Source organism: Athalia rosae, chromosome 2 (assembly GCF_917208135.1).
Source record: "Athalia rosae chromosome 2, iyAthRosa1.1, whole genome shotgun sequence".
Taxonomy (NCBI): Eukaryota; Metazoa; Arthropoda; class Insecta; order Hymenoptera; family Athaliidae; genus Athalia; species Athalia rosae.
The window spans coordinates 24,058,978-24,331,744 of record NC_064027.1 but is presented as its reverse complement, the minus strand read 5'-3'; the positions used below and the strand labels follow the sequence as shown (position 1 = coordinate 24,331,744).

General features: G+C 40.2%; 11 protein-coding genes and 2 long non-coding RNA genes across 32 annotated transcripts; 5 read left to right on the top strand and 8 right to left on the bottom strand.

Moving 5' to 3' along the window:
* Positions 1–13,999: 13,999 nt before the first annotated feature.
* On the top strand, positions 14,000–15,802 carry LOC105689143 (vacuolar protein sorting-associated protein VTA1 homolog). Its single transcript, XM_012405954.3, has 3 exons — positions 14,000–14,211; positions 14,276–14,965; positions 15,409–15,802. The coding sequence occupies exons 1-3, from the start codon at positions 14,103–14,105 to the stop codon at positions 15,558–15,560; spliced, it is 951 nt and encodes a 316-aa protein (XP_012261377.2). The 5' UTR covers positions 14,000–14,102; the 3' UTR covers positions 15,561–15,802.
* Positions 15,803–15,869: 67 nt separating this feature from the next.
* Positions 15,870–19,314, bottom strand: LOC105689144 (novel acetylcholine receptor chaperone). The gene is made up of 4 exons (XM_012405955.4): positions 18,937–19,314; positions 18,176–18,314; positions 17,723–17,829; positions 15,870–17,656 (listed from the first exon to the last, which is right to left on the bottom strand). The coding sequence occupies exons 1-4, from the start codon at positions 19,045–19,047 to the stop codon at positions 17,543–17,545; spliced, it is 471 nt and encodes a 156-aa protein (XP_012261378.1). The 5' UTR covers positions 19,048–19,314; the 3' UTR covers positions 15,870–17,542.
* Positions 19,315–19,488: 174 nt separating this feature from the next.
* LOC105689153 lies at positions 19,489–24,100 on the bottom strand. The gene is made up of 3 exons (XM_012405970.3): positions 23,203–24,100; positions 22,914–23,104; positions 19,489–22,808 (listed from the first exon to the last, which is right to left on the bottom strand). Exons 1-3 carry the CDS (start codon positions 23,260–23,262, stop codon positions 20,066–20,068), a joined length of 2,994 nt encoding a protein of 997 aa, XP_012261393.2. The 5' UTR covers positions 23,263–24,100; the 3' UTR covers positions 19,489–20,065.
* A 139-nt stretch (positions 24,101–24,239) lies between these two features.
* LOC105689112 (afadin) lies at positions 24,240–97,486 on the top strand. 12 transcript variants are annotated; one of them, XR_007276901.1, is made up of 25 exons: positions 39,604–39,788; positions 54,414–54,525; positions 55,270–55,462; positions 56,697–56,978; positions 57,541–57,824; positions 58,390–58,489; positions 83,469–83,860; positions 84,255–84,373; positions 84,970–85,215; positions 85,610–85,889; positions 85,976–86,632; positions 86,709–86,957; positions 87,041–87,187; positions 87,373–87,438; positions 87,530–87,603; positions 87,738–87,856; positions 88,218–91,175; positions 92,069–92,167; positions 92,302–92,440; positions 92,659–92,889; positions 93,163–94,994; positions 95,072–95,331; positions 95,474–95,486; positions 95,917–96,026; positions 96,119–96,149. XR_007276901.1 is itself a non-coding variant. In XM_012405888.3 (24 exons), the coding sequence occupies exons 2-24, from the start codon at positions 54,415–54,417 to the stop codon at positions 96,339–96,341; spliced, it is 9,171 nt and encodes a 3,056-aa protein (XP_012261311.2). In that variant the 5' UTR covers positions 24,240–24,509; position 54,414; the 3' UTR covers positions 96,342–97,486. The 12 variants fall into 12 exon arrangements, 11 of the variants coding, with proteins under 11 accessions (XP_012261311.2, XP_048505846.1, XP_048505848.1 ...); XM_012405888.3 differs by lacking the exons at positions 39,604–39,788; positions 95,474–95,486 and adding an exon at positions 24,240–24,509 and having other exon boundaries at positions 96,119–97,486; XM_048649889.1 differs by lacking the exon at positions 95,474–95,486 and having other exon boundaries at positions 96,119–97,486.
* A 2,375-nt stretch (positions 97,487–99,861) lies between these two features.
* Positions 99,862–130,815, top strand: LOC105689110 (glutamate synthase [NADH]). 6 transcript variants are annotated; one of them, XM_012405884.3, is made up of 30 exons: positions 99,862–100,061; positions 114,143–114,271; positions 117,536–117,666; positions 117,747–117,873; positions 117,951–118,076; positions 118,161–118,304; positions 118,398–118,486; positions 118,575–118,779; positions 118,881–119,041; positions 119,791–119,896; positions 121,073–121,195; positions 121,640–121,642; positions 122,455–122,675; positions 122,754–122,853; positions 122,936–123,270; positions 123,348–123,588; positions 123,701–123,838; positions 123,952–124,421; positions 124,503–124,668; positions 124,752–124,952; positions 125,024–126,198; positions 126,286–126,445; positions 126,550–126,713; positions 127,725–127,990; positions 128,075–128,472; positions 128,572–128,817; positions 128,911–129,078; positions 129,167–129,280; positions 129,362–129,518; positions 129,606–130,815. In XM_012405884.3, the coding sequence occupies exons 2-30, from the start codon at positions 114,152–114,154 to the stop codon at positions 129,740–129,742; spliced, it is 6,192 nt and encodes a 2,063-aa protein (XP_012261307.1). In that variant the 5' UTR covers positions 99,862–100,061; positions 114,143–114,151; the 3' UTR covers positions 129,743–130,815. The 6 variants fall into 6 exon arrangements, with proteins under 6 accessions (XP_012261307.1, XP_048505853.1, XP_012261308.1 ...); XM_048649896.1 differs by lacking the exon at positions 99,862–100,061 and adding an exon at positions 100,276–100,414; XM_012405883.4 differs by lacking the exon at positions 99,862–100,061 and adding an exon at positions 110,254–110,807.
* Positions 106,751–110,254, bottom strand: LOC125499875. Its single transcript, XR_007276902.1, has 3 exons — positions 109,009–110,254; positions 107,136–107,227; positions 106,751–107,041 (listed from the first exon to the last, which is right to left on the bottom strand). It is a non-coding gene; the product is annotated as an uncharacterized LOC125499875 (long non-coding RNA).
* Positions 114,924–117,507, bottom strand: LOC125499874. 2 transcript variants are annotated; one of them, XM_048649901.1, is made up of 6 exons: positions 117,225–117,507; positions 116,714–117,138; positions 116,446–116,608; positions 116,292–116,373; positions 115,974–116,174; positions 114,924–115,900 (listed from the first exon to the last, which is right to left on the bottom strand). In XM_048649901.1, exons 3-6 carry the CDS (start codon positions 116,550–116,552, stop codon positions 115,358–115,360), a joined length of 933 nt encoding a protein of 310 aa, XP_048505858.1. In that variant the 5' UTR covers positions 116,553–116,608; positions 116,714–117,138; positions 117,225–117,507; the 3' UTR covers positions 114,924–115,357. The 2 variants fall into 2 exon arrangements, with proteins under 2 accessions (XP_048505858.1, XP_048505857.1); XM_048649900.1 differs by having other exon boundaries at positions 116,446–117,138.
* Positions 130,816–131,124: 309 nt separating the features above from the next.
* On the bottom strand, positions 131,125–134,126 carry LOC105689111 (protein odr-4 homolog). The gene is made up of 8 exons (XM_012405886.4): positions 133,935–134,126; positions 133,132–133,314; positions 132,843–133,045; positions 132,589–132,760; positions 132,333–132,518; positions 132,022–132,232; positions 131,755–131,937; positions 131,125–131,683 (listed from the first exon to the last, which is right to left on the bottom strand). Exons 1-8 carry the CDS (start codon positions 134,028–134,030, stop codon positions 131,529–131,531), a joined length of 1,389 nt encoding a protein of 462 aa, XP_012261309.2. The 5' UTR covers positions 134,031–134,126; the 3' UTR covers positions 131,125–131,528.
* Positions 134,127–140,094: 5,968 nt separating this feature from the next.
* LOC105689129 (calcium uniporter protein, mitochondrial) lies at positions 140,095–178,864 on the bottom strand. Of its 2 annotated transcripts, XM_012405936.3 has the most exons (8): positions 178,610–178,864; positions 164,861–165,017; positions 152,647–152,709; positions 143,459–143,629; positions 143,246–143,364; positions 143,009–143,155; positions 142,691–142,894; positions 140,095–142,596 (listed from the first exon to the last, which is right to left on the bottom strand). In XM_012405936.3, the coding sequence occupies exons 1-8, from the start codon at positions 178,712–178,714 to the stop codon at positions 142,252–142,254; spliced, it is 1,311 nt and encodes a 436-aa protein (XP_012261359.2). In that variant the 5' UTR covers positions 178,715–178,864; the 3' UTR covers positions 140,095–142,251. The 2 variants fall into 2 exon arrangements, with proteins under 2 accessions (XP_012261359.2, XP_012261360.2); XM_012405937.3 differs by lacking the exon at positions 152,647–152,709.
* On the top strand, positions 145,867–162,435 carry LOC110117177. 2 transcript variants are annotated; one of them, XM_020854091.2, is made up of 4 exons: positions 145,867–145,990; positions 158,498–158,746; positions 158,989–159,295; positions 159,406–162,435. In XM_020854091.2, the coding sequence occupies exons 1-4, from the start codon at positions 145,893–145,895 to the stop codon at positions 162,184–162,186; spliced, it is 3,435 nt and encodes a 1,144-aa protein (XP_020709750.2). In that variant the 5' UTR covers positions 145,867–145,892; the 3' UTR covers positions 162,187–162,435. The 2 variants fall into 2 exon arrangements, with proteins under 2 accessions (XP_020709750.2, XP_048505856.1); XM_048649899.1 differs by lacking the exon at positions 145,867–145,990 and adding an exon at positions 148,592–148,641.
* Positions 155,488–157,035, bottom strand: LOC125499876. Its single transcript, XR_007276903.1, has 2 exons — positions 156,019–157,035; positions 155,488–155,828 (listed from the first exon to the last, which is right to left on the bottom strand). It is a non-coding gene; the product is annotated as an uncharacterized LOC125499876 (long non-coding RNA).
* Positions 178,865–179,030: 166 nt separating the features above from the next.
* Positions 179,031–181,925, top strand: LOC105689048 (putative ammonium transporter 1). Its single transcript, XM_012405803.2, has one exon. It carries the CDS (start codon positions 179,533–179,535, stop codon positions 181,552–181,554), a length of 2,022 nt encoding a protein of 673 aa, XP_012261226.2. The 5' UTR covers positions 179,031–179,532; the 3' UTR covers positions 181,555–181,925.
* A 1,907-nt stretch (positions 181,926–183,832) lies between these two features.
* LOC105689127 (bifunctional heparan sulfate N-deacetylase/N-sulfotransferase) lies at positions 183,833–235,636 on the bottom strand. Its single transcript, XM_012405935.3, has 13 exons — positions 234,875–235,636; positions 220,577–223,107; positions 204,360–204,557; positions 192,093–192,345; positions 190,825–191,016; positions 189,147–189,490; positions 187,909–188,197; positions 186,496–186,624; positions 185,734–185,916; positions 185,154–185,374; positions 184,768–185,046; positions 184,369–184,666; positions 183,833–184,242 (listed from the first exon to the last, which is right to left on the bottom strand). Exons 2-13 carry the CDS (start codon positions 220,741–220,743, stop codon positions 184,132–184,134), a joined length of 2,664 nt encoding a protein of 887 aa, XP_012261358.2. The 5' UTR covers positions 220,744–223,107; positions 234,875–235,636; the 3' UTR covers positions 183,833–184,131.
* Between the last annotated feature and the right edge of the window lie 37,131 nt (positions 235,637–272,767).

Below are 272,767 nucleotides of genomic sequence, written 5' to 3'. Positions count from 1 at the left end.
TTGGAGATTGAGAAAATTTCCGGCTTTCGCTGATCGTGTACGATGAATACACGGCGTTACACCACGTCCAGGTATTATATTACAAGCGCGCGGTTCTCTTCATCTCCGCAAAAATTGACAGCCGTATTCGAGCGAAAAATTTTCGCGATTCAACAAACCATAAGACTCCGGGACTGGGGGAGATAAAACTCAGGAAGATCGTATCCGAGTCCGACTGCACCGGCTTCCGGCCGCTTTCTCGCGAATTCATTCATTTCGGCGCGTTCATTTCAATCGGGATCGGGTGAAATCTCGAATTAGCTCGATATTAAGTTTCTATCGGATGAAGAAAAATAGAGCGAAAAAATGGATGGCAGGAAAGGGAAGAAAGATTATAATAAATGTCTCTTACGGTGGAACTGATCATTTTATTGCGTCACAATTTAATCCCGACCGAAGTACAGGTCTGGAGAACCGTAGAGCTTGGAGAGCTACGCGCGTAGAAAACAATATGTGCGCTCCGAGCCTTTCTTAGAAACTAGAAGGCCTAGATATAGTAATTTTAAAGCCCATTGGTATTTTATAATTATAATTAATGGGTAATTATCCTTATCCCAAGCCCTGATCTATGATATATCTATCGGTGGATTGCAATTATTTTGTTGCGACTAACGTTTAACCTGACCGCAGGTCTCCGGACTGCCGCACACTGCACACCGCGCACTGCACACGGCAGCTATTTATTTGTAATTTCTATATGGTTTTCTCCACCGGTGAACCACACCAGCGTTCCTCGCCGTCGCTGAAAGATAGATCGATCGTCAATCCGAACAACAATTCCCGACGCCCTTTCTATTATTATTATTATATATATCGTTCCGCGATTCAACAATACCACGGTACAACAACGGACACAGGTATCGGGATAGAGCAGGTCTCCGTGCGATTCCGATCTTTTTTCTTCATTCTATTCCATTATTTTATTTATTTTGCTCTTTCGGTTTTTTTTTTTTTTTTTCTCTTTTCCATCCTCCCACTCCACGATCATCTAACGGTACGGAACAATTTTACCTTCCCTCAGGGCTTGACCCCTTTGAACGGTATAATCAAACAATCAATCAATCATCACGCCTCGACGTTACGCCCTTTGACCCTTGGATCTTATCTGCACAGAGCTGAGATGCGATACCGAGCTACCAAATTGACGGGGGCGGGAGGCGGAAGGGGACGCCACGTCCGCGATAAACGTTTCGCCACGGATGCAATGGTATGACATAATTTCCCCAACTTAGGTATATAGGTATATCCGTTGAATCCAAATTGATTTGGGCGAATGAATATTTTCGGTAGAATTGTCGTAATTCGATGGGATTACGTAATTGTTATGTAACTCGAAATCTTCAATTTCATTCAATTTTTCGATATCGTATAGCGGATGATGATAGCTTATAGACACACGATTCTAATCAGATAAATGCAAGGTATATACAGGATCACTTGCGGTGTGCAACACCGGGACGATCATCCGCAACTAACGACAGCTGTTCGCATGCCTCTAATCGGTTATGAACAGAAGCTATTTTACCTTCTATACTAGGATAATCACATACCTCCATGTTACCTATTGCCAGTCTGCCTTGCGCTACAGCGCTGCGAAATTCTTTAGAAATCAGGGAATGACGGGGTAGCTGTTGTATGATCGATCAAGGTATACACGTACGTTGAGGAAGTAAATAAAAAAAAATGGGAAAATAGAATACGAGACAAGCAACGAAAAAGAGAAAAAATAAGCGGTACAGAATTAAAAAGCAAAGAAGAAAATAATAATAATGATAACGACGATAATAATAACGAAGAGGGGGAGAGAAAACAAAAAAACAAAAAAAAAAAACGGAAGGAAAATTAGTGCTGCAAAAGGGAAAACGGTAACGCGCGCGTACCGAACCAATACCCAGTCACTTGAAAATTAGATCGGTCAGTTCTGAATTGCATCGACTGCAGGGCTACCATTAGAACGGTTATGATTGCTCCCGATGGGGGCCCTCATAGATATGTGGCAAGAGCTAACATATAGAATTATACAGAGGTGAACAGGATTTATCTTCGATTATATCTCGGAATGTCGGTGTAACGTTGCATCGCCGAAAGTATATAACTTGTAATGTGATTTGGTTTTTTTTCTTTTTCTTTCAACGGGATAAATGACTCCGATGACTAGGTTTTCCTCGCTGCACCTATATATCGTCGAAACAATGTAGAAAGTATCTGCGAAAATATAGATTTTTCAAATTTTCCATAATCGGTATACGAGGAGGTGGTTTCGGCGCGATATGTTGTAGACGGAGGAAGTTGGAACAGCCCTTTGAGGGGTCCTCGCCTCGTCGTTGTGTGTTGTAATTGGTTTTAACGTGTATATATACCTCGATGAAACTCTTCGACGAGATACAACCCTGGCCACTATGACAGCTGCGACACGCTGATGGATTGATGGCACGATTATGGCTTCCATTGAACTGCCAGTTATCCGGTTACGAGCTTCTAAAGAGCAAAGATCAAAGCGAATGATTTATCCCTGCATCCGTAATACTCTTTCGACATAACTATATCTGTGCCGTACATGTGGACACGGATACACGCCAATACGAGTCACGAACATACGTGAAACTCTGAATATAAAGCTTTTATAATACCGCGGCTCCTGGTTTTGTTCCGGACTCCAGAAGGACGAAATGATTGAGACGTATAAAATGAACGTATGTACAATGTATGTACGTACATGCATTCGTTATTTACGTACATTCATTATATATGTATATACGCTTACACGTTGTAGACACGTACGTGATTCGTGTCATTCTAATTTTGCAATCAGTTTTTACCCACGTGCGACATTGAAGTTGGAATACCGCTGTACTAATTAGCGCGATTCAAAAGGATCTATTTTATACTTCACGAGGCATTAATCAGCGCCGATTGAGACACTTACAGTCCCGACAAATGTTCGATCCGCTAACACTACGAATTCCCGTCGATGTCCAAAACGTTATATTCGTCCCGGTATCGAATCATTACCACCCTGTGCACGCGCCATTTTGAACTACCTTCCGCTCTTCGACAACCCCCGACTACAATGGGTTCTACTCAGGATTTTCCAATGGCGGTTTTCGTCGCTCACCCTGACCCTTGATGATAACCTATTACCGCGTGGGGGATTTTGTTTTTCATCGGCACGCACTTTGGTCCCACCCAACATCCGGTATATCGGGGGATTTGTACGGGGGTTCGAAATTACCCCCAGGGGTTCGGAGCGGCGCGTACCCTCCCATTGGACATCGTGACTCGGGGGTTATTTCAGTTCGGGCATTATGCTGTCCTGATACACTTGGCAAAGTTTATTTTGTCTGACTTGACAGATTCTAGAAACGATTTTTTCATCGTTTGTACGCCGGGTGATACGTACGTACGTATCACCCATAGAATCTTCGGATGAGTTACGCCACGTTGGTCATCCGAAGTAATCGCCGGGTCATCGAGTACCTCAAGTTTCTTATGCTAGCCTAATACGGTACATGGTGTTTCTTTTGTTCGCGATTTCCAAGAGGATCAATGACCCCGTTTTTTCATTCCTTTTATTTTTGACGTTTGGTATGTGTACGCATGTGTCGCGTAACTCGCAAGCTCCGAATCCCCGTGTAACCCGCGACACCGTGATGCTGCCCTAGTACAGTTTATAGAGTTTCTATTGTTCTTCCTGACAACTTGATTAGTGACTGACTGATGCCATGTACTTTAAACCTCCTCTCCTCGTTCGTCTCTATACAACCTGTTGAGTTACCCCGACGGTTCATTGTCATTCGATCATGTCCCCCTGATCTCTATTATCGGACTTCGGCTATTCACTTCCTAATCTCCTGAATAAAAGTTTTCACATCCTTTCGATGAAGCCAATTTCACGAATTAGTCGCGATTGAGCGAGTACAAAAGAGAAACGACACGTGACGTAAAAGGGCGTCAGGATTACGAAGCAGGTAACCGTATTCTCACGAAATCGAGTTCTCCTTCTACTTCGTACCCACGTACCTCCGAGTTCCATTGAAATTGTAAGATAGTTAAATATATACGGATGTGCCCAGAAGTAGTAAAAAGCACGACGACTCACTAGGGCACCATGAGGGAGTGTGTAGTTGCGTTTGGGATGTCGTAAGAGATGATAAAAAAAAAACAAAGAAAAAAAAACCGTTTCACACCGCACGCTTCGTGGCTGTGTGTAATTTAAAGTTTTGACATCTGCTCGAGGGGATGAAGTCCTGCTACGTTTACGATCTTCGTGACGCTGTCGCGTGGGCGTTTACCGTTTTTCTTCATTTTATTTAACAACGAGATGCATAACAAACGGTATTTCGTCCATCGTTTATGTAGCCCACTAGAATTTCCTTCAACATACGCCTACCGGCGGCTATATTCTCCTGGTAGACACCCGATGCGTTCTGCACCACCTGATTTATAGCCCCAGGGCAGACGCCGAGAAGTATCATCACACTCCGTTAAAACTCCCACCTCGTTTGACACTTCGAACGTACGCGTTAAACGTCAATAAAATTAATTTTATACGAGACATTAGAAAATTGACCGAGCGTTAATTTCCCTACCTCTACACGACGTTTGGCTTGAGCCTTGATATGTTTTTTTCTTTCTTTTTTTTTTTCTTTGTACTCGTTAAAAAAAATATGAACTCATCTTCCTAATTAGTTGCACGCTTGGAAAAAAAACCATATATGAATAGAGAAGCCTTTCGGCGATGATAAAATCAGCTTGTATACTTCCGCGATTAGATCATGTAAAGGCAATTCAATTTTGACAGATTTATTATAATTGTAGAGATAAGGCGTTCGCAAGTGGGCGGCCCTAATGGAGGAGTTTGATTTTATGAAAAAAACCTCAAATTTAATTCGACTCGCTGTGAATTTTTTTTTCCCCAACCCCACGAAATCGCGGGACCTCGATTCTCGAGTTTAATCGACAAAATATTTGCGACGGTGGATTACCCGTGCCTGTAAACGATTCGTGAAAATGATTGATTGATTTTTTTTCACCTCAGACTATTAATTAATAACGGTACTGCCTGCAGAACATCGAACATCCGAAGCTTCAAAATATGTACAAGATAAAAAAACGTCAGACTGGTGAGAGTCTACAGCTACTATAGCCTAAAGCTATATAGTAGCGAATTAATATATTTGACATTAAAAAAATAAATGATTCACGATAATTTTTTCGGTTTCATATGTATTTTAGTGGATATGATATCATCCTGTACGTAGTGACCTGCTCATGACCACTTTTTTGACCTTTACGTCACTATAATAAGTAAGGTATAATTTACATACGTGGCTCCTATACACTAGTTTGTCTAGAGATATTTTCTCCGATGATAGACGATCGTTTTATCTATTTTAGAAGACCACGAGAAGCAATTGATAAAAATAAAAAATTTAACTTAAATTATACCTGCAAATTTATCTAGGTGCAGATTAAGTCCCCGAGGTAATGGTAAATGACGTCCTCTCGAATCGTTGTATAGCGTCAAATGAAGTTCTTTGATGATTAAATTTTCACCAGAGAGTTTAACGTACGATTTTTATGGTGAAAACCGCCCGTACCATTTGGCCACCGAGAGACCAACTCGATTCTCATATTGTCCTAGTAGATTTATGCGCTTACAACAGCTTCGGCCATCTCGGAATTTTACGACCATTCGTATAAGCACAGTACGAACATAAAGCTCGTACGATAAAAAATAATAAAAAATAAAAAATATCCTCATCCGTCTCCATATTTATTCTCAGCGTGTACGGGCTGCGATGCACTTTACGAGCAAACACAGAGCGAGGGTACATAAAAATATGAACAACGCGGAGTACACGAGGAGCGAAGAATTTTCTGCAAAAAAAAAAAATAAATAAATTGATAAAAAAAAATAAAAGCAAAAATAACAAATAAATAAATAACTGAACAAATGACGTAATAATACCACCGAAACTCGGTCAAGCAATTAATCGACTGCGGTTAATTACACGCGATGTATAATAAGCTGCGCAAGTTGAAATATGTAGCTTGTACTTGGCTGCTTTTTGGCTTCAGGTTGCAGGACATGAGGGAAAAATAAATACCGTCCAGCCGAAGTCCGGCGTTGTACTTGGCTTCGTCGTTCCGCTCGTCGTTCACGTGCCATTTCAGATTTCACTTCCACTCGGAGCAGCAACAGCGACAGCAGGGAGCACGTAACGTAATATTTATCTGTCTGGACTTGACTCGGAGACTCTTGATTCTTCGTTGCCGCAAAAAGAGGTCTGTAAAATGCGAGCGAATACGAGTATTTAAACTTATGACGAGACTCGAACTACCGCGAAACCCAACTCACTCGTAGGAGGGAGTCGATCCGGTGAAAATTTTCCGACGAATTACGCCACCGTCGGTATTTCTCTCGAGGTCACACCCGAGTTGAGCGCTAAGAATTGATTTCACCCTCTCGGACGGAACGAAGATTTACGTATTTCCTGTAACGATGTAATCTCCGGATCTCCCACCGTCTACGGGGTATGCGTGCGAGGTATTAAAATTGAAAAGCGATCTCAGCTTCACTTCTCGGTCTTCGGAGTGCGGCGCGGTGAGAAATCATCGAGCACAGAACGCATTTGTTTTACGAGATTCGTACCGCGCGAAGATCAATGCTAACGATCTCATACAACCGATGGATCTCTGAACAGGATCATGAGTAGCGAAGTACGCGGAACAAGGCTGACGCGTCGATCTCCGGTTGTGTACGACCTTTTTGTTCTATGTTCGAAAAACATACATGCATAATGATTTATAGTGACACTGCAGAAATCAGTTAAAAGTAAAAGTTGAAGAGAATCGAGGGCGCCCGATGTGGTCTCCATTTAGATAAAAAGTGCATTAACTAGAAGTCGGGATATACTTATCCCGTATATATATACTATTTCGCCGTTGTATGTGAACTTTTGAGAAGAGAAAAATGACAGAGAAAAAAAAAAATTGAAAAAATTAAGAAAAAAAAAACGAGACACACGTACGTACGCGAATGTGTGTGAGAAGAAAAAAAAAAAATCGAAAAATCGACCTGCATTAGCGGGTCCCCCTGATATAATCTTTAGCTCTCTGTGATTTATTGAACGGCAAACATTAACCGGACAGTTTTGGCCGGTTGCGAAAATACGTCAACCTCGCATATAATGGGCCTTATCTTACCGCACTAAAGTAGTATTATTATACCTACTCCGAATTGACACGGGATATTGGATTTAAAAATATCGCGCTATTATTTATTGGCGATCCTGTACGATGTTAAATTGCCGGAATAATTATATTCCCCGCAGTAACCCTATATAAAAGCCGGACTTTGATTAGCCATGGGGATTCCGTGTTTCTTTTCATCTATTTTCTCTTCGTTTCTTCCTCATCTTTATTTTACGTAAAACCGCATAAACCTATATATACGCGCGGCACATTCGCATAGTACTAAATTTATACATTCGACGTCCAGCTGCACTTGTGGTATACACGCATACGTACAGGTATGTACGCAAATTATGACGATTCTGTGTACGGACGTGGGTATAATAACCCAAACCTTCTAGAGTTGGTGCACATGTACGCGCGGAGAGACGCGTATGTAAGAGAAAAATAAAAGGGAAAGAGTTAAAACTAGTTGTCTTATGGCGGTGCACGAAGCTATATTTCTTAAGTGCAGGCTTATACGCGCCATTGCGAACTAACCTCAGTGGCCTCGGTATATACACCCCGCTTTTTTTTCTCTTTTCTTTTTTTCTTTAATTACAAGAAGTAGCTGCCTGCCATCTTTGAACTGGATGATGCCTATCGCTGTCTATGCGGAGGCTTCCGATGGGTATCGCGAGAATATAAACTATTAGGGTACCAATAAAACCCAGTGAAATTAACTTAACTATATGTATGTATACGTACGGTGCACATACTTGTATATATATTATTAAATCCATGCGCCGCTCTTCACGCTGCATCAAATTAACCATTAATATTTTTATCATCGTACACAATATTATATTTACCGAGGATTCGCCTATCCTAATTATCTACTACCAATTGCGTGTTATTATCGCAATCCTATTTACGCGTGATATTCATGCGTGCGAGTACACGTTTATATATACGATATTATAACAGATGAGAAGGATGATCGATTCAAAAATTTACGCTCAAGTTGATACCGAAATTAACTCGTCGAACATTCACAAACTCCCGTGCGACGTGTAGTATACGTACAGTGGGCAGAACCTATAGATAAACGAAAATTATACCGTAAAACAAATAATGCAACAGGATGTTTGAAATGTTGAGAGTGGAATTACACGACACACTTGACTTTGCGTGGTTAAAAGAAGCATTGCAACATCTCGTGAATTTATTTGACCCATTCTCATACTGGATTACGAATTTGATTTTTTATTTATTCAATTCTAAGAGAAAGGATGAAAAATAAATTAATGAATAAATGAAGAAATCAATGATCTGCACATGCGAGCGAGAAATTCATCGAGGCACATAACATACCCTTGGAAATCATATTTTACCTACCACGTACTTTATCCATTTCTATAATTTTTTTTTTTATCATTTTTTAATTCTCGCGTGCGTGGCACGTGCTGCGATATCTCGTAGCATTTATCTCTTACGCGCTTTTACACTCATCGCATCATAGGACGTGTCGGATTTCATGGCATATATGATGAGATTATTTTATCTGAAGCGTTATGAATAAAAAAAAAAAAAAAAAAATTTGTATCGTCATATTGCGTCAGTTTAATAACGCTCGACCTTTCACATACGACTGTTTTCTTCTTAAAAACTATGTAAAATCGAAAATCTTCAATTTTTCATTCCAACACTCTCAGTTCCTTTACCAAAAAGAATTCGATCAAACGAGAGACTTTTTTCTTTTGATTTTTTTGTCGCACTGAAATTTCTTCTACACGAATCCGAAGCTCATAGAAATGAATCTCATTAGCATACGATGACCGAGAGCACTTAGGCCCCAGTTTGTGGCAACTTCAACTTTTCAAGTCGATCAATTTAGGTGAGCCATACCTCGTAGACCATGACCCGGAGTTTATAGATAACGTTCCAGTCGTATCTATACCCCAAAATGTCATTCTAGTAACTAACCAAATTATTATCAAACTAGTTTATTTTGCTCATTTTCTTTTTTAACGTTCCCACGTGTCTCGTGCTAAAGGCATTCTGCCCTGAAGCAATGAATTTTATTTTCTATATCATTTTCAAATTTTGTTCTAATGAGCTCATGTTTTGATAGCGTGTTACAACGGTTCTCTAGGAGTAACGCCCTTTTTTTTTCTCTAAGGCGCAAAGTTCTAGGCATACGCGATGATCAGGATTATTAGGAGCGCAAACGGGCATACCATGTACAAGCTAAGACGATAATTAAGCGAAATCAACACACCGCTATAACAGATGGATATCAAGTAACCAAAAACAATCTTGTATTTGGAATAATTAAATCATTAGCATACAGGTCTCGCTAATAATTACCATTCCTGTACTTATCACGATCATTTCTCCTTTACAACGGAACTCGTATAGTACGTTCAGTCGACTGCAGTAATGAATACAAATTGTAAAAAGAAAGCAAGGTTATTTTATAGCCGCAATTAACGGGCTTGTTTTCGCGTAATTAAGCTTTTTCTGTTAATTCGCGAAACTGGACAAACAAAGTTTGGATAAATTTTTTTTGGGGGTAGAAAGAATCGCATTCTAAGTATACGGAAAATCCTAGATATCAAATTGTATCGATGCACCTATCCGATTTTGTTGGATGAAGAACTAATTGGGTTGGTTGATTAATTAATTGTAGCCTGATTGATATTACGAAACAGGTGAAGTTAGCGTGAGGCGTTGCACGCGGATAATGATTTAACACTACCCGATGCAGAAACCAGTTTAAATGCTACAGTACATACGCTTCACGTCTATACGTATATGCATATATACACGCATACTCATTTTTAGTGTAATAAATATACATAATAATCCTCGTGTACGTACATATCTGTGTCTACTTATCGATTGGACCGCCTTCGTATGTACAGATCGCTTAGTAATTTCTGAGTTCGATAATGTGACACTCGTCAAATTGTGACAGTCGGTTTTCGCGTAACACCTTCAACTTGCAATAACCGCCTTATGTTTAAATATACACGTATATTCATATCGGTATTCTATACTATATTTAACTTGTCAATATTATATTGACGAATAGAAGAGAGAGAAGGTCACTTTTTTAACCTTGTGAAAAAAGTCTGCGATGATCGGAGAAAAAAAAACAACTTTTTTCGTATATCTTCCTTCTCTTTTCGTTCACACAGATTTAAATATGTCCAGGATCCAGAAGCCGATGAGAACGATGGTCATGATGATTATAAGATTCTTTGAATTTTTTTCGGTATCCGCAGGTGGAGGTGGACGGATCGTCGGCTACCGTACCATTGGAGATTATCCTTCTCCTCCTCCCGCGAGAACGGATTACACCATGCCGTTGTGTTCCATTGAATCAAATTATGATATGGATCAACAATTTTTCTGAATATTCGACTTTTTTTTTTCGACATCTCTTCGAAGAAAAAAAAACCCCCGAAGTTTTACCCATTGCATAAATATTGCTGCGTTGAATTCCACGTTGGAATATAAAATTGTAAGTATCCAGATTTTTAACACAAATGAATACACGTTCGCACCAAACACTTATCGGCATGATAACGCTGGCTATTCTCTTCTACGTACATACGTTGTAGATTATTGCTATTTAGATAATCGATTCTATCCCTGCCTATATGCGTTATTCGGATAATTATCTTTGGGAAATTTTTGAGATAAAAGTTATCAACCGATAACTCGTATGAGTATTGAAAAGAAAGTTGCAATTTTACTTTTTATCAAAACCCCGAACCCACGTTACACATTCGCTTTCTCGGTCTGCAGTCAGTTTTAGGCGTGTCCTGTGGGCGTTCAAAAGGAGGACTATAAAGGGAACAGGGAACCACGATGGATTAGGAAGCTCCATGTTTCATACCCCGTCCTACTAATTTTACGGTTCCTGTGCAGGGGTCCGATGTACGTACCCGTACATCAGGAGCCCCACAAATCGAGCAGCGTGTACGACTCGTTTCAATCAACCCCATAAAACTGGCAGACAATGGTAACCCCATAAAATGAATGTATAGGGTAGTGTAGCCCGGACGCATTTTTCAACGTATTTCATTACGCCGGGTTAGGTATACGGATATAATTATTTTCGGGCATCAGATCCTTATAATTCATCGCCATGTACCGAAAAACGTCCACAGAGATTCAAACGAGTGTTTGAGGAAAAATACAAAATTCGACTGCGTCTGCGTCGCTCTTGAAACCTGCATTTACGGATCTTAGTCGCAAATCAATCTCGATGCCATAAAAGTTCACGTACATACTATAGTATTCTTCAGATCGCCGACTATTTAAACGCTATCACGTATAAGCTTATTAGACGAAGCATTTGTCAGCGTGTACCTCGCGCATGGAGTTGGTATTCCTTGCATACCTGATGCAGCCGAGAGCGGCAGCAGTACGAGTAGCAAAAGTATCGGTACGGATTGAGCTGCCACATGAGGACGGTAAAACCATATGGTCGCATTTCCGTACCCAGCTGATTTCTACAAGGCAATTCTGCTAATTGAATAGTTTCCATTTCAGGTAGCTGTTGCTGCTACTGTTGCTAGTGTCGAAGTATCCAGACAGTCGGTACGGAAAAAGTCACTCATTATTTATCAACGTCGCGACGCAAGTCGTTGCAATTTGCGCGCTTTTCATAAGCTTATATAGCGTTCACGATGCAGGGAAATATAAAACTACGGTCATTAGACTGCTCATCTATGTATTTATTACAAAAAATTTTACGGATATTTTAGACCTTTAACAACTATAAGCGTTACATTCCGGTTACTACCTATCCGAGCTGTATCGTATAGAATTAATTAAAATCATTTTGCAGTATAACAGGTTACTGTATTTATGATCATACAAAGCAGCAAAATCATCGTATTTGGATTAATTAAATCATTAACGAACAGGTCTCTATAATAATTACCTTACCGGTACTTTTTGCGCGTTTCTCTTATATCTGAAACGTTATATACCATGTACGTTTGTCGATATACCAATCAAGAGGAAAAAGTTACATTCCCATCGACCACTCTGGGTCACTATTTGTTCGTTTCTGTATATCGCATATCGCGCGAAAAAAATTATCCCCTCAAGTTGAGAGAGATATGGTTGTATGTATATATCCATAAATAGAATTTTACGATTATAAATGTTATATACACAGAATATACGTACGGAATAGCTTACACTTGTAACAGGATATGACACAAAACCCAAGATTCTTGTAGTTAGCCTTTAAATCCAATCTTCGATTCATTTGTTAACGACGTGCACTGAAAGGCGGAGATTTCGTTTATTGATGCAATTATCGATGTTGTTGAAAACAGCGTTACAACCGCAGTCTGACATTAACTCCGATGACCACAATCCACAGTAAAATCATCAAACCGATTATACACTTTATTATGGTCTTTCTCCTCTGGAAATTTTCAGGTCTTAAGGGTAGTGGACTTCTGCCGATCGATCCCGGAGGTGCTCCATGGGGTGGAAGTATCAAACCACTGTGACCTATGGTGTGTTGTTTCCGGATTATTAACACATCATAACAATAGATCCCCAAAACCTTGAAATTCGCACAAGGTTCATCATAAAATATGTTCGAATCAAACTTGTAACTCACTTGTGCTGTTGCCCATCGTATGAAGTCCAATTCAGTAAGATAATCGGAATGAATCTGACATATACAATGGCGATATCGGGGGATATAACGTTCTACATCCCCTCCAATACAAGCCACAATCTCGCTACTTTGCTATAATCTATCATTTTGTACCTACGTATACACGGGCGCCATTTTTCCAGTTTTCATCTTGAAATTGCTACAACAGTCATGTACGGTTTCAGCAACAGTATTAATGCAAGTGTAAATGACATATTTTCTTTCTTGTAAATTCTTTTGTGGACTATTAAACGGTACATCTTTAACCCGTAGGATGCTACCTGTATCTTCTCCCTGGCGATAGGCTATATGACAATTTATTCAGCTTGCCCTGCGGGTGTACATAAGAAGGATCATAAAAGGAGTAGGAAACCAGGATGGTATGGTATTACTCGGGGTTACCCCATGCCGAGGTTTATGGTTTGAGGGTTTGAGGTGGAACCCTACAAAGCTTGAATTGTAGGGCCGTCAATCAACCCCATAAACCTGACAATGAAAACACCATAAAACGAATAGGGAAGTATAGGAGCTTGGATCTAGAGTTCGTAGATGGAAGAAAGTGGCTACTTGATGTGTCACAATGCATTACAGCTCTTTGTGATTAAGCGTATAATGACATCGAGATATCTGACCGAAAGAGCAAGTTTTATCAGAAGTTTTATCTGAAAATAAGTTGTTTTAGATAATGCGAATGCGGTGATTCAGAATAACCGACATATCGGTAATATCACATCTTAAGTGCGTCAGAGTTGAAATTAACAGAATCTTAAGTGATCGCTTTACTATATTCATATTAATTAATTCAGCGGCTTCAATTTCTGTTAGGATATGATTGGGTACTGTCTTTTTTAATTGGACTTATCCCCACCGGTAACAGCGAAAGTTCAACTGTTGAAATCTCATCGGTAATCCAATAGAAGGAAAGGACTGAACCTTGTGTAGATAAATGAACATTGTTGTTCAACACTATGAAATAGCAATACCATCAGATGGTCATCGTTAGAGTTTCTGATTTTTGGTCTTTCCGCAGACTTTCCACTGAATTTGGGAGAGGCAGATTCTTCAATGAATTTAAACTCTTAAACTTGCAGCATTCTATGGATTTTGGATGACATCAGAGGCGCAGCCCGCAGTGCGACGTTTATGTCAAAACCTCAGATAAACGTTTATTAATTCTTTGAATACTACAAAAATGGCAGCCTTAAACCTGCCGGATTGTCCGGCGCCTTTAAAAAGCATTCAACATTTTTTAAAAGCTGCTGTAGAACATGAGCAACGTGATCCCGTTGTCAGCTATTGGTGTGAGTACAACTAGAATACCATTAAATGATTAATTAGAATTACCATGTCATTTGATGATTCCAGGTCGCCTTCACGCCTTACAAACGGGCTTAAAGTTATCCACTAAAACTTCGGAAGAGACAGGATTTCTATTGAAGCTCATGGACTGGCTCGAAGTTACAAAGAAAGCACAGCATGATAATGAGGCGATAACAAATGAAGTGGCAGCTCAAGCTCACCTAGAAAATTATGCCCTAAAATTGTTCATGTACGCCGATCACAATGACAGAGCTTCTAATTTTGGAAAAAACATAATCAAAGCATTTTATACCGCTGGAGTAATTTATGATGTGTTGTCAACGTTTGGTGAGCTCAGTGAAGAAGCAGCTCAGAATAGAAAGTATGCTAAGTGGAAGGCTGCCTACATACATAATTGTTTGAAGAATGGTGAGACTCCAATTCCTGGTCCAATGAAAGGTGAAGGAGATGAGGATGAGGACATTAACAACGATGCTGATGCTGCATCTGGTTCACAGCCAACGCCTCCACCTGGAGCAGATGCTTTTGGTTTTCCTTCGGTTCCTACAAATTCCGCGACAAATTTCCCTACACCACCTGATAATCAAAATCCTGGTAATTTACCATATCCGAATTTGCCCAGCTTTAATAACACCCCGGCTAATCCAGCTCCTGACAAACCCATGCTCATTCCAAGTACAGTGCTACCTAGTCAACCTTCAGCTGCAGACTATAACACTACGCCTGTTTCAGAGGGTAAGAGCAATTTGTCATTACTTCTCTATGAAAGTATATCCAATAGACTTGGTCAAAAGAATCGACTACTCTATCTGAATATTAATATTCGAGGTCTATTGCAATTTTTGATTTTTTCTTACTAACCGGGTTTTCGACTCGTATCTTCCAAACCATTGCGGCAAGCGAAATTAACTTAAGGACCTTTTTTGTAGAACATTCAATTTCCTACAAAAAAGATCCTTGAGTGAATTTCGCTTACCGCGATGGTTCGGAAGATACGAGTCAAAAACCTGCTGCGATGATAGACCTCCTAATGCTGGTATTAAGAGCTCAAATTTTCCGAATAATTTTTCTTTGTCATGCCAAATAATACTTTCAAAGTACCGTTGAAAAGAAAAAATAGTCGATATTTTTAGCTCAATCTTATATCCATGACCACATATTTTCAACGATTAATGTAGGTGGAGTTGCTTTGGATATTGAGCAGATGAATAAAGCACAAAAATATGTTAAGTGGGCTGGAAGTGCTCTAAATTATGATGATGTGTCGACTGCAGTTATGAATCTACAAAAGGCTTTGCACCTTTTAACGACTGGTCAAGATCCTGCCTAATCAACAAACGACTCATACGCTGGTTGTATACTAGTAATTTACAGTCACAGTAATGCCTATGCTGAAGTCTCAAGCTTAATATTTGAGCTTTTAATTATTACGATTTAATATAACATCTAACAGATGATTATAATGATGTTTAAAGCGCTAATATCTCTGTAAATAATAACGTGTTTTCGTAAAATATCTGCTTAAGTTTCATATAAATAACTGTAAATGTTAATAAAATACATCTTACTCGACTAGCATACTTAAAATTGATTCCTTGGTTTCGTATGTTTGGAATGAACGTGAGACTTCAAAGGTAGGTTTTTCTTAATTTCACAGCACTTTATATTTAAAGGATATTATTCGACATCAAATGAGACATATGTGTACTTTTTACATTTTTTCGTGTTTATATATAAATGTATTATAATATAACGTGTGATTTCTCATTAATTTTATGTAGCTTAATTGTTGATATACTTATTTTGGACTACAGTCGTGTTATGGTGGGTAACTCAGAGGCATATGTGTATCACATTGGACTTCGTATGTATAAGTTTTATACTACAATAGCGTATGACATTAAAACCTGAACCGAAACAGTAGATCACCAGAGCTACAGAATATTATTTTTAAGTCAAACGGAATGAGCTTCGTTTTAATTTTCCTAACTTGAAATCATGTAAACTCTGATTACGCTGATTTGAATGCTACACACGAATCAAATATAAGAGTTTACTAATTTAGTGATTATTTATAAAGGCATTTTAGCATTTCGTAGTAGTTTTAACTACGATCACGAAACATTAGGTCGTTTGATTTTTCATCCTTCGTCAATTAAATTAATATTCCGCCGGTTACATTCTAGATTCCTGTGTGGTTATTTTTCCAATGTATTTACACGTAATTATATGCGTTATCATTAGCTAAATCACGTCTAAATCGAGAAATTAACATTCCTATCAAGTTGTGAGAACTTACTTTTCGTATGCGTATATTCAGTTCCGTTTTTTTCCACCTTGAATATACGTACGTTTTCATACACAACGCAATTATAATAACGAGAGATCCAATCGTAAAGATGCAATTGTGCATTTGTTTTTTATCAAATTTCAATATATGATATTATTCACTACAAGTATTCGTATTATTATGATATTCAGGAGAACACTTTTATTTATTATTATTATTATTTCTTATCTCAACGGCAGTTAGTACTTTGCATTCGATTGATTGCACCAATACTTTCGCTAATTAAACTCGGTGGGTTAGAATTTTGAATTGTCACAACTTAAAAAAACATTGCACGTTGAAGTAGCTATACACGTACAATCATTCAAAAATTATTTTAATATAATTCGATAAACGAACGTCTTTTGCGGCTTGCACATTAATGTAAGTGGCATGTCTATGCGAATAATGGATTAAATTAATTCGAATCGGCATCGTTAATTGTAACGACTGTTCTTGTTCAATATCGACGTAAGCGAATAACTGTGACCAGTAAAAATAAACAAAACCAATGACCATGAGTTCATTAAATCGCGTTTAAAGATGCTACAACGTACGTTTTTACAACATTAAAATTTGTTGCAGCGCGAATTGAAAGCGTTAAAAATGAGAAATGATATTCGATTAGCAAAAGTCTGTAAAATAGATGATCATGAGTGTAATCTGATGACGAGTTGTTGTTCTGTTTTTTACATATATTTAGAATAAATGATGACGTGTATTTTAATTCCTTTGTACATACTTTATAAGTAATGAAATATGTGTGGTATATATGGATGTTTTCTAAATTAAAAAAATCCAAAATTTGTGATGAATTTCTTTATATCGACTAGAGAAGAACATATCTCCTATCAAAGGAATAAGATTATCGGATGGCTGATGGCGTGTTAACAGCTGCTGTAAGTTGCAGTGTTTAATATTCGAGCTACTGATTGTGATGGGGTACGGAAAAATTTGTGCGTATATTTTTCGCGATTTATATTTCAGTCTTGCTTTTTAGATTTGTCGTCAATACCATTTGCGGTAACCGGCTGTCCGTCTAGGCGTCTCAATTGCCAGTCGATGACCAGGCGACCGGTGAGCATGAAGAAAAAAACCTGAAAATCAATTTTTTTTTTCGGTGCCAGCGTGTTGCGAGGTTTATTATAAGCATAGTTACTCACCAATGCTGGTGCAATTCTTTCGAATTTATCGTTGACCATGTAATGCGAATAAACTGCCATTAACATGAGCAGTAACAAGACAAGATTCGAGGCGTTTTTCACTTTATCTGTAGACGAAAAAAATGGTCGTAAATTTAAAAAGAGCATTTTAGTTTCACCGCTCCTTAATTCGGGTATAAAAAAGTCGGTTAACCGTAACGTGTATTGTATAACAGTTTAGAGAAAATGAAAACGCTTAGCTCGTAAAAACCAACCGTCGGTTATAAACAAATACCGCGTCATTTTCATGTTCCGATATACTAAATTATATACTAACTCCGGAGTCTGCACAATTGCGTATTTGTGTTACTTTTGAAGATAGTTTGTAAGAATATATAGGCTTTTTTATTCGTTTATCCTGTGTAGATATCGAATTACTAGCGTATAAATCTTGTATATGTGGATAACACTTACGACTGGGAATTAATGCCATAGCTAAGCCGCACGCGATTTCTAGGGAACCAACTACCCTTCGGTACCATTTGCTCGGTACTTTGAAGTCCAGAGTACCCGATAAGGGAAAAACCTTGGCATACTTGACGTACTCCTTTCTCTGAAATTTGAGAAGCAAAAGAAAAGAAGTGAAGAAAAAGCCAATTTGTTAATCGCTAGATTATATAGGTATGCAAACAAAATTGGCCATTTTCCAACTGGACTGGTCAGCTGTTGTAAAATCGACTGTGGCAATGAGACACCGAAATAGATACGAGCCTCGGCTAAGGCACGGGAGAATCACATCAAGTTTATTTGATATAGAGTTTGAATGATTCATAAATCTCGATTACAATTTCTCAACACGATGAATAACTCTTTTAGGTCGTAGGGTACAATGCCGACGAAGAATTTTCATGGGGTGGTTTTGGCAGATGAGAAAACAATCAATGATAAGAATTTAGAAAATATATTCCTACAGCCTTTTAGGATCGATTAGGCAAAATTTTCATGGGGGTGAATCACAGCGACAACGTTTTACAGATTTATTTCGTCCAGGCTTTTCCCGCGCCAAAAATGCATCCCACGCGGCTTTGATGTAACAGAGATACTCTGCATCCAGGAGTTTAAATGCGCGAAAAAAGGATTTTCCTAGACTGACATGTTGAATATTATATAACTTGAACCGTAATTCGATTTTGGGTATAGATACAGGTGGGGTGATGCTCAAAAATATTACTTACCAGGTCTTTGTGAAGATCTTTGCTTATGTGTGACGTTAGTTTCATCGTTCCAACGAATACAAAAAATATTCCCAAGAGCACGGATAAGGATTTGAGCACTATCGAACCCATTTTCCTTTGATAATGCTAAAATTTTTGTATTATTTTCTGTCTTTTATTATTATTCTTTTTTTTTTTTAGTAATACAATATTGGATAAAATGATTTTATCTTTGTAGACGAGCACAAGGCACTAGTTTATTTTTTACTAAGATCTTTCGTTGACGGTAAAAACTACTAAATTTATTTATGATATATTTATAAGGGCATTTTTGAATAAAAGTATTTGGTCGAAATTATTTAGGAGCTTGGACTATTGATAACCGTCCATGTTTCGTTGGCGACGGCGCACATCGCGAAAACGTCGACGTTTCGTGACGTCGAACGTCGCCCTATCCCATGACCACCGACGCTTTCGGATGCGGGTACGCCGTCGCGGTGCAAACTTTGATTTTAAAAAATCATTAGCACCGTGCGTGCGCTTTCCAGGACCGGGTCAATTCAAAAGAAGATGTTATTTTGATCGACGATTTATGTTTATTTGAAGAGAGTAACAAATCAGAACCGTTGAATAAAACAATAAATCTTTTTCTTAAAAATTAAATAACAATCAGTCTGTACATCTAAGGTACTGCATCTTAAAAAAAAATATTTACATATATAAATTTATGTCACAAGAACATTCATTAGTTCGTACATAAATAATGTAACTCTATACAAGAGCGGTGCAACGAATAACTTTTCATCATCGGCAAGCAAAAAAATGATCAATTACAATTTTGAAACGGATTATAATTTGATCATGTCAATTTTAATCGTACGAAAAGTAAAGCAACTAAATATGACTCGGTACATCGGTAATAACTCGCTACAAGAGCTGAACAATGCGATTTCAGAATAAAGAAGCAGTAACATCATTCGAAATATTTATACGCGAAAGTAATTGTTCATAAAACAAAACTATTAATCAACAAAAAAATGAACTGGATCAACTTTCGAGTTTTACGTTTCTTCCTGGTACCGATTTTTTTATTCAGTGCTTACATTTTGGTAGTCTTCGATTTTCACAATTATCAATTGGATCGTCAATGTTATCCATCGCAATTATTTGGAGATGGGTTCTTATTAGCTACAATATTCACTGGGAAATCAACCACCGAATCGGTAGATGAATTTGGGCTGATAGCAACGCTTGATGCAGACGTACTGTCCTCTAAAAGTACCGGTTTTCTCCGTCTACCAGAGACGATCACCTTTTGTTGATCTTTTTTTACTTTACCACTAGGCCCCTCAACTTTTTTTGAACCATCTTTACCTTGAACTTCAGTTTCGGCATCATCGAGGCATTTTATAGTGGGTTTAGCAGAGACAGACGATGCAATTCTAGTACATTGTTCAGAATTTGCATCGGACAACACTATTTCTTTTCCGAATTTGGAGTAAGTTGATTTGAACGATTTGATTCCAGGTCCCTTAATTTTACCTTTTGCCGTTTTTATGGGGGTAACTTTTGCGTCAACAGGTTCTGGCTTTTTACTCGAATCCACAGTAGATGAAATTTTAGAATCGTCTTTTGAGTTTTCAGGTGCAGGTTTATCGAAAGCGACGATGTTTTCAAGTTCGCCATTTTTAGCTATCTGTGTTTCCTGAAATTTCAATCTAGTCTTTCTATTCTCTTCGAAATTTTTCACCGGGCTATCGATTGCAATCAGACACCAATCATTATCTGTACGATTTGCCTTTTCATTCTGATTCATGTTACTGATATTATCGTCATTTTTTTCGTAAGGTATTATCGGAGAATCGTCTTTGGAGGAACCTTGCAAAACGGTATTATTCGTGATCTGCATTTTTTTATTGCAATCTTTTGTAGCTGACGATACAGTTTCAGATTGTTTCATATCCATGGAGTTATTGCGAGATATTTCATCGTCCGGTTGATCTTTTTTTCGACTTTGTGAAGAATTTTCATTCCCTTTTTGCGTAAAATTCGCGATAAATTCTGCTATATTTTCAATTCTTTCTTCTTTCGAGATATTCAAAGCCTCACTTGGGCCAGCTGGTCGGTTTGATTCGGGAATCGTCAACACTGTTTCACCGGAAACTACGGGTTGTTCGTAAATTTGATTGTTTCCGATTTCTCTTAACGGATGTGAACACTTTTCCTGCGGTATCATTTGCTTTGGATCAGATAAATGAAGCTTGCTGACTCTCGGTAACATTTCTTTACTATCATTTGCAATACTGTTTATACTTTTAACAGGACTAGATGTAACGCTATCTACGATCTCGCCGTCCTCCAGAGATACCAAACTCTTTGTTTCCGGGACATTTGACGACTCCGCGATGTCCTCGGGAGGTAAAATTTCTTCGCCCCCGATATTTTTTATCGCCCGTACAACAGGTTGTGAAGTCTGAGCTGCAGAAGGAACGCGGGTTTCGTCATGATCTGGTCTTCGGTTCCGCTCTCTAGAATGCTTTTTTTCTCGCGACTTTGATTTTCTGGACGACTTTTCATCTTTAGAGGACGCGCGGGTTATCTTTTCTTCGCTATTTCTTTTATTATTGTCCGGTGTCTTAGATCTCGCGTTGTGGTGGGTTCTGTCATTAATTTTTTTGTGCGCATTTAGGTTTTTACTCTTTTCTACTCGATCGCTGTGCTCAATTTTTTCCTTCAATTCATGAATTTCTTGACTAAATTCACTCAGATTATCACCGTCTTTATTTTTTTGATCTTTTCGTCTATCGAATCTGTCCCTGCTTGTTTTTCTATAACTATTGTCGTTACGTCTATCTCGATTTTTACTTTTGTAAAATTTTTCGGGCGTTCTACTGCGCGATCTGTTATAGCGTTTATTTTTTTCATTACGAATATTGTGCTCCGTGCTTCTAGATCTACTCCGTGTATTATTGAATTTTTTACCGTTCGCCCGCGCATCCTCCCCCTTATCAGAAAAAGCTCTTTTTTCATGCTTGACCGAATTGTTTTCATCGAGATCTGGATCAATTCCTTCCGCGAGTAGTAATAAACGTAACGCAACTCTGTTATGTCCGTCTTCATGTTCATTTTCAACTGTTGTGGTAGCGCTTCCTCCTTTACTTTTAGTATTATCCGCAACAAATTCATTAATGTGTCGATCCCTGGATTTATTTCTGTTTCCTTTTCTAGAGCTAGAACGATCACTTCTATCTACATGAGAAATTCTATCGCGATGCCTGCTTTCACGGTCATTCGTCTTAAATCTTTTGTAATTTTTCGTATCCGAGTTGTCTACCAAGGGTCTCTTTCTGTCACGACGATCATCAACAGTTGAAGTTTTCCACCTAGTATGACTATTGATTTCCTGAGAATGTGAACTATGCTCCGAATCAAGGCTCGAATCCTTGTGCTTTGTCCTAGTTACATTGCTTCCCTTGTTATCTAACCTGGGACTATGAGGCTGGCTCGAGTCTTTTGAAGAAACTTCAACATTCTCGTCAACCAGTCTTGATACACTAGGTTCAATATTCTGCTTCCGAAGATCCTGTTCTCCAATATCCTTGGATCGTAAACTTTGCATCTTCTCTGCTTCCTGTTCTTTGAGAATCCTCTTGTGCAATCGCTGACCAAACACTGTGCTTGCAAGAGCATTAATTTGCTGCGATTTGTTGGTAGTATCATCGTCGTCATCATCAGATACAGGAGGATCACATACAAACTCAGTTAAATCCGGCACTTTAGGTATTTGAACACTATTGTCTTTACTTTTAAAAATTTCTTCTCTCTTCTTTCTTGGAGGACTACGATGTGCGGGTCGATTGTTACTTCCTCTTCGGAATCGTATGTCTTCTAATCTGTAAAGGATAATGCACATCGTTATTTCACAGTGCTTAATAATTACAATTACAGACAGTGGGAAAAGATTGTACGAAACATACGAAAAGGCAGTTTCAACCTACTCTTTTCTAAGATCAGCAATCATTCTATCCTTTCTGGCTATTTCTGCTTTAGCTGTTTGCAGTAAAGAAGAGAGGTTAACTTCCAAATTATGATTTGTCTTCTTTACAGCTTCGAGGCTCTGTGTCAGATCATCAACTTTCTTTTCCAGTTCCACACAATTCTCCGAAAGTATCTTATTTTTTTCCGCATGCTAAAACAACCGTAGTAAATATTACATTAAAATAAGTAAGTTCAGGATACTTGACATAACCTTCAACGAAAGTAACAATCATAAAGAATATTTTTTACATTTTCATTGTCTTCGTTGAAACTGGGTAAATCAGCGTAAATGTCAATCTCTTCGTCCATTTCGAACTAAATATTTCAGTTTGTTGCACAATATTATAAATAACTGAACATAGTTGGATGCTATCGCGTTAATGCATGCGCCAAATGTCAAATGAATAGAAGCAGAGCCCACTGGGTACTTTTGAATTGGCGGTAAGGCGAGGTCGTGTATCCCTATGCTCTTTGTTCGTAACTATGGAATGCAAACACAGAGACCGGAAATATACATAAATGAATATACATATTCGAACTGCTTCTACAATTTTTAGGCTTTATCGATAATTACAAAAATATTCCTGATTCATTTGAGCTGCAACATGTGCGATATTCTTAGGTGGATCGCGCGAGCGACTGCAATATAGATAGTACAGATTTGAATTAAGCGAATTAATCGAGATCGCTAGCATTTTCAGTTAATTTAGTTTATAGAAATTGAAATTTGTTTCCAAAATTTACTTTCAAAGTTTTGATAAACGTATAATCTAACAAAATCGAGAATTCATAATTCATATTTATCGAAAAACAAGTGAAAACCATCGAGCGTCGCCGCGTCGCTGGAACTAAATCCCAATCTATATTCCCACATTTCTGATTCGATTTTCAGTCTGGGATCAGATTTAATACATACTAAGTAATGATATATGAAATTATTAATACTTTAATCGAGTTTATAGCTAAAATTCAGCAATTTTGGAGTCCCACAGGCTCCAGAATTTCCTTTCGAAGATGTCGGCGTCCGTGAGTCCAGTTCATTCGGTGTCGCTGTGAAGAACGTCATGACTGCAGTTAACAGGTATGCTAATAATATCTATTAATACCTGGAAACTCGTAGTAACTACGCAATATGATGTGGAATATGATTTTCCTCTGATTATTCAAAGGTTGTAGCATTGAAAAGTTTTGATAGCAACGTGTAATGGGCGAGTAGTGCGTCTGCGCAGAAAGCCGGTGGTTGTCGGAGTCGAGGGCCTCAAGCATTTCAGACTTTAGTAGCGACGCGCACCTTGAATGCGTGGTTCTTGTACCGAGTTTTGAGTTTGTAAAAACGCCGTAATAACGATATATATAATTATTTATCAAAAGTTTAAAGTGTATATCAGTGTATTTAATGTGGTGCCAACAGATATGTGTACTACCTACTAAACTGGAATAAAAAGTGTAGTTAAAAGGGATCGGATAGTTTGCATCGTGCTGGAGAATCGCAACAACTATGAGGCACTGATATTCAAGGAGAAACTCTCGGAGCTGCCTGTTACCTGAAAAACGAGGTACCTGTACTGCTAGCATATAGTCGAACCTGTTGATGTTTTCCCTCTTACCTGAACTCCTCTTCTCGGTATAAAACTTTTCGTTCGTACGTACGTTTCTCAACATAAATATACCTAACGCGTTTTATTGGCTGAGTGGTTGAATATTACTAGACTTTTCAGAGGTATCTATAATTATTTCAACATCTGCATACCTGCTACGTGCATTATAATGATTATTATGAACACGTATCGAAGGTGATTTCAACCGCATGCGGATTGAAAACGCACGTCGAATGAACGAGACTTATGGGTGACTCACAACTCAGTTATTTCATATAATAGTTATACACGCTTATAATATGTCACAAATTCATACAATTCCCAACTTTTCACCTGTCCGTTCGTACCCGAATTGTAAATAATGTAAAAACACTTTTAATTATAACGAATCAATTAGGGAATATATAAACTTTTGAGACGATGGAGAATCAGCTAATTGTAAGCCAATTTCGCACAGCTCAAACGGTTCTCAGCCGATTTTTATTTCAATAAAAATCGGTCAAGAAGAGCCAGCTGTTCATTTTGTAAAATTATTATTGTTTCATGTGGCTTTTGCATAAATCACTTGCTGGTGCTGACGCTGCGGTGTTTATAAACTTCTTCGTGAGGCAATATATCTTGTTAGAAAAGTCCAATATCGTATATCGCATATAGTATATCGGCTCATAGAAAAAGTGCGCTTGCTTTTGATTTTTCTTTCAAATATTCTATCTATGAATAAATAGTATTCCTTATAGTCCTGGACATGCTGCAGCATTCTTAAAATTCTACTGGCCTATATCGTCAATCGTATATATGCGAGTATCTTTATAAAGAAGTTGCGCCAACTAAAAATGCTCTTACCCATGCATTCCACCATTTTTTTATTACCCACGCGGAAACTCATAGCTTATGACTCCAAAAAAATTCAAAATACGTAAAAAGAATTTGCGTTTCTACCGGCAATTTTTTAAATTCACAATTATTACTTTCACAGCACTCTTTTCGAGCAAAAGAAAATTTTATATTGCCTAACGACCGAGATGGTAAATGTCACTCATTAACAACGTGGGTAATTTTTTTATCTCACCTTGCAGCAAACGATGAGATTGCATCGTTAAGGGTTTTTGAGATTCTTTTTTCTCCTCTCTCTCTCTTCTAAAACGTTCTATACCCTCTTAAGAACGATTGCATACTCGAGGGTTTTCAGGTGCCATTTATTTTTATATCCCTCATACAGACAATGATTATACCGCCATGATATGGTTACATTCCAGCGTTGTATTTTTTTTGTTCTCGTCACCGCGTGTTTGATGGGAAATGATTGATAAAATAATTAACGGGTCAATTATTCTCCGGCATTCACGCGTGTATGAAATAATTACCGCACAGAAAATCGTACTAATTTCTTTACACTCTAGAAGTAACGTGAATAATGGATATAAACGTAGAAAAGTAATTATCATGATCCCATTATTAGTCCTACCTAAAATAAGTATATTTCAAGTAGTTTGATGTATAGTCAATGATCTCGTTGAAACCGAAATTATTTCGCAGGATTGTATCGTTGAACCCGGATTCTTTCCCTTTTACTTCAACGTTTTTTTTTTTTTCTTTTTTCTTTTTTACTCTAATTTTTCTTCTGCGATATTTTATTCTATTTTTAGCGTTTATTTTGCATGACTTTCGGAAATACCATATGCACACGCGATGTTTCCCCTAAAAGTTTCAGAAGTTTTAAGCAGCTGCACGATTTTCCACACGAATCAATACCTAATCGATCGAAGTAGTTCGAGTAGCTGTATACGTCTACCAAAGACCCGAACTGTTTTTTGCTTCATTTTTTTTTTTTTTTCGATCTCACTTTTCTCATTCCACGACTGAATAGAAAATCATCTTTAACAATTAAAAGTGATTGTCGAACTTTCAATGTCGGTCGAACCTTTTCTTTTTTTTGTTTTTTTTTTTCTGATCCTCTGCAATTTCTGTGGGAATTTTCGATACAAGGAAAATGAAAAATCTATATACTAAACCCTAACTTGTACCGCAGATATTGCTTTTCAACATGCTTCAGTTATATTAGTATAACGTTCGTTACCGATTATTCTACTCTTCTTTTTTGTTCTTCTTCTTTCTATGCACGTATATATAGGAAATTGGACCTAATGAGGCAAGATAACGATGCTCAGTCGTATTTGCCCTGCAATTTTTTCTTTTTTTTCTTTCTACGACGAACGCAAAGCAGTACCGTATATCAGTCCAGAGACTAAGGATTTACTTTTCGTCGTACGGTTGTAACGTCAATCTCCGCCGCAGCCACGATATAATACAGTATGGGGTACTCGAGTGAGAATAATAAAAAGAAAACTATGCGATGGAATATAATATTCGTATATCTTCGTTTGCGCATTAAATATATACACGAGAAGATAAAGACACCTTGGTGTTAAACAAATAGTAAACGTGGCGGACCGCCCACAGCTGATAACAAAAGCAACCGCGTTCGTTGAACACACTTGAACGCGAACGTTGTAACTGAAACTTTTGTTGATCATCGAATCTCGACTATAGGATATCCATCGGTCGCCGAAGGAGAGATGGAGAGGGTGCGCGCGGATAACGCGCGTCTCTTGTTAATCCCATTGATTAATTTTTTTACTTGTTATTTCAGTCGTTCGTTTTATTTCTCGCTCTTCATTTGCGACGAAGTATGAGTATACATGCGTATAAAGTGGAGCTCGTGTAACGTGAGAATGTTATCCGTTACGCGTATCTTACTTTTATAAATAATCAATCGTCGAGCGATAAAAACCCTCCGGGATTGATAACGATATATTACTACTTGCGAAATTGCGCCAACAATCGAAATCCCTTTGTATCATCCGTATGCGCGGTATGGGAGCTGGGGTTCCGCGTACACGTGATATAATTCAGCGTGTGGTGTGTACCCCTTCCATTTTCAAGTGTTTGGCGGGTACACCTGTAATTTGAGATAAACCGTATTTTTATCGCAACGGCAAACAGAGAGTGAACTCAACGCCGATCGGTGGGGGGCGGCCTGTTAGCTCAAACTGATAAAATATCACACGGTTTCTACGCGACGATCGTATGAGTTTTACGAGAACACCGACTGCAGGAGCACGTCGCGTTGCGCACGGGGATCTCCGAGACTCTTGGTGTCAAGTCGGACCTTGGTATTCGGGTTGTCGCCGGATGCCAAGGGCATTAGTATTCCCCGAGGCTACCTTACAACTTCTCTCCTCCGCGTATACCTAGCTAAGAGAGGCGTGCGGCACGCTCGCTGCCGGGCTCCATGCACCACGCGTTCGCGTTCGCGTTCTTCTCGTTCGCGTTCTTTTAGTTCGTTGGCTACCATAATGCTGCTGCTCCACGTCGTCTTACTATACGGTATACAATTTTACCTTGCCTTACCTTGCCGCTTACTATACTTACGATTTGACCAAACCTTACTTACCTCCGGATTGAGCGAGATGAGGACAGAGAGGGAGAAAGAGAGAGGAGGAGGCTGCGGAGAACGTCACGATGGGGTTCTTTCCTCCGTTCCTTCACCGCTCTCCTCTTCATTCCGCTCGAAGCGTAAAGCCGGTGATCGTCACTCTCGGTATGGGTATATAAATATATACACAACACATCGTACCGTACCGCGTATACGCTGTACGCGTTATATGTATGTACGTATGTTATGTGTACTTATGGCGCGTACATGAACGAAGTTTCGTGTACATGAAGAAGCGCACGAGCATCTCTATGCCTGCCTCAACATCAACTCGTTTTTGTACGGCTCGTATGTAGCGCGGTAACAGCGCAGCCCACGAATGAATATGTGCAGGACGCGACCACGCGACGAACATGAGGAGACACTGAGGACACACAGTCCATTCGACTTAGGTTCCCCAATCTTGTATACCGTATACTATATCATAGCTCGGCCTCTTATAATACTGCAAAAGCCTTTGTGCGAACGATTCCGTTACGCCTTGGGCTCCTCACCACAATTTTAATTTTTTTTTTTTTTTTTTTTTTCTTTTTTCCCTACCCTCTTTTTTTCGCCTCTTCTCATGGTCAGATTTTGTCCCGGTAGCGCGCGGTAGGTACGGTAGGTACGGTAGTAGTCAACCTTCCCTTACCTCACCCTACTGTTCATCCCTTCATCATTTTTTGACAGTCCCGCACACGCCGCCCTTCCAAACGCGGGGTTCACGGATACAGTTTCTTTTTTTTTTTTTTTTTTTTTTTTTGTCATTCATTTCTTGAGGTTATCGAAGGTTGGGTGTTACAGGAATTCTATACGAATGGATCGGAATCTCTAAATTAGGTAGGTATCTCCACTGCGAATTATCGCATAATTTTTACTTCAGTCGAAGCGTACGATGGATATGAGACCTGCTACCTCTGCATACGTGCGAGACCTCCGTTACTTTCCTTTCTCTTCTCTTTTATCTTCATCATCCTTTCCTTTCCCTTTCAATTTTCGTACGTCGCTACCGACGGAAACTGCAGACTTACCCTTGACCGATTGTAGAATGGATCAAAGGACAGCGCCGTTTCTCGATCGAAAGGGATGATTTGGGTTTGGGTAAGAAAAACTCACGATTCAATCTCCAGTTTGAAATATACCGACACTTTCAACTGTACGTATAGTCATGTAAATCGGATGTTATGACCATTGCCACATTCCGATACTAAATGACTCCGCTAATTATTTTCAAGCATCAGAGAAGAGAGACGGAGAAACGTGGAGAGAGGAAGCGAAAAAAAAAAAAAAAAAAAGTATAATAACTCCGCGCTATAAATTGCGCAAGGATAATAACGATGACGTGGTAGACCGTGCAGTATAGGCTGCAAAAACGGATGTCGTAATAATTTTTTGACCCGTAGTGTCCATCTGACGATGTGCTGCTCCACTACTAATGATATATGCCATGGATTTATAACATAATCGGTGAGTTAGTTTTGTGGATAAGATGTTACAGCGTAATTATACCCCTTGGCAAAACAATTCTCATGATTTAGAATGGTTATAGAGTTACTTCTGGGTATGATACTATATTGACATATACGTGATAAAGCGACATCCAACTGTGTAAATAACGAATTGCAATTTAACCTGGCGATGATACGATTTTCAGGTATCAGATCAATTCTCAGAAAGCAACGTCATGTGTAGCTCGTGTTCTGCAGAAAATCCTGGTGGAAAATCGTTGACATCCTATCGCGGTGTAATATTTTGAAATGCGTCGATCCTCGTTTCCTCAGAAGTTGGTTTTTCGAAAATATGAATTTCTCAGATTTTGTCTGGCATTTTTGAATTTTTTATACGAAAAAGGAATGATTAGCTCTCGTAGTAATTGACTGCACACGTCCTTGGGATACCGATGGTACAAGCTTTTTTTTTTTTTTTCATTTCTCTAGCCCCCTGCGAGGCGCTGTCTCGTTAAAATATCATTCGCACCCCAATATGTCGTATGCCTGGTACCGAAACGACGCCACTAACATTTTTTGACAAACCTGCGTGGCAGGTTACGACTTCATGGGTAACAAACGCATGTATGATGGTCGGTCGGACTAAGTACCAGGCATAGAGCTGTTGAAATCATATACACGTATACCTATATACGCACTTATACGCACGCCGAACATATGCGCCTACCCCTTTCACGCCGTGGCGATGAAATTTGCTCTGGGCTATACCCCGAACAGTTCAAACTACTACTCACCAGGCCCATTTCTGAGTGCTAAGAATTTCATTAGGGGCAACACCGCGTGGTACGGTTTGCTTATTTCATTCGCACCCATACGCGACGCATGGCGTTTGCCTTTTATTGATTTGTATATATTTACTTAAACTATACTTTGACCAAGGGTAGATCTTATGGGAACACGAGCAGCGATCTTTTCTTTTCTTTCTTTTTTCAAAAATCTTTTTTAACTGTTTTTTTTTTTTTTTTTTTCAATGCAAGTACACTTTAGTCAGTCAGTCACTCACCGGTCTCACTACCCCCCTGACTGACTGACTGTCATTTTTCTAAATCTGGTTTTTCGCCCGTCCCCATCATCATCTCGTGTTGACAGAAACTCACGTCTCACTGGTTACAAATGACGTTACGGCCAGTTAGACGAATTGTACCAGGAGGACTGAATTAATCGTCAAAGAGTTTATTTCCCGCTGAGATTTGGTTCATTGAATTTTTTTAACGAGTATAATATAGGTACGTAATATCAAACAGTTACTTGTACGGCTTACTCGCTAATTAGCAATTAATTTGTTTTTTTTTTTGTTTTCCAAGTGATCGTGTAACTTTCCTTTTTTTTTTCTCCCGTTTCACGAATTAATATATCTGTGAACTTCGCGAACTCGCGTATCCGTAGATACGTATTACGTAGATGCAAGGTACATTTGCATATAGGTATTTATCGGCTCCTCTGTATCGAAGTATTTATTTCACCGGTTTTCTAAAAGGGTTTTTCATAGACGATGGGTTGGCATAAAGAGGGTGAAACACTTGTCTTGTAAACGGTCTGAAGAATAAAGAGCGTTCTGAAGTGCTCTCTAGCTTGCAGATCAGCGCAGCGGCTACAACTTGAGTTTTTATATACCCCGGTAACTTCGAATTGCTCCGCAGGTTTTTGAACCTAAGAGCGACATATATATGTACGTGATTTTATATTCGTTTAAACCCGACTACTTCTCATCTCCCCATTTTTTTCTATAGCTTACTACACAGGTACGCGTATCTCTACGCTAAAAAAAAAAAAAAACCATGGCGGCGGATCTGACCTGTATTTTTCATCAACTGCACTCGGCTATAAACAGATTATACGTGCGCATTATATTTTTTACACACGTTATACGGGAAATGGTTTTTCTCCCCCTCATCTTGGTAATTTATGAATTTAGCGAGGAATAACGCGCAACCATAGATATATTGGCGCAACGAAAGATATTCCGATCTAGTTCTTCCGCGTCCGCCATGATCTAAATGCTGCATTTTCAACCCTCTTAGTTCTGAAGGTTTCGAGAAAAAATTGCGATGAAATAAAAGGTGAATTTATGTAAAACGTATAATTCATATATATCTACGCGTACACGATATCTACCGGAGAACGAACGTTTCGCGCTTTTGTATCCCCAGTGTGTAATTTGGCGACGCTCGTTTTTGCTCGCGACCGAAGTAACTGATATTTTTTTCTACACATCTATATATGCGTGGCTACATAAGTACAGTACAGTGTACAGTATCGTCCATGGCTATGGGTAGCATTTGAGAACGCATCAGTGTAAGTTTTAGCCGTTATCCGCGCGTTGAACCAACGAGATAACGTTTCGCAAGCATTTTGTCGAGCATTTTGTTCAACTGCCGCGGAGATTCGCATTGACGCGAACGCCGTATTAATAATTCGTCCAGCCTGCAAAGTCAATCGCTTTTTTTCTTTCCATTGGATTCGGGAGTCGCACTCGCCTACCCCCGGTGGTTATCAATGAGATTATCGCGAATCAGGACGTGAGAAATTTCGTCGAGCGAATTATCAAAGTTTTATTTGTATTTGCATTCGTCGTTGCAACGAACTTTGTCGCCGGACGGTCACGGTATGTACGGTAGATACTAACGTAGGTACACATATACTTGAAACTTAATTTCGGTCAATCGCCACATCGCGCAACGACGCGGTTTCGCGTTCTGCACGTATACATATATATATCTGTACGAATACATACCACCTACACATGTAACCTAATTTAATTTTCCTCTGTGTACTCACCGAAAGCCTGCGGAATAAATTAGGGAAATTGCGTAGGAGTTTGCGGAGGAAATCTAGATATTAAAATGCTAAAAGGCAATTTTTCTCATATTTTTTTTTTTTCTCTTTTGTAGTCGTGTATAACATTATATACTGACGAGGTAAACGGCCGTTCTTGATATCTTTTTGATCCACGTACAGCATTTCACTTCCTTTTCCAGGTTACTGGACGTATATGGGGCATTCCACGTTACACGGGCCACTTTTTTCCAAATATTTTTTCAACTTGATGAAATTTTTTCGACGTGTCCGCTATTTGAAATATTTCTGCCCCGATAGACACGGAAAAAAAAACTGCTAAAATTACCTATCCGATGGGAATTTTTTCTGTACTTTTGACATTCTTGTGTGATCGAGTTATCGCCAATTTTTCACTTCTCGGAGCAGAAAAATTGAGATATCTCGTCGAGAAAAATTCGTGGCTCAATTTACTCAACGGATTCGCGTTCCCGAGGTCAGTTTACGTTATAAAAGCGTCGTACGATCGATTTTTAAGAACACTTTTTTTTCGATTCAGTGGTTAAGAGTCAAGATTTTTTTCTCTTATTGATCATTGATCGACTTATTGCCATTTTATCGCTCTGAAATCTGTAGAATCAAGTATATCTCGATATGGGACTTACTATTTCCAACTCCATTCAATCGATGAATTCGTGTTCCTTGAGCAAAAATACGTAGAAAAAACGTGCTGCAATTAATTTCGCTACGACATGTAGTCCGAGCGTGGTTTCTGAGACGCCTCAAGACGTTGAAAAAATTTCTTGAAAATTAAGAAAATACTTTGGAAAAAGTAACCCATTTGACGCGGCATGCCCCATATAATATACAGGGTAGATCACTCCAAGTATCGAGAATGGGCGGGACTTAATAGGCACGAGGCCCCGCCCCAATAGCCGATGAACAACCACTTCCCTGTACCAAAAAATTGTATTTTATATATTTGCAAGAATTTCGTGCAGCCAAATTCTTCGAGTTTTCAATTGGCTGAATTGTCGAGGCCTCGTGCCTATTGAGTCCCTCCTTTTTTCGACACTTGAAGCGACCCACTCCGTACATGTATGCATAAATATCTACATGGAGTACCCCTACCTCGACTATTATGTTCATATAAGTATAGCTACCATGGATATAAACTACGGTCACAAATAGGCGTGCATAACTGGATTTAGAATTAGCCGTGTGTAATAAAAGACTAGCGTATACCCATAGAATGCGTATATACCTACGGTGAAGATATGTGTTCGTAAGTATTAATAAGAATTAAAATCACAATGGCCAAAAATGGCATTCACCGCATGTACCATATAATATAAGAAAGTTTTTTTTTTTTTTTCTCTTTATTTGATTCTTTTTTTAAGTTTTTTTTTTTTTTTATTTTTTGGTTCGTGAAACCGTTTCTTGTTTGCCAGCTGAGAGCGAGATGTTTGCCAGAAATAAAAGAATTTTTACCCGAACAGGAATCACATAATGGCTCTAGCTGTCAACAGTTGACAATCGAGCCTTGAGAGAGAATTTTTTTTTTTTATTTTCAAATTGAAGAAAGAAAAATGAAAAAAGAAATGAGTGAACGTTTTTACTTTATATACGTATATTTTCACGTGTTAGGTACAATATTTTTTAGTGATACTCACCCCCTCGTTGCAAGGTATAGTTGTGAGTAAGACTTTACGTCAATCGGGGGTCAGAACCCTCGAAGAAAGAGAGGATGTGAAATATGGTGGTATAAAAGAAAAGAGAAGTGAAAAAAAAAAAATACTCGGTAGTTTTAAGCGACGTATTTTTGTTTGACCTTTAACGCAAACCAGACCGCACTGCGAACTGCATCTTTTTATACACACATAATAAAGAGTTCTCTCTCCGCAGCGTACCGCACTTGAAAAACCCACATGGCTCGCAATAATGAAACCGTTTAATTTTCTTCGCTTGTACGTTTGTTCTCCACGTTTTTCGCAGTGATACACGACTGCGAAGTCCTAGTCTGTTGCTTTTCACGCGCGAACGGGTTCGGGTTTCTACATATCATTTTGGGGAAAATCTATCGACGGATTCGGACACCGCGCGCCACTCTTTCACTCCAAGCTACAACAATCGCTGGTATACCTATATCCGGATGGCGCAATGATTTTTCTATGAACTTCCTAGGCGTCTTCTATCCCCATTGTCCTAGTCGAGTATATAACGTGGCTTTGAGGCTGATTGTCGGTCTAAGGGGGGTACATACATTGAATAATGTAAGGCCTATTCCCTCGCTCACCGTAGGTACGAAAAGCCTGAAAATACCCCAGCGCGGAAACCACGTTGACACTTTCGTCCACCCTTTGCGTTTTGCACGTACACCGGTAGCGTTTACGTGTGCGTCGTCTACTCACGGGGTATGTAGGTTACACGTTGCACAACTACATTATATGTATACAGGAGTATACATTTTTCCCGAACATATTACGGAGACTCCTCCACTGTAATCTCACTTTTTATTTTCTCTTGTTCCCTTAGTTCGTTAATTTTACTTCGTTTAAATTATTTTTCATACTTTATATTTCTACTCTTTCTCACCCGCGCATACCGCGAACTTTTATTCGTCTCTTTTACTCTCTGCACTTCTGTGTAATTGTGGGTTTGCACCCTTGCAGCGCGTGCTCGTTCTCTTCGGCATCGTCGTAGTCGTCGTCGTCGTCGTCGTCGTTCCCTCAGAATTTTGCCTTCCGCGTTACCTCACGTCTTTTCGTCTCCTCTACGGTATACGTACGTTCATATACACGTATATTTCGGTAAACTGACACCCCGTCGTTTCGTTGCCGCTGCTGCTGTTGCAGACCCTGAAGGCACATGTGCTGCAAAAAAAAAAAAAAAATCGAAAATTTTTTCAGACACTTTCTAAATGTCTTAAAACCGGAAGACGTGTTAAACGCTCGGACTCCTTGTCTGCCCGTACACCGTGTCGATATAAAAGGCTTCTTCTTTATTGGAACAATGAGGCGAAGAAAAAAATGATCAATTTTTTTCTCACCCGCAGTTTGCGTAACGTGCAACGTTACGGTGATCACCAGGTGATTTTTGTCAATGGCGGATGAAGGAGAGGGAAATAAAGTAATAATAATAATAATAATAAATGGTCAATTAGAAATTTTCAAAGAGAGGATTTCGTCCGCATGCCAATCTGTTTTCCTTACAAAGCGCCATTGATGTTTCAGTAGTCTTCAAAAATGCATCGCTGCACTGTGAACATTTGAAACGTATTGCCTTTTCTCTGTATACCGAATACTCGCCTTATTGTCAGCGCGACTAGTTAAAATATTTTAATGGCGCGTCCCAAGCGGAGTCTTACCTCGAAGTCGGGTCTTTATTTGCGCCAAAAAAAAAAAGGAAGAAAGAAAGACAGAAAAAAAAGAAAGTATGTACGAGGGAAAGAGAAAAAGATCTTTTTTTCATACCGCGTATTATTCTACATGCATTGCACGATGGGACGACGACAAGGGTCAGGGAACTGGGCCGTGTCTAAGCGAACCCGAATATATAGGAAGTACTATTTTACCTACACGTATGCATAGGTATACAGGCATACATCCAACGTACACGTTCTTTTGCCATGGTAGAATCCCAACTTAGCTGATCTCTGCAGAATTTCTATATAGATGTACGTAGATTCGAATCTCGCTGATGTGTAACCTTTCCATGATTCAATATAGCGTCATATAATAACCCACGAAATTTGATTTCCAAGTCGAAATTTCATCCCCCTCAATATGTTTATGTAAGTTAAATGTCTCTCGGAAATAATTGAAAATAACAAATTATTATCTCGTCGGGCGGTGAGAATTCCTAATATTTTCTATCTCGAATTTTTTTTTTTCATCGTCTAACCCATATACCGAGCTTTGTAAGAAGAGATCAGTTACGTACATTATCTTTTGTGTTTTCCCGGTACGTCTTTAGCCTCTCTATTGTCTTTTGTTATTAGCGACAAACAAAGAGATGATCAGTTTACGGAGCTATCGAAGTAAGGGGGGCGTTGCACACGAAAACACACTCTGTGTACCAACCACTACGATAACCGCGAAGAACGTTCTTCGTACACACCTATATATATGCATGAATGTACTTCGCTGTTCCTTAGGGAAGAGGGTTAACCTCGTCGGGGAACAATAGGTAATTCTATAGGAAGCTTTTCACCGCCCACTTATGTACTCGAAAACGAACCACGACCCCGCTTCGCACGATTACACCAGACACATCGTGAAAAATTAAGAACACCGAAATTACGCGCGAAATGCGAAAGTGAAGGAAAAAATAAAATTCCGCGTCTCTTTCGTGGAATTTTTCGTAACAATTGCGGTGGGATGGAAGTGCATTTGGAACAAAAAAATATGAATACTCAAAAATCACTCGATTTTGGCTGCAGTGTACGTCGGTGCGTGTATGCGTACGAAATTATCGATCGGAGCCGATGAAACGTTGTCTGTTTTTTTTTTTTTAAGAACGTATACGCCATACGTATTTGCATATATCTGTGTATTATTGAAGACTGCTGCGCGGTCAATTGGTGTTAAACCGTTGAGGTCAATCGGGTTATACTTTATAATGAAATACGGGGTAGCAATGACCCACGAATCATATATGACACTATAACTGCGCGGTTTACTGGTAGCACCAGCGGCAGCAGAAGCTCCTCTTTTGTCCTCGCCATATGGCGAGGTATATACGGTGATCGTAAATTAAGAACGGAAAAAGAAAAAAAAAATGTTAAAATTGAAAAAAAAAAATGATGAAAATTGAAGGTAAAAAATAACGTCGTCGCCGAAATGTATATAACAACATACGTGTACCGCTGAACGAAGAAAAAAGTATAAAAAGACCACGAAGAGGTGGTCGATTTGCGAATGTCGCGGGGATTGAGTTTCAAACTTAATTGATTTGACTTCGGTGTTTCTTTTTTTTTTTGGTTTGTTTGTTCGTTTTTTGGCACGGTTAAATTATCCCGACGTTCTATGCCATTCCATTTCACGCGATAACGGTTTCATTATATGTATAACTCGATTTTGAACAATAATTGGAACAATTTTCTATCTCTGTCTATAATGTTGATTATAGAAACCCGATAATCTGAAATCGAATTATATAATCAAACTGTAATTAGTTACTCTAACTTTTATCGATCGCGCATGTACAATTAGATCCCCCTTGTTCTCTCATTTTAAAAAAATTCTAATTTCAGACTCATTGGAATTTTTCAAACTCCAACTATAATATGGAGAATTCATAACCAGAAGGGCGTGCAATCCGTGCTTTTTCTCTAAACGCATCCCAAGAAATTGAATAAAATTTTTTTCACTCGTTTGGGCTTTTCATTTCGTTCATTTATTTCGGTATCCTCAGTTTCTTGCGCGGAGGAGGATCACGCTCTACTGGTTCTTAACTCTCGAGGTATTATCATTAGCAGCAAATCATCGCGCTGGGGGTGGGTCACGCCCCTTCCGCCCCCGAAATTTTTCAAATTCTTTTTACCGACGCGCTCTACTTTGTCGCGACATGTTGTAATAACACATTTATACAAGTGCATATCGTAAGCAGGAAATGTCTCGTTAGAAATAATAAACAACCATTTAACACCGCGGAGACACAAGGTTGGCTATTAACATGGCGCGTTGTAACAATTATATCATTAATATAGAGAATGTTACATAAAATTTTCATATCAGATCTCCGGTATTCCGAGACTGATAACATGGATGGTTCGATTGAAATTTCACTTTATGAAAAATTCTCCTCCGTAATGATATTTTTTCGGAATTTTATTTCCCCTTCTTCTTTTTCATTTAATTCGACCATTTAACATTCCGTATACATATGTATATATTGTTTTCACTCAATGAACGTTGAAAATGAATTGCCGGAAGCTTTTATAATAATCCAGGCTAAAAATAGATCTTCTCCCTCTTTTGAACTTCTCTCTCTATATATATATATATATCTCTCTCTCCTTTTCTCTTTACTTTATGCCTACGGTGAATGCATATATCGAACAATAATAACAATTATTCATCATTGGCATTCCGATTATGAAACGCCCCTTTCCGCGCCCCCTTCCGCGCCTATTTCGGCATCGAATTCTACCGTGCGTCGCAGAGGACTGGATTTTAATAAAATAATTTCACTTTCATTTAGTTACAATTCTTCCGAAATCAAATTGCACGGGTATTTATACATGGTATACGTTTGTACGTGCCGTCCTTATACTCGATGAAATTTTTTTTATCCGTCACGTAGCCGGTAAGCACGCACGCGGTACGGCCTACCACGACCATAATATCGAGCATTAGGGGGATTCTTTTGTAACAATAAACGACTCGGCTAAATCCCCAAAAATCCTAGTAAAATAGGGTGACTTAATTCAGTACAAAATCCATTGTCACGATTATTATGTCGTGTGCACTGCACGATGCTGCACGGAGAATAAAAATGAAAAGCCCAGGACCATCGATCTTGTCAATCAGTTTGCAATAATCCCTGTGTGCAAACTGGGCAAAGAAAGTTTTCACTTCTTTTTTTTTAATAGGTTTTCGAATACACTATAATACTACATGCGTACTATGGCGTGCGTATGTGAACTTTTTGGAAGTTTGAAAATAATTTTCTGATCGCGAGAAAGTTTTATCAATAGGGGTGAGAAGTGGGGAAAAAGTTGGAGGGGCGTTACGCTATATTGGGCGTTGATCGTGAGTATTTTTACATGAAAATATATATATATATATATATATATATATATGTAAATGTAAATTATCGACGTAGTACATGGACAAAGAATAATACGTGTAAAGTTCGTCCGTGTGTAAATTAGTGTACGTATATATCCCCAGGGTATACTACGAGTAGAAGGGAAGCCACAGTGACCTAGCGTTGCATTTATACGATTTCTCGTGACCTCCGGTATTTATTTTATTTTATTTTATCTTTTTTATCTTCCTTCTGTTTTTTTTCTTTCTCTCTCTCTTTGTTTTTTTTTTTTTTTTTTTTTCTCCTCTATGGACTTCATAATATTTCGCATGCTTCCGCGTCGTCGTCGTGAGCACGTCTTTTTCTTGTTACTCTTAACTGCGTCTGCTCTTCCGCGGGTGGCTAACCTCCCACGTACACGGCGTTGAGTTTTCTCCGGTCTCTGGTGTGCGTGCAGTTGATACGTCGAATGTATTTTTATATTTTTAACGCGAATAACAATCGATAATATCGTTTAATCATGCATCGGAACGCCTCCGTTGCCGTTCGCAGTGGTATGCATTCGAACGAATTCAATGAAAACAGAGGAATTCACGATGGGACGATATCGCCGACTTACTACAACAACTATTACCATCATTACAATCGATTCTTCGATAAACTTTATCTCTGCACGCTGAGAACTGGAGAGTCCACGACGTTTGGTGTAAGATTTCAATGGATACGGTGAGCAAAATCGATACGAAATTATCGCAAGTATTTTAATCCCAAGTACGTACCCACTACAAGTTTCACTACCTGCGTGTATCGCCGCTTCGGGCCAATCTAAAACTTTTGATACAACGGGGTAATTAATCGCGACGCGAATATCTTCTTTTTTTTTTTTTGTCCCCGCACCGATCGCGGAATCTGAAAAAACATGCGTCTATGTCAATGCGATAGCCGGATCACTTGTATATATACATCATGCATGTAACTGCGATTTGATAACGCGCGATGGAAAGCAAAAAAAAAAAGAAGTTTTTCAAAACGACGAACCTAAAGAATTATTACACCGTTGGACGTGGAACCAGAAACTCGGACGATTCGAGTCCGGCTTTCGGTGTACAAAAATTCTCGAGCCTTGCAGCGCCTTAATTAAAGCCGAGCTTTATTTTTACCGATGTTGTTTATGCGCGAAGAACTTCCAGGTAGATTTAATTAAATGGATGTTACAATGACGTTGCGGCGTTACGGTATGTGTGCAGGGTTTATTCTCGCGCCGTTAAATTCATCCTTCATAAACGATAATATTCACCGTTTTCTCCGGTGCATGCGGGATACCTACGTAAATTTTTTTGCACATTCTGCGAGTGAAAAGATTCCAGAGCGTCGCTGCATGTGTACGTAATTTATTTCATTAAATATACGAACACATGTGTATAGGTATTCCCTTGTACATGGGACGGTGATTTGCGGCTCAATTTACCATTCAAAACGGTGCACATCGCACGGTCTATCTGGGTTAAGTTCTTGTAACGGGGGTAACTCGCTAATTTACCAATTCTACAAACGAAGTGGTTAATTTGCATTCCCATAATTTCCCGACAGTTCGGTCACAGTGTACGTACGTAAGTACCTACCGGAATTATGTGTAATATAGGTACATACGTATACGCGTTCGCTAGATCATAGCCGTAGTGCCTCGCATTAAACTCCGGGATGACGACGATGACGATCGTCGTGTAAAGTGTATTTTATTGTAACAAAAAAAAAAAAAGAGAGACGGGGAAAAAAGTTTAACCTACGGAGTATCTATCTGTGTCACTCACTGTAATATCTATCTACTCTCATGGTATAAGTCATCTGACTCATTGCGGCGATGGTGGTATAGGTATATGTACATACGTTTGTAACATACCGAGCGAATAACTCGATTATCCCACGTTTATTCGTCCGAAATGAATCGCACCTTTTTCTTGAATTTTTTTCCTTTTCAATTCTCCCGTCAATTTCAAAGTGATCGTACCCAATTACGGGAGTCAATTGAGAACGATCAATCTAATGAAATTCGTCCTACACTTGTTTTTTCGGGTTTTCAATTTCATTTTCATGTTATTCTCTCTTTGTGAATTATTTCCTACATCCTCCGTCTCTTAAATTGCCAATTTATTTAGACTTGGTTCGATAATTTCGACGATTCGGTTTCACACGTCACGATTCCAGTATCGTTCGATTGTTCTCCGCGTTCGGTTGTTCCTCGCGGAATTTTTGCTCGTCGCGTCTCGTCGCTCGGGAAAAATGGACGAAAAATTGACGCTGTTCAAAGAATTGAGATTGAGGTTGTCGAGGTAATTTTCACAATCTTTGCCATTCGAATAGATCAGGGATAGCGAGTTATGTACGGCTCGTTATTAATCTATGTCATTTGTTACAGCCTGAACCGTTAAATTATTCTCGCTATGCTTAAATGAAGTCGATGCAGTAGCTCGACAGTCACGATGAGTTATCGCGATTATTATACTCCTCATATCATTCCTACGACCACCGTAACCATGGGAATCGTAAAGCTCGTAGTGTTCACGAATTAGACAGTTAATTCTATAATAGCGCGAATGGATTACATGGGAACCCGTTTATATAGGTGTGAGATAAAAATTATTTTCACGTGACGTATACCGAGAGCTGGCTAATTTTTTTTTTCTCTATTTTGTTAATTTTACTTTTTTGTTTTTTTTATTTCTCTCCAACACAGACATTTTTATAAATCAATATGAAGTTATTTACTGAAGTTAATTTGAATTTTGTGAGAACAATATGGAGCTATACATGTATACACTGGAATTTCCAATAATCTTCAATTATCCTAAATCACGGAGGGTCGGTCGGCGCGAAACCTGCACTGCGTATCGGTTAAATTTGTGTAAAACGTATACCTATAGATAATAAATGGCAGGGTGGAAAGAGAACGATCGAGGGATTTCGGCCCGTGACGTACGTACCTACTACGAGAAGAAAACGTCCGCCCGATGTATATGTATACCTATTTTAATTGGGCGTTTTTTGATCGTTAATATCTTCAATATGACGCGCGTCGATTCATTGGAGGAGGACTCGACATTATTAATATTCGGGCTCTTTCATTCCAAAACAGGCTTAATAAATCGCAACGATTTTCATCCAGTATCAAAATTGGAGGAAAACTCGTATCGCGCAATTCCAGTCATCGAACAATACCGATAACCATACGTGCGTACAGCCGGGCGGTTGGTTCGTCGGTGCAAGGGTGAAATTTGGCGGGGTAATTTGAAAGTTGCGGGTAGTTTGGGGGTTTAGACCGTGTGCGCTGTGTAAACTCGTTCAAAGACCTCGTTGGCTTCTGATCCTTTGAGACCTTCGTCTCTCCATCCGGTGTGTGTAGCGTTGGCGAAGTTGTTATATCCACAAGGTAGGTACCGTAATACGTATAAATACTTGCATACGTGACCTCCGACTTTGACTCGAATTCGCCTCGTCGGATACATTCGAACCTGCGTCAAAGATTCGACTCGTGTGCACCAAGAAGCGAATCGCCGGATCCGCGCACACGGGATGCGAGGAACTCGGTTTGACTCGGTTAATAGGACTTACAGCTTCATCCCCGCTGTCTACACTCTGCCACCGCTCCACTTCCGGTTCTCCGACGTCTCTCTGTGTACCGAGAGGTGATACGAATCTGGAATAATTTAGCTCATGGAAACCAACCCCCCCTCCCACTATATATTTAATCCCCGACACCAGGTACATGTGCACGGTGATATTCATCCGAAACTCCGAACGTATACGTTCGTGGAGATCGTGACTCTTAATTTATATTATATAATATACTTGGTACGCGCGTCGTCGCATCGGATCCGAAAAGCTCTTACATATTATTCTTATCGGAAGTTCGCCGCCGTACGCGCACATACGGGGCAATTCGAGATAAGCCCGAGATACAATATTTCGGAGGAATGTGTTTCTTGGCCGGCTGTCGAGTCTAACGTTGGATCAATTTTTCTTCTTTCTCATTATCTACCGCCGTATTTCCTGTCGCATAATCCACGGTTGCCCCCTCGACGGCCGTGTGTGAAAAACAAAAACAAAGTTGAGGAAAATCGATCGTTGATGGTCAGCGATGGAATTTCAACAACGTCAGCCTCGCAACGTTATTCCCTTCGTTTTATTTTATTATCATTATATTTTCACCTACCCAATTATATCCGTTAATAGCCGTTTTGTGTATAATAAAAGCAAAGTACTGACCTCCCGTTATTACAAAACGACAGGGAGCAAGTTGGTGGCTAACTGTTACCTACCGTCCGCATGTTGTTGGTTATATTCTCTGTAGTTATGCAGCATCTGCGGTTCGCTTGTGGTATAACGTACCCCTTTCTTCGGACCGGAAATGCATTATTTATGATAATATGACACTCATTGTTAACTCGTATACGGTGCCCTGTTAGGTATACAATTTATTTTCTCTTATTTTCGATACACTTTTACGTTTTGTAAAAGTTCGCAATTCCAAACCTGCGTATGGTAGAACGCGTGATGCGTACATTCGTACTTCTCGAACGAGCGTATATATATAATACAGAATTGAGATACCTAATTCGATTATCGTCGTCTATAAGATTCCGTTTCTACTTCTGCAGGTAACCCGGTATTATATCACAATGACAAAAGAAGCGAAGCTATAGGGGCGGAGGTGCGTACGGTACACAACGTAATTTGCGAAGTTGAAAAATTGTAGCTTGTGAGATCGTAACGTTTCTTCTCCGAATCGTGGCAGATTTCCTTATTTCTGTTCGTTCCTCATAATACCAAGTTCTGTAACGTGTACAACTGCGACGGTAAATCGATCCCTACGTACAACCGATACAATCGAACAATAGGGGTGAACTACATTTCCATTATACTCAACCGAGCGAAAATGGATGAGAGTTTTATTAAAATACATCTTCGTGTACAAATATTGATACGTGATTGACGTGCGAACCGAATTCCGCTTCGAATTTTCTTAAACGTATCGATTTCCCATGGAAGTATGTATATGTATACTATATTCGTTATTCCGTTTAGTCGCGTAACCCATAGATTTTCATTGCTCCGGTTACGGAAAAATGATTGATTGATCGATGACCGGCCGGCGGTATTCATAACCAATAGCAACTGCAGCTGGTACGTCGGTTTATATGTACGTATTATATATATATATGTTCGCTATATAGTTATTTTTTCAACGATGCGTGAAAAATGACCGATCAATAGACTGTCGTCAGACGCATCTATATAATATATATAACACGGGGTGAACAATCGAATGGTTTTAACGTGTGTAGGGGTCGCCGTGATACCCACGCCGACCAGTACCGTATTCCCAACTATATAGGCGAACCAAGGGTAGAAGTGGGAACGGTGATTTCGAGACTGGTACCACCGTTCCCTGCGAACGCAATATTCTTTTATTATCGTCCTATACGAATCCATCACGTTTCGGGTGACCGTCAAAATTCAAAATTAATACCCCGAACGCACTTTATATACACACACATAGGTATACCCATCTCTTTTCATTTCTGTTCCGGCAAGTTTATCAAATATTATTTACTCATCGTATAGTTTTATGTTATACACAGTTGTATACGTATGTGAGTATCGTGCATACGTATGTGTCCTTATATTGCACCGTTTAACGATGAAACTTAAAACTTTTCGAGCATTCCTGCGAAGAGCAGCGAATATATGAGGAAAGTTTTTAAAAGGGGTAGACGTTGCATATCTATACCTATACGAAACGAGTAGTTATACGTCGTATTCGCCTCGATATACCCCCTGTAAAGTCCTCCCCGCATCAGATATTATTAATACTCGCGTTAAAGGCAAGAGCAGCGTAATCTAGAGATCGTCTGGCAGGTATTCGGAGGTTTTTCAGGTGCACTGATATCGTTATTACTTATCACGTTTTTTTTTTCTTTCATTCCACCCTTCGCTTTGCCTCTTTATTTTCAACTTTCGTCGCTCGATGGTCTTTTACTTCCTCATGTGCGCGTCTATAAGGTTCCCTACTGCGGGGTCGTCGCTTCCGATTCTAATCTTCGCCATGTGAACAGTAGGGGGAAAAAAAAAAGAAAGAGAGAGAGAAAAAAAAATGAATGGAAAAAAAGGGAAGGGATTACGGAAGGGTTCCTGCACCATATATACCAGCTGTTGTTGTTAGTCGGCCTATTCCGACACACCGGAGAATCGGTTGAAATCGCGGATTTACACCTTGTATACTACAACATATTTCGGACAACTATTTCCATCGAGGATCGCGTTTAAGCGCGATGGTTTGAAGGAAGGTTGGTCCGTGTAGGGATATGTTCCTGATTTGCAATCCCTCTTATATTCTCCCCTTCCCGCAATCGCTTCGGGGCATCCTTCGGGTGAGGAAAAAAAAAAAAAAAAATCAGTCGCACACACCTGCTGTGTGTAGACGATTTTACGAAAATTCGGTAGAATAAAATTGATTTCGTCATTCGGAAAACCGATCTATTCCTGTATAATAATGTGGTAGAAAACACGTGAGTTACATGTACAGCACTATATGACCAATTATAAAGTGAAGTGGTGTGCTCTTTAAATACCACGCTCATTTACCGTAGTCGGTACTTCAATTATAATCTACAAATACACACGTGTGTATTATTCTTATAATTCCTTGGACTTTGGTCCGATTCGAACGCGGTCACTATATACGATGTGACGAATTCGTTCGTAATATTTTTCGGCAGTTGTTCATTGATTCTACGTTCACGTTTCGTATCGATTTTTGAGACACGTGCACGTGTCGAGGTGTACGTGTATATAATATACATTCAAGTTTGATATGAAAAAAAAAGAAATAAAAAAATCAACGGTAACCTGCCACGAAAACGCCTCCCGTATACGAAAAGTCGTATTCTTGGTAGCCTCGGTATATTACAGTGCAGGAACAGGTTTCCTCGGATTTCGAAAGTCATTGACATTTTTACGCTCGCCCGAGTAAAACTTGAACGTAACTGTCAAAATTTTTTACGTATTCTTGGCATTGAAAATCTAGAAGAATACACGAAAAAGAAAAATTTTGAAGGGTGATTTATCACACGCTCGAAAAAAATGTGAAGCAAAATAAAGACAGTTTGAAATAATGAAGAAGCAATGCAAAAAAAGGGCCAGGGAAAGAATGAGGTAAAAAAAAAAAAAAATTTCGTACCACCGATCCAGCTGTGATTTTAGGCCTGCATAACTTCTCGCGGGCATTACACTATTACCGCTCGATCCTACCAAGTTCAAGTTTAAGTTCAAAGTTCGTGCTGTGAAATAATTCTTTCGACACATAATATATAGGTATATCTGTGTAACGTACTTATACGCGCGCTTCTATACTGCAACGTCGGAACTCATAGTGTAGAGGTGTTACATAAGCGACTCATATATTTAAATTTGAAGGCTTTGTCATATACCTTAAATACTCCATTTAATGTTATAACAATAATGATAACAATAATCATAACAATAATAATAATAATAATAATGACGATAACTGCATGCGTGCCGCACAGGGCTCTTATACGACCCCTTGACTCATATGCATAAGTGTGTGAGTTATGTGTGTACGCAGATATCAATTACAAAGGGGTCCCAAGTTGGACGAGGGCCTATTTTGCATGGTAACTACGAGTAATGGCCCGGCTTTTCAAATTGTTTACCCGTTCCCTACGATGGGGGGAGGGGGGGGGGAGGGGGGCCTGATTTTTCGTGCCTCCTGTTTTCCCATTTTCATATATTACCTGCGAGACAAACCTATAATATATACGCCCCGCGTCGGGAGCCATACCCCCTTTCGTTTGAATGTGATTTTTTTTTTGGGCCGTCCACCTGTTTTTTTTTTTTCTATCGCTTCAAACTTTATTCTTTCATTAATACCGTAAGAGAGGGACTCCTGTACCGTGACTTCGCAAATGGGCGCGTCCCACGTACAAATCAACCCTTAACCCTAATATACAGTTGTCATCTGGAATGTCAAGAGGATTCCATTGTATTCCCGCAGGTCCTGCCAATAGTCAAGTCTAGAAACTGAGGGTAGAAAAAAAAAAAAAAAATTATGCGACGTAGAACGAGCACCGAAGAATATGTAGTTATACGAGAGTATATATATATATTTTGTGTTTTTTTTCTAGTTTTTTTTTTTTTTTTTTTTTTGTGACAAAACCACGCTAAAGTAAAAAAGCCTGCATTCGTAATTCCCATGCAGCAAAGCGTAGCGTCAAACGCACCTGGTCTCGGTTTTGGGCCCCTGGCTTCGAGGCGGTAGGGCCGAATATCAGGCCTCGACGTCGTCGCCCGTAGGATGCTATAGCGGCACATACTCAGGGATGTAAGTTTTGGGTTCGGATTCTACGAAAATTTCAATCGTTCTCATCCTCTCAGAGAATCGAGATGAGATATTCGTTCGCTCCCGTTTCGGGTGAACGGAATTCGAAATTTTAAGGGTGGGAAAAGCTCGAGGAAAAATGAAAAATCCATCAGAACACCGAGGGTGGCGCTCGATCGGATCGCCACGGCACTGCCGATTCCGTGTATACTTCGGTACGGGGGGAACGCATACCGTAGTAGATGCTGATTGTGAGTGTAGAAATTCCATCGTGTCAGTACCCCGTGAGTAAAGCATAGCCATCGGGGCCCAGAGGCATCGAAAATGGGAGACGCAGCGAACGGCGCGTCTAACTGACAGTAACCATAGACGCCCCCACTCTCGAAACTCCGTCGGGCCCCTCTTCTCGTTCGGTTGCTGCTGGATCTACTGGCCTTTCGGGGCCCACTATGTAAAAAACCAGCCGGCTCCAAACCGTAACCAACGCGTCAGTTGCGTTCAGACCCCCGTTACGCGCACGGGGCATTTTGAAATTATTATTTTTTTTTTTCTTCTCTTCTCTCCTCTCGTTTTCAAGTCTCTCCAGAAAATTCACCCCTCATCTGGTTCCGGTTTTCCGAATACCGCGAACACGGAATTTCGTGCGTTAGGGAGTGATTTTTTTATTTTTTTTTCGTTCTTCTTTTCGTTTGTGCAATGAAAGCGAAAAATGCATAGGTGCATCAGTGATCGTTGGGTGAACGTTGAATGGTGCACTGAAAGAGTTTAATTCTGGAATTTTTGAACAGGTGTTTCACCGTGCGAAGAGTTTGTGGATACGTGTATTTCTGGTGAATCGGTGCTCCTCTCGTTAGTTGGAAGTGAAGTTCGTTTGTCACACCCGGTAAAATGACCGTCCCCGAAGAGTGAGTACGATATTCAAATTGTCACAATTGAAATTACGCGAAATGTTAGAGCGACAGCGATCTTCGTTACGCGATGTTGTTTCGAATGAAAAATTTTTCCGCTCTTCGATGTCGATGATATTTCTTCATTTCGTACCGACGATGGAATCTCCGGCCTCTCTCTCTCGTGGTACTCCGAGGATTCGAAGTGGTAGCGTAGCGCATAGCGAGCAGCAGCTGAGTCGTGTGGTGTAGAATCAGCTTTTTAACGTCCTCTTCGTCTCTCTCTCTTATTCGAGGTGTGTCAGTCGCATTTCAAGGCGTCAGGCACCTGAGGTTAAGTCTCGGCATCCGGTGGCCCCGATATAACCGAGAAAGAAATGTTTGCGACCGGTAACTCGGGCAGGATACCTGGTTCAACGGTGCTAAACGATTTCCTGGAAATCGCCAAACGCTCGCCATAAAGGTAACCGCCAGGAGAAAGAACAAAAGGGCAAAAAGGATTGCCGCTTATTTTGCGTCGAACGACGCCCACGAGTTTGCATAAAAATATGAAAACCCCCGTACGGGAGGGTTTCCTCGAGGAACGTGGAAAAATCCAGGAAAATCCCGATACGTCCCTCCCGTAGCCGGCGGGTTGAAATTTATAAAATCTCTCCCGCGGCCAACTTTTACATGCCTTTGAATTATTCGCCCCCACATTTTGACCACCCCCGCCAGCGGTGGTTGTCTGAGACTTCCCTTTTCCCTCGTACTGCAGCTGGGGTGTACGAACAATACACGCGAAACGAGAGCCGCACGCAAAGTGGGCGAGGGTGTGTCGAGGAAGAGGCGAGACAACGGCCCCGCATTTTTCTTTCATTTTGCTCCTTCTTTTTTTTTTTTCTTACTTCGTTAAATGAAAAACTTCGAAAAAAAAAAAAAGAAAAAAAAGAAAGGAGAGCGCGTGGATAAAAGAGACCCGGTGATCGTCGTGCCACACGGGTACGTAGAGCACGCATGCGGACGATATCGGTCGTGGTACGTGTGTGGATGAAATAAAATAACTAAGACGATGACCATAAGCGTCGTTCGTACGCTGCATTTCGTCACGGACGTGTGTAACAAACTCGGCGAGTTGACCCCTCTTACGATGTGTCACGGTGAAACGCATCTTCCACGCCGAAGCGGCCGATCTCGCTGCAGCAGCCTTCCTGGTCCCCCGTAACGTCCTCTCTTTTTTTTTTTTTAGTTTGATTTTTTTTTCTCGATTTTTCTCCTCTTCCACTCCAGCTAACTGATGGACCGAGACAAACTCACGAATTGCCGCTTGATTCCCATATAGTCTTTAAACTGAATGGGTGCGTCGAGCGATCCTGAACGAACTCTACATAATAACTGTGAGTACAATATTCAACGCAGGAAGAATTAACGACAACCTCGTGCTCTGACCAACTAATGGTCACGATGATGCATTTGCAGTCAATGAATGACACACGTCCGATGGGCTCCGTCTTTCGAATCGACCGCAAAGTGGTGATTCAGAACTATTACGCACACTCCCCGTTCCACGGTTCACGACCATTGGAATACAGAAACCGCGAGCTCCGCAGAATTCGTTACGGATTCGCAGCATCCGTTTTTACCTGGAAATCGCGAATCTCGATTCGCGGGGATATCCCCCCTTCAAGTACAATTACCTCGACGAACGGCATGCACGGGCGCAAGTAAAACTGGGCTGAACATCGTCTTCCGATGGAACACTTTCCTTGATGAAAAATTTCGCTAATTATATGCGCGAAAAATTGTTCGAGAAATATTCGAGCCGATGATGCGGATTCCTGGGATGATAAACGAACGTTTAAGAGCGTAAAAGTGACTTCTTTGATGAATTTCTAGCGAGTTAAATGCAACCGCGATGAGGTGGTCCGCTTCGCGAGTAAGCAACGTTGTACGAATCGTTGTTTTTTCGTTTTTTCTTTCTTTCTTGTTTGTTTGCGGGCGAACGAGATGAAGAAGCATAATGAACGGGTTTTTGTCTTCGCGTTATATTTTGCGGGTCGAGCTGCCCACGCGGCTGAGTGATGATGAATCCGGTCGGCGTCAGTAGCCGGCGCTACTGCTTCAGAGGGGCAACATCTACGCTTTCGAGACAGTTATATTTCTATATACTGAGAATAATTATACGACGGACTTACATTATATACAATACGTACACCGGGTATATACTTATATCCAGGGTATATAACGTAACTACGAGTTGTCGCACAGACAGCCAACCGTGCAAACAGAAAGACAATGGGGAGGGCCACGCTCTATTTCGTCTGCGATGTAACTGGTCTGGTTCTTAATACGATGTCGCGGTAAATGGAGAACGGGGAAAAATTTAACGAAATAACCCGTTCGAAGCTGCGAACGTCTCTTCTGTCCGACCGTCAGCCGCGAAAAAGGAAAGAGAAAAAGAACGTCTCGGAATATCGGGACGTTCTTCTCTTATAAAAGATATTTTCGTCTCGTACATGCGCTGAGAATACCGCAGCCGAGGGTGGAGTTTTCTGATTTCGAGATGATTCCGTACCAAAAAAAGGTTGTAGTTTCGCGCTTTCGTTTCTTATTTTATTTTATTTTATTTTTTTCTCTTACGCTCGCTTTTTGCCCGGTGTTCCATTCGTGGATTTCCCAAACCCGAAAAGTCCATCAGGGCAAGTGTCTTGCGAGGCGTCGCGACGAGCTCTGTTCTTTCTCTCCGTCTACGTTCCCGGAAGGACTCTGAAAACATAGATTTTCCAATCCACTGAACCCCCGCTGGTATATGGCCGACCTGACAGAATTTTTTCTTATTCCCTATCCTCCCCCCTGAACCCCGCTTCATTTCTTCAAATCCCTATTTTTCTTTTGTATAAAAATTTAAATGAGATGAATTAGAAAAAAAAAGCAAACGAACATTTCATTGACACGTCGGAAGTCCTCATTACCCATTGAAACTAGAAAAACTCCCACGAACCACTTTTCAACGCGCATTCGTAATATACAAATGTATGGTCTACGTCGGACAGTCCCGACGGTGGAAACGAGTCGGGGTTGTACGCGAGGGGTGATGATTTTTCGAAATGAATTCCTCGGTGTCATCAACTTACGATGAAAGGAGAGAAAGAAAAAAAAATAAAAAGGTGGAAAAATCAGGAACTGGAGCATCACGATTCTACACGCGTATACCTTGTACTTGCGTATACAGGACAGTTATAATACGAGGTGCTGCTCAGTGCGTTTCATTTTTCGTTCAACTCACAACTCGAGACTTTAGAAAGCTGTGAGTAGGTTAATAAGGGGCTTTGCTATGAACGCGTTGCAAATCCTCTGTGTTACGAGAGGTGTACGGATACGGTAGGAGCATGGGATGTGTCCGTTGCAGCGTCTGAATTTCACTAGCAAACTAATTTCACTCCAACAAGAGCGAGGTGTGGATTTCCGGAGATGATATAAAAATTCTGTCTAAAATTTCAACTCTCAAGATCCGCTCCGGATAAATTATATCCCGCGTATCGTATCCTTACTCCGCTTACAATCGATATCCGATACACGCCAACTTTGGTTCTCATCGTTTCTGATTCCGAGTACATCCGACTGCTTCGAAAGTAGAAGAAGAAGAAGAAAAAGAAAAAGGAGAAAAAGAATAACGAAAATAACTAATCCAGGGTTTAACGGGGGGGGGGGGGCCTTCGCACCCCTTCTACTATTCGGCACCTCATAAAATTCACTCCTCTTGATCCCTCGAGGAGGAGGAGGAGGAGGATACACTGGACTGAAACGTGACAGTTAGCGTATAAACACCAGGCGCTTATAGTTTGGAGTGAAGAAAAAATTGCTTTCCCGGGAACCGCGAAGGTTGCGACAAACTGGCTCGTCGGAGCCACCACTCATCGTCTAGGCATCCTCGCAGGCTTGGCTGCATCGGAGTACGGGAACCCCTCTGTAAAAAGGGGGGGGAACCGGGACGCGGACTTTTCTCATACCGACGCGATACGCTCGGGGTCAAAGTTATGCAAGGAATGCATTGTAGATACGCCATGAGAAGGGAAGAACCCTCGTACACACGAACGATATCGAATTACATTTGTTTGGTTAAATTATTTGACGGTCTGTAGCGACGTTTTGAGAATTTTTTTGTCGCTGTAGCGTAAATTTTTACAGAAATTTTCTTCTCATTTCCTCAGTTCACTCACCACGTATACGGCGACTACGTCGGCTGGGGTTAGTTTCATTCTAAATTCACTTTATTTCCACTATCTGTACAATACAACGTATAGTATACCGGAGCTACCTTACGTATCGGGTCACGCAAAGTGTTACCTACTTCTACAAGAAATTGGATTAACTTAATAGAATTCCTTTCCCCGGTTCGGAACGTCGCTGCCACGCTCCTTTCTTCCATCTACTAATACGAAGTGGGTAGATAAAAGTAAAAAAAAAGTAAAAAAAAAAGTAAGAAAAAAAAAAAACCAAAAAGAAATGGGTACTCCGGTCGAGTAATAAAGAAAAAACTTCGTTGGCTCCTCTCCGTCGTCTGCGACTTCGAGTCGGTTCTAAACATGTGACGAATCGAGTATAGGTATTACACGTTGCCCGAGGCAAATATCTGTTGGAAGGAAAACTTTCGTACGGCTCGAGGTATTGTCACCGGTACAACACTTCGTAGTGAAGACGTGCGGCTCTATCCTGCTACGATACGTCCGCGTGTGCAGTAGAACGAGGAAACGCAAGTTACGTGTTACAATGGTGTTCTTATGGAAGATTGCGCGAGAACTATCCCATGGTACCTCAAGTCACCTTGTAATCACGCACAAAGTTCTGGGAACGAGACGAAGAACTTCGGTTACCTGCACACCGGTACAGCCTTGCAAGGTTGAATTCATCACCGTTTCAACGAATGTATCGAGAGTGGAAAAATATGTGAAGAGAAAAAAAAAAGGAGAATCGAAATACCAAAGTTCGTCCACTGGTTGTGCGCGGTGACAAAACGAAGCGATGCCCCACGTCGCATATCTATACCTACATGTTTGATAGCGTAATGTTGTACGGATATAAATAATTGGTTGATTAAAATTCCCTCGGTGCATCGGTTGTACAGCGTGTAAAGAGCCGTTGTTGTACCGACAGGATACAACGAACATTCCATTTTTCTATGTGACTTTTATACGCACACCGCGGCGACGGTTGTTCGTCGTGTCCGTTGCACACGCGTCGGTTCGTTCTTCATATTTCAATATATACCGGGTGTGTCCCTAAGCATTGTGTGCTAATGCCGTCTTCCGTGGCGCGCAAAGGAATGCCGGGTAGTGGAGTGCCCTTTTGGTACGCACGTACCACAGCAGTTGTGTAGTACAATATCCGATTATCGTTCTTTTACAACGACCCACTGACTCCAACGATAAACATTTGCGTCCTCAATTTCTGCCCAGGGAGGAACAATAGGCCCGGAGAAGAATGAGAGCGCAAATAGAGCGAAAGTATGATTTTCCTTGAGGACGTTATGGGCCCGGCAAACGTGGAAATTCTTTTGTTTGATTCAGTGTCCCGTACAACCGAACCCTCTCCACGTCACGTGTACGACGAACGAGACATTGGAGTGGAACGCGATGAAAATTTGGCTCAGGTTTAATTTGTTTCAAGAATTAGGACGGTCAAGATCTTATCTTGACCGTAAAAATGCCCGAGAGTACCGTACTTTGGGTACATCAACCAACAAGTGGGGTCGAGGACGTGGGCAAGTTTAGGTATGCAGATTGCTTAGAGTGCCACAATTTTTCTTTTTTTCTTTTTTTTTTTTGTTGTTTTCGTGCTCTTTCGGTTGACTTGGAAAATTATTTTTGTTTATCGCGTGCGATATCCTTTCCGAGGGATTCTTTCGAACCAGAAACGTGCGGGCCGCGTTAATCCTCGTACAAACTTTGAAAGTTATACCAAAGTCTTTGAAAAGTTCCAGTGATAATCCTGAGGTATCCTGAGATATAGACGTTACTTTCCTTTAATTGCGGCAAAGATTTTTTGTTTTCATTCCTAACACGTTTTTCTTGATTTCGTTTGTTTCAGAATGGCAGCGGAGGCGGCAAACAAGAAAGTAGAAAGAGAAACCCTCCGCGGGGTGATCCAACAATGGAACGCCAATCGACTGGACTTGTTCGAATTGTCCGAACCAAACGAGGTAACGAATTTACTTCCAATTTCTGATATTTTTTTCTTCTTCGTCTCCCTCGTTTTTCATCCGTCCGACGGTCAAGTGCGGCTCGATTTTGTACACCCCCCTAACGCCGACGTAGACCTCACTTCGGGAGGAATACAAGCAAAACTGTATTCGGGAGAAGGAATGAATGCAAAAAGGAGGGGCTACTTCGCCTACACCAGCGAGAAACTGTTCCCCGGAGACTCGTGGCAAACGATTCCCCCAGAATTGATGGGATTCGGACTATCGTAGAATTTGTTGCTTCTGCGTAACGTAAGCGCGGACATTTTCCGAACGTTAACTTTAGTTTTAACGACGGTACAAGATCTGATACCGGTCGGTATAAATTTTCATTTTACCGTGGAGGAGGGATGAAAAACTTGGGGTGACGGAATAAATCAGTCGGATCCGTGAATAGGTTGTTCGAAATACTTGAAATCGTTTCGCAATTCCTTATTAGTTAAAACCTCCTTTTACACGGGGCATTGTTTTACTCGGCCATTGCCATTATTCTCCGATAAACGATCTACGGCTGATTCGGGGTGAGTAATCGCGAAAATAAAAGTAACGCATAAAATGAACAGTTTTAGTACCGAAGGCGAGAGTTATTCATTGCGATCTCCGTATTCTTTGCAATCCGGATCGTTACCCGTAGCTCCGCTGTAACAACGCGGTAGCTGTGTAGAGGTCAGTCGCTTGTGTTTACGTTGTTCCGTTCTTCCGTAGGACCTGGAGTTTCACGGTGTTATGCGATTCTACTTTCAAGACAGCGGGCAAAAAGTGGCGACAAAATGCATAAGGGTCGCTTCCGATGCCACGAGCCAAGCCGTCATCGAAACTCTCATTGAAAAGTTTCGACCCGATATGCGAATGCTGTCCGTACCCGAGTACGCCCTATACGAGATCCACGAGAATGGAGGTACGTAACGAAATTTTGATCTAATAATTATGCGCGAAACCGCAGGGTAAAGATTGCATTTCAACTGGTCGTTTTATCACCGTTCGCTCTTTTTATTTCTCATGTATAGGATATCTGTACCGCACTCATTTCCGCGTTCGCTATGTAGAGTAAGCACGTGTGTGATGAAAGAGCGAAGATAACCGGAGGAAACCGGGGTTACAGAAAAATTTCTGGGCCGGGTGTCCGCAAAAAAAAAAACGTACTAATTTGCTAACTTCCGTTTACTGATTTACACAATTTTGTGACTTGCGAACAATTCCACAAACTTATCACACATCCTGTCGCTAATGAAATGGTTCTTATCCGATTTTTTTTTTTTTTTCTTTGTCACCACACCGTACAATTTTTCGACCCCTCCGGAGTGAGCCGCAGATTCGAAATTCGAGATATACGAAAATTGGTATATGTTTTCTTCGAAAATGTTTCTACGGCGATTCGGTGATGCCGGACTTGACGAACTCGTAAAATTGTTTAAAATCGTGACCGAACAGTGATTAAAATTAATTTTGCGTACAGCGTTACGGTCCTTGGAATTACGCTTATGCGCCGTCTGCAAACTACTAACGGTCGAAACCTGTGGATTTGAATAATACGTTTGAATGAACGTAAACATTGAGATTTACTACTTTCATTTCGCAATCGGAACGCACGTACGTATTACACACGCGTTACCAGTTTCGTGCGGTTTGAAACCTTACAGAATAACCGGTATGTTAATAACAATTCTTAATTTGAATGTTTCTCGTCTCGTTTCGTTATCGACGAAACGAAAATTTTCTAAATTACATATCTCAACACCGATATCGATGGTACAGATTACCACGTGAATAATAAACAAACCGCGAGAATTAATAAGCTCACGGCAAAACGGTGATGTAAATTTTATCAGTAGTTAAAAATACATCAACATCAAAACCGAGTAACGAGCATCGGCGGCTATAAATGAACGTAGTATAACGTGGATCACGTCGTAGTATCTGGTACCGTAATTTTATTTCGTGCTCGTCCGGACGTGACGTGGTTACGGAGACCGCACCCAGATTTTTTGAATGCGGTAAACAATGACATTGGAGTCGACGTTTGTGTTGTAGTCCCAAATTTTCACGACGTTCCTCAGAATACCGTCGCGACGTCTGGCGATCTTCGATTCTTTCTTAAATTTACGAATTTTTTCTTTTTTCTCTCTTTACAGAGGAGCGAAAACTTGGACTCGAGGAAAAACCGTTACTCGTTCAATTGAATTGGCATATCGACGATCGCGAGGGTCGATTTTTACTCAGGAGGATCGACGACAAGACCAACGCCCAGGGTGTTGGATTCTCCGAGGTTACGAGCTTCCGCCGGAAACTCAGCAGAAGGGAGAAAAAGCAAATGAAGAAACAGGAAAAACTCAGCCGACTCAAAAGCGCGGGAGAACAAGACGAGAGCATTATAGCTGTGGACCAAAATGGTGTAGCTGAAAAATTGTACACCGGTGAGCGATGGTTTTTGCCTAAGATTCTTTATTCTTTTCTTTTCTCTGTTTATTTCTCGTTTCGCCCTCTTTTTCGCTCAAATCTTAGATGCGAATTAATTTGACACTCGGTCAGCGTACGAAACGTAGAATCGATTAGCCGTTCACGTTGCCTAGGAGCTTGCAACGGCCAACTTTAAACTCATTTCGATCGATATTTGGTAGCAAAACGTGCTCTGGAATGAGATATACAAAGTCGCGAATGTATGCGAACCGTGGAGGCATCGAGCGTAATTATTATCAGAGGAAATTATGCAACTCTGAAATCATTCGCTATAACATGCATAATTAGATATTACCATAATATATCTATGATATTACCTAGTTAGAAAGCGGCAAGTTCGTAGAACTCGCTCGATCGTAAACTGAAACGGTAATCGATTTTCCCAGTATATACGTACACATAAGACCGTAGATATCGAGCTTTTTCTTCGTAGGAAGAACGGTTCAGAACAGTACTCCAGTTTCATCGGTTAATTAACGATCGCTTCGTAATTAATAATGTACAATAATTTTTTTCCAGAACTTCCGGAAACAAGTTTCACCAGAAGTATATCGAACCCCGAAGCGGTGATGCGACGAAGACGTCAGCAAATATTGGAAAGAAAATTGCAACAATTTCGGAGCAAAGATGGGGGCCCGGATACAGGGGGTACTTTGAAAATCTACGGCGAAGCACTCTGCAAAGACGTTCCCTACAAAACTCTCCTTCTGAGCGTCAGAGATTCCGCTGCTCACGTCGTCAGGGAAATGTTAGCCAAATATGGACTAGATCGTGTGGACCCTCAGCAGTACTGTTTAGTGCAGGTGAGACGCGATCGAAATTATCTTTTTCGCCCTCTTCGAAATCAAATCCTTCTTCGAGGATCGCTGGATCCTTCGTAGTCATCCCGGTTGTTGTTTTGTCGGGAATTTTCGTCGTGCAGGTTTCTGCATTCGATGTTGGTAACGTAGTCCTCTACCGATATGTGTACGAAGGACGCTAAAGCGGATTTCTTCTATCTCGTTCGAAGTTTAAAGGTCTTATCCTTCGGGCAATTTTATCGACGCTCTTTCGCGCTTTACCGAGCTCGATACTTTTATTGATTTATAGTTCGGTATAATAATCATTTTGTGGATTAATGCCGGTGAAAATTATTGGTTTTTGCTTTTATCCTTTTTGTATATAATAGTAATACTCCATCAGAGATTGTTTCATTATTGAGTTATTACACCGTCTGCGTTGAACGAGAACGGAAAGGATTATTAATATTTTCATAATGAATCAACTCGATCCGCATCACAGGGCCAAGGACAAATATTGTTGCGTATTCTAGTGAAATTGTTTTGTCGATAATAATTTAAATTGCTAATTGTTTCAACCGGGTTTCAGGTGAACGGAGAAAATACGAACACAAATCCTAATCAGGAGTACATTCTGGACGAGGATGAATGTCCGTTGGCAATTCTGATGAACCATCCTTCGACTAGGGGTGAGTTTTTTTTTTTTTTTTTTGTCTCTCTTCTCAGCCGTTAAAAGACATACAACGAAAATGAAAATTGCGTTTGACTTTTCAAATTAGAGTAGACAAATTTGATCTACAATATTTATCAAATTTATCCAGGATATAGTAAACGCCTCGTTAAAAATTTTAACTTAATTTTAATCCACGGTGGGCTATATGGTACATCAGGAGAAAGAGTTGACTTCTTTTTAAAAAGGTTTTAGTTTACATTATGTATAACGAAACTGGGGCGAATCGTGGCAAGTTGCCATGCACAAAGTGAATTAAAAAAAGAAAGAAAGAAAGAAAGAAAAAAAAAAACAACTTATCAAATAATCTCGGCAAAGCCGATGATCCTGGAAATGAACTTTTCACCGTGAGACGTTGCTAGGAAAAATCTGAGAGTTGCACGGAGTGTATATAACTATTTACACGTATAATAAAGCAAAACTATACACATAGAACGCTTTAGAACCCAACGTCGTTTCTTGGCGCGTCCGAGACCTTGACGTAAAGTGGTTTGCCATCCACAGAGTAGCTCTTATCGAGTTTCCTCTCGCGTGGTAATGAGATTTATCCATCTATTTCCCGTACTAACCTCCGTATAGACCCGACGGTCGTTGGAAGTCGGGTTGTCCGAAGAGCGACCACGTTTACGTCTCTAAGTTTATACGCCTACGCCTCGATGACGCGATGGGATGAAATCTTAGATTTTCGAAAGCCGGACCCGCATATCTAGCTCTGAGATCCCAAAGGTTTAAGAGGGTCTTTGGGGTTCAGGGATTACTGACAAGTTACGAGTTCTATTTCTGCAAATCCAGATCGATCCTCTATACCCCCGCGAAATAAAACAGAAAAATAAATAAACGGAGATGAAATCAAAATTATATCATTCGACTTTTCGAACTTCGTTAAACGTACGCAAAGTGTTCGGAAAATTAGACCCTTGCGATTCTTTTCGGAAAATTCATCCGAAGCTTTACACACCCGCGCATAGGAGTGCGGCTGAAGAAACTTGGAAAAGTAGGGCAATCGCATGCATTTCATGCACGTGGTGCGGTGCTATGACATGCTGAAGTTTGAAGCCGCGTTTGCACTATGAACTACGTTAACTTTGTTTGGTTAAAAGGACGGCGAAAAATTTTCAATTTTCTTATATTTATGCAAGCTGCGCCCCCTCGTCAATCGAGTTTCGCTAAAATTTTTCTGCCGAGAGTTCGCTGGTCGTTCGTTCGCTCTTTTAATAATATATTACGCATATAATAACATTCGTTGTAAAAAGAGTGCCGTACGGTTGGTTTTGTACAGAGAGTTTGATAATGGCGTCGCGTAAACGTACGGATAGCCGTGTTCCGAGTGAAATGCAAATTCTAGGGACCTTTGGAATAAAATTTAAATGAGAAAATTTAAATTTTATTAACGGAATCGCCCTGTTTCGCGGTATTCGCGCCCGTTCGTATTCGTAGCTTATACACAACCCCGTCCATCCCTCAGCGGTACGCGGAGTGTCCTTTATCCGAGATATTTCTCGCCCGTCTCGCATCAATTATAAAAAAAGCGAATTCTTCGCAACGGCAACTACGGAAATAAAATTAACTAACGAGCGAATAATCAAAACAACATTTTTCACGTACCAGGTCCGCATCGAATAAACCGATGTTGCGCAACGTCCGATGAAAAGGTCAAAGGTTAAAAGACGTGAGCCTCTATACCGCGCCAAAAGAATTTTCAGATTCTCACCGGGGTTTTGGAATCTTTCCTTCATCGCGACTTTTCATATTCGCATAAAATGTGTTACATGACTCGAGGGTTTCGCGAGGGTGGAAAATCTCGTTTTTCTTTCAAACGGTAAACATCTCATCTCAGTTGTTGCCCGCGGTGCCGAAACAGTTGTCCGAAAAGAAGTACGGGTAGAAAATCTTTCGACACCTTCAAGTTTTCCTCATTTATTTTACAACCGCGCGATTCTTCGAGATCCCGTACAGAAAAGACATTTTGTGCGCATCGAAGAATTTCTCTCGCCACGACTCGAACGATTCTCTCCGGTCAGATGATACCAACGGATCCGTCAGTTATGTCACCTTATTTGCATAGCGGAGCACACCCTGTATACCTCGCTCTATGTGCTTTAATGTAGTGGGTGACCTATGTAACCAAATAATGCTTTGTGACGTAACTCATCGTAACTGTTTACGTAATCTGAACCGCATTGATTTGTATAAAATTGCAGGCCAACAATCGTCACGCACGCTTGTATATGTGTACAATATACGGACAATTTCCGTTTATGATAATTAGCATCGCGTAGAATACATTATAATCTTACAATTAGTTGTATACGTTACGTCGTTAAAATTAAGCTGCAGATCGAGTGACACGCTCCCGCAGATTATTTTATAATAATTAACACGTTCGATTTCGAACCTCGGGCTTAGAGTCACGTGTTTTTGCCTGTACTTGTACCGCGGTACGTGGACTTAATCCAATCCCTACCCCGGTACACGCATACCGTCCCAGATGTCGAACGGGTTGTAATTCGATTTACTATACGTATAGGATGTTGAACCTGATGTGGTTTTTTTATTTTCGTTTTTTTTTTCAACTTCTTTCTTCCACAGGTACGTTAAAACGCAATCTCTGCACTTGACAATTAATACCGAATGTGAATAAAACTTCATTAATATAACGAGAGCGGAATTTCTAGTTTAATCAACCTACCATATCCAATATGATGCAGGCGGTATTTATTGAAACGCGCATCTCCCCGCGAGCGGGCTAATTAAACAGATAAGCTCGAAAGATGAAAGGCACTTGAGTGCGCGGTCTTGTCGTGTCGAGATATTCCCGACGATGGATATATGCAGTAATGTATCATATTCCAAATAAACTTTTTCCAGATTCATTGAGCGATCAAGGGGAGCAAAAGGAGAAAGTTTCATACAAAAGAAGAGCAAACAACATTAAGTTGCGTTACGATGGAACATCGTCGGGGTGTCAGGATAGAGAACTTTTCGCCAGGTTTTTTTTCTCCTATTCCATTTCATTTTACTTTTCCCCTACCTCCCAGAATAAACCGCCCCCCCTGACCTTTTATTTGCCCGCCAAATTGGCTACATTTTTCTCTTACCTTTTAGGGATCACGGTAGGAACTCTGAAAGGCGAACAGGATGTATAGTAAGCCCGGGATAATCCGACTCCGATGAATGAATACGTATACAAAAAATAAATGCTTCTTGTAGAGGTACTCGCGTATCGCAGGTATAATGGATAATCGAATAAGTACGCTGTTCCGAGTCGACGGGAGTCCTTGGTCGCATGTTGATTTCAATTTTTCAAATCTTTTCAAAGGCCAGGCTTCTTCCTTCTGCAGACGAGCCCATCGCGGGATCGTAATTACCGTCGCATATAACTACATCCGGTATCCGGCCGTGCAGAGTTTGCAATAAAGATAACGGAAGTAACGCTTGGCAAAAGCAGACTTTCAAACGCCCCGTGTCCCCCCCTCCCTTCTCCTTTCATTCGGAAATTCACCTACCAAAATAAACCACGCCATAGAATCTTTTGGCTACACTTTCTTACCCGACGATACATGTTAAAATTTATCGATCCAAAAAACATCGATGGCCGCGAATAATCATTGATAATTCAATTCTTCACTTGGATGATATTAATCGTTGAGATCCTGTCGGGATGAATCTAACATTCCTGAAATTTGTGAAAAAAAAAAGGAAACGAAAAAATACACCCCGGCCATCTTGAACTCCTTGAGAGTCGAATTCTCACGGAATTTCTCGTGAGTCCTTCAACAGCGCCGGATGAATTTAGTTGGAAGTGAGAATTTATTTTGAAAAAATTCAACGACGCGGTTAGACCCTTCCAAGGTTCGAAGTTCCAACGTATATATATATTTGATCGGAAGTTACTTTATATCCATTCGTGTAATCGTTGCAACGTGCAGTTTATACGCGCGGGTGTATTAGCTGTTATATTATTTTCTACGAAGAGCGCGCGTTGCGGGTTGACGTTATTTTTAATTTTCTTAGTTTTATTGCCACATTACGACGTTGCATAGATAGTTCACCGGTGCAGCTCGCACCATCTGCAGCATTGGGGAACGTACAGCCTTCCAAACCACGTAGGATACAGCCAGTTTGTTATGATGTACGGCATAAATTGTTTTGACTTGCTCCGTTCCAGAGTTAACGCTACCAGTGAGCTAGAAACTTCAATCTAATCTGGTCTTGGCTCAGACGCTAACCAGAAACAGTTTGGATAACTGTGTTCCCCATGCCTCTGTACAGCGAGGCTTTTCCAAGGATCCAAATAAAAAAAAAAAAAAAAACCATATCTAGCTTGGCCGTGGATAAAAATGAGAGGAAAAAATGTCAGCCCTTTGTACGATTCACCTGCGTGCACGGTTGGAACAATTTTTGCTCCATAAAATCGAATAAATGCAGGGACGACGTTTTACCGAGCGTCCATTAATCAACGGTAGTCGCGGAAAATCGTAACTGATTTCAATTAAAACCACGGTCTCATCCCCGTTTCGAAAGACTGTGTAAATGTCTGGAATCTGGATTACGTCGGATGAAACACGTACCAATACACGGGGCGGAGAATCGGTGGAAAAAAAACGTGTCGCTCCGCAGTGTCGGGTGGTATTCAGATTACCAAAGCTGGACGTACCGTGCTGGAAAAATTGATGCTTCAGAATTTGTTTTTTTTCTCGTTTTTTCTCCAATCTTCCTTTTTCCACGCTCAGGGTGATGTTTTATTAATAACCATTAAGGCTTCACCCTTACAGCGAATATTCGCGTCGGTAGACACCCTTAATACGGTAGATTTTTTCACGTTGAAAAGCAAAAAAGGAAGTGTTTACGATGACTTTCCCTTGAAGTTTCAATCCCGACTTTTCAAGGGTGTGCGAGGACACCGCCGTTCCCCACGCTCGGTAGTCGCTGTATTACCCCACGGTACCCGAAGACTTCGCTAAAATAATAATATCCTTTTTGAAAAGGAGAACCGAGAACCCAGGGTGGGGGGAGTGCTTGTCATTCACTGTTCTCTGAATAGCCGGAGGATGATATGGCCACGTTTACCTTCGCCACGGAAAATACCCGTTGAATAATTAAAACCCCTAGGTTCCCGACGGATCGTAGACTGCGGAAACTAGTCGTAGCTCTGAATTTTCCCAGTCTCCATTTTTGATTATAATCAAACCGGAAAATTAGTCATTCCGATACTGATTGCCACCCCGATCGCGCGCGAGCTAGACGAAACCCTCGGAAAATTACGAAAAACCCATCGAACGCGATAATGACAATGAAAATATAATTCGTACACGACGAAGCGGCAGGCGGTGTATAACCGTCCATCGAATTATCGTCGGTACACTGTACGATGAAATCTCTCCCTGCGTTGATAACTTTCACGCTTCCCATATATAATATTACGCGGGATCACGGAATTTAATAACCCATAAAATACCCACACGGATATTGATATACGGACTATACACACCCTTTTCTTTTCCTTTTTTTTTTTTTTCTTTTCTTTTTTATCTTCTTTTCACCCCCGTTTACATGTACGTAGCCCAGGAATTTATATCGTGTAAATGTATCCATATAAACCGTACAGAGTTTATGTATATGCACACACGTGTGTATGTATATATATATATATATATATATATATATATATATACGTGCACGCGTCTTTTAACCACGCATCGGAAATCAATACGAATTGTTACCCTTTTATTTTTTCGACAGTTCGATTCAGGAAAAAATTACTCGACAGCCGAACGTAGTCGCCTGCGCTGTACTACGGAGTAAAGTTTATTTCGAGCAATAAAAATTCTAATGGATTGTAAAATAGATTTCATACAGCCCGGATCAATTTATTGTCAATTACTTAGTCCTAACTGTCCCAATCACATACAGTGGCGGGGTACACGATAAGGTGTGTGAGCCTTGGTACCTTTTTTTTTTTTTTCTAATTATCTCGTTATCCGCATCCAAACTTTATTTGATTAGGAAGTGATCGGAGAATGTCGGATACGGGGCGTGGATGCGTCATCTATGTTACAGTTCGCACAAGGGGGGTTCGAGTCCTCGTGCATTTAGCACCAAAATTTTCGAACCGCATTAGTTTCTATTACCCCGGACACGGCATTCCTTCTCGAAATTAATGGGCTCCGCGTTACTCCTTTTTCTCTTTTCGAAATCCTTTTCGATTCTTATTCTATTTTTTCTCTCTTGATAAAGTGCACATCCGTGTATAGCGACGTCTGACTCCTTCCGTTTATTTCAACTCGTCGCTTCGCTACCAAAACCCAAATTGACAAGCCGTTTCAACTGTCTACTTTTTATCTTCTTCTTCTTCTTTTTTTTTTTTTCCAGCCGATTGCCAACCTTACTTTACGGCATCTGAACTAGATTGGTGATGACAATATAAGAACGTGTCTTTACGTAAATCCGTTTTCCGCTCGAGAGATTGGTGGGATGAAAACAGGATGATGCGATTCCTTCTTTTCTCATTCGATCTTTTTGCTTTTTCTCTCTTGTTTTTTTTATTTTTTTTTTCGCCCTCTTATTCAATTTTTTTTTCTCTCTCTTCTCGAAAAACCTCGTATTCCGGAGCATGACAAATATTGGAGATACCCCGACGTTCTGCATAATTCAGATGCTTCGGCTCCTCGTGCAGGAGGTGGGAGTTGCTTGTGGAAGCGGACGCGATTCGATAAATTTTCTCGCAACGCTCTCGAGGCGCCCTATAAAATTGAACAACTATTTACCTCCGAGATATGGCTCGAATTTGTCTTTCCTTAACCTGCGAAGACCCTCCCTCGGCAAAGCTCAATTATCTCCTAAACTACATAAAATATTGCTTTTAGTTTGATACGGCTACGTACGTACGTACCTATACCATAATACTCGTGCAACGAATCGCGACCCGCCTCGTGAGATAATAACAATGTTAATAATAATAATTGTGATAATGACGATGAAAAGGAGAAAAAGTAATTTTCCCAACGCGTTATTGCGTTCGTTATTTTTGTTTTCATTTCTGTTAATGCGCAGGATACTTCAGACCGTGGTACAACCCCTTTTTGCTCGCCTACGAAATTCCTTCTGGAGAAAGAGGAAAAGAAAAGAGGGAAGAAAAAATAAACTGGCATGATAAATTCCGGGACTTTTTTCTTTTCTGCTTTTATTCGTTAGCCGAATCTTTTGCCGTTTCTTCGTACATCGGTGGATAGGTGGTATCGTATGTATGTATGTATCTACGGGTGGGTAATAATAAGAAAATAAGTTAACGTCGTACTTTGAAAAAGGGGGTAAAAGTGCGACGTTAAAATTCTCGGCGCATGAAATGTCGTTGGTAAGCAAATGGGCTCTTCACTTGACGTCATGTGAAAAACATATAGTATTATACGTAGCGCTGTGTCGTGAGCATATATTTTCAAAGTTTCCACACTCTCGCGGAGTGATAGGACATTATTTAGATTAGTAAGCCGTATAACCTCCCATGGATACGGTACCTCTTGGGGTGTTTTTTCGTTTATACCGGGCAATGGGGTGTGGGATCATCCCCTGGAGTGAAACTCGTAAAACATGCGTCCATGTACTTCGCTAGGAGATATTGTGCGAGAGGCTTGTAAAACGGATTTCCCTTATCGCTTTTCTATCTTTGTTTTCTTACAGGAAAACGAAAGAGCTCGCTAAATCAGAACACGCGGAAGCGTAATGTCTTGAATGTAATGTCATTGTTTTTATATTGTGTGATGCATAATGCGGAAACTGTAAAGTGCATTTCCGCTGTGAAAACTATTTCACCCTAGCTGGATATAAGTTTTATTCGTTTCGAGAATGTGCTTGTGAGGCGCGTAAACGTTTCTCGGCGAATCGGAAATCGAATCGTACGTAGTAGGTGTGTACGTAGGAAATTGGAGGGTTTATTTTCACCTTTTTAGTTTTTCCTCCTCCTTTTTCCTTTCTGCTTTTTTCGATTCGCTCGATTTCTTTCTGGCGTGATACGACGTTCTCAAAGGGGTTGTTTCTCGGGACGTTCGAAAAAGGAATTGAAGACACGTATAGGTATACATATAACTTTTGTGTATGTACACGTACTAACCATACAACGATATGCTTGAAAGTAAATAAAATAGTGTAACTCAAGCCGATCAATTGCTCCATTTTTTCTTTATACAACTTTTTCAATTCTTTTTCGTTCCTAATGAAGCTGGATTTTCTATCGTTACCGATGGAGAATAAAACAGAAATAGCATTAAAAAAAAAATGAAATAAAGGAAATTGAGGAATTTATTCATATGAGTATGACAACGAGATTGTTAGGAAGTGATTTTTTTAATACTTGAACCGCATCAATTTGAAAATACAGGACAATGTACCTGCCTCTCCGCAGATAATATTTATAAACCGGAGATAAGGTTGATCCTTAACCTTTTGCCACGATATCGTCTCTGTAGAGTTTCGTTATTACACCTTGTATGAAAGTGTATTATAGGTATGCCAACGTTTCATATCCTTTTGGACATGTGAGAATTTAGATGCGTATCATATATTCTTTTACTCTTCGCTTATACTCTGAGCGTCTCTTGAAAGTGGTCGCGATCCACGCATGCGTCAAAATATTCGGCTCTATTCGGTTTCCGAGCGAATCCGAGCCTTGTCATTGGTGAAGCCAGCGGAGCCACTGGCGTAGGCGTAAATATCGCCTGTAAGGGCTGATTTACTGCCGAATGCGCTGCTGAATTCGCCACCAAATCAGTACTCATAGCCGAGAACTCACAACAATACGCCTACGCCAATGGCTACGCTGACCTTACCAATGACAATGCTCGGATTCGCTGGGAAACCGAATGAATTCGAATATTTTTACGCATGCGTGGATCGCGACCACTTTCAAGATATGCCCACGGTATAGCGTAAAGTTGTGTGCGCGCCCATATGTACGTACATAGGTAGGTATGTGCGTGAATAACGTTGTGTAGAAATCGCAGGATAGAAGGAAATGGAGGTGAATGCGTCGGCGGAGAAAAGACGAAGAAGGGGGAAAGGGAGTGGGGAAGAGGGGGTTGGGTTGGACCCCCGCGACGCGGTTCAGTCGTCTCTTGGACGCGGGGTTGCGTGGGTGGTTTCTCGCGTATCTTACGCGCGACGGATACCGCGGATGCGTAGCTTTCCATCCGTGAGAATTTCACACGGATCGCGGTGTACATGAAAATTCGGAGCAGCGATTGATCGATTCCAATGATCGAAAAATTGATAGAAAAATTAAGTAAAAAACAAATAAGATAAAATGCTCGACGCGTTCGAATCACTCCTTCCTTCGTTCCTTCTTTTCCAGTTTGTCTCCCTCCTCCAGACCAAACTCCCGCGGGCTTTAAAAGGTGAACTTGATTAATGCAACGATTGATCCCGCAACTTTAATGCGGGCGGATAAATCATCGCGTATATATGTATACATCTGTCTATCTACACATGCTTACGTATGCGAAATAAACGCGCGGTTTTACGGATGAAAAATGTAAAAATTTTGGTGTAACGTCATTTTCACGGTAAATATATCAGATAAAGGGGTGAATATTTTCACTGACGTTGGTGCGGCTATTGTCTACCCTCGCGTATGTGCGTATTAGAACGCACATTAGTGCGGGCCGTGCAGGATATAAAATTTTAATTTATTTCCTTAATGACATAGTCATAAAAAATATATATATATAGATGTTACGATGCCTAATCTACCAGATCCGAGCTTTCAACCGCTAATACGTTATAATTGTATATTTTTCATGACGAAACTGCAGTGAGAAACGCGAAGTTAATACCGCATATCACGTGTAACAAAATTATCGTCTCATCTACGGAAAAAAATATTCATAAAATGTACCGACGATCGTTGATAACATCTGTGCATTAAATTAGTGTTGGTTCCAATTAGAGAAAAAAAAAATTTTCCTTTCGAGTTGTAGAATTCTTTTGACTAGAAGATATCAGTCATGACGAAGAAAAACATCCCTTCATCGATGATGTTCAATGAATTTACAAAATAAGAATGTAATCTTATTTTATCGAATGAAAAAAAAAAAAATAAAATTCTAATTAGCTCATCATCTAATTAATCGATAATTTGTAGTAGTAACCTGTGGAATCAAAAAATGTAAAATACACAACATACATTTAAACGTATTTTTTATTTTATATTTCCTACGGAATAAATGTATAAATATATAGGAGACACGCAAATTGACCAGAATCGTACGTTATCACAATTTAAGTAGTATTTTACGGATCGTTTGTATATGCATATTACACGCTTGTATTAAACGATCACGATTATCGCGTGACAAACACGGTTGATACTAAAAAATTATTGGCGTGTAACTTATCTATGTGGTGCGTGGTAACGACTACGAAGTTAACCCCGAGACTGCAGTACCTGCACTACCTAATAGAGATGTAAAAATTAATTCATACCGTGTCCACGTACACGACGAGAAATGCGCGTTCAACCTAATTTGATGAATCATTGCGATTGCCGATCTCGTTTCAAAACCCCTTGGATAATCAACTTTTACAATAATATCGTCATCGACCTACGCTGAACAAAGGTCAAACCTTTATTAATCAACGACAAATGACGTTAACGGTGACCCGTCAAAATCACCTGTCCTGCACCATCTCCCTTCCAAATTCTATCGTTACGTCGTATCGTATTATTATGTAATAAAATAACGTAACGAACTACGACATACGTACATGTACACGTAGATATATTCCTGATGAATTTTTTCGGAAACTAATGGACCAAATCCTAGTTCACTGCAGATTCTGCAACGAAAATAATTATAACCGCTTCGACTGTCCATATCATTTATATTATACATTGAATCTATCTCGACCAATAATAAAATTAGAAAAGACAAAAAAAAAGAAAAGAACCAAATATTAAACTGCATAATATAACATCGCAGTTTTCGTATAACGCTTTAAACATTAGTAAATCGACCATTTTAAAATTATACATATGATATATTTGTAAAAAAAAAAAAATTAAATTAAATCAAATTAATGTAAATAATATCCTAAAAAAAATTAAACAAATCTCGACCAAACTATATAAAAATCGAAGGGACCACAAAGAAGAAGAGAAAACTCGTCAAAGACTGATTTCATCGACATCACAATGATGGATTGGGGAATCAGGAGTAAGAATCCTTTGCCTAATTTTTATAAATTAAATAATCCGTGTTCATTTTTACTTGTACACACGATCAATCAATTTATAACGAGGGACGTCGTGTATTCGGCTGATATCATTTGTTTAATCAAAAATGACGGACGAATTGCATGACACACCTAGGTAACCGAGGGATAAGATTCGCGTCATTAGTAAAAACTATATAGGTACGTTTCCTATGTGGTAACGCTATATAGGGTGTAAAAGGAAATGTAGCCATGGAATAAATTATGCTTACTATAAATATATGCAACTATGCACGTACGAAACAATGCCTCCTATTTATATATATTATTTACTTATGTATACGAAGGCGTTGTTAACTTCCTCTGTGATGTAAAGTTGGCTATTACATACGGTATAACAGTTGCGTAATAGATAACTGCAGCGTATATATATACAGGAAAAACTATAACTTGTCCGTGAAAGAAAAGTAAAAGAAAATGGAAAGGAAAGGAAATTTTTCAAACTTTACACACAGGGGTGGATACATACCCGCCACGTACGTAACGGCAAAAAAAGAGTAGAACTACTACTGTATTTCGGCATTTCACTTTCACGGCCGAGTTTATTTACTTGTGCAGACGAGTTAACCATGTCCGCCTACGTAGGTTCGGAGCGACGGTTTGATCAATACCCGAACAAATTGTTCCAGACATTCAGACGCAGGTAGACAAGCAGACGGGATAACGTGGCAAAAATTTCAGATCTCCGTTAAACCGTGAGTGTATAGTTTTACCCGTGGGAGAAAACCTCCTCGCAACATGGCGCACACCCTTAGGAAACAAGAATATCATCCGCACGTGCGGAGTGTCGAATTGGAAATTGTCATTTTTGCTACCTCGTATTATAACAAAGTCGGTATTTTTCTAGCCGTTCCATAGCCGTAGGCTGGACAGCTGGCTTCTTATTATTTTTATTTCTCCGTTTCGTTTTGCTTTCTTTCCTCTAGAAACGACAATTAGCGACGCCACTCGAAATCTCGAGGGAAGATTTCGCGGGCAAATGTACCTTGCATTATTACGATAAGATGCAAATTTGCGGACGACCTACTTGCGGGTCAGACCCTCGAGAGGGGGTTGGAAGATCCCGGTGGGGATTTTAGCTAACTATATATGCGCCCTACGTACGTACGTACGTAGGTACGTATATAACCATGCGCCCATGTCCATCGTGACTATATCGCCGGTTTACGTAGGCTCTGCAGATATCGAATCTCAGGGTCTGTTGTACGGGTAACAAAAAGACCAGGAGGGTGCAACTTTGCGACAAAGTTTGCATACAGCGAGTGTACGTACGTACGTACGTACGTATACATTGCCTGCGTCTCTACCCTCCCCTCTGCCTACATGTATATGTATCCAGTGGCGAACGATCGACTCCGCATGCGACGTCCTAAATTCTAAAAATAACGAACTTATTGCACACCATGTATTATAACCAGGGCACATACACCGGAGCTGGACAGTAGACGCAAAATGCACCGCTGTAAGTAGTGCATCGTTGAAATGAAACCGGAACCAGAACTGCGCGCAAGATAAGGTAGATGGAATACAATAGGATGTGAACCATGGTTCTTCGACAAGATAATCTGTTTTACCATGAGAAAAAAAGATGAATTGATCGATCGTTAAATTAGAGATCGTTGATCTCTTTGTTCGTATTTCTTTTGCTCCTTCGATCCCGAAGACCGATGACGTGGAGGCGTAACGATACGATAACGGTAAATCTCGAAAAAATGTCAAGTTTCGTCGTACTTGTTACTTTTGTCCTTGATCATTTTTACGCAATGGACGCGCACCGCTTGGTCTGCAGCTATCTACCCTATGTGGCTTATACGTGGCATTTTACGCGGTGAAATGGATGTGTATATTTAATACGGCGTCAAAAGAGATATACGTAGAGGTATATATTGTGGTCGTCGTAGCTCGGCATTAAGATATCGATTTCGTACGAATCTAGCACGTACCTACAGGTACAATAACACGCCAATCGTCACGTATAAACTGCCCTTGCAACACATACGGTAGTGACCTAACTGACCTCAATATGCAGAGTAATCACGACGACCCAGCTGTTATGTGTTTTGTATAATGATATATTGCATTCGTTAAATATGCAGTGCTCAGGGGCTTTGATCGTTCGCTTTGATCTTGCGATCTGCGATAGTCGATTGTTCGGGAGGTGTTTCCTCGACTCAGGGATAACGCGTTGCGTGCGGTTGACTTTGCTTCACTTTTATTGTCGCAGTACGCACTCGAAAAATTCTCGGGAGATTCGAAGATTCGAGGACGGAATTCGATTTTGGATGAAAAATTTGAACTCTTGGCGCGTTTATTCGCGTAGGGTTCCGGGAATGAGATTGCGAAGTTTTGTCGAATCGACGTTTTATACACGATTACTCCGTTCGTACGGAGAGCAAAGAGTAAAAAAATTCAAAAGTAATGAAAAGTTAATTGGATTTGTACCTTCCGTATAAAGAACTTGATGAAAACTTGTCCGAACTTAATTTAACTTCACCAAAGAAATCGGTTAATGGAATCTTAGATTTTACTTATACTTATACCCATATTCTAGTTATATCTATTGTACAAACTTTATTTTATCTGACCATCAAAATTTTATCAAATAAAATCAAACCCGCGACTTTTTTTTTTTTTTTTTTGGATGAAAAGTTTGTTCTCCTCATACTATATTCACGTGTAAAGGGAGAATACGTGAAAACTGGCCACTCCGTACGCCCGACTAGCGTCAACTCTGCGCACGGTGTGGTCACTTTCAACATATTATCCCAGTATCGTACGTTGCAAATCTATGTATGGATATTTTTTCGCACATCGTATATCTGCAAAATATGTACCGAATGAAACACGCCGAGTCACAATCTGCGACGTTTCAGTTCGAGACGGTTTTATCGACTCAACTTGTTGATTTCGTCTCTTTTTCCATCATCCTCTCTTCCTTTATTACTATTTTTTTGTCCTTTTCACCCTCGTTTTCTTACATTTTTTTTTTTTTTTTTCTTTATTCTATACGTAGTTGAATAGTAATAAAATACAGTGAGGTAAACCCCGCGCTTCGCCGATTTCCTATGCACTAGAGTGAAATATATTGAAAAAGCTCTCTATATAATACCTGCTACTCTATGCATCGTACAAATTCCCATTGACGGTATACCATAATGAAAGGGCGTTAAGCTCCATTGTTATCAGCGCACAAACGTACAATTCACGCCATAAATCGATCTCTCGATGTCTGAGGTCTTCGCGACTCGGAGATGTAAAATTTTAAAAATCGGATCGTTTGCTGGTACGTCGTATAAGAAATACGTACAAAATTCAGTAATAATCTATTTGAAAAAAGTGATTGAATTTCGAATTTTTTACCCAAAAATTATCAATTTGTCGAAAGTTTCGATCCCAACGTGAGTGCTCTTGACAAAAAAGATGCACGGAAAAATATATCCAGAGACTCTGATTTTCTCATAAATTGTCGAGCCGGACCAATTAACTGAAGATGAAATCGAGTTGAAAAAAAAAAAAAATGAAAAATAAACGAAGAAAAATCGGAAATTCAATTCAGAATATGATCAGATTTTTTTCTTTTATTTTTCATTTTTTTTTTTTTCCAAATAACCCGTCCGATTTTACCTTTAGGATAACGGATCTCGTATACGGCTACGCCGCGTCACATCCGCATGTCCTGGTTCAAATGACAAAGTTCTTCTGATACGAGTCATCCGCTTATGCGGAACGTATATTTTTTCAACTATAGATACACTAGATTGTTACGAATATCGTACACGTACACATCCATGTAGATATGATTGGAAAAGTTCAAAAGATACGTCAGGCGCATGAAAATTGCTTGTCAAACATTGCGTAGTGAAATTAATTACACTTCAGAAGATCTTTGGTGTACGTAAATACCTATCCATACATAGGTGCTGTGATACAGGCATGAAATGTCGGATGATTTACTTCTTACGCCGTAATATCTAGCTTCGCAATGTCCGCTGCAGTAGCTTCAGCGACCGGGAAATCGGTATATAAATCACGCAAAAAAAAAAAAAAAAAAAAAAATCGTTATCATGTTCATAGTTGTATATTTCTTAAATGCGGACAGCTGCGGTATGCATATGTTCGGTGTAAAAACGTTACTTCTTTTTTTGAACTCGCTAATGCTTTTTTTCATTGAATTTGCAGAATAAGGCCGAAGTATGAATTTGCGCAACATTTCGTGGGGGTTCGTTTTCTTTTTCCTGAAATTAATTTTTCATCGAGATCGGCTGAGATTAGAATATGTATAACGTTTCTCACTTTATGAAGAACGTAACAGTTCCGCGGTTTCTGGCGCTATAAAGTATGCACCATTGTCTGAATTACCAAACGGATACGACTATTTAATTATGCAACCAGACCCTTTTACGAAAATTATCGAAACGTCAAGCTTGCCTACACGTATATGTCTCTAGGTGAAATTCGGGAATCTGCGAAATGTACATTTTGAATTTTAATACAAAATCGTGCGCGGCGTATCGTGCGATCGCTACCGCTACGACCGTCAGATATACGTTTGTATAATACGATAATCGTAATACTTTAACTGTCAATTTTCCACGACACCGCGGTGACTGCCCCGCGTCATTTTGACTTTTCAATCCAAATTTCATCAGATAAGAGCGTGGGTGTGTCGCGTACACGGATGAAATTTGTATGAGATTTACGCCTCAGAGAATATGTAGACCACCCCTGTATCGTAATCGAAAATCCTAGCTGTCTGACGATCTATAGAAACAAATCGACGGAGTTTTCAATCACATGTATCGATCATAACCGGCGTCGCGTTGTAAGTACGTCGTAATATTTTACGGTATCATATCTGTCTGTACGTTCATTATATCGCGAACGGTATATGTATATGCGTGTATAGCCATTCGAAACCTTGTATGAGGCACGATGAACGAACTTTTAATGGGCTATCTAATTTAACAAATGCATTGTCGCATTTCTGCAGCATATCCGAAGTGTCCTGCGGTACAACTGGGGTATATGTATATATGCGTATAACCGGTCGTTATCATCGATTATAATAGCCGCTACCTCCGTATCACGCCAACCCTTATACCCAGGCCAACAAACGCATTCGACATTTTCGCCGCTAAATAGCTACGCTATATCGTCGTAAACAGTGAAATAGTTTTCCCCGCAACAATTCGATAGACCGGGAATCACCGTCGCCAATTAACAGCGATCGTACACCCGGTCGAACGCGATCGAGTCGATCGATCGCTACGAAATCGCGATAAAAATCGGTACAAAACCACGGAGCAACTACCTCTGTAGATACGCGAATGCACATACGCGTAAGCTCAATTTACCACCTTACCAACAGAAGGAACAATGCCTGATCGACGCGCGTGCGCGGTTAAGCTTCACATGTGCCGTACACCTTACAGGGGTGGTTTCTACATGTTTTATCCAAGAACGTAGCCACGGTGGCTACAGTCGCAGTGGCGCGCGGCCCTCAAACGCTTATAATGTGTACCTGCGTTTTGTATTAACATGTGACAAGCTTAGTAATAATTTCGCAATAAATTAATCAACCCCTCGAAATAATTGTTTTATGTCATCCACAGTTTTTCGAGTGAACTTTTCGAAGAATCCCGCAAATATTTTCAATTATAAACAAAAACTTAGGCGCGTGAGCGATATTCGATAAAGAAAAATATGAGTACAAAGCAGGAGTCGATATCGTTGGGATGTATGCATGCCGAAGTGAGAGCTTTTTTACCCCCTTCTGATTTAACAAACTATGAGTGGCACTCGATCAAGTGATGAATGAGTCGCTCATAATGGGCGTACTGTGCGAATCTTTATTTGCTTTTATCCTAACGTGATTTCGGATCGCAATCGGTTGAACTTTCAAACATTACTCATTTCGCGTGTTTGTAATTGAAATGTGATTTATTAATATTAAATTATTTCGCGTGATGTTTTTTTTTTCTTAATGTATTGACGTAATCATCGCTCATATCTGTCAGCAGTGACTAATTATTAGTTATACATATATATACATTATAGGCATGGCTAAACGTGTACGCGTGTACATCGTTGAATTAATTTCACACTTTCACAATCAACGAAGCGTATTCGTAGCTATACTAGATCTAATTCGTATAATCTAATACGGTGATAAATATTTATACGGTATAAATTAATAATAATTAAATTCGAGTATAAAATGATCGGTCTGTGGTCCTTTAAACCTCGAAGAAATGGTAAAGTGGAAATTATGCTCGGTAAGTTTGTGTGAACATAAACCCTGCCTACCTACCTATATATATTCGAATTCAATTATATTGGATATATCTACCATCTAGTCTGTCGGTTGAAATTTTATCTGCCCCGCGACATAAATGAAATGAGAAAATCTTCAGCTGTCCGTCAATTTCCCCGATCTCATTTCACACCGCCACTTCACCTTTTGTTTAATGACAAAACGGACAATCGCTCCCTGCAAAGTTTATAGCCCATACTGCGTTTATAGGGATGAAGAAATTGATGATTTTTTATTCGATCGCCACCGAATTATCGGTCGATGAATATCGTTAAATTGTTGCGAACATTATGCATATTGTATTGCACAGTCTGTCCGGTATCGTCCAACTTGCAGTCTTGATAAGTAGCGTTGTTGTAATTTTGAAAGAAGTAAAGAGGGTTCCTAGAACAATAGACTCTTTGAGGGACTCCGAGCTTTGTTACAAGTCAGAATTACGAACCTATTCCGCCTCGTACAATACACCCCTAGATTAATTATACTCACGGTACAGCCTGTGTAATGCACAAGTTTTTCTTTTTTTTTCTTTTCCCTGTTTCTTTTTTTTTTTTTCCAATTATTTTTCGTCGTTCGCTAAAGCTTCTAATTTTTAGACATTGAACAATGAGGTGGCGAGTCTTAAGAATTTATTGGATTGTTAAATGAGAACCTAATTACCGCTCCTCTAGAGAATCCAACCATCCTTCGTATTCTTAACGAGGATTTCATTATACGCAAAATATAACAAGCTCGACGGCTCACATTTTCAATGATAAACACGTCGTTCGTATCTTCAGGTACCATTTAACGCGTATTATATTTAATAAATTCATTTTTTTTTTGTCCAACTCGCGCTCTTTTTGTAACCGAGATTCCACGCCGCACCTAGGCTCGATCTTTGAACTGATTACAACGATTTTTTGACTCACGTTACACATATAGTTTATTTCATTAACGTGAAATTAGAGCGCAACGTTCTTGTACACGAAATTAGGCGCCCGCACCGCCTGCAGCAGGAGTCTTCGGGGGCCATTTTAGTGGATCGAGCACGCGTGTGGGATAATTGTTAACAATTGGAGCCTCGAATTAGTCTAATTTTCATTCCTCTTCCTCTTTTTTTCACCTACTCCATGGGTTCGAAATTCGAACTTATATACATACCTGCTATACGTATACCACATGGATAAAGGCAACGTTTGTACGCCAAGAAATCCGGCAACATTGCATTCCGGTATGTGCACGTGTGTATATAGCTATATGTATGTACATCCCAGCACTAATCTTGCTCCTCTCATAATCTCCCGGCTCACGAAAGTAACTTATACTCGAATATATTTTCCTTCACTTCATAGGGAAATCAGAATCGTTTTTGATCGAGCTTAAAAATAACAGGGGTGGAGATTTATGTCTGGAACATAACTATTCCATCTGCACGCCATTTTTAAATATTAACAGAAAATATCTTTGAAATTCAAAAAGATCCGCATGATATCTGCTTTGAAGAATATACGAAGCACTGTAAAAGTACATGATGCATGAATCGTGAAAATGTGTATAAATTAAGCCGACTTGTTGAGGCGAGATATAGGTGATGTACCATATCGTTATATTTTAAGTAAACCGTTTGTAACATAAAACTTATATGTATATATGGGAGTGTAAGCGAGTATCGCGAGTCGAATTCTTATTAGCTATTCAAGATGAATCGTTGGTAGCCCCACGCGTGTTATACAGTTTGACCGATATTTGTGAAAAGTTTTTCTCCAAGTTATACTCCTACACATTCGTTCCGCACGTACTTTGAATAAATTTTTCTTTTCCTTTCCTTTTCTTTCTTAATTTTTCACATTTTCACCTACTATATTCGTAGGGCATGAAACGTGAATTTTCTGCACTGCAGTATTGTGATAATTCAAGTCGCGAACTATGCAATTCCCGATACTCTATAGAGCTATTGGAACTATATGAGATGAAGTTTATATTGCACAGTGAGTAGAAGGAGCTTGAAAAAGAATAATCGTGAGCAAAAGATACCACGCTGTGTTATACATATATATATATAGTATATTGTGTATCGTCCCTTCTTGCAATTCTGCAGTACCGTCAAAGTCTTCCTTTACGTACTATATACCTTACACACAAAGTGCAATGACTTCAAAGGCGCTGACCTCCTGAAGGACGGGTCTCGCAAGTTAAAGGGAATTGTATTGTATAGGTATAAACGCTCCTCTAACCGAACAGCTCTATATAGCTACTATTATATACGTACTCCATCGCCATCGTTTCTTTATTCAATTTTATTTTAATTGCCTACGATTAAGTAATTGCATTTTAGATACAATTGACTTACTACCGCCAGAGCAGCGGCTAAGCTCTTCTGGTTTACTGCCTGTGTGACAATGAAATCGAAGAAACATAAGTCATCCTTTTTTGAAAGAAGTAATACGACGCTCATTTAATTTTAAACTATATAGAACACGAAGATCATTCTCCGGCGACTAGATGCTGTTTCGAAAATCTAGGACAAGATTTGATACGGTATGTACACCTCGATTGAAATTGAACCCGGGAATTGCTTACCAAATTACGGACTTACGATCCCGCAAATCTCATACGACGAACGCAATCACAAATCTGATTCAATATGAATTATTCGATACTATTAAGAGTCGGTATAATGGAATATGTGATGGATATAAAATAAATAATCAAAAAAAAAGAGAGGATAAAAAAAAAAACGACCGACGCACCACGGTGTCCGGTGATATTGGATTCGTTAAATGTCAATGAAACCGCAAAAAAAAAACTAGAGCACCCGTGTATTGTTCCAATATCTAGTGGCGCCTCAATACACGTTTGAAAGTTTTATGATTTTCTTGTTAATTAATTGGCATTTCTAATTACGTGATGCATTTAAGTTTGCGCATTAAGGATGAAACATATAAAACCACGTGGGTATGTATGCGCAAAAGACAGTAAAGCACGTATTGGAAATTTCATTATTCCTATGTACTATTTTTTTTTTTTCTATAAGAAAAAGAAATGAAAAAATTCCAAGCAAAAACTGTTCAAAGGTCACGCTGCAAGGCTCTGCAATTACAGCGGCGTACAAAGCACTGATTAAATTTGCATTTTATTTCGGGCTTGTACATTTGCAAATTTTTTCTCTAGTTTGTGTGAACCTGATACAAGGGTAGGTGAGCGTGTTCGTATCTCACGATAATTGGAATTTTTATTCATCTAAATTTTTGAACCCAAGTAGAGAAAAAATGAAAAACAAACGCCACATATTAATCACGGTACCAAATTAAAAAATTTCCCGGCAATAAGCAGGCATCGAATATCGCTCGTATCCTTGTACTGCGTATTCGGATAATTCAGAAATCACTATATTCTTATTCATAAAAACTGTGTAATTTCAAGATGGCGTGACTTCTGACGGTATTGTTGTTCATAATCCCATGAAATTCTACACAATGCATCTCGATCCTCTCCCCATTATAACATGTCTTCTAGGCATAATAATATCAATTGTATTATTATGCAACAATAACGTGATGTACGTGGATACGTGTGTCTAGAAAAAAAATTAAAATGCATAGCGAGAAAACGATAATCTTGTATAATAGATTTTTGAGGTCTTCAGTTCCGTCCAGTCAAATCCCAAACTGCGAGCCTTTCGTATTTTTTCACAGCAACTCATCGAACATTTTGGCGGGATTTAACTAGATTCGCATACCTATATGGTATCCGGCTACAACGACGCATCAATCGAATTACATGTAATGTACAAACGCTGTAAAATAGTGTAGCAGCAGCTATCCAATGAAATAACAACGTCATAGTACGCCAAAATTTCTCACAGGTATAATTCGCTGCCGTGAACTCCACCTACTAACGTTAGTAGTTAGTTGCGGTTCACTGATCAAAGGGTGTCCGACACAAAAGGTCGAACCGACACGGCCGCGTTGAGGGTCATCGTCAATCGCTGGTAAATTTTCAATCATGCGCCGAATAGTTTGTGCAAAATCAAAGCTGATAAGAAAAAAAAAAAAAAATCACAGATTGCGGCGACGATCGAGACTGAATTATTCAATCTCTAGCCGAAAATTGAACACCACCCCCCGCCATCGACCTTTCTGGTTTTCAATCTACGTCCGTGTTTGTTTTCGTTTCTATCGCATGTATGTATAGCTCACTGGAAACGAAAACGTACGTAGTACGTACGATACGTAATTGCATGCGACTTTAACTCTTGGCATTTTTCAATTCTATTTATTTTCACGTTATACGTACAGAAATGTTCATGCATATCATGACCTTATTTGCTACAGAACCGGTAAACTCCCTGCGGGTTGCAAACGATTTGTTCTTGCACGGGGTATAACTGATCGTGGTATACACATGTGAAACTCAAATTAAACTATATCAAAGTATATAAATAGATGCATAGGTACGTATGCACATGAATATGTTTGCCGCGAGACTGTTGATTAGCTTCCACGTGCATGCCGTGTCGGTTTTTTTTTCTTTTTTTTTATGCATATTATATTATTAGTCGTATGTGCGGCAACTATTTTCAAAGCGATGATGTTGCAGCTGAGGGTAACCTAGTTTTCATAAATTTCATTCCACTTTTCCAGCTCTGGTTCGATTGTTCGCAAGATTAATGATCGTTATCCTTTACACTACACTTCATTATCGCACCACGCGCGATTTGCGGTTTGTTATAAAAATGAAATTCAAAAAAAAAAAAAAAAAAAAAATAATGGAAGAAAGACAGTGAAAAAAGAATGAAAATTTGCACGCTATAATTTTCGATCACGAAATGTTTTCGAACATGTGTCACATGACTCTCCGATCGACCAAGTTTTTATATATTTTTACACGAGCCAATCAGATGGGCATCTTCATTTTTTCTTTCAATAACTTCACCCTTGGCTAATGATCGCAGCGTTCTTTTATGTGCTTACGTATACGTATAGGTATAAAAAGAGATGATTATAATCGGCGTCGCGACGCCCAGTTCCGTTTTGACACGCTGCTAACGAACATAAATTGCGTTCCCGATTATCAACGATTCGTTACAACTCTACACGTTGTAGAAAAAAAAATATATATATATACGAAAGTATATCTAATTCTCTGTTGATTCACTGGGATGAAAGAATTGAAATAAAAAAAAATAAATAAATAAAATAAATGAAATTCTTCGCCTCCTTCCTATTATTTCATAAATGAAATCTCATCTGGCGTGGGCATTAGTAATATCAAACGAGCTTGTACTGCGACTGATATTTTACTAGTACCGCACACGTATAGAAAGTTAACATGATCAGTTTCTTCCACACACACACACATGACTCGCGTATAGCACGACTCTATACACGTACCCGTGTACATGTGCATGCTTGTAAACAGAAATCTCTCCTTGCTCTTCCCATGACTTTATTTTTAGTCTTCAAGTCCGCCGGTCGTCGTCTTGACTTGTCTTCTTTCGTTAGTGTTCAGTATGTACAGTTTTAAGCTGCCGTGCGGTATTCCACATTTTATATCACACTTATACAAAAATCCATTTTCTGTAGGAAAACTGAAAAGATACTTTCAGACGCTGAAGAATCTAACGAACTCTTCAAGTAACCCTGGATATATTCGCATCGAGTGAAAAGTTCAAGCTCCCATTAACATTAGTTATATACATTCGATATAAATATTTGTATAAATCATCTATGAAATGGGCTGGAAGCCGAAGCTCACTTGTTGCGGTACGGTGTTATCTGTTATCTATATCGATATAAGCATCGAAATTCCGAAAAATTTTCTTTCGTTTTTGGCCATAAAATGCAGTGGATGAACGTCGATGAAACGAATCGTGAAAAGAAGAAACTTCATGTAATAAAATACCTCGTATCGTATGAGAGTCACGATTCTGTACGGGTGGAGTAAAAAGATGCCATAGAAATTTTCCTAATTCCCGGAAGAAGATGATAAATAAATTCATAAAGTAATCCAAACCGTTCCTGCTTACTTTTACACTCCGATAAATTTATACAGTTCAATTCTCGGATGTGTCATTACAGCGAGGAGGAAAGGACACGTGATCGATGTCTTTAATCTGTTTATAAGAGCGTATCACTTGTTCTTTTTCTTCGGGATAACTTCTTCTTGTTTTTTTATTCATTTCTTATTATTTTTTCCTTTCTTTCATTTCTTCAGTATCCCGTCGGATGGATTAATGCCCTCCCTTTCTTTATTATATTTGTTCAACCATCGGAAAATTGTTGTAAGTGATAGCCGTACACTTCGATAGTTTATTCCTAATTTATACACACGTGTATATATACGTATATATGTATACATTGGTACGTATTAACGACTCTGTAGGTGGTAATCACCGATACTTTTTTTTTTTTTTTTGCCTAAATGATTGAGCGGTACTTGCAGTAGGCGATTCAATTTTCCTTTTTCCTTTTTTCTTTTCGTTTGTTTTCTCCATTCTTTCTCTTTATCCCAATAAGAGGTCTCGTTCAACCAGTACGAGTGTATACCAGGTGTACATTCGTACCTTACAGCTAACGTGCGTATATCCGTATGAAAAATCGAATCGACCAGTCCAGGACTTTACCTAGACAGGAGTTTATCGTACGCTTGAAAATACATCGCGTTCGTTAACGACACGGCACACGAAAGGCTCGTACTTTTCTACCCCGAATCAGATTATCTGATCTTTTTTGCTAAGCATGAACTTCAGCTCTGCACCGTTTTTCGTTTTTTTCCTCCTGATTCTTTTACTTATTTGTGCCCGAATTAATCGTTTTGAATATACGATATGATTGCGGTGACTCTTTCGTTGATTCCTCTACTGCGTTATTAGTTTCCTGTTAGTCCCGTCGTCTTTGACTTATAGACCGGAAAGAGTATAATAATGTATAAGCTTTGGATGTACAAAAGACTCGATAAAATGTGAAAAGAAATCGTTGGTACGGTTGCCCGGCTGTGACTACTTTATAAAATTACTATATATATATATATATAATGCTTCATACATATAAAGCAGCTACTAGTTACATCGTACAAGAAAATATATGGTATATCTATCCGTCTTTTATAGTACTTGTAGTATGTACAACTCCTTACCGTCACGGTCTGACGCAGGGGCGGCTCGGTTGTCCCCGCGTCATTCATTCGCCCGTTGATTTGCAGACTGAAACGGTGCCTCGGAACAAAAGGTACATTATACCTATATCGGAAGAACGGACCGTGGAAACGTTTTGGAATTGAATATCTTTTCAAGGGAAATGCATCTAAGATAGAGAGATGCGAAAGAATATTAAAAAAGTGTATAGATATTTTATCAAAACAAAAACTGTCTTTCTGATTTCAGGATCAATTATGTTCCACGTTAGACGTAGGCCGGCCGATTACGTTCCCAGAAAACGCAAGAAGAAACCAGCGGGTAAATGGAGCGATCTGGACCACCGATACGAAGACGAACGTTTGCCGTTCCTTTTGGAATTGAATCCGGATGGAACGGAAATATCGAGTGGAGGTGGTGTGCGCCATCGTCTTCAGCCGAATGTAACGGAAGTCGGTTCGGAAAGACCAGTCGGACCTCAGGCTGTTCAAGCACAGACCTTGACCCTTGCTGGACCGACTGTGATGCCGAGGCATTGCGTTATCGCATTCACGGAAAACATTGTCACGCTCACACCGTGCTCGAGGGACGCCCACACCTACGTCAATAACCAGAGGATATATCAAACCACCATACTACAGGTGATGATCGTTTAATTAAATTTACTTATTCTCTAATTCAGTTGGTAGAAAATTATGGGTGTAAGCTAATTTTTGGTGATGTATATATGTAACATAGGCAGTGTCGTGTATATTGCACTTGGAAAATTATGAAGCTGAACTAATTTCACTTGAAACAAAGACAATAGCTCGTTAAAGCAAAAAACAGTTGCTCGGGGCGCGCTTGACGGGGTTATGCAGATGAATATTTAGTCGGAGGACCTGTACCGGTGTACTTAAATTCCGTCTATTCTAGTTTACCCGCTTCACCTCGAGAGCACGGTGTAGTTGGTTCTCTAATTACGTGGTTAACGGCTCCGATTATTGATTTCATTGTTACTGGAATACGTTGGTTATTATTTATCGTCTTTTATAGAACGGGGCGATAATCAAATTCGGTAGAATGCACACCTTCAGGTTTATTGATCCTGTACCAGAAGATCGGATACGGCAAAGACACGACTCCAACAGACAACTGGATTACTCGTACGACAGGTAAGCCCTTTTTCTCCGGTTTTAAACTTCTCCTGTTAGATTCGTCAGGCATTTAGGATTCTCTTCTTTATTTCACGTACCGCATATCATAGATAAATGTTGTATCGAATGCTGTGACTGATCGTTGCTTTTTAAATTATTTTTGTACAACTTTTTCGCAAATAATGGGCTTTCGAAAAATGTTTCACATGGTCGCATCGTATGTAAGACGACAGTGTATAATACGGAATCGTCAGGTGGTCGATATTCACGACGAATGTCCTGCAGGTGCGGACTGCAGGTTGTTAGGAAACTATATAATGCCAGGTGGGCCCGAGACATAGTAGCGCGGAACGAGGGTGCGGGTTTTCCCACGATTAGGGCAGTCGTTTCGGGGATTGAAGATCGAACGTTCCTTCGAACGCGCAGTTTGTTGATTTTGTTTTTCCAGAGCCCAAGTTGAATCGCGGAATATTTTTATTCGCCGTTTAGCTTCTATAAAATTATAATTTTCGCTCGACGTTTGTATCATCGTTTTACGGTTACTTTTATTATCATTATTTTATTTGCTTGTGTCCCTGTGCACGTTGCTCTGCATCCCCCATCTACGTGTATAGACGTTCGCCCGACACGACCAGTCAAGAGGTGAATTCCGAAAAATACAGATCGGGGTCAGGAACCCCGAATGGCGGTGGTGGGGGTGGGTCTAATCCACCCAGTCCCACAAAATCCGCAGCTGCAACCCCGAGAAGTCCCACGCAAAATGCACACACTCCAGAAGCCACGCACAATTATGAAACCACCTTTGATCTTGACGGTAATGTCGAGACAGCAAGCTTAACTAGCAGTCGAGATGGAAACAGGTATTGTTACATACATATATTCGACCTTTTACCCCCCATTCAAGATTGCTTTTAATATTTCATTAGTGTGGAGTTATTGTTCGTCGGTATTTGTTTATTCATACATAATTGTTGCACTGGCTATGATTGCAGACATTTAATGGTAATTGCTAACTTTCACGTAAAATTTTACACCCGGGCATAATTGCCGATGTTGTAAATTTAATTGAATGCTCAACGTATGGATCATGTCCTGGTAATATCTATAACCTGCACGAGTATTATTAATCTCATTATCAGCGACAGAATTTTTTTGAGTCCGTGGTTGGATGTCGCGATGGAGTTCCTTAATATCGTCGATTACAGTATCGTAATCATTCGAATACCGAGTGAATTTACGAATCGATATTTTCAGACTATCTCAATACGATAGACAACCGAGGGGTACAGATCCGATTTTACCAGCGGTATTGGAATTCCTCGAGGAAACTGAAGAAGCATTTCTTCACGCGGTTATTACCGATGTAGAGCCATCAGCTCCACAATTCAAATTAGCTCCGACTTACACTTTGTACCTAGCTGCCAGATATCGGGCTAGCACTCACTATAGACCGGAATTACAACCCACCGAAAGAGCTCATAGATTAACAGTCATGCTGGCTAACGTGGCCACCATGATTCAACGTGTCATACAGGTACAAAAAGAGACGAAAAAAAATACTGCTTCTTAACGAAACAGCAGTTAAAGGACAGTATTTCTCAATGGCAAATCAAATTTCAGGAACGATATATGGACGCTTCGTCTCTAGCCCTGTGGCTTGCGAATGGTTCAGAACTTCTGCATATGCTTAAAAGTGATAGACACGTCGGAGCGTTTTCTACAAGAGCTCAAGATATATTAGCGGATGCGGTCCACACGGCTTTCGCATCGCTCGTTCAATGCGTATCGTTAGAACTTGCACCAGCCATGTCACAGTTCATGGCTGATGCCGATGAACCAGCCAAGGAAGCCGGTGTTCTCCAAATATTTTCTAACACAATGGCACTGTTGAGACGCTGTAGGGTAAACGCAGCTCTGACGATTCAATTGTTCAGTCATTTATTCCACGCTATAAATGCGACGGCCTTCAACGCACTTGTTTCAAATGGAAATCTCTGCGTTCGATGGTTTGGACGTAGATTAAAAGCGAGATTGAATGCGTTGGAGACTTGGGCTGAGAGACAAGGATTGGATTTGGCTAGCCAATGTCATTTGGCTACGATAATGCAGGCGACGCATCTCTTACAAGCACCAAAATACAATGCGGATGATTTGGCTATTTTGAGTTCAACGTGCTTCAAACTCAATTCGCTGCAAGTCAGAGCTCTGTTACAAAAATATCAATCCGCGGCCGATGAGCCGAGACTTCCGGCTGAATTGATCGAAAATGTTGTTCGGGTGAGTCTGGTTCGTAGTTTTTCGGAATTTTCGGCGCATTTCTCATCATATTTACAACGATACATTTGGTAACCAGGTGGCGGAAAGCGTCGCCGACGAACTCGCGCGTGCTGACGGTCGGGAGATCCGACTTGAAGAAGAATCTACGTTAGCTCTGGCTCTGTTACTTCCAGAAGACGGATACAGTTGCGAAGTAATCAGAGGCGTGCCTCCGGGCTTAGCAGAATTTTTAGCACCGCTACAAAGAGATGGTTTGTGCAGAATGGCGCCACAACCCACCAGTAGCGGATATTGGACGATTTATATGATCGACCACCACAATAATGTGAGGAACTATTCAGCTTCAACTGGATATCTCTGTGCATTCATTTTTTGTTCGATTATTTGCATTTTCATTTTTATTTCCAGCCTCGTAGCCCGAGCGCTATGAGCAACAGATCCGGTGGTTACTCGGGACATCCTGGGCAAACTTCCAGTCAGAGTCAACCTGAGATTCAAGTAATAAAATTACACAAATCCACAAACGGTATGGGGCTCAGCATAGTTGCCGCTAAGGTACGTGCGATAATCATTAGCAGCTACTAAATTTATCAAAATCGCTAGCCCGTGTAGAGACCATCTGTTACAACGGACAGGATGTGTTCAACTACACGTTTCCTTGAAAACAATTTTCCATTCGAATGGTGGTGCAGTGACTTATTTCGGATCGTTAACTGTATTGTTCATACAAATTTTTTCAGGGATCTGGCCAGGATAGATTAGGTATTTACATCAAGAGCGTTGTAGCGGGTGGAGCTGCTGATGCCGTAAGTATACACATCTTTTTCTGTTTTATTTGAATTCTCATTTCATCGTTTCAAAGATCTGAAGCATAGATTCTTCGAATCGTGTTTGCAGGATGGAAGATTAACTGCGGGAGATCAACTACTGAAAGTAGATGGACAGAGCCTGGTTGGCATCACGCAAGAGAAGTAAGTTCCCGTTTTATTCGCAATGTAATCTATTGTTTCCTTTGTTATTATTAATTCTTTTTGACGTAAATTGTGAAGAATAATGCCGATTGGCTTAACATCAATGTCTAAATTAAGTTCGATATTGTCTACAGAGCGGCTGAATACCTCGTTCGCACGGGGCCGATTGTAACTCTGGAGGTGGCTAAGCAGGGTGCAATTTATCATGGGTTGGCAACTTTGCTATCACAGCAATCTCCTGTCACGACCAGAGGTGAATATTGATGAAAATTTATCTCTGATAAAATTTTGACTATGAAAATTTAATTTTACGGTGAAAGATTTTGTTTTATATTAAATATGTCGTAAAATAAGAGGAAACCGTCCCTGACAATCTGCTTGGGTGCTTGCCTCATAAAACTTGCTAACGCCTGAAGATCATTCATTAATCATAGTTATTTAAGAAATATTCTAACAACTTCTCGTTGTTTTCTCGTCTTTGATATCTGATATCCCAATGTTCATCCCAAAGATATAGTCTTAGCATACGACTTCTAATCTGTTTTTTTTCTGCGCACATCTGATACTGTAAATTTTGGCTTGACTAACGCTTGACTAACGATTTTTCCAAGCAGCACATAAGGCCAGACCAAAATCGGAACATTTAGAGCCCCCAAGACTACCAGACAAGGCTCCCCAACCCTCTACGTCACACTCGATGGGCAATCTTTTATCGGTACCAAAGCAATCGGCTTACCAAGAACGCTTGGTAGATTGGGAAATGGACTATATTCAACCAGGTGCGACCGTAAATCAAAACCATGTTGCTAGAATGCAGTATTTCGATCGATTCCAATATCCTAATCAATGTTCGCAATCGCAAAATGTAGGGCTCCAAAATGTAGGTTTCTCGTCGCAACATAATTATTGTTTAGTGCCGCAAAGCAGGACATTGTTACGTCAGAACGTGAATCAATCCAATTTAGGAATGTGCCCGATCGACGAAGAGTACAATCAATGTTGGGGCAATAAGAGACAAATTCCGAAAATTCAAGAACCGAATCAAATGTTCCTTACTATTCCGAGCCATATGGAAAGGTATCCCGCATATCCTATAAGAAATAAAGTCCAACCACAAAATCCTGTTATTCCTCAATATGGTTACTACAATAATGACAAGACTGAATTAATATTTCCTACCCAAAATCAATCCGAGGATAGTGTCTGTTCGGCAGATGTCGAAAAAACGTGTCCTAAACATGATAAAATCAAACAAAGAACCATTTTCCTAGATAGCGAGCCTTCGATTCCTTACATCGACCAATCTGACGAAGGCTTAGAATTGTCAGGTCAGTCACAAGAAAGCATATTTTCTGAAAATCAATTAGACGATATTATTAGTGATTATAATCGCCATCATACTTCGTGCGAATTGACCACTCGTCGCAACGTAGACGTCAATTTATCAGATGATCGGTGTAAACCAAAGACTTGTCCCAAGTCACTTTCACACATCGATAATTGCCCTCTCAAGACGAATCAAAAATTAGGCGATAAGCAATCGACGAAATCCATCGAAACGATAGACCAAGTTCACTTCGACTCTGAAGAGAAACAACATTCGCTCTCTGAGAATATTGATTCGTCAGCGGACCAATGCATTTCTTGTGACAAGTTACGCGCAACAAAACGATCGACTTCAATACCGAAAATCGATGCCGAAATAATCACAGCTCCGGTTGAAATTAAGCACGTTCCCACCGCCGAAGACAGTAAAATCGAAATTCAAAATGTCAACCCGAACGAGCTGAACAATAGTAGCTCGGGTTCGGAAACAACGGAGACCGGTGAAAGCATTGAGACGAAGGAAGAAACTGTGATTTCCACACCAAAAATGCACACCATAATGCCGGAACTCAATTTGGATCTGAGCGGACTCAACAGTGACGTTTCCAGCGAAGATTCTAATACAAGTAAGTGCTGGAAATCTCCCGAAGAAGTGCGATTGGGCTGCGGACGAGTGGCAGCGCTGGCTAAGCATTTCTCTAAGCTCGGTGACGCTGGTATAATTAAATTCAAATCGAAGCAATTGATTAGCTCAAGGCAATTCGCATCCGAGCCTGATATCGCCTCACCAAGAAGTCCGGAAATAACAGTGAGAAGAAATTCCAACTTCAAACAATTTAAATCCGAAGCAGACTTGCTTCTGCAAGACAAATTTCTCGGGACTAAGCGCGAGAAAGAATGGAGCATGATTTTACTTGATATTCAAGGAACGGATGATCTGGATGATAACCCCGAGAAGATCGATGAAAAAATGATTGTCGAGTCGAACGTGAAGACCGGTGATTTGATTGCAGAGGAAGACTCACCGGGTGAATTGAAAAAAAGTGATTCGAAATTGTCACTCGCTGAGCAACAAGAGATCATTGAACAGCTCAAGGAGTTTTCGAACTTGGACAATACCGATGCTCCGTTGTTCATACCGGAATCCATAAAAGTACATAAAATAGAAATCGAACTCGAGTATAAAAATAACGGTGATTCTGAAAAAAGTACAATCACCGAATCAAATACCGGCAGCACTTATAACAGCAACGAAAATGTCATAAATTGTCCCAATTTTCGAATGATCAGTTCATCGCAGACGCATTATTCGGGGAAACATACGATTCCCGCGGTTCTAAGCAGACTGAACATTTCTCCAGGATTAGAATTGTCGAAAAAAATGAACAAACTTGATAAATACTGGTCTTTGAAAGACCTCGTGTCCCCATCAAATTTGGAACCACACTCAACGGAGTGCATGAGTAGCTCTCCGAAATATTTCATATTCCCAAGCTGTTCGAGAGTCGTATCAGCCCCGGAAATATTCAATGAGAATCTGACGTTTTTTCGCGTCCAGCCATCGTTGTCCAAGTCCGAAAGTGAAATAATTACAAACGAAAGCAGTTTGTCCGTCAGTGACGAAAATTTGCGCTCCAAACAATCCACTAATTTGAGAAGCCACTCTCGTAAAGCCAAGAGTTTGGATGACATATTCGAACGAAACGTAAATAATGCAAATTTGAAAAGTGAAGGAAAATCTGAACCCTACATGCACACTTACGGATCTTGCGAACGACCAACGAAATTTCCCGAATCATTTATTCGGATGAGGAAGAAATCAAAAAGCTACGACGAAATATCTGTGCACTCGGATACTTCGACTGCGTCTGGATCGTCTTTGAAAAAGCAATCGGCAATTTCTAAAAGCTGCGGGAATATTTCGGGTGGCATTTCCATTCGAGAGATAAAAGATGAAGACCATCAACAAAATTTTCACAGGTCATCCCGAACATCAAAAACTACAAGGGAATTAAATTTGAAAACGACGCAATCAAGAAGCTGCGACGTTCCGCTTTCGACAGCTTCTAACGCAGTAATAAGTCACAATTGCACCAAATTACATAAGCCGATTAGAAAAAGAATAATTGTTCGGAAAAAATGCAAAAGCGATTTGGATATTTCGGAACAGAAACCGACACCTAGATTTGTAAGAGGGGATTGGATATTTCGAGAATTTCCACCGCTGGAAAGCGATTTGGAAACGCGTAAGCCGGCAGATGATATTGTAGATGTGTTTTAAAGATCACTATACGCCTGGTTCAGTTCAAGATTTCATTTTTCAATAATTTATCATACTCATCCAATATTTAATTATCTCACGAATGCGAGAATATTTTACCTCGTACATATCTTGATTATTTAAATACATATCAATTATTTTGAGCATCGCACTGCATTGCAGATTTTTATTATTCAACGCAATGAAACACTTATCACACTCACATTATCAAATTCCCGTGAGATGATTGAAAATACAGAATCTCTCAATATTTTAGAAGGGTTTGATATGGAGATAATTTAAGGATCACCTGAATCAGTAGCGTGTTCAATTTTCCTTCAATTTTTGTTCAAGTATCATTCAACATTCCGCGCAAACGAAACAGCCTGCTCTACTGTAAATTCAACAAATAATCGGTTAAAAGGGGCTCGGGGGTATGGGGAATATACTTAAGATTGCTCGCGCATTTGTCATCGGCATTTCGTGCTGTTAATCAGACCTGCGCTCATCTCCTCTCATTTGTGAAGTTTTAAATGACTCGTCCTGTGGAATAAGTTATTTCGACATCCCACCTTTGCCTCGATTCCTTTTAGGTTTTTCATATATTATAGCTCATAGAATACTAACGATAAGCAAATCAAATTCATCTGCAATTCTTACATCGGCCTTTGGTTATTCATATGTGTATCAATATCACTTACATACATTTCTATGGCTTATTCAAATGGTGGTTTGACCATTTATTTATTAGAATTTGTTGATTGCATATCATATAATAGCTGAATGGAGCATGGAAGCACGTACTGTCTAGTATTATGCAGCTTTAAGCACATTAGAGCATTAACCAATTGCATTTTTGTGCATCTTGTGCTATCGCAGGGCCCCGTCGCATGAGCGAACGTGATCTACCATCACGACTTGGACATGACGCGACCCCCCAACAAATTCATAGCAGCAAGTCTGTCCCAGCCCTGCATAGTAAGTAAATTATTCATGTCCTGTTCCATCTAGTCACATTTGAAAAAGGAAAATCGAAAGATGGGTCTTCAAATCGATTCCGTGATTACCACCATTACGACATTCTTAAATTTGAATATCTCCAATTTTCTCAGATGTAGGAACAGAGGGAAAACAGCAACATGAAGTTTTTAACCCAGGATATAGTCGGGCGTCTTCTAGCAATAGTGTGACACCCCCAGTTCAGCCACCACCGATGCCAGCAATGAACGGAGCGACTACTCTACGTTCTCGGTAAGTATATAAATAATTCTGTCAAACGATGAGAAGATGAAAAACTGTCAATCGTACTTGAAAAAAAATTGAATCCAATACGAATATCAGAATTTATTATGCGGATTGAAAACTGGCTAACTAATTTAATCAACTTTCCGGCATTAATATATTTTCAGTATACTTCTTTTTTTATCTTTGAATATCAAATATAATAGGGAATTTACACCTACTTACAGATCGAGTCATAGCTTACATGACCCAATGCGTGCAGGGACGTTGCCACCTACAGGTTTAGTCAGCCGGCAACAATCATCTCCTAATCTGAATCCGAGTCAAGCACATAATATTACTCAAAATATACCGCAAACTAATGAAGCAGAAAGATTTTATCAAAATTTGAGTGTATACAGAAATCAAGATCCTGGAATGAAACAACAACCTAGTTCACCACAACCATTGGACGATCGGTCAGTCTGCCACATCAAACAGTATCATCATCAGTAGCCATTCTTGAAAAAATTCCAAATTTCATCACCATAGTCGAACTTGTTTTGTTCATTTTATCCAGAAATCATACCTCATACATACGCTCGAACTGCATTAGTAGCAGATTTTTCAAGTATATGTAACTGTATTCTAATTGGTGAAATTTTTTTTCGTATAATTGTGACATCATTGACATAGGTACATCATCTACAATTAGGTCAATATACTGATCATACCGAAACGATAATTTTCAGAAGTCCGTTGCATACGCAAAAAAGTTTAAGGGGTTCCCAAAATTCTCTGAACCGGCCTACGACCGATCAGATTCAGGGTAGGGATCGTCCGATATCAGCGTATATTCCGCAAGGTCAACAACAAAATTATCCTGGCAATCAACTGCAGCAACAAGGGGGACCTCCTCCCAGATCTCAATCTTCGCGGGATATAATTCGACAGGAAGCTAAGCTGCAGGAAATGCAGGAAGAAGTCAGAAGACGTGAACTACGTGGTGCCGGACCGATACCCACTCAGTACCGTCAAAATGCCTATAACGTACGACCATTGACCGCAGCTCAAGCAGCCAACTCTACAAGACCGTCAAGACCGATTGGGTCTACTCCTAATTTGGGCCCTACTTCTCCAACATACAACACTCGACAGAGTGGGCAGAATTTCAGCTATCCAGACGGGCAATACGGACAGTATGGACAATTCAATAAGCAGCAACAACCACCTTATGCAGGGCAATATTCTACAGCCCCGAAAGCAAAGAATGATGCGATTCGTGGAAGTAATGGGATAGTGTTGGATCCCAGACAGTTCGTGCCTCAAGATCAGAATCGTCAAGTTCTCGACCCTAATAGACAATTTGTGGAACAGAATCGACAGTTTCCAAGTTCTCAAAACAGTCCGCAGTATTCCAATGGATCCTCCGACCCGAGAAACGGCCAATATTCCAGTGAACAAGTTACCAATAGGATACAAAATGGAGATGGAAGCATTCAAGGGAACGTTGACAACCTTTCGTCAAGACCCCATTTACCGGAAGATACCTACAGAGAAAGTCCTCCACCGCCACCACCGAACACTTCGACACATCCTTTGTACAGTAAACAGCCTGATTCTAGGTACGCCGCGAGTATGGGTGAACCCCCAAGAGGTAGTTATTATCCTGCAACCGGACCAACACAACAACCTAGACAATATCAGTACAGTGCAACAAATCCTTGGCAACGTGAAGAAAGAGAGAAAGAACAAGCGAGGAGAAGAGAAGCAGCGAGACAGTGGCGAGATCATCAAATCGCCGAACTGAGTGCATTGCCGAACAGAACACCACAGCAGGAGGAACAATTGAGAGCCTTACAGTTGGAAAGAGATTTTCAGAGGAGGGCCGAGGAAGCTGCGAACCAACAGGATGACGACGAGGAGAGTAACGATCTTGAACAAGAGAGCGCTCAACGTGTCCAGGGACTTCTTCGAATGGCCGCCGCTCAAGATAGATCCAATCAAGCTAATCAGCAGTCCAATTTATCGAGGGCTAATCCGAACAATCAATCGATACGGGGAACCCTGTCGCCTCAGCCAGTCAGTAGTCAATTGCAATCTACTAATATCCCTACCCACACGGCTACCAGCCAACAGGGACCACCTGGTAGCGGAAACACATATCCTGGACAGAACGAAGGATCTACAGCACATTCACAGCAAAACCAAAGTCAGCACAGTCCGATGAGCCAAGGACCAATTCTACCGACGTACGGGTCGACGATAGGACAACTGGGTGGTGGTCAAAAATCGGGAAGAATAAGTCCTACTCAGTCTACCGAAGAGCGGGACAGGCAACGTCGAATAGATGAAATAAAAAGGAAACAAGCGGAGTTTGATGAAAATCACAGAAAGAGAGAGGAGGATATTCGGCAACAACAACAACAAATGCATCAGCAGATGCAATTGCAGCATCAACTTTATCAACAACAACAACAACAGCAACAACAACACCAATCCAATCTCAGAAGCCAACATCAATTACATCCTGGCATGTTGAGATTGGATAATTTGGTCATCAACGGACCCAGTTCTCCACCATGTAAGTGACGACAGTAAATGAGGAAAATTGAGTTCAAGTCATTGTGATGACTTTCATTTTGATTCTCTTCATTTTAGCGTCACAAAATGGCGGCAACGATGCACCTCCACCACCTGAGCGTGGTTCTAGTTACGCCGTGATGTCTCAGCAAAGCGCATTGAGATCAAATACTTCGACAACGTCTAGCGTCGCCGTGAGCAATGCACATCAAACAACCGCAGTGAAAAGAGTTTCTTTCCATGATCCAAATGCCAATACAGAGCTTACGCCCAGAATCACCAACACTACGACGACCTCGTCATCCCTCACCATGAACACCATTAGGGAGGATCCTAATGTGAGTATTGCACAAATTCTTGTGTTTCTTGTACATCATCGAGAATTGAAGCACTACAGTTTAATCGGTCGATTTCAGTAAAGGTCGTTATCTTTGAAATTAAAATATTGAATATTTTGTCAAAATGCACACCTGTTGGCAGATATCCGAATAAGGTATACAGTATAAATATCAAAATTGCAACGTTGTACTGTACAAATTTAATGATCATATACATAAGCCATCGCATGAACGCTGTGTATCATCGTGAATTCTTGTCATACTCATCAGCTCAATCATCTCACCTCACTAAAGGATCAAATGATTCAAAACGATCAGACGATCCATTGCGACACAGGATTAATTTCCTTCATCGTCAAAAATCATACTATATATGCGATGTACGTAGTGATTAATATTTATCATTTGCAGTTTCACGGCCATCAAAATGTTGCATATAATATATCTAAGAATCGTTCTGTAGCATATTTCTTTTCAAATTTGTATATACATATATGTAAATCAGTCACTCTGTATTAGATGTTCATCGGTTGATTTTCAAATGATGAACAATCTCATTAGACGGATATAACGTTTCCTCCACAGAACTTCATAAATGATGCAGAGAATATGTTAGCGTCTCCGAAAACCCCGGAAGGACCTGGCACATTCCCTGGGGCAACTCCTGGAGTTATTGGAGCTCAGGAGGTTTATAAGTAAGTCGAAATTAATTTGACCATTCAGTATGTGTTTCGATGAACAATCGAAATTAGTAGGTATACCAACTAATTTGCGATTCTTCAATCAGGGATCCAAGACAAAGACGCTTAGCGGAGAAACAGAAACAACAACAAAACTCTCAACTAGGTGCTGTACCGGAAAAGTTGAGTTTCAAAGAAAAAATGAAAATGTTCGCAATGGAGACGGGTGAGGATGGAACACCGAGAGATAAAGTAAAAATTTCAAGAGCGCAACGAGAAATAGATAACATTGGAAATGCTCTGAGTCCTGTTAATAACAATAGAAGTTAGATGGATGAAAAGAAAGAATATTTAACTTTGTTTATTAATGTTTGGACGCAACTCAAAATGGATAAAAGAACTGTATTACTCAGGAGCTCTGAAGAGAAACTATACATATATGTACGTGAAAAACGATACGTTAACACATATGTATGAAAAAAGTATTACAGGTTATCGTTGATTGCTTGATAACACTAAAAACCACATTAACTTTAATCCACCTAATTCCTATAACTAGATCAATCACTTGTACAACATACTAAAGATATTCTGGTTTTTCGAAAATATATTGAAGTTGTTTTATTGCGTTACTTACGAGCCTGCGTCGATCAAGTTCTTCTCAACGTGCGGTTCTAGTATTCAGACTCGGACGTCATAACCAATGACGTTATAAAGAACACTAGAGCGGAAGTTTGTGTATAAAATGAGAACTCGATGGAAATGGACTGTTGGTATACTGATTTTTTCTTTCAATTCTTCAATCTCCTTATAGTGTCCAGAAGCAGTATTGACGAGTTTGAATAATCCATACACAACGAGATTAAAATTTAACTTTTAGCTTGTATGATGGAAGCTGCAGATGGTTCGCCGATAGTCTCTGCAACTTGATCATGATATAATAATAACAATTATGTACAGGACAAAACTGAAGGTAGCTTTTGTTGTTGTTGATGTTTATGTTTATTAAAGAATATAAATATTTTTACTTTAGAGAATAAAATATTCGTAACGTAGCAGCTTCAAAGCTGTCGTATAATAAATTACACCTATCGGCGTGTAGAGATTTCGTAGTTATGTTGGTTGAGATTATGCCGTGAATAAACGACGGAGATTGCTGTTTGTATGATATATTTCGGACGTGTTTAGTTTTTCATTTTTGTTTTTTACTTTAACTACGTATAGAAAGAAACGAAATTATAATTTTATTTTGATACGATAAATTGAGAATATAGTATAGGGTATTACAGTATTATAATAATGTAAGCAGGAACACCAATATACTTTTGGAAAAATAAGCACACACTATACAAAACCAGAAAAGAAGAAACATTTTTTGAAATGTATCGTGCAAACCAACATGATGGAACAATAATCAAATTATTTAAGATACAAATATACATGTAGTGATAATAAAGAACAAAAAAAAAAAAAAATGTCAACCCTGAACCCACTAATTTACATTATCATGAAGTACACAAGTTATATAAATATTGTAAAACTTTTGTAGGTGAAGACAAAATTTGAGGTTCTTTAAGGGATCAGGATAAGGTACGTGCTTATCAAAAGTACCTTGCCGGACGTAAGAACAAAGTATAGCAATATTAGTATTTAAATATCAGAGATAATTAACAATAATCATTATCGCAATACGTGTGTAACATTCGACTTAAGAAAAAAAAAAAAAAAAACCTTATGCCACTATCAAAAATAGTGGAAGTAATATTCTCCTTTTGCGATGTTAATTAACGTGTATTACACGTACATTCCTTGTAAAAGAACAAAAGAGTAGCAAAAAAAAAAGATATTCCATAAAATAAGTCTCCGCGGACAATCTATGGAGTTATTTTACCGAAACTTTTCTTTTAACATTCTCGTTCAACAAGCAAACCATTTTTGTTAATGAACTTACGAACATTACATTACTTCAAGCATTGCTTTCTTGTAAATGTAAGGATTAAACTATTGTATGATATGTTGATATAATACCATTTATTTTTATTCTTATTTTATTCTGATTTTACATCTTTTTTTTTTCGATTCAAATCGTTCGCAAGTCTAACATGATGTACCGTATACCTTACAATTCAATACTTATGTATGATTTTACAAATAGTTAGAATATTATGTAGTTATTATACTATACAGTCTAAAGTATTTATTATGTGATATACGATAGCTCTTTTTCTTTCAATATATATAAAAAAGAAAATCGGGAAAAACGAAATGATCAAATAATTAACTACATCATACTTCCGAGTCGCGATATTAATTTTCAAGTTATTCAAGTCCGCGATCTGGATTAGAATTATGATATCGGTATAAAGAGAGCAGTATTTCAGGCCTATATCAATAAAACAGTATAATGGTCTTATAAAAATTATAACTAACAACAAAAAGTAGGCATTCGCAAATCAGTGTAGGTGCATTTCTCTTCATTGTTAGCGGCACGAATCCATTAGAATTCTATTATTAATAATATTATTATTTTATTTATTATTCTTACTGTTCTTCTTCTCTCTCCTCCTTCTTGGTTGATTACATATCGAATAGTGATATACAGAGCAGCTTTGTTATTAAATGTTTTAAGACGACGAAATCCAGACTGCATCTTTGTTAGCAGAAGTAATGCAGACTGAGTTACGTGTTTGCCGTAGGCCTTAAATTAGATATTAACTTAGAACGCCATATGGTAGTCAAAAAGTATTTCCTTTCGCATTACGATAGAAATCTATTCCCTGATTATTATATGAATGGATATAATATCTACCAATATATATTATGAAAAAGAAATCTCTGTAAAAGGAAGAAGAAAAGGGAAGATTAAAAAAAAAAAATTTCAATATTGTCCATTTAATTATGTATTATTAGAGAGATGCAAAATTTCTAAACAATATTACGCTATATTATTAAAAAATACGATAAATAAAATTTAGTCGTGGTCAATAAACGTATATATAAGATACAAGAATTATATTGAATTTGAAAAGAAAGGGATAAGAAAATTAAGAAAAACAGTTAACAAGTTTCCATTGTTGTGTATAGCATGCATATCTCATTATATTTTGTAACACTGTTTCAATTATTCTAATTATTATATTCGAGTTGATTCGTTTTTGTAATTCTAAACAACTCTATACGATTATAATTATATTATATACGGATTATAATTGTATTATATTTTAATCTAGAATTATTATTCTACTTTTAGAAATCACACTATATTTTTTAATTATTGTATTATGTCATTATATATAATATTAACGAGATATGATATTGAAAAGAAATAAATATCACGTATATTAATTATACAACGCGTATGTATGAATAATCTACCAAACGCGTATACATATATTTATGTATATGCGCCTAATTAAAGCAATGCGAATCAAGTAAATGGAATGGTTTCAGAAATAGAGTAATGGATTATGAGATAAAGGTTCAATTCTTCCAGCCAAACATGAATTTCGATAAATATAATCGTTGGTGTATAAATATAACTGCATTTTGATAGGGTAAGAAAGACGCGGCCATATATCTGGTTTGTTAAATTGTATAAGGGTTCTTTGGGGTCGAGTAGCTTAGCTTTTTTTAGCGGAAAAAATTTTTTGGATTCGGTTATTTAGAATTTCCCTAATTCTTCGCGAATCCGGAAGATAAATGTAATTTAAAAACGAATCAATATAAGTAGTGACGTCTCTGCGTTGGACAGGCGCACCGTCTCGCCGGCCATTATGGTACGCTGCGGCGTCGCGACGCTATTTTAGCTTAGGCGCCGCCAGTGCGTCTTCAGTGACGGGTGAGTGAACAACGTTCAATTGTTTTAATTCGGAGACTCCAAAAATTAAAAAATCTATCAATATTAGTGGATTAATCAATTTGTTAAATATCAGATATTAATCAAGTGGATGTAGTGAGAGTTATCTATTAGTGAAAATTTCGTTATTAGAATCGTGGTACATTTATTCAATTAACTATTAATCACATATACGAGCTGACATTTTATTTCTGGTAGGTATATACATTATATCGAGTATTTTTGATTTTCAAATCGTTCGAAAATTATCAATTCATAATATAACAACAATTTATTGAAAAAATCAATAAAATTAATAAATCACCAGTGTCAATTAAATCATTCATGCCTCTATAAATATAGCACACATTTTGCGCATTGTCTAAGATTCCAGAAATAGAGCTCGTATTGCGAACAAAAAAAAAAAAAGAAAAATTTATTTTGTGCCACAGTCGTTAAAACAGTTTATTCGTCAAATTTAATTAAAACTATATAATTAATAATCATAAAGTGATTCAATACTCCAACACCGGCTGCGAAAACTGAACTTTGAGAACTTAAGGAAAAGGTATATATTTCAAATTTTTTTTGCCACTTATCAATAGAAATTATTTTCCGTTTTTTCTGCGTTCGTTTTTGCTTCGCCACTCTCGTTATTCATACATGTACATACGTCTTATAGATCGATATTCCCACACGTATGTATAGTTACTCCGTCTCGCAATTGATTGCTATATCTATATTTCTGTGCGCATACAACCCAACGATTCCAGCATATAGCACATATACTTAAATTTCCGGCTCACGAAATTCCCAAGCCACAGTTCCTCTTTTCACAGGCGCTCCCGAATACGAAATAAGAGGTAGGTCGTGGTCGAGGCAGGAAGTAGGAATCTGCAATACCCGAATGAAAAGTTCCTCCGATAATCCGGATGAAATTATTGTTACCTCGGCGAAAAAAATTATCGCATTATAATCCCTCGACTCTTTATTACCTATCTCCCATATGCTTCCATTAACGGATTACACATAGGTAAACGTACATTATTATGTCTAGTCGTCGGATACGTATTTTTTTTTCCCTCCGCGATTTTATAATCGCGAATCGCCGGTTCGGTCGTGTCATTCACCTTCATCGGTCGTGGGTTGCAGCGTCTATCGGCGAAAGGATATGTGCTAAACTAATGACGTGAAATAACGATGAAATATTTCGCACCGTAGGCGCCAATAGATCGTCTCGATATTAGCATAAGTCGAAAGAATTCCGCGACTCGCGAGTTCAGCGTTGGTAAAAAAAAAAAAAAAAAAAAAACTTTTTTTTTTACTACTGTGTTTTGTATTATCTAGTAGGTACAATCGTAGATCGTGTAACTCAACTATGTGTATCTGATGCAGGGCGTTCAGCTAAACGTATATTGCACAAATTTGTGTAACTTTGCTCCAGCTATTTTATAATTATCATCTACGCTATGATTTGGTTTGAAAATCATACGCAGATCAATTATCAGAATACACAGTTATCGTAATCCTTATAATTCTCAAACATGTTGTTTTTCCGTCGCGACGTCAATCGAAAGACGCTGCGGGGGTCGGTATTTAAAAAAAAAAGAGGAGAAGAAATATTAAACAAATAATAAAAAAATAACAAACAATTAGCCGCGCATCGTATATCACAACGTATAATAAGTACATCGTGATGTATGTACATACGACGGAATAATCTTATTGCCGTATGTACGTAAACTCTGACGTTCTCTAATGAGAACTACATTACAGATAAATGATTGTGACTCAACCCCCCAGCGGCTAATCCGTTTGATTTTTATTCCGCAACTTTTCACTTTAAAATAATCTCCGATAGGACTTCGCGTTATACATTTGCGACCGTCTTTTTCGCACGTGCATATAGGATCGTCGTACTTCAATCACCTTCTCACTTTACCCGCGCTAATCTACGTAAGTTGAAAAATACAATTTTCGCTTTTCTCCGGATATATGCTAGCGCGAAGTTGTCGTCCAACGCACAGCACGGGCACAGTTATATTACGAATGCTGTTGCAGCAGCTGCAGCTGCCAGCGTGGTAATATTATTTTTCAACGCGGTACGTAAGTTGAGGTGCATCGCATGCAACCTCGCAAGTTTTGCTTCACGAATTCCAAACATATATGTATAGATTATAAGTTCAAACTAAAAATGGTCCCGGCTGATAATTCATGATTGTGATTTCCTTCGTGCCTGAATAACGTAAGAAAGATTATTTAATTTTTTCTCTCGTCGGTATTTATAAGAATAGGTGTCTCGGATTTGAACCGATCGAGTATAGTTTGACCGCAGTGCAGACGTTCGCGTGCGCGCGCGATTGAAATATAAAATTATTGGACAAACCCTTGGGGGATAAAGAAACCCGTTGGTTCAAGGCCAAAGTGAGCACGTGGATCGTTTAAGAGCGAGAGGATCAAGAATCCTTGCTAAAAATACACCGCGCATATATTATACCTATACATTCGAGTGCGTGGTACGTTGTATAAGTTCGCTATATAACTTTTATGTATCACGTTACACTTGCTGTATATTGTATATGCAGGTACATATTACGTGGTTATGCATGGAATATATAACGATTATTATTTCTGTGTAGATGGGTATGCAGTATATAATTTATTGTTTGTTATAACTGTAAATTGAAGCTATAAATATCCATCGGGACGTTGTAAAAGCGCTGCTCATGGGTTCGTCGCGGACAAGAGTCAAGTTTTTTTCTCGACTTCGCGATCGCCGGTCTTTTTTCGTAAATCGGTCGTATTATATATTCGACGATAATGCCATCGGGGATGTTTGATGCGCGACCAAAACTTCCTATCGTTAAAATCAATACCCTTTGACGTCCGCGCTTCATCTTGGCAACGGAGCCATATTGCAAAATTAGCCGCGCATATATGGTACACGTGGCATGTAACGGGCGTGAAACTATAATGTGTGGTCATTGATTGTGTGCGACAGCCAAAAAACAAATTTTAGAGAGGCGATATTTTACTTTACCTCGAAAATAATAACGTACCATGACCAAGGCGAGGATAATGCTCATTAATTTCAGTCATTTGTAAAAGATTAATCATAAGTGAGTTAATTTATCGGATCTCATAAACGCATATTCTCACCTGTGTAAAGTTTATCAAGTAAAATTGTCGCTAATGAGGTTACATATCGTATATTACATATTTACATGTTTCATTGCAGTTTGAAATTTATTTTTTCGTTCATATATTCATATATATGGTATTATGGAATCGAGTGCAGGTGACTGCTGAATAAGCATTAATTTTTCGAGATGTGAAAAAATGTAAGAAAAATATAGATCCGATAAATTATATCGCGTATGGATTATGTGTATACATATCGTGATACAGGTATCAATTTTCCCCTTGAATTATTATTTTTTTTTTCTATCTTTTAAATTAAACTCAACCCCCTACGAAGTTACGCTACTGACATGAGCTACATCCGCACGCGGTGCAGCGATACACGTACCAACACGGACAAAATCTTTTTTTACATACTTATATACCATATTATACATCCGTCCCGACTATGATAACTACATTTACTACAGTTATATATCTTTATACATACGAGCAAAATATGTTCTCTTTTTTCCTCGCGTATATATGCATACGTCCAACCGTATATCTATACATGTGTGTAGATATTTCTCTGATTAATGTAAGATATCGATTTAACTCTCGGACTTGGCGATTTTTCGTAAAATATTGAGAAACAATTTTTTCGAAATTTAAAATCTTACACATATTATGCATACAGTGCAGCGGTGCACGAGATAATATATTACACGTGCAGATCAGGGGCATGTATATACGAGATATGTATATCTGTAAAGTAAATAAAAATTATTCAATGCGTATGTGCAGAGAAGCGCTAAATATTCTATACATTGAGCGTAGTATATGGTCGCGATAATCACGTGGTGGTCACGTGCGTAAGTACATAAGTATATATGTATACATGGGCCACGATACATGGTGTGAGTCTATATACATGCACGTATATAACGGGTGTATAAAACGAGAGGAGAGATATATGCGAGGAAGGAGGTATTTGTACATCAATAAAAAGGAATTTCGAAAGAAGGTATAAGATTCGCATGTAAAAGACGTGTGTGTTTAATACAGATCTTTTTACACGTGAAAATTAAACTGACAAATAGGTATACTATCGGTATCTAAAAGATTGTGTAACCTACATATGTAAACGAAACGTACATCGCGTCATAACGCGCTGCAGTGACTCAATATTCGGTCTTAATTGATCCGCGTGGTATTCGTATTAGAATATAGTGTAACTTGATTAAGGTGAAGATACCTATATTCACACAAAGCGTCGCGTCGCCTTGTGCGACGTATGCAAGTATATGCGTTATACACACTTGTACATATCTATACATCTCAACACAATACCGAGCTGTACGCAGTGTAGAAATTTTTATCTCATTGTCAATCACTAGTCGATCAATGGACGGTCTCGCGTATAGAGATCTGGTGCAAGTCTCTTGCTATATAAATAAACGTTCAGACGCGACGCATATGCCTAATATACCATTATATAGAGCACTGATTATTCAACTGCAGAGGGGTCGCATTAATTTATGTATTTCGTTGTTGTTTTTTTTTTTTAAATCTCATCTCCGACTATAATCACGAATATCTCTACCAATTGTGTAAACTGTACGATCCTGGTTTGTGATTTCTATCGCCCGTAGTATCGGGAAACTATACATGAGCTGTGCAATTATTTATCGGATAAAAAGAGAATGAATAAATGAAGGAATTCTTACGCGGAGTCGATGCACACAAATGTACTTCCACTCGTTAGAACAGACGTACATTCCGCACACATGTAGATTGCGGAGGAAGTATGATGAACTATATATACATATATATATACACATGTGATACCAAGTTACTAACCTGGGAAAGGGACAGGGGGATGAGAAGGGGGACATTAATCTGCAAGCTCAGGAATTTACATTAGGATCTTATCGCTCATGTGTGCCATTATATATTACGCGCGCCTGTACAATAATTATGACCGACTGCTGCTGCAACTGCATTCGTAATTCCATCTACATATATATTTTATAACGTACACACGTATACCTATGGTATAAATTTATCAAGTGAGATTTCATCCGTGACAGTATACAACGAAAATAGGAATCGTGTCGCTCGTCATATCGTTTAGGTTTCAATCTCCGTCATGTACGTGTGCGACTCGATTATATTATTTTTTTAACATTTTTTTTCTAAGTACACGCGCAACCTGACATTAGGTGTGCAATGTTCTTATAAATATAAACCGTTCGCGAGGTTCGTTACCATTTGATTAAAAAAAATCGATAGCATCGAAGAATATCATGCATATACCGGTATCGTATAGAGGCCCGTTCATTACACCCTAATTTGAAGCCATACTGCAGATACTCGAAATTCGGCGACCACATTTTGCGACTTCTTCCACGCCTATCACCTATTAAAGCTGAAAGGAATCTTGAAAAAACAAAAAAACCTGCAAAAGCAGAGAGAAATTCAACCCATAAAGAAAAAAAAATGTTGCGCCTGCGGCGATCGAATTGATATATGGAGCTTGAAAAAATATTTATTCCGCACCTCGCGTAACGCGTGTCCCAGCGTTTACATCGCAGTATGTCTGGTTGTCTGCCATCGAGCGTCACATCGGTAAGTCCGTGAATGAACATGGCGCTACGGGGAAGGTGGCGCCTGACGGCAGCCTGCCAGACACACTGCGGTCTGAACGCTGATTGTGAGACACACGGTACATAAATGATAAGATGAGATGCGGATGTACTATGTAAAAATACGTACGACATACGTACGTATGTCGGTACATTGAAGAAAATCTACACATTATAGAATAAAGCTTAAGATTATGTGCGCAGATAAGTGGGAAAAGCTTATATGCGTACTGCCACGAGCCAAACGCATGATATTATAGTAATACCGCATATGTACGGATTCGAGTACGATATACAAAAGTAGGGGAAGTGGTTAGTGAGGGGAGTGAAAAATTAATTACATAAGCTGCACTTAAATGCTATTAAAAGTGATTGATAAGACCGATTACCTCTGTGCATCATAGCTGCGGATGCGGCAACGCGTCGCGATTGCAATTAAGCCGCTGATGGTGTAGTGTGAAGACCGTTGCCAAATTATAAACGATATTTATAGTTTTCTGAAATAAATCACGAGCTGCGACTTACGCGGATCGCTTATACCTGTAGATTTATACACGTTTGCATTGCTTTGTACAATAAATTATAATCACAAGTGCAAGAGCGTTGGTAAAACACGAACATTCTAAAATTAAGCTTCCTGGTTTATTATTAAATTTTATTATCTATACTAAGTACACATCATTTCATCATTATCAAAAATAAGAAATACGCAGACAGAGTGAAAAAAAAAGAAACAAAAAGAGAAGCGATCGCGTCGTCCGCGATATACGTCGGTATATATGTATGCAACCAGCTGATCAATGGACTCACGGTTCTCATTAAAGATCACTGTTATATTTCATTATCTTCTCGCTCTCATATATTTGAACAATATTTATTACACTACTCGTACGTACTACTTCGAACTGGCTCGATCGAAAAATGCGTCGCTTCTGTGGTTATCATTAGGGGTCAAAAATTCCACGATACAATTAGACAAATTGAACATATTTAATTACACTGCGTATACGCAATATAATGTACAAATGTACCGAGTACAATGATAAATTGATATCGCTCGTGTAATTCTATGACTGCACCACGCGACGTACGAACAATAATTTCACTTTTCTCATTTCTTCTTTTATTTTTTGTCCTCTGCTCGATCGTCTGTAAATAATTGCGATCATATACGCAATTGTTCGTGTAATACAGACCGCATACGAGGTTACGATCAGACGAATAGTGACAATTAATTTATCGTGACTGAGCATAATTGGCTTACTGTAATATCGATAGTATGATAATTTGGTACACGATATTCTGTTCGGGAATTGCTGCAGTTTCGTGCACGCTTGAATTATTTTCCACGTATAATATCGTATGGATTTATAGCATAAGAACGTTGCCAGGTGGTACGACCTTCGGCCATTAATTTGCTCCAATTTCTGCAAAAAGGTATCATTTCTGTCGTATTGTAATTGATTAATTTTTAATACAATAAAATAAAATCCGCAACTAATTACAATGCCATTTGCATACACGGGTAACTGTGCATTCACTGTCAAGTATTATGTAATTCACTTGCATTTCGTGTGAATAGTTGTGATTTGAAATACTGCGCAGACTGCACTCTGTAGAAAAGATTTGATTATTATTAAAATTGTTATTGGTTTTGTTGTGCGATTTTTATCATTGTTGATACTATTATAATTACACAGCAGATCGAATGAATTACTGAAAGCTTGATACTGCGCTTCAAATGTGCCTATATATTCTATTACTGTATATCTGTACATACGTAAATGTATAGCGTGGTCCACAAATTTCTCTGGTTATACTACATACTCATTCATTGTCATCACACATATATATGTATATATGTATACATAATAAAAAAATGATAATTATAATCAGCCTATGGTCTTATGTATGGAAACATTTTGGATTTTAACATCACGCGTTGAACACGGGGTGCGATCATGCTGCAGATATAGTACATATGCGTACACATGTATAATGAAGTCATTTATACTATCCCATGCAATAAAAATCCTAATCGGTTTAATATTTATCCGTATCGGATTATTATATTACACACTACGATTATAGTATGTGCGTGTATATATATATATACCAATATATTATCAGATATATTCGTATAAAACTACGGCGAACGGTCATTCCGAATTTCTGGTCATTCATTTTTATAAATTTCTCTACCGATTTAGATAATTTTTTTTCATCGCATATATTATACCCACATGTTTATAAATGAATGATAATGTATTTTTAACTCTGACCCTCTTCCTGGGGAGTACCGGACTCTTTACAAATTTATTAACGAAACAAAAAAAACAAAAAAAAAAAAAAACCAACCAAAAATAAAATTAGGTAATTATTTATATGATGGTATTTTTTTTTTTTTCGAAGACGCGCGCGCGTGTTCGATAATGAAGACGACGACGAAGACGATGATGATAATAATAATAATAACGAATCCGAAGAGACGCGAATAATTTTCATTCTGTCACTGATGATCGATAGTGGGCGGATGTTTTTTGCGTTGAGAAATGATATTATATACGTGTATTATATTTAGCTCTTTCTCTCTCTGTTTCTATTTCGCTTCGCGAAGTTATAAGACGAGAACGACGTAGGTACGGTACACGTTATGCGTTATGCTCATAATACCAGACATAGAATATTACGTTTCGAAGCAGCGATCATGAACGAGAAACGCGTTGAGCTTCGCTATGCCAAAATGCATTTACCAGAATAGAATTAGACGATTCTTGTCACGTGGTATACACATACATATATGACGCGGAGGGCTCGTCTTAAAATACAATCTCTCTAGACCGTCTAGAAAAAATGGCGTTTCTTTTACCCTGTACAAGCTTTGTAGATAATTCCAGCAGAACTGACTATACTCTGGCCCAAAGCCAGACATCATCTCGCGGTACATAGTTTATACTGACGAACAGATTTTTCTTCGCTCTTCTTTTTTTCCTACACGCGTCTCTTCTATTTTCTAACTATTTTCTTCTCTTTATATTTTTCTTTCCCCGTTTTTTTTTTTTTTTTATACCCACTGAGCCCCACTGACGCAATTATTGTTACATCGGATAAAAATGTATTTTGAGCTGGTTTTTGAAAAAACAAAATCAGTCGAAAAAATTTCGGAGACCGTTCTAAAATTGTGTCATTCGTATATCTCGATACACCGCATTTGCACCGAGTCGTTATAAGAATGACCTACACCCAATTATCGATTCTATGAATATTTATCTCATATACAACGGCCTCCGGGTACACGTAAGCCCGACTTTTGAGCACTTGTGAAAAAATAAGCGAACGTCGTGTCCGCCGTGGAACATTTATCTTTCCGAGAAGAGAGGAAATTGGTTCTCACATTATAATACACCCTGTAGTTGGCCGGCTCTGCGGCTCGAGCGACCCTTCGGTCGGTCCGGGATCGCATCTGTTCCGTACGTGAGACGGATTACCTTTTTCTCTTCGCTTTTCTTTCTTTTTTCTTGCCTCTTTCATTCTTCCCCTTAGAAAAATCCATAGACGGCCTAGCTGCCGTGCATAGCTGTATGTACGTACGCGAGCACGTATACCTGTGTATAGGTGCATGTTCCGCCCCGCACCACCCCCGCATAGTTTCCCCGCATCTATTTTACTATGCTGCACCGCCGTCGGCTATTATAACCGGAGAAGTAGCGTTGCCCACCTCGACAGCCAGACCGAGTTATCGATCCGTCGATGCAGTCGTCTTATGCAAGGCGATTTATACGTTGGTATGTATACCAACGTATATATCGAGTGACATATACGCATATGGACTGAAAACACACTTATGCCGCTGCGCAGCTAATATAGATATAGTAACAGCGTACAATACATGGGGAAATTTATTCCTCGTATATCCGACGATACGATTTAACTCTGGATTAAAAATTTGCGATGCATTTTTCTCAATTTTTTTATCGACCTGTTTCAATTCTCGATAACACAAGGGTCGAAAAACCCTTTCGCTGCACCGTATCGTACATTTGACTTCACGGTATTTTAGGTCGTGAAATTATTGCACTGGAATATACGCACACATGATATGTAATAACATTACATAAAGTGCGCCCGACAGAAATTGTTGAGTTGCGCAATAGCATGAGATACATGCGCCATGTACATACGTACGTAGGTATACATACATGGGTGTACGAACGTACGTGTCGTCTGGTACCCACGGTACGAATGTGTGCGAAAGGTATTATATGCGCAACGTATACGTCTACAGGGTTATATACCCTCGTATATATATATCTATAGTAAAAATATATGAGATATGCACCTTATACTCCGTATAGGTAACCCTTAGGGAGCAGCAGTGCGACGACTGCACGTTATACGTGGCTATTACGTGGTACCTGTGTTCAGTTCCAATTCGATTTAATTTAAATTAATTTTTTGAAGAATTTTTTTCACATTTTTTCTTCCCTCACTCGTTTCTTTCTTCCTCCTCCTCCTCCACTCCGATTCTCGTCGGCCGACCACTGCTCCGAAATGTTCTCGAGGAGATACCCGAGACGGCTTTATTCTGCTCCGAAACGTCGGTGCGTCAGTGTGAGATCGCGCTACCACCGATTACATACACATCCTGTATTGTAATAATAAATTTTTTTTTCAAAATATTCTAGTTGTCCGATATCGATTTTACGTAAAACTATCTTTATCATTAAATTTGTGATAATTAGTTGAACTTTCTTATCGTCTAATCTGATAATACATGGTAAAAAGTTTTGTGGACCGATACATACTTTGCATTACTTCGTCTTTCGTTTTTCATTTTTTGTTTTCTCCATATCTGCGTCTATTTTTTCCATTCTCTATTATCGATAATATTCAGTGTTTGGAATTGATCCGAAACGCATGTGCAGTTCAGCCGTTATCTCATCAGGAATTCGCCGATAATCGTTATATTGCACTCTAAAATATAGTATTACACATACCATTCGTAGTACGGTTCTTCGAAACGAAAAAATATTTGAAAAAAAAAATTGAAAGAAACCCGAATTTTCGTTGGTGCCGGAGATCGAACTGTAGTATATTGGTATAGTGCGAAAAATTATAATAACTGTGAATTTTAATCGTTGATTCGTGGTTCACAATTTCGTATAATCGTTCGTCGAGCTCAATTTTGACAAGGTAATGTAATTGTTTGAATAAATTTTTTATACACTTTTTAGATGTTTTTTTTCAATTCCAATTTCGTGTACTATGGAATTCATGTAAAGTCAGTGTTGATATGAAATTTATAATTAGCTGAAATTAATTGGAAATGAAAAAATATATCAATGAAAGATACGTGTAACGATTTGCCATACCCACCAAAGTTCGATGTATCCGTTGTGATAACATTTAACCATATTTTTAGACAACTTATATAAATATATTGTACAATGCAAACAATTCGATGAAGTTTAAACATTTTACGCACGTCTTTCGGTCTATAATTCGCTCTAGGATGTACGTCATTAGATGTAACTAGAACGGATTATTTTCGCTTCTTATAGACGAGCTATGGTATACATTACACGCGTATAATACAAATATAATTTGGAGATTCTTGAATTCCGGATACAAAGGCGAATCTCTTTCTTTTCCCTCAGTTTACATAACAATACTTCTATAGCGAAAGCCATTTTTTCTTTTGCCAAGCCTCACGTTTTTCCTTCGTGCAAAATTTTTCGAAATATACGTCACTTGTAATTACTTTTTTTGATATATCGAACAAACTGCGTTATCCTGCCCCGAGTTACTTACAGGGCCTTAAGAATGAAAGACCGGTTATCATTACCGTAATACATTTGCGACACTTCGGTATTTCAAACGTCATACTTACCTGTCGTGAAATTTAATGATCTTGACGAATAGATCGTGAAATTCGTATACCTAACACATGCAAATACATGTACGCGTACGGATATGTAGCATATAATTTGTCAAGAATTAGTTTACGTACGAGTAATCGTCGTTACCGTATTACCAACCTTGTTGTGCAGGGTAAATGAACGTAAATTATTCATAATGACAAATAAATTAATAAAGAAAATCCAAATTCATTTTCTATATCTGGATGTAGGTAAGCGGAATAATAACTCGCTAGAAAAACTTGATTTACATATATTTATATTTACGTAATCATGAACGATGATAATGACTAGAGAAGTACATAATGTAGCGGAACATATATCCGAACTTATCCGGATATGGTTTGTCTTCCTTTTTTTTTCTGAATTTTTTTCATCGCCGTATATGTTGTGTAGGTCATGCACCGACTATATGCGTGACATATATGCACGTACGACGTACGCACGTATATCTAATATTTACTCAAGATTGCGGTAATCAATGAATAGAATGAAAAAATACAGTCCCGATTTCATGACTATCTGTATCAGGTACATCAAGTATTAACTATAATGTATTGAAAACTGATAGAGTTCCGTCGTGGTAATTTTTATCGGGATCGTTTTCTCGAAACTATCAAAGGGATGATCCCAACGAAAATCCTTTTCGTCCGGCCGATAAGGAAACACAGGCAATAATACTTCCGGTGGTAAAATAGAACTCTGTCAGCATCCTCTGATTTCATTTAAGTGACGTCTGCGATTCGTTTTTTTTTTGTTTGCGTTGTTTTTCAATCAGATTCGTTTTTCCTACAAATGGTAAATTGCTGAGATTCTGGTTGGAGTCTGTGCTTATACCTATTGCCTATGTAACACAAGCCTTCCCAGTAAGATCAATAATACCATAGATATATTGAACTAACATTTATCCTGCTGGTATATAAATATGTGGAAATTCATGAATATTTCTTTTTCCTCTTCTTTCGTTTTTCTTTTTCATTTCGCGATACTTGAATTGCACCGTGCTTTATGGATTGTGGAAAAAATAATTCATTTTACGTGTACATACGTCAAAGAAAAAACTGTACCATTATATAGGAGAGGGAAACGAAATTCAGCGCGTATTCGAGTTTAATGGTTTTCTCATTCGAAGCAGAAACAAATATAACATGTATAAACGATTTTACTGTAACGTAGGTACAACTCTGTCAACCAATTATATATTCATCCGAGGATTTGAATCGGATCATTTTTATTGTTGGACACTTGATTTGAAATTTTGGTTTTCTCTTCTTTTTTTTTCTTAATTCTTATTTATGCGTGCAGCGTATACGATGACGTAATATATTTCATAGATAATTATTGAAGGGTTTCAAAATACGACTGACATCCGATATAGGATCTATAATATAAAAGTTGAAAACAATTTGTAAGCCGATACAAAAAAAAAAAATGAATTGTATACCGGATAACCCAAGCTAACGACTGGTTTCTGCGTAGTTAATATTCCGGTTGATATTATCTTGTTATTGTTTCGCGGATATCACGATATTTTCCTATAACACATATACACCACGATATGCAGGGATTATATTCAGAAATCAATAAGCATATAAGTTGCAACACGATTTATATACCAGCTATTATACGACGCTGACGAACTACACGGTGCACAGGCGCCGCGTTATGCAACCAAATAGCTGATTTTTTTTTTCTTCAAGTTTTCGATTCTTTTTTTTTGATTTTTTTTTTTTTTCATTACCAGCTCTTGTACACTTATAGGGTGTTACATTTACCGTTCATATTCTGATGGTATACCTGTATGTTTACATACCACTTATATACACAGGTATATACCTATATGTACTTACCTTGGATTTAACGTACCTCGTTTCTGCAATTATGTAACTCTGTAACAATTATTTGGAGGTAATAATTCTAATTATCTATATAGGTAATAATTACTACAACAAAAGTTGTAATTTGAAGTTCGAGACACTATTCTGTCTCGTCTCGGTTTTTCTTTTTTAGCTTAAATTGTGGCACGTGCAGTGCTTGAAATTCCTGCACGCTCCGAAATCCGCAAATAGGTATATAACGTATAATAATACAACTCGCGGTGCCGGCGCAAAACATGCATCTTTTGCGCCGGCACCGCGAGTTGTATTATACATACGCTTATATCATATGCACGGCATGGCTATGAACATTAGGTATACTATACTTGCTTCGTGATACATAACTACACAATACGACTATAGGTATTTGAGTATAGGTACCCATTGAATACGTGAGGACGTCGTAACGGTGTTATCTGATTGACGACTTTTTCACCTATATGCATTAATGCATAAATATATTTTTGAAGTGAACTATACCTATTATATGTAATTACCTTTCCCAAAATTATTATTTCGTGTAATATCGGAAAGTGACGACGTATTTTTTTATTATGAATTTTATTATGTTTATCTGAACGGAAATATCTTTATATAGTTAATTAATTATACCTATTACTAATTTTGGTATAATTGATTAACGATTGATCGGCCAAATTGCAAAGTCGATGGTTGAATGAATCGATTTGAATACTTGATCGTCTGCAACGTTATTTGTTACGTTTATTTTTAGATTACGAATATGAGCTCTGGTGACCCGTGGTCTCTTCCGGTCAAGCAGGGCCTTTACGACCCAACTTTAGAAAAAGATGCTTGTGGTGTTGGATTTATAGTTGCCATCGATGGAAAACGATCGCACAAGGTAATTGTACTTGATACTTGATAATATTTTTATTACCCCAATTTCTTCTTCGTATACCTATAGTGTGTATTAAGTTCAGCGATTTTTGATAAGAGAGCTGATCGATTAGCGTCGAACACGTGCTTACCTCCTGGTAAAACTAATAAATCTATCAATTATTCCACACCTAATGCGACTTACTTCGTTTGAGCCCTCGGTATATGAAATGACGTATGTACGTACGTAGGTATTTGTGTATGTAAATCACGACGCGAATATCAGTAATTGATTGATTTTACGGGAGATAAAATATACTTTAGTAGTTCATATCTTACTGGTATTTAGACGATAGGAATATCTTACTGATTATCTGGCCTACGGAATTCGATATACGCGCGATTATACATATGCTATACATCATAACACACTTTCATCGCCATCTCTATCATTAATACATACAGGCAAAATTATTTCCGTCACCTCACATATTGACTCGACTATAATATAAATCTTATAACTGTATTATGTCAATTATATGACGATGATTATACATATACGGTATATGTATATAGAAATCTCGAAAAACCTCGACCTCTTTTTCATTTTATTACAGCAAATTTCTGATCATTAATTGAATTTACTGATTTTTTTTTTTTTTCAATTTTACTTATTTTGATATTTCAACTATGGGCATACGTTTTATCTTGAAACTTGTCATTGGAAACTTGCTGCGGCTCATTTTGCAGTCGCACTTGTGGTCTTTCGTGCGCCTTTTTTCCTTTTTTTCTGTCGTTCGTAATTTTTATTTCCTTTTTTTCCCTTAACTGTACCTAATACCACACAATGCGGTCGGTTGTTTTGATATTTCACACGTTATACATGGGTGGAGTTTCGAAATGTAAGATAAAATCACAAACGATTTACAAGGTCATCGAATATAACGTATTCAGATTCACCCGAATTTTCTAGATTTTACTCAACTATATAATTCATTCTTCATAAGAAGTCATTCTTATTTTCATAATTTTCTTTTATTCAGCTTATGTACCACAATATTTTTCTCCACTTTTTTTTCCTCGATATTATATATATAATTTTTCTATTTTTTCAATACAAACTGCATTCCGTTTGTGCTCCGAACGTGTGCTGCGATGTATGGCTGATGTGTAGCATAGTTTCGCCAAATTTTTCACCAGCGGAAATATTCGCATCATTTTTAGCGGGATGAATAGATTTTATTTCGAGATTGAATACGTACTTGTGATGTAGTGAAGTTTTCGAATTATTCGCAGGGGATTCTCTTGTAGCTGCGGCAGCGGATTCTCTTATCGATTTTAATTGATGAAGTTTTGATTTTAAGGATAAATTAGAATCGTTGGTGTTTGAAATAATTGACAAATTTTCCGCCAAAGATGGGTGATTCGAATTGATTTCTCGGGTTAAGAATTCTAATCCTTTTCGCCAGGAATTCATCTCCTCAAATCCACCTCTCAAACGAATAGGACCGCGAGATCTCTCGCAGATGAGATTTACCATCACTGTTAACGACTCTACGTTTTCGTCGTACGAATCGTTAAAATTTTTAGAATTGTTTCTTCTGTAGGATCTTTGGTAACCGTCTTCCTTGTTATCCGTGGTTATAACCTCCTCCTGGAATTGTTTGATAATTTTTTTTTCAGGTTTTTTTTCAGGTTTTTTTTTTTTTTTATCAGTATAAACTTACGCTATCTTCCTCTTCTGATTCGGAACAATTTTCCGGTTCGTTGCGAAATGAATTTACGAAATTCGACCATCGGGCGTGTTTTCGTATGTATCGGAGTACTTGCAATAGTTCCTTCTGCGTTATCGGACCCCCTAGAGGTTCGCTTATTTTTGGCGGTATCTCGGACTGACCTTTTATCACGTAACGACCGGATAAATTAACCTTGTAACAAAATAGCTCGTTACTAACTTACATTCGACGGAAGTGATTAAAAAATATTCTATATTTTCGCGGTTGCATCGTGAACGAAATACATGTGAATTTTGAAAATAGGCATACCAATGGCCCATCGTGAGTAGCGACCAGATTGTAGGAAGAACTCAAATATGAATCGAGTAGATCGACGATGCACGCACCGTACCTGCATATTTGAAACACAACGAATTTGAATTAATGTAAATGTTTCAAGGAATTGTTATTCTCTATTTCATACCAAGAACACTGTTCTTCGTAACCGATTCGATATTTTTCAAACCAATCCAGGTACTGATCGATCAACAGTACTAGTCTGGAAAGTTTTTTATTTTCATCTTGTTGCATTCCCGCGGTTGACTGATTATTATCTTGCAGTTCGTCGAACAGGTCTAATATTTCTCCTGTATGTATGTACATATCGAAAAATGTACGGAATTTAGTTTCAATTAATTCAATTCTGTGATAACGACGCTATCTACATTCATAGTAATTTTTTAGTCATATACCGGGCGAAAAACATCCCTTGCCATTCGTTACGTAGTTACGACATAATGCCAGTAAGATCGCGTGCTCACTGCCCAGTAGCTTCAAAAACCGACCACGAAATATCGCGTCACCTGATTTGCAACTTAAGGAAACGAGAGTTTATCGGACCAGCTGTTTCGTTCTTTATCAAAAAATTCAATCACTCGCCATACCTTGCATTATACTTTCAGTGATTCTACCTTGGATTAGTTTTCTTAACTATAATCTCTCTGCACGATAAATATAATAAGGTTGTCAAGCGTATATCTTTGGATAAAATACCTTCGATTTTCAGTTTTGATTAGAATCAAATATTCAGTGTATTTGGTTATCAGTCTGGGTCCCATTTCCAAAAATGCCGAATTCAAACGACTTACCGCTGCGTGATGTAGATTTATCGAAACACCTGTAACAAAGTAAAATAAAATAAAACCCATAGTTCTCGGCATGTGTAAATTATGTACACCTAGGCGACAATATATTCAATTTTACCACGGAGCTTGGATATTTCGGCATAGCTCAAGTAGCCCAGTATTTTGCCTATCAATTTCGGGCTCAAATTCTCGAAACTCGGCATTCCGAGTAATCATTAAAATATTCAGATTTCGACGTCGCTATGAAAAATATACAAGTCACGTAAATTCATTATTTTCAAAGTAATCCGCTGCAGCTGCCACAGCGAGACTTTCACAATTTCAGCGAAGTGACAGGTCCTTAAACGTTCGTCGTATGTTCATGAAGATAACATACATAATAATAATCATTTAAAAACCGCCTGCTCAGTTCCTTTTTCACATTCTCAGATCGTTCGAGATGCCGAAAAACTGTCCGCGCGTATGAACCACAGGGGTGCATGCGCTTGTGATAACGACAGTGGTGATGGTGCCGGTGTACTGTGCGCTATTCCGCACAATTATTATGCTACTGAACTCCGGTAAGAGAGCACTAGAAAGTCAAGTACGGAAATCACCGTAAAGTTCACCAACGAATGATACGTTCTTTCTTCTATCACAGTGAGCAGCAGGGTATCGAGCTACCCGAATTCGGGCATTATGCCACCGGAATTTTCTTCCTGGATAAAGCAACCCACCAACAAACGGAAGCTGCTTTCACCAAGTTGGCTGAAGAATGCAACTTGCGGGTAATTGAAAACTCAGTGAAATTTTTGAACAACTCATTTTCGAGCTGACAATTTTCTCACGCAACTTTTATCTATAGATTATCAGTTGGCGCGACGTTCCCACGGACAGTGGAACGATTGGTCAGGTAGCTCGCAAAAGTGAGCCTTACATCCGCCAAGTTTTTGTCACCGGAGATCAGGAGACTGAGGAATTAAACCGCCAGGTAAATAATAAGCACAAATATGCTTTCTTGCTTTGCTCGGTGTTCGAATGTGCGTGAATAAAAAATCACGTTATTCTTGTGCAGATCTTCGTACTGCGTAAGCGAGCTTCACACACCATACCGCAGCCGGGAGTGCGATTTTACATCTGCTCACTGTCCCTGAAAACTGTCGTTTACAAGGGACAGTTTACGGCTGATCAACTATGGAAGTATTTCACAGATTTGTCGGTGAGTGGTAACATTTTATTCATACCGTACGTATGCGACGACGACGCGTTCTTTTTCCTCATTGATTTCTAATCGGTGTGTTGAAATTTCCAGTCCCCAAACTTTGAAACATATCTAACTTTGGTACACACACGTTTTTCCACCAATACATTCCCCAGCTGGGAACGTGCTCATCCGTTGCGGTAAGATTGAATTTTTGTCGTTTGCAAAATAAACCTGAAACATCATAATGCTTACGCTACGTTTTTTGTTCCATTATTCAATTTGCAGTCTGCTCGCTCATAACGGTGAGATAAACACCCTGCGTGGCAACGTGAATCTCATGAAAGCTCGAGAAGGTGTCATGAGCAGTTCGATCTATGGTGACAAGTTGAAACAATTGTATCCGGTCGTTGAGCCAAATCTATCTGATTCCGGAGCTGCCGATTGCGTTCTTGAATTTTTGGTCATGGCTGGACAACGTACACTACCCGAGGTTCGTTTTAATTTTGCACATCTCATTATCGTATTCGATTTCATTGATTTTTTGACAGCGCGATTCCTCTACTGATAAATATCCATCTTTTTATGACACAGGCTGTGATGACGATGGTACCGGAAGCTTGGCAGAACGACTTGACAATGGCTACGGAAAAAAGAGATTACTATCATTGGGCAGCATGTGCTATGGAACCGTGGGACGGACCTGCGTTGCTCACGTTCACCGACGGACGTTACGTCGGTGCTATTTTGGACAGGTACAAGACATTTCATTTTATAAAACTATAACAGTTAGGTATCATTTTAATATACATTTCATATTTAAACAATACTAATTATATACGCAAAAAAAAATTGTGCTGATAGAATATTTCGTTGTTGATTTTTTATTTTTACTACGATAATATAGTATACGTAATAATGGCTTTATATTATATTTTCACTAGAGGCACATTATTTGTGTGTATCATCCATATACATATATATATACAAGTCGTAAAAATCTTGTGGGCACTTTCGATATTGCAAAAAGATACAAAATTTTTTTCAAATTGGATTAGATTTGTGTCGAGGGATGAGAAGTGTGAAAATATATTTTTCAAGGAGATTCGTCGATCGCTGATAATTATTGGCGGAACAGGATTTTCGACTTGTACGTAAAATAAGAACATGATTGTTATAATATCGATATATTATATAGAGAAGTGATGGAAATAATTATGATTAAAAATCGACGAGTTCCATGTATAACGTGAAATTGGATGGGTTGGCAATTTTTTTTTCAAGTATTAAATTATCGCGTACGATCTTGATGATTAATAATTCCATCACCGTCTTTATAAATAATAGGAAATTTAACAAGGTAACGAATATACGAACAGAAGTAGGTATAAGAGAATGCCGCGGCTGGAAAAGCAATCGAACGAACAACAACAATTATTCAGCTGAATAATAAATGAATGCAAAGATGGTAATACAGAAGAATTTTTGAATTTTTGTTTGGCAGAAACGGCCTGCGCCCGTCGCGCTTCTACGTCACTAAGGATAACATGATGGTGATGGCGTCCGAGGTGGGCGTCTATGACACTCCGCCCAGCAATGTTGTCCTCAAGGTAAACCCATGGCGATTACGCAACCGCGAAAGGACCTAATCATGCTGGGAATTATCAGAAGTTCGCTTCCTCGTGGAAGCGTATATTAATTAACTGTATTGAAACAGTTCTTCGATCGCCTGTATGGATCTCTAAATTTCTTCGATATACAGAGAATTTCAGCTTTAGGGTATATTTCTTTGGAGATGCCATCGCGGATAAGGGTCACTCAGCCTCCAAATATGGGGGGCGGGCGGACTGGGGCAGAACATTTCGGAGTCGGGCCTGTTGTAACTTAATCGTTACAGAGATGATCCATCTGATTCAACATATCTATTTATTTTCTCCATCTGACTAGTTTGTTTTTAATACCTTGATTTTTATATTAATTGGTTTTTGAATCGTTTGTGGGGTGATCACCTTATATCTCATTCGACGAAATGTGAGGGGGAAAAAGAAAATTTATTATACGTAACTTCATGTAACGGATATAAAATCATGGCACTATAATTTTTCGTAAATACCACAAATAGGTGATCACCCTAGATAATAATCCATGATAATACTCACACATAATTTTTGTATACAGCTCCCTATATATTAGTAAAAATTTTCTACTTTTGCACAGCATCGTTTACGTGCTGGTGATCTGTCCTTGTTCTATTTTGAAACAGTATTCAAATTTATCTTTCTGTCCAGCATAATATTTATAATAATTTGATGTTATTACTCTGGAACTGAAATGAGTTTCGATCAAGTACAAGCGATAAATCTAACCATTATGTAATATTACAGGACCGCGGCGACATGCGAGGCAAAGATCAGTTAGATTTATTGTTGGTGTACTGAAAAGTAAATTGACTTTTTTCTATTTTTGTTAAGAAAGATAAATTTCGATGGACAGGGATACGATCGATTTGCATTATTAATTATACAGAATTATATCATTGTCTAATCCACATTATATATTTTTGCACTATTGTACTCTAGAAAATTCGTACAATAGTGTACATCATGATTGTATTTTGATTTATTTCTATTCATATCACAAAACAACATGTAATATTCACCTGCATATTATAGGGACTGGGTTTGTATAAAGCTGTAGGACCGTCATCCAGTGCTGTTTACAATAAATGTTGTTCAAACTCGAGGCGCTTTTCAATGGAACTGATTTTGTTTCTGTTTCATTTTCAGAGCCGTTTGAAGCCCGGTAGAATGTTGCTGGTTGACACAGAAGAAAAGCAGATTATCCAAGATGTCGATCTCAAGATTCAAATTGCACGTAGCAGGCCTCACTCTACTTGGCTGAAAGAACAGGTGATATATTACACAACACTTTTATAAATAAAAAAAAAAAAAAAAAAAAATAGGGCAATTGTTTGTTGTACTGCAGGATAATTCGTGAGGAGGAAGGTACATACGTGTTTCAGTGTCTAAATTCATTTTTAAAAGTGTATGTACAGATAGTAACGTTTTTTTTTTTTTATGTTGAATGAAAGTTGCGTCGAAGTGCATTTTATTGTTAGATACTAAATCAACTGTCACTAGATTATTGATAGAATTTTCTTAATCGTGTTTTGAAGTGCTGTATGTACATTTCATATGTTCATTCGCAACATTACATGTATCATATACGACATACCGGAAGCGCATATAAATTTATAATCGATACACACGATACAACATTTGAACGTTATTGTTAATGCGACATTTTTTTTTCAATTATATCTTCTATGCTGGCGACATTGGTGTTACGTGCAGAGGGTGAGTCGTAAATGTGAACTATTAAAGGTTTTCTATTTTGAGTTTCCTGGTATCTTTGTGGTGGTATTTACTTGAATTATCATAGATATTTTGGCAATATTAGGTATTTGAACAATTATACTCACGTTACAACTTATTCTACTCTAGGCTGTACCTCTTCTTTTTCTTTTTGTTAGATTTCTTCTTACATTTCTCATCAAAGATTATTTTTACTTCGGCTTGCATTTCGTTATTTTTATGCCTCGTAGGTACGATTATAACTATTTTTTTTTCGTGGTTTGGTCTGGTGTTTTTATTCAACTAATGAACTTTGCAAATTACATTACGTTACGTATACGCTTTGATATCGAAATTTCGCAAATTTTCGACCGCACACATCATTCTGCTCATCATCCATATTATATTCATCTATCATCATGTTCTTACTTCTGTATATGTTTGTCAATTGTGCGTGTGTGTGTGTGTGTGTGTGTGTTGTGATAGGTGTAAAATTAAAATAATACCTAGATTCACCACAGTAGAATAGTCTAACAAGAGTGTGTGTCATGTGTTTTAATTTTTCGTTGTGAATACTTCATTATTGATTTAATCCTTTGTAGGCTGAGTGATTGATCATTAAGCTTCTTGAACCTGACCCTATCTCTCCTAGGTACCTTGAACATTAATTGTCGTTTGGAAATAACAAATGGAATCAAGTCATCAATTTTTATTATTAAGAAACCCCCTGTTGAACTAATAATTTGTTAAACTTTCGTTTCGAAGAATATTTAACATCTTAAACAAGATTATTAAAATTTCTATTCTACACTCAGATATCTATGGATCAGTTGCGAGAGGCTCATGTAGCAGTACATGGTTCAAATGGCATAACGGATAACGGAGGTGTAGAGTTGACAAAGTTAAACGGTACTAACGATAAAATTGATGGTGTTTCTGCTGTAAATCGCGTCTGGGGTGGAGACAAACGTCTTTCCTTGTACGGATATACAATTGAGACTATCAACATGTTGATCCTGCCCATGATCCAAACAAAGTAATTACCATAACATTGCGGTATACGATACAATTCTTCATTCTACAAATTTTGCAATGGAATCATATGTAATTCCAGAAAAGAAGCACTGGGTTCGATGGGTAATGATGCCCCGTTGGCATGTCTCTCAGAATTTCAACCTCTGATCTATGAGTATTTCAAGCAACTGTTTGCGCAAGTAAGTTCCAGACATGACAATCGCGTGACATTCAAACGATTCATTGTTTCCAAGCACAATCAGCAATCACGTATTTTGTTAGGTGACAAATCCTCCGATCGATCCGTTCAGAGAGAAGATAGTAATGTCTCTGATGTGCCCAATTGGTCCAGTGAGCAATGTCCTGGAACCAAACGAACTGCAAGTTCATCGTCTCTTCCTTTCTCAGCCCATTTTGTCATTGAAAGATCTCGAAGTGATTAAACACACCAATTATCGTGGGTGGAGGACCAAGGTGATCGATATCACGTACCCCGCCGAAGACGGACCACCAGGTCTCATGAAAACTCTTGACAGAGTGTGCAACGAAGCTAACGAAGCCGCTCGTGAAGGCTATCAACTTTTAGTTTTGTCCGATCGTAGAGCTGGCCCAGAAAGGTATTTGAATATCCTTCCGTGATATCGTTTGTCAAACTTCAATTAGAAACCGTAATTTTCATTCTTTGCCATGGCAGAGTTCCGGTAAGCACATTACTTGCCCAAGGAGCTGTACATCATTTTCTCATTGAAGAACGACAAAGAATGCGCGTCGGTTTGATATTGGAAACTGCCGAAGCTCGAGAGGTTCACCATATGTGTGTATTGCTTGGCTATGGAGCTGATGCCATTTGCCCTTATCTTGTATTCGAAATGGCCAGAAGCCTTCGGGCTGATGGTGTTCTCGAGGAATCCTTTACCGATGATGTCATGTATCAGGTGAGCTATAATCACCTTCTACTGTCGAAGACGCGGTTCGGAGTCAAAACTATTTTCTAGAATAAACTATGATGGTTTTCTTGTGACTCATATATGGGGTTTGATTATGTAGAACTACTGCGAAGCTATGGAACGTGGTGTTGCCAAGGTAATGGCTAAAATGGGAATATCAACTCTCCAGTCTTACAAAGGCGCCCAAATCTTCGAGGCCGTTGGTCTAGCCGACGATGTTGTTGATAAATGCTTCAAGGTATGCGAAAAAAAAAAAACTTCAACACAATATCCAATCAGGCGGATTCTGAAGAGGTTGATATTTGAAAACCATTTCAATTTTTGGATGTTAATGTAATCAAAATTCCATAGGGCACGCAATCGCGCATAGGCGGTGTGACGTTTGACATAATAGCCAAAGAGGCATTTGAAAGGCATCAAATGACTTACATGGAAAAAGCAGTAGACATGATGGTTCTGAGAAATCCTGGAATTTATCATTGGCGAGCGGGTGGAGAGAAACACATCAACGATCCCAACAGTATTGCTAATCTGCAGGAAGCAGTTGAATCCAAGAGTAACAACGCGTACGAAAATTACCGAAAATCGACAATGGAGGCAGTCAGAGCATGCACGTTGCGTGGTCAATTGGATTTGAAACCTATCGATAAACCAATACCGATCGATGAAATTGAACCCGCTGCAGAAATCGTGAAAAGATTTGTCACAGGTGCCATGAGCTTCGGAAGTATTTCACTAGAAGCTCATACCACTCTTGCTATTGCCATGAACAGAATTGGCGGAAAATCCAACACAGGAGAAGGTGGAGAAAACGCAGACAGGTGAATTTCAATCAGATAATCAGATTCATAATTTTACACAAACATTTGTGCTTTCAACATCGATTTTCTAAACGTTCTCAGGTATTTGGGTCAGGATCCACAATTCAGCAAACGCTCTGCAATCAAACAAGTAGCCAGCGGTAGATTCGGCGTAACTTCTAGCTACTTGGCGAACGCCGATGATCTGCAAATAAAAATGGCCCAAGGAGCCAAACCTGGCGAAGGTGGTGAACTGCCCGGATACAAAGTAAGTTGAATTCGATCATTTCACTGAATTCGATGACCGTTTCAGAACTATCGTATTCACGGTTGATATAAACATTACACCAGGTTACGGCAGACATTGCTGCTACTCGTCATTCAGTCCCTGGAGTTGGTCTGATATCACCACCTCCCCACCACGATATCTATTCGATCGAAGATCTGGCGGAATTGATTTACGACTTGAAATGCGCGAATCCAGAAGCTCGAATTTCCGTAAAGCTTGTTTCTGAAGTTGGAGTCGGGGTCGTCGCGTCTGGTGTTGCTAAAGTATGCTTTGTTTCATAGACCATTTTTCAAACTACTCTCTGGTTATCAACTGACTAATGATTCATCCACAGGGCAAAGCAGAGCACATTGTGATATCTGGCCACGATGGTGGTACTGGTGCCAGTAGCTGGACTGGAATAAAGGCTGCGGGTCTTCCATGGGAATTAGGTGTGGCCGAAACCCATCAAGTCTTGACATTGAATAACCTTCGTTCGAGAGTCGTCGTTCAAGCGGATGGTCAATTGCGTACTGGATTCGATGTTGTTGTTGCCGCGCTCTTGGGTGCCGATGAATTTGGCTTCAGTACGGCCCCTTTGATTGCTATGGGATGTACTATGATGCGAAAATGCCACTTGAATACATGTCCTGTGGGAATCGCCACTCAGGATCCTGTACTGCGTAAGAAATTTGCTGGAAAACCAGAGCACGTTGTCAATTTCTTATTTATGCTAGCGGAAGAGGTACGCACGCACATGGCTAGCCTTGGTATCCGCAAATTCCAAGACCTGGTTGGTCGCACCGATTTCTTGAGAATCGCTGGTAGTAACCACGAAAAAGCAAAAACTTTAAATTTTGCAAATATTTTACGTAGTGCGTTAGAACTGCGTCCAGGAATTAATATCAGAGGCGGCTCAGTCAAGCAGGATTTCCAGCTCGAAAACAGACTGGACAACAAACTTATTGAAGAAGCTACCCCTATCTTGCAAGGTCTGAAGAAGAGCGTAAACATTGAGATGGCCATTAATAACGAATGCAGAGCTTTTGCTTCTACCCTCAGCTATTACATTTCCAAGAAATTTGGAGAAGAAGGGCTTCCCGAACACAGTATCAATATTAATATGACAGGCTCCGCGGGTCAGAGTTTCTGTGCTTTCATGACAAAAGGTGTTCATGTCACATTGGAAGGGGATGCCAACGACTATGTAGGAAAGGGTCTTTGCGGTGGGGAAATAGTCATCTACCCCCCCAAAGATTCCGACTTCAACTCCGAAGCAAATGTTATTGTGGGCAACGTGTGCCTCTACGGTGCTACTTCTGGGCGTGCATATTTCCGGGGTATTGCTGCGGAAAGATTCAGCGTACGTAACAGTGGAGCTATCGTAGTTGTTGAAGGTGTCGGTGACCATGGATGTGAATACATGACTGGAGGATGTGCGGTTATCTTGGGACTTACCGGAAGGAACTTCGCCGCTGGAATGTCTGGTGGAATCGCTTATGTTCTCGATGTCGACGGGTCCTTCAAGAGGTGAGTCAGTTTCGCCTAGTTAGCGGATATTTGGATCATACAGAAATATTTTGTATGTAAGGAGTCATGCGTCGATATATTTTATAGCAAATGTAATCCTGAAATGGTCGAGCTGCTGCCGCTGAATCAGCAGGATGACATTGCCTATGTGAAAGAACTTTTGGAAGAATTTGTCGAGAAAACTGGCTCTTTGATTGCTCAAGATTTACTGAAAGTATGGCCTGAACCTACTACCAGATTTGTAAAGGTCAGTTGATAATCTTTAATTGGCATCACGGAAGCTTTAATCGTTGATTGCAAACTTATTTTTCCGGGTACATTAAATATTAATTCCCATTATTTGGTCTTCAGGTATTCCCGTACGAGTATCAAAGAGCTCTGAAGCAATTGGCTGAGAAAAAAGAATCGCAGCTGATTTTGAATGGTAATAATAAATCTTCTGAGCCTAGTGTTCAGGATATTGAGGACGCAATTGCTGACGGGGACATGGAAAAACGCAAATTAGACAAAATCCGGTAATTAACTACTTTGATACTTTATTTGCCTTGGTTTGATACAAGCAGTCATAAACAGCAGATGAATTGGGTTAGAAGATCGATAGTTTACACCAATCGAATACAAGTTTGTGTTGAATGCCACTAAATCACAATTTTCTCCACAACACTGGTTTTTAATCGGTCATTCTGCAGCAAAACACATGCACCTGCGCTCAGATTCATGAAAATAGAGGTTAAGCGGTTTGACGAACGCCTGCGTAACGTGTAAACTTATTCTATTCGCGAATAGTTGAGCCAATCAACTTCCTTTGGAGTCCTTGAAGTATGTGGTGGACTTGATCTTCTCCTCATTTGACGAATCTCGAAGCCACATGATCAGCCAAACGCGTCTCTGATACGTGAACTTATTCTATTCGCGAATAGTTGAGCCAATCAACTTCCTTCAGAGTCCTTGAAGCATGTGGTGGACTTGGTCTTCTTATTTGACGAATCTCGAAGCCACGTGATCAGCCAAACGCGTCTCTCTGATACGTGAACTTATTCTATTCGCGAATAGTTGAGCCAATCAACTTCCTTCGGAGTCCTTGAAGCATGTGATGGACTTGGTGTCTTTATTTGACGAATCTCGAAGCCACGTGATCGACCGAACGCGTCTCTGATACGTGAACTTATTCTATTCGCGAATAGTCGACCAATCAACTTCCTTCGGAATCCTTGAAGCATCTGATGGACTTGGTGTCCTTCTTATTTGACGAATCTCGAAGTCACGTGATTGGCCAATCGCGTATATAATACGAGAATCCATACTATTCGTGAATTGCGTAGCCAATCAACCTTCAAAATCCTTTACATGACCAGAGTTGAGGGCGGTAATCATTATCCGGTCTGATTGTGAAGACCGAGCTCAAACAAGCCGTCTTATGTGGGGTTTCAGATAGGTCTCCATCCCATTTCATGTATTCTTCACGTCGTGTACCTACCGTATCGCAAGATCATTTAACTTTCACTAATTTCCGACCGTTATTGCAGAGGATTTGTAAAGTACGGTCGTGAAACTAAAAACTATCGCCCAGCTGCCAAAAGATTAGAGGACTGGGACGAGATATACAACTTCCAGGGAGTCAGAAAGGGACTGAGGGTTCAAGCTGCAAGATGCATGGAATGTGGGGTTCCATTCTGTCAAAGTAGTCACGGGTGCCCATTGGGAAATATTATTCCTAAATGGAACGACCTCGTATTTCATTCCAACTGGAAGGAGGCTTTGAACCAGCTCTTACAGACTAACAATTTCCCTGGTAAGTTTCTTCTTTTTTTTTTGTCACGAGCGGGGACACTCAGCGAAGTTATGCGACAATCTGATGGGTTATTCGTCTCTTTAGAATTCACCGGAAGGGTATGTCCAGCGCCGTGTGAAGGTGCTTGCGTTTTGGGTATCTCAGAACCGGCGGTGACGATAAAAAATATCGAGTGTGCTATCATAGATCATGCCTTTGAGCAAGGTTGGATTACTGCGCAACCACCAAATACAAGAACAGGGCGAAAAGTAGCTATTGTCGGTTCTGGTCCTTCTGGACTTGCGGCAGCACACCAGCTCAACAAAGCCGGACATTTAGTCACCGTATATGAAAGAAACGATCGTGTCGGAGGTCTTTTACAGTACGGAATTCCCACCATGAAATTGTCCAAGCAAGTCGTTCAGAGGCGAATTTCGCTACTAGCGGCCGAGGGAATTACTTTCAAGACTGGTGTGAATGTGGGAAAAGATATTTCTGCCAAGGTATTTCATTTTCATTTGTTGTGCGAGTGTATACAGCATAAACCTCGGCATTTGGTGGTCTACAATATTTCTTTTATTTTTCTAATCTGCGATAAATAGGAATTAAGAGAACAGTATGACGCACTTCTCTTGTGCACTGGAGCCACATGGCCACGAGATCTGCCGATTCCCGGACGTCAGTTTGAAGGAATACACTTCGCTATGAGCTTTTTGGAGAACTGGCAGAAGAAACAAATGGGTAATACTGCACCTCCGCAGATGAAACTTATCGCCAAGGACAAGGACGTGATCATCATCGGTGGCGGAGACACGGGTTGCGACTGTATCGCTACATCTCTGCGACAGGTAAATGAGAAAATTGTCATCCATTCTATCCAGTAATTTCCAGCTGACTGCAGTCGATTGTAAATTCACAAAACTCTGTCATCGCGTTTATAGGGCGCTAAATCCATCACGACATTTGAAATTCTACCTGAACCTCCGGTAAAAAGAGGGAAGGATAATCCCTGGCCACAATATCCAAGAGTATTCAAGGTCGACTACGGTCACGAAGAAGTTGCCCTGAAGTTTGGACGGGACCCACGTCAGTTCAGTACATTGAGCAAGGTAAGTCCGATTTATTTTTGCAATTATTTTTGTGTAGGATATTGTTTGGAAGAGGAGTCTGAATTCAATATCTGCTCTTCATTTTCAGGAATTCTTGGGTGATGACAAAGGCAATGTTAGTGGAATTAAAACCGTTACAGTTGAATGGACTAAGGACGAAGCAGGCAGATGGAAAATGGACGAAGTGCCGAATTCCGAAAAGGTCAGAAACCGTCGTAATTTCCAAACTACAAATCGTACCCACTCATATTTCATTTTACTTAACAATAACTTCGTTTCGCAGATTTATAAATGTGATCTGGTATTACTTGCGATGGGATTCTTGGGACCTGAGAAATACGTCGCCACTGAATTAGAAGCAAAACTTGACGGGCGTGGAAACTACGAAACTCCGGGTGGTAAATTCTCGACCAGTCTTCCTGGAGTGTTTGCAGCGGGAGGTTCGTTTTCTTTTGCAGATAAAACATAACTCTATCACGAAATAAATTCTGGTTTGTTTAATTTTGCTATATGTATTTTGATTTCAGATTGTCGGAGAGGTCAGTCTCTCGTTGTTTGGGCAATAGCTGAAGGAAGGCAAGCGGCAAGGGAAGTTGATCTGGCTTTGATGGGGTGTACGACTCTCCCGAGTCCCGGTGGTGTGATCACGGGAGTTTTGCCCTAAATGTAACGGTCCTTATTTCCTGTGAGATCTATGCTGCGAGCAGAGATGTTGATGTTTTACGAGACACACCTTGTCCGATGCTGCGGTTGACTTCTTAGAATTCATGATATTCGTGGCATCAACAGCTTGGGAGGTATGTCCTCGATAGCAGACTGATTTATGATTCCTTGATTTCGAGAAACAAAAACAAAGAAAACAAAACCAATAACGCGAAAACTTGTTTAAAGCTCCTTAAAATCGCAGTAGTGAAATCAACCAGATGTCTTCACTGTCAACGTGTATATATATAGGAGATATTGAGTTGTTGTATCGTCTTACTTGCCACATTGCGAAATGGTGTAAATGTACATTTTGTTCTAAACATTGGATATCAAATGCGAACGCGTGTGGTGACATTATTTTCATTTTGATTATTATTTCTCCTTTTTTTTTTCAATGAAGAGAGAAGTGCTACGGAATTTTGATGGCATAACTCGTATAAGTTATAGGAAAAAAATGAATAAACGAATAAATAATGCAGCACGCACTTACTGTGGGAGACAAATATTACAGCTATTAAGACAAATGAAAGGAGACGCGTATTACAGCACGGCAAGGATAAATCGATTGTTCGGCGTGCCATGGAGAAATCTTACGAATGATTATAACAAAAATTTAAAAAACAAAATATCTATACGTAGAATCATTATACATAAATTATGAATACAAAAATATTATGCAAATCAATGCTACGTCTTGCATTCCCGTGATTGGAAGGGCCGAAAACTATTGAGATCGATTAGCTGTTAGTCAAGTTTTCGGGATCGATAATTCAAATGATCTGGACTACGCTCTAGAATGTATAGGTTGTATTCTATAAATTAATCACATCTGTGATTGGTCTACTGTTTTTTTTCCTCTGTTTTGTTCCGAGTATTTTCGTTTTGTAATTTTCCTAGCTCATGTGGAATATCAATATATATATAGGTTTCAACTACTAGATCGTGTGATCGATTTACAGTATAAGTAATTTATTTATAAAATAGTATGAAATGTATGTAAAAATATTCATTAAAACATTATTATGATTCTTAGTAATGATTATTATGATTATCATAATTATTATTATTGTTCCATGATTAAAAACTTATCACTTCAAATAATATGATGCAATGAAATTCTCATGTATCACTGTAAATTATAGTGCATACGTATCTTACATTATACTAACGAGACAATAAAAATATACTGAATGTTACAATACAATATTCATTCCTGGATGATATCCTATTGAATTGAAGATTTTTACACACCTCGATCGGTTGATCAAGGTATAATAACGAATTGACGTTCAAATCATTTTTCGCGGGATGATGATAAAAAATAGGAAATAACCACACATATTGCGCACTGAAAGATTTTATTTAAATATTCGTTCAATATATATTCGCGCAATTGTAGTGTCGACATTATAAAAATATTTGTTAAATACGATGTACATACGATATACACTTTAGGAAAACAAATTCATTCAATTTCCCGTTACAAACCATTATACATTTTCTATTAGCTGTCACTAAGTATTTCAACATTAGGCTATTAGCGATTACCAGTATGGTATATTTTATTGTACGGTATTTCGTTTTCCATTCCCTATATATTCAACACGGAATCAGTTTTCGTAATTCTATAAATGAAGAAAAAAATCAACAGTTTCAATTTTTTTTTGTCTTTGCAATCGTATGAGTACGAAGAAAATGATTTTTTTTTTCCTAATTTCTCCCCATAATTAAAAAAAAATAGAAACTTAGTACAGTTGCGCAACGATAGCGGCTATAAGGACAAAAATGGCAATACTTAAACCCGCCATATACACAACAAACTGTTGATCTTGCGATGGGTCTTCACTATTATCTACCACAGCCGTATCTACAGTATTTTGAAGATAGAATTCTGAAGGATCTGTAAATATTTTTTAGTTCAAAATATCATAAGGTTTTTTAATCGAATGATTTAGATTAACTGACTCATACCTGCTTGAAGTTCAAGTTCTTTCTGAACACTACTCTCTTGCATTTCCAAATCCAAGAGTTCCTGCAAAGAAACTAAAGCTTCTTGAGGTCCTTCTCCGGGGAATAAATAGTCTGATAATGTTACCCTACTTTGCGGTAGGGCGACTAGAACTCTTCTCGGGGGTTCGTGCAGCGTAACATTTTCTAAAATTCAAAGATCGCCGTTATCGATTAATTTCTAATCGAAAGTCATAATTCGGAAAAGGAATTTCATAGATCTCGTATGACCTTCGGGAGAACCGTTTTCTTCTTCGATTAAACTGTCCCAATGCATTTCTAAACGACTCGCGAGTGACCTCATGACATCTTGTTTCACCGCAACGGTGGCTTCTTGGATCGTTGCTTTTTGGTGAACGAATGTTCTGCTAACAACTTGTCCAACGAGTCGCATTGTCGCACTGCAAGATGTTATCAGAATATCCGACGTAGGATTTTTTGGCTAGAATTTTTTGGAGAGAATAAGATCTACCACGGAATATAACAAATTTTCCCTGTAGTTCACAGTCAATGTGATAGTCATAAAAATGAAATCGACTTACGCAGGGAATGTACATGCTAACTTGGATCGTTTTATCCGCATTTCCCGCATCATCTTTATTTTTTATTTCTTTCCTATCTTTTTTCTTTTTTCCAACTACTTCAACTGCATCGTCTGGAGATCTTGGTTCACCTTCGATTATTACTAAAGCTGAATCTACAGTTTCTGATATACGTGCGAGAATTCCCTGCGTATCATAAAATAAGAATGAAATTCAGGACACTAAATTTATCGATGTTTTCCGGTGATCAAATTACTTGTAACTGTTTTTTCAATGTGGTTGAAATATCGTCAGCTGGAATTGGAAACAAACGATCAAAATCCACGCGTGCTTCGAGTTGATGCCATTTCGTAGCTTTCGCTTGAAACTTCCATTCTGCCGGTTTCAATATTCCACCAAGATTCGCATCCAGAGATTTACAAGTAATCCTACGCAATGGATTACGTTTGGAAAACAGAAATAATTATCACGTAATTGAAGAGAGTTTTTTTTTTCGGACGGTTTACTTACTTTTCCGTTAGACTATTGAAGTGAAGTATGAGATTTTCTTGGTCGGTATTTCCGTAAAGAAATTTGTTCAATGCTAAGTGCTTATAAATTGCAACTATTACCGATCGCAATCTGATGATGGAATTGCTATCACTTAAAATATCATCAGGACCAACAACGAATATTCCTAACACCCACATACCACCTGGTAACATTCTAGTCACCTGCAATAAGATTTAGTAATCTGTGTGGGAATTTGAAACCCTTCGTGCTACGTCTGTTCTAATCATCTCAGTATTTGATTATTTACATGTTTCGCATGATCAGCGACCCAAGTTTCTGGTATATCATTGATCGATTTAATATATTTCGCTTCAGTTTCCTTTTGCGCGTTACTTGTTGAACTTATCATGGATTCTTCGATCACATCTTTAGTCGCTGGGGGTGGCGTTCTCGCTAAATGTACAACAAAGTCTTTTTGTGCCGCCGTGCTCTAGAAACATGGAATAGGAGATACTGTAAGATATAACAGTTATTATTTATCATTGTAAGAAATTCGAAGGTAACTAAACGTTAGAGGAGAGGAATTTTGAAATAAGGTTGTGACTGCATCTTCGGAAAATGAATTCTTTTAATATTTAGTATGACTGTTACATGGACGATGATTTTCCAAATCATATTGGTACAGTGGAATGTGATGTTTGTAGGAAAATAAATTGTTTAATCTAGTATAGGTATGTGGTATCAAGTTAAAATGGAGTAAGAGCGATTCGGTCTGACGTAGCAGCATAGTCATTGGATCATATGATTGGTGCGCTAACGGAAGTTCACTCATTTGTTGAGTTCGCCGAATGCGGCCATTGAAATTTCACTGAGCTTTGACGTCCAGCATAACCTCGCAAAGAGTAAAGCCAGTCATTCAAAATAGCATATTGATTCGAACGCATTAAATACTTGAACCGCAACGAGGCAAATTGAAAACGAGGAAATGTCTAGAATTATATTTTCTACTCGGTCGAAACGCGACATATGGTAGATACTGTAAATTCGCCGTTACTCGATTGAAACAAGGACGACAGAAAATAATTTTGATCATAATTAAAAATATCGAACCTGCCCCAGAATTAATCCTATCGTGTATCCATCTGTTCTCTTTAGGGACTTTAAATACGTCAGGACACTGTCTTCGGCGTACACTGTCCGTCCCATACTTGAGGATTTTTAATACGTACGGTTTCAACTGTTAAATGGTTTTTACTCGGAATCCACAAGTTGATTCATAAACGGTATCTACCTTACGAACCGAGGAATCTTCCGTTTCGAACTAGTGCTACAGCTACCGCCACTGTCGCTTATGCGCGTCTCTTGAATTCCGTGAATGAAATTGGTATCACTTCATTGTAAAACGTGTTTGGTAGAATACTGGTGAATACAAAGTATTATACTTATTCACCAATAAGAGCAAATAATTGTATAACGGTAGCTCAATTCAGCGAAGAATTTGGATTACGGAGGCAAAAATACTAGCCAATCACCAGTCACTCGAACGATTTCAAAAACGAGATTTTTGGGACGTAAAAATCACAAAAATTTAAGGACCTCTGGTTCTCCGTACACGTAATAAAAATTGTTCATCTATCGGCTCTGGCAATCGTAGATAAGGTTCGATATTTTGGTCAATCACAAATTGGGTGAATGAAACGTAACAGAACAATCCCGCAAAAGCACCTCGGGTGCAAAAATCTTCGCAAAGTACATTAATTAATCTGAATCAATCATTATTAAAAAGTCGTCTCTAAAAAATAGTCTCTCGTGCAACTTTTAAATCAATGAATATGAAAACTGTAAGGATATGGAAAAGAATGTATTATTAAAATTTGAAAACAAAATTGGAGGAAAGACCCTGAAAGACATCAAAGGCCTTGCTGATCATTGGAACGATGTTCTAGATTTTCGGGGTATGGAAAATGTACTCAGTACTTTTGTTTCCAAAATTGAACAAGTTATCGCCAATTGATCGATCCAAAAAGTGGAAAATCAAGGATATCTCGATGGGATTCATCGCTAGCTTGATTTGGTCGATGTCTTCATGTTTATTACACCTTCCAACGTATAGTCTTTGGTGTTTTCACATCCCGGAATCTAGGAAAATCGTCTAGATTATCAGCAAAGACTATAGTCTCCGGTGTTTTTCTCCCGGAAAAATGTGCATAGACTACAATCTTTGGCATTTTCCCACTCTGAAATCTCGAAGAATCGGTCGAAAAGTAGTCAATCTGCAAGTCTTTCATATCGGTTTTATACGAATTTTGCATCGAACAACCCACCTCTGGCGTTATCTTGGAAGAATAAAAAACAAGCTCACACCCCTGTTTGATTTTTTATGAAAGAAATTTACGGGAATTTTTTCCACGGAATATGGAGGAAATTGTCAAAGAGCGAAAAATTTGTGCCAAGACCATGGAAAACCGTGAATTTTGTTGACAAATAATGAAATGAAGCTAAATCCATCCGAGTTGGTTGCAAATGTCATTTGCCAAAGTGCAATTCGGTATTCGGTCACCGTAGCGCCACGTACGTAGATCCTTCTTATTCGGAGCAACGTCAGTACGGCCGCGGCAGCCGAGGCGACAACCTCGTCCGGAGCGACATCGGTGGCACCGCGTACGACATCCTTGTCGAAGAGAAATGAGAAGCTGGAAAGGACACAGGCAGAGAGAGAGAGATACATTGGGGTAAGGATTGGAACGCAAATACTGCGACGCCGTAGTTCTCTGTTTTGTTGAAGTCTCTCGTGTCTGTTGAGACTATTTTAGTGATCAAATAATTCATTATTGATATTAGTAATTTGAACTATCAAATAATTCCTCAGAATCTCGATTGCATTAATTCATTTATTCATTCATTCAGTTGTTCATCTATTTATTTGAGTTGATTGACTCATTAATTTAGGCATGATTACTATAAAATTACATGTGAAGCCATCGTCGCGTCTATGATTGCAGACTGTTCTAGTAATCATAGAATCAATTATTCTCATTGGTATTTCAAACTTTTTGATAATTCGTCAATATCTCAATTGCATTCATTCATCAATTCATTTATTTATTCATCCATTCAGTCATTTATCTATTTATTCAAGTTGATTGAATCGTTGATTTATGCATGATTTCTATAGAATTACATGTCAATCCATTGACGCGACTATGATTGCAGACTGTTCTAGAAATCAAGGAATCAATTATTCCTAGTGATTATTGGAACATTTTGATGATTCATCAGTATCTTGATTGCATTTATTCATTCATTCATTCATTCATCAATTCATTCATTTATTCATTCGGTTATTCATCTTTCTATTCATTCAGTGAATCATTGATTTATGCATGATTTCTATAGAATCACATGTCAATCCATTGACGCGACTATGATTGCAGACTGGTCTAGAAATCAAGGAATCAATTATTACTAGTGATACTTGGAACATGTTGATGATTCATTAGTATCTTGATTGCATTTATTCATTTATTCATTCATTCATTCATTCATTCATTCATCAATTCATTCATTCATTCGGTTATTCATCTTTCTATTCATTCAGTGAATCATTGATTTATGCATGATTTCTATAGAATCACATGTCAATCCATTGACGCGACTATGATTGCAGACTGTTCTAGAAATCAAGGAATCAATTATTACTAGTGATTATTGGAACATTTTGATGATTCATTAGGATCTCGATTGCATTTATTCATTCATTTATTCTTTCATTCATTTATTCATCAATTCATCTCTTCATTCATTCATGCACTCCCATGATATAATTAATCAGACACGTTAATTGGGTAGGACAATAATATATTATCATGTATAACTTGGTACAAATTAATAAAATTCGAACGTCTTATATTTATATACTGACGATGAGTCATAAACTAAGTCATACATTAAATCACATGTTAGGTCATGGAGTAAGTCATGTATTGCGTTAACCGATTATTTATTTGTTATTTGTGTTACAGGTCGCAGTTCCTTCAACGTTGTAGCCCGGACTCCCCCTGTTCATCGGGGGAAGTCCACTTACTGTCCCCTGGGACAGCGCGGCCTCCCACCGCCCCCGGGGTCCCAGGGGACCCAGTCCCCGAGGACATGTCTTCGGGGATGCGATATCCCCGCTGGAGGGGATGCCATATCCCGAGGGACATGTCCTCGGGAACTGGTCTTCGGGGAAGTGGTTCCCTCAGGGACACGTCCCCGGAGATGCGGTATCCCCGCTGGAGGGGATGCTGTGTCTTTGGGGGCGTGGCCTTGGGGGAATACACTTCCTCGAAAATCCCGGGAAAAGGAGGTCCCAAGCGGTCACTCGTTTTCTTGATTTCTCTAGAGAAACGAAAAACAAAGTGTCCGCTTGGGACCTCCTTTTCCCGGGATTTTCGAGGAAGTGTATTCCCCCAAGGCCACGCCCCCAAAGACACAGCATCCCCTCCAGCGGGGATACCGCATCTCCGGGGACGTGTCCCTGGGGGAACCACTTCCCCGAAGACCAGTTCCCGAGGACATGTCCCTCGGGATATGGCATCCCCTCCAGCGGGGATACCGCATCACCGAAGACATGTCCTCGGGGACTGGGTCCCCTGGGACCCCGGGGGCGGTGGGAGGCCGCGCTGTCCCAGGGGACAGTAAGTGGACTCCCCCCGATGAACAGGGGGAGTCCGGGTTACAACTGTGGTGGCAGCATTCCCGAGAACCTGAAACATACAGAAAACTGATACATAATGGGATACTTATATAAGAATATATCATCACAAATATTATATTCTAAGTTGATTGATTAATTATATGTAACAATATAATATATGTCAATATATTGCTGCTCATGTATTGTTTTAATATATTGCATTGAATATATTTTGATAATATATTTTTATAATCACCTGTAAACGTATTGTGCGATGCCATGCAACCGCTGTCCTTCGTGGTTGGGAGTTGAATAAGTAATGCAATGAACCAGGCACCGTGATGACGATTTGCGAGCCTGGAAAAAATGTCATTTGAAAAATGAAGTAAAATTGTAAGCCGGGACCTAAAATATCGAACTTGATTTGTTCAGAATATAACAGCGGAGATTATTTCTAAACCTGCGGTGAATTCACGAATTCTACAGACGGACAATGTATTGCGTTTGAACACGGGTACCACTATCCCGCGGTTAAAAATGATCTTTCCCTCCAAAAGAAAGGTAAGCCAATGGCCAGAGGTTATCCTTCAAATCTGATACCAACGAATTGATCAATAGTTTAGAATACTATCGATAATGATTATTTTTTAAACATTAAAACAATCTGCAATCATGAACGCGGCAATGGCTTGAAATGTGATTTTACAGAAATCATGCATAAATTAATGATTCAATCAACTTAAATGAAAAGATGAATGACTGAATAATTGAATGAGTGAATGAATGAATGAGTGAATGAATGAATGAATGAATAAATGCAGTTGAGATACTAATAAATTATTGAAAAGTTTCAAATACCAATGAGTATAATTGATTCTTTGATTACTAGAACAGTCTGCAATCATAGACGCGACGATGGCTCATGCATACATCAATGATTCAATCAATTCGAATAAATAGATAAATGACTGAATGTAAAAAAGAATGGATGAATAAATGAATAAATGAATAAATGTATGAATAAATGAATGAATAAATGCAATCAAGATACTAATGAATCATCAAAATGTTCCAATAATCACTAGTAATAATTGATTCCTTGATTTCTAGAACAGTCTGCAATCATAGTCGCGTCAATGGATTGACATGTGATTCTATAGAAATCATGCATAAATCAATGATTCACTGAATGAATAGAAAGATGAATAACCGAATGAATGAATGAATTGATGAATGAATGAATGAATGAATAAATGCAATCAAGATACTGATGAATCATCAAAATGTTCCAATAATCACTAGGAATAATTGATTCCTTGATTTCTAGAACAGTCTGCAATCATAGTCGCGTCAATGGATTGACATGTAATTCTATAGAAATCATGCATAAATCAACGATTCAATCAACTTGAATAAATAGATAAATGACTGAATGGATGAATAAATAAATGAATTGATGAATGAATGCAATTGAGATATTGACGAATTATCAAAAAGTTTGAAATACCAATGAGAATAATTGATTCTATGATTACTAGAACAGTCTGCAATCATAGACGCGACGATGGCTTCACATGTAATTTTATAGTAATCATGCCTAAATTAATGAGTCAATCAACTCAAATAAATAGATGAACAACTGAATGAATGAATAAATGAATTAATGCAATCGAGATTCTGAGGAATTATTTGATAGTTCAAATTACTAATATCAATAATGAATTATTTGATCACTAAAATAGTCTCAACAGACACGAGAGACTTCAACAAAACAGAGAACTACGGCGTCGCAGTATTTGCGTTCCAATCCTTACCCCAATGTATCTCTCTCTCTCTGCCTGTGTCCTTTCCAGCTTCTCATTTCTCTTCGACAAGGATGTCGTACGCGGTGCCACCGATGTCGCTCCGGACGAGGTTGTCGCCTCGGCTGCCGCGGCCGTACTGACGTTGCTCCGAATAAGAAGGATCTACGTACGTGGCGCTACGGTGACCGAATACCGAATTGCACGTTCGCGATTAACGGCTTCGAGATTATTTGGATGGATTCCACTTCATCAAAATACTTTTCACTTGACCGAGTCTTTTGATCGAGCTCTTATGCGTGAAGTAGGGATACAACAACGAATATATTTTTTTTCAATAAAACCGCTCTCGATCAGCAATCAAAACTGCCGTATCATTTTCTAGAATCTGTTCTTGAGATCAAAATGCATACGGTATATCGCAATCCGAAGATTCAACATCTCCTCAAAAATCTTACACCACCACTTATAATTGAATAAATATTCTTATATTTCCAGAAGTATTATGCAGATATATACAGAGGTTTCAGGTCATTTTTGTTTTTCATTAATTGGCACGATCAGAAAGAAGAAGCTCTTGTTCTCATACTCTGGATGAGGAATCATGCAATCGGATTCTCATCTCAAAAAGTTTTACGTATATCATATAAGACAATTCGAAAAGTTTAGTGTGTTCAAGAGATGGAGACTTAATTATAATATACCAATTTGATTTCTGCGCGTTCGTGCCGAAAAATAAAAGCCAAAAATTGACAATTATAATTCGTATCATGTTCCATTAGATAGTATCGTACTTTTTCATATGCTAAAAAGCATCAAGCAGCGTATGAAGATGGGTACACGCAAATTTTTAAGTTATCCAATAAGAAAAATTTTTGAAAGTTTCACGGGTATATATATACAATTTTTCAAACAATATGAGATTTTCGTTAATTTTTTCCATATAATATATAATGATTATCGTAATTAATAAACTCATTTTCGTACATCATTCGATAGGCATTTTTTAATTGTTAGTAAGCTCAAGATGAAAAGCGCAAGCAATTTTGCTAGATATTATATAATCATATGTACAAAATATCATAGGAATAAATATATATATTTTTATAATTTGTTTCAATATGATTGTATTTTTTGTTTTATTCTTCTTTATTTCGGGAAGATTTGGTGAGAGACAATATTTGTATAAGTATAGTAATACGTATTATTAGATATATTCATATTTCCAAGTAGGAAGCTAATCTGGTTTTTCGTCAAGAAATAATTCCTCTCTTCACTTCAGGTTGTAACGTTTAAGAAAATCAACGATAAATTGCGGTATTCATCATCCAAAAGTGATCGTGAATTGAAATTGGCACTAGAATTACTTTACTATACATGAAATAAATACGTCATCAGTTGAGCCTGTAATGTGATACAATTCAAACGAAGCACGAATTCCTAGGGCGTTGGCATTTAAGTTCTATCAAAAGTCGTCTATTTATTATCATCAGATACATATTTTTTTCATAGCTATAGTGAGGTGATAATAGAATTTCACTACGTTTCTTTTTATTATCATCGATTGATTTACCAGAAAAGATTATTTACTCGTGCTGTGCTTTTCTATAATATTTTCATCGAATTCGTGATGTATATGATATTCAAATGTAGATAGTTGTATGGCAAAATGTATTAACAATTGTGCAGGAGTAGTAAAGATATACAGGTGCACGCGCGAATTGAAGTACAGTGTGGACGGATTTAAAATATAATCCACTTTTCAAGCGAAATTTTTTTTTAGAAAACTACTTTCAATGTTTAGAGCCCTTAATGGTAGTTATATCTAGGTACATGTTTTTTTTTTTTTTTTTTTTTTCTTCAGTACAGAACAATGAAAATTTTCTAATATATGTCTTATAGTAATAAATATTTATGCCACAAGTGAATTTTTTTTTTCTAATATTATTTTTTATATAATAATCGTAGGTACAAGAATTGTTGCATTTTTATTTTTGTTTTAATAAATTCTATAGAGTCCCGGAATAACGAGAAGTCACGTAAAATTACGATCGACATGAGTCATGAGAGGATCAAATTGAATGAAAATACATATGATTTGGACATTTATATGAATCTATGTTGCTGCGACATTAAAATAAGTTGTCTGCAAAGGAAGAAATATTTTTATTCTTCAAAACGATCAAATCCATCGCGTGATTAATACGATTAGTGAAAATAAACTAGATATGAGACTCGATGCGTTAGTTTATTAGGAAAATTATTATTATTTATTTTTGAAGTTGGTAAAAAAGAATCACACTGATCGAACAATTTAATGGTCACGTTATCATACCCATAAGTTAATAGTTCGTTACTTAAACACGTTATTCAACTTCAATATTATAATAACTACGATAATATTCTGCAGGTGTGCGTTTTACACAGTTGAGCGTTCACATACACTAATATTATAGTTTGTGTTCATTCGTAAATTAATTATATTTATTTAAAATATGGTAAAAGGCTTTTCCTGGAAAAATTCATTAGTTCAGATTTTGCAAGGTTTGGATTTTCTACTTTCAACAAGTTTTATCAATTTTTTTTTCTGTTTTCTTTATGTAATTTACATTCATAATAATAATCGAGACATTTCGCGTACTACATGTAATAGCTTCAATCATTCATCGGTAAAGCTATCTCAATTTGTCACGTATGTATATATACTTTTTTTACTGACTCAATTCATATTTTACCTATTACAAGAAATTCTATATAATTTATAATAATTCGTTTACCTATTCTTTAGTCCGTAAGATAATTCCAATGCTGGAACGATTTATTTCAAAACTAAAATGAAAATCAGTTCCCAAGAAATAAATTAATCATTCAATTACGTGTATAGTTGCGTACCCCTGACGGTATCGCATTGAGAAATCATGAAAATTCTAAGAACGAGGGTGAAAACTTATCTCGTAGTTTTGGCGTTCGGTTCGCGTTCCATTTTGTAATTTTTTTCTTTAGACGCTTCGTGTGAATTTTTTTTCACCGTTTCTCGTTCGGGACTAGGACTAGGAGAACTACTCGGCGATCTGGAACTGCTGCTGGAGTACTTTTCTCTCTCTTCGCGTTTCAGATCAACAAATGTCTTTCGAACCTTTAGAGGATCTCGCAAACGGTGCAATTTCGTTTCAAGTTCACTCGACTGTTCCTTCAATAGGTTGTATTGGGCTAAATCCAAGCCAAGTTTACGTGCCTTTTTGTGCAATATCAACAGGTGTTGACGATCACGTACGTCAGGTAAAAGGTACTCCTGTAAAGAGGTCGTCATAATCAGTATATATCTAATCCAAACGGTTCGAGTATATAATTATTCAATTATTTCATTATCATTATATTCCGCTAACCTGTTTAGTAAGTACATAGTAAGCGTAGCAAGCCATCGCAGTTCCGTAAGTAACGAAATATGTAACAGGTTCCATAATATCCCAGGAATATTCCCACCACGTTAACCTTGCTAGGATTCCAAACTGAACTGACATTAAACCCAGACCAGCCCAAGTAAGGATGTTTGTGCGTCTGGACGCTGTGGCTTCCAACTCCATACGTTTCTAACAGCATAGGGAGAAGAAAAATAAATAACTCATCGGTATTCAGTTTTAAAAGATTTTCAAAAGAATTAACTATGAACTATGTACGATGTATGCTTCGTTACAAAGACTGACCTCCTCAAGGGGTTGCAGTTGCATCTTGAGGTCTTCGAGTTGCGTAAGAATTTGTTTTTCTTGTTGAAGATGATGTTCGTCAACATGTAGGGCTTCGTAAAGTTGCCCCACCAAGAGCCTAACGTCTGACAATTGCTGTACTTCTTCCTGCACCGAAACGGAAGAAGGAAAACAAAAATTCAGTCTTAAATTATGGTTCAAGTAACGATCCACAGCGATTATCGTTGATAAACTTACCCTAGTTATCCTTTCGTGTACCGGAGCTGTTATCGTGTAAATATTATCGTTCACGATCAGTTTGAAATCCTCTTCCATTAATGATTCTATCGAACTACCCGAAGCTATTCTAATTCCATCTGAAACACGAATTAAAAAAGAACAAGAATAAAATTTTTCTTAGTTCGAAGCAGCCATGCACGTCCTATTATCCTTCGAATTCATGTTCGTTACCTATAGTGGTAATCGACGCTCTATCGATGCCTTTATCCTCCTGTTTCAGCATCTCCAAAAAATCACCCACCGTGTGACTTACAGGTTTCAGGGTGAACATGCATTTCTCACGTCTCGAAGGTAGAGGAACTGTGACTCGAGGTAATCCTCTGTGATAAATGACTGAAACATCTGCGAAAAAAAAAGTGAAGATGTAACATACGTAGCGCATACGGTGCTGTGTCGAAGACGAAAGGAATCCAATCGATAACACAATTAAAATGATAAAATTAGAAACACCGTGTGAATTACGCAGCTGACTTCAACATCGCACGGTATAATAAAATGATTTATAACACCTGATGTATTTGCCAAGCACGCGTATGGATGAAATAGTATACAGGCAATGCCTATTGTGTAGACACAGGTGGGTATATTAATACCACATAAATTTATATATCCAATTCTTTCTTTTTTGTCTCAAAGACAAGCGGTTGTTGGCGTGATAAATTTATAATTGGCTCGTAGGATAACCTGGTTTGCCGCAGTAGTTAGGTACGAAGGAAGGTATTAGAGTGTGGAGAAGGCTCGGTGATCACCTGGCGAAGAGGCATGCAGAGTTATTCGATAGACTGGCTCTGGCTATAAGAATCGCGAGTTAAGCAGGACGGAACCAAACGCGAACTACTGCAGCAATTAAATGTCTAGCCTGATCCCGCACCCACTCCCTATCGTTTATCGACATTTTCATTTCAATTTTTCATCCAATTATTATCGTTAATACACCGTTAATGGGGTTTTTTTTTTTTTTTTTTTTTTTTTTTCACCCATAGCCCTGCGAAACTAAAATTTAATCAATTATTAGGCAACGATAACTGATCATAATCAATTAACTTTGTGCTCGGGTCGTAAATCATAGTAGAAAAAAAGGCTTCTACGTTACGAGGGAGAGGTGATGGCTGTGTAGCACTTTCCCGGATGTATCGAAACTTTTTCACAATCGTTTCCTCGTAATGTTGCAAATCGGGGAGCTAATAGGAGAGAAAAAAGTAATAGAAAAAAATAACACCAAGAAAGGAGGGAGGAGAACCAGGCGTTATATTCCGATTGCAACTATATCTACATTGAATTGATTTGTTCGTCAGTTTATAACCGCCGCATAATGAAACACCTAGATCCGACAATTAGCGGTGCTATTGTACGCTGCACACGTATGTATATTCTTGTAGGTTACAATATGTGAGTTGAAAAAAGTACGTGGAAGTGGCAAAAGACTTCTCGAGCGGAAACTCAGAGGAGCTTTCGGATGCCAGTCTACCACAAGATTTGCTCAAATAATAAACCTGCACTAGTTGTAGAAAACTTTGAAGCTAGCGGCAGCGGTCTGCAGGGCTCTCATGCCTCGAATGATTATCGCTAGACAAAATTGCAGTGAAGTTTACTATCAATACACATATTCTTTTTGTTCTAAATTACAAGTGCAATAATAGTGAAAAATGGAGTATCATTAATCGATTAAGGTATTTTATAATAAGACCATAAAAGATTCAGAATATAAAAATACGTCTTTTTGATCTTGTTCGTTTTTTTTTTTTTTTTTTGTTCTGATTGGATCGTTCGAATTCCCGTAGTAGATTCGATCCAAAGCCCATCATCATCCCTTACGTTGCATCGACCTCCGGGTGCCGTGACGCATGATTTATCAAAATTAATTACGATCTACCGTCGGTGCCGCCGGAATTGGACACCACGATGCGGTGTAGTAATCGTATTATGTGCCGGAAATCCACCCCGAATTATCCCAGAAGGGTTCGCGTCGGGGTTACACACACGTCAGAGTCGTTAACCCTTTACTATTTGCCAAGTACAGGATTCTTTTTGTTTGAATTCATTTATTGGGTCAAAGCCAGAAGCCGACCCTTTCTGGAAAAAGTTAGCAAAAGAACGAATCGTAAGCTAGCACGAATGTGTGACACGTTACACGTTCCGTTTCCCTCTTATCCTTAAATCTTTCAACCTCGTCTACGGGTGAGGCGAGGGTCTTCCGGACATCTATCGGCGAGAAAACCAACTCGAACAGAGCACCGAGAAATCAATCGAGCGCGTAAGATTTTGAAAGAAAAAAAAGTTGAAAAATAATAATTCAATCGATTAACTGAAAGGATGCGTACATTCTTGTCGGAGAAAATTGCGGTATACGTAGATACGTACGAATAGCGTGTACGTTGCGTTATGATGTACTCGGGAAAGCAGAATATAAGCTCATAAATATTAACGTTGTTATAAATTAAATAGCCAACTTGTGTACAGCTAGGTGTTTAAAGAATGTAATATACATTCAGGTGAAACTTTGCGATAGAAAGAATTGAACAATTTTGTAGATTCAATAACGCTATACTACTTATAGACTTCGAAATTTTTTGTTACAGTACAATATTAACGCCACTTGTTTAATATGGGAGGCGTACAAAGCGGACCTCACAGTTTGGGGGACGTTCACCTCGGCCGAGATGCGTTGTGGGTGCAGGAGAGACTCCGTCACAAAAATTCTCGGTGAGTGAAGAAAAGGAAGAAAATATATGAATATATGTATTCACGTTACGATTTAACACGTCCGTAACGATTATCGAACAACGAGAAAACACAGTAGGAAGTTGAAATTAATCGAAGAGGCAAGAAGAGAGAATAACACGGTGTTAACATTTTTGAATCGCAGCATCTCAAACGACCTACTTATGCGATAATCGTAAATTGTTAATTGCTAAATTGCTGTAACGGAGATTCAAGTGTTTATTAGCAGTCATGGTCTAGTTGCATTAGTTGATTTAACCCGCGTATATACGCTTGAATTTCATGTATGCAATTCATACACCTATATACCTTTGATATAATTCATGACAGCGAAATCCTTAACTCACGGGTATTTGGAGAGCGATAACTTATTGATTAGTTGAAAATCAAAGAGCTGCGGCTTAGGTTACGTCGAATACATTATAGGTACTTGAACTATTTCCATGCACCTCTGCGATACGTATACATATATATATATTTCAATCTACACTACTTATACAGGTCTATTCTTCGGTATCGATGGGTTTATTCAGATTCCTATATAAATTTTTTATAGAAACATCAACACTAGTTAAAATTTTCTGCCATATCCAAAATATGTATATCATTGATTTTTTTCTTTTATTTATTATCAATCGAATCAAATTATTTCTCGAATCACTTTGAATCGGATAGCAAAAGTTTCTAGAAAAAACTTTCCTGACCCACCACCTAATGGGACGAAGAGAGTTTCGTCTAACCATACACAGAGACTGTCGTAATTATGGTATAAATAATGTTCACCTGCTGAATCCACATGTAGTACACTGCAGCCATAGAGCAGCAGCTGCATGTTTTATTTGTATTACAATTAATTTTTAGGCCGTTTCTTTTATAATACGACAAGATTAATATATCATATCTGGCGCAACAATTATTTACGGCATTGTACGGTTCGTTTAAAGTACAAAAAAAAAAAAAATGTCTACCGTCTTTTCGTTTGGTTAATTTGGTTGACCTAATTAATTTGACGAATAGACCATCTGAGAAAGTGACTGATTGTGAAATGAATTTTTCAACCAAACTATAGGTATTACCGTCGCGTAACATTTATCTGTTCAATTCACCGTATGAATAATCATAGATTTGCGGGATGGACATAGTAGGTACTATATACATAAAAGGGATGAATATATTCATGCAGTATAACAGGCAAACTATTACTGTACCGAATGAGAGTTGGGAATATAATAATGGTGGACTAAATCGTGACTACACCCAGATTAATTTACCTTCAGGATCCAAGCAGGATTCGATGTACATGCAGGACAGCTTATAGCAGTAACTGGGCGGAGAAACAAGGACTTTATATAGCTGCATAATTCGTGAATAATAGACGTATGTATTGCATCTATATACACCCACATTGTCGTTGGTTTTCAATATTAACGCTAACGTTTTGGCGAACGTGTTCCGTGAATAGCTGCAGGTGACACACATAATAATAATAATAATAACCATGCGATTTGTACATCGCGTATGTACGCTATACGTAGAGATAGAGAGCTTAAACTGTGCGAATAGATGGGATGAATAAATTAGATAGTCTATCATCGATTGGCGAAGCATATATAACCGATTATAAAATCCATTACTTCCATTATTATATCATACATAATATACGTACTACGTTATAAAATAATTAGCTTTATATAATCATATTTCGTTGTTACATAGGTATAACTACGTAAAATGAGTTGAATATGTTTACAGCTACGATGTAGTAGGTAGTTGGTAAAAGTTGACGTGGTCATAGGACAGGTTTACATGTGAATACATATATGTATATATATATGTATATAATATGAATAAAAAGTTGTGGTAGGGGTTGTCAGGGTACCGGAACGCCGGATATCCGCTTCAGAGGAAATAACATTCTACACAACGAATTTACGGCGTGATATCGCTGTACTACATGAACACCGTGGTACATGCATGTACTTTTTACCCACGAATACAACCAGTAGTATGGTATGTGCATAAACGCCCGGTACTTTGCGTACGAGTTAAATATATATATACAGGGTGAGTAATTCGAAACTCCGAGAGCGGGAGGAGCCCGACTCTGCTTTTATTTTGCAATTTGGACACGCCGCACATTAGAAACATGAGAAAAGTCGACTCAAAACTAAAGAATGCTCGAAGAATGAACGAGTCGAGTCGATGTCGAGCGCATTACTCGCCGAATCAAGCTTCTCCCAATCTCGGAGTTGGGAGCGACTCACCCTGTAGTTTTGTGTGTATAGATATAATTCACGTTGACGAGATTTTGTACCAGTTCATAGGTATGGGCAATTGTGTTCGCGTTTTCACGCACAAAGAACAGAGAGACACAAAGCCTGGAGAGGGCGAGAAAAAAGTGAAAGAACAAAAAAGTAAAAAAAAAAGAAAGAGACAAAAAGAGATGGATATATGAAGAGGGAGGAGTGTATCGGTTGTACCACATGAGGACAGCAGAGATTCCGGTATGGAACGATGCGGTTCCGCAGTCAATGGTGAAATTTGGCCGGGAGATGTGTCGCGATGTTTTCAATAAAGATCGTCTATTGCCAAGTGACAATGGAATTCGCCGACGCCTCCGACGCAAGCGAAAGGTTACAACTCCTACATCGATTATCTCTTACAAATTTTTCGCCTCCGTTTCATTTATATCGTAGCGTTTTTATCGCGGTACGTCTAGTGTGGTTTGATATGGAGATGATATACGCGTGCGTACGTGTATCGGAATCAATTTCACCGCTTTTCTTTTATGCCCATAATTAGCCAGTCTATATAATACAAGGTGAATTTACATATATGTACCTGGTGGATACACGTAGCTCCTTGTAATTAAAGAAACGGATACATCCACATGATGTAGGTATGTACTGTACGTACGTACGTAGCTAGATGAGACGCTCGAAGCGCGGCGCGTCTCGGTAATTAACGTTTCCTTGCGAAGTCACTCGAATCCAGTCAAACGATGTATAATTGTGCATGATTCGCTAACAAGATCGCCATTTATACCAGCTTACAATTTTAGCCGTCTTTCAATTAGCTCGCACGATATAATAAGAGTCATCGGATTTTATATTATCGTTGAAATACGAGTATATGTACATGGAATCTATAAGAACATCAAATTCAACACAATTTCATTATTTTCCGTATACACAACAGATTGTTCAAAAACAAATATTATACACGTGGGAAAATTAGTTTATATTTGTTCTATACCGAGGCCACTGCAGGTTATATTCGCGAACAATATAGTCGCTGATGATGCATATTGACGTTGCACGAATATGAATCTACGGTAAATACAGGCATGCGATTTTATCAGTTTTAACCAATGCCAGACAGGTCGGTAAATTGATCGTTATTTACTGCACCATCGTATAGAATTCACCGATCAAAAATGAAATACACGGGAATCTACCCTATCCGGATTGTCTACCTGGATGTACACGTCGATTGATGGATTTGGCTGCAGCGGCGAAGAACAATATGCTCATAATCGTGCAAAAAGGAACGCGTTGCTGCAATCATCGCTGATTCATCTCGTCGCGTACGATACAGTGAAACGAAAATCACCCTGAATCTCCCATACAATCATCGATATTCCATCAATCGATCGATTGAATTTACATCAAATCAACGGCAACGATCACAATTTTGATTTATATTCAAATTAAAAACGAATGAATTTTTTAAATCATCAAGTTCGCTAAAATCTAATACACGGAAGATTAAACCATTTGCAGCCTAATGGGTCGTGCGATGTAATTTCTCTAGGGTAAATCGGCTTCGGACTCTCTGGAGCCCTCCGTATAACTTGGCCATCTCTACGCTTGATCAATTTTCACGAAAAACATGATTCCGATGTAGAAAAAGTAGATAATAATACATATTTTATTAATTATACATAATACCGCGACCTTGTACTTCACGTACCTCAAAGATCCAGATGCGATTTTTGTTTGCTAAAACGTATAAAGTAATAGGCGCGTGTATAATGAGACGAAAAATATATACCTGTCCAGGTCGGACTGCTCCAGACGACGTATAACGATCATCGCGGGTTGTGTAACTTCCTACAATATTTCACGGTCACAAATAAAAATCTTATGCGCGAGTGGGAGTTGTTCGTATTCTATTATTTTTTTTTTTCGTTTTTTTTTTTCTCTCTCCTACATTACATCGAATCGGGAGCTGAACTCGTTATATTTTGTTTAATTCCTTCATATTCATGAATTTTAACGACTCATGAATAATAATTGCATTTTCGTACGTTTGATCCAATGAAAATTTAGCATAATTACCTTAGCTATGTACACGCCGTTTCCTGACGTAAGAATACATAGGATGTATAACGCAAACGCTCAGATCAATAGAGAAACAAAATACGTACATACGTAACGCGCGCTCTTATACCTATGTGCATAATTTTCACTTGATATTTCATTTCGAGAATGCGAGCTGCAAGTTAGCTAATTAAATGTGCAGCTCTCAACGTCATCGCGCAGTTGAACAACGGGCGACGTACGTTCAGGAGTTTCGTCGAAAGCGAGCAAACTGAAAATTCAGACTCCGTAAGTTTCGCTCGGCTAGCAACAATATCCGTATAATTTTCTAAATTGTCGAGTTAATTGAATCTTTGTCATCTCTTTTCAATTGAATTATCAATAAGGTAGGAAAAGTTGTTCATACAGCCCGCGTAACGATATAATTCCAGTACCATAGAATCGACATCATATCTCGTTCGCAATTTATAATAGTCGAGTGATTTTCGTACGGATGTTGTTCTCTCAATCTCAAATACATTAGAGTCTGACGTATGTATAAAAGCGTAGAAATGTAAATGGGAGTGATGTATATAATACCTGCAGTTATATATGTATATTAACAAGAGTAGGTATATCGACGAAGATGTTGTTGTTCAATTACTGGCCTCTCCAATTGAGTTACGTAAAATTTGTCTTACTATTTCACACATGCACGAGAACAGTTCGCCCGTACGTCACTGCAGTTTCCCATCTGCGCCGAGGTTTCGTGGCATGCAATTGAAAAAAAAAAAAAAGGGCAAATCGGGTGTTAATAATATTTCTCGTGACCGGTCAATAATTAGCTACAAGTGATGTACAAGTGTGCAGGTGCATGTATAAGTAGCGGAGAGAAAAAAAGAGAAAAAATAGAAAAGGAGAAGGAAAAAAACGGAGATTCCAATGGCTCTGTATTTTACGGTACTTAATTCTCGGTGAAAATTATGAAGCTCTGTATAATAAACGCCTTCAGCAGAACGTCGGCGTCGCGTCGCGCAGATTAGACATGTGATTCGCGATTTCTCTTTAACACGTGTAAATTAGACGTCGACAACGATGATGTCAATGAGAGGATAGAATGAGCGAAACAAATACGTTACAAGTAAGCGACAAAAGCAGCCATTCGTATAATTGCGAAACACACTACTATAGGCATGCGCACGCTTAATTAGGTGATAATAAAAGAGATTTTAGGATCTCGACTTCTGCAGCAAATTAAAAAATAAATCAGTTAACCCTTTTTGTAGAAAGGTGACAAGGTTATACGGCTACTGAAACTGTAAGTTTTCACTTTCACTGCACTCAAGAAATCTCTCCGCAAGGTTCAGCGGGGCTACAATATTTTCACCTGATAATTAATGAGTTAAAGTAACAACGGAGAAACAAAAAAAAAAAAAAATCATAATCAATGCTTCGCAATCTAGCGAAATAATTTGAAAATTTTCAAGGGTTCAGATCCTTGAAAAAAAGAATCCGGAATTAGATCGTCCTGTATTTTTTTCTTTCGAGATGAGTATTTTACCTTTTATCGGAGCACCTTTCTTTACGCAGCCGTCTGTACACGTATATACCGATACGTTGTTGGCGTAGCTGCAGGTTTCAGCCCTTTATTTTTTATGGGTAGAATCAAAGTATTTCCTGCTTCCGCTTAATGACCGTCGTTCGAACTCCGCAACGCCCGGTGCCCTTTTTCCCTTGTGATTCACAAACCAGGAACGACATACGGTTGAAAACACACGGCCACTCGACAAAATATACACCTGCGAATGTCCCCCTCCCCCCATCCCCCCCAGTAACTCTAAAAAGGGGAAATTCGAAAGAGTAGGGTGATTCAACTGCAAGGGAGGTAATATCCTGGCGGAACATTTTGACAATCCATTTGTATTCCGACGATCATGTAATAAGGACACTGTTTCACGCTCCATCGAAGAGTACAAGTTTTGAAAATTTCCCTGCTTTTGCCGAGTATTATTTATCGGGTCGTTGGAAAAAATAAATAAATTAATATAACGTCGTCAGTGAAACGAATTTATTCAACCCGGATCTGTGGATAACATTCATATCTGATATAAATCACGGTTAGTATATACGAAATAATAGATGTATATCCTCGCGTGTGAAAAGGATAACTAAATAAAATGTGATTCATAGCAGTTATGGATGAACGATAAAAAAAAAAAAGAAAAGGAAATAATATACAATAGGTATCATGCGTAGCAATAATTTTCGGGTTAGATGCGGTGAAAGAATTCTAGTTAGTCAATTTATATGGGGTGCAAATGAAAAAAATTTACATACACTTTTTACAGTGTTTTGGGCTCTTTTTTATATCCTTCAGATTCTTCATCCACTTGCTCCATTCTGTAAAGCAAAGCGATAACACAATGATAAAGCAAATGATACATGACGAAACATAAATGGCGGTAAATTAACGTTAAAAAAAATTGCTTATCAAAAATCAATGAACAGAACCAAAAATTAACGAAAATGCGTTATTACACATAAGCATGAATAAAAAACACACAGTATATGTATATGTAAATAAGCCGACACACATATAGCAGGTATGTACATAGCCGTGAGTGTAAGCAGTCGGACGATTTTTGAAAATAGCCGAAATACATTTTATCCTTACGTATACGACTGATAGAAGTGGAACACGAGTCGTTCGGTATTCATAGTAGAATTCTTTTGAAGGGCTGTCACACCGCCTGCAGGGGTCAGAGCTCTACGGATATACATATGGGTGAACGTGTACATTTGAACGAAATGAAAGTGCATCGAATAATGCATGGCGCATGAATTCCGTGCGTATCGGTGCGTACGGAGAGTATTACGGGTTACACCGTGTGAAACCACGTGATAAATATCGAAGATATATCCTTTCGTTGATAAATTGTCGCACTTAATTTATGTACCTTCATTTCGTAATGGGTACAAGCAGAATGGATTGTACATCGTACACGCGTATTGTGTATGTAATAAATGATTTCTTGCCGCGTCATTGTCACGGTCCGAGTATCTACAAGGGCTTCCTATACAATTGATCGCTAATTCTGATTTCTAATGAACAAATTACATTGATATTTATAAATATAAACGTCGTCTATTACACGGTTTTAAACTCGAAGATACCGCTGCACCGTATATACATACATATATACACACGTACAAGTATAATTGTCCCCAGCCTTGTTCTGCTTGGAATATTTCAGCCTTGACACACTACGTGATTATTTTACTTGGCGAAAAATTTTTCTACATCTATCTACATGTTGGTAAAAATAAATTCGTGAAACGCATGAATTAAAACAATGGCGACCCCGCACACGTACACCTGCTCGGGAAACTGCCATCGGTTGCATACATTTTTTATTTCGTTCGCTTGAATTTGTCACAGAAGTTTCGCGAGGAAAACTTTGCAGGTTCCGTTTAAGCCGATAACTTGTTCATCACTTCATTTCATTCCTTATCTATTCTCGTCAATTGAACGTTGGTTACAATTTAGAGGAGGTTTTCGTGTCCAATTAACTGCCTGCAGACGAACTCATTCGCTAAACAACGAGCTTCGCTTTTTTTGTTTAATTTACTTACTTTACTTACACAATATTCTAAAAAAAAAAATGATTCTCGAAACTCCGTATCAGAAATTGTGTCTGTCGAGCCTGTACTTTAGGTTCAACTGTACGACGACAACCGTCTCGTATGTACGTGCACGTGAGGAAAGTGTACATCACACTCCAGCAATTAATAATCAGGATATAAGATCCGGCGGATAGACGATGACGACAAAATCGACGCGCCGTTACTTCCGCCGTTGGGATGATATATTGCGCGCTCTCCACAGTTATAATACACACGCTTATTACAGACACGTGATTGCCGGGTAACATTTTATGGGGGATGAAAAGAGAAAAAACGCGGTACACAAAAAAAAAAGGGGGAAAAAATGATCTGGACAATGTTCCCTCCGGCGAAACACCGCAGCAGGAATCTCTATCACCTGTAGGCGTATACAATAAATCCGGGTGAAAAATGGCAATCGGATTCTCTTACGACACATTGACCCAAGACCTCGCGTCTAGCTTATGAAGAGGTCTTTTCGCGCGGTGCTGAACTTGCTGAAAAAAAAAAAGTTCTTTTTTTTCTCTCTATTCTTTTTTCTCGTCACACCGATACCTCGAGATGATGAGTTTCACGTGAGAGGTGGACACGGATACATGAAATACGCTAACTGGTGGGCAACGTTTGTGCCCGTATGTACATACACACGTATGTGCATACAGGTAGTATGTACTATAGATACGGTGGCGTATCGTGACGTCACGAAGTCAAGGTACACAAGCCTCCTCCTTCTTCATAGTTTGAGGTTTGTCAGAGTCAGCTTAGGGACCGTGTCGTTGGGACGGCATTCGTTGAACCGCTGGTAACAGGTGTACTTCTTCTCGTTTATATGGTGTGCTCGACGCGTCTTTATCGAACTCAGGTGTTAAGTGTACTTTTGAGATAAGCCGGGACTCGCTATATTATAGCTCTTCGGGGTGCGCCGTGCGGACCGCGAGGATCGAGAAATAAGTGTGCTAAACATTTACGAAAACCTGACGGTCTGGGCGCCGTTGATGGGCCGACGTTGAAAATAATGCATTAATCGTTAACCCGTGAGTATCCTCAAGTCCGTTAATAATTCGCAATTATTTCTAATTCAAGGAAACAACCCTTTCGGCGTTCGCCGATCCGATAATGGAATTATCCCTGGCGCCGTCGATGAGAAATAATGAAAATAAATATCTCGTATGATATGAGCCAAGATTAAATGAAAACCATATAAGTCGGTTCCCCTGAGGCGAAAGAAACTTGATCAAAAGTTTTACGGGGCTTGATAACGTCCTTTAGAAATGTCAAAGGGTTGAACAATGATTATTTTCTTCTTCGAGTTTCTCGTGTATCTCGATCCCACTTGACGTCATTTCTGTTTTTTTTTTTACATTTTTGCGCTATAAAATTATGATAGATTTTTTTATTACTCGACCTTTATATACGCCAGTTGAACAACGTTGACTCACGCATCTACAAAGAGTAACCGGAACTCTAGAGACCACTTCCGGTTCTTATATACGCGCATTGGATCAACGACTCGCAGATTTTTTGATTTTTTTTTTTTTTGCCATTCCCACGCAACTTGTGTGCCACACCCCCTTTTTCCCACAGGGGTAGTTGACACTCGACGTATAATATATATCCTTGATTTCGTCCACGGAATATAAATCCGTGCGGAAATTTTTTTTCTCTTTGCTTGTTCATTCGGAGCAGTCCTCTTCAACATTAACACCTGCGCGGATTTGCTGAGCCGCCGAAGTTGTCGCTATAGATTATATATACGCTAAAATATACCGGTCGACTGTTTGCATAGAATTAGAGCTGTGCTCTGATTTCTTGGAACGTGATGTTTGCTCTTCACACATCGATGGTCGTTCGTATTACTTCATAAAAATAAAAAAAAAAGAACGAAGATTATATTCATGACACAGAAATTATCTCAACTTCTGCAAAGATTAATTTCGTCAAAGTGTATTCGAAACGGAGACGTTGAAAATAATTTGAGTAAATTTCCCGAGTCTCGGAGGTATCCGTCGTCATCGTCAGCTCAATGTAGCAATAACTTTTACCTACCTATTCGAGATCCGAGAAACATCTGCAGTTATACCATAGATGGTACACAGTGTTGGTAATAACCGATGCGGCAACATTTAAGAACTTGGATTGTGAACGTCACAGATAACTTGGACGATAACAAATGGAGTTACGTAATTTGTTTCCCTGTTTCATTTCGATCTTCGTCGCTCCTCGGTTCTTTTCTATTACGAGTATACCTACGCGTATTTATAGGTTGGCGCATCTTTTCATAAAACAATGCAAAGATGCCACGCTTTTTGCCTCCGTCAAGGATATATACCTACGTTGAATGTGTTTTTTTTTTTTTTTTTTTTCACTTTTTATTCATCTTCTTATTTTTCTTTTCCTCCTCCTTTATTTTTGCCTGACGTTTGACAGAAACTCTAACTTCATAAGCATATAACTAGTCATCACCCTGTGCAGCTTCTGACGTCAACACGTCTTTCAAGTTTTTAATTTCACCTTTTTTTTTTTTTTCTCCTTTCGACGGTATACTAATATGCACGAGATCCAAACGAACGAGCCATGAAACGTTGCGAATCGAATCAGTTTCTAGAATTGAAAACAAAAATGTTTCCAACAAATGAAAAGATTTTTTTCACTTTTTACCCCATCGCTGCGGAGCGTGCATGTTCCTTTTATACTCAACTCAACTAACGTACATAAGTTTATATCCTTTTCCGTGCGAAAACCTATTAATTTGCTAATCTACGCTGATTAAGATTGTCGTCGAGTAATTATACTAAACGCATTTACGACCGTTTAGTAAGCTGAAACGTGCTAAAGAATAGAGAAAAGAAAAGAACGGGATAGAACTCATATAATATACGTTACGATACGAGATAAAACATTTACCGCGGAACGAAAGTAAATGAGTTAGGTACATAGGTACGTACGTGTATAACACATACGTACAGATGTACGTAGCGAATAATTTTTTTAGAGTTGAGCAAACGTATAGGCAATCAAGTTACGACTTCGGAGTGACTTGGATCTATATTTAAATATATCCACACATCATTTAGTGCAGAAAACTTGTCTCACGTTCGTATCATCGCCAATAAGATACGCATATTACTTCTGAAAGACGTACGAGCATTACATCGTTACGTAACGAGGTACAGCTACAATTGCGAAAATAACAACGTCTAACCCACACCTGAAACATAGAATTGAACATTTTTTTCTGCCAATATATACAACAAGTATGTAGTACACGTCGACCTCGCAAGATCGGATTCGTTGATCCGTTAATTTCCGCGTTAAACTATTTATAAAGATGAAAGTAAAAGCGATCGGCGGAGCTGGTATAGAATGATACCCCCATGCATACGACAAGTATTAAACATCCGTATAGTTTACACGGTGTCAATATAACGATCGTGAACCGCAAGAACTTTCGCCGCGAATCAAGTCGAAGTTTAAGTTCAAACGTGTGTGTATAACGTGTGAACCTGTGTATGCGCGCATGCACACCCGATAAAAGTACATGTATCATGGAAAAAGAGTTACCTGCGGCATACGAAATTGATACTTAAGAGACACGACAACGACCACCGAACGCGCCAAGAGTCGCGCGCGGGTTGCAAAGGTCGTTGCGCTAATCATGATAATTATATGGTATCACCTCAACTGCGCGCGATTTATGTTAAGGTCTCATTTCACCGTTTGCTCCGTCGACGGTTGTACGCGTACGTAAGTGTCGCCGTGTACATTCGTGACACGCGAAAATTGCCCGTGCGTATTATATGCGCAAATCTATTCGTCCGCCAAATTTTAGTGAATTCGTGGAGTTCGATAACATCGTTCGCCGTTTATTTTCTAGCTATGCAAATATTCATCCGCTGCTGCATCTCTACCGCGCGCTACTGCAGTTTATTTTTGTAACGATTTCAACCTAGCGGAGCTAAATTTCATTGGATTATTCCTGCAGAAGTGTCCGAAGTACTTGGCTTAAAACACAGGCCGCGGGTTGATTCCGTGAAATGTAAAATAGTCGTTGTATACCTCCGACAAAACCGGGCGAAGATCACTCATCCGACTGAATGTAAAGCGTGGACAACCGACTGGATGCAAAGTTTTGTTTTTTTTCTTTTTTCTCCTAGTTTTCTTCGTTAACTTCTTTTTTTTCAATTATTCCCTCCTACCCCGCCGCGATGGTTTTTTCTCTTAATATTATTCGCGGTATAACTTTTCCGCTCAAGAATATTTAGAGTCATTAAAAGTTTTCGAACAACATTAATTATGCGAAGCCGTGATAATAATGTTATCGTATAGTATACAAAGCTGCGATTCGAAAGAACTAAGGGGTATGAAATATATAATTGAGCGAATGAAGGAGCTTTCCGTCGCGACGCGACGCTTCGGTTAATTCTCGTGTTCTAGCAGCTGCAGGTAGAGAAAATCTTAATTTCGGTATTATAACAAAAGTTCGGGGAACTAGTGATTAATTATGGAGAAATTATTTGCTCATTAGTGTACCAGCCAGAGAGGGTGGTAGCCGTCATGAACAACCCGGAGGGTCTTCTTCTTCGTCGTCATCATCGTCTACGAGGGAACAGCAGAAATTATTGAAGCGAACGAAAAGTTTGGCCGTTATATCAGAGGAGAATAGAATCGGTAATAACAGACAAGCGAACTATTACAGACTCGGCGAAGACGCTTTCAGAAGACAGCAATTAATACCGAGGGCCAAACTGATCAATCGACACTCGTTGAAGGACAGGTGAGCGTGTAATTTTATCAAAGAATATTAACAACCGGCTGGGGTGGAAAATACGAAATTCGCGTCGTGCGTCGGCGTTGAAGAGAAGTCGCCCGTCGAATCCGAAGGTTAATCTCATAAATGAATTCAGAGATTTCCGGTTCGTTTGGCGAATTTTAGCCGGCGAAAAATTTCGAGGATTCCGGAGGCGTCGGCGGGACGATGGTTCCTTCGTTAAATGGATTACTCGTTTATAATTTCAGACTCTCTAAGAGCCAGCAGCATCTGAGCAGTTCCTTTGAAGTAACGAACCCCAGGGTGCAACACCGGTCACGTTTGACCTCTGACACGTATTCCGTGTCCGATCCACACGTATCTCTGCCAAATTTCGTACAGCAAAATCATCGTCAAAATAATAATCCCGATCGACTCAACATCCTCGAGTGGCCGGAGGCACCGAAACGGTACCAGAGTGTACAGAACTTAGACAACGTCTCGGGGCTCGTTGAAGTCGTCGAGGAAAATTGGCCCAGCGAAAGAAATAAGAGTATCGATTGTATTTACACTCAGGTGAGTCGTTTCGGGCATTCGAATTGCCTTTTTTCAACGTTTCTCTTTTTTATCGTTCAATTTTATATCGCGTACGATGTTCATCGCGACGTTTCTCTCTCGCTTCGCAGGTCAAACGGAAACGGAAGGAACACAGGAGCTTGGATAGCGTGTTATTCGAGGACGACAAGGAGCTGGAATATTTCAACGTTCTGGATCTCCTGCCGTTGTCCAACGTTCGTTTGCAATTCGAAGACAGAACTGGTTCGAACAACAGCTCGTCCAGACGGAGGGATCACCACGTTGATTCTCTCGAGAGGAAATTCTATCCGAGAGAATTGTATTCTCCGAAGGATTACGATCACTCGGACGAAAATTATAACGAAATCGGGATATTGAGGGAGAGTAATAATTCGGGAAACAGTCGCGATCCACATCACCAGAGAGAAGAAGGACTGGAAGCAGACTTTGCAGAAGCTTTGAACGAGTCGAAGATCAAAGAAGTTTGCGAAACGAACGGAAAATCGTCGAACGGAGATAAAATCTGCGAAGCCCGTAACGATCGGGAATCGTCATTGTCGAGATATGCGAATAGGATTGTCAATTACCCCGATCACGGTGAAAATAATAAGCAAGTTCTGATCCTTGATTCCGACGAAGATAAGTTCAGAGCGGACGTGGCGGTTGTCAGGCCGGTCGAAGAAGCGGAGGATTACAAGTCAATTTGGATATCGGACTCCGACGAACCGTCGGAAGTTGAAATGTCGCGAAGACCTCAAGTCATGAAGGTAATCGACAACGACGTTACCAAACGAAACAGAAACTCGACCGTCGAGGTTAGCGACGTAGTGGAAGTTATGAATTCAATCGATAAAGAAGTAGATGAGAATCCCGTGGATTCGGGTCACCCGACTAACGATCCGGAAATTTCTTCTAACAACAAGACCGATGACGCGAAAGAAGAGGCCAACGTCGAATCTGTGAAATCCTTCTTTGAAACAAAGAGCAGAGAGAACCGCGAGGCGAAAGTCGTCGATCACACGGAAGGAAAATTTGAAAGGATAATCAAAGAGACGACCAGTATATTCGGCAAGGCGTGCAACGCCGTCAAAGGAAGTCTCGGATTCGAAGCGAGATCCGAGAGTTCCGATCTAGGATTGGGTTCGGAGTCGGGTAGCGACACGCGAAGGCAATCGATGGACGGGGTGGAGGACGAGGTCGAAGGAAACGGCGAGAAAATTTCATCGAACAAAGACGAAAACGACCGCTCCGCTCTGTCTCGATCATTCAGTTGCTCGGATCGCTCGGCGCAGCCTGAAAACGGACCCGAATTCGATCACATCCGTTACAAGGTCATGAAGTCCGATTTGTTCAGTAAAAACATGTTCGGGAGCATGAAGAACGACCAGGCCTTCGACGGGCTGATGCAATACTTGCAAGAATATTCGTTCCACGATCTTTTGGTGGACAATAACGTGGTGATAATCGAACCGGTCAGGGCGGAAACCGTCGACAGAAGATCGTCCGGGACAAACGGTGTGAAAACTAAGAACCCTTCGTCGTGTCGGATCGCGGGAGCCATTCAGAAAAAATCGCAACAGACTAGGGACGCCGAAAAGAACTCCGAGAATCAGCCGAAGAGCCCGAAGCAACCGACTCTGAGACGTCACTTCTTTTACCACCCCATTCGCGTGAACAGAGAACTGATAGACGACGAACTTCCGGATCCCGACACGGTCAGAAATGTCAGAAAAATGTTCGAGGGAACTTTGAAATTAAAGACACCGGACACGGCGTTTGCGCGTAACTGTCCTACCCGGAAAACAGTGAGTATGAAGGACTTGACTCGGATAGACGACAACTACGAGGGATCCGACAAAGCCGACGAGTCGAGGAGTTCGAGTAGAGCAAAAGATCTGACAAAGTTATTCGAGAATCAGGATAAAAATTCCGACGTTGGTACGTTGAAAGACGGCAACGATAGTCCCAGGAGCGAATGTAAAACGAGATTGATCGCTCAAGTTTTTGAAGCTAGAAGTGGACAAACCTCACCGAGCGACAGCGGTCTGTCGAAGCACAAAGGTAACCGATACCATCACAATTGGGATTCCGGAAGCGTGAGCAGCGGAGTGTCGAGCGATTATCCGGACACGGATCCCGGCAGCGGTGTACAATGCACGTCATCGGAGGACGAAGATGAGGCGAATGACGAGGATGATATCGATAACGGACCCTCTCATTTCGTCTCGCAGGACGTTCTTAAGAAGATAAGAGAATGCGGTACCTCGGTAACCTACTACGGAGGTAAAGTGGTCAACACCTGCAATAGCCCTTTGATATCCCCGCCGATCACTGGAAAGATCATAAAGGAGATATTGAAAAATAAACCGAGGGATCGGGAGGCGGCGGCCAAGGACTACGTCAAGTTCAGATTGGTGAAGAGCAACTCCTGCGACAGCAGATTGGAACTTGCCGGTAGATTAGTCAACGAATCCAGACGCGGCGAGAAGATGTGTAAAAAAAATGGAGAGACCGGCAATAAGATAATCGGTAAGGAATACCCGGCTAAATCAGACCTGAGAAGTTGTCCGATAATGGAAAGTCTGAATATCGAGATAGTCGGAACGGACGAAGCTCCGGCTGAACCACGAATAAAAAACGAACCACCGATCGTGATCGGTTTGGAACCGAAGAGAGAAGAGTTCAAAGAACCCGAGATATTCAAGGCGGAATTTAAACTCGGCAAATTGGAAGACACCAAATGTTACGCTAATAAATTTAACAACAGTGCTTTCAACCAGTGGCAAGTCAACGACAAAATTCAAGACAAAAAATGTAAATTTGGAGAAATTGATTTCGAGGAGTTCGAAGTTTTGGAAGACAGTCTTAATTCGAGTGTTAAGAAAAATTAGAATAATATTATTACATTATCATTTCAAATCTGATATACATTAAAATCAAGTGACAGACGAATCGAATGAATTGGAAATAGTCAAAATATACGTACTTTTGCACGTGCCAATGTGCAATATCATTGATATTTATATAGTCATACCATAGAGATATATATAGGGGAATACCATAGATGATATGTATAATTATATTTACTAAAATGTATGTTTCAATTGATCGTTCTGTATAAAGTAAAATTATTAACTATTTATTGCAATGTACAAATCGCGGGTGAATACCGATCAAGATTTTGAAAAAAATACGTTTCTTTTATAAATTGATAAACTATTGTGGGGCGTGTGGATAAATTTTATTCATTACTCGAGGCTGGTACGCACCGGCGTGCTTCGGAAGGTGGATCGATACGTCGTATCACCTTTGTTTGTATAACACGAATTACAAACAAAAACAACCCTAGAAAAATGAACAGTTATGCAGATCAAAGATATTTTCTCCACGTTTGTCGGAGAAACAAAAAAAAAATACTCTAAAGAGTCTATCCCCATGGAACACAGGGCATGGGTATACAATAATCGTATCCTTAAATATTCATCGACACGTCACGCCCACTATTTGATTTGCAGAGGAAAAGGGAGAGACGAAGAATTCACGAATGGTTCGGCAAATTTATGATTTCCCTTTCGCTTTCGGCTTAAATGAAATGAAGCGAAATTAATTTCCCAAGAGAGTTTATGCAAGGACATCGTATATACCTGAAAAATTATCCGAAGTGAAGGATTGGAAAGGGTGTTATCCTATATGTATTTCTCCGTCCTCTTTTTTTTTGGGGTTTTCGAATCTCCTTGGTGATCTACGGTCCCGTGGGAGGACCCATTGAATTTCCGAGTATTACGGCATACAAAGAAAAGATATAGTAATAAAAATACCCGGTAAAAAATTCATACAATCGAAATTCGCGTGTTCGAATATATATATATTTTATTTCGCCAGATGCTCGACAAATTCGGCAAGAGATCGTGGGAAAACGTTATAATTAAATAATTAAAATCGACTGTTGCACACACAGACCATAATTCGAACGTCCCAGTTCTAATTTAATTTAGCTCATTCCCTGACGAAACGAGTGAAAAAATTCGGTCAACTCAAAACGTGGGAGAAACGACGAAGACGTTCCAATGGCAACGTCGGGGGCTAGTCATGTATGAAACGATTTCTCCAAAATTAACTTTTGGGAGGCAAAACATATCCTGTCATATTACAGTTCTCTACTCTAAATATACCCAACGATATTTGCTTCACGTTGCGCCGGAGTGTTGCAACCCAAAATACATTCGAGCAATGCAGCGAGCAAACGTCGCGCAAGAGTTTGTGCGACGAGAAGAAGATACGGGACGACGGGAGAACGGAGCGGAGTGTCGAAAAAGTGAGGAAAAAAAAAAACCGGAAATGATCGATGGCCCGTCTCCGAGTGAAATTTTGCTCTGGCGTTACGTTTACAGGTGAACGAAACAAAAAAGAAGAAATGGCAAAAGAGCGAAAGTAATATGCAAAGGTACGCCGCGACCGCTGCACGACCCTACAATTTTACAGAAAAAAAATATCGTGATGGAAGATGTCGCGTGCGAGGTGATATTTCCTACTTTATTATGGTATGAGGGCGCGAGCACGCACGCGACATGATTTACAATGAGGTATATAGAGACGTTTTATGTATATATATAAGCGTATAAATATACACACATGTACTTATATTTATTTGACTGCAATTTTTACGGTTTTTGAAATCGCATTTTTGATCACATTTGCTTCCTGCGGAAAAGCGAGACGAACGAGACCCCGGGGCGAGTATCGATTCGCGGACTTCATTGTCGGAGTACATATTTGACGAAGAGGTATCAACCAATCATTGATCGAAGATTACCCGTAAACGTAATTATATTATTACATGGTACACAGTGGAGGAGCTCGAGAACTGGGTAAAATTCGGATCGTTAGGGATCACTACCCTAAGAATACACCCCCATGGTACAAAGAAGGGTCTGTGTAGGGAAATCAACAGTTGGTTGATTTCTGCAGCGTACAACAACTTCCGCTGTTCATTTCTGCGGTACTCTCTTATTTTAAGGATCGTTTTACCCGCGTACAGCGTTCGAACAATTGTTCTCGTATACATCGTGTGACGTTACGAGTTTCGCCCCCCTCTCTTCCGCATCATTTACCGAATTAGGTATAATATTTTCATCCCCGACTCGACTCGACTCGACTCTCTCTTTCAAGAGTTAAAATTTCCCCCCGCAAATTGAGAACTTACCGAAAGAAGGCGTTCAGAGGTGAAGTGATCTCTGTAACGGTTTCGAGAGGATCCGAAGAGATCCGAATACTTCATCCCCCAAATTTACGCAGTTTCAAGATATCGCGTTTCAACATCACATTATAATTGATCCTGAGTCCTTAACATAATTTGCGACAAGGTGAGCAGTCTCGACCTTTCTCAGCGACGATGAAAAATGGGATTAATGGGATCAAATCAAAGGATTATTTCGCAGGCGATACCGTAACCCGCTGCGCCGCGAACTTTGATTTTTCTGGTCGGGCGCCCGGCCAACAACTGCGAATCCACCCACGACGGAAAAACCGAATAAAGTTGATAGTTTTTACCGGATGAAAACTTACCGGTTAGTTCCGCTGCGGGATCCGTGAAACTTTTCTTTTCTTTAGTTTGTTCCTTTTTCAAGTTGGGTTCCAACTGCAGATTGGCCGACGAAAATGACGGAGTTGTGGTCGACAGTCCACGTCTTGAGATGCTCCACCATCTTCTGCACCACGTTTCCTGAAAATTGAACAAATTCAACGTATTACTTCGACGAAATCTGAAGATCTTGGTTCCATTTTTTCGCCGTCGTTAAAAGTAAAATATTCAGAACGGCAGTCGACGTACTCCGCGCGCTTTGATCGCGGTGGTAAAGCTTGAAAAACAAAAACGAAGGTAAATTTTATTTACCGTTCGAAAAGCGCAGTCAGCTGCGTCGTTCCGCCGAAGCTACGACGCGAATGAATTGCAGCGGATGTTGATTTTCTGGCTGGATTGTAATTGATTCGTTACCCGCACGGCGCCGATTCGAACGAATTTCACAACGAGGGTTGTTTGCCGGAGTAATTGATAGCGATTAGGAACAGGGCTGGCTAACACCTGTACCGCACATACACCGCGGGTTAACGTTCGTAAATGGGTCGGAATCATCGCCGGAAGATCGTTAAACCAACGTGTCTAGGCTCTGTACGATAATTGGAGTTATCGGAGGGAACGTGCGAGCCGATATAAGCTATAGCCCACGAACAACTGATTACTGGAATACCACCGTGTAGAGATGTTCGAGCGTCGACTTGATTATTCAACAATTTATACTCGCATGCATGCACATTTACTTATTCGTCAGTGTCATCGAAATCTGTCGACGTTCTCTATCGCGTCGCTCTAATAATTCAAGTTCCTGCCGTTGACAGAATCTATAACAAATGCAAAATTTGACGTTCTTACAGATATTACCGCATTATACAACGGCATCAGCTGGTTCGGATGCGGGGGTAGGAGGTATTTTATTTCATACACGATTGAATTTACCCTCGCTGACATTTCTCGAGTGAATAATCTCGACGCAACGGTACAAGAGTCGCGATGATAAAATTCCGCGACCGAACGCGGAGACGGTATGTAAAATTATGTAACAACGTTTACATACATATATACTTCTAGATATGTGTACGTATACACGTTGTCAACCGCAAAAGTCAAGGACGTCTGAACGCACTCGTAGCCATTCCGAAGTGGGTAACGTATCTAGTCGCAAAAAACGCGGAGCTTTGTAACGCTCGAAAGTTCAAAGAACGAGCGTTTCCCCTAAAGTCGGTGAATGAAAAATTCTACATAATCGTAGCGGTACATTTGTATATTCGACTTTGATGTAACAGTGTACCTATAATACACGCGTGTATTCGTCCAAAGGGAGGGTAACCAGGTGGCGATAGAAATGATAAAAGATACTCGAATCGAGGGAGGGGTACACTTCGAGGGTTGGAAATAAAAGAATACCAAAGAAATTCTCCTCGAAGAAGAAAATGGCTTCCGATGCGATCGACCGAACAATTTGAAAGAGGCAAAAACTCGACGGAAAAAAAAATTAAACGCGTTTTTGGCGAACACCGCCGTGTAAGAACGGACACAGAGCGATCATACGATACGTGTAAAATTTCTCTGCGCCTAATTCATCGCAGTGAATTAGGACGATTACGGCGTGATGCCGCTCGCGATAACGAATGTAATTAGGTCGAGTCCTTATTCCTCCCGAGTATAAACCCGCGGAGCCGAGTTAGGGCGGAAAAGCAAGCGGTTGATGACCTTTCCAACGCATGTATATATCGTACGGAAGTATACACGCGTTAACAAGGAGGGTTGCTGCAACGTAGCGGCAACAGTTGATGAAAACGCAGCCGCGAACACACCCCGTAATATTTATATAATACGCGCGCTACTCGGGGTAGTCAAGTTACCCTTTCACCCTAACATCGTATATACCCCCGCGTATACAAAGAGTGTACTCTTTACAAGCGAGTGTGCACGCGAAACGGAGTTTGAAAATAGAAGCTGCTTTTACAAAAGCCCGTCCATATTTCTATGTAAAATATTCCGCTCAATCAGAATTTCATATCCTTATACATGGGCGTGTAGTAATGTTGACCGATCAATCTTTGGCTTTTCATATATCCGCCCGCGCGGTTATCGGTAGGGTAAAATGAATTGTTTGGACGCGAGTCTCGGGTTATTGGCGATCGTCCGCTGTACACCGGGTGTTATTTTTGTCTTCTTCAACACCCGCGCGTCACCGTTAATCCCGATAATTCTTTCGTCTCGCGGACAATTCGGCCCTGTCAATTCCAATTGAATACTTTATGGATCATTGGGGGATCTGCGGGACTTTAGTATGCATATATATGTATAAACTATTTTTTTAACGTGCGAGGTGGAGGTAGAAGATCAGAGTTCGTCTCGAAATATCTCCGTTCATTTATTTATTCATTTCATTGATAGCCGCCGCGATGTATACATGGCCAATTGTTTTAGCTGAGCCACGGGGTAAAAAAGGTGTTCTGGGGAGGCCGCGGTGCGATCGTGAATAAAATATATTTAAGTTCGTGAAATATCGCTGTGGGAACGAGCGTTGAGGTATATCTTTCGAATTTCTATTACCCACCTGATCTCGTCGAAGGAGGCTCTATACCCCACGTAGGCGAAGGAGAATTATATTTAACGTGACGTCTCTCCTTATTTATTTAAAGAGACACAAGTCGTTCTGGCGAAACATTTCGAGCGTCTATAATGGGACAGTCGAGAGTTCTGAGGATTCCTCAGGTTATGAGCTCCGCTCGTATACGAGATTTCATTTCTTTTCCATTTAAATCGACCACCACCTGCCGCTGCCGCTTTATCGGATCATTCTAAATTCTTCTCTCTCCTCTTCAGATGGTTTTTTTCACGATAATATGCGATATCCGAATCGATAGTCAACGAAATTATCCCATCAACCGTGCATTAGCTGCGTGACATGCGACCGATGAATTTTATCCGGATGAGTTTCGTGTGAGTATCTAGGAAACTCGTGCGACGAAAGGTCTCTTACATGCGTTAAAACTTGACAGTTTTCATGTCGTTAGATCCCGTGGCGTTTCACCGCGAGGCTTTTGCTGTCTAAATTATTCTCAACTATAATTATCAAGTCCACCTGTTTTCGAGTAGGTGTATGTATACCAAAATTAGCTGGTGAGTAGATTTTATGATCTCGTTCGTCAAACGAAGCAAATTTCGCGTGCATACGCGTTGGGATTATGCGGATTTTACTTTTTGGCGACAAAAAACAACTAACCGAACCTGGAATAGCACTTCGCATGCGGAAAGGAGTTATGAACGAGATTTCGGTAGAACAGTAAACCGTTTCCGTTGATTTTTAGTCTCAGATTTTTAGATTGGCGTGGGAAGTAGGACGACGAATCCAGAGCTGAGCCAGGGGTAAATGTAAAAGTAGAAACCCTGGGCACGAGTCGTCGTAATGTATAAAAATACAATTCCCAGTATTCCACGACCGCCATTGCAGCAGCTATAGATGAAGTGATTTTCCCTATTTTTCCACGCCGTAGAAATTAGTCCTGATAACAATTGTTTCGCCAGACGGAGATCACTCGAACGAAGAATGAGTCGGACGGATTATGAGCTGAAAATATTTTCTGAACCAGTAGCTGTAGTGCAACTCAAGAAGCAGCTCGAAGCTGCACACGGTTTATTTTAGCTTTCAAAGACCGCGCAGCGTATCGTTTGAGTCTCCTCATCCCCAGAGTTACACCCTGCACGCCTTTCATTTTTACACCCCAGCGATGCGAGGAGAAGAAATAATAACGGTTAGGGAATAAAGTAGAAGCCGAGAAGCTATACCCGCTCGGCGCCTCTCTCATATTCCGCAAATATAAAATCACACACGCGTTGACGACCCGCAGAACTTGCGGAGACTTCGGATAACCCACGCCAACGTTCATCAATCAAAAGTACATTGTGTGTAGCGTTCTTCGTCGACTATAAATGAAAAATAAAGAAAAAAAAATTGCATAAAAATGATAACGATGAGAACAAACTACCGATATTCTTCTCACACACATAGACGCGCCAAAAACTTCGTCGCAAGAATCGAACGGAGTTTGGCACAGTTTTCCCCTACATCGATGTATTAAGCTACAAGCTTCGGGAGGCCCGTGTGTCACATGAGGGGGTCGTGGCGAACACGTAGTCGAAAATTTGAAAACTTTCTTATATACCACCGTTATATCACATCGATAAATCAGATCGTAACACGAACATCACATACTCCGGTATCATCGTGGCCGGTGTCACGTGGACGATAATATGCGAGGTAACCAATTAGCTGAAATACCTCCAAGAGTTGCTGTTGCTGTGTTCTGTTTTTTTTTTCCTCTCTTCTCGACTCGGATTCAGAAAAAAATGTTATAGGAGTACGACCTATATAATGGCCGCAATATTTCTCTGCGGATACATTCCTCCGATATTGCGCCAGTGGTGAATAATCCATTAGGGTAATGGCGATCACCGTACGATCATGTGGATGAATGTGGAGGTTCGGTAGGCAAGAAACTACGGCGTGCATGTACGATGACCGACTCCGGAAAAAAATAAGATAGAACCCACAACAGCGAAACTACGTAACATCACATTGCTTTTTTTGTTTTTTGTTTTTCTTCTCGCAACAGATGACGTGATAAAGATTAATTTGCATACGTATATATACGTGCATATACAACGTGAGAGCGAGTGTGATTAGAAGCATAAAAGGCTGACCTTTGACCAGAAAAAAATCGATTCCCACCCCTTTCAGCGAGCTAATACGGGTTGTCAAATTGCGCCTTTTTGTTGTCTCTTAATTTCCATAACCACGTGAAACATGTAGGTGCTGCGCAGTTTTCTCCCTCATGTATGGTATATACATATATATATATATATACGTACCACGTTATTACAGAAATGTTCTAAAACAAATTGCGACCATGTTGTAAAAGCTCTCCGCGTGTGTTCGCATTATTATTGTTATTTATCGTGAACGCCCGGAGCTGAAATAGAAATACAAATGATATGCCAAGATGAGACGCGGGCTGTACGATTCACGTAATTGAGTTACGGATTGTATCATAGTCGATGTACGTCCGTTATGCGTTTAATCACGACCGTTCGTTTTTCGATGCGCTAGATAAACGTGTACTCAGGAATTGGCGCTAGTCGGGTCGAATTCCTCGGGGAAAAAAAGCAAAGGACACAAACAAACGGGAGGTGAAAAAAAAACGAGGACTATTAAAGTGGTTCGTGCGTACATTTTCAGAATCTTGGTAAGATATAACCTGAGCGCGTATACCTTGGTTGTATATATACACCACCCTGGGACCCCATATACACGTGTACGTGTACATGAGTGTCGGTGTGCGTGTATACATAGGTATAATCTGAACGTGGAGTTTTGGCCGGGGGTGGCAGATCGATGCCATGGCGCCCGACGCAGCGTCCGCAGTCTGGAACCCCTGAAACGTCCCCGTGGCGTATCCTACTGCCGAATAACAACGTAAACACGAAGCTCTCCACTCTTGTACCTCCGCGTCCGAATCTTCACCCTTCAATTTGAATTTCGTTCAAGTTCTCCCGGAATTTCGATCTCTTTTCAGCGGATTTTTTGCCTCAGCCGACCCTTTCATCGCGAATTTTTTCAACATAAACGGATACTGAAAAAACAAGAAAATACTCTTCTTCTAATTAATTCGCGACTATAGCCCCGTTGGAACATCAAAGTCGGTTTTTATAGGTTTTTGAAAAAACGACGATTCCTTCCATATCCGCGGAACTTAACGGATGACCGAGAAGACGTGAATCATAATTGATCGACTGTTTCAATGGATTTGTTTCCCATGCATCCCGAGAGATCCTGGTGTTAAAGTACGAAGGCATATGGTGGTTCGCTTCCGTGCAATTATACGCCCTTTTTCTTGGCTCTCGGTGTATGTAAGTCCAATTGCTGGAATACATGAGGTACTGCAGCAGCTTCCATCCGACTTACCGCCGACATTTAGTCTAGACGGATCCAAAGGAACACTTCCGGATTTTCCGTATACAATATGCTGAGGAATGTAGGCCACGAGAGGCGCGAGTACATAACGTGCATGTAGCATATAAGATATAATTTTAATTTATGGTAGGCGTTTTGAAGGGAGTTTTATCGGTGACAGAATGAAAGGACATTTGGCAAAGTTTTCGTTTCAAATGTATATGTGTATATATGTATGTATGAATAACGTGAAATGGTTTGCGCCTCAGAGAATAATAAGTTGGCGCACGTACACGTTGTATATATATATATGTATATATATATTTTTTGTACGTACATATGTGCCAAGGTATGTACTCTACGCAGCGCAAAGAAATTTTGAAACAGTTACGTACCCCGGTGCACCCCCGTTGCCGGCTGCATTACGAGGCTATCGCGGGGTAGATGAAAAGTTTCGCAGTTCCTTCGCACTTTGAAGGGTACATTCCCGCATATACTGATCCTCTCAGCTAACTCGACGTACAAGAGCTGTTATACCATGAGAGTGAGCCTTGGTACATCCTATAGTAGGTTTTACACGGAATGTAGGTTACACTGCACGCCATTCGATAAATTATTTACAGGACTCGTAGCTGAAATATATAGTACAAAACTTAGGTATGTATTTTCAACCATTTTCTTCACGTACGCTGCATCCTTTTATATACACATTCACCCATGTACTATTTTGATCCCTCTTATATACTTTAGGGTAGAGCAAAGTCGGTCCCACCTAAATTAATCTTTTTCGAAATTCTAAAATTCCGGCGAGGTACGATACGTAGCGGACTGTTACAGACGTATAACACATGGGAGAAGAAAGATAGATTCTCGGGGTGAGAAAAAATCTAGTGGAATGGGTATTTCACTTCTCGCGTGAGGCTTTGAAAAAATTCTCTCGATTACGTTTGGTTTAAATTGCAAAACTATCCGCAAAAATTTACCCTCTTTCGTTCTCTCTCTTTTTTCGTTCGTTCAATTTACGTTTGGAAAGTCGAATAAAACGTAAATCAAGTTCGGGCACGAGCGATCGAATTTTATTTGTGTGTGTCCATGTATATTATCTGATCGTAGAAAGTTGTCTATATCGTGAAAAAAAAAAAATTATTTTTGTTTTTCTACTTCATTTTTTTTTCGACTGGTTTTATATGTGGAACAAGCGTGCGTAGGTAAGCCACTACTTTCACTCTGATAATCACCAATGACGTTTATATTTATAGACGTTGGCGTTGCTAAATGTACCGATCTTTCATTACATCCAGTAATAAAACCGACACTCGTCATCGTAGCTCGTAGCATACAGTCGAACTGGTGGTCCAGTTTAAATATAGACCTTGAACCTCACGAGTTACGTGTACCAGATTTATAATGCAGTTATCACCTAGGCATAGGAACTCGTTGAACGGTAGAAATGTTTTTTTTTTTTTTTTTTTATCAATTTCTTATGCTCAATTGTGTTTCATTGTCAAGCACGTGCACGAGTCCACCAATGGGCGGTATAACAGGACGTTCGTTGGTTTTCGAATGAAAAATAAAAATAGAATAAGAAAAGCGATATCTGCAAACGTCTGAGATTTATCGACGCCTTAATCAAGGCCGAATATTGTCCCGATTTAAGGTCTTAACAGCAGATGTCGCTTCGAAATACGCTTTGAAGAGTCAACGTACTCTTAGGACACTCATCGCGTACAGCTGCAAGCAGCCGAAGCGACTGCATGTAATATGGTAGACACGTACCCACGTACATATGTGTGTATATGGAAATGTGTCGCTACTTCGACTTTCCACATATGAAAACCGCGTGTATACGTACGTACAGACACATGTATTCACGTGCATATGAGTGTACAGCCGATAGCGGCGACTGACTTTTCACCCGAGGTCCGGTGTCCGCCGATCTCAACAGAAAGAAAGTTCACAAAATATGAGATACGATCTAGAAAATTCTTTTTCAATAATTTCGATCGGAACCGAACCAAAATTGTCGCGATCGTCACAGGTCTAATGCGAATGCCAGTTACCGACGACCAGAAGGGTGTGTATCCCTAAAAAAAAACAAGAAAAAAAATTTCGAAAAAAAAAAAAATTCATCAAAACCTATACTATAAATTGATTCAAAACTTTTTTTTTTTGTCATCATTCTTTTCCACGACCTCAATTTGGCGGGTATACCTACAGGTAGCTCTCTTCAATTTTCTGTACGAAAAAAATTCAACAAAATCTGGGTCACGCCCTTCCAGTTGGTATAGACGTCGATACAGACACACGACTCTTCCCATGAGTTAGACCTGACGCGTGTGGACTTTTCAATTCGTTACGATTCATCTCGACAAATATGACTAATTGTAAGTATACACACCGTGTGTCTGTGCGCGATGTGCGACAAGTATTCGAGTGACGTGTATAATTTTGGCGCTATGTGTGCGTGAATCGAGGTACAATTATGTAGCAACGACGTGTCGTATACGACGATCGGTAAAGATATAGATTATAAATATATATACAGCCGAATGACGCTAGGTGTAATTATTTCAAAGAATCGTTTTATGACGTTATAATAGTAAAAGGAAAAAAAGAATGAGAAGTTCCAAGTTCTACGATTCGTCTGGATATGAATTGCTGTTAAACCGCGACGCTGATTCAACGATTCTCTAAACATTTCTCGTTACATGATAGGAAACACGCGGATGCAACGAGCGGGGCCTTGATCACGTATCTATGATGACGTCACTCGCTCCCAAGCATACAATAATCGAGTCAACCGCAGGACTTCCGTTCAAAAATTTCCCAACACATTATATTAGACGACATATTTAGTTGGAATGAAATGTAATTACATATAATGTATACTATTATTTAATCTTTCGGTGATAAAAAAAGTGATAAAAATCTGCCCGTTCGTCGCTATAAATGTAATTGGAATTCTTTAATCTGCAGCGTTATTCGAAATCAATAGAAATCTCCAAACGTAATCGTACCTTTTGTATTATATATACGCTTTTAATTTGATTCGCTGCACGGCGAGAGCTTTTATTAAACCTTCACTACTCTGTACGCGTATACTATAGAGCTACTTAAACCTGTCAAGCAATTCGGTTTTTAATTATAATAAAACGCTATTACAGAGGAAAATAGTAATACCGATGTGAAATACCAATTTACCCAAAAAAAAGAAAAAAAAAAAAAAAAAAAGGAAAGAAAAAAAATGTGTGCAATCCGTGCACGAACCTCTAAACACACTGTGGGGGGAAAATGATAAAAATCAAAAATTAATTAAAACTTCAACCTCGAGCGCGCGTACGATATAAACCAGATTATAAATGTTACGCTATGGTACTTTTGAAGCTCGTGTGTGTACGCAGCAGCGCGTCAAAGTACGAAGTGTACAATATAATAATGTGGATATATTGGAGGATCCATTTTCCAGAGAAAATGTCACCCATGAATAAATGTATGTATGTACGAGCCCGCGTTACGAAAGGGATTTTTTGTTCGACTCAAAAAAAGGTAGAGAAAAAGAAAGTTGAATAAAATGAGCGAATGAAAAAATTTGGTAAAGGGTGCTTTTTATTATCTTCTCCTTTATTTTTTTTTTTTCTCAAAAAAAGAAGTCATTTCCAGAGGCACATCTCCCAGTAGGTGAAGTACGTCTCTTGCGAAGTTGAAGTAGCCGGGCGGAGAAATAATAAACGCAGGTAATGGTCCGAGCTTCAAAGTTTCTACGATGTACGAAGCTTCAGCTTTATCATCTAGACGGTATACATGTATATAGGTAAAGCCGAGGGTAGAGCTACTACATGAGAAACAAACCGAGTTAGAGCTTTTGGTGCGGCAACTCTTACACCTATTCACACGCAGCACGTACGTACACACACACATAAAAAAAAAAAAAACAAGCATACAGTTGAATAGGGTACATATTGACACGGTAACATAGAGAGTAGTACCCATAGTTCGTGCGCCTACGCAGCGAATTTCCGTACATATATATATACGTGTGTGTGTGTCTCTGCATTCGAAAATGTGTGCGAGTATTTCTGATTAAAAAAAAAACAAAAAAAAAGAAAAAAACAGCTTGGTCTGCAAACGTGCCGCGTATAGTTGCACCGCTGGTGATACGGGCTTCGAACGATCCGGAGCGCACAGTTAAAACGAAATATCATCAGGTGTAATCAATATTTGCGGTTGCCATTCGGCTCCGGAGGTCCAGCAATTTGGCGAGGAAAACCCGGAAGTTGTAATACGGCGTGCCAGAAGAACGCGAAAAAGAATAGGCGGTATGCCAGTGCGACTATCGCTAGAAAAATGGGGTCAGCCGGCGTCGATAAGAAAAATAAAAATCAAGTATTCCCAACGGTCGATGAATGAATAAATTTTGTGCGTGTACCTTGCACCGAGAAATGGAGATCGGGAATCTCTCCGTGCAACGATTTCGGCAACGCCCATGCATCGCTTATATAGCGGCTTGATTCGTTAAATTAGTTAGACCAAAGAGCCCTGCACGCGTTTTACGACATAATGAGGAAAAGCAGGGGCATCAGACGTGACTAAATACGAGCTTCGCGCTCCCGAATTTCCCTCGCCGTTTTCGAAGATAATGTACCGTGCAAGGACCGTGTAACAAATTGTCTCGTGAAATTGTAGGCGCGCCTTTTCAACAAATTTGTTCGGGAAACGTCAAACGCCGCTGGTTCGATTAAAATATGCAAATCGAGACGATGACGACGCATGGATATGTATGTACATGCATGCACGCGGTAGGAAGTTGAGCCGTTAATAAATAAGCGGCACACATCGCATTATCGCGCTATGAATATTCACGTTTTCTTAATCATGAAATATTTCAGCTCCGTCGTATACTTTCGTTATACAATAATTGAGTTTTAACATTGTTTAATTGCTGCAGCGTTGTCTCGAGTATCGTCGATGGGACGAATTAACGAACTGAGGTGGACAAGGTAAAACGGAAAGTCGCGGGGAGTCCTAATTGAAGGGGATGGGCTTTACCACCCGCTAGGTAAATGGATCGCATGATGCTCATAACGTGATAATACACGTGTACAAATTATTGGTGTATACGAACTGCGAAGCACGTCCCGATTATTAACGGATGAATTCCAGTCGCATTGTTTTCCTAGGGTATTAAAACGGATATTTGGCTCGTCTGCGGATTGTCAAACTGATTCCGGTCAAAATACCTTTTGAATTTCATCGCATGGCCGTGCCAAAGAGAGAAAAAAAAACAAAATAAATAAAAAAAACATGAGAAATACAACAGCCCACGTTATTGCATGTTGTGCAAGTTTCGGAGTTTCAGCTGTCCTAGGAGATCACTTTTATCCATTTAGATTCTACGCGGCGATAGACATTTAATTATTTAATCAACTAAACCATTTGTAATTAGCGTAAATTTCAATGTACTATACAAACTTCGATCACGCATAGTGTAACTATACAATTACGCGTATCGGGGATCATTAGAGTTTGAGTTGGGTATAGGACTTCACGGATGTAAATAATCAAAAATCTGCTAGTCTGAAAGTGAAAAAAAAAACCCGTGGTCGTAATCGGGCGTTCATAATTCGACTAATTACCAACGGTTCATTCGCGATAAGCAAGCATTATTTCTTCACTTGAGACGAGCTTACAGCAATAATGTTCCGAAAATCTGATAAGTTATAAACTTAATTATTTGCTTGTTCTCTAAGTTCAAAATTACGATTAATCATAACGCGAATGTTCTCTAATAAGACCGAACCTATACATATATATTTCTAGCTTTTTCCACGCCAACGTTCATGTCGACGAAATTACCATATGTCAGCTAGATTGTGTGTTGAACCACAGGTTATTCAACCGCGTCTGTTTCTCACCTATACACATGCAGGATTATTTATACGCATTATATATAAGCTGATATTTCCAAATTCCAGCGGATTCAAATTGTGTAAACCGTTTCTGATAAATGTTACGGAAATACATGCGTACAGAGCGAAGCAGGAGCAGGACCGATCTAAATACTTTCTCGAAGTCAACGTGGATAACCCCTACGGTAGATATGTGTGACGTGTTCCCGTTTGTTTGTAATTTTTTTTTTTTTTTCATCTATTTTCTTTGAGGGTGGAATGGTTTTGATTTCTACGAAAGAAAAAGGAGAGAAAAATCGTTTAAGCATGCATAAGAGACCGGGCAATCGTGCAGCGCCTGGATCACATCGTATATTTTTGGAAGAATGTCCGCGGACGACTGGGTGGCAGAGCTTGCGGTGATTCTTACGACTTCGGTCCCAGAATATTTATAAAGTCTTTCGCGTGTATGTATTCACATGGTCTCGTTACACGAAACGCGCGACTCGGTCGCGAACGGGCTAAATTATCTTTTGTGACATTTAGCTGGCCCCTGTCGGAGTAGAATCCGTTTTATCACGGCGAGAAAGAAAGAACGAGGAGATAGGAGAAGAGATGAGAGAAATGAACCGGCTGAGTTCCAAAAAAAAAAAAATAAAATAAAAAAATATCTCGCGGTATTCGCGTACATCCCACTCAACTCGCCCCGCACAGACTCCCGCCGGAGTCATCGGAGAATGCTCCGCACAAATTATATCGTTTTGTTGTAAGTTCCTATTCCCCACTTTCTACCGCCACCACTTTCCTCCGGATACTATATTACAATCCCTGAGTCCCAAGTGATCTGAACATTCGAACACTCAACGGTGCGGCGAATCAACGGTCCAAATAATGATATTGGTAATCGTCAAGTGTCTGTGTTCGTTTGTGTCCGTAATACTGTTCCGCGCTGACACACTGTTATCGAAAGAAGATAATTAACGGTCGGCTCATCTGCAACAGCAGATGATACAAAGAGTGCATTCGCATTCAGAAGTTGGCGGTACAAACTGCAGTTCGTGTATCACTATTGTGTGGATACGTATCTGCAGTCAAAATATGTTCAAAATCTTGAATAGACAACGCATAATTTAGTTGTCTTTTTGTTAAGGACACGTACTAAACGAAGCCTTGAAGATGTGTTTGGTTACAGAACATGAAATTGATCATCATCGAGGTTTCCGTACATGTGGTATCGCAGGATTTTTTAAACAAAGATGGTGAGAAATTGTTTTTTTTTTTTTTTCAAATCGATTCGATGATAGAAGGAGTTCAAAGCGTACTATCGTATAATACGTACCATGTAGTGTGATATTTTTAGAACCTTTGACAACACACAGAGAAGCAAAACCGGCTGATACTGTGGTGGAGGACGATAAAAAAGCGAAAGGTAAAAAAAAAAAAAGAGAAAAAAAAGATGAACGCACACCGGCCATGCTTGGAACGCCGGGAAACCTGCGACTGCGAGACTGCATATTATAGGAATTGTCTGGAGATTATTTTCTGTGCACTAACGATCCGTTATCGATACGAACGCAATTAATAAAGATGAGTAAGTTAGAACTCTGGTTCGTCAATTACGTTGAGAAAATAATGCAACAAATAATAATAATATCAAGAATAGTTAGTGCACGTCAGCAAAAATATATGTAGAAAGAATAAAAAAAAAAAAAAACTGAAAAAAGATGCAACAGCTCGAGAGATCCCGTGATTTGAATGCAGGTTTGTTACTGTTTGTAAAACGAAGAGTGGGAAACAGTACAGTGTGCGTTAGTGGGAATAACGTGTGATTTTGAGCAGTTTCTTTTAAAGAAGTAACGTTAAGATCGTATGAAACACAAAGAAAAACTTACATTTTGACATTTGCGAGTTGCAGCGAAAGTTGTTAAGCGCAACACACGATTAATGTCGAGTCTAAACAGCATCACTGCACCACACGATACACTAGTCGCCGCCATATTTCATAGCCACCGTGAAAACTGGTCGGTGCTTCTCGCACCTGTTTCCATCGGCGGGACCGGCCGCCTCAGACCGACTATTTCGCCGGTTTGCTTGACTCGGCTGTGCCCAAATGGCGTGCCATGCGCGTTGAAGATTCAACGTTTCTCGTGTAGCCGTTCTTACCGCCAATCAAGTATGGATCAGGCATCCACTTCGACTGGGATTTAGTTTCATTTTTCTTATCAGCCGAACGACCATCCGTTGACCACTTGTGACCACTGATAAATTCCGAGAACTCGTGACACGCTTGACTTGCCGAATGTCGAACGGGTATGATAACACCTCGTCGCTTTTACTCCGCTGTACTCTACACTGTTGGATACTGTTTACCGTTTTTATTCTCCGGCAAACATTCGCTGACGGTATGCGGAGGCAACACTCCGGTAACTGATTACAGCGATCGCGACAGTCGGCAACAGCGACTGTACTCGATCTCACTTGGTCAACATCAGCGTACGCTGGCCTTACATTCGATGGTTTTCAGGGTTCTGCAGTTTCCGGATCTCTCGTTCAACGAATCTTATCTCAAAAATGACATGAAAAGAAGCGTTCGCTCGTACCAGGCAAACTAATTAACTGAAGTCCATTTCTTCGCACATCTCGCGGTATATCGATTCGTCATCGTCGCGTAAAAGAATGATTAGGCTCGTTTCATTTGTTAATCAATTTCGGTGCGCTGTCAAATCGGTTGTCATTAAGGAATGTCTTGAAGACTTTTGCGTCGAGTTCCTTTTTTCCCTATCCGATTATCCACCGAAACGTCCTTTTGCGAAAAATGTCTAATTCGGTTCGGACCGAGTCAAACGTCGACAATTACTACGATTACGTGCTGCGAGATCGAAGTTTGTTTCAACGAAGCGAGAACTCAACGGGAAAATCCCTGGATCCGGTATCAGCCGCCTTTTTTCGAATAACTCTCACGATCCTTCTACGCGTTGGTTTCCTCCTGGTTCAAATCGGCAGCTTTCCGGTTGGCAACGTGAATCTGATCCTGCTTCAAAACGTCGTAGATTTTTGCGCGGTCACCGTAGCCCACATCCTCCTCGGTTTCGTCGTCGCTTTTTCCGGCGACATTGCCGGCGTTATTGGCGAAGGAATTTGGATCGGGGACGGCAAGGCGAACCTGAACGAAGCCATGATGGGATGGGGAGCAGCGATAACATCCTCGGCAATATGCACGTGCTGTATAGCCGGTAGAATGCACGCAATCGGTTACCTGATCACCGCTATTCTCATCTCCGGGATAATTCAGCCGTTCCTCATCCACTGGGCATGGACACCGCAGGGTTGGATGGCCGATAATTACTTGACCGGAAGACCAGTTTCCTTCAAGGACTACGCGGGAGGAGGAATTATCCACGTGGTTGGCGGACTCTCCGGTTTTCTGGGCTGCATGACTTTGGGTCGAAGACTGCTGAGACTCAGGGATATCGACGACGCGAGTTTACCCGCAGATTCTCCCGGGAACGTATTCGCCGGTTACTTCCTGATATTCCTCGGTCTACAGGGAATCGGTCTTCCGATCACCTCGGACAACGGAGTGCAGTCTTATGTTATCGTGAAAAATCTACTAGCCGCTTCTTCGTCCTCGTTGTTCATCGTTGTTCTCCACTTCGCACTCAGTCGAGAAGCTTTCAATTACTGGACCGTGATAAGGTGCGTCCAAGGTGCGATTTCAGGAGTCGTAACCGTCGCTCCTGCGGTCGATCTTTACTCCCCATTGGTAGTCATTGGGATCAGCTGCGCCAGTGGATTGATATTTTACCTGGTGTCCAGACGAGTTTATCGAAGTGCGTTGGAGGATTACTGTAACATTGCGGCGACGCATTTGGCCTGCGCTCTTTTCGGTATTTTTCTCGCCCCGATGTGCGGAAGACCGACGGAAAGTGGCGTGCCTAATCATGAAATGGTGTTGGACGTCGCGTGGCAAGTGATTTGTATTTCAGCGTTAATTTTGCTGGTAACTCTGGTGTTCGGACCGTTTTTCCTGGTCCTCGATCTCTGCGGTTTTCTCAGAAATCGCTCGGAGTTCGTCAATCATCTTCGAGCAACGGTCGCCCTTGAGCGTGGACCACCGAGGTCGTACATGCAACGACTCTTCTTCCCGGATGTCCAGAGTCTTTACCTACAGCCGGGTTCGGTGACGAAGAGTGGAGGTCAAGGGCCGCAAATTATGAGTCCAAGGATGTGGAGGTACCCGCAGGAATTAGCGATGCTCGAACAAAATAGGTCGAAGCAATCGGGCGGCAATAATTTGCCCGAAATTATAGCCGAAGATACTGGTGCACCCGTTTTACTCGCAAATAATCGATCGGAAGATTCATCTACCGATCCCGCCATTTTGGCGAAACCGAAAAAACCAAGGCAAATTCACACTCTCCGCACTAGCAGCCCTGCAGAAGTCATCGAGGACGCTGGCGGAACTGGCGAGTCGTCAGAGATCAGAAAAGATGGCTTCCGACAGACTGCTAGGCTCCGTCAGTATCTGATGCAAGATATTTATTCCGATGTAAAATTAGAGCCTCAGACTCCGAGTAGAGGGGTTATTGGGGATCTTACGACGAGGCTCCACAGAACGAAAAAATGTTCAAGCCTTCATTCTGAAGAAATCGAATACTGTTCAGAAAAGCAGCAAGTTAGCCATGAAATTAAGCATCACTCAGACTTCAACGTGAAAGTAATTTTAGAACCAAGAAAAAAATCTTACGCTTCCAGCGATTCCGAAGAGGATTGTCAGAGAGTGGAAGATAATCGAGTGGTTGGAGAACACTCGGAAATACTAGGTAAGACTCTGTGAATTTTTACGGTCAGTGAGGCTAATAATTGTACCGTAATATTAGTAACGAAATTCGAAAAAACAATAAGATGGGGAATTTTTTTTTTCCAAGATTTTTGATTATTATTTTATCAGAACTTATCATCTATTCGTACAGTCATTACATCATTATTATTATTATTTTTACAATAGCATAATTATAAGTTAAATAATTAAAATCCTATTCAAATTTCGTACATGAAATCTATGACAATTGCTGTTCGATCTTTTCAATTATTATTAATGTTACTGTTGTTGGTTGTTTTTTGTAACGTAATTCCGTGTAAAATATATGTTTAGTAACGTTAAAAAAAAAAAAAAAAAAAAATCATGCAATTACGCTAGATCAATTGGAAATATCGAAAGTGTGTATCTTTTTTCTCTCGTGTATGTAGTATTACAAATTGATTTCGAGTTTTATTGTCAGGCGACAGAATCAATGAATCAACCAACCAACCAAATAAAATTTGGAAGAGTTGATCCTCGGTTCCGTCGCCATTACTACGCGATACGATTATTATTGATCCTAATATCATATTACTATCGTATAATGTATTTATGTACAACGTGGGTAAAATGGCACATTAATAAACAGATTAAGGTATTAACAATTAACTTTGTACATGATTCGTTAAACTCTCTCGGGCTTAACAACAGTGAAAAAATATACAAACAACAAGAAAAATATATATATAACTGAAATAGTCCATATTTGTATAAAATACGTTCGATATAACACAACGTAATTGAAGGATAAAATAAAATCTACCGTGTCAATCGAATGGTCATCGTCAACCGTCATTGAAGGCGAAACCCAACAGGATTGACGTATGGAAATTTCATGCTCATTGCAATATGGCGTCAAGTAAGAAAAAATCTTGAAAAACGGAAGTAAAAATAGACTCTGAATTCCGATAAAAGATCTTTTTTCTCGTATTCTGCTGCAAGAGTGCACGTATGGCTTATGAGTTCTCACTTAACTTTCTTCTTTGTTTTTCATAAACTATAATAACATCGGAATCAATCCTGAACACCAAAGGATGACATTAGGTAATTAATCATAATATAACAGCGCGGTTTTGATGTCGTACGTATTTATGCTAAAATTTCATCGGTTTAAGACATCCAGTTGTTACGTTTGGGCAGTTTTTATTTCTGTCAATAAAATATTATGATAAATTAACATTCATCGGTTTACATAAATTGGTTGATATACTTCCAATTTACGTTCTTTTCAGACTAGATTTGGAGAAGTATGATTGAAAGACGCTTCAATTAGTTTTGCTTAAATTTCGCGATTTAAAGGTATGAGTTTACCAGTTAATATAATTTAATTTAATATAATTTGAATTTTAATCTATGTTTCACATCAAAATATCATATTACACCGATCTACAAACGGACGTGATTCAATTTCTTTGAATCTATACCAATGATAGGTAGTATTGTCAAAATATACATAGAATCATCTGATTTTTCATTCTGGAACACGATAATGAAAATAACATACACTGTCTCCGAATTATTTTTAAACGTGTTTATACCATTCACTGGACGATCTTACGAGATATCAAAAGCTCTGACTATGGATCTGGTGTGTTCACCCGTGATGTGAATACTAATTTGTAATTTCCATACATTTTATTTCCTATGCCGATGAAACATCGATCCATAGTCACGCTGATGAAGCTACTCTCCCAATATAAAACAAAAAATTTATTATTCTAATTTCAACTTGGACAAAGACGATACCAATGAAATGTCGCATTATTCGAAGTAGTCACTTAGCTGTCGATACGTTCTTCGAATTATGATGAATTTCACTATATCGCCACAAATTGGTTTTTGCTATGAAACGATTCAATCCTCTCATTTAAATATTTACACTTTGATAATAACAACATAGATGCACTTCGTCGCCATTTGATACATTTTCATCATTATTACTAATATTTGTTTCCCCTTCTTTCATATCAGACATTAGGCTAGTTATTCCAATATTTTCTCTTCAGATTAAAGTATTACGGGTACATCTGTGTAATTATGCACGTGATAATAATTTAAAACTCTCAATATCCGACGACAAAGAGTTGTTGCTGACAGAGAAAAAGGCATGACAATTTTTTTCGTTTTTTTTTCTTTTTTTTTTTTTCTTCTTTACAAGTGGATCGGTAACTATTTCAACTAGATGATAACACCAATGAAGTGATTTGTTTTATTTGCCATAGATTTCTGATTTCTTTCATTCCGTATCTTTGTAAATAACACATGGCACTGGCGTATAATATGGGAATTCATAACATCTCGCGAACAATATACTTACCTTTCCCATCAATAATTCTTATTGACTAGTTTTGCTTTGCATTTTTATTATTAAATAGGCTTCACTGAGTAGGCCTTTTTCTGATTCCTCTCTTCGATAAAAATGTTATTAAAATATTCAATATACATTTAATTACAGATCTGCCGTAGCAATATACAATGCTTCGCAAAGAAGCAAAAGATATAACAAATTACATTAGGTAGTGTTGCTGCCGCTGTCGCTGCCGCGGCAGGTAGCTAGGTCATCACCGTATCTGTGAGATCATCCTTCAACCATTGCGGTATCGTTCTAGAACTGAGGCGTTTCAGAAGCTTTACCAACGCAGTGTTATGCGACAAGTAATACCTCTGTAACGGAATAGGAATTTTTTTCAATTCATTGGAACGTGTGTGTATCTCCTGGGATATTGTTGGGGGTACGACGAATGAAATGGAATGAAATTATCGATGGAGGTAGTAGTTCGCATGACTCACCTGCAGCAGTTTGTAAGATTTATCTTCCATCGGCGGATACTGACGACCTTTACTTTTCCCGAGGCATTTAGTATGATCCTCGTTCGTAACTTGACAAAAGAATCCCTTTTTGGGATCGTACCTGAGGTGCGTGGAATAATTAAAGGCTGGCGTTATTTTGAGAAACCTTTGCAACTCGTGGAGCGTTTCGACAGGATTTTGTCTCAATTGTTCCCCATCAATAATGTGCAACTGTTGCGGCGGGTAATACGATAGCCATCTTTCCAAATGTTGGGCGTATTTTCCAGGATTCAAACACCTGAGATTAAACGATCGATTAAAAGATTAACGAATGAGCCATGACACCTCTCATGTCTTTTCGATCATTAACTAAATTCAATAATTGATATTGTCTCCCACCTGTTTCGGAGGTCTCTTAGCGGCTTTGGCGCTGTATCACTAGCAGTGATTACGTGATGAAAGGAGTAATTATTAGCGACAGGATCACCGTGAACTCTGGTGTGCTGATACCAGGAATAAGCTCTCCTCGCTGGAGAGAGCAAAATTGTGATCAACTTAGCTTTTGGCAAGAGTGCATGCGATCTACGCGGCACCAGTTCGCCGTCAAAGTATGTCGCAGATTTTTCGAACAAGTAACGAGCGCTATCATTTTTAGCCACAGGAAAGAAAGCCATGTACCTGTCGAATTAATTTCAGAGTTAGAGACATTGAATATGATAATAAACCTAGACACATAGGCATTGGACTCTATGCTAGAACTTATAACTGCAGGTCAAGTGTCTCACCAATCTAATCCCTTGTAGTAATTTTTTCCGTTGAAAAATTGAATCTCTTCGAAAGTATCGGGACTTGGTAAATTGCTACTGATCGCAGGGTGGATCGAAAGAAAGGTATAAAGAGCGGTGGTCCCAGTTTTTTGTGGTCCGATTACCAAAAACCTCGGCAATTGATCGCATGTCTTATTACGTGACCATATTTTTTGATGTTTTTGGTCGTCGCACGGATTCTAGAATAACAATGCAGAGAAAAGGTTACGTGTAATTTTTTAATATCTCCGTACCTGGCCCTTGCATTCACTAGTGAATACGTATATTGGAAAATGAATAAATAATAATGAAAAAAAATTCTATGGAAAGCACGGACGGCACGCGCCTATAGGAAAATATTCATCACGAATTCCACGTGCATATTACGTTTTTGGAATTTCAATATATCTCCGATACACGATCAAACATGTATAATCACAAGTGACAACTGATTTTATCACTTTACGATATAAAATTTCATTTCTCATCTTTAACCAAGCATTAAAGTCTGCGACAAAATTTCACACTCCATTCCAGTAATTGATTTTAATTAACTTACACCCCACACAGGATCAGCTTCTTCGGGATAAAGTTGGAAATATTTTTCGCCCAGTTGCAGTGGCGGTGCACTGGATAGCCGCAAATTGGTCCAACACTGAATGAACTTGATCACTGATTCAAACGTGTATAGAGCCAGCCGGTCGTTTCCGTAATTAGACATATGCGTCATGAAAATATTGATCTGTGAAATAGGAATGCATGTATACAGATCTGCGTGTATATGAATAAATGAAAATTTGGATCCTTTATAAGAACATTTCGCGTAAACCACTACCCTCCGCCCAAATAATTCACAAATATAGGAATAAAAAAAAAAAGGTGAAGTTGAAAACAATGAAAATTAAAATGTATTCGGGTAATGTACACCCGAAGCGTATTCAACTGCGCTCAAATTTATATACATATATCACGTAAAAGCTCCGGGAATAATACCAAATTTCAATTACTACAACGACACTACGGAGAAAAGTCAGACGAATGCAGGGGCTTCTATAATTTCATTAAAAGTAAGTGATATTCGGTCGGTTTCCCTCGTGGGTATATATATTTTTTTTTTTTTTTTCTTCATTTTATTTTATCTTTATTTTTTTGCGGAATACTAAAAACGGCCGTGGGCCACACCCTTGGACATTACTATATTACACGGAAATAGCAGAGAGGAATAGTAACGATTCGTTGGCATTCCTATTTAATGGGTTCCGTTCGATGGAACGACATTATAAACTAAGCGAGCTCGGCTATGCTATTAAAAAATACTCACCGGATTGTAAACGATAGTTTGAAATAATTCTCCACCTTGTATCGATTCGTCAAGTTTCTCTCTACCGCCAGGATATCGATCGATAAAAATTGTGTGAGTGAACAAGCCACAGGTTTGTCTGGGTAAGACCTGGAATAAATAAAATAAAGGACAGAAGTCGATAAAATAGAATAGAAAGAACGTTTATAGCGTGGCATGTAAACTAATATATATGTATATTTTATTTCATTTATCTTTTTTTTTCGGATTCTTCACCAATACCCATAAAAATGGGTAACCAAAATTTACGACATAGCGGGATAAATTTTCGATCAAAAAAGTTACAAAAAAAAAAAAAAAAATACAATTCCAGTAGTCAACACGGTGCAATTCGAATGTGAAGACAGACCGCAAAAAATATATATCTCCTGGCTAAAAGTTATCGTCGACACATTTGTTAAAACTTGAAAAACAACAGTATATCGCTGACGCACATGTTTGCTTTTGAAATATCAGTACACATTGCCGATATCTAAAACCGCCGGGGTTATCGCCTATACAGGCATATCTACAATAAATATTCACGCTCCACGCGTCCGTATATTAGTTATAATGATTTCTGATTGCCGCGGATTCCATGCGAATGAATTTGTCATATCGTCGATGATCGATCGGTACATTGATTTCCATCGATCTGTTTATAGGTGCAACGTTGAACAAACTGACCAGAACTTTTACCTTTATCATTTTCAACGGTGGTTCACCGACGAGTTTCAACCTACGTTACTTATTTAAGAACAGACGTCTACGTACATTTTTAACGTAGGTGATCGGAGCACATGTCGTACGTACACACAGGTCGATACACACACGGTGTGTACACGCATCGACATCGAACGTTCGTTACAAATAAAATATACTCCTGTTAATGGTTCGAAATTGTCATTTGAGAACAATTCTCGGTATCCATTGCGGTGCACGCGAGGTTCGGTCGCACGAGTTTTATGGACTGTATCGGTTTAACATGTACGCGGTACAATTTTTTTTTATTTCTATTTGCAAATTCGCGGTTTATAAACTACCGCGGAAAATGACTAATCAGAGAGTATTGCTTTTTTTTTATAAAATCTATAAATTTTCCTTAAAAAATATTTTCCCATAGAATTTTGGAGTTTATCGGTCGTCATATTTTCAAACTCAACGAATTAGTTCCAACGAATGTTACAGCTGCATCGTTGCTAGAAGAACGTTACCTAAAAACCGGTTCACAAAATACCACGGAAGTGAGCATATGTGTGCACAGTGTACACACGTACGCTCGGTATCCGAATTAACACCGGTTTGTCGAAATTTCATTGTAGAAAAATGAATGACGACAATACGCACGAAAAAGGAGAGAGAGAAAGAAAAAACGAAGAGAAAACGTTCGCTCACCATGATATTTCTATGAATGAAGCCTCTCCTGAGACGAGCTGGTCTTAAATGAGGATATTCTTCCGTACTGGTGACTTTAATGTTCCATACTTTTTTCCATGCTTCGTAAAGACCCTCGTGAACTGGATATACACCCGAATGATGAGGACTCACGCTGTAACCACTTCCCGTCGGTATTCCGTGCTCTTTGGCGAATTGTTTATTCAACGCCATGTCGTACTGAAGATGAGTTACATTCTCGTAAAGATGCGGTTGTTGATGGTTCCACATGTGAGAAAACCACGTAAATCTGAACGAATGAAATTACGCAATTCATCAATTCCGTTTGAATTCAGCAAAAAAAGAAGAGAAAGCAGAGACAGAGAAACATCGATGAATTCGGTTTCAGCAGGAGATACATACATTTTCACGAATAAATGGATGAATAAATAACCAAATAAATATTTTCTAGAGCTGTTCGATCCGTCTGGGATAGCGTGGGTGTGTGTGTGTGTATGGGAAAGGTAGGGTGTTGATTGAAAATAAAATTGGCAATTTGCTTATCAAGCGGACAGAGTGTAAGGATTAATTGAATTTTAAATTACTCAACGGTAACGCACTTCGGGGCTCGACGTGTGCACACATGTAAACACAATATTCCTGTTCATTTGAAAATAAAGGAAATTAATCAAATAGATGAATGGAAATTCAAGTTAACAGAGGTGTTGAAAACCCCAAAGATTAACAGATACTGAGAATTAGTTCTTTCGAACGAAAGTGGTGCACGATCCGTGATTCGTTTTGACGTTATATTTCGCGTTATATAAATGTCGCGCGGTGGGTATATACGATTTTCTTTACACTTCGGATTAAAATTTCATTGCAAATAGACTTTCCAGAATAAGAAACTCGAGTAAAATTTAATTCGCAGAACTTTGGTGATATGACTTTTCTTTATCATGACGATAAGTACTCGTCTGCAATGCTTGTAAAGTTTTCTCATAGTTTAAACATTTCCTTAACGAAGTTCGACCTAATTAATAAACGAAGCTCAATTTTCTTTTGAATAGGAGTCCATTAAGCAGCTCTCAAGGACGTTTATATACATAGACATACCTATGTGTACGGAACGAGAAGTAAAATAAAATAAATATATAAATTGAATAATAAATGAAATTGGAATGAACGACGACGACGACGACGACGACGAAGAGCTGTCTGCCGTTATCGTAATGAATGAATAATTATATTTGACGAACCTGTCGACGTTCTCCAGAATCATATCGTCTCCATAATTTTCCGCCGCGGTACCGTGGTGAAAGTATTTCCCCGAAAACCCCAAGTTGAATTTGAACCCCGGCACCAACGCTTGAACTCTCTGCTGAGTGGCGAGCAGTGCCAAAACGTCGTCCTTCTTCAATCGCGTTCCTTTCTCCCCGACGAATATGTCGTCAACGTCCACCAGGATCATCCGGTTCAAACTGAGACTCAGCTGGCCGTGAGATAGGTAGGACAATGAATCGAGTAGCAAAAGTTTATGGAGCCAAAATCTAAGACCTCCGCCGAAAAGCACCCTCTGAATACCATCGAATCGTCCGTGATCCTGCAAACCAAAATAAGTATGAAAAAATACGAAATCAGATTAAAATAACGTGATTGATTATCCCCTGTTCAATGACTCGGGGGGGTTGGGTAGATAGAACGAAACTTTGCACCGTTCGCAGTATATACGTACTTTGATAAATATAGTCAGTCGAACGGAAGGATTATCGGAAGATCGGAAATTGGCCTACACGGTATGATTAAATCGAGCGTGATTTTGTAATGTTATTCAAAAGATAAGAGAAGGAAGGGGATTACCAGTCGGCAATAAACAATAATAATCAGATTGTTGTATAGAGAATCGTTAATCGTGCGTACGTCCATTTTTCGGGGTATATAGACATACCCCTATTCTCCGAAAGGATAGAGGGCTCGTAATTAAATCGTATGCAATCAGCCGTAGGGCAGTTCATTAAATTAATGAGCAATGGAACGAAATGCGCCATTAACGTCTATTAGAACTACAAATTTATTTCCCTATTATAGCTACATGTAGAGTATGCTCACTCCGGACGCTGTGTTTTTTTTATCTGTAAATTCGAATGTAAATTTTTTTAATAACAGAGAAAAGAGAACCAAAAAGAATCGAATGCGGATTATCGATATGTATTAACGTTTCAGAATTAGAACGTTCAACGATAGCTGTAATAAAGTAGAAAACATCCAAGTGATCCAGAATTAATATCGCGAATTGAATCGACATTCGTTTCGTTTTCGCCCCGTTCGAACGTATATCGTTTTTCATTACGTATTTACGCGAAGTAACCACGAAACTCCAAACGAACAAACATCAATTCTGAACATTTCAACTTTTATGAAATCCGATAGATCTGTGATGAAATTTATATTCGAAAAAATATCAATTGTCTCGTATTAATATTCGAATCCGTTAAAACTCTGTATCGTTCATACTGTGGATATTAAATTAAAATCGACGATAAAACATTTATAGAAACATACAAGTAAATGAGGCAACAGTTATCAGAGCGTATTTGATAAACGGAATATCTCATAGCTCCAGATAATCTCGAACTTTGATCCTTAGACAAAATTCTATGGCAGTCGGTCACCCTTTGAAACTAGCACTCATTGTCAGCCGCCTACTGCCCTCTTGCCCTTTATCGTTGGATGTCGCGACGTACGACGCATACGTCTGGACTTCCAACTCGTTACAAAACCTCCTCTCCATTTTATTGAGACGTAACAAGTTTGCGCAAAATTTGCAAGGTCCAGTGATTCTGGTGCGATCTAATTTGTCTGATATGGATTTCCCCTCACGTATGCCGGACGAAAATTATTGAAATGGTTTGAAAATTTATGTATCTGGGTAGGTACCTGTATGACGGTGGCGAGAGGACTTTTGTTCGTTGGAAGATCAAAGGTGGACCTATAGGCCCAAGCCAAGGGTTCGTATGTGCTATGATTAGCTCGAAAAATTGTCCAATCACCACCCGGTAGTGGTCCCCAAGCTGTTTCACCGGCTCTGGTTAATCGCAAGATCGGAGAAGCGGCGTTGAGCTGCGCGTCCTGAAAATAATAAGAAATATTTTCCATTACGTATCAGGTAAGTAGGTGAAGTATAATCCTTTGAAACTATCCATCGCACGTAGGTTAAGAGCGTGCGCGAACACAGCTTGTCGTTGTGATAATGAGCTACGGCATCAGCAACAACTGTTCAATTCAGACACGTTTCAAACCTATTATTAGCAATATTTCAAGACTGGTATATTGTTGTATTATACGTATTACATACTTGAGGATATATGTATGCATGCCCACGCGCTATTTACTTAACTGTACGCGAAGTATAATATACTTTACTAATATACGCGTAATTCTTTAAACGCGACAATCCAACTTGAGATAAAAACCTTGGCGGCACATTCTCTTATTGCTCGGTATTGTATGCCGCATGAAATAAGATTCTTATGATATTTCAAAAAGACTGCGGTACAAAAGCGAGGAAAAAACAAGATGATTAAACGAATAAATTTTATAAGTAAAAAGTGCCGTTTGTCGAAAAGTCATTGTACATAAAGTGGGCGGATACGTACGTTAATTCATATTACATACATGCACAATCACGTGAATGAAGTTAAAAGAGGATAAGCTGAAAGCGCGGAAGACCCTGAGCGAACTTTTTTTTTCAGTTAGAAAGATCAGAGACGTCCTTTTCTTCGAATGCAGAATTTTTTCTTCTCCCTGTACCAAACTCTATACTTTATATGCCATATCCTACAATATGAATAATCGAGTTTAATCCTTGAGTGGCGCACAGAAGGGATTTCGCGGTTGTTCGAGAGAGTGTACATAAATTTTTGGTTCGTTTGATCGCAAGTAGCACGAGGCACAGTACGGGTCATCCGTTTTTATCTCTGATTTAGTTTTTTTTTTTTTTTTCTTGTTATTTGTTCTTTTATAGCGAGAGGATTGTCAAATGTGCGTGCACCCGTACACGTACATGCGTAATACAGCAAAGAATCCCAAGATTAGGAAGCTTCGGGACAGGGTAATACGGGGTAGTTGCTTTGAAGCAAAAGAATCAGATCGAATTGTGAAAACGTAAAGAAGTGAAAAACCGTGCGGAATAAGGGTAGGCTGACCTTTAACTTGAGGTTCGTGTGTATGAAGAGTGGAAACCCCTTGAGTTGAGCCCCGACTAAACTCTCCTCTCCTGGGGGAGCGAATCCAACTATACCGACTGAATACTCTCTGCAGTATTTATCTAGCAGTTCTCGATTCCATTTGTCCATTTGCAGATACTTGTTCAAATTTTCAAAGACTAGAACACCGTAACGGCCTTTGTCCAGGTTCGTCAACACCGGCAGAGATTTCCCGGCGACCTCCACCTTGTACCTGAAAAAATCAAACGGAAAATCGTGGTTTAATAAAATTAGTATCTCTGCCTGGGTGGCGGTTCAAAGCATGTTTGTGACACAATTGCGGTGTAAAGACCCATGACGCAACTGAAGTATACGGTTGTGTAACGCAGTGTTCAGATTAACTGATTACACGCTCAGATTCCTGCAGTTTCAGGTCTAACCCGGTCTTGTACAACGCGGTGTCGTTAGCGCCGTTAATTATTGCTATACCAGTTTCGCTTCCAAACTACCACCACGCGTTGAACAGCCCACCTATTCCTAGCTGCTGCTACACCCCCTGTTCAGAGCATTACAATTAGCGAAGAGGATAGATATGTGTGTTTGGTAACTTCTCTTTTCTTTTTTTTTTTTTTTTTTTTTTAATTTGCGTCCGGCATAATCATTTTTCCTTTTCCCGTTACAACTTAATGTTACGAGAAACATGTTACATTCAAGTATATCTTTACAAATTAATTGCAATGTCCGTTACAACGTTTGCATGATTATGTTTGCCCTTACAATTCATAGGCTAGTTACACAAATAAAATGTTTTTCTACGTTGCCTCAGTCCCGTCTTGAAACATTTTTTGTTCATTGACATGGTATTTCTTCCAGGAACAGTTGTAACATCATCGACAACGTAGATTTAATCCGATGCAATGATTCAATTAATTATGCGCGTTCATAAAAATTTCGAGATATTTCTAGGATTCGAACCCCGAGCCTCGCTAACACGGAGCGAGCACCTTGTCGCTGTGCTGCGGTAGCACCGACGTGAATACAACACAGACCACTCCATGAAATGGTGATCGATGAGCGATAAAACAGTTTATAATTTTATCTGTGGAAAGAGGAAAGAAAGGATAAAAAATGAGTGAATATATAAATAAGGTTTTCGTGAGAACTATATCTTCAATGTGCAATATTATTTATTGAAAATATTTTCCCACCGTTTTCACGGAGGAGATTAAATTTGCCGAGCAAATCTGAATAATAGAACCGTTGCAACCGTTGCAGCTACGGCGCATACTCAATTATTTATATAATCTTAACACACGTGTGTAATGCAAACAAGAGATTACGGTCTCGTTTCGAAGAGCAGTCACGCGACCATATAGTGTGTAGTCGTGTATTATAGTTCGATGTACAACATTCCACGTTAATAATCTCATATAAAGCGAAATGTGTTTTGCATTCGAAACAATGTGTGAAACGGGAGAGAGAAAGAGAGAAAGAGAGAGAGAAAGAGAGAGAGAGAGAGAGAGAGAGAGAGAGAGAGAGAGAGAGAGAGAGAGAGAGAAATATACCAGAAACGTATGTACGTGGGTGGGTATATAACTGCTGAAAAATACATGTACTCACTAATGCACCTCTCTCCCCATCACATGCCATTTTCACCTTTATATTATTCATTCCCTCTTTCTAATGCATATATTATTATATTTCTCACCATATCTGTTCACCATAATATATACCCTGGATTAAATTCATTTGACAACCCTCCCCCCCCCCTCCCATTCTCCCTCTCTTCAGCCTCCCGCAACCCCCGCAAAAGTTATCAGTTTCCTAACTTCCTACAACACATTCGCTCTTCGCGAGAAACCGAACGCTCCATTCGATCCCGTATATGGCCGTGGCAGTTGTGTACTGGAATTAATTTTTTCCTTTTTTCTATTTTTTGATCGTTCAAACGATTCTCTTTTTCCTTCGTTCTTTTTCGGTTCTATGTTAGATCAAACACAATAACGAGCGATCGGTATACCATATCTGCAGGTATCCGTAAAAATTGGAGCGCGACCCAGTTTGCGCCGTTAATTCTAACTACCATAATTGCAACCAGTTTAAAACGAAAACTACGTGAAATGGTGATTGAAAATCAGTAGCCCGGTAGGTAGGTAGGTAGGTACGTACGTACTTGCATCTGGTTGTACCGGTGACGATGCCGGTGGTGTTGTTGCACCAACACACGCGTAGAATGGAATTCTGCTTCTGTATTACAGGTGACATATGTCATCGAGAGTCCACAAATTGTACACCCCGGTATATACCATTGCTAATTAGTAATCACAAAATAGGTATAACATGCGGGCGCATGGTAACTATACGTACACAGGTGAATATATAGAGCTAATCGCGTATATTTCAAACTCATTCACTCGCGTTTAATCGATTGTTGTTAACGCACACGCCGTATTATATGCACATATGTACCTACCAACCGGCTCGTGGACCGAAATGAACAACAAGAGTTCGTACGATGCAACGATTTTGCGTATACTCAACGTAGCTCAATTACCTCGTCAATTACCGGGCGGAAAATATCCGGAGAGATGTTGGTGCGGTAATCTTCAACTTCTGGATAACTGAGAGAGCGAAAAACTAACTTTGCCTAGGCTTACTTAGATGGTTGGAAAAGTTTTCTCTTTCAACTTTTACTTTTGTCTTTTTTAATCTGTTTCTTCTTTTCTACTTTTACCTAACGTCTTTTTTCTTATATACTTTTATTTCGGCGTTGCATGAAACTCTCGGTGAAACTTCACTTTCCAGAAAACGAATAACCTACGCATCGTAAAAACCGAAAAATTTGATTTTCATGTCGAATTGTTAGGTGGGCGTTGCGTGTAACGCAGAAAATTGAAATGAAAAATTGGAAAAACCTTCGACGCAGAAATAAAATTGAAATGAATAATGATACGCACAATTGACGAACGGGATAGCATACGTGATGAGTAAATAATATATGTATTAATACACGTAGAATATAAAGAAAGCACGAAAATTAAATCCTCTTGTACCGCGGTTGCCGCGGGCATCGTTTTTCATCTCTTGACCCAGAGTTTCTTCTACATTATTTCTCCGAATGATATATGCGGATACAGGATTTTTTTCTTTTTTTTTTTTTCCTCTTATCAAAAATCACGCAAGTAAAGCGAAATTTTCACATCAATACCTGTACCTCATATTATCGATCGACGTTCATTTCAGCCATGTCTTTATGTGCATGTATTATGTGTACGTACATATACTTATTTATTTATTAATGAACGGTTACAACTATATGATTAGTTTGTGCAGTTGGTCGGAAACTCGAAACCCTTATGCGCGTGCATAGGTGAATATATAAACATGTATACACAAGCATATTACACATATGTATAACATCGATAGTGAATGAACAGCTGCAATTAAATCAGCCGCATTTGGGTTTCATGAATATAATATTTAATATAATATCATTTGAAATTGTAATTCTGATTAAAACGAGCCTAGATATACAAGCGCGTATAACCAACCACCTGCAACGCCCGGGGGTACAACTACACGCCTACTTTAATTTTCTTTCTAATTGATCGTCGAAAGCTTCGGATTACGTATATCCCCGTCCTGAAAATCTAGATTTCAAACGAGCGTTCCTGTACTCCCTGCACATACCTATACCTGCGTGCGGTAGATGTGCTTTCGTCTCGCCACATCTTTGATGTAAAATGTTTGAAACGTGAAACTCTGCGAAATTTTCCTCTTCAAAGTCCATCCTCTCCTTCCTCACTTTCTTACTTACTTGCGCTGAGATGAACCTCATTTCAAATTTGTAGGCGGATATAGCGTGATAAACTTCGTTCGACTCTACATTTTACATTATATAGGTATAGGTAGTTTGTACATTCACTCGATACTGCAAATTGCAAAAAAAAAAAAAATAGGAATAAAAAAATTTCTCATACAAATATCGTAAAAAAACTAGGTGAAAGATGTGATTGCATAAAAAAAATCGAGCGTATAAAAAAACGAATAAAAATGAAAGTAACTATGAGGACGGTCTTCTAAAATACGTAAAGTATAGGTATATCTTCAGTTCGGTCGTTGAGAATTACGTAATAGAAGAACGAGTCGTGTATACCCAAGTATGAAAAAGTGGAGCATGTAATATGAAAAATTCGGAAGTAAAATGGAGCGTCCGAAAAAATCTTTTGTTAGATGCGGACCGCGAGATCGCATCTACACATATTGTGTGCGTATATAGGTACCACACACACACACGCATCCGCATTTATAAGTATATCTTAAGATGAAATCTAATTTGAAAGGATCTCACCAGCGGTGCGCGGATCATCCGTATACACGTTTGCATTGTGCCATGCGTTTACAGGGTACGAACCACGTCCATCTGGACGTCCGGGTATTGTCAAGATTTTTCTAAAGCCCCGCCAAGTATTCTTTTCTCATACTGTGCACACGTATACCTTTTACCGCAATGAAAGCTTTCCGTATGAATTACACGCTTGTAATACCCATCGCACAAAACTAATATCATTATCCCGAAAAACGGGGACAAATTAATAATTAGCTCATCTCGGTGCAATAACTGCACACGTTTGACGCGAAAAGGGAATATAAAAAAAGGAGCGAAGAGAAGGAGAGGGTGGGAGAGCGAGCGATAATAACACGACGTTTGTTCTCTACTCCGAATTAGCGATGCAGATGAGAGGGCGGTCGTCTGATGTTTGTTGGGGGACGAAAAATGAAACAGAATTGTGAAATAAAAATAGAATCAACGAAAAACAAAAAGAAAAACAAAAAAATTCAAAATTACGACCTCGAACACGAATTATAGAGTTCAAATTTTACACCACGCGAAGCGCGGTAGCCAATATATAGGGTGGGAAATCCCCTCACCTCGTACATTTCTAACCGTTAGGAAAAGGACGTAACATGAATTTTTATGAAGTAGGTACCACCATACGGGTACGCCGAGGAAGATGCGAGAAGAGCGGGTCGAGAGAGCGGGTGAGCGAAAGAGTGGAGGATGGGAAAAAAAGTGCGCGAAAAAGAAAAAGAAAAAGAAAAAGAACAGGAAAGAGAAAAGAGGAGATATGTAAAAGGAGAAGCTCGAACAATGTTATAGGTAGAGTACGTAGGTATAAGACCTGCGGGAATTATTCATGAATGAATTCCTTCTACATACCAACCAATGTTCTAAATATACTTTTAGGCTTCATCTCCGAATTTGAAATCATATGCCACCCTCTCTTTTTACTCTTTTTACGTAGCGCGTGATATATACCTTCCCTCTTTTCCGCTGCTGTTGCTGATCTCCCATGCACATATTATAGCCACCGTCGCTCGTGCCATATCACATCAAGGCATCGGAGCAGCCTCCTTTGTAAATGAAATATAAATTGAATTATCATACATGCGTAATTCTTTCTTTTTTTTCTTCGTTTCTCTTCTTTTATTTTTGCTTTTGCACTGCAGCTTCCGCAGCACCCGCGCCGCCTCTCGACTCGTTTCGTTTCGTTCTTAAAATGAGAAGTAATAAAACCCCCTGCCCTTTATATGTATTCATGAATATGCACTACCTGGTTGTAAATTTAATGAACTGAATACATTTCTTCCAACTTTATGCTACCTAAAGCACATCGTCGATGCCGCATGTGTGCGAAACTATTCCTAAGTAGGTTAGATATGTGACACGTGAATTTACAGTAATTGTTGAATACGAATTACTTTTCTCCTTTCTGTCAACGCGAAGTTTGCACAGGTGCTAAAAAAATGGTTTAACCGTAACGCGAAGAAAATTTTTTTTTTTTGGTTTTTTCTTTCTCCTTAGCATTTCGCACATCGGACGGTTGTATGTGTGTCAGGTATATCGTCGGTATTCCGCACACTTCGTCGCTCGAGGTTGGGCTACGCGTATACCCTCGGTATAACAAACGTAATAATGTACTGTAGCACCCAAATTTGTAAAACCCGGGGGATGATGGGTAACCACCCGTAGAAATTTTATTTACCTTGTGGAGGGGACGTGTTGCGTGAAGCTAAATGTAAGAGAAAAGAAAATAAAAAGTAAAGAATAAAGTAAAAAATACAAGGAAAAAAAATACTGAGCCACGGAAAAAGCTTGTTGCGGAAAAATGAAATAAAATAAAATACTTCGGTATCCCTTTGGCTCAAAGAAAATCTTATAACGAGCACACCCCGCAGTTTCGTTTCTCTCGTTCTTTTCTTTTGATTAATTTTTTAATTCCGCTTTTCTCTTTCTTCAGTTTCTATCGAACATGTTCATTCATAGTGACTGTATATATCTGACGTTCATAGATACCCACGTCTAATATAATCTGAGGTATATGTTTTAATTTGCCTAAAATTTTTGAAATTAATCAGTTATATAACATAACGTGGAAGCGTTTTAACGAGACGTTATAGTCATTATCGTGGTTTATCCGTTCTCTATTTACTCGCTTCATAAACGTATCGTTAGTCTACCTAACGCGTTGGTATGTTACCTGTATATACACGTAGGTACGTATACTAAACCTAAAACAGGCAGTAGGTATTACAGGCCGACCTAATTTGCTTTTCGTCTTAATTGGATATATGTTACCTGTGTTACCCACAATAGACGACGACCACCATCGTGTCCCGGGCAACGCCACAAGCTAGGCAAACATACGTTATACCTGCACGTACGTACGCCTACGGTATATAATAAATATTCACGCGCTATAGACGACGTAAAAAAAAATCTATATAGACTGTGAAACATGGCCGCCGATGCCTATAAATACGATTTTGGTATACAGCTTCGAGTAATTGTATCTGTTCATTTTCTGAAGGGTCGGCGAATTTCCGAACGGAGACTCGTCGTTTCTTTCCAGCCGAAACTTGGTATCTCTTTGTAGAAACAAGTTGCGTCGGACAACGTTTCGGATAATCGACGTTTCGGATAACATAACCGAAGTCCTGATAATCAACGCTCCGCCGTATTATACGTAACTATCCATACATAATATAGCTAGGGGTAATTAAGTTGAGCTGCAGCTCAGTTCAAACTCGGTATATAAGCGCGGTGGAAATACATAGATAAAGCGGTAGGGGATGAATTAATGATGTGTATAAAGAGCCGCGGGAAGATGAACGAGTTTCGAGGATATATAGACCCTTAATATCGCTGATTTCAATGTCTTCCATCTCTTCTTACCGTTCTATATTCCATTCTATTCTATTCCATTCTATTCTATCCCGTCTTACTTTATTCTCTACACCATTCGACGTGCGCGCTTCTTTCATCACCTTCGACGTCTAACCTTTTCAGTGTTCACCGTTCGCCAGATATGATCAAGGAGAAATTTATCCGGAGTGCATTTATATAATATATATATAGATATACAACCACGATATTATACTATGTGCGCATACATGTATATACATCCCTATGTACTTCGTTGCAGATATACCTGTAGGGGTAGAAGAAGCCCCTGGCCAAAAGGACTTTATCAATCGTCGGCGAGTTACGCGGACAAACGCGAACGGATGAACAAGAAAAACGCGGAGTGGAATATTATCCGATCCGTACGAAAAAAGCTCTTTGTACGTCGAGTAAGCCCTCGATTCGAATCGAATGATAATTGAGCAAAAAAACATCGATACCGGGCATTTGTCTGGAACGAGGTAAAGCTATTAGGGAAAAACCGCTACTTCGTGTTAGCGTCATGCGTAGAGTGACAAAGATGAAATAAATCCACCTAGGTGGTACGTAGGTACGTACGTAGTTTGTACCGTTATGCGATGTCGGTGCCGCGGCAACGTGGTCACCGCCGGTAGACGCGACAATGAAGCTAATAAACCGGAAAACGCGGAAATAGTCAACCGACCGCATCAGATCTCCGGACCAAACCACGGCCCGATGGTGCGGTTATCTGCAGCAGGTTCGTTCGCTACTGCGTCTACAGACGAGCTACCGTGAAATAATTATAACCTGCATTGCCGCACCTGCAGTCTCCGCACACGAAATTTGCCGCTGATATAAAATAATGAACGCGTACAATATACACCACGTATACGTATATAATACGCATACATTTGCGGTAGCAAGAGAAGTGCGAGGGTTTAATGACTGGTGGATTGAGTCGAACCTTTCGACGTCGATATTGATACGAGAAAAACGAAATGAAGAAATTCTATTAAAACATATAAAACGTATAGCTAGAGTCGTAGTTAGTTTTTTCAGGTTCCAGGTATTATAAAATTTGAAAACCTGAAATCAAATTTTCAATTCTTCGCAAAAACGTTTTCTTATTCATCCGGCGCGTTCGCAGCGTTAAAATGATCCTTTCGTTTCTTTTTCTCTTTTTTTTTTTGCTTCCCTTCCGTTTTCTTTTTCCGTATCATCCTGCAGCGATAAGGTATATATACATGCCACACCGATCGTTAACGATGGGTGACTAGCTTGATTTGGCGAGCTGACGAATTAATTAAGGGTTACTGCGGTAGAACGCCCGGGTAAATGAAAATGTGGTAAATGAATATGGACAGATATATACAAACCTATATACATGTAAACTTACAGATCATACCTCGCATATCCATCGAACGATGTATGGAAAAATCGTAACAAGTTATCAAAAAAAGAAAGAGAGAAAAAAGACGCCGCGAATTCGGGTGTAGAAAATAATGTGATTTCTCGTAGGGTAGAAAAAGTACAAAAAAAAAAAAGTCCATACACCTACTGCATATATACGGGTATCGAATTTTATCGAATAAAGCAAAATCAAATGAAGCCATTGTATGAATACATGTGTACAGGTACATACATAGTAGCTGTACTATAGATCTGCTAATGGGCGGTACAAGTTTTTCCGTGGATATAGGGAGTAGGTATATAAATAATCCCGACGGGGGGGGGGGGGGGTGGGCGTGGGGTGGTAGTGTCAGCGGTGGTGTCGGATCGAATCGTTGCTCGAGCATTGGATAATGCTTTGGAAAATGTAGATGACATCGCGGGTACACCGGGGTGGGAAAAATCCCGGGTAGAGAAAGTTGATAGGAGAGTCAGATCCGCGCATGGGGTTAATTCGAGAAGTGAAATCAACCCGGCTCTATTCCACCTACACACTGCACCGCTGGGTTGACGCTTCAACGACACATGCGAGAATAGGATTCCATATAGAAGAATTAAAAACAAAAAGTGAATGAAATAGAAATAAATCAAAATAAACGAATAAATGTAAAAAGAATAAAATAGAAAAATAGAAAAAGGTTTCTCTTTTTTTTTTTTCCTTTTTCTTTCGGAATAATAAAAAAGTTTCTTCGTTTATTTTTCGACTATATTTCTACACTATGTGTGTACGCGTATACCTATACATACCGCAGCAGCTTCGACGCAGAACTATATTATATACGTGTGCGTATATATAGTTATACACTTTTACATACAACGTGAACGGGTGGATGGAGCCAAAAAAAGAAAGAAGGAAAACGCGTTTTATGTGTAGGTGTAATAGGCCGTAGGCTGTGTAGCGTTGGCGAGAAACGAAAAAAGTTCAAAAGTCGATAGAACTTGGCGAAATTAACCCTCTTCCGGTTTTTAGGTGGTTCGCCGAGGTATAGCCGTATACCTACTATGTACAGCGGGTGGGTAATTCGTATGTATGGATAAAGTAGCTTCGTCGAGGTGGAAAAGCGGGACTTTGTTGGTGCAATATAAGGGGGGGGTGGTGGGGGTGGTGGGGGGCAACGCGGGTTGCTCGTATAAACGTTGCTGTTGCCGCTCCGTTCCCAACGCGTCAATTATAGCGGTAGCTAGAGAAACCCTGAAGGGATTATTAGGCGAAAACCACGAGGGATATTAGGTCGGTCAAGGTAATTTACCAATGGTTTGAAATGCCAAAAGATTTAAGTTCCCGTAGTGAAACGAGTCAGCCGCTCACCCGCTCGCGGATTCCTCCTACCCTCGTTTTGCACGGTTCCGCCGGTTACACGTACCGTTTTTCGGGAAAACTGGCTCTGCAGCGGGCGGGTGAAACCTTTAAAATGGCTACGGAGAAGAGGTTTCTCGATTTATTTGGGGTCTCTTACGGTGATTATCTTAACGAATGCGTTACACCCGTTCAGCAACGGGCGCGTTCAACATTAATACGTGTACGACTCTACCCTAGCCGCCTAGCCGGCACCAACTTTTCTAGCGGTTTACGGACTTGCGGTCCGACCTTTTCACCCTATACTATACTAGAACAAATTCACAATTTATAAAATTAGAATTATCTTGGAATTGTTACAGAAACAACTAATTGCTGAAACCCCCTTATTTGTGTATGCGCACATACACCAAGGTGTTTCAGTTTTGGGCGCTACTTTTTTTTGTTCCATTGCCTACCCGAAATCTGATATTTTATATAGAAATAAAAAATATTCCCGCTGGGGGAAAAAATTCACGAGTGAATCAGAGGCTTCGCTCACCCGAAAATCCGATTTACCCGTTTAAATGACAGGGGAAATTTTTTTTTGTTCGGTTCCAACTCGATTTTTCGCTATCAAAATATTTTTTAAAACCGAAAAAGAGTTTGAAGCTTTTACAGGGCATCAAGTTTGATACAAAAATGTTCCGATGAGTCTAATCCGACCAATAGTTTTCAAGTTACAGAGCTTGAAAGGTGAGTATTGATAAAAATTGACATCAAATCCCCTGTAACTCTGAATTTATTCATCTTACATGAAAGATTAACTTCTAATAGACACTATGAGCGTTGACTGAAAGGCTCTTAAATTATCGATCTTAGGAAGTGCCATTTTTGAAGCGCGTTCATCATTTAATCCAATTAAAATGACTTCCATTCCATGTGTCTAATGATTCCATAGTAATTATTGATTGAGATTTAGATTTAATTGCTTTCAATAAACAAGTACTTTCTGAAATCAATAATACAAAAGCTTTATAGTGTCAATTATAAGTTAATTTTTTATGAAAGATTAATAAATTCGAAATTATAGGGGATTTAATGTCAATTTTCATCAATATTCACCTTTCGAGCTCTGTAACTTGAAAACTATTGGTTGCAGAGCTTACAAAGCTTGTCGAAATATTATTTTAGCGAATTTAATGTCCTCCAAAAGTTCCATATTCATTTTCCGGCAAAAAAAAAAATGTAATACCAAAATATTGAGTTGATACCAAAAAAACCTTTCCCGAATTATTTAATCGGTAAATCGAACTTTTGGATGAGCGAAGCCTCTAATTCGCTCAGAATTTTTTTGTTTTTTGGTAATTTCTAAATTATCAGATTTTCAGGTAGGAAAAGAAAAAAAACCGCCTAAAAATGAAACACCCCGATATACGCACATACATGAATCCGACTGCCGAAGAAAAATTTCTTTTCATTTTCCTGCTGCACCATAAGTTAGTTCGCACAATTTTTCTATTTCGGTCAACCATTTTTTCTATCTTTATTTTTCTTATCTCCTCGGTAAGGGAATTCGAGAATCGCCGACGTTGTCGGAGGTGAGGCAGAAAGAACGAACGAACGAACGAACGCCGTCGGTTCATCCCCTAAGGTATTTCAGTCGCGAAGGTTGCCTCATCTATCTAGCGAGCAAGATACGCTCTCGAGATCGTTTGCCGATGTAGCAGATATAATATCGCACAACGGCCTGTGTTATCGATTATGAAATTGCTCTGGATACAAAGCAAAATGGTTCTTGAATTATCAGTCCGTGACCAAGCTACTCTTGCACCAAGTACGAGCCCGCAGTGGTGCAAACTGCAGAAGCCGGAAGCACGAGTTTATCGTACGCATATAATACAATAGCTATGTATACACCGCTGTGAAACCATATATACGAGCTTTATAATCCGAAATATAATGAATCGCATGTTATGATACCCCTGAATTATTATTATCATCTGATTATCGGACAGATTTAATGAATATATGTACAGGATACGGATGATCCTTTTACACCCGGCACGCACGTAAAACACTTTGGTAAGTCCAGGATGAGCGTGGTGATTAATTTTCGTATATATAGCTCGAATAATTCAGTTATAAAGAGTAATCAGTTCGTAATCAGATTTTTGAGAAACATTCTCAAAGAATTTAGACCCTGACTCAATTGAGGATTGTAAAAAGATGATGTCGGGTGTGTACGACGATAGTGGGTATAAAAAAAATAAATATTAATAAAAGAAAGAGGAAAAAAAAAAAAAGAAAGGTAAGTTACGATAACGAGACTCACTTTATCCTGTTATAGACGAGCAACTCAGCTATTTCCCGCCCTAACCTTGAGTACAGGGTTTCAACGAAGACGAGGACTTTGGGGTCGATGCGTAACCGAGCTTCGCTGCGATGGTCCGGAGCTGCTGGTAATCTGGTGGCTCCTCGAAGGGTCGAACATCTTATAGCGGGCTCCGGTCTCGTGTCTCTGTGTATGAGGCTGAAACAAAAATCGTCATTATTATTTATTTATATTTCTTTCCTTTTTCATATAGATTTAAATTAGGCAGAGAGGGCATATCGTACGCGAGCTCGTATCGTAACGTCGAGAATTGGACAATCGTAGTGTAGCCAAAACGGTGGGGGCTTCTAGATTTCCTGCACTCTCGAAATACGCATAGACAGATATTGGCATTCATTGGGGGATTAAATTGCTCGCCAACGCCAGAGATTTGTATAAAATTATACTATAACGTCACACGTACATATATTACGGGTATTGTCAAAGTTACTGCAGCGACGCAGTTCACGGTATAGGTGAGTCGCGTTTCCATGAAACAGACAGTACAGGTAGTGCACGTACCACCTGTACATCGTACAGGGTCGGATGTATGTGGGGCACATTCTTGGATAAAAATCGCGAACGCGAGGCGTACGTATAACGTACATACCTCGTACTCATTGGATTTCGCTTGAATTAAGCGTTCGAATATACTGCAGGTGATTTGAAAAGGCGTTCATAAATCGAATAGAAATCTTACCAGCTATGAGCATGATCTGGATAGAGATATATATATACGTACGAAGCGGAAGCTCAAAGGGCGTATGTGAAGGGTATGGGGAAAATTTCTACCGTCGCAGGATACGTACGTCTGCAATTTCCGGTGAGAAGAGAAATCAACTTTATTTCAGATCTATGTATACATCAAATACGACGACGTGTACAGGTAAATACTCGAGACACAGAAGAATCTTCGAGTGAAAAATTTCCAATGGCGCATTAGCTCCGCACCGGAACAAACAAAAACAAAGAAAAGAAAGAAGGAAAGAGAAAAAAAACAACCCGCACAGGGCATCCCTATTGCACGGAACGTCGGATACGCATGTGCATGTATCCCCCGTGATCCCAGGGGGTCGCATAAAAGCATAAATATGCCACGGTTACTATATACCCGACGCACTATACCGTTTCAGGCTTACCTCATCTGCACGCTATTACGTTTGTTTTATGCCGCAGTTAGCATCGTGCATAATTCTACCGCCGTGTACCGGTGTAATATAGAGATACATCAATAGAATGCACATTGCACATGTATATCACACCGCGCACCGCAAACTCCGATGATTAACGATTGGATACGGCGGTTTATTTATATTCGTTATACGAATTAAATGTGAGCTTTGAAATTTTACACCGATAAACTCGCAGGATCGTCGGGTGCTTCTTCACAATATTTGTATACGCGAAAAAAAATTAAGTAAATTTGTAGAAAAATCTGTAACAGTGAACGTGTTCGAGTCTGATAAAGATTATCAAGCGAATCGAAGATAACTCGCAGTTTCCTTTGGCTCCGCGTAGCTTCGGTATATGTGGTATACGTATATATTGTACGTGTATATATATATATATATATATATATGTCAATACTAGGAAGGTGGAGGAATTCAATTAGCGTAGAACTCGCGTTTCAGCTTCGGAAGAAGGACGGACCTCTCGGTGAGGTCAACCATGAAAGAATTATGGAGATAATTAGAGGAAAAGTTTGTAAGGACTATAACTCCGTAACAAACAGTGTATAGGTATACGAACCCGTTCCCCCTTTACCTTCGACCTTATCCTTCAATTTTTCTTCTCTTTTTCCATAGATTTACCCGCACATCTATACATATACCGAATCCTTCGCACGCGGTATGCGCTCGGAGTTCGAGTAAACCTTATCGTATAAACTCCGTGGCTTGGCGTGAGTTCCAGACGTTAACACGCAGATTATCGCCGCAGACAGAGTCGTCGGTTCCCGGAATAGGTAAAACGGTGATACAGCGATATCGATATACGACCCCCCCGCCCCCCCGCCCCCCCGCCCTACGCTACTTCGTCATCGTTGAATCGATTTTCCTTCTCCATGGAACGAATAAATGAATACAATGAAATGAAAAAATACGTATAATAACAACGCGTGGATACGTAGGAAACGTGACGCCGTACGCTGCGCGTGCAATTATTCTGATTAAGATTTTGCTTTTGTATGAATGTTCAGAACCCGGGGAGCTTATGTGAGGTGATACGATAGTTTAATTATTTTATAGCCGCATCGGGTAGAGGCGACTCGAATAACGAGATTTCGCTTCTACGGTACTCGTAATACGCAACGTTTATCACGAGCGCAACCATCGCCTCGTCCGTCTCCGCTTCTCCTCGGTGTACAAGATATTGTTACACCCGATGCTCGGAAATGCGAATGATAATTGCGACCCGCATTCACCACTAATAGTGATTGTCTGATAATTAGTGCTCCGACAAAGTTGCGAAAACTGTTTTGTCGCCGTCTATACCGCCGTAATTACGTAGACAATCGGAGATTGTAGCCTCGCAATAATAATCGCGATAAAATTTTATCTGGCGAAAAAAAAAGGCTCCGACAATATTTTCGGTACATGGTGCGGAACGATACGTGTCCCTTACGGTATCACGTGTAAATTTCACCTGAGGGACTCGTCAGACGTATACACCTAGATACAAAGTGTGCAGTACGTCGTCTGATATAAGGTAACCGAATGTCCTTTCCAGAGGGTGCAGTATACCTATACAAACTCCGAAGCTAAGACATCCGCCGGTTCGCCTCGTCTTGGGTGAATAATTAATTAAATTTGGTATATCTTACTTATACCGTGCCGCGGTTTATTACACCAAGGGGGGGTACATATATGTACCTTGTATGTACATACATACGAGTGAGACGTGTGTAATAATAGCGGAACAGTAGTATCTTGTAGTTTCAGAGAATCTCTCGACTCTTCCTAGACGTACGTTGTACATAAAGGCAGGTACATATAACCATGTATATATATATACATGTACATACATTTAGAAGTATATGACACACACGCGACATTCAACCGTGGAGAACGAGAGGACTGACGTATCTCGAGTACATTTTACTGTCTGCAGCGCGATAACGAACGAAGCGCACACCGAATAAGATACAACTCTCTTTTCATAATATCACCCCGGCTCCGGTGCCGCCACCGACGCTGGGTTGCTGTGATGCTGGTATATTAAATATATATATATGTATAATAACGTTACACGTTTTCGTCAAGTTTATAATACGTATACCTATATAACCTCGCGAACGTTACGACGAGGACGTCCGACCTGTAAAATTCTGCGAGTGTAAATATACCGTATACGTATGTATATATTTATAATAAACGTGAATGACTGTAGAGACGTGCGATATTCGCTCGGCTCGTAAAAATGGCGCTTTTTGTCAATCGCGAATTCTAGGACCAGGAACCGCTTGTATACATGTTAGGTTTCCATGCGATTCGGGGTACATGAATATTCGATAATTTCGCTGCCCGACACTTATCAACTCGTCGTTAATTTATCTCGCTTATCGCGAATGTTTTACTGTAGGCGAAACGTTCGATATTATGGACCACCCAGTGTATGTCAATGTATGTATATATATATGTATATATATAACACGTTGCGGATGACGCAACCGGAAATAAATCGCAAAACGTGGTTATTTCGAGAACGGAAGTCTTCTTTGGGTTTAGAATATCTAATGCGTATGATCGTACATACGCACGGTGTACGGATATACCCAGTGTCCGAGTATACGTAAACATTCCGGCTGGACGAATGAAAATTAGAAGTGGTGGGCGAAAGTGGTGGCGCGCTATCATATAGGTGATTTGTTTGGTGATTTATTGAGCGGAGCTGTTAGCGCCGTTGCGATAAGAAGGGTTGAAACACAAACCTGATTGTACAATACAACGTTAAGCGATAGGTGTATTCATTTACTCGGGGGTTTTTCGGTCGTCGTAATATATTATTGTAATTTGAAATCAGGATATCAGATTTGTGCGCCGTGAGTTCATCTTGTTGTCACGCCATTAGGACGCGCGATATCGACGTAATTTAATACACCTTGGTGGCTTGGAAGAGAAAAAAAAGTGGTAGAGAAAAAGAGAAGAAGAATGTAATAAATATCGGTTTTTCGAGACGAGAATATAACCGTACACTCGTTGTCACTTAATACGGAGGACTGTAACATTTTTCACGCCCTAATTATACGAGCTGATTCATGATTTGGTTAATTCGGGGAAACACCCTGCTGCAGGCGCCACGAAGTTTCGCCTTTTTACCCCAATTTACTCCTAGGTTTTTTTTCCCCCTCGCGTTATCGCTTATCGCGACCAGTTAATAACATTAAATTTCATTCCCAGAACGTCTGGCATGCGTGTTTCGGAAATATCTAGATTATATGGGTATACGACGACGTGGCCCGGGCATACGATGATACCGGCCGTACTGTATATACTCGTGTCCCACCATACGTACAGGTAGTACCTGTAATTCCGTGTCCGAGGGTCATAGAAAACTTTATAAAGGGGGGGGGGAAAAGACTACCACCGAGCCGACTAGATACCGCGCTTTTTTTTATGCATATAGACGCGATCGTTTTAGCGCTTATGGAATATTGCGGTTCGTCGTTATAATCGAACAAGACGACAATACAGCGACGACGATGTATTGATCAAGCCACGCAAGATCAAATTCATACGAACGAATCCCTCAGACCCTCGTGGCTTTTGGTTAATTTTATTACCGTCATTATTCACCTTAAAAATCCAAAGATTTTGCTGATCCTTTTCATTTTTTACCTACAGGGTTGCTATACGTGCACGCGTGTGAATATATATATTTCTATGGCTACGTATGGGTATATGGAGTCTTTCCAAGATCACGCGCAATTATCACGCAATTTCGTGCAATGTGATCGTAAAATTGAACAAATATATAGTCCATGCAGAAGTAGTTCCGTATGGTCACACGTGTAATGATATTTATTTATATAGGTATAATTATATAGCGATATTATATAACAACGCGATATTCACATTTATAAAATATTTGTTTACGCTTAGGCCTTCGTTCGAATTTTTGAATTTAATATTTTTTTATTCTTTAAATTTTTTTCAAATTTTTTGGTCCACATCCTCAGCTGTGCATGAGTAATATCCGATGTGTAAAAAATTCACCGTTACAAGCCGTACGTAGTGTCGATAAAAGAGTTTTCTTCGCAAAAATTTCATTCAATTTCGAAATTTCGTCAAAACTTGGGAAAGTTTTTTTTACGGGCTCGCCCTCGTGTATAATGAGATTTGTCCTTTTCCTTTTTTTTTTTTTTTAGAAAGTTTGTTTTTCGCGACTAGAGGATTTCAGTAGAAAAAATTCCATGGAGAAGAAAAGAAAGAAAAAAAAAATAGCTGTGCTATGCGGTGTGCGAGGATCCAAGATTAATCGGGGTAATACAGCTGGTGTGTACGTATATTATAAAATTATGAAGAAAAACTTATAATATCGTCTCGATGGCTGCCGCCGCACGCCTCATAAAACTCGAAGCGTCAATACATTGGCGTGCATAAAAGTTTAGAATTGAATATAATTATCCAATGGAACGTACACCCCCTAAGAGTGACGTTCAATAATTTTCTCGTTTCGATACGCGAACCGCGTTCCATCGTATATCGTATAATAAAATGTCTAATCGACAGTTTGAAAAACAAAGAAATAAGGAGGTAGGGAAACAAGTAGATCAGGCGAAGTGAATATAGTTTCCCAACTCATTGGATATTTTATGACGTGCTTCGTGTCTCGCTAATTCTTTTTCACGTCGAGGAATATCCGCCAATCAGTTTTGATTTTATTTATATATTTTTTTCAATAGTTTAGAGTCAGGATACAGCGGAGACTGATCACTTTGCCCGAAGTGTTCACTATGCCCGGACTTCCCCTAAGCGTTCGAGATCGAACTGTCAGACACATTTCTTTCGGATTTATATCACCGGAAGTAAGAGCTCCTCTTTATATAACAATGACTGCGCGCCATGCGGCTAGCTGTTTCTAGAAATAAAATTTATTACCGATGGTCAATTTATGATCATTACATACAATAGGTATAGCGGATATTTACAGCAGTCTCACATTATGGAGATAAAATTTTTTTGCGAAAAGCTCCAGCTTTATAGCGCAACGTCAATTTTGATTTATTTTATTTCCACAACCCGCAACCGTCACCCGTTCAACGTGATACAAAAAAAAAATGTTGATCGATTAATCGAGAGTACAAGTAAATGAAAAGTTGTGTATCACGGTAAACGAACCAAAGAGAAATGAAACAAATTTCGGGCTTCTTTCTTTTTTGGTAAAATTTTAATTCAATTTTTCAAACCCTTGACCGATTTTTTCCTCCGGGGTTCGTTTTTTCGTATCCCCCGTCCTCTGAACGAAAAAAAAATATTCATTTTCGTTTGCGAACGATGGAAGGTATTTGAAATTGGAAAAAAAAAAAAAAAAAATTCAACGTATACCGCAGATAATGATAAGTCGAAGCGCAAAGTGTTTGTGAATTTTCTTGCCACCCCATTTCCTGCAGTTGACGAATGGATTCTTTGCGGCAGATATAATGAATATACATCTCTAATTTTCTTGCGGCTAATTGTAACCAGGGGATACGGATGGTATATGGGTAGGAGTTTCTGGGAGGAGATTAAGGGAGGATACGTAGTAAAGTATATGTAGGATGATTCGGCGTCGGGGCAGCGCGGGGATGACGTCGAGGTTTGATTGAGTAACCGAAGGGTGAGTTCCGCCCACTGGGTATACATAGGTATACGGCGTAGGTGAACAGAGATCCTGTACAAGTTGATTGATTGCCGATCCTGAATCGTGATAAAACGTGCGAACGAAAATTAAGCTATTCCATGACCCGCGTGTGTCTCCCGCCTAGCTAGCTAACTTTCGGGAGCCAATACTGATTCGCCGCCAATTTATCTACGGTCGTGTTTCCCATCTATATACGTATATATATATATATATACACGTCACGTCTCGTGTTGTTCAGATTGATCATCGCGATCGCTATATCCGCGAAATCGCGTGTCCTTCGCTCGTCGAATAACAATTTTGTAAAATGATATTATCGCCACGATGAAGTTTAATTTGTTATCAGGTCTTACTTATCTTGTACTATATTATATCCAAAAAAAGTATATGGGGCATTCCACGTCAAACGGACCACTTTTTTCAAAATATTTTTTGATGCCAGGACTCCGAATTCACAGGCTAAAACTCAAATATGAAGAACTATTTTTCAAACTACGGGATATCAATAGCTTACTACGCTATTGACCATTGTTAAATTGGAAAATTACGCCACGGTACGTAATGCACATACCTACGTACACGTTTAAGATTAAAATTTTTTTCGAACATTAAATTGCCAAGGTATAATTTTACATTATGAGACATATAATTATATTATAATTAATGCGTTAATTACAAGCGAAGGAAGTTGAACTTTAATTTAATTGATTCTTTTGTCTTCTTTCATTCGATTTTTTTTTTTTTTTTTCTTTTTTTTGTTACCTTCACTTTTTTCCGAGAGAGCGAGACCCTCTTTTTCGTTCGTAATTATATTCTTATAAAACCGGAAAAGTGGAGGGTTAAATTCAGGGTTTTATTCATTTACAACTAGAATTTAAATCCTTAATATTATTTATGAAGATCGCCGCCGCCGGCGCGTGGTAGTTAAGCCGCTCCCCAGGACCTTTTAATTGATATACAAAGGCCTGATGAATATTTCCGTCTTCACGAAGAAAAAGATATTCCGAAACTACGAAAAAAAAAAAAAATAAAACAAAGTAACCGTATCTCACCTGCAGTGGAGATCCAGATTGCCGTACGCGGTTGCGAGCTAACACTTTTTGCTTTTCACACCAGAGCTACGCAACAATGACGTAATTTTCAATATATTAATAGCCGTTTGAAACCTGCACTTATAATATATAAATAATGCATAATATACGTTTGCACGTAACACGTGTTCGTAATATCAACCGCAGCGCGTTGCAACCGTATACGCCGATGCACGACACGTGTACACCTCATACATGCGAACATTCACCGCACATCGCCGTTGAATACGCGTACGTGTGCGCATATATTTCTATATCTAGGATTACGGGCGTACAACGTGTGTAAGGTATTTACAGACAGATATACGCAAACAGCACGCACAATAGGTAATGGGTGAATTTCCGTTCAAGTTCTACCCAGGCTACCTATCCGCAATTGCTCTCGTAACGGATTCGTTATGTTACACAGGTTTCTGGAATTGATCGATTATAATTCAATTTGAAAACGTCATTATAGGTATATATGTATATTCAAGTACACGACGATGCCACACGTACAACGTCCACATATTAACAAGCACAGAGATACACGTATATATAATGGGCCGTAATAAAACGGAATCTATAATTCGAAATTATCATGCCAGACCCATCAATGCGGCGGTATACATGTCATCGTAAAAAACGACTACGCGTAGCGAGTGATTCGAACGACGAATTTGATCGCCATTGGATTTATGCAGATACAACAGCGTGTGCGCGTGTACATAGGTAGGTACGTTACGTACGTACGTGCGCGAGAGAGGGTTGCGGAAGGCGTCTAATCAGTCGTCGGCGTGTAACTTTCGTCGAAATATACCTATCCGGTGATATTGAACGCTGGGAATTATTTGACGGTAATAAAAGATGAGAGGTATCGTCGCGGTTATACTCGCACGAAAGGAGAAACGTAAGAGAGGGGTGGTCGGTCGGCTGGTTGCTGGTGGGTAGGGATCGGTAACGTAATTTTAATAACGGAAGGTCTAGCCGTCTTGCGCGACTCGCTCCTTTAATAATAATTAAGGGAAATTTAGTTCTGAGAATGGCATTACTCCGGCGTACAGCGGCAACGGCAGGAGGCTGCGGCGATATACAGCATCCGCAGCACAGCTAGAGGGATGTGTCAAAGTAGAAGCAATTAATATGTACCTAATGTCATTTAGGTACGCGTGTCTGAGTCTTAGCAATTTAGAGAGCGTACTCGTAAGAGATTCGACCGACTAATGTTCCACGCCGCACGACGTACCCGCATTTCGCACGCCGAAAGAACGGCTCGCGAGATTTTCACTCGCTCCGATATTTTCCACACTTACGTATACCGGCTAACCGTCGGTCGCGAATTTATATTATATATATACATTTGTAGAAATAGTTATACCTATTGTGCAAAACGAGACTAACAATGCATCGATATAATACACACACGGTATAAAGAGATCTGATGACGTATTACGACACAGCGGCAGGAGCCAGTTGTTTCGGGTGCAGAAATTGCGAGCAACAGGCGGGGCAAAGTGTTCCACCTACGTAACATACAGATACCGATCATCAGCCGGGGCTATCCTCGCACCCGGAAATTACGCCGGCAAAAGTTTCATCTGGAGAATTAAAAAAGTACGAATCCTTAATTCGAGTTCAATTATTTATGTTTCCGCGAGAGCGTAGATATCCACGCGGCGTACGCAGCGAGTACGTGTTCGGTACACTGGGAGCTTTTTCTTATCACAACTAATCGCTTTTCTCTATCTTCTGATCGAGATTATAATTCATTTTATGTGAAATCTGAAGATCCCTAGATTCGACAGATTTGATTTTAATCGATGATCGCCGAAGATTCGATACAGATGATCGTTGAGTACGTGGCGATAAAATTTGCGGGCGTATATTTCTTTTCTTCTTTTTATTTCCCTTCCCCGGTGTACAGTTGATTCGATTAAAAAGTTTGTTAAATCTAAAAGACGTCGGTTTTATTATTACATTAAAATCTGCAATTCGTTTTCACCATTCAAATTTCATTATACACTTTCCTGATTCAAAAAGTTAAAACAGCGCCGCAATCAAAAAAGGGAGAAGAAAAAATAATAATTCATGAATAAATAAATAACTGAATCGAATTTGAAAAATGAACAGCGAAAAGGTATTTCGAAATTCGTTACGAATAGTGCCGCTACACACATTTATTTCCATGTACGTACAGGTGTACACGTAGCGCAATATATATATTCATATACAACGTCCCGAAACACGTACATACATACCATACCGTCGTACGCTGTAGGTATGTACGTACGTACATAACAAGTGGCACGTGACGACGATGCTGAGAAGTAGAGACAAATTGGTCGATGGGAAGTCGAGAGAAGAAGGGAAAAAAAAAAAAAAAATCTGGAAGCGTGACCGAGGAAAGAATGCAGCTTATACGACTTTCATTGCGTTAGGGAAATCCGCGTCGGTCGGATTAATAAGAGGTTGTCGTTTTGCGGCTTTCGCGGCATTTGAATATAATCACGACCGCTTATATACATATATACATAAATCCAAAATTATTCTTACCATTACCGTCATCTTCTTTTTACACGTACGGCAAATGAACCAAGAAAGAAAAAAAAAAAACAAAACAAATACCCGCAGTATTTTTTCGCTTTCTGGAAAGCTCCTTTCCATGCTCTAGACCTCGAATTCCGATATTTCCGATTTTCGCTCGTCATGCAGCGCATCAACCAGTTGACGATAATCCGGGTGCGTGAAGCGACGGGTTTCAGTTTTATCATCTTAATTACGTGTATCGTGAGGTGTTAAGTCACTGCAGGATTATAGGGGTACCGCGAAGGCATGACGGCTGCGGGGGCGCGACGAGGCAAAGAGCGGTTGAATGTGAATGAGGCTTAAGGTTTGGGGGGGTCGAAGGTTGGAAAGGAGATATCGCAAAGGGAGAGCAGTAGTAATTTTATTAGGCTCCTCCCACATATTTTATGCTAATAAAACGCAGCGCACGGTAAAAAGTACACGCTGAGGGGTATAAAAAAGAAATCAGCACAAAAAAGAGAAACAATTGCGGGTGAAAAGTGAGTGAGAGATTAATCAAAGAGAAAAAAAAAAAAACGAAAAAAAAAAGCACACAAAAATTCTTCCTCCACGACTAAATTAACTCGCTGCTAACGACGTCACGCCCTAATCAACTGACCTTCGTTTACATACATGTACACAACAGCTAAGCAATAAAAAAGACGGTGCGCGTACACCGCGCGTATTAATGCTGTGATTACCACTCTAATTATTCTCCCTTTTGCGAAGAACGGGTTGTTTCGCCGAATGAGATAATTATACACGTACCTACGTACGTACGTACCTACCTACAGCTGCCCATGGGCGAGCGGTACCGCGATACACGACTTGAAAATATGCGTTCCGTGCATAATAATGGGCAGAAAAATCAAAGGGGTGACGTGGAAATTTTTCGCGAAATACAAGGCACCCTCTGTACGGATCGCAACGAGAGCGATTTTACATCGAAGGGGTGAATTTAACGCGGGTCTGGGAAGTCCCGAGTAAGCTTTCGACGTTCGTCTATAACTAGCTTCCGGTAGCTGCTGCGGGTCAGAGTTTGAGTAGGTACACGTAGATTATATACGAGCTGCCGAGGAGCATAGCAGCGCAGTAATGGTATATATCTGAAGAAGCCTACGTCGGCCGTAACGCTATTAGAGAGCGTCGGTGCGGCCGTCCATGAATTACCCATTAGATGCAACCCTCCGTTTCGATCACCTATTCCGCTAACGGTGTACACACACCGAACTTCCCTGATCTAGCCTAATCTGGTATACGAGGTACACACCTATACACACACGCATACGTAAGTACGTGGCCTGCGTCTGGGTTCGGCATGGTATATAAGGAACCCCGTCGTTGTCCGCTTCGCTAAGAAACTACAACCCGAATACGGATACTTCACCCCTTTACACGGCTCTCGGTCAACAGACGCGTATGAATATGCGAATAAATATACCCAAGACCCAACACACGCGGGCGGCCAAAGATCGATTATTTCAGCGCCACCCCGTAAGCGCAATTCGTACGTATAATCATGCATGCATGAATTCATGAGTCTATCGGATACCAAGAGGAATTGAAGATAGTTTTTTTTTTTTTTTTATTATTTTTTTTTCTTCAGTGCAGTCGGTAAACAGTTAATCTAGAATATTTATACGAGATGAGGATATTCGCGGGTGTTGGTGATATCGCGTGTACAGGTGTATGTAGATATGAGTAAAGGAGCGAAGGGTTCGTCAGGGCGCGTGTCTGTGACGCCGGGCGCATTAATCACGCGTCTAATCAGGCCTTGGCTTCGAATCAACTCGGTATGGACCCGCTTTACACAGAACACGCGGGGCAAAAGGCCACCGACTAATCGTGGCGATATAGGATGCCCTGAAAATTACAATGTATAACATCCACTACCCGCGCTGTATGTACATCGCATACATGTACATGTTTAACGTAACGGATCCGACAGCTCCGAAACGACCCAACGAAATCGTCAGACCACATCGCGTAGTAGTAACTTTCATTTACCTATTACGAAACTTTTTATCCCCACGTGAAGAGACGTCGGTTCCATTTTGTTTTTGATTTTTCGGAAACAGACGGTGAGCGAAGATGACGGTTTTCCCCGAAAAATTGATATAATCGAACGTCCCCGCACGCGATTTACGCAGGATTATCCCGATGCGGTTTCGACACAATTGTTCGAACTTTGACGCTTCAATCCTCTCGCGCTTTTAGATGAGGCGGAATTTCCTTATCAGGCACGAATAGGGGCGGGGTACCTACGTAGTCGTAAGGTACGGAGGAGCACGTAGATGGAACCCTCCCTCTCGAAGGTACGTGAAAGGATTAAGCGCGCGTATTATGCGCAGTGGGGAACTACCGCGGTGGTACCGTCTTTACTGTACATATAGAACATGAGCTACGGAGGGCGTTCGCGAAAAAAAGGGGAATTTCATCCCTCTGCTCGCGTCCCCGACACTTCGACGTCCTTGAGCCGCGAAAGGATTCCCCGTCAATTTTTGATGGAGAAAAGGTCCGTTTTGATTCTGAAAGAACTTGTATTTGAAGAGCTTGTATACACACGCCTCTCACATACATACATATGTACATGAAGAAGAAGAAGAAGAAGAAGAAAAAAAAACGCGCCTCCTCATTGTGCGCACACTCTGACACTTTTCGTGTGTACGTGTATAAAAATATATATACATATACATACATAAGGTTACGAGTACGAGTCGGATGGAAAGAAATAGAACTACTGTACATAACCGTTCGTGAGAGCAAAAAGCGTAAGAAAATATAAAAAAGGAAGAGAAAAAGAAAAAAAAAAAAATATCAAGTATGTTTACCGAGCCTCAGGGGCCCGTGCGTTCCGTGAGTGTCTTCCTGGAGTTTGCCTCTCTTCGATTTTCTTTCCATCCCTTTTCCAACTCATTCCTTTATACACCGTCCGTGTGTGTACGTGTTTGTACGTGTACGGGGAGCGGTGTAGGACAACGTTTGAGAGGGGAGATTTTCAAATCTTTCTTTATAAATTCGAGACTTCTAAATGCTGCAGGGTGCACTCGGATTTTCTCTCGTTTTGAATTCTACATCATCTGCACCATAAAACTGGAAGATATCCGCCGCAGGGTTACGGGTATATATGGATAGATGTACCGAGGACATTTGAGTATATCTTTCCGGACGATTGAACGTCTAGGTGCGCGGTAAAAGTTTTTACGATCCGATGCAGGGTTCGAGTTTCATCCACGATTTTCAGATATTCGCACGATGTAACGTTGCAATCTGAGTCAGCGCCCGGGTTGACGTAGGATCGCCTCATACGAAGCGATGATGTAATTGATTCGAAATCCATATAATTGGGATCCATACGACGACCGTAACGCAATATCGGCGAATCGTTCGTTGGTCGGTTGATAAATTCGTTCGTTTGTTCCCGGAGGCGTTGCACTTTGGGCAACGTATTATTCAGTCGGTGCATCGGCATTAGAACGAGCGAGACGAAGGGTAACGCAAGAAGGGTTCATCGAGTTAGCGGTGTGCTGCTGCAGTTGGTAGGTTTGAATTGGCAGTGATTGGCGGAGCAACAAACATCCGGAAGGTCTGAATCCCACGACGACGTGAAGTACGTACAGCCGGCAAGCATTTGAATTACACTCAAAGGCTCCTCTTACTTGAGAAGTACCGAGGTATACGGTTAAGTATAGCGTGTATGGTATTATACACTCCTAGCTTTCATCGCCGGTCTACCCTCGCAGCGTTACGTACACCCCGAGAATATACACGTCATCCTAGTTTCCCTTGCGACGAGAGAACCTTCGAATATACTACCTCGGGAGCTATAGCCGTCAAATTGTGTACTCGTTCACTCAAACTGTAAAGTAAAGACGAGGCTGATTGTAAGCAGGGACTAAGAACAATTGACAACAGTTAACCCAGTCTTCCTCCTTCAAACAAGCGCCAGGCAACCACCAACAGCCGCCGCCGAGGACGCATCGTACGTAGAGACTTCCAACCACTTTCCAAAAGTTAACTAACCATATCTACATTTTAGTATAGGTAGGTGGATGGGTACGTACGTACGTACAACAACCGAACTTCGCTGCGGTGACAAGTTTTCCCAACAAATTTCAGGGCAATTTAGTCACCGTTGTACAACCCTTTGAAGGTTTGACCGTCCGCCGAAGGAAAACTTGACGCTGTAAGGCAGTTACATATTTCGTGAATATTCGGGATGACATTAATACCAATGAGAAGGGAAATGTCGGACCATCGGTCCGTCCGAGCGAATTGTTTCTCTTATTGTCAGCGGTCGAGGTGATACGGACATTCGTGTTACGAGTGTACGAATATCTCCGACGGACTGCTGAATACGAGAAGGGTTTAAATATTGAAGGGAGCCGAGTTTCGTCTACCTATAACGCAACGGCGGCTGATGCTGTAATCCGATATCAACGAAAATTCGCGAAGATATTACAATTTGCGTACGTGCGCGAAGGTATAAGGTAAGGAAATGTCTGAAGTTATGTAGAGAGCGCGCGGCGTTGGTATACGTATATGGATCCGGAGAGTAGTCGGAAGGCGTCGGTTATCCGCTCTCCGAGATTGGTCCATATTGGGAGGAGATGAAGCGGCGAAGTCCTACGTATATATTCGTCTTCTGTAATTAACTACTCGAGTCCGTGAGCGTCTCGACATCCGGACAGCTCAACGGCACCCTAAAACCACTACTTCGGCCGGAATTGGAATTGGAAATGTAGCGCTTCCACAAATACATCTTACTAAATATCCCATAACTTCATTCGTTCTGTCCGCTGTAACGAATGCGATGATAAATTTTCAAAAAACTAGAAAACTCTCCCAGCTAATCAAATGAGCGGATCAAATAAAATTGGCGTCGTAAACTTGCTCCCTATAATTTCGAAGAGTAAAAATCGTGTCGTCGGGTCTGCCTGGGAAAGGTGAATATATTTTCACTCATTCCCGGTGCGGAAATTAAAAATTGGAAAAAAATCTATGGACGAACTTGCATTTACAACGCGAAGAAAACTAGATATACGGACAGCAGACAGTTTAGGGTGTACCACTGGGTGTACCAGTTCGGAATAGATTGTGATCAACTTTCGGATAAGAAGTATAGTTACACCGAGTCGCGTCCATTAGTTCGTCGGTTGGTTGATTAGTTCTATAAATTTAGCGAGTTTATATCTCGTACGATCGTTAATGACGAAGTGTTAACGAGTGAACGTTACATCTATGTGTGATGTATAGATTTTCTTCAGTCGAGTTTTTCGCGCCGAGGGATTTAAGTTAATAAATCCGGCTCCGCGGGTTAAGGAACCATCATAGCCTCGATAGAAAGTGATGAAAGATGTACGCCATCAACGAAAATAAATGGAACGAGTAAAATACCTTATATAATGATACACACGTTTGTATATAGCTATACCGTAACGCGATGCCGAAAACACTGATTTATTACTAAATTAAGCAGAGCACAATGCCTGGATATAACAAATTGTTGTTCCCACAGTAGAATGAAAATCAACTGGACAAAATTCACGAAAGATCTGCGGAGGGTTGAAGTGCAAACCCTCCGACGTCGCTTGGCATACCACCTACTGCTGTATAAACTGTAACGTGAACGACGAACAGAAGCAACGAAAAATAAAAAAAAAAAAAAAACAACAACAACAACAACAGTCAATGAAAACTCACCTGGAAAACGGGCTGCTGATGACGTAATAGGTGTAATAGAAGATGCTGAAGATGGATATGAGGAGCAATGCGACGACGCATCTTTTTACGGTCGTTTGTTTGACGATACACCTTGGAACGACGTTCCCCAGCAATGGAATGCCGGCCTCACCGCTCGAGCTTACCATCGCGATTATTGGTAAAAAACGACAAAACTCTTTCACTATGTTATACAATTAGTTTATCTATTAGTTTGTTGACGATGCTATTTTTTTAAAATATACTTCTCTTCTTTTTTTTTTTCCCCCTTATTATTTTCTCGTCTATTTACAAACGCTGCGGTTGTTGTAGCGATGAAAGATCATTAGTCAAATTTTGCATTTATGTACATTTGAAAAATAAATTCTCAGCTTTTCAGCGTATTCTACGTACATGATGGCTCGTGATTCGTTGCCACGAATTCTCACCGTATAGAATTACGGCGTATACATATCTCGATATCTTTTCAAATCTACGGATAATTTTTTTTACACATACAGCCGTTAAGGTTGCGGCGAGCTGTGTGTATCTCCACGATTCCGTATGTCGAGTTCGGTCGATGTGCAACGTGCATTTGATCAATTATCGTCAGATTTCATTTGACCTTTGAATTTCGTAGACGATAAACACCGGCCGTGTGTATAAATGAAAGTTTATTATCCTAACAACGGCGTTTTAAAATTTGACGTTATGCAAATTATTGCACTGAACACACTCGCGACGTGAGGACTGCAGGTTGTAGGTGACAGGTACTTCCACCACACTGAACGAATAACGCGCTAACTTTGGCCTTGTCAATCTCAATTGTATGAATTTAACGCTCAGAAGAAATAAAATTTCAAAGTGAAAAATAATATCTGTGTAAAATAAACGATAAAACAAACGATGTGTATATATTTATTAAAAATCCTCGCACGTCTTCAATGATTTAGTTCGTTCGACAAAATTGATCTAACTACTTTTGAGTCTTGAGGGGATTCGCGATAACGATAACGATGGGTAAAAGTATCCTTTTTATTCTCCTCTCTCGACGAGGAGATGTCCGCACTTTTTTTTCGTTCACCTTCACCTTCAGCTTCGCCACCGGAAGCCCAGGTAGCAGCGGTAGCTGACGTTTTCTCGTGGCTACGGTCGTCGCAGCGCTCGAATCCGCCGCACTCAAGAAATTTGACGGAGAGTAACGGGGAGACCTTTGTACGTTTCACTGTTGAACTCCTTCGGTATTTGCTGCAACGATTCTTCATCGACAAGATACATCGCTTTATCAGGGTCTCCGGGATCACCGCCATTTTGTGAGGTGCTGAAGCACGATATGGCGTCGTCCATAACTACTTTTACATCGGTTTAACCCATTTGAGAGAATAAAAAAAACTTATCCTATACAAAATGTGGGGGGGGGGGGGAGGGGGGGAGAAAAGAGACAAACTCAACAATAATATTGGCGCGGGCCAAACGCCCTCGGTTTCATGGCGACGACGAGACAGTATCGGGTTAAGTACGACGAAAGTTTTAGTTTAATTTCACATCAGGGCGATTCGTACCGGTAACATCATATCGAACAATATACGAGAAAACTTTTTTCCAAACTTCTATGCTCGCACTGTATCCGAGTGGTGTTGGTAGATGTGGGTTATATTACGGAGAACTGGATCACTCGAAGCCTTCGGACACCTTGAACATGACTTTCCTCTCCCGAACATCCATCATAGCGGAGTTGAGGGCGATATTAGTTTCACCACTTCCATCCGGTTGTTCCTCAACCAACGCGTACACACCGCAAACGGGCACAAAGTGTTGTCGGTCGCTTTCCGGCCTTGCCTATTTTATCGCAACTGTTATAATAATGTTCTCCTTTTTTCCTCCTATTCGTCCCCAATTTTTGGGACGTTTTTTTTTCACGGTATAAAATAAAAACCATTCGTTAGCGAAAGCGAAGTCGGAGAGATAGAGAAAGATAGGAGGCGCGGGGGGTTTTGCCGTAAATTTGAGCGGTTTGTTTGGTTTTCAAGAGCGGTGTATACCTATACGGTAGGCATGGGTACCCGGTGCCTCGTTTTTGGTTGTTCCCGTTTCGTCCCAGTTTCCATTATATCCGTACGTATACGTATACGCGCATGCTACCACATCTACATCTATATTCCCCTCTCGTCCCTCGTACTGTCAATTAGGGGAGACGTAGGGTCTTGCGGTTTTTGCGATGTGATTCGTCCTTTATCTTTTATCTTCCTTCCACGTTTAGCTTCTGTACGTACGAACGACGTGATCGCGGTTGTTTCGCTTCGCGTATCCTCCTTCTCCTTCCGATCCCGCACCACCGGCACCTTTTCCTCTTCTTCCCGATACGATACGACACGTCAACCCTGCAGCTGAATCATGGAGAACGACGACTAGCTCCGCAAAAATCCACGCGCCTTCCTTATCGGCTTCAACGTAGGTACGCTCGATCGGATGCGCGTATCAAATTTCTGGCAAAATCCAGAATCCAGAATCCAGTAACCGGTAACCCCGTTGATCTGTAACAATCGTTGAAAAAGTATGGATTGAATGAAGGAAAAGGAACATTTCAGTCGTCGAAAATTTCGTGAAAAGTATAGTCATCGTTCAAAACCATCATTCTCCCAAAATCGCGCGAATCGATATACAAGTACAGGATGTACGCGAACGGTGGGGGGGTTGATTCTGATCAAAAATTTTACTGTTTTACATGGAAAACTGAGTCAGATCCGATCTGACTATAGGGGCATATACATATTATACAATATTATACATCGTCGCGTGCCAGTAAAAATCCTGGCAACCTCTCTGACGAGTTTCCTTCGTACGCAAGAACCTTTTTGCGTATAGAATATACACGTTATATATATACATCGCCGTACATGGGTCTACACAAGTTCACCTTCACATATCCCATACCTATACCTTAGTTCTATATCGATTTCCTTTCCATAGGTGGGCTGCAGACGCGACGTCGTACAGACGTATGGAAACGCGTGTGCGTCGCCTCGAACGTGCGGGGGGGGGAGGACCAAAAATAAACCAAAGGTTATAGGTGTAGGGATGTATATAAGGGTGCGCGATACATATAAATGCATATACACAATGTGTACGTACAGGTATACCGTAGGACGTTTAAAAATTTGAATATAAAATACACCCCGCAAACTTCGACTCTTCGTTATTTTTCACCGGAATAAGTACATACATATACAACTATACGACTTTGCGACAAATGAGAAAATCGGTGTAAAATTCGCACGTACGTATATATATATATATATAGTTACTGTACGTATAGCTCAATTAATCGTCGGCACATGTATTCTTAAGCGTCGATGTAGCCGTTGGATAAATTTCTTTCCCCCGACCTTCTCTCGCTCTTCCTTTTTCTTCTTTCGCGGTGCTCCTCAACCCCTTTCTCCTTTCCTCGTCCACGACCCCGAAACATCGCTCAACAAGAAGAGTCCATTAATCAAGTTGCTCCGCTAGGTTCGGTCGGAACGTAAAACCGTATAGGTCGAGTTCGTTCCTGCTTCCGCAGCGGTGGAACGGAGATGAGGATGGTTAGGACGAGGAGGTGGATGAGCAAAAAGTTGGCGGAAAAACAAAATAAATAAATTGAAAACGAAGGGCTGGGTGGATATAAGGGGTGGGTGAAAAAAACAAAAAAAAAAAAAAAAAAACAACGACAAAAGAACTGTACGGGACGAGATTCGGGACGCCCGACAACCGGCAGATAAGGGTGCGCGAATCTTGACATTTTTCTATAGATAAACACGAAACGATACCTTTTATTTTATTTCATTCTGCTTTCTCTCTCGCGTGCGGTGTACGTACACATGGCTTACTGCGATCAGGGTGACGTATACTTTCATACGATAAACATGAAATTCGATAGCGACGATTTCAGCTGAATTCATGGGAAATGCGATGTGAAACTAAAGTTCGACATTTTTTTAGTCCCAATTTTTCGAATTTCAGACCGATGATAAACCGGATATAATATTCCTACCTACCTTTACCGCATGTTTATTAAATTCTACTTCATGAACACAGGTCGAGTAACGTATTTCGTTCGCAACTTTGCGAAGCGTGTATATAAAAAACATTATACATACATTCGTATATATATATATATATATATATATATATAACACATGAGTAGGTACAACAAACATTTATATATACTCCCGCGCACATTCCTCGCGTTAGCTTTACTCACATATATGCGTGTACATACGTAGGTACATATATTGCTCCGGAAAGAGTAATAATACATGTATGAAAAGATTCAACTGCAGCAATATTTGTTTTATGAAGTACCTACCCCGTATACGCAGGTACCTTGTTCGTGTAAAGTTTCGAAAAAAAGAAGAAAAAAAATAAAACAAATGAGGAAAAGAAGAAAAAGATAAAAAAAAAATTGTTGAACCGAGTAAGAATGAATAGTTTTGTCATATATTTTATCGTGTTTTCGTTTTTACGATCGTCGGATCCATACTGCGGTATTACGGCATATTATACATGTTGCATAAAGTAAAGGTAGACGAGAAGTGCAGAGTCTGGTTTACGGTCGCGTTCCGGAATAAAGTATACGTGTAGAGATATATTTGGAACCTCAAAAAAACTCATCATGGTATTAGGTATAGATGTGACGTAGTTATACGTGTGCGGCCTATCGTGTATCCCCACGCAACACGTCTGCACAATCATAAGATGTAACTACTTAAAATATAGAAATACGTATTGGCAATATTTAATTATAGTTTTGAATAGAGCGATTCGAGAATGTTGGATATCTGAAATTCGAGGGTAGGTATAGCTGTATTCGAAAGGCGAAAAGTTTCGGAACAAGTGTTGTAAAGAATATTTAGATCCTCGAAGAAGCATACGTGTCTACCCGCCGCGACGCTCTGATGGCAGTTTTACGATTTTATGCCGCAAAACTATGATATAGTTCTACGAAAACTAACCTAGTCCAATTCGAAGCCCGATATAGCTGGCTGGAGGTATAAAAAAGTTTTCTACATCCGTGCGCGCGCGTCGATTCCACGTCGAAAAATGAAATAAAAAAAAAATTCCGAGACCTTCCGCGTGACCAACCCAGCCCCACGCTGGTTCTCTGAGATTTCGATCGAGATCAAGATCAGATTGGAGGAGAATTTTTGCGAAAAAATCAAATCTTTAAATCCACCAGTTTTCGAAATTTGTTATTTTAATCAGCGGCTCAAGTAACTGGTATAATTAAATACATCGGCGTATGATGGATGTAACGATCAACTGTAAATTAGTTAAGTTAGTTACTCGCTCGTTGGTGGAATGAAACTTGCAGCCTTTGCACACACTGCACACAGGAGGCACACAGAGAGACACACAGACAGATGCCTTTGGGTGGCTCGGTTGTGCGACGTCAAAGCTATAAATCCAAGCACGGAAGTATCTCAGAGCTGCAGGAGGGAATCTAGGTAAGAAGTGGTAGCCGGGGTTTGTTATATGTGTAGGACGTAGAAGGTGGAAGGGATATATATGAGAAGGTAAGAAAGAAGGGAAGAAGAAACAAAGAGAGCAAAAAGGAAGAACTGCCATGCAGCTATAAGGTAAGGAAAAGGAAAACAGATGTGCAGTCTTACAGAGGAAGGAAAGCCAGTAGAGTACGAACTGGTCTAGGAAGGTAAATAACCGCGACTTGACGGAAGTTGCCTCGTCATTCGGAAATCAAGGGTCCCGATAGCATAGCTACCTACCTGTGCTGACACCTAACTCTCCGAATCTTTCGTATGTAAAATAAAAGTTACCAAAGCCAAAAACAGAGAAGCTAAGATACTACATTCTTTCGAAATGAGACACCTTACAGTTGTTCATCTGGGTTCTTGTTTAATAAGAATTTCTATTCATTATTTTGTTGGTTCTTATTCAATATCTTCACAGAAGGATCAGGAAACTGAAGAGCGTTGCACGGTAGAGCTATAAAAAGAGCTGGCGTTTTTTTTTTTTTTTTTTTCTTCCCTCCGTTATACGATTCGCAGACAAACCATTATTAGAGGGAAGCAGATTCGCGGCGCGTCGCGGTCGTCACCGCGATTTTATGCTCATCTTCTAAGAATTGTTATACGGCTGGCAAATAATAAAAGAAGAATAAGGAGAGGAAGGAAAAGACATAATAGGCCGAGTTATGGAAAGGCACGTTCGTTCAATTGGGTCGCGCGCGGCTACTAAGATTCTGTCTCTATGACGGTGAAGCATTCCCCCGTTCGACCGCGTTTCAGCTGTATACGTATAGTAAAAAAAGAAGAAAAAAAAAAAAAAAACGAACAAATGGAAATATAAATAAAATAAACAACGACGACGACGTAGTAGCGGCGATAACTGAAGAAACAAAAAAACAAGGGAGAAAAAATATGAAATTCTTTTCTCAACGAGTCAAATTTGAAAAGTCACACGCACGCAGGATGTATCGGAATCGCTATGCGATTCTGTTACGTCGTTGTGCCTACGCATTACGTCGGAAGTATAACGTATACAACGCGATGTGAAAAGTTATAAAAATCTCTTACCCTCGGCCCAGCTACCGGCCATATAAGAGACCGCGTACGATGTTATCTCCGGCGCGGATAGATAGTCTCAAAGTAGGCGGTTTCTATATTTAGAATTGCGGAGAGAATTACAGCATTTCTACAGGCTGCCGAGATACGAGTTTATCGTGTCCGACGTGCGCAAAATCAAATTGTGCAATCAAAACTGATCGCGAGACGCCTGGCGCCTTTACTCACGCATATACAAGGTGTATAGAGGTACGTACGTGTGTAATCTACATATGTATAGGCGTGCTACACGGCGCATGAATAAAATATAAAATTACGTATCGACACGCTGATAAAATATCTAATGAATGTAAATCAATTATATAATCAATATTGATGCACGTATTCGCAGCCAACGTGAGTTTACATATAATACCGACTAAATTTGCAAAAAAATATACATATCCATGTATATATATAATACATTTTGATGATGCTAGCGCAGCAGCGGAAAGATAGAAAAGGGGATGCGATGTACAAAATACATAGAGTTACATAGCGAGCTATCGGTTGTATGTACGTATACATATACATAGGGACGTCGACGTCGTCACTCAGCACCGTCATCACCCTCACGCTTTTGCTATCGTGGCATTGACAGTGATTTGAATCGGAATTGATGACAGCAAAACCACGTTAATGTATCGCCCATCGTGAACGTGTGGCGAACTGCGTATAATAAAACGCCGGTATACGTATAGCTACGACGCGTTTGTCTCTCATGCAAAATCATCGGCAGAATCATGAAATATGGAGTATACGAAAATTGAAAAGAAATAAAATGGATGGAAAAAAAAAAAATAGTTGCAGTAACTTATACGGATCGGTGTAATCCTTTTTTGATCAGCGGGAGAGAGAGGTAATTACAATTGTGAGGGAGAGCGTGTCTCGTGTAAAACTATATAATTACAAAAGCTGTGATATTAACATACGTGTAGAAAGGCGTCCTGATACTTAATCGCCTCGGTGACGTACATATCATTATTTCCATTCTCACCATCCGCGGAGACATTCTACTCGTATACTTAGGTAATATATTCTACGCGAGGAAGCGAAACGCATAATTGGGTTTCGAGAAATGTGAAAATTCTTTCCATCTCTTTCCTTTCATTCTTCCGACCCCCTTCTAATTCATTCTGTTCATTTTTTAACCCCGTTTTAAATTCAATTCATCACTTTCCTCCCAGCTTTTTACCGCGCCTATATTTTCATACAGCTATTACAAACGTAATCGTAGGTACGCAATGTAGCCCCGAGCTTACGCGAATTCGTCTCTGAATTGTACCCGACACATGTAAAATTTGACGTAATTTTTTTTTTGTCTCGAAAATTGCGGTATCATGAAAAAAAAAACAAAAAAAAAACAAAGCACGTCTGATAACTCTTGAAAACATGAAACTTTTTCAATTCCTACGTACACTTTCGCGTGGAATTCCGCTGCGCAGGGGGTAAAGGTCGGGGAGGGGGGGGGGGGGAGGGTTCTAAAACCGCGAAACGGGGATGAAGTATACCTGCCGCTTTGCAGTGGTGAAATATATAGACATACATATATGTATAGGTTGAGTGATGGAATCAACCGCTGGTGAGCTTGGAATATTTATTAAGCATCGCTCGATGACACGAACCGTGATCGTCAATTCGACCCTCTTGCCCTTCATTTTATCACTAACCCCGGTTTCACCCTCTTCGGCTCGCCGCACCATTTCGTTACTTGACCAAAATCACCCGATCATATTTATTTTCCTCAAACTCTATACGCGGGGGTGTCATTTATCTGCGGCTTTTCTGCACCGTGCCTGTATACCGCGGATATACCGGCGAGCGCAACGCACAGTCAATAGAAGAATAAAAAAGCAAAAAGTAAAATAAAGATACACCATTTTTCTCTCACGGTATCAAACGATTTGTATTGGTTTGGTCGATGGTTTGGTTTTAAAAAATGTTCGATGTTCTTTTCGGGGTGTATAGGTGCCTCTGCGGTAGCGCGGTAGCGAGTATATAGGTACGCGCGGAACATGATTGATCTGTTTTCATATACGCTAGCGCACGCCGATGAAAAAATAGATATTTCCTGTCATTGTTGGGTACTATTTTCAATTTTGCAGGATTTTCTGTTTTTTTCTCTTTTTTTTTCAAATCTTTTTCCTACCCCGAAAATCTGTTCTGTCCAATTGATTCGCATGATCACAAATTTTTTAATTTCCCCACCAAATACAAGGTGAGAAAAAGGTAACTTACACGTTAATTTCGTGTCTACGAGCAACATCATCGAACAAATACGCGCGTATTCATCCAGCGAGTTTTTCCTCTAGTCTCATAAAGTGCCGCCGTATCGCAAGTAGCATAAACCTGGCGAGTGTGATAAAACTTTGGTGAGAAAAGCAAAAAAAAAAAAAAAAAAAGCAAACAAAAAATAGGAAACTGCGGAGGATTAAGCCAACGTTGTTGCGCGTCTCGAGACGGAGTGAGCGCCGCGTGCGGTGAGAGAAAGGGACAGGAACGAGCACGCGTCTATGAGAGATAAGAATGCTGAGACGAGAGATGGGGGGGGGGGGGGGGGGAGAGGAAAAAGAAATGGCTGGGAGTGGGGGTCGCAGGAGAGAAACGATGACGCGCAACGCCGCTAGGACACTAATGCACACCGTCTATCGGAGTGCATGACAGCGGTATCGGCGACCGTGTACCGTCGTTGCATCACCGTACGAAATGGTTTTAACTGACCGCAAGCAACGTTATAGTCGTCGCGTCGCGCATCGGTGTTGCAACCGCTACGTACGTTTCAGCAATGGTATAGCAGCAGCGGCGGCAGGAGCCCGTTCGATTAGAAGGCGGAACGGGTTTGCAAAGCCTTTCAAATGGAGCACCACCAGCCATCCAGCAATATTCATTCGATATGTACCCGTACCTTCGATGTAACCGTATATTAATTACGATTGTAATCGAGCCGCTAGCCCTTCCGCAAAGTACAACGAATTCACCAATCAGAGAGTAGCGTTACGAGTATCACTTTTCCTCTGTTTTCGTTCAATGATTTTTGCGTACACATTCGGAATTATCTATGAAAATAGATAAGAGATTCGTAACGGAAATGTGATCCGTGGATGTAATATTCCGCGGTAGTTATACGCATCAGTTTACGCGGTGTGCACACAACCTTTGACCGAGCGAAGAATATTGCTTCGTTCGTCAGATACAATCAGGGGACATATTTCACAGTACACGTAATACATATATTTTGTTCAAAGTTTAAATCGGCGTAAGAACGAAAGACAGAATGAAAGAAAGAAAGAAAGGGAGAAAGAACCGTGCACCTAGCGAATTTGAATTTACATAATTGGCTACAACACAATATCCCCCTGTGAAAAGCGTTGGAAAATTCCAATGAAACGGAGATGAGAAAAACGGAGAGTGAAAGAGAGAGAGAGAGGGGGGGAGAGAGAGAGCGGAAGACAAATACTTGACGTTTAACCGGAAGTCGTAAATATCGAAGACGTGATGTTTGACCATTACATCGTAATTTAATAAACTTTGATTTGTTTTCGGATTTCTTCCGGCGAAGTCTTCGTCGCACGATCAACTTCGCGTACGTTTATCTAATGTATATATAATATAAAATACTCGTAAGTCCGTTCGTGACGCACGTGAGTAGTTGGGTATTATATATACACATCTACGTACATACTCGTATGTGCACACACACACACACACGGATGTCCTATGTGGGGAAACGTACACAGCCGTCTTATTGTTGAGAAAAAGTTTGTTTCGTCGCGTTACAGCTGCGGCGTTACGGCCCCGCCTGTCCCGCGTGTAATTTCGACGCAGAGTTTCGCGGATCTATGCGGACGACGAGAGGGTGGAAAAAGAATAGAACGAAGCAAAAAGCTTAAAGAAAATAGGAAGAAAAAAAAGATAAACAGAATGAAATAAAAGAGCGATCCAAAGTTCACGGCCTCCGAAAGTTGCGGAGGCGACGACGGGAGTCCAATGCTCCATAATACGATATCTCGTTCACCTAGGGGGCCCACATAACCGAACCCTGCCCCCGCTATTCCTCGTAACCTCCCTTTTTGTCTCTTTTTCCTTTTCTTACCTCGCGATGCCTTAACTCAACTTAACTCAACCCAAACCCAACAAAGGTACCTCGTTACGAGGGACGTGTGCGCGAAACTCGTTTTCGAGTGGTAAAAGATCACGTGCTTCCAAAAGTGTATTTATAAAGTTGTGGTCGACATTTATATAGTGCAGCTTTTATACGCAATATGTATGCACACATATAGAGGATATAGAGACATGAATACATACATGAGCTTTATACTTCGGAGAATGCTTTACTTTTTTTCTACTTCTTTTACTTCTTTCGTTCTTTTTTCTTCCACCCCCCCCCCCCACGTCCCCCTTTACAACTTAAACTCACGGCTAAGGGTGATTAATTTTTTTCCATTCGTTGCACAAAAATATGCGAACGTAATTCGTTCGCGCGGTGAGAGGAGGTAAAATTGACGACGCTTAAATCATATTCATCGATTTCCGTACGATCGATAGAGACGATCGTTCGCGTGCGATTTCGCCTGTATATGTATGTATAAAAAAATCTATCGGCTTACATAGGTGCGCGTTATGGTCGGAATTTCGCGTAAATAGTTTTGCGTTTGATAATGCGCGAATGTTTCCAGTTGGACAAGCGAAGCCATGCACAGCGCCCCGCTGTAACGCTCATCGCTGCACACGGCCGTTTATGGACAGAGAGCGTGGCGATATGACTGACAATGAGGAGGTAAAAGTCTTTCCATTTCTCTCCTATCCATCTGTTTCTCGTCGGTTTCTCTTTATCGCTCTCGGTTGGCGTAACATACGTAATAATATAATATATATTGACGTCGAAATGACTTCTTTCATATGCATATAACGCGCGCAACGTAATGGCAGACGGCCGAGATATTTTGTCCCACATATATAATTAACACGCGGCGGACATCAAATGTCGGCGCGTACACGTGTACGATATAATTTCAAACATAGGTATACACGTACGTACGTACGTATAGCGATCCGCGCTCGAAACGCATGTGATAATTGGCTGAACACATAGCTCGAGTATCGCGCACACGCCCGGTATGCACATACGCAACCGAGTGTACTCGATGCGGATATATAATACAACGTGAATTATCGGGAAGAGTTTTAGTTATTCCAAGCTGCGCTCTACCCCCTACTTGGAAATTATAGATTGAGCTATCCTAGCGAATGGGGGGAAAAACACGAACGATGCTCGAAATCGAGATCTATAGTAGATCGATGTCGCAAACGCGAGATGGTCGATCGTAAATACATTCGACGAACATCGAAAAGCTGAGGAAAGACACACGATTGTGGTATTTGTACGAACAATTACCTTATGCTTCGCTATCGTCGATGTGTATTACAATAACGACGCGCTATACGACTTTATCAAGTACTCGCTACCACGTACTGTACATAGGAGTAGGTATAAAAAAGCTAAGAGACGTTTAAAATGCGCGTCTACGAGCACGTGCGACATGTGTGTGAATTATGTGTCGTAACATCGGCTACCATACGGCGGTATACATATAGAGGAAGAAGAAGCGATTAATGGTATTCGCTATCTTGACATTAAACAGATAGGCGATGATGCGGTGGCGACCGCCTTAGCACGACGAGTCCTATTATAATGGCATTTCAATTTTCACATCGTACGAATAATAATAATATGCTCACAAACGATACGATATACGTACATACGCGTACACGCGTTGTGCACCGTTGCGGAGCGAGTGCACCGTCAATGAACGTCAATTTCTTCTCCGTAATAATCCGTATACGCTACGTGGAAATGAACAATAGATAACATACTCCGTAGCGACGACGGAGTATTCGCGAGCGCATCAGCATCGGCTAAGAGATGAGATGTTACGTTAATAACAATAGGATTCAGGTTTCACTTATTCGCAACTCCGTCGTCGAGGCGCGTCGTCATCCGATACCACCTCGTCACTCATGGGAACGGTATACATCTGAACCAGATAACGAATGTATATATTTACTAAAACGCACGCCGGATTGGGCAGGTGACTGTCCTTTTCTTTCATCGTCAGCCCTGACCAAGAGATACTCTAACAACAAAGCGCTCCACGTGCTCGGAATGACCTGGCGTAGGTCAAGAGAGTGTTTCGGGTGATCGATTCGACACGAGACTTTTTAAAACCTCTCCCAATCTACGTCCGGTTGCCTTTAAAAGTTCGAGTCGCGAATCAACCGACAACCATCGGATGAAAATAATTCGGTGTGCATATCATTTGTAAACTTATCTCGTGTAGGCGTTGAATCTTTTTGAGAACTCGTGACTGGATTTAAATTTTATACACGATCTCAGCAAGTTCAACATTAGACCCGCGATGCCCGACGAACTCCGGAGAGATCTAATGTTAGCGAATTTGTGGGATTAAAATTTGTTGTTGATACGCCGTTCGCATTTTTCGTTCACCCGGCGAAATTTTGTACGTTATTTTTCGGAGCCGACGAAAAAAGTATAGGGTGGTCGGTTTCGACGGCGTCCCAAAATGAGAGGAAAAGGACGAGGATCGGGATCGGGGCACGAGTCCGGCGACTCGTACTATTTTTACTACTACTACTACTACTACCTATTCTCACGCTACACCACTACCGCTATGAATCGGACAAACGGTCGGGCGTTTCCAGATGTGGAATTTTTACTGCTTCGCAAGCATAAGTCTTGACAAGGGATTGTACGTACGTACGTACGACGGGCGTTAAAGGCGACCCGTGTTTAAAGTTGAGCCCCCAAAATCCAAGCGGCTCATGGACCCCGGGACGGTTTTAGGAAAGCCTAGAAGCGTTTCTGGAGGCTAAGGAAGGGACTAGACGTTCTATACCTGGGTGGAAGCTAGCTACTACATTTTAATACCAGGAAACGAACCATAACAACGGAAACGTTGCCAGTTTTCGAAGAGAATAACTGGTAGGAGCAAAGAGACGACGTTGCTCGTCTGTCGTCGACTCTTGTATTTCTCATCTTTCTTTGCCAGTCATCGAGCGATGCTGAAAATGATAAGATTGGCTTCGAGCATACCGCGTTTTACTTGAGCTAATTAAACCACCGCGACCTATATTTAATTGTTTAATGCCCCACGTGCTAGTTAATCTTTGACACCGTTATTATCGTCGCAATAAAGCACGAGTCGTTCAACAAGATGTGTGTACAAAAACAGTTTACACATGCATGTACCTCGTTATCAACTTCATGTTCAAAATAGAAATAGTTTTATTGCGAGAATATGATGAGGAACTTTTTTTTAACAATATTCCCGCTAACGAACTAACCGGTGCAAGCTCATTTTCATACGTACACAACATTTTTCGTGTATCGCGATGTGCGATAAGACTAATATTGCAAAAAATAATACATTATAAAAATTTCATCGATCAATCTCAGCTAACGCGTGATGATGCTCCGATATCTCGGTGAACGTGGACGTCATTTTTGTTGGATGTTCAATCTGTGGTTGTCCAATTGGTTTTCTAGCGATGACGTTTACGGTATCAATTTTTTGATACCGATTGATTTCGTTTTCTGATCTCTAATCGTGGGTGTGGGCGAGTAGTGAAATCGAGAGAAATCAGAAAAAAAAAAGTAAAAAATCAACACACACGCCGAACTTACCAGGGATAACGGGTTCCGTTGGATTATTCGACTTTTAGTGCTGGGGCCTTCTTAGGCAAAGTTTTGGTCCAGTTTTCCTCGTTATTTGACAGTTGTGTCGTCCAGTTCATCACGTGACAGTCTATCGCCTCTCTCTCTGTTATGTTTCAACGGCGAAGATGCAATTTTGACAGATGACAATTGCGGCTTACTCCGTTCTATTGACGTTCAAATATTGACGGGAACACCAGTTCGACGCATCATGTTCCTCCATCACAAGATCCACACAACATCCCACAACTCTTTGTCTTTTAGGTTAGGTTACAGTGTGTAACGCACATCTGTTCGTCGTACACACCTCAGCGAGGACGTGAGAATCCTTGGACGGGGAATCGAAACAGCCGCGTATTCACGTCGTGCGGTGGACGAGCCCGATCGTCGCGGTTGTTGAGGGGCAATAATCTCCGCGAAGAAATACCGCGGAGGCTGTGATACGAGGAACGCGAAGGGAAACAGAATTTTTTTCACCACGAGCGCGAGGACGGGCACCGAGCGGAACGACGCGTTTCGTTCGCCACCGGCGTCAAACTGGCGACTGGCGTCTACACTTTACTGGTCGGGAAATCGTTGGTGGGGGTAAAAAGCCGACGAGAACCCGAGAAACCCGAAGAAACCGAGAACGAACCCAGAGAGCCGAGTGGCATCGCCCGGCAAATGACGCGTCTCTTCTTATACGCGCATGCGTTTTGAAAACGGCTCAAAGACACACGCGGTCGCGCCCAAGCCCGAACACGGAATGATCATATTGATGTGTGCTGCACCGTGCGCTGCTGCTTTGTTCCATACCTCTCCGTGGAATGAAATACTCCGAAAGGTTTCGCTCCCGGGGTCACGCTTTTCCGACCTCTGGACAAACAACGCGCGCTGCGCTTATCCGTCAACGCCGTTGAAGCCGCGCGACGAGAGAGAGAGAAAAAAATATATTTATTTCCGATAGGAAAAATGCTACGGCGGAGAATATCCGCTGCACCCGCATGGGTCGAAGGAATCGTTGTCGCACCGTACTGTACGTACATACGTCCGGCTGTCTCCGAGAGTCAACTTCGCCTCGACTTCTCGTGGGAATAATTTATAGGGTAGCAAAAGTTAACGAGTATACAACTGGATTGCAAAATAAACCCTCCGAGGGGCAAGAGAACGGATAGGAGACTGGAGAACGAAATGTCTATATGTACAGACGGATCGTCTTTATTGTTGAAACTACGACTAAGGACTCGCGATAGTTTCTCGGGTATACAGCGGTATACACGGGGGGTGATAAAACCGCCCCGGATTACAGCTCATTGTCGGCTAAGCCTCAGATTCGCATGTTCGAACGTTAGTCGCTGAAACCCTTCGTCGCGTGTCTTTCCGTCCATAGATTCTTTGGAACGAAAACGAGAGCGTAATCCAAAAAAAAAAACCTGAACATCGACCGCTGCATATATGCGATTCGAAAAATTCGTCAGGCATGGCGAGAAGTGGGAAGAGCTCTTTTGATTTTTCATCTCAAATATGGATAACAGTTTTAGTTTTCGTCTCACGAAAGATCAAACGAATACGAACTCCTTGCACCAGACGCTCAAAACTTCGCATTGTTTGATTTTTCCTTCCAAGTTTTTAAGCTTTGATCCGGTACGCCCCGTTTAAGCTCGTCAACGCCGAAGGGCGTTCGAAATACGTACGTGAGGTTTTAGTATACGGACAATATTCATTTGCTTGTTTGTTTTTTTTTTTTTTCTTTTCTCAAAGTCCAACTCCACCCGGCAAATAATACTCCTCTGGGCGATAACGAAAGGATACATAAACACTAACTGCAGTTATAATCATCCGTACAACCCTTTCACCGGATATCGGGAGGTGTGAAAATCTGCACGGTGTGCATCCGTGTGCTTTGCCAAAGTTGAGTCGTGTTGTCGAGTCTCCGGCAGCGGGTAGGAGCGTACAGCTTGCACCGGGAAATCTTTCAACGTACGTACGTTGCATGCGCCGCTACGTGCGTTTGGAGAAGAAACTTGCCTACCAGATGTTAGGTAAAAACGAACTATCCTCATTTCGTCGGACGGTGTTAAATGCGATGCGCTAAACAACCGACTCTAACACACTCGAACCAACCCGACTCGAACCAACTTTTGCACCACATGCACGCACGCACACACATACCCACCTTATCGTCCATTTCAACTTCTATTGCTGGCATCGAGAGCTTAACTACTTCAAGTTTGAACTGACCGAGCGAATTTACTCCCCCGGGTATTTCCGTAGGCATTATAATTCGGGTAAATCGCGGTAAAAATTTTCCGTCCGAATATATACGAGTGATGCGGGCGGATTGTGAAAATGCGCGCCTTTCGATGACGCGTTAGAAAAAAGTCTGCATGGAAAATTGAACGAAATGACGGTGATCGCAGCGAGGAGAATCGTTATTCGGTTTCTTACGAATGGTGTAAGAGGTTCGGTTCGACTAGACGAATTGACGGCTAATAAAATGCTAAGTACAATTTAAGTGAACGCGAGTCGCATCCTTATACATCTACGGTGTATACCTGCTGTATACTTTGCGTACCATCCTGCTTTTCAACTTTTACGGGCTTTTTTTTTTCTTTCTTCTGTCTCAATTGTATCCAAGCGTCGTGTAAGTGCGATGCAATTGCAGTCAACGGACAATCAAAACTTGTTGCAGTAGGGGGGTGTATATAAGAGCGGAATGGAAATCTACCGTTGTTAACTTGGAAACAACAACAACAACAACAACAACAACAACAATTTCCTATAGTTGCGTAATCACATTTTAATTATATACAGTCAACGCTAACGGGTTATATAGTTTAAGGACTACGTCCAACAAAGTTTATATAGCATTAATTTCGAATTAATGCTATGCCTATTTTTCCAGAGCAAGGTTTATCCCTGATCGTATAATATCCTTGCTGTAACAGTTGAACTCGGTTGAAGATCGCTTGCCTTTTTCTTTTAGCTGGTCGCGTTTAACAATACAAATCCCCGGGGATTCGATGAGCGTATACATACGTATGTACGTAATTTAAATATGCATATGTAATATTTATACAGGTATAGGTACGGGTAAAGTTTCGTACATAATTTTCCGTTTACCATAACCATATATGTATGTACACTGTAGACAAATACACGTTCTAAGAAACTGTATATAATCATACTTGCGCAAAACTGAATCTTGGTTTCTTTCAATTTTTCACATTCTTTCAATATTTCCATACACCACATTCGTCAATTCCGACGTACTGTCCTCGCCAAGAATTTAATTCACCGACGAGAATCTGTTTTTTCCTTCTATACTTGTTTTTCACCGCTGCCGGGTAAAAAAATCTAGGTAGATTCCATTAAATTCTCTCTAATTCATATCAAATACCGTTGACGTCAGCCCTGCTCGACATCGGGTGCGTTAGAGGCTGATGTTAAGTCCGACTCAAGAACGGTAAATGACCCGGCATACGGCATCATTATTTATTCCACGAGGGTGGAGACGTCGCGCCACTTTTCTTCCGAGACTTTCGAACATTTTTTCCCGTAGATTATACCCCTCGGCTCCCTTTTACTCGACTATATTTTTTTATTTTCCTCTCTTTCCCGTAATTAGTAAACTCAAATATAGCCCGTCAAGTATGGGCCCGTTATGGATAGGCTAGCGAAATGACCTGAGCGCACGGGGCGCTGGGAACCGTGAAAAAAAAAAAGAAGAAAAATCAGTTCACTGACAATGAGCGGGCAAATCAATTCGTAACGCGGATCAGATCAGGAATGAACGTATACTTTTATCAACGTTCAACACCAGGTCGTTTGGCGATACCAAAGAGATGGGAACTGGGTACGTAACGCTTCGTTTCTCGTTGCGATCCTCTTTTCTTCTCGCAGCTGTATATTACCGACCGTATAGTATGTGTACAGGTGATATTATGTAAGGGGTACCTGTACAGCGTGTTCGTACCACCTGTGATGTTACAAAACCAACGTCCATGGCGTCGGTACGTTTTCCCAATACCAACGGTGTGGGAATTTATTTCATGCAAATCACGGTCAAACTGCACCCTTGCAGTTTCGATAACGTTTGCGAAGTTCATTAAATAAATTAAGAGAAACTGATCAAAATCGCTATTCCATTTATAAATGTGCAACGAGTAATTTTATCGAGATTCACTACACTTCGCTGATCAGCAATTGGAAAACACACTGCAGTGCGATGGCACGTCGTTCATTTATTTATTTTATTTTATTTTTTTCAAGAAAATACCCCAAATGATCGAGATCGGATTTAATCAATTAGTATTTTCGTCGAAATGATTAAATCTCGCCAATTAACGAGACGTGGTACCGGCTTGTACAGACGTATTTCTCATTCATATACGATTATTTCGAGGCGTCGAGCATATATTATCCGTGCGCCGGTATCTCATTGAAATTTATATATCTGTCGTATTTATATATATACGTATACCTTAATAATAAGCGCTAATTATAAGAGGATCGTATTATGATCATGACGTCGAGACGGATCGAAATTAGCGGATGGAGATGAGCCGGTTTGCTGAATTATCAGATCGCGAATAGTTCGGCGATAAAATATTAACTGGAATTCATTTATCCGAATTGACAGCAATTATTCATCGAAGCTTTTGCTCCTTTTTCAGTCTGTACACGGGAATTCGTCGGGCGTCGGTCGACGGGTGTCGATATTTCCGAGCTACATCGGATCGGAATAGAATTGTAATAGGAGTCGCGGTATTTCTGAGAATAAATCACCATGCGCACCCCATCTCTTAAAGTAACGCACAGCCGGATCGTCCAATAAAGGAATTTGATAAGGCTCCTAGGTGTCCATCACGTCACGGGGCAAACGAGATTCGAAGTTATTTATTGGACAGGTCAGCAGCAGCCCTATCGAACATTTGGAAAAGTCGACGAGGGCCCCTTGATTTATACGAACAAAGAGAATCGTTCACGAAAATTGCCAGATTTCATTGCACCTGTTTAAAAACTCTTTTCTCTCTCTTCCGATTCACTTCCGTACGATTTATTTCGATTATTTCGTTTTTTCACCACCGAAAATTTACCGAAATTCATTCGCCGGGATAATACAGGCGACGGAATACACGGCGCTGAAAGTGAAAATTCGATTTACGGTTCTCCGAAAAAATTTGGCAGTTGACACCCCGAAGTTTGGGGTCAAACCGCTCGATGGACGGCGGGGAGTCAACCGCGACAACGTGCACACCCATGGCTTTACACATACATACAATATACACATAGATAGACGTGCCCGCGCGTCGTCCCCCAGGTTGACAAGGTTGACGCGTATCCCGGAAAATCCGCGTTTCCGGAAATTCACGACTTCGAATCAGTTAGATCCCCATAACTTTGAAACGCCTTCGATTCCGCAAACCTTCCAGTTTCTCGCCTTGATGTATCAAAGGGAGGACCCCGTCCTGACCCTTCCGACCTTGAACTTGTACAGGTGATTCGGACAACTGGCGACTTGAGAGAGAAATTCCTGCGGCAAAGCAATCTACGACGACTGCCGCGGGGACGACGAGGAGGCAGGGGCATATCGATTGATACAATTACGAGGTGTTTGTCTGCCCGTCCGTACGTACAGCTAGGGCGTGTACGTCCCCGTAGCCTATAGTGACGCAAAGCGAAGCATCCAACGCGTCAAAGGGCCCATTTAATTAGCACCTAACGTATTCGCTGTCTACGGCAGGAGCAACAGCGGCAGTAGCGGTAGTAGCGGTAGGTGTATAGCTGCAGAAATAATATGATGCATATATACGTTTCTGTACAATAGGAATCCCAACCTCTTCTATAAACAGACAACCGAATCTATGCGAAATGTGCAACGTATTTGGTTACCCTAATTTTCCTACGAGAGCGTGTGGAGAAATGTGAAAAAAATCCAGATAAAAACCATCGAGTTTAATAAAATTTCAACGTCGAAATATATCTAGTGTAATTTCGGATCTGAACCCGCTAATGGCTTAGGCGATGAGGCTTAATTGTTTAGCGTCGTCTAGAAAGCTAAAGAATGGGGAAAAAAAAGAGGAGAGTGAAAAAACAAAAAAAAAAAAATTGAGAGGAAAAAAAAGATTAAGTAATGTCGGGGCTCCCGAGACTCGCCACGTGGCTTTAGACGTCACCTTAATCTAATTGTAAGTTATTTCACAGCGAGCAGAGCCAGCCCCCGACTCCCTTTTCTCTAATCGTTTCGGAAATTTCTCTTGCGTAGAATAGTATTTGCACCGCGGTAAAGAAGAGTGAAAAGAAAAAAAAAAAAAAAACGATGATTCTGGTGCGGTGTAAAATATCGTCCCGGTCGAATTAAAGCGAAATTCGAACTGATTCGTGATAAAATTCTCGCATGACGTTGCGCCGTCGACGTAACTCCCTTCGAACCGTATTCCGAATATAACGATTCCATGCAGGGGGTGGACCGCATCTTTCCGATAAATCAAACACTCGTATAGCGCTATAGTTGGTAGTCCAAACAAAATCCATAAATTCCGGCTTAACCGACGCGGTTTCCGTCAGAAGTTTTTCCCTAGTTCCGAAAGTAGTATTTCCGGTCGGTCCCTGAACGCGGTTCTACTTTACAACACCCCCTCTCTACTTTCGGACTGCATAACGGATAAATAATGCAGGAGGACGGCGGGATCAGAGGCACGGAAAAGATCGAGGCGCAAAACTTCGCGGAGAAGTGAGACAGGCGCGTTGCGCGAGGGCGAGGAAACGGACAGAACGATGTTGTGGAAACGACCTTGAAAAAAAAATTTCCGCTCTTCGAACGACCCCCCCTTTTTCCTCCGAACCGTCTACTCAGGTACGCGGTACAAGTCTGACCCCGTCGTCCAGGTCGATGGAACAACAACTGCAGCTACGCTAGACGAAAACGAACGTTGGCTGCGTGCTGAAATATTATGAGATAATTTTTCCTCGGTCGAACTACGACCAGCTGCCGCAGCACGTTATCAAGCGATCATTCCCCCAGAGATCGTAAACGGTAAAATACTTCCAAAAATTAAAAATTAGTTCCAATTTAATTATTCGTCGGACCGCGTGATTCCGCATGAGTTGAAAAAAAAAACAAAAAAAAAAAAAATACACGAACAATCTGAAAAACAACGCTTTCGTTATTAATTCGCGACGGGCGAGCGAAAAGCGAAAAACAGAGAGAGAGAGGGAGAGAGAGAGAGAGAGAGAAAGAGGGAGAGAGAGAGGGAGAAAAAAAATGAGTACGAAACGAGATGGAGGTAAATTTATATAGTAAATGGGGCAGAAAATGTAAAACCATTTTCGAGGAGTGGGTCGTTTCGAGGCACGATTTCTTGTAACATGTATAGTAAACCGGCTGCAATGATCCCTGAGCAACAGGATTGAAAAACGGTCCAAGTATTCACCCGAAGACGTGCGGGTCGTAGAGTGAAATATTTCTGGCTATCCTGTCCGCGCGAGCGATATTAAAATGAGAAAATTCAAACGAGGCGTAAAACAAATTTCTTACATCCCCGTGAGACAGCCGAAGCGTTCGAATATAACAGCGAGCGGATCTCAATGGGAAATGATGACGTGAATGTAAGTTCCACCGATAACTGCCCCCCCCCACCCTCCATTCCTTAGGTAATGGATGATTAATTAGAGAGCGTGTTTTCGTGAAATTATTAGACCAAGAAGCGTCGAGCTTCATTTACCGGGTCGTTTTCTGTAATTCTCTCAAATTCTTCGTTGTAATTGGCATCGTACGCCCTTCAAGTTGTCCCCCGTTAGCCGAGTTTAGTCGAGGAATGCAGAGATCAGGGTTACCTTCGCCGGACGAATTATGGAGAGTCGGAGTTTCAGACTTTTATTTGACTTGAAGTGGGTTGGAGGTTGCATCAACCTCCAACCCCCACCCGACCCCCCTCCCCCTCTTCGGTACTTCGGTACTCGCCGTCTTTGTCCGCTGTACCTATCTAAGTTTTCGCCTCACTTTGTTACTTACTCCGCATAATTAATGAAAAAGAGACCAACTTTTGTGCAATATCGCGTCTAATGAATTAAAATTCTTTCTTCTCGTCCTCGATTATACGTCTACGTACGTACGTACGTACGTACGTACACAGGTGGTATAGGTATCTACTCAAGGAATGGAAGTGTGAACGAAAAATAAACGAGTTATTTAAACCCCGATCGTTGGTATACTTGAAACACACGCAGGTTGACGTTTGATTTCTCAGGATATGGATATAATTTACACCTGTTATAATAATAATCGACGTGAATTTATAACGCAACGTTCTCGCGTTACGAGCTTGCATATCGAGTAACCATGATAATTATCGTTTGGAATTCTGCGCGATTCTCGCGATGGAATTAAATAAAAAGAGAGAATCGAAATCTGGAAATAACAGTAGCATAACTATGATTTTTCAATAAATTATTGAACGTCGGAAGAATAGCGAGAACTATCTAATTGTCGGCTGAAATTACATATCTCTGCGATCCATAGTTCACCCCCGGCATTTAACAATTCCATCCGACTCCGGGCTCCGTCTGCATCCCCTCCCCCCGTTTCTCCGTCGCGCCGTAAACTCCCAATTTCGGCGGTAATCGATGATCGCTTTGAAAAAGCAATCGACGAGCGAATTCAAAATCGGTGCGAATCTAATCAACCCTTCGCGGTAATATATATATATATATATCGGAGGGTATCGTATCGACGAACATCAGAACGCGATATATAGAGCGCAGACCTGTGCCGCAGCTTTTTATTGATAATAATAATTCATCGGCGAAGCGGTTCGCTTCTCTATTTCGCGCGAGCATAAATTGCGTAGAAGATAAACCCCGCGGACTAAAAAAAAAACGAAGGTGAAAATCGTGTGTGATGATGATGATGAAATTGTCGGCGTTAATATTTTGCAATTTGCAACTTTCGCGGGGTTAAAATTGGCAGGATATCGCGCCGGGGAGGATTTCAGCGGGGAGTTTGGCGCGTCGGGAAATTCTTCGGAGTCTAGACTCATACGGAGCGTGTGGTATTCCACGGTATCTTTGCGAATGTGTACGGTGCATGCGTGTCACGTGCGGCAACGGAGTATGGCGTTATATGGGATCTTCTCATCTCTCGATATCCCATGTAAAGGAGCTCGCGCGGTGTCTCACAACTCGATGCGACGGCGACCGCGACGGTGGTAATTCGGATAGAGTTTCGGAAGTTTCCCCCGTTTCTCGCAAGCCGTCGATCCTTTTTGCCTCTGAGAACTTTCACGCGTTCTATTTTATAATTAACCACGATCGGTATTCCGTGGTTTATGAGCACCTTTCGCTTTCGAACTTTCCACCGAATGCCTTCGTTGTTAATTCCGCGATTTTACGCCAGTTATGTATTCGAAACAAAAAATTTTCACTTCCGATATTACAACCGCGTAATAAGGCTTGAGCGGCTCTCGATCCTCGTTTTCAAAGTTCCGCAGGTGCCACGGGCTTTTATACGTATATATACACGTAAAGTTAAGACGACATAGATACTCGCGCAGAATCTTGGGCAAGGATGGTGCGCGAGAGGGAGACAGAGAGGGAGAGAGAGAGAGGGAGAGAGAGAGAGAGAGAGAGAGAGAGGAAGTGACAGAGGGTGGTCGGTGTGTTTTTAGATGGAAAATTCTTGGAACCCTTCGTTTGCCGAATATTCCACTCAACATTTCAGGAATATTTTCTGGCCACTGTTTCTGCGTGCAGCGGATGCTGTAGGTAGGTATAACCGTAGGTATTGCACGTTGGCAGCGGAGTGACGAAACGTGCGGGTGTAGTTAAAAGTATTCAAAAAATTTCAGACATTTTCAAAATTGTTATATTTTGAGCCCTTACGCCCTCACGGGGAACTGACAATACACGCGACGGCGGTCTAACGAGCTATACACACATAGTCACCCTCGCAAAATACTCGTCTGCAACCTACCGGAGGGTTGTGATCCTCCCTCGCGTCCTTCGTCTACCCTCGACGCGCGTTCCTTTTTTCTTTTTCTTTTCTTTTTCATTCTCGTTTTCTTCCCTCTTTGTTTTTTTTCCAACCCACCGAAATTATCTCTCCCAGCTCTTTCGCGACCCGTAAAACATCCGTCCGTAAGTTTACCTCTAAGACAATAGACCTAATGTACCGTCGCCCAGTCGTCCTTCTTTTTTTCCGGTTCTTTTTCCGTTTTACCGTTTCTCTGTTCTCCTCTCTTTTCACCGGCTATTTTAGATCGTAGGAAATAAAAATAGAGAAAATCTTTCCGCGTATAAAAAGCTTTTGAACTGATATATCGTTACGTCCGTCGGTCTCAGCCAAGAACACCTAAAACCTACACCTCGTTCGCCAGCTCCGAACCGAAGAACTCCGAACACATTCAAAGGAGGGTGGTTGGTTACCTTCGCGACCACGGACTCTACGTTTCTTTCATTTTTTGAGAACAGCGACAAAAATATCTTTGATTCGGTTTCATTTCATTCACTGAGAATAATTCATTATCTTGTTCCGAGTAAATTTCAACCAACCCCACGGATATTTCGAGACAATGACGTTTCGACGCGAAAAGTGGAACCGGCACGAGTGTATTCAGCGTTTATATCGAGGCGATTTCTGAATGCCGGTTGATACCGTTTGGTAAATGTTTACGTAAGGCGTGGGCGTTCCATAAGTGTGGCGTTTTCCCGATATCGGAGTCCGGGTGACGAGTCTTAGCAAAAGCTTGGGGTAGGTATACGAACGTCGAGGGAGTAAAGCTGTGGGCGCCAACGTGTGCCGCCGGAATCCTTCCGGCGCGGTACGACGCGACAGGCGCCCCCCCGCCAACGCCGGAGGACCCGGCTTTGTGCCACCAGACCCAATGCGAGAGCTAGCTGATGGAAATAGTCTCTAATGACGTTAGCTGTCCGTGCCTCAGGCGCAGCGACGATTCGACGTCCCATAACCCATCGACACGTTAACACGACAGGCCCCTCGCTTTTTTTTTTTTTCCACCCTAAGGGAAAAGGTGATCTGTTTTATTCACGCGATTCCTACAAATGTATGTATGTACCTATACCTATATCGGAATAGCGAGTATACCGAACGACGAGAGTATATAGAACATCTACGGACGATTTCTATAGCACGTTTTTCCCCTTTCCTCGTTCAATTTTTTTTTTTTTTTTTTTTCTTCTTTCTTTTACTTATTCGTTTATCATTCGCTCACGATCTTAACTTCTATTTCTTTTTCGTCGTCAGTTTTTCTTTCAGCGTAAAAGCTAACGCGGTCGGTAAACGAATTTTGAAGACTTTTTTTTTGTTTGTCGGGTGTAAAAATTGTTCGATCATCGTCAGATGTGGTTGTTACATTGTTATTTCACACGTTACGCGGGTACGCAAAAAATTCTGCAAAATCCCTGAGCCGGTTACACGCGTCAGCGGTGCAACGGCGGAAATTTCGAATCGAAATAAATGACTTGGTCTCAATTTTGTCATCCTAATAGAGGAAATTTCACGGAGTTGACAGGTGTCGCGAAGGTGTGACATTTATCCAAGGTCCGAGCCACAGCGCGGCGGGGAAAGCAATTGCTTTGAGACCGGCAACAGAAGCGGGTCGGGGGCGGTTGGTCCGTTTCTATCGTACAAACTATATATAGATTCCAATCGCGCAAAATATCGGTATTTTTCCATTCGTAGCAATTTTTCGACGTCGCGTGATACTTGTATAGATTTTTGCTCCGCGGCTACCGAGTTCGCGTTTGACAAAAAAAAGAAATGAGAGAAGAAAAAAAAAAGTGAAATAAAATATTCGCATACATAAATATTTTTCTGATAAAAAATTCAAACGTAAGAGGGACCATTAGTCATAGCTTAAAAGGAGAAAAAATATGAAAAAAAATAAATGAATGTCGAAAAAAATTGCAGGGTTTCAGTTCAGTTCATATATATAATTACCACCGCATGGTTACACTTTGCGTGATATATCGTTCAACTTGTAACGATTCTCTTATTTAGGGGATCGCTAGCCTGGTTGATCGGATTAAGACGATCGACCGATATGTTGTGGGTTAGGATCTTAGGACCAATAAATTTAAATTACTGCTAACGTCTTTTGACCTATAGTCTTTTTATATTAATTCCAGTAAAAATTGCGTTCATATATGCACATAACAAAAGCTTATTAAATCTCTTCGGTCCACTTGTCTAACAATCTTGAAGTGTAAAAATGAGAATATATGACGCTATCACAGATATAATAATAAATTAGCGAACAAACGATTTACGGTTAAAACAAAGCACAAAAATAAATAACGATTATTGTATAAATAAAATGTCGACAATAACGAAATAACAGGCAGTAAAAAAACTTAGCTTTAAGCAAAACATATATGTTAAAATGGATAGATGCAATAATTGTGCATATGACGGAATCAAACGTAGAAAGGACTTATGTGTATAAAATATATATTAGGGCCTAGTATAAAACAGTTTGATGCAAGTTCTGGTCTCCCTTATCTCTCGTGGAAATGTATATTAATTATTCGAAACTTATCTTATATCTCCTGGGTATATATATATATAGATTTGACGTGCACGTCGCGACGACCCTGGGAGACACACACCATCTCTAATCTTCCTTTCCTTTCCGCGAATCCTCGGTTCTTATCGAGGAATTCCCGATCGCTCCTCTACCTCACCTCGGCGATCATCGGCGATAACCGATAATTATTCTATCGCCTTCCATTCTACACATGAACTCGGCCTTCTACCTTGTTGGTGCCTAAACAGGCACCCACATTGCCCCGCTTCGTTTTCTGGCTGAGGTGCCCAATCGCCGAATTACAGAAAATGATAATATCTCTTCACACTCGTCCTTACATCTGTTCCTTTCATACATGGCAAGATCATTTGTTCAATATTATAAATCGCCGTAGCTCGTCCATATTACAATTAGCATGTCACACAATTTCATCGTCAAGACTCGTCAAAATTCAAATACTCTTACAAACTAATCTCACACCTACGCACATAGATGCTTGTCATATTTTTTTTGGAGCTGAAACTTTTTCAGGGCACAAGGACGTCATTTATCGGGCTATTTACGTATTCATTTTCAAATAAATCAGTCATGATGGATGGAATGGTATTTTCTTAGACTTAGTCGGTTATATGTACCTTTTACCTTCTTTGGGTCATCGATATGAGCGATGGTGAAAGCGTTAGCCCCTATGCATTTTATAATTTTAAACGGACCCTCGTACAAATGAAAAAACTTATGGGTGGTTCTGTCCATTGCATTTGATATGTGTGGGACCCTTAGCAACACCAGATCTCCTACTTTTAATGACACATGCGACACCGTGCTTTGTTGGCGACGCCTTGCTTGAAAACTTTTTTCCAGATTCTCATTTGCTAATACCATTTTCATCCCGTGTGTCTTTTCTGTTCCTGGTGGGAAATTAAATAAGTTAAGAATTTCGTGATGAATCGGTTTACCATAATGTAGCTCCAACGGAGGATAGCCAGTACTATGATGCGTCGTTATATTCATTAAAAATTCTAATTGAGGTACGAATTTCGCCCACTTCGTATGTTTTTCGGCACAATATGTACGAAACAGCCGTCCTAACTCACGCATGACACGCTCTGTCGGATTCGACTGTGGATGTCGGATAGACGAAAACGAAACGGCAATACCCTCTCGCTCCAAACTATTTCTCCATTTGGCTGAAGAAAATTGCGTTCCGTTATCAGAAAGGATCCTCTCCGGCTTGCCAAACCTCGGAATAAAATTATCAAATATCTTTTTTAGAACAGCCTGTGTTGTGGCTCGCTTAATCGTATACAGGGCAACCGCCTTCGAAAAAGCGTCAATTAAAACGAATATGTACTGTACTCCGCCAGTTGACTTCGGCAGAGGGCCATAGAAATCTACAGTAACAAGCTGACATGGTTTCGAACCTCGAACGGTGCCATACTCCCCCTCCATCTTATAAGGCAGGTACTTAGTACGCTGACACAGATCGCACCCCAAGTTGTATCTCTTCACATCCCTTGCCATACCATGCCAATAATAAAATTTACGCAAATGCGTTAACAGTTTGTAGCCTCCTGGATGCCCAAGGCGATCGTGCTCCGACATTGTGACAAGGCGTTGCAATGTCTGTGGTATCACTATTCTCCAGTTTTCCCCGCAAGACTCTCGGTGAAACCATATGTTATTGTGCAATTGCCAATTTTCCCCAAACCCGGTTTCCTTGCTGCGCCCCGCTATTTTGACCACCGCGCTGTCTTCGCTCTGCAACGCTTGCAAGTTTTTTAAACTGTCACGCAAAACGGGATCTAGCTTTAGATGACAAGTTATCGCTAACGTTGTGACACTGCAAGCACCGATCTGTGGCAGATTATAAGATAACAAACGCGAAACAATTAGGCGCTCGGGTTCGACATGATTAAAATTTTTATCGGGGTTACGACTAAAAAAATCAGCAATGTAATTGTCTCGACCGTTGCAATGTTTAATTGTGAAGGAGAATTCCTGCAGAAGCAAACTCCATCGAGCGAGTCGAGCTGTTTGAAATGGAGTCTTATTCAAAAAGATTAAGCCCTGATGATCGGTTATTACTTCAAACGGTTGCCCGACCAGGTATATCCGAAATTTTTGCACGGCGTATACTATCGCCAATAACTCCTTTTCAGTCGTAGTATAGTTCGTTTCAGCCGGTATTAGAAATCTACTAACTATTGATATAATCCGATGAAAATTATCGTCGTCTACCTGATACAAAACCCCACAAAGACCTTTGTCTGATGCGTCGGTCTGCAATCGCAACTTCCGATCGGGTAAAATATGATGTAGCGTAACGACCTTTAGGAAATTTTCTTTTAGATGTTGAAATGATGTTGCGTGTTCCTCCGTCCAGTGCCAATCCGTATCGTTTTTTAGAAGTGCCCGAAACGGATATAGATAACTGGCGTAATGCAGAGCAAATTGCCTATAATAATTACAAATGCCGAGAAAACTTTGCAATTGCAATTTATTACTAGGTGCCGCAAAATTTCTGATCACGTCCAGTTTATCGGGGTCCGGACTTACTCCCTCCGAATTTAGAACGAAACCTAAAAATTTTACCGCCGTTTGACAGAATTTGGCTTTTGATAGACGAAGAGTAAAGTTGTGCTCCAGTAGCCTACGGAATATTTGTTCTAAATGAATCAGGTGTTCATCGAAATTTTCTGACGCGACTAAAAGATCGTCCACATAATCGGTAAGAAAGTGGTCGAAATCCTTACGAAGGGCGAGACTGAGCGCTCTGATGAATCCACTACCCGCGGTTTTAACTCCGAACGGAATGCGTCGAAATTGATACAGCGTCGACCCAAACAAAAAAGCTGTGTATTGTCTAGAGTCATCGTCAAGCGGGATCTGCCAATATCCGTGGGTCAAATCAAGGGTCGTGAATATCTGCGCTCCATGATTACGGTGTATTAATTCATTTATCGGGGGTGGCGCCTCGTTGTCCCCTTCGATAGCGTCATTTAATTGCCGCGCATCCAGGCAAAGTCTAATCCTTCCATCCTTCTTTTTTACTATACGTAGTGGATTACAATATTGGCTGTTGGATCGCTCTATTATTCCTGCTTCTAACATTGCTGCAATCTCTTTTTGTACTTCGCCTCGTATGGCTAGTGGTACTGGATACGATTTTTTAATAAATGGCTTCTCGTTTTTCAATTTAATTCTATGTTTATAGTTCAAAACACAACCAGGTTTGTCGGAAAAAACTAACCGATAGCGTCTTATTAGGTTGACGATATCGCGCGCACGCGATGGATTCAGTACCGATAGCTGTCGCGCGACTGTGCGAAGATCCTCCTCGAAGGCGCAGTCTGAATCAGAATCCCTTGCTGCCATTATTTTGTTATTATCCTCACAATTGTTGATTACATTGCCATCGATAATTTGTGAACTTGATCCGAATGACTCACGATTGCTAAAAGGAGTATGCCGGTCAATCTTATCAACTAAATTTACAACACGACGATCATTGTTACTCTTACTTTGTGTAGAAACGGTAACACCTTGTTCGATTTCGTTAATAATATTTTTCATAACATGAGCGCGCTCTTTATCAACATTATTACCCGATTTTTCTACATTCGTCATATTCATATCCACATTCTCCGCATTTTTAGTTTGTTTTTCAATCGCTGAATCACTTATATTTCCTTTCATATTATTTACGCTAATTCCATTAATGTGTCCTATTGCGTCTATATCCTCTCTGTTTCTAACTTGATCTGTACTTTCTGAGTAATCAACATTATGCGAAGGATTTAATGTACCGCTATGAGTATTATTGTCAAACTTTGATATATTTGAAGAATCGATTCTCACGTCCGTATTCTCTATATTTCTAACTAAATTATCAGTAGCTACTACTCCGTACATTTGATGATTGCCTTGACGACTTCTCGCAATGGTAATGTGCATCAAATGGCCCTGCATCTCAGACAGCACCTTCTCGGCGGATCCCCGCCCAAACGATACTGCCCCCCTCCCGTACCAAATTCGATTGATCGCCACCATTTGACGTTCGTAATCGATGACTACTTGATTTTGATTAAACCAGTCATTTCCTAAAATTATCTGTTCCATTAAACCGGGTATGACGAGGAATGGATGAGATACGCTCTGTTCGCCTATAATACTTTCAACCCACACTTGACGTTTTACAGCAGTGGGCCTTTTCCCGATGGCGGTGGTTACAGTGACATTGTGTACTGGTAGTTCATGATATCTGTTCATTTTAGCCAATTCATTGAAAAATGCCTCCGACAAACAGGTAATTTGACTACCAGTGTCAGCCAGCGCGGGAATTGTTTTTCGACCAATTCTAACTTTAATATACGGACACGGTATTCTATTACTATCAATTAATTGTGCCTGCGAACGATCGCCCTCCACATCTTTCTGCAGGTCCTCTATGAAATCAAAAAAAACACGACCCGATACGGGACCTTTCTGTATCGTGTCGGTCCTTAGTTTAAATTCTCCCAGCTATTTTGTCCATGTGATCTTGTTTCGCGACCTGGCGGAGGGTATCTGAAATCGGGCATGGGGAAACGTTCTTGTACCTCATTCGATTGTGATTCATAATTTTGAGATGGACGCGAATCATAATTACGCCATCTGCCGTATTTATACGATTCATAATGTGAATTAGGGCGGCTGCTCCCATACGCCCCACGACTACCACCGGATTTATATTTCATTTGGTTGACTCTAGATGATTTGTTTTGAGAAAAGTTTTGATAATGGTGTGTCTTATTCGCACTATTTCGGTCGTTCCGATAATTTCCGTCATTACTGTTCTTTTGTTCTTCGAACGCCATATCCAGCTGCGATAGAATTTGTGCTACTAGGTTGGTGTTTGCTAGGTCTATCGCTACGAGACTATTACGGACTCTGGGCGGATATTGCTGGATGATAGTGTAATTTATTTCATAGCTGGTTAATACGGGCTCGAAATGACGCGTTTCTTTTAATTGCTTGTAAAAATACGTCTGATAGGTTCCCTCCTGAGCACTATAACGTCGGTTCGACCACTGATTCTTAACTCTTACACGTACTGGAATTGAATAGAACTCTTGGCGGTATCTTTCCTTGAACATTTCAAAGCACGGCATCGTGTGTCTCATTATTTCGTACCAGATGCGGACCCTACCTTCTATTATGTTTTCTACAAAAATCATTTGTTGCGCTCTTTGAATATTTTTTGCCTTAAAAAAACGTTCGATTTCCTCTATGAAATCCATGGGGTTCCGCTCCTCATGAAACTTTGGTAATTTTAAATCGATATTGAACGAGCTTAACTTATTCGCCAAACCATCCATCATTACCTCGTCTATTCGGTCAATTGTCCTTTGTGGACGTGTGTCGCTTTGTCTTTCATCTCTCCCTCGTGCTTGCTCTTCTGCAAACTCTGCCCTTTGCCGGTCTAATTCCGCCCTTGCGTCCTGAATCCGCTGCCACTCTTTCTGCATCTCCATATGCAACGTACCGCCGTTTCGTATCAATGTATCTGTTGCTTCTAGCTCCTGGCCTGACCTGCTAAATACGTCATTTGGGTCAGTCATTGTATTTTTTGTTTTATTGCTCGACTTACTTGTTCTTCTTAGTTTTATTTTGTTTGCACTATTAGAGATAATTTGAAATTCGTTAGTATTGCCTGTTTTATATGATCGAGTTATTGGTGGTGATCTTTCGACCGGCATTCAAATTCTGTTTGTATTTGTTTTTTCAGTCTTAATGTTCGGGCGCCAATGTAACGATTCTCTTATTTAGGGGATCGCTAGCCTGGTTGATCGGATTAAGACGATCGACCGATATGTTGTGGGTTAGGATCTTAGGACCAATAAATTTAAATTACTGCTAACGTCTTTTGACCTATAGTCTTTTTATATTAATTCCAGTAAAAATTGCGTTCATATATGCACATAACAAAAGCTTATTAAATCTCTTCGGTCCACTTGTCTAACAATCTTGAAGTGTAAAAATGAGAATATATGACGCTATCACAGATATAATAATAAATTAGCGAACAAACGATTTACGGTTAAAACAAAGCACAAAAATAAATAACGATTATTGTATAAATAAAATGTCGACAATAACGAAATAACAGGCAGTAAAAAAACTTAGCTTTAAGCAAAACATATATGTTAAAATGGATAGATGCAATAATTGTGCATATGACGGAATCAAACGTAGAAAGGACTTATGTGTATAAAATATATATTAGGGCCTAGTATAAAACAGTTTGATGCAAGTTCTGGTCTCCCTTATCTCTCGTGGAAATGTATATTAATTATTCGAAACTTATCTTATATCTCCTGGGTATATATATATATAGATTTGACGTGCACGTCGCGACGACCCTGGGAGACACACACCATCTCTAATCTTCCTTTCCTTTCCGCGAATCCTCGGTTCTTATCGAGGAATTCCCGATCGCTCCTCTACCTCACCTCGGCGATCATCGGCGATAACCGATAATTATTCTATCGCCTTCCATTCTACACATGAACTCGGCCTTCTACCTTGTTGGTGCCTAAACAGGCACCCACAAACTTTTATATATATATATGTATAATATATATGGCAATTCATTCCTCTCTCGCCTATACTTTATCCGTATACATACATGTGTGTAGAAGTACATATATTTTTCAGAATATGGATAATTATACACTTGGCGAAACTGTTCCGAACTACCGCTCGCTCGGTGATGCACCTCGGTAAGCTATTTTACGTTTGTTTCCCTTTTTGTTAAATTTTCTGTTTTTTTTTTTCTCTTGTTGTTCAGTTTTTATTTTTTTCCACTTACCCGTGCTACGGTCGGCAGTGCATTTGTCACGTGGTTCGTGGCGCAACCAAGGAAATACCATAGTGGCTGGCGATAGCCAACGACTTAATAAGCCGTTAGTAGGTGGTTACTTGTCCTGAAATCCTGGTACGATGGAAAAAGCGAAATTGGCTTGTTTCACTGGCTGCTAACCCCAGACAACGTCATTAACTAGCTCGCACGTAGTACCGTTATAATTTTGCAATTATAGTAGGAAAACGACGTTCCGTAATCTCGAAACTACATTAATACACTCACGTATGGTACCTAGATGCACATGCCTACTGTATATGCATACGTTGTACGTGCAATAATAATATCGAGTATTGTTCGACGAGAGTATTTTTCATTTTTATAATTTCTTGTTTATCCCCTCGTACCGAGATCGTTGATCGGAAACTATGCGACGTAATAAATAATCGATGAGCTCGAGTTCGATTTTTTTTCTTTCATTCATTTTTGCTCCTCTACTTTCGGCGAAAGAGAGAAAGACGAGATGCGGACTTATGTTTTATTCAAAGGTCGTCCGAAGAAAGCTGAAAAGTTTTTTCAGGATCTTTGGATCACTTGACAGCTGCAGAAAAGCGCTCCGTACTGGTGTGCTTCTCCGAGAGTAGGTAATATTATCTTTTCCAGATATACGTGTATTTTTGTTTGTCCGCGCTTACATCGGCGGACCGAAAAGGTCGTATCGAAAATAATAATAAATACCTAAATAAACGAAAGCTTCTTTCGATTTAATCGCGCGAAATCGCAGCTAGGTGTATTCGAAACGTTCGCACCGGCGCGGCGTCGTGTAATTTTTCAACCTCTACCCCGTAACGTCGAATTTTCTAATGCATGTACGGAACGAACGTTCGGGAAACTTTTAAGGTAGGCGATACATCAGTGGAGAGTACTTTTCCTCCGAAAGAACTTGCAAGGATTGCAGGCGCACTATCAACCCTCTACCCTTTCAGTCACATATAAGCGACAGTCTCGCTGGGAAACTTTTGTATCGTATAGTATCGCGACTAAACCGATAAAAAGGAAAGAAATAGATGGCGACGCAAACGTAGGGTAACCCCTGGTCGGGGTAGCTACTGGATGGGGTAGAAGCTTCTATTTTATGGTAAATAGAAGTTGCCGTATCCCTTTTATACACACATACAACAACGAGTTAAAGAGTGACAGGCAATTTTTCTCCTACCGTAGCGTAATGTATACCGGCTACCCCGCCGTACCTATACGTTCGAAACTTTAAAGGACAAAACCGAAGGAAAAAAAAAAAAAAAAAGAAGAAAAAAAAAGGTACTAAGGTAAATTAAGGGTGTTACCTCAAATCCTCGGATTACTTTCATACAGGTATATAGGTAGATCCGTCGAACTTCTCATTGAATTTAAAAATGGCGCACTTTTTTATCTGGAATTTTTTTTCATCATTTTGAAATATTCAACTCCAACCGAGAGATGTGTTTAGAGAACTAAAGCGTCGGCGTAATAGTTCCACAGTGAGACAACTTAATACACAATTCACCGACAGATGCTGGTAATTGCCGCTGCAATGCTCGAACTTCTCGTGAAAATAAACGAAAGAAGAAAATAAAAGGAATTAAAAAAATTAAAGGAAAGGTAAAAAAAAAAGAATAATAAATGTAGAAGGATAAACGTTAATTTCTCGGTATACGTGGGTTATAACGCGTAGCGTATATAGCGTAGATTTAGCGATGTCCTGGCGCATACGACGTTAGTTGCGCCCTCAGGGTGGGAGAAAATAGCGATATTTCTAATGCTTAGAAATCATAATACCCCATGCAAAATTAACTGGGATAATACCATAGACGGTGCGTTTTCATTAACAGAATATGGCAAAACGGCAGAGTCGCTGTGTTGCTTCTTATACATATACGTATGCGCTAATGACTGAAATAACCATGTAAACGAATAGTTTCAACGTCGCCCGTCGTGAAAAGGAACGTTGGGACGGTAGCTGGGGGGGTGCAGGTGTACCCAGGGGGTGATTTATTGAAATTTTAAAAGTATCTCGCGACGTAGAAAATCGAAGAGTCGGGGGGATTCCGGTGGCCCCGAGTACGGGAGTTCTTGGGAAGTATTTTTTTTTTGTTTTTTTTTTTTTGCAAATTGAATAAACTTCCAGTGTTGTTGCGAGAGCGAGGTGATGAGGTATACGTATATATATATGTACAGGTAACCGTACCCATGTATAATATATAGGTGTACGCGTATACGATTTTCGCGAGACAAATAAATTATCGTCACGCGTCAGCGAACCCCTTGTTGCTCGGGTAACAATTTTAATTACAATATTTCAACGGTCGAGAAAGGGTAACGTGAGGGGTAACGGCGTGGAGGGGGTGGGTGCCAACCTCAAAACTTGAACCATTACAGCGTACCTGCACCACCGTGAAAGACGTATACCACCAACACCTTGGGATGAATGTTCCAAGAGTATAAGTTTCTCCCCGTAAAGTTGCTAGTCCCGGACTACAAACGTGATTCGCGTGCCAACAGCGGAGTTTTTGGGTTTATGGAAGGGGAAAATTGCATGTCCGTACATATATGTTTTAGCTTATGTTACCCTGCACCCAAGGAAGCGCTAAGCTATTTTATGCCGACGTCTACGATGCCGGTATTATATATGCATAGTTTCATAAATTTCAACTTGCAAGGTATCGCGTTGCTCGGAAAATAGAAGGAAGGAAATAAGGGCGCTTTTAATATTGCAACGTTAGGATGCCTCGCCATCCATAAGACTTTCTTTAATACCACCACCTTCGGAATTTTTCCACGGTTTTTCCAAAACACATTCGGGATAAACCGTACGCGACGATCAAAGCTGCAAAATTTTCGGCACGGACGTCCACCGATTTTCCGTATACATATATGTGTAAATAAACGTTACCCGCGTACATTCCAACTAATTTCCCGTCTGCAGTCGCGGCAACAACGAGAATGGTTTCATTCCGTTCTTCGATGCAAGTTCGCAAGTTTTCTAATTAGCGCAAGACCCGAAGTTGAGTGAACCGAAGTTGCCCAGTTCAGGGATACAGAGTAACCATGTAGCTTTGACGATGCAGACACTCCTGAATTAAAATGACGGACACCATCCGCTGCGATTACCTTTCGAAAGCCATTTTTTGCTACATAGCAACTGCATTTGGTTAACTTCAAAAATTTTTTAACACACTCGCAGCAAGGTTCTATTCCGCACACTTTTATTGTAACGTCACTCGTTACAATTTTTCTTTTACTCCCATCATATTCCACAGATGTTAATCTTGATCGACGTATCAAAAAGTCAGATCGATGGGCTTCCCGAAACAAACCGGGTTCTCTTTCTTCGCACAAGAATTTCATTCCCAATTAAATTTAAATGGCGTAATAGCTCGCTCGTACGGTTTTTCATTTTATTATATTTCATTTTTTTTTTTAATCTTTTTTATTGTTCTTCCGCTGCGGGTACACTCTGCTAAGAGAAATTTTTACGTTTAATCCAATTAAAAACTTGAACCACTCGACGGATTACGTTGTCAGCGATAACAAATTGAATCCCCTACCAAAATAACAAATAAAAATAAAATTCCGAATAATGAAATCATACAAATTGCACACGCGGTATTGAATAAAAAATATTAGAATTAAAATTTGAAATAAATAAATAAATAAATAAATAAATAAATGAAAAAGGAAAAAACGGAGTGTAATATAGATACGTTCGTCGTTGGTATAAGCCGAAAATATGTGAGCATCTCGACCTGCGGAACTTTGGGTCAAACGCTATCCAGAAAGCTTTTCATCTCGAATGTGGTATAAGGGAAAATACGATTTGTAACACAGGGAAGTTTTCAATGCACCGGAAGAGTAATGGAAAAGCTCCGTGGGCGGGGTGTTCGGTAAAGTACAAACCGACCGACAGGTGGACGTAGAAGGAACCAGGGTTCCCTCAACGACGTCAAGAAACGATCAATAAGTCTGTCTATAGATCGCTGCAGTAGTAAAGATCAACGGCAGTTCCGACCCCGTAACGGCAATCGCATGCGGACGGACGAGACGCGGCCGAGCTAAGATTTCAGCTTCGCAATCCCGACTTTGTGAATAGAAAAGCGACGAAATGAAAAAAGGTAATAATGTACTCGAAACTAACTACTCCGTGGTTAGAAATTGTCGCTGAATTGGAAAACGCGACGCCGAAAGACGACGACTATACGCCGCAAAGAGAAAAAAAGCGTTTCAACGTTCCGTCTGCTAATAGGCGGGTTTTGCGCCCCGATGAGAAATTGCCAATTTGACACGTACGCATTATATTATCGTGTGCCGCCGAACAAACGACCCCGGATACCATCAGCTAAATTTTGGCCAAGGTTTGCCCGTACCGTTGCTGATTGGTGGTTTTGCGGCGAACGGAACCAGACAAATTAGTCCGGCCAATCACAGTTTTCATATCTTCTCCGAAATATTTTGAAGCGCGCACGCAAATTTATTGCCCTGCGAATATTATGCGGCGGAATGCATACGGCGGAAGGTATCGGACAACTTTACCTCGAGTTTATCGCGTACCTCGGCTCTACCTCGCGTGATATACCTGCGCGAGAGAAATGGCTTTCGAAAATTAACAAAACCTCGGTGAATTTAACGGTAGAATATCCACGGCGGATCGAGATTTTAGAAAATTGATCGAAAACCGCGTCGTTCGACACGGATCCGGAACGCGATTCAAAATCTCATCAGCATTCCGTTCGAATAACGCTCTCGCGTACGTAGGTATATGCGATGGCCGGGTGCTCGCGGGTACGTAGCCTACGTGTAAAATAAAATATTACGTATACACGGTGAGATATAATATGTACGCGAAATGTTGTACACACGTTTACAGTACGTTGCATGAAATATGGTTATCAGCGTCGACACGCAATACAAAACACGATTCGAGTCGAGTCGAGTCGTCGTCGTCATTGTAGTCGCGTCAAAAACTGGCTAGTGCACACGAAATGACGAAGTGCTAACACGCGTCAACCTCCCGAACGCGTTTCCGCACGGCTCTGTACGGTTTTCCACATAGCACAAATATATTAGTCTACGTACGTACGTACGTACGTACGTTCGTTACATCCGTCCTCCGGTATATAACGTAGACAAAATTTCCGAGAGTTAAGTATTCAGCTTTTGTTTAAATGCGACGATAAGTGAGGAGAATAAGGAGGATCGTTCGTTACTCCGGTTCGATAATAACATCTCCGGCTTTGGAGAGGCTCTATACATATATATATATATATATATATATAAAGAAACGGAATTATACGATGTACGGAAAAGCTTCTTATGCCACTCAATTCTGCCATTATATCGTCATCGCGGCCTCCTTTTTTCCGTCGTTCCTTTGCGGGGATCTACCGGATTTGAGCTCCGAACATTATTACTCGACTGTACGCGGGGAAAAGGATCGGGGTGCGCAGCTAATTGATAAACAGCGACTTGTTAAGTATGACGAGTGAATCGTTCGGCCAGATAATGAAACAAATTAGAGTACAAAGAGGGAATTCATAAATCACCGGAGCTTTTTCCTTTAAAACGAACATTTTTTTTTCCACTCCGACTTCTTTGTTCCGAAAAATAATCGGCGCATATTCACTCGCTCCGATCGATGGTATTCTGATACAGAATGTTTATTGAAAAAAAAAAAGACAATGCAATCGAAGCTTCTTGCTCAATTGCTATCGTATTCCTGGAGATTGTATCAAACTACCCATAGGACGTACGTGATACGGTGTTATCGTCGAGACAGTGTAATCCCGATACCGTTGGCGGTCAAGGAATTGCGGAGTATAGAGGTGCCATTTGTTTTATACTACAGGGAGTTATTCAAGTTAAAGAAAACTGACGGGTGAAAGCAGGCCAAACAGTGAGATAGCGAGAAGTGGAAGAAAGTATGGTAGAGCAGCGACTACTTCTTTCGCGCCATTTGTCAGCTAATATTATACCAAGTTTTATGTCGAGTCAAACTTTCTCGCTCGGATATCCTTCTCCACGAGGCCGACGAGGAGAGCGCGGGAATCCAGAAACTCCCTGAAATTATCCACTTAAATTCAACCGGAGAGGTGAGAATTTAAAAAAAAAAGAATTTTTTTAAAAAAGATAACAGGAAGAAAGAAATTAAAATTATCGTCGATCGAAGACGAAAACAAGCTAAGAAAACCTTTTCGAAGTCCTTCTACTCTTTTTTCACTCACTCACTAATTCGATGAGCTGCGCTGAATTAAGTTTTTCTACAAAAGGATCATGACTTAAGATATCGATGTCTTTTCTCTCGCTTTTTTAACGCCTCATCCACAGTCGAGGACGTCTATTCAGAGCCGATGGGATTGAAAGACACTTTGTCTAACTAACAATGAATGGCGAATACTCACTCGCGTCGGAGTCAGATCGGGTCTGGAATCGATAAAAGAAGCTTTTAAGCTCACTTGTAGAACTTCGATGACATTAGAGTAGGTGGCCCACAGCGTGTAGGGTGCAAAGTTAAGGCGCCTAGAGTGAACCAGAGGTAAGCTGACACCTTTGAAGCCGTAGACGACGTTAAAATCGAAGCACGCAACCTCAGCCATCTTCGAGACGAAGTTGGCTAATTTCATCCGAAATGTATACGATTCGGCGGCGGTTCTGAGAGGGGTGAGGGAGAACGCCCTAATCGCGTAGCTAATCGAACGATAAAAACGCCATTAGCCTTATCAAGAGATAAGCCGTAAAATAGTGTATTCGGTTGCAGTTGTATTCGTCTCATATATATTCGTAGCACTCTTCTCCTCGTTTCCTTTGCTCCCGTAGGTCGGTAAAGGTTGGTTTGGGTTATTTCTCGTCTCTCGTCGAATATCAACGTACGTACGTACAGAACCGTTGCAGCAATATCTGTGGAAAGCTCCCGCTTTGAACCCCGACGCCAGTCATCGCTGTGCTGCAGAGGCCTCATTTCTACGGACTTTTCCGAGGGCGTCGTCCCATTATCAAACCTCGCATTCGAGATACGGCTTGGCTTGTATTCCCACGGCGACGGAAGTACCTCTTCTAGAAACGGCTTTGCCGGTAGAACCGCCATATATATATATACCCTATATACCCTATATACCTACCTACCTACCTATCGCGAGATCAGGCTGACGAGACCAGATTCCCTCGAGGTATGGAAATATGCGATATCCCGCATGCTGCATTCGCCACGGGCTTTCGATTCAAAACTAGTCACTGATAGTCCTGCCAACTTGGCTTTGCTCGATCTCGCACACCGACCGGGAGAACTTATACCCGCAGAAAATAAATACTGTTCCACGTACGGACACGTTACCTATCCTGTATATCCTGCAGACGCACGACGAGACAATCAATGAATATACCGGCTTTCCAATTGGTTTTGCGGTATCTGCAGTTCGTTACGCGAATGAGAATCAAGTTTCCCGCAGACTGTTACCCCGTGCCGCGAGTAAGGTTCGCCAACTTATTATACGATTCGAAGAACTTTGGACAGTTGGATAGACGGCGCTGAACCAACGATAAGGATTCATATAAAATTTAAACACTTCTGGCCGCGATTCGAACCCTGAGGTTTTTTTTGTTTTTTTTTTTTGTTTTTTTTGTTTTTTGCGAAGCCGGGCGCCGCTGCAGGTTCGCCACCGGTTCGTAATGGCTTCGGAGAGAAGCATTTCCCCTTATAAAACCAATTCCTGTTCGTCTACCGTTTTTCCAGTCCATCCGGAGTTTACTCGCCGATCCTCTACTTCTATTTCCTTCTCTCTCTTCCCCCCCTAAAAATCCAATTATCGAAAACAAACTCCCTATAAAAGTCTTAGGTAAAATCAACAATCTGAATATTTTGCAATCCCCGCCTACTTCGGGTGCTCGCTACTCCGAAACGAAACTTTTCATGCATCCATTTTAGTAACTTTACGTATACATCCGAGTAAACATAATCAATCACTAATTTTTCAAAACTTCCACCTACCGCGGTTCATGAGAAAAAAAAAAAAAAAAACAAAAAACAAAATGCTCCAACTTCTTTCCTACCAAGTTTGAAGAAGAGCAGGTAGCGCGAACGAAGAAAAGTTTTTCCCAACTAGCCAAGAGACATTATAAAATCAATGTGTACGCGTTACTTCCCCATCGGCAAATTGTCTGCTAAGACGTCTCGCTAAATTCGGCGGACGCGGTGTGCGGGGCTAAAACCGTGGATGATTCCGGTCTTTAGACAGGGTGAATTATTCGCTGAATAAACGGGCGAGAAAAATTCCCGGGTAGTACGCGGAGGTGGGTATATCGTAGATATTCCGAACCCCTCGTCAGGATCCCGGTTCCAATTTAAATAAATAGCCGCACTATACGCCGCATAGGTATAAGCGAACGGAAAAAGTCAGCGAGTAAAAAAATGATGACTCGATCAGGACGTTAAAGGCGTTCTTGCTACGTCGACCAGATTTCGAAATAAAAACCCACCCCTCGAACGTAAGCGTGCGGTGGAGCGAGGAAACTTCTTCTTCGCCCTTATTCGACTGAGTTGGTTTTTTTTTTTTTTTTTTTCGAAATCACGCGTGCCGCGGAATACGTTATGAGAGATACTCATCGGGGGTACAGGGACGTAAGTCCAGAGCTCTAATTCCAAGGATTCGTATATCTCGGCGAATGGCACATTCTGGAGTGACGGGAAGAAAAAATGTATTTTCTGGCTTCGGGAATTCCGAAGTTAGAATCCCTCATAGAAAATTGCGGAATGTATGTGGCCGTCCGAATAGTGTGGAGAGAGAGAGAGAGAGAGAGAAAAAAAATAAATAAATAAAAGAAAAAAATTTGAATACGAATGGGAGTGTCTGAAAAGGGAGGGTTGTAGCAAAGTTGCGAGCTATTAAATTTTGGCACGTGACAGATGTGAGGGAATTTTTTTCGTTATGAAACTATTTTTCAAAAATGTGCGAACAAATCTCCCGACGAAGAAATCCGAGAATTTCACAATGAAGACACGGGTATTTTTCACTCCACTCTGTGATCCACCCGTACACAGATTCGCCGGCGTGGTGTAGAGAAAATGCAGTCTAGACTATGCCGTGGGTCGACTAGCCGCTGCAGCTGCAGTAATAATGTCGGGGGTATAAAATATGAAAATTAATTTTTAACGAAACTGTACAGCTTGGAAGAAGTAGTGCGGGCGTTAGTTTTTCAGGAAATACGTATAACAGCTCTCCTTTCATAATAGATACAGCTCGAGAGAGAAATAAGAAGAAAAGAAGAGAAAAGAATAGCGTATACAATTTCGTTAACGCAGTTTCATCAGCACCAATCTCAATCTCTTAAGAGATAAGATGACTCTAGCTGATTTGGTAAATGCGTACCTCGAAAATTTCTACTTTCAACTTTCAGCTGCGAGTACCTACCTTTTACCAGATTTGCATTTAAAATACAGAGCGACTTAGGCGGTACTCGGCGAATTGACTTCTTTATTTCCGGTATTTCTTTACTCAATTTCCTTAATCGAGGATGCCTACACCTACGCCTTTTTTTTCTTCCCATCCGAAACGTTCTTTTTTGCTCTCCGGTAACCGGATTCATGGAATGCCGCAATTATGGCGGCAATTTCACGTGTCCGGACGTTGATTGGCTCGTCGAATGGCGGGCAGAGAAAAAAAAAAACCGAAGAGACAAAAAAACAAAAAAAAGGGAAGAGTAGACGTTCGTTTCGTACTCGAGTCAAGAAAATCGCGAGTAACCCTTTGACTATCGAACGAGGGACTCTCGAGTTTCAGCAAAAATCTTTCTCCGATGGGAGCTTTGAAAGTAAGAACGATCGCGCGGGCCTCTCCAAAGACCACCCGATGACACTTGAGCTGGTCGCGTGACGATAAGAGCTCGGAACGAGAAGAGAAAACCTATTCCATTCTTCCGGCGGTCCTATGTGCGCCAAAAACAAAAAAAACAAAAAAAAAAAAAAAAACCAGCGTTCACAGCGAGAGAGTGTGAATATGAAGAAAAAAATAAGAGAAAAAAATAATCAGAAATGAAAAGACAAAAAACGTAGGAAAAAAAGCGGCATGTGCGAGGTGTGCGTCAAGTGAGCCGTACGCACTTACAGGCGGCAGCAAACGCGACAAACGACAAGGAACCAGGGGTGTTACGTTCCCGTACAATGCTGGGTCAGGGGCGAAACTGGGTCGATAATCCCACTAAGACCCAGACACAACTCGCCTTCGGGGTGGCTTTCTTCGTCCCCGTATTCCGCCCCCTTCTGCCGACCGACTACCGACTACAAAAGGTGAATTTCGATTCACGAGCGCCAGGGCGACGCGTGGAGCTTAGCGAGGGGGTGTAACCTACGAACGTTCTCCGTTGGTGCACCTGACCCATGACCCCCAACTTTGAGCCCGATGTATAAAGGGAGCGAACGGGCGTTCAACTGAATTTTTCAACACTCACGATTCTCGGCTCTATTTTTATAAAATGTTATTTTAGATATTTACCGAAGCGAGTTTCTCGGGGGCTAGTTGTCGTCGTTTTCAACGAGATTTGTAGTTCACGGCGAAAAGGCTACGTGACTCGCGGGGCTCGGTAAATAATTTTGCAGCAACTCGATCGTAAATCGTGCCGGTAGGCCGTTCGGCTTGAATTTCTGAGCGACTTAATATTCGCCGTTTTAGAAGTTTTCGTAAGTATAAGGTGAAAAGCAGAGATCCGGAGAGATTGTTTCAATTCGATACCAGTTTCCAAGAATCGCGTTGACATGCAGGACGAAATTATCGGCTGCGCCGTGTAATTCGAGTCGTTTCAACGACGAGGTATACGAGGTTTAAAAAACGTTTCGCCGTTTTTTTTTTTTTTCCCCCGCGTTTTCAATAATTCCACAGCAATTCTCGGTCCGGACTTTTTTCACCTGATATATATATTTATACCACGACTGAATCAGCTTTCAACGCTGTGGCTATACCAGCGAGTTATCACTGGACGATTATTTCTTCGAGGGGGGGGACGGGAATCTCTGGGGGAATCTCGGGCATCCTCCTGGGCATCTCGTAACTGACCCCCCGCCCCGGTCGATGATATCTCGGCAACGTTTCGCGAAATCGGTTATCATTTTTTGCGAAACACCGACAGTCGTTACCACCGGTCACCCCAAAAAAGTGAGTCTAATTAATTCCGAATCAGCTGTATTCCAATTATTTACTATCCACGCGCGTGATATCAACGTACCGTTACGTTTTTGGCGAAATTCAGGCGAATCGCTTGGGACACGCACGTACGAATCTCATTCATAAATTTAAAGGGTGCACAGGGACACCGGGTCACCGTTTACTAATATTGGTTCGCGAAGGTTCGTTGGTTAATATACAGGAGGAGGGTGGCCCGGACGACGTTGTAACGTACGAATGCCTCGCGGCTTTTAATTATTACCGTAAGAGACCCGGAACGCGGCTCGCCAAGGCGATTCCCGAATTTACCCTCGTCCTCTCTCCTTCGCGCGCGTCAATTTCGGGTACGTTTGACCGGTCGGCCCGAGAGCGGGTGACCGAGTGCCGTCGACAATGGACCGCGCTCCTTCCGTTACCGTTCGAAGCCAAAAATCCTCCATCCGATTCGCCCGGAAATTCCATCACGGGAGCTGAGTCGGAGTATTGAAGAAAATTCAACGCGGCTACCAAGGAACTGCGTTCGCAAGTTAAGTGGCGTAGTCGGTTAGAAGTGAAGCACGCGACGTCGACAGGTCGGTTAAAGAGCTTTAATCTGAGGAGTAACTTTTTAGATAATCTGGTCGACGTAATCTGAGTCTTGTCAGCAATTAGGGGAACAATTTATCTCCGAGGATTCGTAGCCGGTTAGACTGGCTCGGGAGAAAGCGGCTACATTCGGTCGACTTGCACTCGCCAGACGGCATATAGTCAACCGTCCATAGGTCCCGCTCGGAGAGTTTTGAAAACCAGGAAAAAAAAAAAAAAAAAATTCCACGAGATTCAGGGACGAAAGACGCGACGTATAATTTGTCGGCTTTTTCTGGTCCGACGGAATTACGACTGTTTGTCTACTCGTAGCTTGACGATTCTCAACAATGCCGCACGGCGTGCTTCGCGTAAAGGAGAAGTCGAGGGAGAAGTTAATTGTCTAACGAAGATGGTTTAGTTTTTCGGGAATTTTCGAAACGGAATTTTGCTCTCCCCAGCTTTGCTAGTCTTCCCTAATGAATCTGCCTTTGTAAATATATTCATATCGGACGCAATTATAATGCTACGAAATTAGGTCTGGAGGCTCGCTTCACAAAGAGGCTGTAAGAGCCACACCTTTCTTATTGTTCTAACCAATTGTTGAATTATTTTCCTGTCGCCTTCTTTTGTTCAAAGAATTATTATGTTGGAATACAGATACGTAACGCTTTTCACAATTGAACGAAACTCGATGAAATTTCATGATACAAATAATGATAATTCGTAATCGAATTACGCGGTGGTCGAATGATTTTCCCCTCAAAATAAGCGAACCACCGTTAAAATTATACCGTAGGATCGTCACCGGAGCCCAGTAGCGTCAACTCGCCTAGAGAGTCATGCTCCAGAATGTACCCAAGCCTGAACCAGCCCCGACTCGAATGGGATTTGTAGAGCTAACCTCGAGCTACCGTCCTAATGAGGGCGTTACAGAGTGCCATAAGCAATTTCGAATAAGTGGATGCTACGAACGGCTTACTAATGTCTGCCTGTGCCATACCGTTCCCGGGGAATAGGGAACAGGTGGGGAGGAAACTTTGAATGTAATCCATCCGCACGGTGTAAATACGGTACGGAATCGGTCAAAATCTCATTTTCAATGGCCACGGACCAAAAAAACTCGGAGATCCCGTTAACAGATGAGAAAATATTCGCGTTTCATAAAGACGTCGTTCAGGTAGAAGCCCGTGCGGTTTGGAACTCGGTTAATTCGGGAGGCGCGTAGCTCAGGTTCTCAATTCGACGGCGTCCCGACGTAGGACAACTTATTGTATATACCGTATGCGCGTATATGTATACACGGTAGGTAGTTAACGATCTGTAGATAGCAGATGACGCTCCAGGGATATACTAAGATGTTAATTTAGTCATTACTTACATCCACCCAGCCGCCCAACCCCCGGGGTACTACCCCCGACCCACTTCGCTTCCTTTTACCCTCGGGCGAATAGTAATACGCGGGATACATATCGCCGAAGATTACACGAACGAGGATTTGAGTTGGACCGCGATGTGTACGTTGGGGATTTTAATTAATGTTCATTCTTCTCGTACAAACTGGGGGGGGGGGGGGGGGGGGGGAACTTCGGTGAAAATAACATTTTTCGTGGATCGGGAAGCAAGCTCATTTCTCTCGGCGTGGGTATACATTGCGCGGGGGTTGAATGTGTTTCTATTTTCCCCGTTCGTTCCCCGATTGTCGGTAGTAAAGTAAAGCGGGAATGCTTCTTCGTTCGCGTCATGTACTTTGGCGTGACTTTCTACAAAGGATTTGGCCGTTTGATGTTTCAAGAGAAGTTGATACGGCTGATCTGGAGAGAGAGCACGAAAAGGGTTGAGAACTCGAGACACAAAGCGACCGTGGAATTCGCGAAAGCCAAGATTGAACCGGGATTAGAGAGAAATTAGGAAACGCGGGGAGAAACAATATGGAACCGAATGCGAATCGAGACGGCACCGAGTCGCTGGATTATTTTCAGGGAATGCCCTTTTTTATTTTTTCCCATGGAATTGCAGTCACGATATCGCGACCGAGACCGTGAGTTTTCACAGCGAGACTCGCGGGCGAAGAATAGATTTTTCAACAGATCGGATAAGGATCTAGTCAATTCGGAGTATTTAAAGCTCCCGATCCGATAAAGACCACCGCTCACTCTTCCACCGCATCGGATACCTCCGCCTCTCGACTTTTAACCGAAGCGAAAAAGCTGCGAGTGTTCGGCTTTTCCCTTTACTCATTTATTTCTTCAGCTTTTTCTTTGTCCACGTATTTATTTATTTAAAGGATTTCCCGGGGGTGTGGGATGTTTCACGGGAAGCCGAGAGTCCCGGCACCGTTCAGATTAGGTAGGTAACTAGAGAGATGGTCCCATTTGGGAATGACCCGGGGAGGCGAGGCTGATTCGACGGTGGCTCAAGACTTCCATCCCTCCCTCTTCTCCACTCCCGACCTCCGTCTCTTCTATTTCTCCTCATATCCCCCGGATAAATCGCGCGGTTGTACTTACAACGGAAATGTTCTTCTTTACCGAGCTACTCGCGGAGGTTCATCTTCAACGGACCGTTAGAATTCCATTGACGAATCGATATCTCGATTCAATAAACGTAGACCACCTCGTTTCAGTTCGCCTTCTGGCGACCGCCCTCTCACCACCACCACCTCCCCCTCCCCGATATATCCAACTCCGCTCTACTTTCATCTACCGCTTCGGGGTGGCAAAACGACAATATCGTTCTCTCGCCGAGAACAGGATTGAACCATTTTCCGAACGTTCCTTCAAAGTCTACATCACTTTATTCATCCCCGAGTATATAACCGTGTACTATACCTGCTTACCGCAGCTACAATTGGCGGTAAACCTTTTAGACGCGTCAAGAGGAATTCAGCATAGGCGAACGATAACCGAATCTGAAACCTCGTGAAATCCTTGTATAATCGGAGTAACGTGTCGAGACAGGAGTAAGGAAATAACGCCATCTCCAAAAGGAATAAAAGTCGGGGTGCATATCCGTCGGGCGACTCGAGGAGAACCGGAAAAGTGACGAATATTTTCAGATTTCGAATCAACGTGATATTTTCTACGTTTCGTTTCATCTCTCGCGGACCCTTTCGACAAATCCTGTCGAAGGTCGTACCTCCGGAGTAACGTTAAACTCGAGGTCGTGACCTCCCGACGTTCGATTCCGTACTTCGCAAGCTTGCTGCTATTCAAGGCTTATCAGTTTCTTATTCACTTCCGCAATTTTCAGTATTCCCTTTTTTCTTTAACGCGTCAGCGAACACCTCCGGGGATGGAAAGGCGGAACGCGATACAACCGGGATTTCGCTCTGTTACGAATGTGGTTCTTTCGAGAATTTCTGAAAAAAAAACAAAAAAAAAAGAGCTTCCCAGTCAGTCAGTTTCTCAAACAGCTACGGGCAAAGAAAACCATCACATCCGAGGGGACAGAAGTGGGACGGAACGGAAACCAACTTTAGCGAAGAAAAGTTCAACAAAATGAGGTTGATCTGCATCCGGTAACGTTGGTCGACTTTTGTCGAATATATGTATATACACCACTGTCTTGTCTCTCCGTAGCTACGGAGTCTCCGTTTCTCCTTTATTTCGTTTTATTTTCTTTAGATTTTTTCGCCATCGTCGCGAGGGAGTAAAAGATCGACTCGGCCGTGACTGTGTGCTCGTGTATACGTATACCCATTGCTCGGAATCTTTCGGGAAATCGAGTCTGCGACAGGTGAGACAGGAAATGAACTGTGCACCCTAGCGTCGCGTCTTGCGAAACCGAGGGGTGGAGTCTGCGGAACAAGAGAGTAAAACAAAGAGTAAGATAGCGAGGGACATTGCCGAGGTATAAATGGGAGATCGGGGGGTGATCTCGAGGGGGGGGTGGTGGCTGAGAGATAATTGCTAAACGGATAAGACGAATCGAGAAGACACGGGGGGTCAAAGGTCACCGGATAATAATTGCACCTCCGTACATTTCGACAGGTCAATCCGTCTTTGTTTCCGATCTCTATCGCTCGACAAATTCGAGCGCGCTCGATATAACTCGCCGTTCAATCCTCAATAAAAATAAAAAAAAAACGAAGGCATCGGACTTCCTTTTTTTTTCAAGCGTTGTAACCGGCAAAGCCGCGATAAGTTTGCAAAAGTTTGACGAAAGATTTGGGTTTTGCGGTCGCAATTTTACTTTGGGCAAAAGATATTTCTAAAAACGTGTACCGAGGGGATGCGAAGGATGAGAGCGAAGTGTAGCTGAGATTCAATGTTTTTTTTTTCCTCCTTCTCTTCTTACCGAGTAAATGGCGTATTGATCGGGTCTTTTGAATCGCAGTCATCAGCCGCTTGTGTGAGGGACGTACGTATAGGTGTGGCCCGTAGGAACTGGCCTAGATTTCGCGGTAATCTGAGGGAAAGGGAGGGTCGTTTCGTCGTTTAGTCTCGACGAGGGGTCGAGAAGATGACGACGAAGAGTTGGCGGCTGGGGATGGGTGAAAGTCCAGGGTTTTTTATATTACGACATGCGCGCGCCCACTCCTTGGCTTATTCTCTTTCAAGGCCCTCCCACCCTCCCTCCCCCCTCCTCCCCCCGCCCGTATTGCCCTGTGAGGAGTCGAGACGACTCATCAGCATTCATGCTTCGAGGGTGTTACGCTTTGTGGCCAACCGGCCACGAAGTTTGATCCGTTGAATGCGGCTAGCTGGCAAAAAAGCAGATCAGAGAATACCAGCTCGATCACTACCGTGAGAGGAGTACGAGGTATTAGGTAGAGCCACAAGAACCGCTGATTGGAAAGCCAAAAGCGGTCAAACGAGGTCAAAGTTCGTTTGGTCTTTTGGTGCTTGCGGGCTCAGTCACCCTGTGATCACGTCGAAGCGTAGATTTGTTAATTAGAGAGAAAGTATGGGGCAACGTTGCTTCGATAGAGAGAGAGAGAGTCAAAGTCGGAAAAAAAGCTTTACAACCGCGATTACGTCGCACCGTGCGGAGGGTGTATCTTTCCGAAGTAAAAACGTTAAGAACTTTACGGTTCACCTTACCCGAGCACGTTTTACTTAACAAATTTTAACAAGGAATGAGGTCGGAGTTTTATTTACTTTGAAATTTCGTCGCGGTGAAATGCACGCGGTAATTGTTGCAATGGTTAATAACGTCAAATATATCTGCGATAATATTCTCTTTCTTTCGCTATCGCCGCGTCGACGTAGAGAGAAAAAAAGAACGTCCCGCTGCTTGGGATCGTTTAAAAAATCCCCAAATTTCCACAATTCGTTCGTTTTACGTCAAATTTTAATTGCTCTTTACAATCACCGGGGTTTATCGGTGAGTTCAGGGCCCTGAGAGCGTTGATCGACTTGCGAGCCAGAGTCCCGAGCGGACAGTGATTAAAAACAGGAAAAGGTACGTTCTTTTTGCGACAAAAAAAAATTCAATCTCGCGTTATACCCGCGTGTATATTATTCCGTCCGTTTCATACCCCGCCCTCCCCGCTACCGACGAATTACATTTTGTTTGGCGTTTACAAATGATTCGGGTTTTCCAAAACCTTCGCTTTGTGTAAGAAGGCTAACAAATGCTCGAGGACTTTAAAGATTTCGCCGTTTATTTTTTTTTTCTTGTTTTTCCTAATATACTTTCACCATTAAAGCCTGATAAATTGATGGAGGTTCACCCCGCTAAATGAAACTCCTCCAAAGAATCTCCGTAATTATGATCCTCTTTCGTCTTCGAGAAAAACAAAAAAAAAAAAAAAAGAAAGAAAGAAAGAAATGAAAAAAAAAAAAAATGGAAAGATGGTCGCGCACGCATTAGGGAACGTGTTATTATGAGTTGGCACTGCATTAGACCGTACGGTGGTATCGATCGAAATACTGCGGAGCTGCACGATGCCTTAGCACAGTATTGTGGAAATGGCAATGAAGCGCTGGTAGGGGTACGGTGTACATGGAGATAGTAAAATGGATGTAGAGGACGATCGGTTTGTCGGTAGGGCAAAGGACAACGCGGTCTGTAATCACCGTGACAACAGCATGATTAAACTCCTCTTGGATTGCAGTTCGATGCACTGCACGTCGAAGCGTCGAATTTCAATTGATTCTCTATGTATCCACGTGCATTCACGCCATTGCATCGCTTCGCAACGTGTATATCGACGTTCCTGTATGACCCAACCGATCGAATAATTCGACATTGCTTCCGGTCAACGTTGAACCGGGATCTCGATTTTCCTCGGCTCTGCCGAATCCGAAACGCACTGAATTAGCGTTATCCTTTCTTGGTCGTAGAACGTTTTCGTTGATCGAGGAACCGGTAAAATGGCAATGATTATAATATCGACGACGATGACGATGACGATGACGAGGGATAATGATAATAACAACGACGGAACGAACTCGTCTGGGCGCCGTCGTTCGCACAATACGCACACCGACAACGGCTATATTTGCTCAACTTGACACGGGAGAAACCGATTTTGCGAAAACTCGATAATTTAGCAATCACGGTCAGCCTCCGAATGGACCACAGGTCGTCTCACCGTCCGGTTCCTCCTCTACTGATCACGAACGGTATAACGGAACTATTTGTTTGCGCATTGTTGCTACCCGGCCATTGTTTCGTCCGGATGGACTCAAACGCGTATATTGTGCGTTCAACAACTCGAAACACAATACCCACCGAACGTACTATGCACAGAGTACCTACACCGTCCAATCTATCCCCCGGTGTAATTCCATTTACTGCGAAAGAA

Coding starts and splice junctions, on each gene's coding strand:
- LOC105689111 (XM_012405886.4), bottom strand. CDS start 134,030: ATGGGACGGACAGTGTACGCCGAAGACAGTGTCCTGACGTATTTAAAG. Junction 133,315..133,934: donor TAGGATTAATTCTGGGGCAG/GTTCGATATTTT, acceptor CCATGTTTCTAG/AGCACGGCGGCACAAAAAGA. Junction 132,233..132,332: donor TTAGCATGTACATTCCCTGC/GTAAGTCGATTT, acceptor AAAAAATTCTAG/CCAAAAAATCCTACGTCGGA.
- LOC105689153 (XM_012405970.3), bottom strand. CDS start 23,262: ATGGACGAAGAGATTGACATTTACGCTGATTTACCCAGTTTCAACGAA. Junction 23,105..23,202: donor TCAACGAAGACAATGAAAAT/GTAAAAAATATT, acceptor CGGTTGTTTTAG/CATGCGGAAAAAAATAAGAT. Junction 22,809..22,913: donor ATTGCTGATCTTAGAAAAGA/GTAGGTTGAAAC, acceptor TATCCTTTACAG/ATTAGAAGACATACGATTCC.
- LOC105689143 (XM_012405954.3), top strand. CDS start 14,103: ATGGCAGCCTTAAACCTGCCGGATTGTCCGGCGCCTTTAAAAAGCATT. Junction 14,212..14,275: donor TCCCGTTGTCAGCTATTGGT/GTGAGTACAACT, acceptor TGATGATTCCAG/GTCGCCTTCACGCCTTACAA. Junction 14,966..15,408: donor CACTACGCCTGTTTCAGAGG/GTAAGAGCAATT, acceptor CGATTAATGTAG/GTGGAGTTGCTTTGGATATT.
- LOC105689110 (XM_012405884.3), top strand. CDS start 114,152: ATGAGCTCTGGTGACCCGTGGTCTCTTCCGGTCAAGCAGGGCCTTTAC. Junction 123,839..123,951: donor TTGTTGATAAATGCTTCAAG/GTATGCGAAAAA, acceptor AAAATTCCATAG/GGCACGCAATCGCGCATAGG. Junction 124,669..124,751: donor GTGAACTGCCCGGATACAAA/GTAAGTTGAATT, acceptor ACATTACACCAG/GTTACGGCAGACATTGCTGC.
- LOC105689144 (XM_012405955.4), bottom strand. CDS start 19,047: ATGGGTTCGATAGTGCTCAAATCCTTATCCGTGCTCTTGGGAATATTT. Junction 18,315..18,936: donor AAGATCTTCACAAAGACCTG/GTAAGTAATATT, acceptor CTCAAATTTCAG/AGAAAGGAGTACGTCAAGTA. Junction 17,657..17,722: donor AAAGAATTGCACCAGCATTG/GTGAGTAACTAT, acceptor ATTGATTTTCAG/GTTTTTTTCTTCATGCTCAC.
- LOC105689129 (XM_012405936.3), bottom strand. CDS start 178,714: ATGGCGGCGACTAGTGTATCGTGTGGTGCAGTGATGCTGTTTAGACTC. Junction 143,365..143,458: donor AGCGTCGATTACCACTATAG/GTAACGAACATG, acceptor TTCGTGTTTCAG/ATGGAATTAGAATAGCTTCG. Junction 143,156..143,245: donor TACACGAAAGGATAACTAGG/GTAAGTTTATCA, acceptor GTTTCGGTGCAG/GAAGAAGTACAGCAATTGTC.
- LOC105689048 (XM_012405803.2), top strand. CDS start 179,533: ATGTCTAATTCGGTTCGGACCGAGTCAAACGTCGACAATTACTACGAT.
- LOC105689112 (XM_048649889.1), top strand. CDS start 39,619: ATGCATTCGAACGAATTCAATGAAAACAGAGGAATTCACGATGGGACG. Junction 54,526..55,269: donor AATTGTCCGAACCAAACGAG/GTAACGAATTTA, acceptor GTTCTTCCGTAG/GACCTGGAGTTTCACGGTGT. Junction 87,857..88,217: donor ATCTCCTGTCACGACCAGAG/GTGAATATTGAT, acceptor TTTTCCAAGCAG/CACATAAGGCCAGACCAAAA.
- LOC125499874 (XM_048649900.1), bottom strand. CDS start 116,624: ATGTACATACATACAGGAGAAATATTAGACCTGTTCGACGAACTGCAA. Junction 116,374..116,445: donor TACGAAGAACAGTGTTCTTG/GTATGAAATAGA, acceptor TCAAATATGCAG/GTACGGTGCGTGCATCGTCG. Junction 115,901..115,973: donor AATCAGAAGAGGAAGATAGC/GTAAGTTTATAC, acceptor AAACAATTCCAG/GAGGAGGTTATAACCACGGA.
- LOC110117177 (XM_020854091.2), top strand. CDS start 145,893: ATGGGAGGCGTACAAAGCGGACCTCACAGTTTGGGGGACGTTCACCTC. Junction 158,747..158,988: donor CGACACTCGTTGAAGGACAG/GTGAGCGTGTAA, acceptor TTATAATTTCAG/ACTCTCTAAGAGCCAGCAGC. Junction 159,296..159,405: donor TCGATTGTATTTACACTCAG/GTGAGTCGTTTC, acceptor CTCGCTTCGCAG/GTCAAACGGAAACGGAAGGA.
- LOC105689127 (XM_012405935.3), bottom strand. CDS start 220,743: ATGGTAAGCTCGAGCGGTGAGGCCGGCATTCCATTGCTGGGGAACGTC. Junction 204,558..220,576: donor ATCAGCAGCCCGTTTTCCAG/GTGAGTTTTCAT, acceptor TTTTTGTTTCAG/CCTCATACACAGAGACACGA. Junction 191,017..192,092: donor ACACGAACCTCAAGTTAAAG/GTCAGCCTACCC, acceptor TATTATTTTCAG/GACGCGCAGCTCAACGCCGC.